General features: G+C 42.3%; 3 protein-coding genes and 1 long non-coding RNA gene across 6 annotated transcripts; 2 read left to right on the top strand and 2 right to left on the bottom strand.

Moving 5' to 3' along the window:
• The first annotated feature begins 4,628 nt into the window (after positions 1 to 4,628).
• LOC145342204 (uncharacterized) lies at positions 4,629 to 24,808 on the top strand. Of its 2 annotated transcripts, none has more exons than XR_013886520.1 (5): positions 4,629 to 4,736; positions 8,070 to 8,220; positions 12,869 to 12,956; positions 20,226 to 20,349; positions 22,659 to 24,808. It is a non-coding gene; the product is annotated as an uncharacterized LOC145342204 (long non-coding RNA). The 2 variants fall into 2 exon arrangements; XR_013886519.1 differs by having other exon boundaries at positions 12,854 to 12,956.
• Positions 24,809 to 26,475: 1,667 nt separating this feature from the next.
• On the bottom strand, positions 26,476 to 170,341 carry LOC145342203 (MORC family CW-type zinc finger protein 4-like). Its single transcript, XM_080187555.1, has 17 exons — positions 169,873 to 170,341; positions 169,697 to 169,769; positions 130,356 to 130,488; positions 126,014 to 126,231; positions 122,217 to 122,364; positions 121,520 to 121,676; positions 119,400 to 119,528; positions 111,147 to 111,266; positions 110,356 to 110,459; positions 75,216 to 75,323; positions 74,358 to 74,486; positions 73,271 to 73,348; positions 72,267 to 72,321; positions 58,378 to 58,562; positions 56,888 to 57,767; positions 50,372 to 50,655; positions 26,476 to 32,486 (listed from the first exon to the last, which is right to left on the bottom strand). Exons 1-17 carry the CDS (start codon positions 169,909 to 169,911, stop codon positions 32,339 to 32,341), a joined length of 2,988 nt encoding a protein of 995 aa, XP_080043681.1. The 5' UTR covers positions 169,912 to 170,341; the 3' UTR covers positions 26,476 to 32,338.
• Positions 170,342 to 173,778: 3,437 nt separating this feature from the next.
• Positions 173,779 to 192,877, bottom strand: rbm41 (RNA binding motif protein 41). The gene is made up of 7 exons (XM_080187554.1): positions 192,810 to 192,877; positions 187,738 to 187,857; positions 186,703 to 186,895; positions 182,854 to 183,058; positions 180,239 to 180,657; positions 176,938 to 177,085; positions 173,779 to 175,704 (listed from the first exon to the last, which is right to left on the bottom strand). The coding sequence occupies exons 1-7, from the start codon at positions 192,815 to 192,817 to the stop codon at positions 175,604 to 175,606; spliced, it is 1,194 nt and encodes a 397-aa protein (XP_080043680.1). The 5' UTR covers positions 192,818 to 192,877; the 3' UTR covers positions 173,779 to 175,603.
• Positions 192,878 to 192,975: 98 nt separating this feature from the next.
• Positions 192,976 to 212,187, top strand: cox11 (cytochrome c oxidase assembly homolog 11 (yeast)). 2 transcript variants are annotated; one of them, XM_080187551.1, is made up of 6 exons: positions 192,976 to 193,077; positions 194,487 to 194,557; positions 197,452 to 197,851; positions 201,229 to 201,384; positions 203,416 to 203,541; positions 205,270 to 212,187. In XM_080187551.1, the coding sequence occupies exons 3-6, from the start codon at positions 197,537 to 197,539 to the stop codon at positions 205,450 to 205,452; spliced, it is 780 nt and encodes a 259-aa protein (XP_080043677.1). In that variant the 5' UTR covers positions 192,976 to 193,077; positions 194,487 to 194,557; positions 197,452 to 197,536; the 3' UTR covers positions 205,453 to 212,187. The 2 variants fall into 2 exon arrangements, with proteins under 2 accessions (XP_080043677.1, XP_080043678.1); XM_080187552.1 differs by lacking the exon at positions 194,487 to 194,557.
• The last annotated feature ends 31,606 nt before the right edge of the window (positions 212,188 to 243,793 follow it).

Here is a 243,793-nt window from a genome sequence, read left to right as displayed (position 1 = left end):
ACTGAAGAAAAATTTATGTCAAGTCTCTTCTCAAAAAAGCAAAGCCCACATGCGACTGAATGTAAGAATAAATTCTAGTTGATAAATTCAGGTAAAACTTTGCTTCTTTAATCCTTAAAAAATGTAAAGACAGAAATTACTTCATGCTTTTGCTTTCATTTAAAAATGGCATCAGTTGACTTTTGAAGCCAACTGGTTATCTTCACCTGGCAGAAAAGGTCAAGGTTCATCAGTTTCCCCAATGAGACTAAGTTCAATCAATAACTAGAAGAGGAAGAGAGATAAATTGTCATTCTCCCTCCGTCACACCTTCCTCCCCCAAACATTCCAACATTTCTTCTTCTTGAATAAATCGAACTCTGAACGTAAATAAGCCTCTCTGAGTCAACAGATGACAAGAAATAGTAAAAGTAGGAGGAAAAGAGAGGACCTCTGGCCTCCTGGCATCCGCTGTTATAAAAGAATAAGAGAGAATGGATGGAGACTCAAATGTGAGTGACAGTAGAATAAATGGAAAGGGAAGATAAATGGATTGAGACGTTAGAAAAGAAAAGAAAAAAGATAGGAAGTAGGATTTTCTGTGTTGGATAAGGGAATCAATATTGGGAACCAAAAGGGGAAAGGAACTATTTGGAACAAGAGATTAGAATGAAGCACAAGTTATTGAGGGTATTTAGAGATTATAGACATTGAGATTTTAAAAGTCCTACAGTAAAAGTGAAGATAAGAGTTTTATAAATTTTCTTAAATAATTTAATTGGTATTCGAAATGTTGGTCAGTGGGGTTAATTGCTGCACTTGTAAGATGTGGGAGATCCGTATCACTTCCAATGTCTCGGCTGACTACATCTGCAGAAAGTGCGCCCAATTGCAGCTCCTTACAGACCGCATGGATAGTTTGGAGTACCAGTTGGATGCACTTAGGAGCAGGAAGGTGGTGGAAAACATCATAGGTAGAATCTTTAGTGACGTGGTCACACCCAAGGTGCAGCCAGATAGATGGGTGACCGCTAGCAGTGGCAGACAGTCAGTGCAGCAATCCCCTGTGGTTGTCCCCTCTCTAACAAGTATCTCATATTGGATACTGTTAGGGGAGATGCCTATCAGGGAGTAACAGCAGCTGCAGCCAGGGCATTGGCACCCACGGCTGGCTCTGTTGTTAAGCATGGAGGGACGAAGAGCACGAGAGCAATAGTTATAGGAAACTTTATAGTGATGGGTACTTCTGTGAACATTAAAGAAACTCCAGAATAGGATGTTGCTTCCCTGGTGTCAAGGCACAGGATGTCACTGAATGGGCAGAAAGCATTCTGAAGAGAGAGGGTGAACAGCCAGAGGTCGTGGAACATATTGGTATTAACAACATAGGCAGGAAGAGTGATGAGGTCCTATAGCAGCAGTTTAGGAAGTTAGGTAGAAAGTTGAAAGGCAGGACTTCCAGAGTTGTAATCTCAGGATTACTCTCTATTCCATGTGCCAGTGAGGCTAGGAATAGGAAGATAGTGCAGCTCAACACGTGGCTAAACAGTTGGTGTAGGAGGGAGGATTTCAGATATCTAGGCCATTGGGGTCTCTTCAGGGGTAGGTGGGACCTGCACAAGAAGGAAGGGTTGCATCTAAACTGGAAAGGTATGAATATTCTGGCTGAGAGGTTTGCTAGTGTCACACGGGAAGATTTAAACTAGTTTGGCAGGGTGGGAGAACCAAAGCAAAAGTGAATTAACCAAAGGGGAACCAGAGAATAGGGCCAATAAGACTCAGAGAAACAACAGGAAGGGTTGGGTTGCTAATCAAAGAGGGTCTGGTGGACTGAAGTGCATTTGTTTCAATGCGAGAAGTGTAACAGGTAAGACAGATGAACTTAGAGCTTGGATTAGTACTAGGAACTATGATGTTGTTGCTATTACAAAGACTTGGTTAAGGGAAGGACAGGACTGGCAGCTTAACATTCCAGGATATAGGTGTTTCAGGTGGGATAGAGGGGGATATAAAAGGGGTGGGGGAGTTTCATTACTGGTTAAGGAAAATCTCACAGCTGTACTGTGGGGGGCACCTCGGAGCTCTCATACAGCAAGGCAGTATGGGTAGAGCTCAGAAATAGGAAGGGTGCAGTCATAATGTTAGGGATTTACTATAGGCCGCCCAATAGCCAACAAGAGATAGAAGAACAGATATATAGGCAGATTTTGGCAAGGTGTAAAAGTAACGGGGTTGTTGTGGTGGGAGATTTTAACTTTCCCTACATTGACTGGGACTCACTTAGTGCTAGGGGCGTGGATGGGGCAGAATTTGTAAGGAGCATCCAGGAAGCCTTCTTGAAGCAGTATGTAGAGAGTCCAACTAGGAAGGGGCCACACTTGAACTGGTATTGGGAAATGAAACTGGCCAAGTGGTCGATGTTTTAGTGGGGGAGCAGCTCGAGAACAGTGATCACAATTCAGTAAGCTTTAAGGCACTGATGGATAAGGAAAAGTATAGTCCTCAAGTGAAGGTGCTAAACTGGGGGAAGGTTAATTACAACAATATTAGGCAGAAACTGAAGAATATAAATGGGGGGCAGATGTACAATGGCAAATCAGCATCTGGCATGTGGGAGGCTTTCAAGTGTAAGTTGGTAAGGATTCAAGACCGTCACATTCATGTAAGGATGAAGGATAAGTATGGCAAGTTCTGGGAATCTTGGATAACGAGAGATATTGTGAGCCTAGTCAGAGATAAAAAGGAAGCATTTGATAAGGTAGGAGGCTGGGAACATAAGAAGCAAGTGTGGAATACAAGAGAAGTAAAAAGAAACTTAAGCAAGGAGTAAGGAGGATGAAAAGGGGTCACGAAAAATCATTGCCCAGCAGGATTAAGGAAAATCCAAAGACTTTTTATGCATATATAAAGAGAAAGAGGGTAGCTAGGGAGAGAGTTGGCCCACTCAAGGATAGGGGAGGGAATCTATGCATGGAGCCAAAGGAATTGGGCAAGGCATTAAATGAGTACTTTGTATCACTATTCACCAAAGAAAAGGACTTGGTGAATAATAAGTCTGGGGAAGGCTATGTAGATAGTTTGAATCATGTTGAGGTCAAAAAGGAGGAGGTATTGGGGTTCTAGAGAAACCTTAAGGTGGACAAGTCCCTAGGGCCTGATGGGTTATACCCCAAAATACTGAGAGAGGCAAGGGAGGAAATTGCTGGGGCCTTGAAAGAAATCTTTGTATCCTCATTGGCTTCCAGGGAGATCCCAGAGGATTAGAGAATACCCAATAATCTTGTTCCTTTGTTTAAGGAGGGTAGCAAGATTAATCCAGTTAATTACAGGCTGGTGAGCCTTACGTCAGTGGTAGCGAAATTATTGGAGAGAATTCTTCAAGACAGGGTTTACTGCCACTTGGGAATAAACGGATGTATTAGTGAGAGACAACATGGTTTTGTGAAGGGGAGGTCATGCCTCACTAACTTGATTGAGTTTTTTGAGGAAGTGACAATGATGATTGATGAGGGTAGGGCAGTGGATGTTGTCTACATGGACTTCAGTAAGTCTTTGACAAGGTCCCTCATGGCAGATTGGTACAGAAGGTAAAGTTGCATGGGATCAGAGGTGAGCTGGCAAGTTGGATACAGAACTGGCTCAGCCAGAGAAGACAGAGGGTAGCAGTGGAAGGGTGTGTTTCTGAATGAAGGACTGTGACAAGTGGTGTTCCTTAGAGGTCAATGCCGGGGCTTTTGCTATTCGTAATATATAGAAATGAATTGGAAGAAAATGTAACTGGTTTGATTAGTAAGTTTGTAGATGACACAACGGTCGATGGATCTGTGAATAGCGATGAGGACCATCAGAGGATACAGCAGGATACAGATCAGTTGGAGTCATGGGGCAGAGAAATGGCAGACAGAGTTTAATCTGAACAAATGTGAGGTAATGCATTTTGGAAGGTCTAATAAAGATAGGAAATATACAGTAAATGGCAGAACTCTTAAGAGTATTGATAGGCAGAGGGATCTGGGTGTACAGGCACACAGGTCACTGAAAGCGGCAATGCAGGTGGAGAAGTAAGCCAAGAATACATACAGCATGCTTGCCTTCATTGGCTGGGGAACTGGCAAGTCATGTTGCAGCTTTATAGAACCTTAGTTAGGCCACACTTGGAATATAGTGTTCAATTCTAATCACCACACTACCAGAAGGATGTGGAAGCTTTAGAGAGGGTACAGAAAAGATTTACCAGGATGTTGCCTGGTATGGAAGGCATTGGCTATGAGGAGAAACTTGATTTGTTGTCACTGGAACGACAGAGGTTGAGGGGCAACCTGATAGAAATCTGTAAGATTATGAGAGGCATGGACAGAGTAGATAGTCAGAAGCTTTTTCCCAAGGTGGAAGAGTCAATTACTAGGGTGCACAGTTTAAGGTGCGAGGTGCAAGGTTTAGAGGAGATGTACGAGGCATGTTTTTTTACACAAAGGGTGGTGGGTGCCTGGAGCTCGCTGCTGGGGGAGGTGGTGGAAGCAGATATGATAATCAGTTTTAAGAGGTGTCTGGACAAATACATGAATAGGATGGGAATGGAGGGATATGGTCCCCAAAAGGGTAGGGGGTTTTAGTTCAGTGGGACAGCATGGTCGGTGCAGGCTTGAAGGGCCTGTTTCTGCGCTGTAATTTTCTTTGTTATTTGATCTACATTTTCAAAGTGAATTCACCATATCCATTCTGGGAGCAGGAACAGCTGAGCAGAAACAGACCTGGGGGTAAGCTGCACATTCAGAGTGGCGTTTGAAAAGGGAATCGAAGAGTGATATCACAGGAAAACTGTAAAATTTACTGGTTGTTAAAAAACTGCTGTTAGGGATTGTCTTTAAATAGCTCTAAGTTAAAAGAAGCAAATTATAAAAAATAAATTAGTAAATGTCATTGATTAAGGAGTTAGAATTCTGGTCACATTGTTCACCAAGCTGGGTCAGCCCAGATGCCACATTTTCTAACTGCTATTTCAGCAACTCAGAACATTTCCTTCTGAGCTGCTGTGTGATGGGAAAGTCTAACTACAGAGCCCTGCTCCAGCTAATTTTGATCTTGTGCCAGTCATGTGATACATTACTTCAGTAATTTTGCTGTATTACAGCAATGAACAGGCTATTGTGGTAGTAAACAAGAGAAATTGAATCCTGGATCCCAAACTACCTATGAGCAATTTCAAGAGTGGCTTATCAGCTTAAAATAAACTGGTTAATTCTTTTGTTAAAGTGAAAAAGGAATTCTGTAAGAACACATTGGACATTGTAAACCAACAAAGGTGGACAATATCAGAAGCTGGATGGAGAAAGAATTGGCAGCAGTGTCCAGGATTGCAGTGAACAGAGATGCCCACAGCTCCTTGTGAACGATGGCTAATTGTGGATGGATCAACATTAATATTACAAACTCATTCTCCCGTTAGCTACTGTAAAGTTATACAAGATAACAGCACCACTTAGTGTACAACATGCAACATTACAACAACTGCACAGAAGCTTGCTGACAGTGGCTGATTTTATGTGTATGTGTGTGTGCGCGTGTGTGTGTCTGATTGCGAGCTCAACAATAGGGTAACTCTTCATGATTGCATCCTGTTTCTCACTCTCTCAACTCAACCATAATGTTTTCCATTTTATACCGGTCAACGCATGACGTGTGAAATTAGACTATTTAATGAAACTTCTGCGTAAAATTTTATACAGAATTTACACCTGGTCAATGCAATGGTGAAGAACATAAGAACATAAGAAATAGGAGCAGGAGTAGGCCATCTAGCCCTTTGAGCCTGCCCTACCATTCAATAAGATCATGGCTGATTTGAAGTGGATCAGTTCCACTTTCCTGCTTTCTCCCCATAACCCTTAATTCCCCTGTCTATCAAAAACCTATCTACCCGTGACTTAAATATATTTAGCGAGGTAGCCTCCACCACTTCAACGGGCAGAGAATTCCAGAGATTCACCACCCTTTGAGTGAAGAAGTTCCTCCTCAACTCCAATCTAAACATCCCCCCCTTAACTTGAGGCTGTGCCCTCTAGTCCTGCTATCCTTTCTAAGCAGGAAGAATCTCTCTACTTCTACCCTATCCATCCCTTTCATTATCTTATACATCTCTATAAGATCCCCCCTCATCCTTCTAAACTCCAACGAGTACAGACCCAGTCTATTTAGTCTCTCTTCATAGTCTAACCCCCTCATCTCCGGTATCAGCCCAGTGAACCTCCTCTGCACTCCCTCCAAGGCCAATAAATCCTTGCGCAAGTGTGGCGACCAAAACTGCACACAGTACTCCAGCTGCGGCCTCACCAGTACCCTGTACAGTTGCAGCAAGACCTCCCTACTTTTATATTCTATCCCCCTTGCTATAAAGGCCGACATTCCATTTGCCTTCTTGATCACCTGCTGCACCTGCAGACTGGGTTTTTGCGACTCATGCACAAGGACCCCCAGGTCCCTCTGCACTGTAGCACGCTGCAGCTTTTCGCCCTTTAAATAGTAATCCCTCCTACTATTATTTCTGCTAAAGTGGATAACCTCACACTTGCTAACATTATACTCCATCTGCCAGGTCCTCGCCCACTCGCTCAGCCTATCCAGATCCCTCTGCAGACTTTCCACACCCTCCGTGCAGTTTGTTTTTCCACTCATCTTCGTGTCATCAGCAAATTTTGTCACCCTGCACACAGCCCCCTCCTCCAGCTCATCTATATAAATGGTAAATAGCTGAGGCCCCAGCACCGATCCCTGCGGCACTCCACTAGTCACCAACCGCCAACCAGAATAGCACCCATTGATACCAGTGGGTATCGATTGATAACCATTGATACCAATGGGTAATCAAGAGTGGGTGCTTCAGACAGCAACAGGTCCATTTTTACTCTGGGGTAGGTCTTGCCTTTTAATGACAATTCACAACATCATATAGCTTTGGAAAACCCAATTATATGGCTTTCATCAAATTTGATAAGGGTTTTGACATTTACGGAAATCATAGAAATCCTACAGCACAGAAAGAGGCCATTCAGCCCATCGAGTCTGCACCAACCACAATCTCACCCAGATCCTAACCCCATATATTTACCCACTAATTCCTCTAACCTATGCATCTCAGGACACTAAGGGGCAATTTAGTATGGCCAATCAACCTAGCCCGCACATTTTGGACTGTGGGAGGAAACCAGGGCACCCGGAGGAAACCCACGCAGACACGGGGAGAACGTGCAAACTCCACACAGACAGTGACCCAAGCCGGGAACCAAACCCAGGTCCCTGGAGCTGTGAGGCAGCAGTGCTAACCACTGCGGTACCGTGCCGCCCCCACCTTATGTCTCTTATAAAGAAGTATCCATTACACTGTTGGGTGCTTTCTGCCTTTCTTCCTCTTGTTTTTATGACTTTAAGAACCTAAGCTTACTGTACTGGATAATTCCCAGATCCCCAAGAGCTGAAGTTCCTCTCCCCACTGGTATTGAAGATCGCAAGTTTCCAGAATCCTTTTTGTGAATACTTTGGCAACATAGAATTGCAGAACGATAGAGATTGTGGAGCTCTTTGAACGAGTTATCCATTTTTGAAAACTCTTTCATGGGGTGTAAATCACCTGAAATACACAAATACTGAATGTAAGTGGCCTGTACAAAATTGAAGTTACAAACTGACACAGTCACCAGCTGATGGCATTAAATTCACATTTCCTGTGCTGGATATTTTAAACTTACTTCACACTCAGATACCCTTGACATTTCTCAATATCTGGTAAGTCAAAATACATTAGATTGGAGATTAACATAACCATGAACCATGCCAAAATAAGTCATATTTCACTGAATTTGTACAAAGAGCTTTTCCTCAGAGTTATCAATTATTTCCTTTCCTAGTGGCATGTTTGCTGATTGCTGGTATGCATAGTTTATTTTAGATATTATTTATACTGATACTTACACCAAACTGGTTTATTAATGCTATATATCAGATAGGTTACAGAGCAGGTATGTCTATCATGAGTATAAATTGTCCCACATTCTTTCCCAAGTGTTTAACACATGATTTCTGTTACCTCTGGTCAGTAAGGGGTATGCGAAGAGTCACATGAGTACAGTGGAGTGAGATGGAGACCACATGAGTAGTGAATTAGGTTCACAGGAGAAAGAGGTGTGATATACATGAGGATTATTCGAAGCTGGGAACAGGAACAGCTGAGTGAAAACAGACCCGAGGGTAAGCCACACATTCAGAGTGGCATTTGAAAAATAAATTGAAGAGTGATATCATCGTAAAACTAAAATTTACTGGTTGGTAAGAAACTGCTGTTAGCTACTGTCTTTAACTAGCTGTAACTTAAAAGAAGCAAATTATGTTGCATATTATTTTTAAAGAAGTAGCTACTTGGATTCAAGTAAGAAACATTAGAAGTAATGGGAAGTCAGGACTAGTAAACCAAAGTAAATTAAAATTAAAGAACACTAAAGTTAAGACAGAGCAGGGCAGCTCAGTCATGTGGAATGTGTGTCCTGCAATATGTGGGAAGCTGTGGATGCTCCTGCATGATCACATGTGGCAAATACTGTCACCAACTGCGGAAACTTAAGCTCTGGGTTTTGGAGTTTAAACAATGGCTGGAGTCTCTGTGACACAACTGCAAGGCAGAGGGCTATTTGGGCAGTATGTTCAGAGAGCTGACCAAACCGCAGGTGAGTCTGGAGGCAAAACGGGAATGGGTAGCCACGAGACAGTCCAAGCAAGAGGAACCAAGCAGGTAGTGTAGGAGTCTCCTGGGGTCATGCTTGCTAATTGGTTTTTTAATTTTGCATCCCAATGAGAGCATCAATTCCCCAAAAAAGTACAGTCACAGCCAAGTTTGTGTCACCATGAGCAGTTTGGTTGTACAGGAGTGAGGAGAGGAAGAGAACAAGCAATACATGATTTATTAGCTTCAGGAACAGATGTATGTTTCTGTGGCCATAAACATGACTCCAGGATGGTAGTGTGCCTCCCTGGGGTCAGGGCCAAGGATGTCTCTGGCCAGCTACAGGACAATGTTCTTGGGAGAGGTGAACAACTAGAGGTCATGGTCCACATTGGTACCAGTGACTTAGATAGGATGGGGATCAAACTTCATTACTTTCTCTCTTAGACCAGTTTGCCATTCTCTATTGTAATGCTATCTGTTTCTCCCACTATTTTGTGTATCTTAGTATCACCAAAAAATATTCTCTTGGTTCCCATACCCCTGCTAAGTTAATTTAAGATCCCCTTCCCCCACAGCACCAGTAAAATGCCCGCAAGGAATTCAGTCCCAGCTCTGTTCAACTGCAACTGATCCCACTTATACAGACACAATCTCCCCGAACCTAAAGCTCTCTCTTCTGCAACATCTTTCCAGCCACACATTCATCTGCCCTATCCTGCTATTTCTGTACTCACTTGCACGTGACACTGGGGACTCTATTTTACCATTTTGATTCCAAGTGCTGGGTAGACTTAAAACTGGGAGTGTTTCAGATCCGACTTGTAAACCTGTTCTCAGTTACCCACATTCGCCCTGTGCCTGCAAGAATAACAGCGATTCCGAATCACACAGCACAAGCCTGTGGATGGGGCTTCAAGTGCCCAAAACCCTGCAGCTCCAATCGGCACCTCCAAATGTGCATGTGCAGAAAAAAAAAGGATAGTCTACTGTTCCCCTATCACACCCTTCCCGGGTTGGATTATGCCTCCCACTGGCCCTCACAGACATTGCCCCACTTCCACAACATTTCTGACCCCCTTATCCACCTCCCCCCCCATCACCCAGACCAATTATGGCCCCCTCCATCCCTTCCCACTGATCTCAGGCAGAGTGGCAGCGGACCCCTCTTCCACACCACCCCCCCCACCCCACCCCCACTGATCTGGGGCAGAGAAATCCACTCTGCTCCCTCCACCCTATGATATCAGGCAGAGTGATCCCCTCTTCCCCCTCCACCTTGGATCCTCCTGCACAAGGCCCCCATCCATTCCAGACTCCGATGGCTGTGTGACATCTCTCGCTCTCTCCCCTGCCCCCAATAATTGAGGCACTGATCCATCCACCCCCCCATCACCACACTCAATGCTAACAAGGAAACTGTATGTAACTTGCTGGAATGTTCGGCCAAACTGCCTGCGGCTGATCTGCCCTAACAAGGGGCAGCTCCATTAAAAACTCAAGAATGGACAGGAAGGCATTCCTGCACAAAATGTGCACATGATCAGCCCCCTCCTCCCCCCCGATTTTCTGAGGGCAGCCTGGGGAGGCTGCTGGATGCAGCAGAGACACCCTCTTCCCCCCAGGGGGAGGCAGACCCAGAGGATCTGATGAAAATGCAGCCTGGGAGGAAGTCGCCACCTCAGCCAGTGCTGGGTCATTGCACTCCCCCCACTACTCCCAACCCCCTCCTCACCACCCCCCCAACCCCCCCCAAAACCAGGAAGCAGTGCCGGAAAAAGGTCAATGACCTCATCCGGGCAGTGAGGGTGAGTGCTGAGTCCCATCTTGCATCTTCCCCCAAATCTCCCCCAGATTCTCCCATCCCCAGCACCCTGCACGTTACCAGCCCCTGACCCCCAAGCACCTCCTTCCTATCCCCCTCAAGAGCCCCATTGCGTTTGCCCTCTAAGGGCCACCAGGAGTCACGCCATCATTCCTTTCAATGGCTCCTTCCGTCTCCACAGGAAAAGACTGACCATAACACCAGGGATGGGTCAAAAACAGGGGGTGGTGAGCCAGAGCTCCGGGTCCTCACTCACTTTGAGGAGGGAACACTGGAGTTCTCCAGGGAAGGGGAGATGTGGGCTGTCAGAGACAGCATGGTCGGGCTATAGTCAAGGAGTGAGCACTTGTCAATCCCCTACTCACTTTGAGGCAACTTCTCGGAGGCATGAGCTTTGGGTCCAAGGGGCAAGGTTTAAAGGAGATGTATGAGGCACTTTATTTGCACAGGCAGAACAGTGGGTGCCTGGAACTTGCTGCCAAGGGAGCTCACGGAGACAGATACAGTAGTGACCTTTAAGGGGCTTCTTTACATCTACATGAATGGGATGGGAATATAGGCACATTGTCCCCGGAATATGGTCACTACAGGCTAGGAGGGTCGAAGGGCCTGTTCCTGTGATGTAATTTTCTTTGTGCTTTGTTCAATGTTCAATGAAAAGATGTGAATGTGTGTTTGGCATCACAGATTCCTCTCCCTCCCTTGCACATAACCTTCTGTCCTGTGTTGCAGGGACAGAAGTGAACGCACTGGGACAATTTGGACTCTAGGCCCCGACTGCAGCTCCTACCCATCCTGTTCAAGACAGTTCAGACAAGTCCAGGAAGGATAGCCTGTAGTGACCATATTCCGGGGACAAAGTGCCTGTATTCCCATCCCATTCATGTAGATGTAAAGAAGCCCCTTAAAGGTCACTACTGTATCTGTCTCTGCGAGCTCCCTTGGCAGTGGGTTCCAGGCACCCAATATTCTGTCTGCGCAAATAAAGTGCCTTGTACATCTCCTTTAAACCAAACTCATGTCCCCGAGAAGGGACCTCAGAGGATGACACTGTTTTGGCATCAGCTTCCACCTCACAACTCACTATGCCAGATACTGACATGTCGTTGTGTCCAATTAGTGGTGAGGCTTCTGGATCACTCTCTGGTGAGCGTGACACATCCGCTGATATACACTGGGTGAAGAAGGGAACATCCGAGGCCTCTGGCATGTAGGGCCTACCGGAGACTAGGATTCAGCTGGCCCCAGGCTACATGCTGGGCCTCTGAGATCACTTCTCCCTCAGCTGCTGGAGATGCAGCAACAGAGCCAGGGAATGCAGGAGGGGCTGACGGTCACACTGGACCAACTGCAAGGCTGCTGGAGGAGTCCCAAAGCTTTCAGGCGGACCAGCTATTGCCTATCTTGCGTGTTCCCAGGCCAACACTGCAAGGATAGCATCTGCCGAAGAAAGCCTGGGGCAAGGGATCCTCACCATGAGTGGCAGGTTCCAAACAATGGCCAACTCACAGCGGGCCACCTCTGAGGAACTGAACAGCCTTCGCAAGATTCTGTGGCCTATGGCTGAGAGGCTTGAGAACATGCAAGAGACCCAGCGGGACAGCGCTGAAACACAGCAGGCTATGGCAGCAGCCCATGAGAATGTGGCCCTGTCACAGAGGGTCATGGCTGAAGGATTGCAGAGCGTGGCCCAGTTTCAGAGGGCACTTGTGGCCATTGATAGCTGACCCTCAATTCAGATGCATATTGCAGAGGGCTCAACCACCATGGGTAGATCGTAGGTGGTCCTCCAGGATTGGCAGAATGCTAGAGCTGCTGGAGCTCACTGCAGAAACACTACTGTGTCATGAAGTGACCCAGGGGCCCTCAGAAACCCCAAGGGAGGAGGAAGAGTTTGACCCTATGCCAGGCCTTCCAGCCAGAAGACTATGGCTGTGGCTACACCTTCTGATTTCCTCCTTGACACTGGGGCATTTCAAGGGCAGCGGAATGAAGACGGTGTCATGGAAACATCCCAGACACCTAGAAGCTGGCCAGGACCCTCAAAGTCCAGGGCCTCCAGAGGATACAAGTCACATGCAACGGGGTGAGGTAGGCAGCTGGCCCCCTCTACTTCCAATGTACATTCTGGGGAGTCTCTGAGACATAGTGATAGGCCACGCAAGTAGCACATTGTAGTTGTACTGAGATGGCATGTGTGAAGGGTTGCACTGGTTTGATGTTTAAGCACCTGAACATTTTCTGTTCACAAGTTTTTATGTTAGAACTTATTATTTAAATAGCTTTATTGCAATCGTTAAATCTTTTCTCATCACCCACCTGTAACTAATTTGTCTCAGATTTGTCTTGAATAGGAATCCTCTTCCATTGATAATCACCAGAGGAATGCTTCATGTTGATGTCAATTGGAGAGGCCCCTCAATGCTGTATCACCGAGAAAAGGTAACTATTGGTTCCCTAGCACCCACGAGCAATTCCCTTCTGTCCCCACCCCAGGGCCTGTTTGGGGTTTCAAATCCCTTATCCACTATACAGACATGGGCCTAGTTGTCAGCATGCATGCAGAGCACAGATAGGGGTCAGACTAGTTTGCACCAGGGCATCTTCATAATGATGCTTAGTGAGTCATCAGCACCCTCCTGTCTGTAAAAAACTCACTAACACGGAGTACCAAGGCCCACCACTCTGGTGTGAGAGTTTTGTAGGAGATAGAAGGACTTCGGGGTGGGGGGGATGGAACCCACAGACACAAACCCCTAGCCACTGAACCGCCTGGTGATCAGGGCCTGCCTAGCCACCGCCGCATACCTCATACGAGCTACCAGCCCTCCAGAGCCTGGGTGGTGTTCCTTGGCGTACTTCTCCTCTTTTTCTTCCTCCTCCTGCTGGTCAGCCTCCTCCAGTGACGCCCGGCTGGTCGGCTTCCACATCCTCCTCTCTGCAGAACCAGATTGTGCAAGACACAGCACACCATCACAATGCAGGAAAAGATCAGGGGGTTGATTTGTAGGGCCCTGTTGGAGTGGTCCAGGCACCGGAATCTCATTTTGAGGAACCCAATGCACCTCTCCACTATCATGCGGGTGGCTACATGGGCCTCATTATAGCAGGTCTCCGCCTCACACGCAGGTCTCTGCACAGGCGTCATCAGCCATGTCTGAAACAGGGAACCCATATCACCCATGAGCCATCCCCATAGCCTGGGCTCTTCCTCAAATGCGCCTGGGATGTCAGAGCTCCTGACAATGAAGCTGTCGTACACGCTGCCTGGGTGTATAATGCTCATATTATGGTCACGTACCAGTTGAACATTCAAGGAGTGGAACCCCCTTCTGTTGATGAATCTTCATGGATCCTGTGGCAGGGCCTTAAGGGCGATGTGTGTGCCGTCAATGGCCCCCTGGATATTAGGCTCCCCCGCAGTGTCTGTGAACCCTGCAGCCTGGGCTTCCTGATGGGCCTGGTCCAGGTTAAATTTGATGTACTGCCCAGCCCGGGCGTACAGGCCTTCTGGGACCTGCTTGCCACAGGTGTGCACAGGTGATTGGGAAATGCCCCAGACATCTCCGCTAGGAGTCTGGAAAGAGCCAGTCGCATAAAAGTTCAGAATGTATCCTACATCTGTTCAAATGACATTCGTGCGTGGAACAACCGGGGTCTCTGCTCCCTCCTTCTTCTGCACCCCCCTCTGGGTGAATGGCAGCCACCTCCTGCCATTAGACCAATAGAGGGGTGGTTGTCTCCCTCTACTCTTGCAAGTGGTAAGACCCGGGTCTCTTGTGCCTTCAATTCTTCCTCCTGCTCCTCCTCCTCCTCAGCTCCAGTAGCAACCAAAAGAACAGTAAGATCAATCGCAAAAGCTATCTTGTCAGTCTGAAGGGAGGGAGGGGTTGGAGATGGAGAGAAACACATGCAGAGGTTAAGGAATGCTGCTGGCCCCTAGCCCATCAACAGTCACTGTTCATACTGCACATTCCCTCAGCCACATGCTCCCCAGAATCACAAATCCTTGCAAAACTGAGAGGCTGTAGCAGTGTAATTTGCAAGGGTTTTGTGCACATCCTTCAGCTGGAAGAATGCGGAGTGCAACACTAGGACCCAGCTGCATCCACGAGCATCCTGAGGTCATATGCTGAGACCCAGGTTCATGCCGTAAATTGGACATCAGAGACCCTGCAGAGCAACAGCCCCTCCTTCCCTCCACACACTCGCAGAGGCCTCACCAGCTCGAGAAAAAAAATGGCTGCAAAGAAAGAACACCCGAAAGCATTAGAAAACCATCAGAAGCTATATACTTACCTCCTCACTAACCCTCACTGACGGAGTGCCCAAATCGGACTTTTATGGAGCATGTGTGCTTCGCACCGATTTCGGGTTGGTGAACGTGGTGATAAAGGGGGAAGGGCTGGTAAAGTTGGGCATGCAGCCCATTAAATAAATTGAAATGCATGTAAGTGCATCTAAATGGACGTCGCACCTGTTTTGGGTGCGGTCCCGATTGCATCCATTTTTGGGCTTTGGTAAAGGGGAACTGGCACAGACAAGGGCACAGATCACGCTACTCACTTCATGCCTGGCTTTACCATGTTTTTGCACCCAGATGCAATTGGATGGTAAAATCGGACCTTGGGAATCATCCTGAGATTACTATTTTTGAGTCTGATTCAGGGTTACTGTGCATGTGTTTGAATGCACAGAGTAAATAAGGTCAGTAAGTTACAAGCACAGATTGCATTGTGGAATTATGATGGTATGGTGGTAACCGAAACCTAGCTCAAGGAAGGGCAGGATCAGGCGTTAAATATTCCTGGATATAAGGTGTTCAGAAAAGATAGGCCAAGAAGATCAGGAAATGGGGTGGTGGTATTGGCCAATGAGAGCATTGCCAGAGAAAAACAATGTTCCAGTGGATTCAAGGACACAATTAAATTGACTAGAGCTAAGGAACAAAAAGGGTGCAATTGCATTGCTCAATGTCACCTTCAGATCACCAAATAGTGGGAAGGACGCACAGCAATAATTCTGAAAGGCAGTTGTAGAAAAGTATAAATATTATATAGTTACAAAGACCAATGTGCTGGATCCAAGTGCCATGTGCAAGATTCATTACTGCTGCTTCAGTGTTGCCAATGCCTACCAGGCTGTCTAAAGGGAGTTTCTTAAGGATTCTGTGCCAACAGGACTTTCATGACCCAAGTGAGAGAGGGTTTCTAGATGCCTTGTTAATAATAAAAACTGTAATATTGGACATCATCTCACATTTGTGCAGCAAATAATACAAGTGTTTGCATCTACATGAGGCAATTTTTTGGTGTTTCCACTATTTCAACTGAAATTTACCTTTTTATTTGAAATTAGATTGATTTTAGTTGCTTTGCTCCTGTAAAAGTTTTGGAAAGTGAGATATTGTCCTATGGTTTTCTTCCCACTGATGTCATAGCAATTCTTTTCTTTCAATAAGTTATCATTCTCTACGCAGATCTTACTATTGTGTAAATAGACTCTCACTGAGCTAATCCATTATTGAGTTTTGGAGCTCAGCCAAGTGTACATAATGAGGCCATCTGAAGAATGATTTGGCCAGCAGTTTTGGTTGATACAATTACAGATTTGAATGGTTATTTTTGATCATGAACATTTTAAAACTTGCAATTGTTATATATGTACATAGTGCATATTGGGTGAGTGGGCATGAATGTCATTCTGGCTTGAGGACAGGAAAGAAGTGTGGGACAATGGAAGGCATGGGCTGAATGGGTGGGCAGTGCACGGGTGAGATCTTCTAAACAAAACGACCAAAAGAATCCAGAGTATGGTTCATGACCCCTCAGGTGGGATAGGGATATAATGGTACAAGATGCATACCTACGATGGAATTGGCAAGTTTAAGATTGCAGGGTTTAGGCTCACTATCCATACTGGCCGGAATGTGTAGGGGAATTCCCGAATCTTCACTTTTTTCAGATTTGGATATGGATGTGATTGTGACCTGACCCATATGTCACCTTCTACCTCATGAGGTGAAAATGTTTTTATTTACTCCTTTAACTCCTTTCAAAATCTTAAACCCTCCACAAAATCACCTCTTAACCTTCAATGGAAAACAAACTCAATTCCTCATAGCCTAACTCTTGGAATCATACTAGTATTCTGATGAATCTGAGCTGTACTCTTCCCAAGGCCAAATTATCCATTCTAAGATACGCATAGTGGTTAGCACTGCTGCCTCACAGCACCAGGGACCGGGGTTCAAATCCCGGCTTGGGTCACTGTCTGTGTGGAGTTTGCATGTCTCCCCATATCTGCATGGGCTTCTTCCGGGTGCTCCAGTTTCCTCCCCCAGTCCGAAAGATGTGCACGCTAGGTGCAACAGCTATGCTGAATTCTCCCTCAGTGTACCTGTACAGGAATCGGAGTGTGGCGACTGGGGGATTTTCATAGTAACTTCATTGTAGTGTAAATGTAAGCCTACTTATGACACTAATAGAATAACAGAAAAACTACAGCACAAACAGGCCCTACGGCCTACAAGTTGGGCCGATCTTATCTCTACCTAAATAAACTTTTAAAAAACTTTAAACTTGAAAAGATACCAGACTCAAAATTGAGCTCAGTGCTCCGAATATGATCCAACCAGGAGCCACGCATAGCTTCAGTAAGAACTTCCTCTCCTTTATATTTGAACCCTTCTGCTGTAAAAGCTAACATTCCATGAGCCTTTCAGATTATGGAGGTGATTCTCCCAGTGGACATCAGCAGAGGCCATTTTGTGGGCTTCCTGCTTGGTATCACAGCCTTCACGCATCTGCCAGCCGAAGACTTCCAGTGATCAGCCCCATGCCAGGAGCTGGTTAGCGTATGGAAATATTCATTTCCATTTCATTAGTGAGTCTGGGACTGAAGTCCCTGGGCCTGCTAGCATCTCCTACCCATTCCCCCGCCACCCTGCCCAGGAATGGTTCACTCCAGTGGAGTTTACAATTGCTCCCCACTAACAGGGAGAAGGTGACTGACACCGCACACCGCCCCCACCCCACCGCTGCCCACTGCCCACTAGAGAGAACAGAGACCCCCACAGGAGGTAAGGGAGGCTGCTCATTTGGCAGTGTCATTATCATGAAAGAGATAGTGTTAGGCAAACTAATCGGGCTAAAAGTAGAAAAGTCTCCTGGCCCTGATGGAATGCATTCCAGGATACTAAAAGAGATGGCAGGGGAAATAGCAAATGCACTTGTGGTAATTTACCAAAATTCACTAGGCTCTGGGGTGGTTCCTGCAGATTGGAAAACAGCAAATGTGACACCACTGTTTAACAAAGTTAGTTTATAAAAGGTGGGTAACTATAGGCTGATTAGCTTAACTTCTGTAGTAGGGAAAATGCTTGAATCTTTAATCAAGGAAGAAATGGCGAAGCATCTGGATGTACATTGTCCCATTGGTAAGATGCAGCATGGGTTCATGAAGGGCAGTCAAGTTTGACTGATTTGGTGGAATTCTTTGAGAACATTACATGCGCAGTGGACAATGGGGAACGTGTGGATGTGATGATCTGGATTTTCAGAAGGCATTTGACAAGGTGCCGCACCAAAGACTGCTGCATAAGATAAAGGTGCATGGTGTTACGGGTAATATATTAGCATGGATAGAGGATTGGTTAACTAACAGAAAACAAAGAGTGGGGGGAAATGGTGTTTTTCTGATGGCGATCAGTGACTAGTGGTGTGCCTCACAGATCAGTGTTGGGACTGCAATTGTTTACGATTTACATAGATGATTTGGATTGAGAACCAATATAGTGTGTCAAAATTCGCAGATGGCACTAAGGTAAGTGGTAGAGCAAAGCGTGCACAGGACGCTGAAAGTCTGCAAAGGGATATAGATAGTCAAAGTGAGTGGGCAAGGGTCTGGTGGATGGAGTACAATGCTGGTAAATGTGAGGTTATCCATTTTGGTAGGAATAACAGCAAAATGGACTATTATTTAAATAATAAAAATATGCAGCATGCTGCTGTGCAGAGGGACCTAGGTGTCCTTGTGCAAGAATCGCAAGGAATTGATTTGTAGGCGCAGCAGGTAATTAAGGCGGCAAATGGAATTTTGTTCTTCATTGCTAGAGGGATGGAGTTTAAAAACAGTGAGGTTATGTTGTAGCTGTATACGGTGCTGATGATCACAGCAGGAGTACTGTGTACAGTTTTGGTCTCCTAACTTTGAGAAAGGTTATACTGGCACTCTAGGAAATGCAGAGGAGATTCACTAGGTTGATTCCAGAGTTGAGAGGGTTAGCTTATGAGAAGAGGCTGAGTAGACTGGGGCTATACTCATTGAAATTCAGAAGAATGAGGTGAGATCTTATAGAAACACATGAGATTATGAAGGGAATAGATAAGATAGAAGCAGGGAGGTTGTTTCCACTGGCAGGTAAAACTAGAACTAGGGGGCATAACCTCAAAACAAGGGGGACAGATTTAGGACTGAGTTGAGGAGGAACTTCTTCACACAAAGGATTGTGAATCTGTGTAATTCCCTGCACAGTGAAGCAGTTGAGGCTAACTCCTTGAATGTTTTTAAGGCAAGGATGGATACATTTTTGAACAGTAAAGGAATTAAGGGTTATGGTGAGTGGGCGGGTAAGTGGAGCTGAATCACGAAAAAATCAACTATAATCTTATTGAATGGTGGAGCAAGATCGAGAGGCCAGATGGCCTACTCCTGCTCCTAGCTCTTATGGCAGCCTACACCGCCCAAGGGGCAAACTGGCACTGCCCATTCAGTACTGGGCAATGCCAAGTGGGCAGAGCCAGAGGAAGTGGGGCCGACTGGGGAGGTAATCGATGAGGAGTCCTGCTGCCACTCTGCACTTGGATACCAGACAAAGGGAGAGAGCACGGTAATCAGGACTGGCCATCTGGGTGGGGGAGGTCAGGGAGATTGGGCCTGGCCGGGAGACTGGAAAAAGGGCTAGCCCAGGGAGGTCAACAATCAGGAGGGGTGGTGTTGGGGCGGGGTTGAAAGGCCAGCAGTATAGGGTTGTGGGGCTGGCCAGCGATCTGGAGGCAGGCAATGCGGGGCCAGTGCGCATGCACCAATCCCCACGCTGACAGATGGGCGTATGTGCAGTGGCCTGCTCAGCGCTATGCTGCCAGCCTCTCAGGCGGGTATAGGCCCTGCCCCGATTTCCAGAGTGACTCACACTAGGGTACTCTGTGATACACAGGGTCAGAAGTTTGCTCTGGAAATCACGCTGAGAAAGCCAGCGGGAGTTACTCCCATTTTCCCACAAACTGGGGGCTTAGAATTTTTTTGGGTGAATCTCCGTCTATATTTTTGGTGATTGTTGTATATGGGCACTTAAATCTTTTTGGGCCTTCACTGCTGAGCTTTTCACTATTTAAGTAATAGTCGGCCCTATTGTTACTAGTTCCAAAGTACAATGAACCTTGTGCTACATGGCACTGTACCAACTGGAATGCTTCAAAGCTGGAATTTCTGACAGCTTGATTTGAAAAAATTCCTCTCTGAAGGTCGGAAAGGAAGAGTCAACCAGCGGATATCTGAAACCCCAATGTCAAACTTCAAGTTCGATTGTGGTGGTGATCTGTTTGGCTCTGACTTTTTGCTGGAAATCCAAGGAACTGCTCAGTCAGAAGCAGCAGTTGCTGCTTGAAGCAACCGTCAGTGAAATTAACAGCTTGTTTCTTTTTTAAAAAGCTGGCCTGAAGGTTGTGGTGTTGGCTTCATCTACAATACTCGTGGTTTTGCTGTGATGCCCTGTAACAGTCCAGGTGCTTCCCCTCCTCTCTCAAAGACAGAGCAGCACATTGTCTTGTGTCAGGTACTTTTGATTAATATCACCCATTCTCAGAACATGCCAGTTAACAAAAGTTTGACTGTAGATTATCTCTCCACTACTCGTATTGAAATGTATGTCTTAGAATCCTACAGCACAGAAGGAGGCCCTTCAGCCCATCCAGTCTGCACCGACCACAATCCCACACCCAGGCCCTATCCCTATAACCCCACATATTTACCCTGTTAATCCCGAAACTAGGGTCAATTTAGCATGGCCAAATCAATCTAACCATCACAACTTTGGACTATAGGAGGAAACCGTCGCACCTGGAGGAAACCCAGAGTGATCCGAGGCCGGAATTGAACCGGGTTCCCAGACGCTGTGAGGCAGCAGTGCTAACCACTGTGTCACTGTGCTGCCCTGTCAGTTTCTTCCCTTCACATAATCATTAGCACAGATTTTCTGAATCTTGATTTAAGTAGGGACTTGAGGATTTTCTTTTAAAAGATACGCTATGATGAACAATGCAGAAAATTTGTTAATTAATAACTGAGTCAGAAGCATCATTTGACTCCCATAAGGTCTGAATCATAGCTTTAGAATTCTACTTTGAAGGTAACTACACAAAGTATTTCTCTCCAGCTCTATAACATTTAAACGCTGCCCTCCAACTCCATGCTTTTGACTTGCCAATTTTTATATACCCTCCTTTCATTGCCCTATCATTGCTAGCTGTGTCTTCAATCTTCTCAGCCACAGGCATTGGAATTCTTTTAATAATTCCATTTGTCCCTTTATCTGCCTCAGCTCTTACTATGCTTCTCAAGACCCATAACCTTGACCAAATCATTTTATCTTCCAGATATATAAAGTTATCCATAATTCTACCTGTGGTGTAATTAAAATTGGATACTGAGGCAGTGTGAAGGAAGCTCTTGAATTACACATTTCAAAATCAGAAAAAAAACTTATATAGGGACATTGCAGATTTGCACTGAAATTTCAAGCACTTTCCATTTCCAATGCTTCCAAATCATAAGAACATAAGAAATAGGAGCAGGAGTAGACCAACTAGCCCTTCGAGCCTGCCCCGCCATTCAATAAGATCATGGCTGATCTGTCGTGGCTCAGTTCCACAATCCCACCCTCTCCCCATAGCCCTTAATCCCCTCTCTTATCAAAAACCCCTCAACCCGCGTCTTAAAAATATTTAGCGAGGTAGCCTCCACCACGTCAACGGGCAGAGAATTCCAGAGATTCACCACCCTTTGAGTGAAGAAGTTCCTCCTCAACTCCATTCTAAACCGCCCCCCCTTTATCTTGAGGCTGTGCCCCCTAGTCCTACTATCCTTTCTGAGCGGGAAGAGTCTCTCCACCTCTATCCTATCCATCCCATTCATCATCTTATATGTCTCAATGAGATCTCCCCTCATTCTTCTAAACTCTAACGAGTACAAGCCTAATTTATTCAGCCTCTCCTCATAGATCAACCCCCTCAACTCCGGCATCAGCCTAGTAAACCTCCTCTGCACTCCCTCCAAGGCCAAAATATCCTTGTGTAAGTACGGCGCCCAAAACTGCACACAGTACTCCAGCTGCGGCCTCACCAATGCCCTATACAGCTGCAGCAAGACCTCCCTACTTTTATATTCAATCCCCCTCGCGATGAAGGCCAGCATCCCATTCGCCTTCCTGATCACCTGCTGCACCTGCAAGCTGGGTTTTTGCGACTCATGCACAAGGACCCCGAGGTCCCTCTGCACCGTCGCCTGCTGCAGTTTTTCTCCACGTAAGTAATAATCCTTCCTACCATTATTCCTACCAAAGTGGACCACCTCGCACTTGCCAACATTAAATTCCATTTGCCATTTCCTGGCCCATTCGCCCAGCCTATCTAGATCCTTCTGTAGACTCTCCCCACCCTCCGCGCAATTTGCCTTTCCACCAATTTTGATGTCATCAGCAAATTTCGACACCCTGCACTCGGTTCCCTCCTCCAGATCATCTATATAAATGGTAAATAGCTGAGGCCCCAGCACCGACCCCTGGGGCACTCCACTAGTCACCATCCGCCAATCTGAATAGCACCCATTGACCCCCACTCTCTGCCTCCTATTTGACATCACATTCATAGCACCAGGCTTGGTACCATGGTTCAATTTCCAAGCGGTTAGTAGTTGTCATTTCACCAAGGAGATAGAATTATCGTTATCTCCAAGAAGTGTGAAACATTAGCTGCTGCTGTCCATATAGAGCTAAGAAAATGACAAGAATATTCCTCACACCATATATTTTTCATTCCTCTTTATTTATATTACATCTTTAAACTAAAAAAGAGTTCTGTTTGACAGAATCATATCTGGACTACAAGTTGTATCTTTCAATCAAGTTGCTGTACAAGTGAACAACAAAAAAAGCAAACTTAAGTCACAGCAGTTTCTAGTGTTCCTGTTGAAGAGAATACATACAGTGTCGTAGGTTTTAAACATACAGGAGATCTGTGTGATCTAGCATAGGGGTCTTTGCCACGCATGAGAGTTTATGGACTATAATTTTTTAATGTTTTGATTCAGTATATGGCTTTGCCTATTTGCGAACAACAGGCTTCCCAAACAGGGTTTGGACAAATATAGTGCCCTTCAAAAAGTTGCTCCTTTAGCTCAGTGAGTAACAAACATGGATGTAAATCATTGATCAATTACACCATCAGTGCTCCCCAAATCCCTTAACAAAATTCTCAATACAAGATAATTCTGCAACTAACATGTTACATTGAAACAGGCTGCTTTCTAAACAATGCAGAACCTAATTAAACCGTCTGTAAATATCAAAGAATAAATATTAATTTAACAGTGACATAACATAAACATTTTATTTCATACTATTTTTGCATGTTTAAATACCTAACAGAAAACAACTGTGTAGAAATGGTATTTCCATTGCTGAGGAAGACTGATATGACCTAAACATTATTTGCTGTTATTTGCTTGAGCTAGGATAACATAGACCTGTACTGAGAAGTTGGAAATGTCTGAAATGTAAATCAAACTGAAAAATGCCAGTCTTCTTCTTAAACACAGAAGTGTAAGTTTCATTAATTTGTACATCAGAGGAAACACGCCATGATCTCATGCACTGCTTCAATTCCTGCCAGATTTTAGATTGAGGGAGATTAGGCACCTCTACATACATCTGGCTTGTTAGAATGCTGGGTGGCTGGGGAGTCTTCCTCACCTTTGGAGGGTAGCTAAGGTTGGTACAGTCTTTTCCCATTATGTTTTCCCTATACACTGTAATCCTACAATTCTATACTTCTGAATTTAAAAAATGACAATCTACAAGAAATCTCGTTCAGTAATTGGATCCTTTGCTGCCACATGATCACACCTTGTTTGCTCATTTAAATTGATTTGTGCATCTTATAAGAACTGGCACACTAGCAATGATTAGATGAACAAACAATTTTCACCCGAGTTTATAAAATGTAACGAAGTAACAACCGGTTCCTTTGTATTTTCCATTGCTCATTAACAATTTAGATATCAACATTTGTTAAAGATCATAAACCATTTGTTTGCAATACTTTTTCACTTGACTGTCTTCATATGGCTTAACGAACACTAATTGTAACAAAATATAAATGGTTAAAAATATATTGATATCTTACCTTTTGTTACTGAATATTCTCAACATATCTATAGAGAACTTTGAAAATAATGCAAATGGCCACTACAGTACTGATATTGTTGATATCCCATGCTTAAAACATATAATTATGTATGGAAGGAGATCATATACGCCTGACTGGACGTTGAAAGCAGGAAGGGATGCTATTACACAAACATGTCATAGAATGCATTAGATTACACTGCCTCAATAATTTTGATCTATTACTTTTTGCGATTCATTAGAAACATCTTGCTGTTGACTATTTGTTTTTGCTATTAGGCCCATTCTTTGTTGCTCTGAAGTACTGCCCTTGACTGGCTGCATTTGGTTGTAAACTGTCATATGGATTCCATAAGCTGTAGGTCCACAATATTAACTGGCCAGCCACTCTTAAATTTTACTCAACTATGTATTTATTGAAGTTTGCATCCTCAGGATGTAGTTAGCCAGGCATTTATTGCCTATTCCTAGTTGTCTGGCAAGAACATAATGGCTTTTCCCACTGAATTTCTGCAATTCTGGGGAATTAAAAGTCAATGATGTGGGGCAACAGTCACAAATGGGTAAGAATGGCAAGCTTCTTTCCCTAAAATGTTCTAATGAACCAGCTGATTTTTTTTTTACAACAGTTTGACAAATTCAGTAGTCTTTTTTTTAATGATTTAAAATGTTCAAAAGGTCATGGCGGCTTTTGAACATACATTCTCTTGATTATTAGATCTAGATCTCTAAATTACTAGTCCAGGAACATAACCAGCCTACCTACTCATTAATGTGAGCATTGTCAGCTCTTGGTTTTGCCATTAGGCTATACTGTCCAGTGTGAGGGGGGGGGGGAAAAAAAATCATACCATCCAATACCCCTCCATCCATTATCTATACAAGTCGATTTTTTTAATATCATCACTGGCATCAAGATCTATGAAACTTAGTGAGGTAGAGTTGGGAAAGAGCTTTGTCGCTAACTGGAAAACATATTTTAACCCTTTACAAAATTAGTGAATGCAGAAATATCCAAAAGAAATGTAATAGGTTCGGAAAAAGACATAACATTTAGAAGTGAAAATAAAGATCACTATAACAGAACATAAAGTTCCTTGTATAACCTTTATTTTATATCTGTTGAACATCTGGTCCCTGTTTCTACTGTACAATCTTTCATTTATATATGTTTTCTACTTAGATGAGGCTACTAAATAATGCTATAAAATCTTAGTGAACTAAATTCAGATGAAATCTCCACAGTTTCTATTGTTGCAATAATTATTTTCCTCCAAACACACCTATCTTTAATGCTGCTGTGAATTTATCTCAAAATTGGAACTCTGGACTTTAAAAAAAATAGAAAAAAAATTAAAATATTATCAAAACATTTGACACTAGTCTAATTTTTGATGAACATAGCTTCAAAATAATGTAAACAGAAATCATAAATTATTCAGTTAGGAAAAAAAACAACAGGTTGAAAAAACGGTTAATAAATATAAAACATTTGTAAATGTAATGCAAAAAACAGTATTTTTTGTATTACCATCAGCAGTATAATTAGCGCAAAACAAGTCAATATATTATCTTCCAATTCTAGCTTCTCTTAGTTTTGTCATTTTTTAAATGAAGTGTGTTAGTGCAGGGAAACAGTGCACTTCAGTTTCAAATGTCCATTGTTTTATTCAACACTGATGCTTACAGCACAGTTAACTGCACAGTGAAGCTCCCTCTACTCTCCAAAATCTCAAGAACTCATCCCCTACTAGGATTTATTTACCACAATAGCAATCCTGTTTTCCATGAACAAGTTCAAATTAACTTTCCTGTTTTAATTAACATGAAATGGAATCACTGAGTAAAGCTGTTAAAGACAAGATTTTGTTGGCAAAAATCAGGAATTTGCTGGTAACATGGATAATTATATTCCTGCTTCAAATATTAAACTTAGTTCCACAATTTGTCCTTTTCCTCATCTGCCACAATAAAGCTGGTTTGCAAGCTGAACAAGATCTTGTTGGTTTGGCAGATCTGCTTTCTTGGTCAGTAGTTATTGTCAACTGTTTTGCCACTTCCCAGAAGATTGCCTTTCAACAATGAACATGAGGAATTTGCAATCTGAACTCATTAATTGCTAGAGCCATTAATTGATTTATAAACCATTATGCAACTGGCCTTATTGAAGAACAGAATCCAGAAAGTAACAGAAGTGGAAAATTTAGCTAAGGAGAATATAGTACGTATTTTGTTCCTTTTTCCACCAGGGCCAGGATACTGGAGTTAAATCCAGACTATATCATCACAGTCTAAAAAGTTAGAATGCCTCTCTATTAACTTGATTGAGTTTAATTGTTTACCTGGAGCAATTTTTAGGTTTTCTGATTGAGATCTCCAACTACTCGTTGCCCATTTCATTTCTTGACAGAGTTTCTAAGGTATGACTGGGATTTTCAATAAGGAGGAGTAAAAACCTTCGGGCGGAGTCGGGCGGAGTTGGGCGGGGGGGCGGGGGGGCGGGTGGTGGTGGTCACAGGTGTCTTACGTGTGCTTTCCTTGGAAACATTTCTTTATGCCTCATCAGTTGGATAAATAGTTTCTTTCACCAGTTTCCAATTTTATTAGAAAGCAGACCAATTGTACCTCTCACTGCCCTTTGATGCTTCCGCATGTCCCGCATGCTGTAACTCCAGCTAATACTTTTGTTAAGATTTCCGAACATTGATTAATCCAGATGGTACCAATTTGACGAGATTTTGTTTTATGGATGCAAAATTAACGTGCAATGGTGTCAAGGTAACGGCTGATCCAAAACATTGAGGTCCCGAGGGAAAAGCTTGACACAACTTGTATTAAATATAAGTGCCTAAATACCAGTTACTTTCATTTCTTACTTTGCATAAAAGAAATAGGATGATTTTCCACAGGCAAAATTAAGCAAAATAGAAAACCTGTGTAATATTCCTCTTGTTGTTAAACAACAAATAGGAGTTAATTTAATTGGAAAAAAGTCGAAGAATAAATTATTTCAGGTTTAGTTTATACCACACTAGCAATAGTATATTAATTATCCTATAACTTATATCACCAACATTTTACTAGCTATTCTGTGGTCATAACTGGTATTGTTACACAAATCTCTTCACTCAACGTTCCAATATATTACAATGAAATAGCATTTCAAATCATTCTGACCAATAAAGCAAATATAAATAAAACAAAACAGAAGATCTGGGAAATATGTAAGGAATTATTCTTTAGCAATGTTGCATTAACTTTTCAGTGCAATATTGTATTTGCAAAAAATTACAATCCATGAAAACAGGATCAATCTGCACAGAATTTAGTTAGCTTGGAGTTTTAGTTGGTTTGATCATCCTCATATTAAAGTAAGGAATTTTAGAACAGGAAGCAGAATACTTTGTTTTGAGGAGCTACATTCCTGAATCACATACAGCATGACTAGGCCTAGCCAACAACGCCCATATCCCATGAATGAATCAAAAAATGCAAAGTAAATTTTCTTCTAATGTGTCTCCAAATGTACCTCAGACTCAACTTCATCTGTTCACCCAATATTAGCTTTTTAAAATTTGTTTGCAGGATGAGTATTAAGATGACACAATTGCTGCCTGAGAAAATGGTGGTAATCTTTTTCTTGAGACCGTTGTGATTACTTACAACTGAGAGTCTACCTAGTCCATTTCTAAAGGCATTACGAGTAAATTGTGTAGTGTAGGACTGGAGTTAAGGTATAACCAGAGCAGGTAGATTTGGTACATTCATGTTCTTGAAGGATATAAAAGTGAACCAATTGAGATTATAAGCTAAAACTAAGAACTTTTATGGTAATTTCTTCTATTGAAATTTATTTCACAACCTGATATGGTGCAATTCAAACTCATGACCTCTGGGTCGCTTGTGTAATACAGTAACACTACCAAACCCCTTCGGAGAACTTTTGTCCCAAGTTGAAAGGTGCACTCTAAATCTGGTGCAAAATTCAGATTGCTACTTTAAAACAGAACTGCATCACCATCTTCTCAAAAGCAATTATGGATGAGCAATAAATGCTGATCTAGCCAGGGATGCCCATATCTCAAGAGTGGAAAAAAAAGCTAAAGTAGTGCAGCCTTAAACATCCAAGAACACCATATAGTTGTTCAAAATTATATTGTAAAATATACCACAATATTATTCAGGAAAGAGTACTCAGTTTTGCCCGAATTCTGGAAAATATTTGCCCTCCAGTGAACACAATCAAACACAAGGAACAAAGATGAACTAGCCATTATCTAGTTGACTGTCTGCAGAACTTTATGGTACACATCAGTTACTCAATTTATCTACCTAATAACAGTAACTATGTAACAAAAATGATTGTAGTTGGAATGCATTTACAAATGTTTGAGAATTTGAACAATCACAAATTAGTTCCTTTTTCACTGTTTAAAACACCATTTTAGTGCAATTTTGTGCTTTAGGTTCAACTGAATTAGCACTTCTTAAAATAATTTCATGTAAAATTGAGGGTTTATATCTGCAATTGCCCAACTTCTGTTTATCAATTGGAATTATCAACCCAGATTATTTTCTCACTGTGTTGAAAACCCAGCAATGTCACAAATATTTGACTGGCTCCTATCACTTTCACCCCATCCCCACCCAGCACAGTCTAAAGAGAGAAGATTTAATAATAAAATACAGATTTTGCAGTGGGAGATGATACATTAATATTACCTTGAACAGTCTGTTTTCAAGTCTAGAATCGCCATCAACAATGCAAATGAAGATTAGTATGAGTACATGCAGATTAAAGCTCTCTTTGCACTTAGTGATCTAATTTAATGCAGAGTAATTTGGTCTTTACTACAAATCAACAAGATATCTATGATTAATAACCACTGCATCAATGAGAGATGCTATCCTTACTGCTTCAAGTATGATTGTCAATTGATGCCAAGCTGACAGCAGGTTTTCACAATGGGCCTGTACCCATGTGAGAAATGGGATGAAACTACCCAAACTCATTAATTTCGAACTTGCATTGTGGTCGGAGTGGAAACACTCATTCCAATTCATGTACAATATATTTAAAGTGCTGAAGATAGAAACGTGCAGTCAAAACTTTTCATCTTGTACTCATCAGTATAAACTCAAGAATGCCAAATTTTAAATGGGGTGATAATGATTCCTCATAAAAAAAAGGATGCTGCTTGATTGGTTGAGGTTTTGCCATGTTTAATGCACCAGGGAATTGTTGTCCCCCAAGCTGTTATTTCAAAAAAAGACAATCATCTTTGTAGCATGGTTCACTTACACTTGCTAGAAGTTACATAAATTCATGTGCAGGGACCTGTCCTCTGCAGAGAAAAGGAACACGTCCAGGTATCGTTCCTTTTTGAATTAAGTAAATGTGTGGGGGACAGTAGTTCCCTGGTGCATTCTCCACGATAAAGCCTCAACCAGAGACAACTTGCCAACTAATAAGTACCCTTTCTTCTTGCAATATAAATTGTCGCTCCCTTTGAAATTTTGTTTCTTGCATCTGTCCTGACAAGTCCAAGATGGAAAGCTTCAACAGCAGGTCTCTCTTTTCAACATTATTCCAGTTCTGTACTATAAATTATATATTGGAATGTAGATCTCAAAATGTTAAGGGACACCATATGATTTTCAAACCAGTGCTCCAACTAGCACAATTTAACAAAAAGCAACTGTTTGTGTGCTTTTTCTGAAAAATAATGCTAATTTGTGATTCATCTTTTGAGGAATAGTTCTCTTCAGAAGGTTTAAACTACTTCAAGTGCTAGGAAATAATCATAAATAAGTGATGAAGCTAGAGGTGCAACAGCAAAGGCAAAGTTACTTGCATATTAGAAAGCAAGTAAAGAGCAAAAGTAGACTTTGAAGAACTGATCAAAGGAGTCTAACTCTATCTTTCCAGGCCTTTGTTGGGTGGGTGTTGCTGATATGCCCTCCCATGAGTTAGCAGCTGATCCTGATAATATCGATGATCCAAGTCCCACAGTTTAGAAGAAGGTCTACTGTGGACAAAAGTTCACAGTGGGCCTGTAGCCACATCTTCATCAGTGCAAGAGACTTAGGGAATTTCAGGCCCAATGTTACACACAAATTCAAATTAAAAACAGAGTACTCCAGTATGTTCATTGAGTCTACATTCATGTTAATAGATTAACAATTAACTTCTTTTGTACCCTAACAAATATAAGCATGCTATGCTTGAACATCTACAGGACATGAAATCACCCGAGGAATCAGGCAGTGCTTGATTTTGGCATATGTGATGACATTATGGTGGTGAATGTCTTTCAGGGTTTACACTGTTCTTCTCTCACAACAGATATGGTGAAAACCTCCATGGAAATTCACCCATGAACTGTTGGCTCAAATCTGCGCTCAGTAATCTTATAGCAAGGGCACTATAACCTGTGAATCTGACTGATATTTGAAATCAAGTAACATCACAGGTCTATTTTCCGCACAATATAAGATAAATGTTTTTCACTTTCATGCCTTAAACACAACTAGATACTTCCAAGAAGCCAAAATCAAACTTTTCCTGGACTCAAGTTCAAGTCTTAGCCAGAGAAAGCATATTAACCCATTTATCACAAATATGATGCATTTCATCCATTATTACCTCTGCAAGAATGGAGAAATCCCAGCAGAAAGAAGGTAAAGTTTAGAGTGTTCAGTCTGAAGAATACGTTACATCTCTTATAATAACTCTTTGAAGGCTCAGGCATTTGTTCACATACATATGTCCGGCTATTGTAACTATTCTTTGTCACTCAAACTCAGCAGCAGAAATCTTTCAATTGATTTACTCATTTAACCAACTGGCTACTAAAGAATAAAAAAAAATGAATTTCATTGGTAATTTTCTAAAGTTACTATGGTAGAATAGAATAGCATGGTCAGAAAAGTACTCAAATTACAATTTCTTACTAATAGTTTCAGAAAAAAATTCAGGCTTGGGCCAATAAAAATCAAGTAACATTCAGTCCACACAAGTGCCGGGCAACGACTGTCTCCAACAAGAGAGAATCTAATCATCTCCCTTTGACATTCAATGGCCCTACCAATGCTGAAGACCCCATTATCAACATCCTAGGATAAGTTGGTACTCACCATTGCCCAGGAACTTGCCTGGAGCAGCCATTTAAATACTGTGGCTACAAGAGAAGTTCAGAAAGTGGGAATTCTATGGTGAGTCACTTACCTCTTATGTCCTGACTACTCAAAGCCTGTCCAGTACCTACATGACACAAATCAGGAGTGTGATGGGATATTCTCCATTGCCTGGATGAGTACACGTCCAACACACAAGAATCTTAATGCCACCTAGGACAAAGCAGCCCACTCGTTGACAACCCATCCACCATCTTAAACATTCACTTCCTCCATAAAGGTTTAACCTGCGGCCATGGGGCACTATCAAGTTGCAATGCAGCAACTTGCATAAATCTCTTAGGACTGACTGACCCATGTACAACTGATGTTCACATGGAACCCTTCTCTGCTTTGGCCTTCTAAGTTCTCATTTCTTCAACAGTTCCTCCCCATCCTGTGATCTCTGCTACCCAGAAAGAGAAACTAATAGGTGTATAAGAATACCACCATCTGCAAGTTCCTCTCAGTCACACTATCCTGACCTGGAAGTATATTGACTTTCCTTCATTGCTACTGGGTCAATATCCTGGAATTCCCTAAAGTGTTCTGGTGCACCTTCACACAGTAATTCAAGGTGACTCACCATCGCCTTCTTAAAAGGACAATTAGGGATGGGCAATAAATGCTGACTAAGCTAGTCACTTCCATGAATAAATTTAAAAAGCAGTCACTGTGACCATTGAATAAACATGTTCACTGCATGTTATTAGAACTAACGGCATATAATTCGAAAATGCACTGATTTGGAATTGCAAAAGTCGCAGGCATCAGACACTTGATTCTGCAAGTTCATTACATTTTCAGTCTCCTTTGTTTCACTTTTTCAATATCAACAGATTAAGTGTATGCATTCAGAAATATTTTCAAATATTACTGCCTGGGACACAACCTTTTGTGGAGTATTCACTAACAAAAAATGTGAAAAAAATAAACATGGAGCAGCACTTTCCATTACATGTGGACAGTTTTGATCATATGCATGGTTATCAGAACAATTCATTCTATACTTTCAGTAGTAGCCATTGTTGTGAATTTTGCAAATACTTCCTGTACATTACTGTCACTTGCATCTGCTTTTTTTCTGGGATATGCCCATTTCAAAATAACACACAAGTTGCTAAAATGCGTTCATCAGAGGTTGATGCTCTCTTTTTTTAGCAAGTTATAAAATGGAAACTGTGTCTCAGAGTTTATTTGCTTCAATGACCTTTTCTAGGATTTCATCGATTGTGTCTGTTTCATAACTGATGTCCTTTAAGTCCAAGTGTGGCAGAACAGAACCCAACAGGTGTCCAACCTTTATTCGCAATGACTTCAGCTTTGCCGGGATACTGTTGAAAGACAACATGGGTTACTTGGATCAAGCATCATATCAAATACTTTGTTTGCTTTGTCATAATCATCAAGGTGAGAGATGTTGCTATGAACGAAAACATTTTCCATTTTGGGCACCTGAAGTACTCTCAATTAAATGCCAAATAAATATGCATTGTGCCAACCTCAGAATATGAATACCTATGGCAAAATAGTGAGTTTTTTTCATTTCACCAACCAGAGCTAGTCCACCATGTTGGACAGAGTCCAACAAGAACAGGAATGAGATGGTGCAAACATATTCCGAGATCTTACAGACAGATTTCCATCCCGTCAACTTGGACTCAATTGATTAAAATCATATACAGGAGAGGAAAAGGCAACAGCTACACCACTATTCCCATATCAAATAAATCTTCAGATTGATTAAACATTGTTTATGAACATAAGAACATAAGAACGAGGAGCAGGAGTAGGCCATCTAGCCCTTCGAGCCTGCCCCGCCATTCAATAAGATCATGGCTGTCGTGTCTCAGTTCCACATTCCCGCCATCTCCCCATAACCCTTAATCCCCTTGCCTATCAAAAACCTATCAACCCACGTCTTAAATATATTTAGCGAGGCAGCCTCCACCACTTCAACGGGCAGAGAATTCCAGAGATTCACCACCCTTTGAGGGAAGAAGTTCCTCCTCAACTCCGTTCTAAACCACCCCCCCCTTTAACTTGAGGCTGTGCCCTCTAGTCCTACTGTCCTTTCTGAGCGGGAAGAGCCTCTCCACCTCTATCCTATCCATCCCATTCATCATCTTATATGTCTCAATGAGATCTCCCCTCATTCTTCTAAACTCTAATGAGTACAAGCCTAGTTTATTCAGCCTCTCCTCATAGCTCAACCCCCTCAACTCCGGTATCAGCCCAGTGAACCTCCTCTGCACTCCCTCCAAGGCCAAAATATCCTTGCGTAAGTGCGGCAACCAAAACTGCATACAGTACTCCAGCTGCGGCCTCACCAGTGCCCTGTACAGTTGCAGCAAGACCTCCCTACTTTTATATTCAATCCCCCTCGCTATGAAGGCCAGGATCCAATTAGCCTTCCTGACCACCTGCTGCACCTGTAGGCTGGGTTTTTGCGACTCATGCACAAGGACCCCGAGGTCCCTCTGCACCGTCGCCTGCTGCAGTTTTTCTCCACGTAAGTAATAATCCTTCCTACCATTATTCCTACCAAAGTGGACAACTTCACACTTGCCAACATTAAATTCCATTTGCCAGTTCCTGGCCCATTCGCCCAGCCTATCTAGATCCTTCTGTAGACTTTCCACACCCTCCACACAATTTGCCATTCCACCAATCTTGGTGTCATCAGCAAATTTCAAAACCATACACTCGGTTCCCTCCTCCAGATCATCTATATAAATGGTAAATAGCTGTGGCCCCAGCACCAACCCCTGGGGCACTCCACTAGTCACCAACCGCCAATCTGAATAGCACCCATTGACCCCCACTCTCTGCCTCCTATTTGACAGCCAATCCCCTATCCACGCTAACACCCTACCCCCAACTCCATGCCCCCTGACCTTCTGTAATAACCTCTTGTGCGGCACCTTATCAAATGCCTTCTGAAAATCAAGAAACACCACATCCACTGGCTCTCCTCTATCCGCCGCCCTAGACACATCCTCATAGGACTCCAATAAATTCGTCAAACACGACTTCCCCTTAACAAAACCGTGCTGCGTCTGCTCTATCAAACAATTCCCCTCAAGATGCCTCACTATTTTCTCCTTGATCATGGATTCTAACATTTTACCTACAACAGACATTAAACTAACCGGCCTATAATTCCCTGCCTTTTGCCTGGCACCCTTCTTAAACAACGGCGTAACATTAGCCATTTTCCAATCTTCCGGCACTTCCCCGGAATCCAGCGACGTTTGGAAAATAACCACCAAGGCATCCACTATCACCTCCGCCATTTCTTTCAGAACCCTTGGATGCATTCCATCCGGTCCTGGGGACTTGTCCACAATCAGTCCCTCCAGTCTTTCGAGCACTGCCTCTCTAGTAACAAAAATGTCGTTCAGGCCCTCCACTCCTACCATCTTTCCATCGCTAACACCCAGCAAATTATTCACGTCCTCCTCCGTGAAGACCGAAACAAAAGTTATTCAAGGCCTCAGCCATTTCCCCATCCCCTACCACTGAGTCCCCCCTCTCATCCTCTAAGGGTCCAACGTTCACCCTAGTCAGCCTCTTCCTTTTCAGATATTTATAAAAACTCTTAATATCCTTTTGGATATTAAGCGCTAGCCCAGCTTCATAGTTTATCCTACCCTTCTTTATCAACTTCTTTGTCATTCTTTGTTGATATTTAAACCTCTCCCAATCCTCTTCTCGCCCACTACTCTTAGCTACTCTAAATTCCTCCGCTTTTAATTTAACACTTTCCTTTACCTCCTTCGTTATCCACAGCTGATTATCTCTCCTCCTACGATCCTTTTTAACCATCGGAATAAATTTCTGCTGAGCACCGAGAAAGATCTCCTTAAAGATCCTCCACTGTTCCTCAGCAGACCTACCTTCCAATGCGCTCCCCCAATCAACATTCGCCAATTCTTCTCTCATCCTATCGTACTCCCCTCTGTTGAAACAAAGGACACATGTCCGGGAACCCACTTTCTCCTCCTCCATCTGCATCAAAAACTCCACCATACAATGATCACTCTTCCCAAGAGGATCCTTCACCACAAGGTCCCTAATTCTACCTGCCTTATTACATAACACCAGATCCAAGATAGCTCGCTCCCTCATTGGCTCCAACACACACTGTTCGAGGAAACTATCCCGGCAGCATTCCAAGAACTCTTCCTCAAGCCCACCACGTCCAACATGGGTCGACCAAATCAATATGTAGATTGAAATCCCCCATAATTATAAGAACATAAGAAATAGGAGCAGGAGTAGGCCAACTAGCCCTTCGAGCCTGCCCCGCCATTCAGTAAGATCATGGCTGATCTGTTGTGGCTCAGTTCCACATTCCTGCCCTCTCCCCATAACCCTTAATCCCCTCTCTCATCAAAAACCCATCAACCCGCGTCTTAAAAATATTTAGCGAGGCCGCCTCCACCACTTCAACGGGCAGAGAATTCCAGAGATTCACCACCCTTTGAGTGAAGAAGTTCCTCCTCAACTCTGTTCTAAACCGCCCCCCCCCCCCCCCCTTTATCTTGAGGCTATGCCCCCTAGTCCTACTATCCTTTCTGAGCGGGAACAGTCTCTCCACCTCTATCCTATCCATCCCATTCATCATCTTATACATCTCAATGAGATCTCCCCTCATTCTTCTAAACTCTAACGAGTACAAGCCTAATCTATTCAGCCTCTCCTCATAGCTCAACCCCCTCAACTCCGGCATCAGCCTAGTAAACCTCCTCTGCACTCCCTCCAAGGCTAAAATATCCTTGCGTAAGTACGGCGCCCAAAACTGCACACAGTACTCCAGCTGCGGCCTCGCCAATGCCCCATACAGCCGCAGCAAGACCTCCCTACTTTTATATTCAATCCCCCTCGCGATGAAGGCCAGCATCCCATTCGCCTTCCTGACCACCTGCTGCACCTGCAAGCTGGGTTTTTGCGACTCATGCACAAGGACCTCGAGGTCCCTCTGCACCATCGCCTGCTGCAGTTTTTCTCCACATAAGTAATAATCCTTCCTACCATTATTCCTACCAAAGTGGACCACCTCACACTTGCCAACATTAAATTCCATTTGCCAGTTCCTGGCCCATTCGCCCAGCCTATCTAGATCCTTCTGTAGACTCTCCCCACCCTCCGCACAATTTGCCTTTCCACCAATTTTGGTGTCATCAGCAAATTTCGACACCCTGCACTCAGTTCCCTCCTCCAGATCATCTATATAAATGGTAAATAGCTGAGGCCCCAGCACTGACCCCTGGGGCACTCCACTAGTCACCATCCGCCAATCCGAATAGCACCCATTGACCCCCACTCTCTGCCTCCTATTTGACAACCAGTCCTCTATCCACGCTAACACCCTACCCCCAACTCCATGCCCCCTGACCTTCTGCAATAACCTCTTGTGAGGTACCTTGTCAAACGCCTTCTGAAAATCAAGAAAGACCACATCCACCGGCTCTCCTCTATCCACCGCCCTAGACACATCCTCATAGAACTCCAGTAAATTTGTCAGACACGACTTCCCTTTAAGGAAACCGTGCTGCGTCTGCTCCATCAAGCAGTTTCCCTCAAGATGCCTCGCTATTTCCTCCTCGATGACGGATTCTAACATTTTACCTGCAACAGACGTTAAACTAACAGGCCTATAATTCCCCGCCTTTTGCCTAGCACCCTTCTTAAACAACGGCGTAACATTAGCCGTTTTCCAATCTTCCGGCACTTCCCCGGAATCCAGCGACGTCTGGAAAATAACCACCAAGGATTCCACTATCACCTCCGCCATTTCTTTCAGGACCCTCGGATGCATTCCATCCGGTCCGCCGTTCCATTCCTGCACGCCGCATTTATTTGCGCGTTAACAGCCCGCGCCACCTCCAGATCATTATTTGGGGGCCTATAGACGACACCCACCAGTGTCTTCCTCCCTTTGCTGTTCCTAATCTCCACCCACAACGATTCCACTTTCTGCTCTTTGGCTCCTATATCATCCCTTACTACCACCCTGATGCTATCCTTAATCAGCAGAGGTACACCCCCCCCCGCCCCTTTTTCCTCCCGCCTATCCTTCCTAAACACTTGATATCCCTGGACATTCAGCTCCCAGTCCCTGTGACCTTGCAGCCACGTCTCTGTAATGGCCACCAGATCATATCCATTTGTGCTGATCTGCGCCACCAGCTCATCCACTTTACTCCGAATGCTTCGTGCATTCAGATGAAGTACCTTCATCCCAGCCTTCACCCGGACCCTATTTGCTGGAACGCCACCAACCTTACTCACGCCCCCTACTCCCCTTATTATTGGGACATCCTCGGCCTCTTCCCTTACCTGTACCCTCTCCTTTACTTTAGACCCCGTAATTTCACCTACCCTCGCACCCTCCCCCCCCAATTAGTTTAAAGCCTACAGTCCTATCTACATGATTCGCTAGGACTCTGGTCCCAGCATGATTCAGACCAACCCCATCCCACCTGAACAGGTCCCACCTACCCCAATACTGGTGCCAATGCCCCATAAATTCAAACCCATTCCTCCCACACCAATCCCTGAGCCACCCATTCATTTCCTTAATTTTATCAACCCTACGCCCGTCTGTACTCGGTTCAGGCAGTAGTCCAGAGATAACCACCTTGTCGGTTCTACTTTTTAATTCCATTCCCAGCTTTTCATACTCCCTCCCCAGATCCTCAGTTCGCATTTTGCCTACGTCATTGGCACCCACATGTACCATAACGACTGGATTCTCACCCTCCCACTACAGGTTCCTCTGCAGCCCAGATGCGACATCCTGGACCCGAGCACCAGGCAGACAACCTTCTGTGCACTTTGTCATTGTGACAAAGGACAGTGTCAATACCCTTAACCACACTATCCCCAATTACTACTATGTTCCTTTTCACCTTCTCTTTGCCTATGTTTTGTGTCTGCATCACTGTACCGTGTGCAGTTTGCTCACCAACCTCACAACCCTCTTTCTTGTCCACAATGGAAGCAAGAACCTCAAACCTGTTATGCAGATTGAGTGGCTGAGGCATTCAGTCCCCACCCTCCTTCCTCTGGTTCCCACCCTCCTCCCTCCTCTCAGCAGCCCCCTCCTGTTCCTGACCCTTAGAGTTAGCCAGTCTAGGGGGGGTGGATGTCTCTTGCACCCCATTATCAATGGCACTCTCCCTCCCCCTGATGAGCCTCAGTGTCTGTAGCTCAGAGGCCAGCTCATCTACCTTGAGCTGGAGCTCCTCCAGCAACCTGCACTTACTGCAGACATGGTCACTGGGAAGGACGCTGTGGTCCACCAGCTCCCACATCATACAGAGACAGCACATCACATGCCCCTCCATTATTCCCTTTCGTACTACTGAACACCGTTTTCAATGCAAACTTACCTGGCCCTTTTCTCCCTAGCCCTTTGATCCTAAGCCCTAGTAGCTCACTCTGCTTCCCTCTCACTCCGCTGCCCGCTGTCTACACCAGGCCTCCTTTTAAACCTGGCACTGTTTCTTGAAAATGAATTCCAATGGCTTGTATTGCTTTCCTTCATTCTGTTCAATTCTCTCTCTGCTTATACATCAATGGCAGACAGAGGTCAATAGGAAGGTAAACAATTTTTCCAATGTGCAGTTTGTCTGTGACAACCAGGCCACATTGGAGTAGTGCTTTTTTAACTCAGAAAATAAAGGTTTTGGGTGTTTCTTGATGATAAAAAGTATCCTGAGACCTTGGCTGATGCCAGCAGTGCAACTAAGCAGCAATAACCATATTCCCTTCGTCCAACAGAATTATCACTGAGTATACCATGGACGCAATCTTACTGCCCATTCACTCCACACTTCCGCTGCAGCAAGGTTGGAGAATTTGACAGCTAGCCAAATCACCGTGTTCTGGGAAATCCTGCCAGCGTGAACAGTGGTGAGATTCTGGCCCATGAGTTCAAAAACAACTCATGTTTCAAAACAAGCCCATGGTATACTCAGTGATAATTCTGTTGGACAAACGGGAATGAAGTTAATGCTGCTTAGTTGCACTTTTCATCATCAAGAAACACCCAAAACCTTTGTTTTCTGAGTTAAAATAGCACTGTTCCAATGCGGCCTGGTTGTTACAGACAAATTGCACATTGGAAAAATTGTTCACCTTCCTATTGACCTATGTCTGCCATTGATGTATAAGCACAGAGAAAATGAACAGAATGAAGGAAAGCAATACAAGCCATTGGAATTCATTTTCTAATGCCGTATTATTTTGCATCAGCTTTACCAAAGTCACTCTGTTTCTTGACAGCATGTTCATAAACAATTACAATGTGATTAAACAGACTGATTAAAATCTGGAAGCATCCTGAAAAACTGGACACCATGAATAGCCATTTAGCTGTAGAAAAGCAGATCTAATGGTCCAGGAAGGCTGGTGAGTTTTAGTGATACTCAGTGGAAACTGGTCACAAAACTGTCCAAAGAGACAGTCTATTCTAACTGTGTACTCAAAACCTCCACAACAAAGGTCTAAGCATCAATGCAGGAAGCAAGGCTAGACTTTGCTGCAGAGGGTTCCTGGAGCTGCCACCATGTTAGGTCACAAGAATTGGAAATGATTCTCCAATAAGCTACAGCAGCAGCTGGTGAATTCCTTCATCCAAGCTGCAACACATGGCCTAAAAGGAGATCCACTGCCTGGACCAATATTAAATGCCATGCAAACATTATTTTTTAAAAATGTGTAAGTTGTAGTTCTTTGGTGACACCTCATAACTGTCCAAGCAAATTCTGTCCCCCATCCCCCCGACCTTCCTCCAATCACATTTGCTCTGTATGTGACAAGCAGTTAGTTCATTGCTCACTCCTCCAGTCTATTTTCCTCTTCTACACTATCTAATTTGCCCCAGTTGAATTAATCTGTGCTGCAGTTTGGGATTGAGGGATAGAACAAATAAGGGCGAATGTTGCAAAGGTTAAGTGTGAATAAATGCTGAGATACTTTTGTCTTCTTCATGTTGTGGCATATCAAAAGAGGGAAAAAGTGAAATGCACATTAATTTCCAAGAAGAGCTTGTCATTTTTAATTGAAGAAATAGTGAGTGTTGCATATGAAATGACAGTTAATGGAGGGGAATCAGCATGTCTTGACAAATCTTCAGCTGGTGCAGCTCCTCCTATTTCATCTCCAAAACCACCAACGGTATCACTCCCCTGGGTCTGCAAACTTTCTTCCTCTCAATAGGAAAGGAAATGTCATATGCGAGACTGGACCAACTGTTGTCAATCTCTCCCAGCTGTTGTGGGCTGTTTCTTCCCTTCGAAATGAATGCAAATACTGCAAAATACCAGTGGATAGCTTCAGATACAGTAAAACCCAGGTGTCTGTGGAGGGACGCTCAGATTATGTACCAAGCAATTAGATACTTGGACAGATTTTTAATATAAGGATGTAACTGAAGGAGCTTTCAACTACAGCAACAAAATTTTGTATCTATATGGTATCTTACAATATGGTGCTTAATAGGGATGATTGTTTTGGGCCACTGTTATGGACAATGCTCTGATTTTTTTCTCTTATTACTCATTCATAAACAGAAAGATGTATTTATTATGATTTCCCACTTTATAAGCAGTGGCCTATTTCCCAACCCCTCAAGTTTTGGTGTGATCCAATTTCTGTTAATAGTCCCACAGCAAACTCTAGATACGGTAAACTCAGTGTTAGTTTATTTGAACACATGCAAAATGTGGGAGGATGCATCGTAACATAGTTCCCTGTGTATTCATACAATAAACAAGGAATACAGAATGATCTACCAGACAACTACCACAAAGCAAAGAATTACTGTTTCATGCTCATCTAGAATTCCTTCACAGAGATTGGCAGGTTAAAAGTCGATGCTGAATAATTTACTTTTCCAGTAGAGATGCCTTCCACTACGAGACAGGCACACAGATATGAATTAGTCTTATAGGTGATGGTACAGAAGGTAAAAACAGCATGATGAGGGCCAGGTATTCAAACCCGGACAGACCCCCTGTTGTGTGCTGCTGTTTGGCAAATGACAAACTGATTTGCGGTACAGCAAGATAGTTTGTTTTCCCAGCTAGGAAAGTCATGTCACAAGAGTCCCACCTCTCCATTTTCAAAAGGAGATATTTTCCTTTACCTGGGTTTCTGAGATTTCTAATATTACAAACATTAAGAATTTGAAAGGAATGTTTCAGAGCTCTTTGCCGAAGCAGATTATAAAACTCCAGTTGGCCAGGCTGGGCATATGAAATGGAGATAGTCTTTGAATTTGGTCTCTGGAGTCCACAGGACCTCCACCAGGGTTTCTCTGGAGATAATGATGTGGAAATGGCTTCAATACTATCAGGTTGACTCCTATTGTTCAAAGTCTGGGAGGCAGGAATTTCATAGCAAAGGACCTGGGCAGATGAGGGCATGGTCACCAATGCTAGAACAAAGAAATCAGGAATGTGCAAGAGACATTATTTTGCAGGGTTTTAAGAATTTACATTAATAAGGAGAGATGAAGCCATGAGATGAGAATTATAAAATTGAGGTATTGCCAGACTGAGAGGCAATGAAGTTCAGCGAGATCAGCTTTGTTGGGCGAACAAGTGCATTATTAGGATGTGCAGCGGTGTTTTGGATGAGTTCAAGTTCACAGATGTTGCAAGGTTGGAAGCTGACCAAGCAAGCCTTTCAGGTCATAGCTGATAGTGGAAAGGTATCATGCTGCCTCCTTTGCCCTTACAGTAATGAATTGTAGTGGATGGAGGGCAAGTCATTGTAGATGACAGACATTTTTTTTTAAACAATGTATTCTTAGAAGAGTACATTATTTGAAAGGACTTTATTTTGATATGGAAGGGTTATTGCCTTTATTTCTGTTCTGGAATATAGTTTTGAGGTTCTGAAATTCACAATTTCAGTTCTGGTTACTTTCTTCCAGTACTGTAGACATGTCTTCACTTCAGCTTTCCATCTCTCCATTCCAAGTAGTCTCTCTTGAAGAATTATAATGGGAGTGGAGGTGGTCATTTGGCCTACAGGATCCAAGTTGGTTTTATATGAGCAATACTTGACGTTATGATTAGCATGACAGGACCATGCAGTTTCTATACCCTACTACTTCACAGGTCACACCTTAAATGTAAATGTTTAAATCTCTCACCAAAATGACCATTTATCTTCTCCACTGCTAAGCAAAAACAAAAAAGAGCCTTTAACCAGGCTTCTTTCAATAAACTCAGAATAATTGATTATGAAATGAAACTTCTCAAACAAGTTGCAAAATTGGTTAATGTTCAATTTGTAATTCAGAAGCACAGTGAGATCCAGAAATGCATGTACATACAAAACAAAGGACAAGGCAAATAAGATCCTGCAGAGGGTGGCTTAAGGGAACACTATGAAAAAGGATGAAGTTCAAAAAGGTTTTGACACTGTCAATTTGGTGTTCCTGCGTGTGAAAAACAGAGCACTGGTCACAGCAGTTGTCTGGAACACCTTTCCAAAGGATCTTAGGTGAACCACTACCTTTTTTAGCTCTCGCTTGTTGAAGCTTTACAGGCTTTTAAAATGTCGGTGAATTATTTTGAAATGAGGCGTTATTCTAAAATGACAGTTTTTTGGCTGAAAATGAACACTAAATCTGAACTGTAGACAGGGAGAGAGAAAGAGGAGTGACTTTCTTACACAGTTTGCTCCCAAGACACATACAGAGCTCTAAAAATGTATTCCCAGGTCAGATGTTTTTCAACCAATCAGCAGGAGCCTACAGCCTGACAACAACAGTTTTACTGATTTGAATCCAAGTATCTTGCTGGTGATGTAACTGAAGTCTTGTGATTTCTTAGAAAAAGAAGCTTGCTCTCAAATCAAAGTGAACTTATGGCCTTTAAAAATAGAGTCAGGAAAATGTTTTAAGAAGTACGCAGTTCTTGGAAATATGAATTTCAAACATCCCTCCATCCTTAAGAAATGAAACGCTATTTCCAAATGCGTTTCATTACTAAGTGTAGAGAAAAAACATATACATCATTTTTAAAATGTGTAGTCATTCTCATTTACTTGTTATACAGGATAGGTAGGAACAGCTGGTTTTAACTTGATTCATTAGTCTTTGGTGTTAGAGATGGAGAGGTGGTAGGACTGGAGGGTCTCAATGACATTATTGTTACTAGAGAGGCGGTGCTCGACAGACTGGAGGGACTGATTGTGGACAAGTCCCCAGGACCGGATGGAATGCATCCGAGGGTTCTGAAAGAAATGGCGGAGGTGATAGTGGATGCCTTGGTGGTTATTTTCCAAACGTCGCTGGATTCCGGAGAAGTGCCGGAAGATTGGAAAACGGCTAATGTTACGCCGTTGTTTAAGAAGGGTGCCAGGCAAAAGGCAGGGAATTATAGGCCGGTTAGTTTAACGTCTGTTGTAGGTAAAATGTTAGAATCCGTCATCAAGGAGGAAATAGCGAGGCATCTTGAGGGGAATTGCTTGATAGAGCAGACGCAGCACGGTTTCGTTAAGGGGAAGTCGTGTCTGACAAATTTACTGGAGTTCTATGAGGATGTCTGTAGAGCAGTGGATAGAGGAGAGCTGGTGGGTGTGGTCTTTCTTGATTTTTAGAAGGCGTTTGACAACGTACCTCACAAGGAGGTTATTGCAGAAGGTCAGGGGACATGGAGTTGGGGGTAGGGTGTTAGCGTAGATAGAGGATTGGTTGTCAAATAGGAGGCAGAGAGTGGGGGTCAATGGGTGCTATTCGGATTGGCGGTTGGTGACTAGTGGAGTGCCCCAGGGGTCGGTGCTGGGACCTCAGTTATTTACCATTTATATAGATGATCTGGAGGAGGGAACCGAGTGTATGGTGTCGAAATTTGCTGATGACACCAAGATTGGTGGAACGGCAAATTGTGCGGAGGGTGGGGAGAGTCTACAGAAGGATCTAGATAGGCTGGGCGAATGGGCCAGGAACTGGCAAATGGAATTTAATGTTGGCAAGTGTGAGGTGGTCCACTTTGGTAGGAATAATGGTAGGAAGGATTATTACTTACGTGGAGAAAAACTGCAGCAGGCGACGGTGCAGAGGGACCTTGGGGTCCTTGTGCATGAGTCGCAAAAACCCAGCCTGCAGGTGCAGCAGGTGGTCAGGAAGGCTAATGGGATGCTGGCCTTCATAGCGAGGGAACATAAGAACATAAGAAATAGGAGCAGGAGTAGGCCATCTAGCCCTTCGAGCCTGCCCCGCCATTCAATAAGATCATGGCTGATCTGAAGTGGATCAGTTCCACTTTCCCACCCTCTCCCCATAACCTTTAATCCCCTCGCTTATCAAAAACCCATCAACCCGCGTCTTAAATATATTTAGCGAGTTAGCATCCACCACATCAACGGGCAGAGAATTCCAGAGATTCACCACCCTTTGAGTGAAGAAGTTCCTCCTCAACTCCGTTCTAAACTACACCCCCCTTATCTTGAGGCTGTGCCCTCTAGTCCTGCTGTCCTTTCGAAGCGCGAAGAATCTCTCTACCTCTACCCTATCCAACCCTTTCATTATCTTGTACGTCTCTATAAGATCTCTCCTCATCCTTCTAAACTCCAACAAATACAGGCCCAGTCTATTTAGTCTCTCTTCATAGTCCAACCCCCTCATCTCCGGTATCAGCCTAGTGAACCTTCTCTGCACTCCCTCCAAGGGATTGAATATAAAAGTAGGGAAGTCTTGCTGCGGCTGTATAGGGCATTGGTGAGGCTGCAGCTGGAGTACTGTGTGCAGTTTTGGGCGCCATACTTACGCAAGGATATTTTGGCCTTGGAGGGAGTGCAGAGGAGGTTTACTAGGCTGATGCCGGAGTTGAAGGGGTTGAGCTATGAGGAGAGGCTGAATAAACTAGGCTTGTACTCGTTAGAGTTTAGAAGAATGAGGGGAGATCTCATTGAGACATATAAGATGATGAATGGGATGGATAGGATAGAGGTGGAGAGACTCTTCCAGCGCAGAAAGGACAGTAGGACTAGGGGGCACAGCCTCAAGATAAAGGGGGGGGGGGCGGTTTAGAACGGAGTTGAGGAGGAACTTCTTCACTCAAAGGGTGGTGAATCTCTGGAATTCTCTGCCCGTTGAAGTGGTGGAGGCTACCTCGCTAAATATTTTTAAGACACGGGTTGAGGGGTTTTTGATAAGTGGGGGGATTAAGGGTTATGGGGAGAGGGCGGGAATGTGGAACTGAGCCACGACAGATCAGCCATGATCTTATCGAATGGCGGGGCAGGCTCGAAGGGCTAGATGGCCTACTCCTGCTCCTATTTCTTATGTTCTTATGAAAGTGACTGAAGCAGTCTTTAGCCAGAATGACATTACTCAGCATTGGTATAGCCCATTTGGCATGACAAAAACCTACATCCCCTTCGCCTGTGACATTGAAGCTGCTTGCCAGCATCCTTTCAATAAGTCTATTTTAGTAAGGAATGTGTCACTGCCAACCTTGTCAAAACAATCTTCTAAATGAGAGTAACAGTCAGTTTTGGTTACTGCATTAACCTATGTAGATGCTGATTTACCATTAGGTTTAAGATCTAACAATCTTAACAGCTTTGGCTAGGTTCAATTAGGTGATTTTTCAACATTCCTGCTTTCACCCAAGCTTATCTTTCTGGGCTTAAATTGTCTTAAAGGAGAAGATTTCTCTACATCCATATGAGGTGCTGCTAAAGTTGTACACTGTTTTTCTCTGCAGATTCCTCTAAATTATGTAAGTAATCTCATTAGAAGATTAATATTTTTATCTTCTAATATTTTAGTGAACTAAGTCTCCTTCTGCCTCACTCTCACTGTCTCTTTCATCCTCCACTGTCTTTACAATTTGACACACCTGCTCCTTCCTATCATCCTCCACACGATACTACTGTTTGATATATTAATATGATACAGCCATTTTTTTTAACTGCAATCTGGGGTTTCTATCAAATAATTTACTTTACCAAGCCTCTCAATTATTTTGCATGAACCACTGAACCTGTGCTTTCAGAGATTCCTTCTGCAAAGGAAATAACACTTATACTTCACTCCCTGGCTAAAATGTTTGGCTCGCAGCTTGATTATCTGCCCATTGTTTGCTTGTGATATTCGAAGATTTTCTTGGGGCATTTTGCAGACTCCCATGAGCCTGGAACACTGACACATAATCTAACAGAGAGGACTTGTTGCTCTGTCCTAAATACTTTGATTCATTTCAGAGGACCTCTTACGTCATTTCCAAAAATTAATTCAAAAGGACTAAAACTGATAAGATTCATTTGATGAACCTTGGGTAGTAAGCAACTGTTGTCCCAGTCATGGGAATATTCCTGACATTATGCTTTAATCATTGTTTTGAGAGTTTGATGTTACCTCCCTAAAGCTTCCGGTGCATGTGGATAATAGACCAGAGATTGTAATTATTTAATAACCAAATTATTTATGTTTTGAAAAATTGGAGACATAAAATTAGAATATTGATCTGACTGGATCTCCATCAGAAATCCATACAGAGCATAAAATTGGGTTAACTTCCCTACCGTGACTTTAACTATAATTATTCTCAAAGGGCTGACTTCTGGAAATTGAGTTGTCATCTGCATTTCAGCATGGATATACGGGTGTCCCATTTTCATTTTTGGCAACGGTCCCACATAGTCTACTAACATCCTGCTAAATGGTTTCCAAAAATTGGTATGTGAATTAAAGGTGCTGGTTTGATTGTAGGTTGTAGTTTCCCCATGACATTTTTGACAAAACTGTAAAATGTCCTTGAGACAACCCGGCCAGTAAAATCTTTAGTTTACTCAAGCCTAAGTCCTGCTACAGGAATTTCGTGTGTTATCCATAAAAACTTTTACAATATTTGAGCGGTACCATGATGTAATGAACAACCGTCCACTCTTCATTTGCTGGCCTATGAGGAAGTCTCCACTTCCTCATTTGAATTCCCTTTTTACCGTAACATTCTGGAACGCCCTCAGCTTCAGTTTGGGATGATTGGAGTACGGGGGTAGCATAGTGGTTAGCACTGCTGCCTCTCAGAGCCAGGGGTCAGGCTTTGATTCCTGGCTTGGATCACTGTCTGTGTGGAGTTTGCACATTCTCCCCGTGTCAGTATGGGTTTCCTCTGGGTGCTCCGGTTTCCTCCCACAATCTGAAAGATGTACTGGTTAAGTGCATTGACCCGAACAGGTGCTGGAGTATGGCAACTAGGGGAATTTCATAGTAACTTCACTGCAGTGTTAGTGTATGCCCTAATTGTGACTAATAAATAAACTTACTTACTTAACCCTGGATTGGGACCACCCCCACATTCCCTCTTGGGTTTCTCCCTCTTTCTCTCTCTGCCCCTCCCAAACCCCTGTAACCCTCTTTCTCTCTTTGACCCTCCTCTTTCTCCTTGGTTCCACCCCCCTCTCTATCCCTCCCCGTCTCCCCTCTCTCTTCCCCCCTTTCCCCTCTCCCTTCCTCCCTCTCCCCTCTCTCCCTCCTTCCCAGTCCGCCTTGTTTCTCCCTCCCTCTCTGCTTGTCTTCCCTCCCTTGCTGTCCACTCTTGCTCGCTGTGCCCTCCCCCTCTCTCTCTCACTCTATCCCTCCCCGTCTCCTCTCTCTCTCTCTATATCCCTCCCCGGCCCCTCTCCCTCTCACTATCCCTCCCTGCTCCCCCCCACTCTCTCTCTATCCTTCCCTGTACCCCACCCCCTCCCCCCCCACCATCCCTCCTCGTTCCCCCCCTCCTCTCTCTCTCTCTCTCTATCCCTCCCGTCCCCTGTATCCCTCCCCGTTCTCCCCCCCGCCCCTCTCTCTCTCTATCCCTGCCCGTCCTCCCCCGCCTCTCTCTCTATCCCTCCCCGTCCCCTCTCTCTCTCTATCCCTCCCCGGCCCCCCTCCCTCTCTCTATCCCTCCCTGATCCCTCCCTCTCCCTCTCTGTATCCTTCCCTGTCTACCCCCCCTCTCTCTCTATCCCTCCTTGTTCCCACCCTCCTCTCTCTCTCTATCCCTCCCTGTCCCCTGTATCCCTCCCCGGCCCCTGTATCCCTCTCTATCTCTCCATCCCTCCCCATCCCCTGTATCCCTCTCTCTCTCCATGCCTCCCCATCCCCTGTATCCCCCTCTCTCTCCATGCCTCCCCATCCCCTGTATCCCCCTCTCTCTCCATCCCTCCCCATCCCCTGTATCCCTCTCTCTCTCCATGCCTCCCCATCCCCTGTATCCCCCTCTCTCTCCATGCCTCCCCATCCCCTGTATCCCCCTCTCTCTCCATCCCTCCCCATCCCCTCTCCCTCTCTCTATCCCTCCCCATCCCCTGTATCCCCCTCTCTCTCTCTCCATCCCTCCCCATCCTCTCTCTCCCTCCCTCCCCGTTCTCCCCCTGCCTCTCTCTCTCTCTCTCTCTATCCCTCCCCGTCCCCTGTACCCCTCCCCGTTCTCTCCCCCATCTCTCTCCCTCTCTCTATCCCTCCCCGTTCTCCCCGCCGCCTCCCTCTCTTTCTATCCCTCCCAGTTCTCCTCCCCCGCCTCTCTCTCTCTCTATCCTTCCCCGTCCCCTGTATCCCTCCCCGTTCTCCCCCCCGGCCTCTCTCTTTCTCTATCCCTCCCCGCCTCTCTCTCTCTCTATCCCTACCCGTCCCCTCTCCCTCTCCGCCCCCTCTCTCTCTCTCTCTCTCTCTATCCCTACCCGCCCCCTCTCCCTCTCCGCCCCCTCTCCCTCTCTCTCTCTCCATCCCTCCGCGTCCCCTCTCCCTCTCTCTCTCTCTCCATCCCTCCCCGTCCCCTCTCCCTCTCTCTCTCCATCCCTCCCCGTCCCCTCTCCCTCTCTCTCCATCCCTCCCCGTCCCCTCTCCCTCTCTCTCTCTCTCCATCCCTCCCCGTCCCCTCTCCCTCTCTCTCTCTCTCCATCCCTCCCCGTCCCCTCTCCCTCTCTCTCTCTCTCTCCATCCCTCCCCGTCCCCTCTCCCTCTCTCTCTCTCTCCATCCCTCCCCGTCCCCTCTCCCTCTCTCTCTCTCCATCCCTCCCCGTCCCCTCTCCCTCTCTCTCTCTCTCCATCCCTCCCCGTCCCCTCTCCCTCTCTCTCTCTCTCTCCATCCCTCCCCGTCCCCTCTCCCTCTCTCTCTCTCTCTCCATCCCTCCCCGTCCCCTCTCCCTCTCTCTCTCTCTCCATCCCTCCCCGTCCCCTCTCCCTCTCTCTCTCTCTCTCCATCCCTCCCCGTCCCCTCTCCCTCTCTCTCTCTCTCTCCATCCCTCCCCGTCCCCTCTCCCTCTCTCTCTCTCTCTCTCCATCCCTCCCCGTCCCCTCTCCCTCTCTCTCCATCCCTCCCCGTCCCCTCTCCCTCTCTCTCTCTCCATCCCTCCCCGTCCCCTCTCCCTCTCTCCATCCCTCCCCGTCCCCTCTCCCTCTCTCCATCCCTCCCCGTCCCCTCTCCCTCTCTCCATCCCTCCCCGTCCCCTCTCCCTCTCTCTCTCTCCATCCCTCCCCGTCCCCCCCTGTAGTCTCTCTCTCCATGCCTCCCCGTCGTCTCTCTCTCTCTCTCTATCCCTCCCTGTCCTCTCTCTCCCTCTATCCCTCCCTGTACCCTCTATCCCTCCCTGTACCCTCTCTCCACAGCTCCCTTATCCTTTTGAACCTGCTACTGTTTTCTGTGTACGCGCTTGCGCTCTCATTCCTTGGTCTGAGCTGTGCTTTCAGACCTCCCACTGCTCCTGCAGTTCCCTCATCTCTGGTTTCCCTGGAAGACTTCATTTGTATCAGCAAACCTGGGATTTCATGCAACAGATATTTCTTGTCACAGCAGAAAGGCTTTTAAGCTTCTGTGCTGAGAGCCTAATGAGCACTTTTTTTCTTCCCTGGCTGGAATGAATGAGTTCCGATTTAGAAATGTTTCCCAACTGCAGCTTGCCTGGATTAAGCAAATCATGTGATCCCACATTGCATATTCAATATTCAAATGACAAGTTGTTGGAAATCAACACTTCAAAAAGCTTCTTCACTGCAGTCGCACAAGATATACAGTCTTAGCACAAAAAAGTGGTGGTTCATCTACCCTTAGAAACAACTCAAAGAGCTTACGACAGCAGCTCCTAAAATAGTTACAAATAAAATCAACTTGGAGAGGCTAATCGGATTTGACAAAGGGTTCCTTTAGGTGAGAGTTACATTTCAAGATATTTTTGAACGCCATGTATGCGTTTTCATTACCTGTTGGCCTGTGCAACTTCTTGGCTGGTGGAAGGGTCCCATGCTTCTTTATATACTGCATTACACTTCAGAGCCTCTTCCAATTTTTCCTCCAGCTCCAGCTTTTGTCCCTTTAATTTTTCAACCTCTGTCCGCATTAGCTCCAGCTCAGAATACCTGTATGCAGCAGCTGATTTTTTGGTCCAATAAATATCTTCACCTTTGTTTGTGTTAGCTTTCAAATCTTGTTTCATTTTTTCATACTCCATTCTGAATTGGTCTCTTTCGTGCTCCATTTTTCCAAGCTGTAAAACAGGAGTAAATTTACTTCCTACACTTTCTCAAGTCAATTTACATTTACTATCCTTTCAATCATTCAAAAAGGCATATTCATTATGTTTGCAGACCCATTCTTCAAATGAAATATATTACTTTTAATTAAGGCAAGCAAACAGATGTTTTAATAAGGCCCTTTTAATATATTTTAGTAATTGTTCCATATGGCTTCTTCCCTTAGCATCATTCTAAATAGCTACAGATGAACTTCATAAAATTCAGGAGCAGAAGTAGGCCATTTGGCCCATCAGATCTACTCCATCATTCAATGGGATCATGACTGATCAGATATAATCCTCAACTCTATATTCCCACCTTGTCCCATAACCCTTGATGCCCTTACTGATCAAAATATATCTCAGCCTTGAACATATTTAATGATTTAGCCTCTACACTCTGCAGTAAAGAATTCCACAGATCCACTATCCTCTGAGAAGAAATTCCTCCTCATCTCTATAAGGGGCAAGCCCCTACTCTGACATTATGCCCTCTGATTCCAGGCTCTCCAATAAGAGGAAACAACCTCTCAGCATCTATTCTGTTAGGCCCCCTGAGAAACCCAAGTGTTTCAATAACTTGGCCTCTCAGTCTTCTAAACTCCAGTGCCGACTAAGTGGCTTAAGAAGTGAGTTTTTTTTCCAAGAGGCAACTTACACGACAGGAGCAAATCTTCAAAATGCCTTCATTTGTAGCAAGATTATAAACTCGTACTTTTTATGTGTTAATGATCTTGCAATAAACCACATGCATTGAGTATTATGCTTTGGTGTCCAATCTTCTGAGCAGTCATAGGTTCACCACTCCAATGTCTTGCTAAATCAAACCTAGTTAGATGTGAACATAGGTCTTGCACTTGAGGATGAAAAACCTAAACAGTCAACTCAAACCTTTTTCCAAATGTTTATGAGGATAACCAGCAACTCCAGCCAAACGCATATCTCAGATGTCCTTTGTATTCTTATAAGTGCATTGATTACAGCAAGGAAGTTGGATGTTGTAATTTGGCATGCAAATTACAAATGTAAATATCTGCAGTTATCCAAATTAAGACACAGTAGTATGTATGGATAGCTGCTGTATAAGGCCAGCATCTGCTGTAAGCACAACGGCTGTAAACTGGTTTTAGCAAGAATTTTCTAGCACAGCAAGATGATTATTAGGTATTGTGTGCTTTTAGAATATGCTACCAAGATAGGAAAACTAAGATAGTGTTGCTCACACCTTCATACATGGATAAAATCATAATTGGCCACCTTCCAGTTCATCTTGGCTGCTGAGATGTGAATTCTGAGACTGTGTCCTCATGAGATAGTTACCGAGGTGTACAGTCCTCAAATGTTAATAGCATCAACTAAAAAAAACTGGAGAATTAAGTTTGAAAAAAAAAGTCATTACCCTATGTTGTTAGAACATATCCACTAGTTAGAATAAAAACAGAAACTGTTAGAAAACTATGGAGACAGAAACAGAGTTAATTATATAGTTCAATGTAGCTCTTTGTCAAATCAACTTCACTAGTTGGAAATGTGTTAATTTTGGACAGCTGTTCTGGATACTTAAATGTAAGGATCTGTGTTTTAAACACGAGGTGGCTGGCCAGCTCACTGGATACGTTTCAGAACAAAACAGTAGCCGTTATTGCCCAGGTTAATTACTTTCTTTAGTTTTTTAGCATTATCTTTCGTTTTATGCAGGAGGCGCAGTAGTAGCACTGCTGCCTCACAGCGCCAGGGAACCAGGTTTGATTCCCAGCTTGGGTTAGTCTCTCTGCGGAGTCTGCATGCGTTTCCTCTGAGTACTCCGGTTTTCTCCATAGTCTAAAAGATGCGCTGGTTAGATGCAACGGCCATGCTAAAATTCTCCCTCTGTGTACCGGACAGGCATTGGAGTGTGGCAATTAGGGGATTTTCACAGTAACTTCACTGCAGTGTTAATGTAAGCCTGCTTGTGACACTAATAAATAAGCTTAAACTGTGTCTGCATGGGTTTCCTCCACAGTCTAAAGATGCGCAGGTGCCGATCTGAATTGTGCCTTAGCGTCAGGGGAATTAGTGGGGTTACGGGGATAGGGCCTGAGTGGGATTGTTGTCAGTTCAGGCTTGATGAGCCAAATGGTCTCCTTTCTGCACCACAGGGATTCTATGATTTAAAAGCTTCCAATAGATAACAAACAGTAACAAATCTGCCTAACCAGAAGATTCCTACTAAATACAAATTGAGCCCCACAGGACTGTGCATGTTGACATATGTCAACCTTCTGTATCCCTACTGTTACAAATTTATGAGTGGTATGGTGGCACAGTGGTCAGCACTACTACCTCATAGCTCCACGGACCTGGGTTCGATTCCCGGCTTGGATCACTGTCTCTGTGGAGTTTGCATGTTCTCCCCGTGCCTGTGTGGGTTTCCTTCGGGTGCTCCGGTTCCCTCCAACGTCCAAAGATGTGCAGGTTAGGTGCACTAGCCATGCTAAATTGCCCTTTCATGTCCCAGGATGCATAGGTAAGTGGGATAAATATTTGGGGTCATGGAGATAGGACCTGGGTGGATTGTTGTCTGTGCTGACTAAATGGGCCAAATGGCCTCCTTTTGTAGGGTTTCTATGATTCTTGCCTGACATTCAAACATATAAAGTGCCCTTGTAAGACGTACATTTTATTCGCTCTTGGTGGAATTATCTATTGCATGGATCTGTCCTGCACAGACTGCATGATGTGGAACAGTTAAACTACAATTATTGTGTCTGAATCTGATATCTTCTTTCTTTGTCATTGGATTCTCAGATCTATACAGGTACATGATTCTATAACATTGAGTTCAAGATGGCTGATAATTAGCCAATCATGAACCACCAATAAAGTGTGTCCATGTTTCCTAATGTTGAGTTTTAGGAATGAATTGCGTGACACATTTTTGATCCATCTGCTAAATATAGGGTGTTCAGATGTCCCACATTCTTACTGGAATTACTTTGGTTTTGAAGCAAATTCAGGCATGGTAAATGGAATATTTTGACCAAACTTCAAATATTTTTTCTTGATCATTGTTTTTCTGAATGAGAAAATAAAAGAGAAAGATTCTTGGGAGGACTTAATGTAATTTTCAGATTTATTTTTCTCAGCTACCTGAGTCTGATCAAACTTCTCAATCTTTGTCCTCTTAGAGCGAACTTGGAAAGCTTATTGAAAGCAAATTTGTGATTTGTCTTAAGGTAACATCATTAATAGAAATTATCACTGTAGAAAAGATCTTACTGGAATTAAAGAAAAATCATTCATTCAAAAAACAGAACTTTCATAATGTCATTCCTCTCTTTCACATGTAACTTATACAGGGTAAGAAGAAAATAACATAAACTAAGCTATCTGCAAGACAGAAAAGAGAAGCCATATGGTTCAATGATATGAACTGTTTAGAAACACAAACACTGTTAATAAAGCCTGATGAATTACAGAAAACTTTGCTATTTAACTTGTACAACATATTTACAACTTTGATTTGTGAAGGAAGAATATTTGATTATTAAAATTATATTCATAGTGTCTTTCACCAAAACCTAATTTCAGTAAGTAATTAGGAAAGCTAAAGGAATGCTATCATTTATTATGAAGGAAACTGAATATAAAAGTACTGAGGTTATGTTTCAGGACTTTGGTGAGACCACGTTCTGAATTCTAGTATTTATGTTCTTATTTAAAAGGATGTAAATGTGTTGGAATCAGTTCAGAAAAGATTTACTGAAGTAATACCCACGCTAAATAGGTTTTCTTATGTGCAAGGCTCAAATGTATTAGGCTTGTATCCGCTACAGTTTAGAAGAGCAACAGGTGACTTGATTGAAACATATAAGATCCTGAGAGTCCTTGACAGGGTCAATGTGAAAAAGATGTTTCCTCTTGTGGGAGAATCTAAGATGTTAAAAATAAGGCTTGTCCATTTAGGACAGAGATGAGGAAAATTTTTCTTATTCAGAGGGTTGAAAGTCTTTGGAATGCTCTTCCTCAAAAGGCAGTGGAACAGATTCTTTGAATAATTTTAAGGTAGGGGTAGACAGATTCTTGATAAGCAAGAGGTTGGAAAGTAATTGGAGATAGGTGGGAATGTGGAATTGAGATTAAAATTAGATCAGCCACAATCTTACTGAACAGTGCAGCAGGCTCAAAGGGTAGTGTGGCCTACTCTGGCTCCTAATTTGTACATTTGCAAAACCAAATTGACCAGTTGTAAAATTTGTTTTAAGAACAATGTTGTGTCAGTCGAACGCAATTCCAGACTTTGCAATTATTCAGCCTTTGTCCTATTGTTGGGCCTGTGGACAAATTTATTGGAGTTCTATGAGGATGTGTCTAGGGTGGTGGATAGAGGAGAGCCGGTGGGTGTGGTCTTTCTTGATTTTCAGAAGGTGTTTGACAAGGTACCTCAAGAGGTTATTACAGAAGGTCAGGGGGCATGGAGTTGGGGGTAGGGTGTTAGCGTGGATAGAGGATTGGCTGTCAAATAGGAGGCAGAGTGTGGGGGTCAACGGGTGCTATTCAGATTGGCGGTTGGTGACTAGTGGAGTGCCCCAGGGGTTGGTGCTGGGGCCTCAGCTATTTACCATTTATATAGATGATCTGGAGGAGGGAACCGAGTGTATGGTGTTGAAATTTGCTGATGACACCAAGATTGGTGGAACGGCAAATTGCGCGGAGGGTGTGGAGAGTCTGCAGAAGGATCTAGATAGGCTGGGTGAATGGGCCAGGAACTGGCAAATGGAATTTAATGTTGGCAAGTGCGAGGTGGTCCACTTTGGTAGGAAGAATGCTAGGAAGGACTATTACTTACGTGGCAAAAAACTGCAGCAGGCGACGGTGCAGAGGGACCTCGGGGTCCTTGTGCATGAGTCGCAAAAACCCAGCCTGCAGGTGCAGCAGGTGGTCAGGAAGGCTAATGGGATGCTGGCCTTCATAGCGAGAGGGATTGAATATAAAAGTAGGGAGGTCTTGCTGCAGCTGTATAGGGCATTGGTGAGGCCGCAGCTGGAGTACTGTGTGCAGTTTTGGCCGCCGCACTTACGCAAGGATATTTTGGCCTTGGAGGGAGTGCAAAGGAGGTTTACTAGGCTGATGCCGGAGTTGAGGGGGTTGAGCTATGAGGAGAGGCTGAATAAACTAGGCTTGTACTCGTTAGAGTTTAGAAGAATGAGGGGAGATCTCATTGAGACATAAGATGCTGAATGGGATGGATAGGATAGAGGTGGAGAGACTCTTCCTGCGCAGAAAGGACAGTAGGACTAGGGGGCACAGCCTCAAGATAAAGGGGGGGGCGGTTTAGAACGGAGTTGAGGAGGAACTTCTTCACTCAAAGGGTGGTGAATCTCTGGAATTCTCTGCCCGTTGAAGTGGTGGAGGCTGCCTCGCTAAATATTTTTAAGACGCGGGTTGATGGGTTTTTGATAAGCGAGGGGATTAAGGGTTATGGGGAGAGGGCGGGAATGTGGAACTGAGCCACGACAGATCAGCCATGATCTTATTGAATGGCAGGGCAGGCTCGAAGGGCTAGATGGCCTACTCCTGCTCCTATTTCTTATGTTATGTTCTTATGTTCTTTTCTATCAGTTTGCTGTACTAAGCATTTTAATGGTAAAAGTACCTAAATTCCTCCAGTTTCCAAACCATTAAAATATTTTTCTTTCATCTAACATCGGAAAGCATCAACAGCAGAAGAGATCACTGCTGGTAGTAACATCTAGAAGTGAATTCCATCTCAACACTATTCTGATTTTAACTGTGGCCTCACAACAGCAAAAATGAACAGCTGGTGGATGCACAAATCTGCCAAGCACTTGTTTTGCAACAAATGCTATGTTCTATCTTGATGTGTTTGAGCTTTGAAGTCTGATGCTATAATGTAGACAAAAAGGTTTGGCCCTGCAATTTCCAATACAATGAGATCCTGATTTAAACTGTGCATTCATTGGAAGCCATTGAAGGCCAGAAACTTCACTACAGCATGAGTGAGCACCACCTCCTGCATTTCCTTTGGGCTGTACCAACAGAAGAATCCTGGAAACAGGTTTCCAGCTAGTCCACTCGACTGGTGGTTCGCAGCATGGGGGAAGTGGGGGTTTCATAGCAGAAGGGGAAAAATAAAAACATAGTTCCTCATTTAGACATTTTCTTTCAGTTATTCTGCTTGTGAAGTGAGCAGGTATTTACTTACCTGTTCTTTCAGCTGATTCCTTTCTGATGAGCAGTTTTCAATTCTCTTTACTGCATCTTTTAACTGCTGGGCCAAGGCATCACGTTCTTGCATTATCTTCTTGGAATATGCCATAATTTCTTCAAGGCTCCAGCTTTCTGGCCCAACATCCTCCATATTTTTCAATATGTTTGATCTCTCTGTAGTTTTGTCTTGTTGCTGCCTTTCGATTTCTTGGTATTCTATCAGCTGTTTTTTTATTTGTTCTATTGTGATAGCCTGCTCCTCATTTTCTTTTTTAAAGCAATCTCTTTCTGTGGTTCTTTCTTCTAATAGATTCCTTGCATAGTCCAGTTGATTCTCCAGAAAGTGTACAGTGGCTGCAGTATACTTTTTTGTTGCATTCAGATCAATCTCGTGAACATTGTGTGATAAAACATCTTGAGATCCCATATTAGAATGGGAGTTTGTGAACTCATCTGTGTCACTGGAATGTATTTCAATTTTCTTTATAACAGTCTGTGTTCCTTCTGAAATAAGTACTTTTTCTGAAGAAACATGATTAACTGGCCCTACACCATTGGAATCATTCTCCTTAACCATGTTATTGTTACAAGTATCCTCAGTGAAGCAAGAGAACTCTATTGGTTCTGTTTTTTCTTGCTTGGTGCTCCGCTGAATAATACTGCCTTTGGATCCTTGCATAACTGCATCATCTATGATGATGAGGTCATCATCACTGCTGCTACTGCTGCTTTGTCTTTCTCTGGTAGAATTCACTGTTTCACATTCCAAAGATTGGTCTGCTTCTGGAGTACTTGGAATGGCTAAGCTTCCCGCTCTATCTTTGAAGCGTTTTTTATTCTGGTTCTTGCTTCTTGGACTCTGTTTTCGTTTGTTACTACGGGGAGGAAATTAATTACAAAAGTTATTTCACAACAGTTCATATACCAATCATTCTTCACTTAAAAATTAAGTTAGAATTTTTTGACAAAATTCTTTTATTCCTTCATGGAATGTGAACATCTTTGGAATTGCCAACATTTCTCGCCATCCCTGTTAGTTTTCATCAGAATTTGATACCAGCATGCCAATGATCAATTTTTGTTTTCTTTTAAAGCTGCTGATTTATGTCGGTGTACAGTTCCAAGTACGTGGGTGCACTCTGATACCTTGACGGAGCAGTCATTTGTTCATTGATGAACACTGACACAGAAGGGTGAATTTACATGGGAATTATCCTGCTTACTCGCTTTGGCAGAAGGATTGCTGGAATTCTGGAAAATGGTGCAACAATTGATTACACCATTTTTCTGAGGTTTCTATAACAGGAGGGAGTTCTTAAAGTTGCTTTCACCAACTGTGCCATAATGGGGCCAGATATTTTTCAAACAACTTGTGCAGTGTAATTAATTTCCTTTTTCTTTAAATTAAAGTTTTTGAATTGATTCCCGTACTATATACCAATAAATATAAAATGTTAAAAACAGACGTAACACTAAATCATCAACCTGCTCTGTCCTAGGGTAGATGATACAACACGTTCTTCGTTTACACTGTCTGAATATGCTATGCTGAGACGGGTGGAGCACGATCTTGTTCTGCAGCCCCCTTCTTCACCTTCCTCTCGCTCCTCCTCACTTTCTCCTGTTTCAAAGTGATCTTTTCTCTCCGTTGTAGATGCCAACTGGGATTGCTGCTATCAGGTAACCAAAGAGAAATACAGAAAGGAAACCAACATTTCAGAATCTGTGGAAAATAGACAATTTAACAACTGACCAAGTGCGCTTGGGCAGCTATACTAGCTTTAGATATTGTTTTCTCTCCCAGAGACCTGCAGCTAAATACTGGTCTTATAAATGCAGCCAAATCACTAGACTTAACCATATGGATGTTAAAGGATAAATAATTGATTACAATGTGTAGTGACATTAAAATGTACAGCACAGTACTTTTGCAATTTATCAACTCATTCAATAAAATACCTTTACAATTGTATAGAAATATGAACCAAAAGATATCTCCATTAACATATTTCTTCTGCATTAATACTTAAAAAATAGAGCAATTCTTCTCTGTGAATTACTTAAGAGATGTCAGTGAACTAAAACATATTCAACGGTCCAAAATGTGTTTTAATTTACTGGGATCTAATTGCCCACCAGCAAAACCTTCCTCAGAAGATTAGAGAAAACGTAATGTACCGCTTCAAAAACTAGCATTTGATTGTTCATCGTGAATAGTTCAACTGACATTCAAAACAAACACAGCACAGGCCTTGCCCAGTTTCTTTCTAACATCTAATTAAGACAGATCTGGGTTCCAAATCTTAAAAGAATAGAAATTTGTAGAATATTTACGATGTTGTGGTATAGTTTTCCACTGACTGTAATGAAATTGTCCTGGTGTTGACACAAAGGTACTAGGTTCGCTCTGGTACCTCATTCAAGTGGCTATTTTTCATGTGTAAGGAAGAATCAGATGATTTAATTGACCGCAGAGAGATTACAGTTCAGCTTACTTTTGTCCACATGTTCACTCATATACTGCCCAATAAAAGTGATCAGGAACAGATTGTAAGTTATTTTGTTTTTGGACCTTAGGATTACTGAGACCAAATATACCACTAAACTACTGCCCTAGGTGAAATAGCACAAAGAAGCAATTGAACCTGGGATCCTCCAGTTTTGTATGGGACACATGATGCCTTTACCCACTTAACCCATAAACAGCAGGAAAATCGACGAGAGGATCTAAGCACCTATAACTTTGAAAACTGAAAGAGTCATTTGAAGTCCAGAGCAGCAAGAGGATATAAGTTAAGTGAATTTTAGTTTTAAAATTAATTAAGCTGGAGCATAATACAAAAGGAGAGAAAATAACTACAAGTAAAAATTTAAACAAAGATACTGCTGAACATTAAGAAAGAAATCAAAAACATTCTAATCCATATTATTCTACTCAAAGTGCAGAAATCCTACTGGTTCTTAAGAATCATTAAAAATTGAGTTTAATTTCCTTTGGTAGGGCATTGCTTGATGGACTTGTAAAATCCTTTTGGATGTTACTTTAGCTTTTTTGTCAATCTGCAAACAAACAGGGTAATGACAGAGGTTAACAGAAACAATAAAATTGTCACGATTGTGCTAAGGAAATTAAACTCCTCAGTGTGGTTTTTAAATTCTGAAACTTGGTAGGTATTACCTGTACAAATTGTTGCAAATGTTAAACATTTTTTTAAAAATCACATTTCTCTCACTCTTGCACCAATGTAAGACTAAAAAGATGCTTAGTGTCTTTCAACTAACGATCTCACAATCTAAAATAGCAAGATATCTATTCCTTACTTTAGCCTGTCAATTTTCAGCACACTTGAAACAAAAATGGAAAGAATTACAGAATTCATGTTCACCTACCTGTGATGAACAATAGCCTTTAACTGAGGCACTGAGATGTTATTAGAGAAGAGAACAATCAATCACAGAATTTCCTTCAAATACTACACTACATTGGTTAACCAAAGGCAATGATTGTGAGATTCCAACTCAATGCTAAGTTCAGGGAGTAATGTGCCTCTACCTCACCTCAACCCAACTGTCATTTTACAGTACTAAAATTTCCCTAAGTTGGCTGTCAGAAACAAACATGTCAGCGATATACAAAAACTCCAGGAATTTCAACCTAATGATGACCTAATCAGTCCTGTGAAAAAATGATGGGATCAGATCAAATGCTAGTTTTGCCAGTGATACCCATATTCCGTGAAAGATTTAAAAAATAATAATTTTGTTCCCTGCCTGTTCATATGTGTTCGGACCGACGCAAGTTAGCAACTGACATCTTCACTGAACATACACGGTGGTGAAACGTGCAGCATTTACAGCTACACCCACTGACTCTGCTACAGTATGAAAGCCCTCCATTACCTCACCTGGTTATTCTTCATGTGTGCACCAACAGAGTATTAGTAACCTATTTAAGCATGGTCATCAGAGCCAAGCCCAATCCTGACTTCACTGAACAGCTACATATATAAATATATACACTTCGCTACATGCAATCACTGGGTAATAATGAGAAACAGCGATCACAGCTGATGATACTTGTCCCTAGGCCTACACACACACAGAGAATTTCTAGCAACTTAATTGCTGCCTTGGAGTGGATTAGTTAACATGAAAGGTGGGATATTCTGATCTGTGTGGATAAGTACTACACTGAGTAATGTCTTTAAGTCACTGGGGATGTTGCAGACTGCAATCATAACTTGATTTGTTTTTATAGTTCATTCTAACCACAGTATGTTTTAAAAAGAGTCACATAAGCTTGATATAGGAACTAAAGCAAAAATAAAACCAGAATCAAGTTGTAATCCACCTGAACATTGCCTCTGTTAATTCTTTTTGTAGTTCTATAGGCAAGCAGCAAACACCAGCAACCGCTCAGTGGTGGAATGAACATATTACATTTAATTATTTTCCTAATAGTTCATTCACATTTTAGCTACATGGGGAACCGTAAGTAAGCTTTTTCGGTAGAAAATGTGGTAACATTCTAAATGCAAAGACATCATTAGGCATGCCACAGTGATTAAGAATTTCCGACAGTGAGGGTGAGGTTCTCTCTAAACATGCAAGGAGCAGTAGCATAGCCGGGGGTTGTTAATGGTGTGAGCAAGTAAAGGAGACTTAACAGAGGAATGATAGAGCCATTCTGAAGAGATTAACGTCACCATTGTCCCCAGACAGTGATTCACAGTGTGGAGTGAGGACTTGAAGTTCAGAACTGAAAGCAGACCTTTTAAGTGGCAAAGCATCTTGAGCGAAAACTGGGCTGAAAATTCCAAACGGGAGGAAAGGGGCAGGACACCTCTCTAGCATTGCCTGTAAATTCAAAATGCTAGGATTTAACAAGTAAACAGAAGAAATCACAAAGAACTTAGAAAAACAATGACTAATGAGTGAGAGAAAAAAAACTTAATGTGAGAAAACAAGTAATTTTGAAAGGAAGGAATGCAGGGAGAAAGGCAGAAATATGAAAGGAGATGAATAAGTTAGAAGGATGAATGGAAAAAATTCAACAAAAGAGATGCCACTTAGCATTTGAAGACTTCCACAGCAATCATTCAAAACATAACCGTTTTTAAAAAAAATCTGCTGTCCTGTGGTTTTAGTTAGAAAATGTTCCTTTTGAAGTGTTTAGCAATAAAACACATTCAAAAGTTGCTGTCACACAGTCCTCAAAGGCTGAGCACAATTATTCCCAAAAATCACAAAACGAATACTTCTTAAAACACTAAAGATGTGGAGGAAGAAATAGGCAACATTATGCAGATTTTTTCATTCTTAGTAACAGCTGTGTGGCTTTTGTGAAATATGGAGCATAAAACTACTGAGAGCCAGACTAAGAAAGGTGAAAAAAAAGCTACTTGAAAACTCTAAAGAAGCCGTCCTTCACCATCAAATTCATCATTAAACGTACTTAAATTTGACATAATGTTGCTTTGGAATTTAACATTAACAGGAACAACTTGTATTCAAGGCATCCCAAAGCATTTCACAGATACATAATCAGGCAAAAAAAAGACACTGAATCAAAATAAAGTTAAAGTGTAATGGCAATTTATTTAAAGGACAAAATTCATAAATGCAGTGCAGACTGAAGCTACATGATAAAATTCTTTGTATTGTATCCAACAGTGTGTGAGTAACTCTGATATTCTTTCAGAAAGGACAGATGTGCACAGGATAAATATACAATAATGTAAAACTTTTGTAAAATCTACTGATATGGTGAAATAAAACTGTGACTAAATTGTGTGTCATTACTCCTTTCATTGCTTCTTTCAAGTGATGGTGTTCAACACAGAATAATACTGAAAGGTCCACTTGGGAGTAGGAATTGGGTGATCAGCAGAAGGTTCTTTGGTATTGTGCAACCTAAAACTGTGTTACTTTGTGTGGCTCCAAGTAATTTATAAGATACCCAGGACCTTTACCACCTCACACTGTTCTATGCCCACCTCTGGTGGGTTTTCCTTGAACTTGAATCAAGCTAAAACCAGTAGGAGTGATCCTGAGTCTCATGCAGTCAGCTTGTTCCTTGACTAGTCTATGGGGTATCTCTCTTAATTTGAGGAACAATTCCCAGATGTTGTAGAAGGAGCATTGTAGGACTGTGTCAGTTGTCCTGAAAGCATAGTGAATATTAACAAGAGTTTAATGCAATATTTTTAATATTTTACGTTCCATTGACTGTTTGCACAACAGTGACTTGCTGGACAAATAAAAGTCAACTTTGCAGTGTTTACTGGAAACACATACATGCCAGGTTGAGTAGGCTAACAAATCCCTTTCTCAAAAAGACATTAATCAATCAATTATGTTTTTAATGACAACTGAACAGTGTCACAAATATATATTGAATTCAATATTACAAGCAGCCACGATACATCTTAGAAGCTTATTTGATTTCATAATCACCACACTGTCATACACACAAAGAATGACCAAGTATTATCACCACTGACCAAGCTGGTCGAGTCCTGAAGAACTGCAAGACTGAGTCTCTGTCAGGTGGTGAAGCAACCAACAAGATGAAATATTGTCCTACCTAACATAGACATATCAGTCTGAGGTAACATGATAGCAAGATCTACACATCTGTAAATAAAGACACACTCCATCATATAGTGTTGAATTGTCCAAGAAGATCAAGGATAGAGATAGTGGCCAAAACCAGTTATCCACAAGGCACTGTGGGCCATCAGCAGTCAAAGAATTATATACCATCATAAGCATAATTTCACAGCACATTACTGATTACTTCATTACCAGCAAGCCAGATGATCTCTGATTCACTGGGGAATGCAGGAGAACTTGTCAGCAGCATCTTAAAATCTTAGAATGAAGTGACAGCCTAGTGAACATGTTAAACACCAAACGTAGCACATCATCAACAGAGCCAAGAAATCCAATAACAGGTGAAGAAATCAGCAGGAGGTGGTTCTATAAGCATCTTCATCCTTAACCATAGTGGAGCTAATCATCAGCATAAAAGAAAAAGTTGAAGTTTTACAAGTGTCTTCAGCCATGAGAGCTGAGTACAGGATCCTAATCAGCCTCTTTTAGAGGATCTCAGCATCAGAGATATTACTGTCCAGTTAATTTGGTTAATTCCATAAGACATCAAGTAGCTGCTGAGTTTGCTGAATACGGAGGATACAGTGAAAGCTCTGCATGAAGATAACATTCTAACAATAATACTTAGTGCCTGCTCATTAAAATTAGCTGTCATCTCAAATGGTTCCAATGCAGCTAAACACTGACATTTAATTCACATTGAAAATTACCAGGTTGCATCACATTCAAACCAGTTTCTTCCCAATCTTCAACAAATAAGGAAAGAGTCATTAATTGTGCCATTCACATATAGCTTGCTCACCAATGCTTAGCTTGTGTTCCGTCAGAATCAGCCAGCTTGAGCCAAACACAAAGGTAGGAATTGAATAGAAGATAGAAACATTTGCCCTTGCCATCCAAGTGGTAGTCAACCAAGTGTGAGGTTGTCCACTTTGGTGGGAATAATGGTAGGAAGGACTACTACTTACATGGCGAAAAGCTGCAGCATGCTATGGTGCAAAGGGACCTGGGGGTCCTTGTGCATGAGTCGCAAAAACCCAGCCAGCAGGTGGTCAGGAAGGCGAATGGGATGCTGGCCTTCATAGCAAGGGGGATTGAATATAAAAGTAGGGAGGTCTTGCTGCAACTGTACAGGGCACTGGTGAGGCTGCAGCTGGAGTACTGTGTGCAGTTTTGGTTGCCGCACTTGTGCAAGGATATTTTGGCCGTGGAGGGAGTGCCGAGGAGGTTCGCTAGGCTGATACCGGAGTTGAGGGGGTTGAGCTATGAGGAGAGGCTGAATAAACTAGGCTTGTACTCGTTAGAGTTTAGAAGGATGAGGGGAGATCTCATTGAGACGTACATTTTGATGGATGGGATGGATAGGATAGAGGTGGAGAGGCTCTTCCTGCTCAGAAAGGACAGTAGGACTAGAGGGCACAGCCTCAAGATAGGGGGGGGGGGACAGTTTAGAACGGAGTTGAGGAGGAACTTCTTCACTCAAAGGGTGGTGAATCTCGGGAATTCTCTGCCCGTTGAAGTGGTGGAGGCTGCCTCGCTAAATATATTTTAAGACGCGGGTAGATAGGTTTTTGATAGGCAAGGGGATTAAGGGTTATGAAGAGAAGGCGGGAAAGTGAAACTGAGCAACTTCAGATCAGCCATGATCTTATTGAATGGCGGGGCAGGCTCAAAGGGCTAGATGGCCTACTCCTATTTTTTATTTCTTAAGAAGCTGAAACTGTGGCCAAGTGTTCAAGAGGAAAACCCTCATATCTGACGTATATGATGATTGTCATGGCCAATAACTGTATTGCCAGGACATCATTGCAGGAGTTCCTCAGTAGTGTCTGGCCAAATTGTCTTCGTCTGGTTCACCAATGATTCTCCTTCATGAAGTCAGAGAGAGACCTCTTCACTGACAATTGTATAATATTCAGCTCCTTTCACAACTCGGATAACAAAGCAGCCCGTCAGTCTGTTCAACAACCAGGGCTGAGTTAACAAGTGACAAGCAAAATCTACATATTAGGTGCCAGATTATATCATTTGCAAAAAGAAAAAGCATAATCACCATTCCCTGGCCTACAAAAGTGCTATTATCACCAAGTACTCCAGCATCAATCTCAGAAATGAGACAGCAGGTAACTAGAGCAGCAGGGCAAAAGCTGGTCGTTTGTAACTTGTGGCTCGTAACTTGTGGCTCGTAACCTGATAACTCAAAGCTTCTGTATCATATACAAGTTTCAAGTCAGAAGTGCGATAGCACTTGCCTGAATGGGTATAATCACATCAATATTTGAAACCAACTCCTAAAGAGCAGTCAACCTGGTTGGCAACTCTGGCACACACTCCATATCTATCCAGTCTGCCATCAGCACACTATAGCTACTATATGCACTACCTGAAGAATGCATTGCAGTAATTCATCAAGGTTGCTCCAGTGATCTCTATCACCAAGGACAAACACAGATAAAAGTAACAGTGGGGCGATTTTGAACATACACACTGTCTGCAGGAAGGGTGGTGTGTGCTCAAAATCCAAAGAGCATGATTTGTGTTGGCAAGTTTCCATGTTCCGATCTTATCAGCTGCTTGCTGGTGAAGTTGTGTGAGCATGTTGTTGGACCACAAAAGGCTAATTTTCATACATTAGCAAGTCAGTAGCTAACTTCTGGCATTTCGCCCCCCTCCAATTATCAGCAGGTGCCTATGCGATGCCACGCTGCCACCATTTACAACAGCTCTGCATAAGCCAGCACTTAGTGCCCCCACCTCTGAAGAAAATTTTGGAGGTGGGCACAGACACAGCCAGCACCCTCCGTGGTGTGCATGCTCAGGGGGCACCAAAGAGGATTCAGAAAAACACAGGTAAGTTCAACTCAGGGCCAGGGTGGGGGTCCCAGACTCACCATTTTGGGCAGAGGTGTTGGGAATGGTCACTTGCAGGCCTTGCTTTCCTTTCACGTCAGTCACCCTTGCTTTAAAGGGTTTTTTGGAGGCTGGTATGCAGGCAGCGCTTCCAGTATCCTCTCTCCTGGATTCCTGTCCACATCGCAGCTGGGAGTGCCCTTCCTTAATGGGGGCTGGCAAAAGGATTGGAAGACATAGCACTACCATTCTCAAACTCACAGGGATGAGATACTGTGTGAGTGTGATGGTTCCCCCAAACTTGGTGGCATGAACAAATAGGGTGGATGGAGGCTCTGTCAGTTAATGAAGTGAAATTTTTTGCCAAACATTCAAAACAAAAAGGTTATTTATCTACACTAAGTACACTAGTGCCTATATCACCCATGCCTACTAAGAGCTGATGGTTTCTTAATCCTACTGATCCTTCCATTACATCGAGGTGTATTCTCAGGATCCACAACTGAGGTTAAGGTGGCCTGCTTACTTCTACCCCCCATACCCGAGATTACCTTGGTGGTTGTCCCATGGAGGTTGGTTCCTTGAGGGTCCAGGGCTGCTTTCAGGCAGCACAGATATTTGTCAGTTTCCCTTCTCAGTGTTAGGGGCTGAAGGCATGTCGCTCACAGAGAGGGGGTGTCAGAAGAACTAGAGATGTCCAGGGACCTCTGGCTGGAGGGCCCCATGCTGTAATAATGCTGATCCTCTTCCTTTCAGGTTGCTGGTGGCTCCTGTGCTCCCTCATGGGATGGACAAGCAGCTGGAGTGAGATCCAGAAGTCCCATTGTCCTCTCGTGCTGACATCTTAGCTTCCCACTGATGTCTACACCATGTACTCAAAGCCCTGCATCATGGTGCGGACATCTCCTGCCATGCAGTGCAAGTCCTGCAGCAAGGTCTCCACTGTAGATGCAAACCTCACAGTGTTGGCCTCGGCATGCTGTACTGAAAGCACCATCTCCTCAGACAGAAGGCAACAGGACTCCTCCAATTGGCACTGCACTCCGAGGAGAGCTGTTGTCATTTTTTTCCTGTTACTCACTGTGTTTGCAGCTCTAGCAGCTGTGGGACAACTGGACCCAGCAGCTCCTCATTAGCGAGGGGCTTAACAGAGTCCTGGGCTCTGGCATCCTCTGAGTGATGTGGAGATGCCGGCGTTAGACTGGGATAAACACAGTAAGACGTCTCACAACACCAAGTTAAAGTCCATCAAGTTTATCTGGTAGCACAAGCCACTAGCTTTTGGAGTGCTGCTCCTTCATCAGGTGAGTTGGAGTTCTGTTCACAAACAGGGCATATAAAGACACAAACTTAATTTACAAAATAATGGTTGGAATGCAAGTCTTTATAGGTAATCAAATCTTAAAAGGTACAGACAATGTGATTGGAGAGAGGGTTAAGCATAGGTTAAAGAGATGTGTATTGTCTCCAGCCAGGACAGTTAGTGAGATTTTACAAGCCCAAGCAAGTTGTGAGGGTTACAGATAGTGTGACTTGAACCCAAGATCCCGGTTGAGGCCGTCCTCATGTATGCGGAACTTGGCTAACCGTCTCTGCTCAGTGATTCTGTGTTGTCGTGAAGGCCGCCTTGGAAATACAGAAGGAAAGGATGTCCCAAGGCATGGTACACCATGGAGACCGTGCAGAAGCTACGACAATGCATGAATGAACACCACTCAACAATCACCAGGCAAGAGGGTGTTCTCTTCCTGTTGAGGAACACTTCAGTGGTCACAGGCATTCGGCCTCTAATCTTTGGGTAAGCATTCTCCAAGGCATAGACAGCATATTGGCTTAATACTTAATCTGAAGGAAAGTAGCTATCATAATGCAGTCTTTTAGACTGCAGAGAAGTATCAGATGGCAAACACAATGGGCACAATCTTACCAGCTGTTCATGGCACACTTGCTGCAGAACCAAATCTCTGTTCACTGCAGCAGGATGGGAAAATCCAACTGGCATGAATGACCGTAACATTCTGGCCAATATGTTGAAGTCCTGGAGTGTGCCTTGAAGCAACAGCTTTCTGAATCAGAGTTGAAAATAATACCAACTCAGCCAAGTTGTTCAACAAAGCTGAGCTATTAGTCTAAATCTCCTCAACAATGGATTGGTGTACAGGAAAAAGGTAGATTGCATTATTGATAATCCAGCATTATGATTGTAGTTGAAACATTGCTAAAATAACTGGAAATAATTGGTTTTTCTCAGAGGGCTTTGCAACTAAGTAACAGATTCAAAACCATGGAGGGAAAATAGGTCAGGATTTCTCTAGAAAAAAAGCAATAAAAATTAAGAACAACATTTTCTGAACTTAGTCACTGATGAAACAGGATGACCATTAGTTCAATGGGAACCTCTTGGCAGTTAGAGCAGAATCCAAGGCATCAGCTCAACATCTCAGGTTGCTCTGACCAATGATAAGAGGGTGAGTGGGATGCCAAAGGAAGGATTTTTGATCGAAGGGATTCCTACATGAGATAGAATGACTGAACAGAAAATGGATTTTTGTGGCTACAGCAGTCGTAAGAATGGAGAGGACATGTAGGAAAGTTGCCCCTCATATCCCTTTTACCCTTACCAAGAGGTCTTGCTGCAGGATCTGAGGGACTGCAATGAAGTGAGTATACCTTCCCAACCAAGTAGGGCCAATCATGCATAGAATTGACCAAGGAGTTCAATGACAGAAGTGTGGTTCTTCCAACTGGAAATGGTGTACCAAATGGATCCAGGACATCAGGAATTCAGTTAAGGTGAGTGGCATGACAATTTCAGGTATCATGCCACATACTCTGACTTTCCCAGCATTCTTCTGCATAAATCTCCTCTGAATAACATTCCTTGCAGCTCCACCCACTCTTCTTTCATGAGGCACTTCATGTGCCTTTCTAAGCAGTCATCACTCACCTTCATCTTTTATCCTCTCATACCCATGCTTCAAAGACATCCTCCACAAATGTTGCATTTCCCTGCAGTCCACACAAACGTCAACACTCATAACTCTTTGCTTTCCCTACTTCAGGGACAAGAGACCACACAAGGGCAGAGAGCAGGCAGAGGGCGCTCCAGTGACACAGTAACAGACACTGGCATGCACGTAAACCTCATCCACTGAGAAGGAGGTCTTGTTCCAAGAGATTGCAGATGTCAGCAATGACATGTCACAAAAACTTCTCACGAAGCCAATACATATTGAGAGAATAAATCTTTTGCCTGTAAACCCTGTATTGATGATTTTACCTCCTTGGAGATTAATCTTTGTGACTATGCTCTATAGAGTAGCATGTGGCTGAGGGGAAGACAGTGTTGCTAGTGTTGTTGTAGACATTGGTTCTCCTCCTGCTCTGTCAGAGATGCAAAGAAGAGCTGTATAAGCTGCCCCAAAGCCAGCAGCAGGGAGGTGCAGCTAAAGGTGAGTGAAAGTAACTTACAAGAAGTTGACAATTACTTGTCCAGCACAGAAAACTTTTTTGAGGCGTGATGTGGGCAGCAGCCTCTCACCTGGCTAGTGTTGAAACTCCTCAGTTTCACTGATCAAAAAATGCTGACAGCTTGTCAGTTTCACTGCAGTTGCACACCCGCTATAACACTCACTTCATTGACCATGGCGAATTCCGCACAACTCATGAAATCATCTGTTGCCTATTAAATCTAGAATCCTTGGTTGAAACAAATAATTGCTCACCAGAATATTTAAATCTCTTACAGAACATGGATGAACACCCCACTAAGTGCAAGATAATGTTGAGACCAAAATCCAAGGTCAACTTTAGGGGATTTACCTCCCTTCAGGCATCCTAAAGCCACCTACATGGGAAACTTCCCCATAGAATGTAGAACTCCAAATATTTTTGAAATATTTATCTTCTCCTTTTCACAACCTTGATTGAAAGGCGAACTACAAATTGTTTTGAAGTTTAGATTTTTATGCTTATCAAGGTCAATCACTTGGGGCAGCATGGTAGCATAGTGGTTAGCACTGCTGCCTCACGCCGCCAGGGCCCTGGCTTCAATTCCCAGTTTGGGCCACTGTCTGTGTGGAGTTTACACATTCTCCCTGTGTCCGTGCGGGTTTCCTCGGGGTATTCCGGTTCCCTCCCACAGTCAAAGATGCGCTGGTTAGGTGGATTTACCATGTTAAATTCTCCCTCAGTGGAGCCGAACAGGTGCCGGAGTGTTGCAACGAAGGGATTTTCACAGTAACTTCATTACAATGTGAATGTAAGCCTACTTGTGATACTAATAATAATAATTAATTGTGTCACATGAAATGCACAGCACTTAACTATGTGCCTGTCTTTTTGCTATGCATTTTCGAGAAAGTTGATGCACTACTGCAATATATGAAGCAACCAATCTAGACAAGCACAAGTTACATCTCCTTACTTGCTCAAGCTCACTGACCCAAGAGGTTGGAATTTTGGCAATAAACAAACGCAAGATGGTTAGATTAATGAATATTGCATGTTCTAATCTGAGCACATAGTGCAAGGTCTAAAGGATGAAGGCATTTTAAGACCATATAAGTGAGACGTTCATATGTCATATCGTTCTGTATCAAATGTACCTATATAACATACACCTCATCAAATGTATTATGTCTTTCGGTATGTCTCCTGCTATTCTGAACTGTAGCAATATTCAGGTGATCCTAATGTGGGTTAGCAAGAAAAATACATTTTCCTCCTGTTTAGTTATCGCCATTTAAATCTAGAGTGACAACCTATTCAATCATAGAGACATCACAGTCAAGAATACAAATACTTTTCAGGTGAGCCACTAAGCAGAAGCCAAGGCCAAATCTTATTCTGTTGACTAATATGGAGGTATTAAGACCTTAACTGTTGCTTGGGGTGAAATAGCTAATTTAGGAGATCGAAACAGTGTTAATTCTAAATAATAGGGTTCAATGTTTATAGGTGGGGAACACTCATTGGACTACTTAAGCACATTTGAGACTGATGGTGGGTTGTAGTGTTAGGATCTGTACAAAACCTAAAACAGCAAAATATGACCGCTGCTTGTCTCCTTCACCAACTGACTATCAGAAGCTAAACAACCAGGGCCCTTTCTAACCTGTTTACGTCACTTCAACACTCAGGAATGAATTTACTAATTGAGCTACTGGGAGTTGCAAAGTCTTTTATTGCAATATGTTACCCCTGCTGAAAGTTTTCATGTGATGATAATATGAGGTGATGAAAGAGAAAATTGAACAAACAGTAATTTCCAACTGGGTTAGAGTGTTATTTTCTATGATTTGCTTAAATTTCCCTTTACTTCGGCAAGGCCCGATCTCCTGCCTTATATTAGCTATGGTGAAGTGCGACAGAGGGATCAACTGTACATATAATAGATCTGATGCTGTATATCACCATGTAGAGATGCCGGCGTTCGACTGGGGTAAACACAGTAAGAAGTCTCACAACACTGGGTTAAAGTCCAACAGGTTTATTTGGTAGTAAACGCCACTAGCTTTCGGAATGCTGTTCCTTCGTCAGGTGAGTGCGGAGTTCGAAGGAACAGCATCCCGAAAGCTAGTGGCAGGTACTACCAAATAAACCTGTTGGACTTTAACCTGGTGCTGTGAGGCTGTATATCACCGCCAGAGGAGTCAACTATCTCTGAACATCCCACGTTAGATCATGTTTCTTTGTGATTTCTTACGTTAAGGGCTGCCTGCTGTATTAATTTGCAAATAGTCACACTTTCTCAGTCACAATGCTGAGTAAGGGCACAGCCTGCATGAGTTATTACTTATTTCTCTGGAGGAGAGTTCAATTTGGGGTACGACATATATACAAAAACAGCCTGAAGGTTTGTCTATAAGGGGTTAAATTAGAGGTTACTTTTTATCTAAATTCCTTACCAATAATCTCTCTTGTTCCAAAGACTTCCTGCTTTTTCTTTCCAGACTTTGATCACTAAGAAAAAATAATGAACATGAAGAGGAAAATCCTGTAAGCAACTAACTGAAATATCTATGAAGTGATTTAGTATTTGTAAAGCTGCAGTGGAGGTAATGATCAGGAATAAGATAAAAGTGTTGCAAAACTCATGTTATTTGATATCCTTTCCAAAATTTTCTTCTTCTGTCCTGAAACCATGCACCAGCCATTGGTTACGTGTGAGCTCAGACAATAAATTCCAGCAAGCAATCTAACTGTGGGGAACATCAAAGCCAATCCTGATGTCTCCTTAACAGATGCATAAACATATTCACAGTGGCACAGGGGTTAGCACTGCTACATCACAGTGCCAGGGACCCAGATTTGATTCCCAGCTTGGTTCACTATCTATGCAGAATCTGCACGTTCTCCCCATGTCTGTGTGGGTTTCCTCCAGATGCTCCGGTTTCCTCCCACAGTCCAAAGACCTGCACGTTAGGTGGATTGGCCATGCTAAATTCTCCCTCAGTACCCAACAGGCGCCGGGTGTGGCAACTGGGGGATTTTCACAGTAACTTCACTGTAGGGTTAACACACACCTACTTGTGACACTAACAAATAAACTTTAAATATCCTTTCCAACAAGTGTGAAAAATTGAGACCGTTTTCACTAGAACAAAGATTACAGTGTGCTTTATCAGGAATGTTTAAATTTATAAAGGGATGGGACAGAATAGAGCGAAACAAGCTATTTTCGGTGATTGAAGACACTAGATTGAAGGATTAAGCTGCATCTTTCTAAATGGTCATAAATCCTATCTCTCAGGACCCTTTCCATTAACCTACTAAAAGTTATTAGAATATGGTGGACAGATATGAACAGGACTAGCGTTCACATGAAGAATAATCAACATAGTAAAATTGGTCCAATCAAACAGCCTATTTCTGCTTTGCAAATGAAAGAGTGCCAGTAAAAACACTTAACTGTTTTTTAGATGTTTTTTCATAACTGGTTGTAATATCATCATCACTTTCCTCTGGCTCCTCAGGTATAGTGCAGTCCCTAAAGTTAAAAAAGTCCAAATGTTAGGATTTTGTGACCAAATTTAACACTTAACAGGACAGCTTTTAACTTTTGGACAGACAACGTTACCTCACATTCCAACAGTGAAGAAGCTGCTGTCATGTTGACATCAGGTGTCCTAATGCAGTTTGCCTTCTTCAGGTTGATGCAATATTGGGATCCAACTGGCAGTAAGTCTGACAGTTACTGTGGATGGGGGACAGGGTGTATGTAGGCAGTGGTCACAACCACAGGAGAGAAGATGACTGAGGTTATAACACTCTTGCTCCTTCTGGTACCACAAAAGTCATTAAAAATTCAAGTTTTTAACAACTTTTAGACTGTAATCGACAGTAACAAATTGATTAGATCTGTACTGAAATGTCACTTGGGACCCTGTGTAAGTCACAGAACATGATGGCACAGTGGTTAGCACTGGTTTCTGACAGAACCAGGGACCTGGGTTCAATTTAGGCCTTGGGTGACTGTCTGCGTGGAGTTTGCATCTTCTCCCTGTGTCTGCGTGGGTTTCCTCTGGATCTCTGGTTTCCTTCCATAGTCCAAAGATATGCAGGTTTGGTTGATTGACCTTGCTAAAAATGCCCCTTACTGTCAGGAATAAATATGTGGGATTGCAGTATAAGACGTGGGTGGGATTGTTATCTGTGCAGGCTTGATGGGCCAAAAGTCCTTCTTATGGACTCTAGGGATTCTATAACATCAATTTGCATATTAAACAGCACCTAGTGCCTGAACTAGGTAGGTGCATTGGGCACCTAACATCTGGACCTTGTACATTTCACCAGAGCATCGTCAGGATAACTGCCAATTAACAATGATTTCTGCAAGTTCCCTCTGACTTGAGTGAGAGCTGAAACATCATTGTAGTAATACATAATTTCCGTCCCCCCTCCTTCCTGTCCACCATGTACACATTACCACCATTCATTAAAGCAATCATTTTACTAGTTGGATGCAAGAGACTCATATCTGCTTGATTCCTTCTTACCTGAACCTGGGGTCAGGATTCATGTTACAGTACCAGTTTTCTGGTAGTGAGTCTGGGTCAACTTCTGCTGGCAACTTACGCCACTTCATGCATGTCTCACATTGCACCCAAGCTTGATCAGGGGCAGTCCTGAGTGGGAAAGCAACACAACAAAACTAGAACAAGTACTTTTTCAAACCATTCTTACATTAAACATAATTTTCAAACGCTGAATATAATTTGGATGAATAGTCACACTCTCAAACATTATAGAAGCAACTGAGAGGAGTTGAGGGAATCCATTGTAGAATCACTTATTCCTATAATATGCAAGGCAACAACTTCCCAATAATACATGAAAAGTGTAGTTAATATGCAATTATACATTCAGACTGAAAACATCTGCTCACAGATTTGGACACACTAATTTTTGACATTAGTCATTCAACATTTGTACCAATTAGCCCCCAATAAAATGTTGAACATTAGCGTGATCTGTTTTAGATAATTTCAATTAGGTTTCCCAGAGCTAAGGCAACATATTTTTGTGATGCATTTCATTGCCCAACAGTCTGTGAAAATCACTAAGCGTAGAAAATCTCTGAGGAAACAAATTTAAATTGGATTAAATTATATCCCCATAATCCATTATTTCAAAATCTGAGGAAAATGCAACATTATTTTGAATCTGCTAATTGAAACATATGATTGTTGAGATTGGTGACTACAAAATGTCTTCCAGAGATAGTGCTGCAATTTATAAGGGGTCCAAGTGGTGGGGATCATAAACAATTGGATGGCACACTACAAGGAGACATGAAAACTGAGATTTGAATCAAAGTAGGCTCCAAGGTGGAAGTATAATTAAAAATCTCTTACCGTGGCTCTTCTATCATCTCGGTACTATCTGCTTCTTCCTGGCTTTTCTTGGTTTTCTTTTCCTTCCAGTAATCATTCAGTTTCTGTCCCAGTGCCTGCATTGTCAATCTGAAAAACAATTATCTTAGACTTTTAGGTTATGCTACGAGTAAAATAAACATCATTTAGTACAATTGACCTGTGGTGCTTCACAATTCTTATTCCATGACAGGGAACTGCTACTCCAGTTGAATTTTCAAGTGATTAAACAAAGTTTTTGAGAAACCAGGTGAGGTCAGTCTCAACTGTAATCTTTTTTCATGTTAAAGTTGTCTGCAGGTGCTAAATGGGTGAAATTCTGTAAGGGTTTTCTGACATGTTCACTGTAATTTAGGCTCAAACCTCAAATTAACAGCTCAAACTGTAAATGTTTCTTCAGGATTTCCACAGCTATTCTGTGCAAGCTTTACAGACCAAGAGAACCTTCCTCCCAGAAATGTACCCCTGATCAATGCTTAAACTCAGGAAGAGCGGGCACTTAAGCAAAGCACAGGAAGTCTATTTGCTGCCTGAACAATCATGCTAAAATATTCTCTGGATAGTCAAGCAGAAAAAACGATTTGGTGAATAAATTTACAAACGGAAAGAAAAAAAATCAAAACAAACATCTATGTCCAACTACTATTGGATATTGTCATGATTCATTGATATAATGCTAAAATGTGCATTACAGACAATTAGTGCTTTTGATTTAGAAACACCTTAAAAATGTGTGCCACATTCAACATTTATTAACAATCCGTTTCTTTATATTGCAGAACTTTAGCAGGTTATCACTTCACCTCTTTGAAACCAGACACCTCTTTCAATTCTAACAGTAAAACTGTAATATCCAACAAAAATGCAATAGAAATATCACAAATGCTGGAAATCTGAAATAAAGACATAATGTATTGCAACACTCAGCAAGTCAGACAGAATCTCTTTTTGGAGAGGAAAGTAGTGTCAATGTTTCAGGCCAATGGTTTTGGTTGGACTGAATGCAAGCTTGAAGATCAGCACCTCATCTTTTTAACCAGGTACTTGACAAAACTATTGCCTTAGCACTATTTATTAAACCTCGGTTACATCTTACAACATGGATCTTACTACTTCTCCTCATTTCCCATTTAGAAAATAGTGACATGTAAACTGAAACTAATACATGAAACCACTGCTCCACTGATTCTTGTGCAGCAGGTTTGGTAAAGTGGGGTGGGTGTACCAACATTTTTGTGCACAGTAAGATATCTCAGAACACCAGATTAAAGTCCAACAGGTTTATTTGGTAGCACAAGCTTTCGGAGTGCTGCTCCTTCATCAGGTGAGTCCTGTTGCTTAGGGTGGAGATCCCCTACCAGTACATGACCAGAAGTGTAATTTGGACCCATGTCTTCCACCATACTTTTGTCCACTTGAACTTCTACTATTTTGCCAGATTTTCTCTGCTTGCTTCACATTTTGGTGTTCTGCCATATCTACTTGCACATCACCTTTGTCTCAGATACATCCTATATTTCTCTAATTTCTCTCCTTATTTCACCATTTTATCCCACCAGCAGGATTAAGGAAAATCCCAAGGCTTTTTATACATATATAAAGAGCAAGAGTGTAGCCAGGGAGAAGATTGGCCCATTCAAGGACAGGAGAAGGAATCTATGCGTGGAGCCAGAGAGAATGGGTGAGGTATTAAATGAGTACTATGTGTCAGTATTCACCAAAGGGAAGGACTTGGTGGATGATGAATCTGAGTAAGAATATCTAGATCATTTGGGTCATATTGAGATCAAAAAGGAGGAGTTGGTATTGGGGTTCTTAGGAAACATTAAGGCAGACAAATTCCCAGGGACAGATGGGATATACCCCAGAATACTGAGAGAGTCAAGGGAGGAAATTGCTGGGGCTTTGAGAAAAATCTTTGAATCCTCACTGGCTACAGGGAAGGTCCCACAACACCAGGTTGAAGTCCAACCACTTTATTTGATAGTAAACCCCCAAGCTTTCGGAAACGCTGTTCCTTCGTCAGGTGTGTGGAAAGTTCTGATCAGAGAAGGGCATATAAAGGCACACATAGTTTACAGAATACTGATTAGAATGCAAGTCTTTACAGCTAATCAAATCTTAAAGGTGCAAACAATGCGAGTGGAGATAGCATTAAGCAAAGGTTAAACAGATGCTTATTGTCTCCAGACAGGACAGTGAGATGTTGCAAGTTCAGGCAAGTCATGGGGGTTACAGACAGTGCAACATGAACCCAAGATCCCGGTTGAGGCCGTCCTCATGTGTGCGGAACTTGGCTATCAGTCTCTGCTCAGCGACTCTGCACTGTGTGTCATGAAGGCCGCCTTGGAGAACGCTTACCCGAAGATGAGAGGTTGAATGCCCATGACTGCTGAAGTGTTCACCAACAGAAAGGGGACAGTCTTGCCTGGTGATTGTCGAGCGATGTTCATTCATCCATTGTCGTGGCGTCTGCACAGTCTCCTCAATGTACCATGCTTCGGGACATCCTTTCCTGCAGCGTATTAGGTAGACAGCATTGGCCAAGTTGCAAGAGTATGTGCCGTGTACCTGATGGATGGTGTTCTCATGTGAGATGATGTCACCCATGTCGATGATCCGGCACGCCTTGCAGAGGTTGCTGTGGCAGGGTTGTGTGGTATTGTGGTCACTGTTCTCCTGAAGGCTGGGTAGTTTGCTGCAAACAATGGTCTGTTTGAGGTTGTGCGGTTGTTTGAAAGCAAGAAGTAGAGGTGTGGGGATGGCCCTAGCGAGAAGTTCGATGTTCGCCTTCATCAATGATATGCTGAAGACTCCGGAGAAGGTGTCGTAGCTTCTCCTCTCTGGGGAAGTACTGGATGATGAAGGGTACTCTGTCCACCGTGTCCCATGTTGTCTTCTGAGGAGGTTGGTGTGGTTTTTCGCTGTGGCGCATCGGAACTGTTGATGATGAGTCGAGCACCATATCCTGTTCTTATGAGGGCATCTTTCAGCATCTGGAGGTCTGTCGTGATCTTCCTCATCTGAGCAGATCAACCAGGATCTTGGGTTCATGTTGCACTATCTATCTGTAACCCCATGACTTGCCTGAACATGCAACATCTCACTTGCTGTCCTGTCTGGAGACAATACACATCTCTTTAACCTATGTTTAATGCTATTTCCACTCACGTTGTCTGCACCTTTAAGACTTGAATAGCAGGTTAGCTGTAAAGACTCGCATTCTAATCAGTATTCTGTAAACTATGTGTGCCTTTATATGCCCTTCTCTGATCAGAACTTTTCACACACCTGACGAAGGAACAGCGTTTCCGAAAGCTTGGGGGTTTACTATCAAATAAAGTGGTTGGACTTTAACCTGGTGTTGTGAGACTTCTTACTGTGTTTACCCTAGTCCAACGCCGGCATCTCCACATCATACAGGGAAGGTCCCAGAGGACTGGAGAATAGCCAATGTTATTCCTTTGTTTAAGAAGGGTAGCAAGGTAGTTGCAGGCCAGTGAACCTTACGTCACTGGTAGAGAAATTACTGGAGAGGATTCACTCCCACTTGGAAATAAGTGGGCATATTAGCGAGGGGCAACTTGGTTTTGTGAAGGGGAGGTCACGTTTCACTAACTTGATTAAGTTTTTTGAGGAAGTGACAAAGATAATGGCTGAGGGCAGTGGATGTTGTCTATATGGACTTCAGTAAGGCCTTTGACAAGGTCCTTCATGGCAAACTGGTCCAGAAAGTGAAGTCCATAGGATCAGAGGTGAGTGGCAAGATGGATACAGAATTGGCTCAGTCATAGAAGACAGAGGGTAGCAGTAGAAGGGTGTGGTTCTGAATGGAGGACTGTGAGAAGTGGAGTTCCTCAGGGATCAGTGCTGGGACCTTTGCTGTTTGTAATATTTATATATAAATGATTTGGAGGAAAATATAACTGGTTTGATTAGTAAGTTTGTGAATGACACAAAGGTTGGTGGAGTTGCAAATAGTGATGAAGACCATCAAAGAATACAGCTAGATAAAGATCAGTTGGAGACTTGTGTGGAGAGATGGCAGATGGAGTCTAATACAGACAAACGTGAGGTAATACATTTTGGAAAGTCTAAGAGTATTGTTAGGCAGAAGGATCTGGGTGTACAGGTACGCAGGTCACTGAAAGTGGCAATGCAGGTGGAGAAGGAATCAAGAAGCCATACAGCATGCTTGCCTTCATTGGCCAGGGCACTGAGTTTAAAAATTGGCAAGGCATGCTGCAGCTTTATAGAACCTTAGTTAGGCTGCTCTTGGAACATACGGCCTGATTTTACCATTTTCATTCGAAGTGCTGAACCTGGGCATAATGCACATCTGACTTAGAAATCTACTTTCAGGTACCCCCATACACACTCAGCCTGAAAAAGAAATTGCGGGTTCCGTTCACACTGCGGGCGGGGCTTAGCGTGTCCAAAATGATCGGAGCTCTGAACTGCGCGTGCGCAGTTACAAAAAATTTGAAAAGGCACTCCCGTGTCAGATCGCTCCCGGGCTGCAGAAAGTGGAGAAAAAGGCCCGGGAGCAATGGCCCCACAGACATCACTGTCCCCCTTATCCATCTCCCCCCTGTTACCCAGACCGATCACCACTCCGACCTCCCTCTGATCACCCACAGAGTGGCAGCGGGCTCCCCTGTCCCCCGCCCCACCTACTCCTCCCAACCAGAGATATATCTGATCCCCCCTCCTCCCCACCAGTAAGCAATCAGGCTCCCCCCCCCATCCCTTCCCCTCCCACCAGAAATACATCTTACCCACCTCCCCACCCCCCAGACAAACACACAACGATCTGGCCTCACTACCCCTCTACCCCCAGACAATGATCTGGCCTCACTCACCCCCACCACCCCCACTCCCAGACAGCAATCAATGCTCACTCATCTCCCCCCTCTCCAGAGAAGCATCTGATTCGCCCCCTCCTCCCCCTCACCAGAGATCTCTCTTCCTCCTCTCCCACCCCCAACCAGACAACAATCTGGCCTCTCTCCCTTCCCCAAGCCCTCCAAAACCAGAGAATGATCTGACCTGTCTCCCTCCTTCCCCCCCACCACTGATCTGAGTCAGAGAGCCACCGGAAGCTCTGAAAGTGCACTTCAGCAGTTGGAGCGCTTGATTCAGGCTTTTATTCAGCAGGTTCATTTTGGTGCAATTCCGAATGGGCGAACACAGTGGTAAAGGGGGAAATGCTGATAAAATTGGGCAGGGGGTTTAAATACATGCAAATCCATTAGATCGCTGTTGTGCCCATTTCGGGCGCGAATCGGATTGCTGCCATTCCCAGGTGGCAATCTGTGCAGACGGGGGTGCGGATCGCATTAATGGCCTTACATCCGACTTTATCATGTTTTCGTGCCACTAATGGTAAAATCAGGCCCATAATGTTCAATTCTGGTTGCTACAGTACCAGAAGGATGTGGAAACTTTGGAGAGGTTACAGAAAAGACTTGCCAGGATATTGCCTGGCATGGAGGGCATTAGCTATGAGGAGAGGTTGGAGAAACTTGGTTTGTTTTCACTGGAATGATGGAAGTTGAGAGGGCAGCCTGAAGAAGACCAGAAGATCATGAGGAGCATGGACAGAGTGGACAGTCAGAAGCTTTTTCCCAGGATAGAAATGTCAATTACGAGGGGGACAGGTTTAAAGTGCGAGCGGCAAAGTTTAAAGGAGATGTACGAGGAAAGTTTTTTTTAAACAAAAAGAGGATGGTGGGTGCCTGGAACTCATTGCTGGGGGAGGTAGTGGAAGCAGATACGATAGTGGCTTTTAAGGGGCGTCTGGACAAATACATGAATAGGATGGGAATAGAGGGATATGGTTCCCAGAAGGGTAGGGGGATTTAGGTCAGTGAGGCAGCATGGTTGGTGCAGGCTTGGAGGGCCTATTCTGCGCTGTAATTTTCTTTGTTCTTATTATCACTTTAGTCATTCCATTCTCCATAGATCCGGACTGACATGTGGAGTGTTTTCAGTTTTTATTCCGACAGAAATGCTGCCATTTTTCAGCACTTTAAACAATATGCATTAGCTATAGTTTGCATTTCATGATTTTGAGTGATAAAGAAGGGGAAATATTAAGATTCAAGCTGCAAGACACAACTAAGGTTTAAAAAAAAATCAGGTGAGCAAAGTTAAAATCAGACAATTGCAAATTAAATGACACATAACAATTAGTTTTAGTGTTAAATTCGTAAAATGCTAGCTGGGAATACACAAATCTTGCTATATCCTCAAAAGTCCTTTTTGCTAGTCTATGATTTAGTGTTAAAACTTTTCAGAATTGAGAAACCACAATGAAGGACAAGGCTCAGTGCAGGATATTGCAAAGTTGAAACTAGTAAAATGGAAGATTAAATCAGGAACTAGTGAGCAGGTCATATCAAGCTTGTATTTTAATGGCTTGCAAACTGAGGAAGGTAATGAATGCTGCAGCTTTAAAGAGCTAGGAGAGAATGATGCTAGTTTGATTGTCATTGATCAGCTGACAATTTATGTCCTGTCATGTAGTCCTGCACTACGTTTAGTGCATTGGGGACATATCCTTGCCCCTTTTCATTCCTGATCTAAGTAATAATCTTGATCAAATTATCTGCGGACACAAGGTCATGTGCAACACTATTTACCAACATCTGCCCCAATCTCACAACTGATTCTGTCAAACTGCAGCAATCTTGGATGAGCCATCACTTCCAGAAACTCAACATTCAAAAGATCAAAGCATCAACAGCAGGATCTATGACAGTTTGGTGCCTTACTGACGACACAAAGATGAGTGGAAAAGCAAATGGTGCGGAGGGTGTGGAAAGTCTGCAGAGGGATCTAGGTAGGCTGAGCGAGTGGGCGAGGACCTGGCAGATGGAGTACAATGTTAGCAAGTGTGAGGTTATCCACTTTGGCCGGAATAATAGTAGGAGGGATTACTACTTAAAGGGCGAAAAGCTGCAGCATGCTACGGTGCAGAGCGACCTGGGGGTCCTTGTGCATGAGTCACAAAAACCCAGTCTGCAGGTGCAGCAGGTGATCAGGAAGGTGAATGGGATGCTGGCCTTTATAGCGAGGGGGATAGAATATCAAAGCAGGGAGGTCTTGCTGCAACTGTACAGGGTACTGGTGAGGCCGCAGCTGGAGTACTGTGTGCAGTTTTGGTCGCCGCACTTGCGCAAGGATATTTTGGCTTTGGAAGGAGTGCAGAGGAGGTTCACTGGGCTGATACCGGAGATGAGGGGGTTGGACTATGAAGAGAGGCTGAATAGACTGGGTTTGTACTTGTTGGAGTTTAGAAGGATGAGGGGGGGGGATCTTATAGAGACGTATAAGATAATGAAGGGGATGGATAGAGTAGAGGTAGAGAGATTCTTCCCGCTCAGAAAGGACAGCAGGACTAGAGGGCACAGCCTCAAGATAAGGGCGGGGGGGGAGCAGTTTAGAACAGAGTTGAGGAGGAACTTCTTCACTCAAAGGGTGGTGAATCTCTGGAATTCTCTGCCCGTTGAAGTGGTGGAGGCTACCTCGCTAAATATACTTAAGACACGGGTAGATAGGTTTTTGGTAGGCAAGGGAATTAAGGGTTATGGGGAGAAAGCGGGAAAGTGGAACTGAGCCACTTCAGATCAGCCATGATCTTATTGAATGGCAGAGCAGGCTCGAAGGGCTAGATGGCCTACTCCTGCACCTACTTCTTATGTTCTTACGTACCACGTGCAGGACCCTGTGCAAATTGCCATAATGTTCAGATCTTGACTTCTAAAAGATTTCTGATCATCTTTCATTTAATTGAACTCAAATCTGTGGGCTGTCAGAGTAAACTTTGAAATTTATAAAACATTGACTGAAGAATAGAAAACAATATGTTGGAGTGGATGAAAGGCTGAATGGGGTACCCAAGGACCAGTATGGAGACCACTATTTGTAGCCTGCACAGATAACCTGCCTGGATTTAGAAACTTGATGTTAGGTTGCAACTTTTGCAGATGATGCTAAGCTTTTTAGTGAAATCAAAGGAAAAAGCTCAGGAATGACAAAACAAGATAGACAAAATACTTATACAATCAGAACAATGGCAGATGAAATTTAATACAGTAAATTGGAATGTGTAATACATATAGGATAAGTAGAGGATACATGTTGTTCATTAATAGTGTTCAAATAGCTAATGGTAAAGCTAAAAAGAAGCCAAGGAGCTTTAGCAGACTCAACACATGCAGAACAGTAAACAATTAAACTAAAGGAACATTGAATGCCAGAAGGATATGTCAGAGGATCAAATAACATTTTATAGTGCTCTGGTCAGTAAGCAAATTAAATATTCTTCCTAATTCTGTTCAACAGGCAGTGCAGAAAAGTGTCAAGAGTATGAATCATGTGCAAAAACTTCAAAAAATCTGCAGATGCAGAAATTCTGGCCAAGGGCTGAAAACAGGGAGGTGGTGAAGGGGTTGGCCCTGCTTTGATAGGCAGTAGGACTCAGGTGATATCCAATTCTGTGATTACCACTGGGGCTGCCATCTTTATTAAAAACCTCCAAAACCAGCCAGCACAATCAAAGGATCCTGATGGTGGCCATTGTAGGTCTGCATATGAAAAGTATGGTTATACCAATGACTGTGCACCCTCAGTGACAGGCAAAGTGGGGTTTGGGGAATCTGGGGCCAGGCCCTGGCAAGGGGTAGTTTTATTGAGCACAAGTAGTGATATTCTTTTAGGGCTGGACATTGCTGCTGGAAGGCATCCCGTGGGCCAAAGCGTGTGCCCAAAAAGGAGGCCCAACCACTCCCCAGAAAGGTCACCAGGGTTTAATCTGGCAGTCATCTCACACTGAACCAGGACCTCCTGCAACTGGGAAAATGCCATGTGGAAGCAACAGCAGCTGATAATTGTCCAATGATATATCTCAAATGCGCAGGTCATCTTTTGCACTGCTGGCAAAATGGCATGATGGTGGAGAGACCACGGGCATGCCATCTGACACTTTTACCACATCATTTTGCTACCCTTCACATCTTCCGTCCCAGCCCCAAAGGGCTAGGAAAATCCTGCCTTTTGACTTTTCAGTCCACAAGTAAAATGGTATTTGATTTAAGAGCTGATCTCAGAGATACAAGAGATTGTTACAGGTATGGTAAATACCAATCTGGAATATTACCTGAAAATAAAATGGCAGTATAGAACAACAGATTCACAAGATAATTTTAGTAAGTAGTCACACAACACCAGGTCAAAGTCCAACAGGTTTATTTGGTAATACAAGCTTTTGGAATGTTACTTTTTCTTCAGGTGAGTAGCCCACTCACCTGATGAAGCAGCAGTACTCCAAAAGCTCATACTACCAAACAAACCTGTTGGACTTTAACCTGGTGTCGTAAGACTACTTACTCTGCCTATCCCAGTCCAACATTGGCAACTCCACATCAAGACAACTTTAGAACAGATAGCAATAACAAGTATTAGAGGCTTTAAGCCTGTAATAATTTAAGAAACAAATAGATATTATACAGAGGCAGCATTAGAACTGTAGTTGACCATTTTGGTCAGACTGGTAGACGTTACTGGATTGTAATCAGGAGTTAAGTGCTTGTCTGTCTTCTCCCAACTTTCCCCACAGCCACTGAGTTTAATTGTAGTCAGCTCTAGCTGCTCCGGCTGAGGCCAACTGACTTCAAGCAGACCAAGAATAGAGGTCTGATCCTTCATGATCTGAATGGCTTATTTAGATAGTGAAGTCACTGGAATGGGCAACTGGATCCATAATTTGAAGATATCGATTCTCTGTAATTAACAATTCACTACTGTGACTTTTTTTAACCAGCTTTCTTTTTAAAACAAAACGTAATGAAAAGGTGTCAATGTTGTTGAGCAAGGTGTTTGTGACAAGCACATAAGCATTCTACACAATTCGTCGGACTGCAGGCAGTCTTGTATGTTCTCGTAAAGTTTATCTGCAGAAACAGCCCAACTACTTGCTAAAGGCTCATCTTTGACGTAATGCATGACTTGTTCTTATTTTGCCAGATAAGTTTGAACAGTGTCAGTAAATTTCTCTATCTTCACAAACTACACTTGTGAACAGGATATCCTTTGTTGCTAAAGTTCCTGTCCAACAACCACATGAACACCCGACAATGCTGTTTTTCAAGCTTAGAGTTAAAAATTTTTGAGCCACAACACTTGACACAAAATGACAGATCGAATGCAGCAAAGTATAATATCAAGACCAATCAGAAAATGTGAATTATTACTCATCCCCTCCCACTAATAACAAAAACACAATGAAATTATTGTGAAATACTAGAAACAAATGCAATAAAAGTGCACTTGTAAGTACAAGCAGAACTCCAGTATTCTTTATGCGAATTGTTTTATGCACTTAACTTCCCTGGATTTTTTTTCTGCAAACATTTGAATGCAAAGAAAAAATTGCTTCTTTCTCCCGAGCAATTTTTTGTTTTCTCCTCCTCCTCCAATTTTCTCCCTACCTATTCAGACTCTCACTTTACTTTTTACAGACTCTTATTTTGCTCATCCATCATACGCAAACCTGGATAATGAGTGGTGGCAGGCTATTTAACTGCTGGGTATAACAATCAAATTCAACGCTGGCTTCATTAGACATGTGCATCCTGATAGAAGCCACTGCAAATTCGTCATGAGCAGAAACCATTGTAAAGTTTGATCAGTTAGACTTCATTAGATTATGGACTGATGCCCCATTAATTCCTAGAAGATATGGGTATAAATTCTAGAATTCTGGTTAGGTGTGTTGACCCGAACAGGGGACCAGGGTGTGGTGACCAGGGGAATTTCACAGCAACTTTGGGGGCGATTCTCCTATCATAACCTGCAAATTTTTTGGTGGGTTCAGTCCGGAGAATCGCATGTCGGCCATTTCACGGGATTCATGCATGCGTTCCTGATGCATGTGCACCTCCCAGAGCCAGAGAACAGGCGCAGTTGGGACCGCGCTGGAAACGAGCAGGAAGAGAATTAAGTGATTTTAATCTGTTTTAAATATATTTTAAATATAGTTTATATGTCATTATCGGGCCTGGCATGGAACTTATTGGATCTGATAGCATCTCCCACTCTGCCAGGAGTACTTCACCCTGACAGGGTTTAGGGTAGCTCCCCGCTATTGGGGAACTAGTGGGAGACCCCACCAGAGAGAAGTGGGGGCAATCAGGGCCCCCCCCACAGTTGGGCAGCAGGGGTAGGGGGGTGGTGCTGCCTGGGCATGGGCACCCTGGCAGTGCCAGCCTGTGCCCTGGCATTGCCCAAGGGGCAAAGTGCCCATGCTGAGGGCACACCTTGGCATTGCCCATCAGGCAGTAACTCATCACTCACCTGATGAAAGGGCAACAGTCCAAAACTTCATGCTACCAAATAAACCTGTTGAACTTTAAGCTGGTGTTGTGAGACTTCTTACTGTAGTTTGGAATACTGTAAAGAGTAATTTTCTTACACAAGAGGACACAACATAGCAGGTTATATACAAGGCTATACTCAATTTAGAGAACACAAAGCTCCAGCAGATTCTCACTAGGCATTGCTTTTTCCTTCTAATTTCAGCTTGTGCACTCGGAGGTCAGCATATTACTCTGACATTAATATTGTCGAGAGTGAAATTCCTCTGACAAAGGGATCAATAACTTACTTGCAAGCAGTAATAATACATTGCCTGGTTACCTACAAAATCCTGAGGAACATATCCTCTGTCCTGTGAACCACTGGGCAGCATTTTCCTAGCTGCAGGGTGGTCAGTTCAAATTAAAAAATAACTCCACTAACAATTCTCTCAATTAATTGATAATTTCACAATCCCAACTCCACTAACAATTCTCTCAAATTGATAATTTCACAATCCCAATGCACAGAAACCCACAGAAAATTATTTACTTGATGGGAAATTTTCTAGCAGCAGGACTAGATATGAAGGGGCTCCTTGCCTCAGTTCAATGAGAAACTAATTTAAATACTTAGGGATTCTATTAGTGTCACTTTTTCAGGTTCACTACTGGCCAAGCAGCTATCCCCACCCACCCCACTGCACAGCAAGACAGTAAATTACATGGAGGCATCCTCCCTGAGACTGCCACTGGGGGTGTAGGCACATCCCAAGGGGCCTGTCTACTTGGTCTGATCATTTTATTTACCAATGCACCCTCTACATCCCCGAGCTACCTCAGCAATGTCCACCATTCCCTGTGTCAGCTGGCCAGGCTCTAGAGCTGTGAACCCTTTAATTGAGCAAGAAACAATTGAAGCCCACCCACTATCCTTAATTGATGGCAAGCCTAGTAGTAGCCAATCAGGAGCCATCTCCAGTAAAATTGCTTACTTCCTCCTACTTCAGGCATGTTTTCAGCAACTCCACTTCATCGTCGAGTTCCAAAGCCCTCAGTAAAGTCTTGCCCTATGTGTATAATTCAATACTCGGTTTATGCTGCTGGATTGGTTTTGAGAACAAGAGTAACCACAGAACCAATTCTGTAATATTGTTGTTTTGCGCAGTACAAGACTTGCATTGGTGTCATTGGATTCCTCAGATACAAGAGCCTAGCAATAATAGCATACTATAAAGGACAGTGTGACATTAGAAACTTTCCTCTGGTGAGCTGGTAACTGCAAAACTAAATGGCATTTGCCATCAAGTTGGGTTAAAGTGAAGATCTGGTTGGAAGCTCATCTTGGGATCAAGTGTAACGTCAAGATTATGAACAGTTAAGTTTGGTCTCAGACAGTGACCAGGGAAAGGGATGAATTTGATAGCTAAGGAATTGAATTTGAAATGACTGTGCAAGATACATGAATGGGCAATTGCTCAGAATTACCATAAGTCACTTATAAGTTTCTTTTAGCCATTTATCAATTGTGAGCATGACAGGCAAAGCCAAGATTAAGTTGCCTAGGCCCCAAATGCTACAACTCCCTCCTTACATCTCTCTGCTGTTCTACCTTGCTTTTTTCTTTTCAGATAGTGTTTAAAACCTACCTCTTCAACCAAGCTTTTGGTTATCTGACCTAATACCTCTGTGTAGTTCAATGCCATGTTTTATTTTATAATGTTCCTGTGAAGCGCCTTGGGAATTTTACTACATTAAAGGGAAACAAAGGGCCTAATGCATTACAGAACTACTTCACACATAAAAGCATCTTTTCATTATCCGGAGAATCCTGGACAACACTTCTCCCTTCATCTACTATGGTGAGAAAAAGAAACAAGTTGTTGATTATCCCTGTGGTGCTTACTGCATGAAAATTGGATGCCACATTTCCTACATTGCAAGTATCTCTATTTCAAAAAAGTACTTTATTGGCTGTAAAGTACTCTGGGATATTCTAAGATCATGACAGGTATCATGCAAATGTAAGTTAATTTCTTTCAGTTTCCTTGGTGATCTCTAAGTTACTTGTCTGAACCAATGCTTTGTTATCCACAAAGGTGTGAACAGACAAGAAACACTTCAGCCTTACTGGCCTAGCACAAAGGAAGATAATTTTAACTAGCATACTAGCTTTGGGAGTACCTTCATCACACAAACAGCAGCAGTTCAAGGTAGTGGTTCTCCACTGTCTTCTCAAGGACAATTGGGGATATAAATGAATCATGGTTTTGTCTGTCCTGTTCACAATCTATAAATGACTAAAAAAAACAAGTGACTTATGGTAATTCTGGGCAATTGCTCGTTCACATACCTTGTCAGTCATTTCAAATTCAGTTTCTTAGCTACCAAATTCATCCCTTTCCCTGATCACTGTCTTAGACCAAACCAGACTGTTCATAACCTTAATGTTACACTTGATCCCAAGATGAGCTTCCAACCACATCTTCATACCATCAGTAAGATTGATTATTTTCAACTTCATAACATCACCTGCTCAACTTATCTGCTGCTGAAATCCTCATTAATGCCATTGATAGCTCTAGACTTAACAATTTAAATGCAGTGGCTGGTCTCCCACATACCACCTTTTGTAAACTTGAAGTCATCCAAAACACTGCTGCCCATATCTTTACTTGCACCAAGTTTTGTTCAATTTTCACATCAACGCTCACTGACGTATATTTAATCTCAGTCTGCATCTTGATCTTAAAATTCTCATCCTTATTTTCAAATCCCAGGCATGATCTTGCCCCTTATGTCTGTAATGCCATCCAGTCCACAATTCTCCGAGGTATTTGCACTTCTCTTATTCTGGTCTATTGAGTATCTCTTAGTTTAATCACTCCACCATTACTGGTCATGCCTTAAGTTGCCTCGACCCCAAATTCTACGGCTGGAATTTCATGCTGGTGGGATTTTCACATCCTGCTGCAATGAATGGAAATTTGGCTCGCCGCCAAATTCTCCGACCTCACTGCAGCGCAAGCACGGTGTGAACATCAGGTAAGATCAAGCCCTACAACTCCCTCCCTATATCTCTCTGCTGTTCTAACTTGCTTGTTTCCTTTAAGGCAGTCTTTAAAATCTCTCACTTCAACCAAGCTTTTGGTCATCTGGGCTAATATCTCCTTGTGTAGCTCAATGTCATGTTTTATTTTATAATGTTCCTGTGAAGTGCTTTGGGACTTTTATTAAAGGACAACAAAGGGTCAAATGCATTACAGAATTAATTCAAACATAAAAACATCTTTTTAAAATGGGCCATTTAGGCACTAACTGAAGTTAAACCTAAACTGCTTTGCAAAAGAAACCCAAGAAATCCCTTCAAGCACCTCCAAGAAGTGGTAAATTTGGGATAAGGTTGGCAGGCTGTCAATGAAATCAATGTTCTCATCTCTCCAGCACCATTAAGATTATATTTGGCTGATTTAATATATTTTGGGATAAAATTCACCCTATATTCAACAGCAATGTTAGTTTCCATCTATGACACACTAAATACTCTGAGCGTTTGGTGGAATGCACCATACAAACATACAAAGTAGAAATAGGCCATTCGATGCCTCAAACCTGCTCCGCCATTCAATAAAATCATGACTGACCTGCGTGTTGAGTTCATGGAATCCATACAGTCCAGAAAGAGGCTCTTCGGCCCACTGAATATGTACCAACCACATCCCACCCAGGCCCTATTCCCGTAACCCCATAAATCCACCCTGCTAATCTTCCTGACATTAGGGTCAAATTAGCATGGCCAATCAACCTAATCTGCACACCTTTGGAGTGTGGGAGGAAACCAGAGCACCCAGAAGAAACTCCACACAGGCAGTGACCTGAGGCCAGAATTGAACCTGGGTCCCTGGCACTGTGAGGGAGCAGTGCTAACCACTGTGCCACCATGCCGTCCTAGTTCCATATTCCTCAGCTACCTCTGATAACCTTTGATTCCCTTGCCAAACAGGAGGCGATCAACCTCCATCTTAAAAATATTCAGTAATCCCATTTCTGTTGACTTCTGAGGTAGGGAGTTCCAAACTAGTACAACCTTCAGGGAAACAATTTCTTCTCATCTCTAATCAATCAAGGTGGCCCCTAGTTTTAAAACAGTGTCCCTTAGTTCTGGACTCACCCACCAGATTAAAAGAAAGATGATGCATTTTGAGAGAACTAACAATGCAAGGAAATACACAGTGACCTGTAGGACACTAGAAAGTACAGAGGACCAAGGGACCTTGGGGCGCATGTCTAAAGATCCCTAAGGACAGCAAGACAGGAAGAGAAGGTAGCTAAGAAGGTACATGTGATACCTGCCTTTATTAGCCAAGGCATAGAATATAAGAGCAAAGAAGTTATGATAGAGCTGTATAAAACACCCATTAGGCCACAGCTAGAGTACTGCACGTAGTTCTAGTCACCACACTATGGGAAGGGCATGATTGCACTAGAAAGTGTGCAAAGACTCACTAGGATGTTGCCTGAGCTGGTACATTTCAGCTATGAAGTGAAGCTGGTTAGACTGTGGTTGATTTCGTTAGAGCCGGGAAGATTCAGAGGTGTACAAAATTATGAGGGACACAGATAGGGTAGATAGGAAGAAACTTTTCGCCTTTGAAGAGGGTTCAATATTCAGGGGGCATAGATTTAAGGTAAGGGGTAAGAGATTTAGAGGTGATTTGAAGATTAACCTCCTTACCCAGAGGGTGGTAGAAATCTGGAACTCACTGCCTGAAAGGCTGGTAGAGGTGGGAACCCTAGCAACATTTAAGAAGCATTTGAAACACCATAAGGCTACAGACCAAATGCTGGAAAATGGTTTAGAATGTTTAGGTGCTTACTGCATGGTGCAGACACGATGGGCTGAAGGGTCTCTTTCTGTGCTGTAAAACTCTGTGACAAAAGAGAATATCCTTTTAATGCCCACCTTGTCAATAGCGCCCAGGATCTTATATACATTAATCAAGTCACACCCTCATTCTTCTGAACTCCTATGGAAAGAAGTCCAGTCTTCCAAGCCTATCCTCCCTCAGAAGACAACCCACTTATTTCAATCTAGTAAAGCTCCTCTGACTCACCTCCAACATAATTACATGTATAACTGAAGCAAAACATCCTTACTTTTACATTCAATTTCACTGTAATAAAATATAGCATCCCATTAGCCTTGATTACATGCTGTATCTGCATACTAACTTATTGTGATTCATGCTGAAGAACACCTAAAGCTCTCTGCACCTCAGCATTCTGCAGTCATTCTCATCTATTCTGTGGTGTTTACTCTCTGCGAATTTCTTAAGTGACATGCTGATACTATCTCTACTTAAATTGGAAGTTAATGAGGCCTAAACATGGGAATTTGCCATATTAAATTGCCCCTTTGTGTCAGGGGGACTAGCTAGGATAAATGCATGGGGTTATGGGAATAGGGGATTGTGGTTGGTGCAGACCTGATGGGCCGAATGGCTTCCTTCTGCACAGTAGGGATTCTGTGATAAAATGCTATGAATGATTTAAGGTAAAACTCAATTAAGCCTGTGTAAGACTTTTGGCTAGATGCAGCAATCAGTAACACAGTGCTTTTGTAAGCATTCTGATCTGAAGATCAAGATATTGCTGGTGTGATTTGAAGGTGTACAGATTTAGCTAGCTTCAGGCATTACTACTTGAGACCTACAGTTGGTCTCAGTGCACCTGGGCCTATGAAGGAACAGCACAATTTTAGGCACTATAGGGGGGATATTAGTTCAGAGACAGAAATGAGACAGTCAAGAAACCAACAAATACAAATTTCCAAAACGACCATGAATATTGTCCTGTCAGTTTTGCACTCACTGTCAGTTGGTAGGCTTAAGGAAACTCTCTTGTTCCTCCTGACCCAGAAAGGAGCTGCAATGAAAATCAATTGCCACATGTCATTGCTTTCAACAGCTGGGCTTCTTGAGATTAGGGAAACACGAGCTCCAGTGGTTAGCATTGATATCTTACAGAGCCAGAGGTTCAGGGACAATTCCTGGTTTGGGTCACTGAGCAGAGTTTGCACGTTCTTCCCATATCCGGTGTGTTTCTTCTGGGTGCTCTAGTTTCTTCCCACAGTCCAAAAGACGTGCTGGTTAGGTGCACTGGCCATGCTAAATTCTCCCTCCGTGTACCCGAACAGGCACCAGAGTGTGGCAACTAAGGGATTTTCACAGTAACTTCACTGCAGTGTAAATGTAAGCCTTCTTATGACACTAATAAATAAACTTCAAACTTTAAAAACTGAAGGCCTACAGCCTTATTAAAATACTTAAAGATAAACCTGCTGCCTGTAAAGAAGTTAATCACTACTTCTCAGCCTACCACTGTTAAAACTGGAAATGAGTGGTTTCAAGGTAGATTTGGTTCCGGTTTGACATTTCAACCTCTCTCCCAAACCAAACACAACTTTTTTTTAAGTGGGTGAGATGGGGGAGGAGCAGTGGAGAAGTTAAAATTCCCTCCCCCATTAGGCCACTGCCCTATGGAGCTTTCTCCATAAGCACATTGTAGCACCACTTTGTTTTCAACACCTATTTACTCCAGTCACTCTGTCCCAAATTATTTGGCATTCCTTCAATAAAGCATTCTAAGATGGTAATCAATTTGAGAAGCACTGTATAAATGCAAATGATTGTCACAGCCAAACTCAAACTTATTTTATTTTCAACTGCTGTTCCCCTCATTTCCTCCACTGAGTAGTGTTCTAGTTAGTGCCTTTGTTGAAAGTAACTACACAGCATAGACCTGGAACCAAACTTTGGACTTTCTAGTCTGTACAGCTTTGGATTATACCAGCAATACTGTGATCTGTTAGACCAATAACGTTGCTCCACATATTCTCTGGCTAACTCAAATATGTTTTAGAGCACCACCATATCAATAGGAGCATCTAACAGTGAGTAATGTGAAACCAGAAAAACAAATTCAAGGGAGGAGCCCAAATGTGAAGTCAAGCATACTGTGTGAAAAAGTAAGCTTCTACAAAATACAAAGATATATTACACTTAACAAACATAACATGATAAATTTAACAAGTACTGAAAATAAATTAATTCAAAGCAAATGCAGATAATTTTTTTGTATATGACCACTACAAAAGAACTTGCACAATTGCACATAACTTGGCCAATGACAATCAGGATTGAGTCTTTATGGTGGGTGATTTTATTTAAGTCACTCTGCAAAAACTTTGCAAATAACCCAAAGTGTAGATGTGTTGCCCGTTGCAATCGTGATCTCTGATCTGCAGTAAGTCAAAATTCCTGGGCAAAGAAAAACAAATTAGGCAGCGTTTCTACACGATTGGTATTCATTGAGTCTTGCCGATGTTTGCCATTAGCTTTTCTACCATGCTCTCTCTAACATTAAAATGTCCTTAAGACTCACCTATTTTCTGATCTTACTCCAATCAAACTGTCAACTACTCAACATCCCTTATTGGCCCATTCAGCTACCTCTGTCACTTTGCTTTCCTTCTCTAGCCCTTCTGGACAAACTTCCTCCAAAATTTCCCACTCTCTTCCTGAACTCACATCTTTCCTTATGTTCCACCCATCTTCTCCATGCTCTGTCTGACCTTATCTTGTCCAGATGACTTACCTCTTATTTTCCTAATCTTATTCCAATCAAATGGTCAACCAGTCAACATCCCTTACTGCTAATATTGCCAACATTTCCCATTCCACCCTCATCTGACCCTTCAAGTCTGCTGTCATTATCCCTCTCCTCAGAAAACCTATACTTGATCTCTCTGCACCGTCAAACTATCATCCAAAATCTATCCTTGCTTTCATCTCCAATATTTACTGAAACTTCTAAAAGCTGTGTTCATCTTTCCCATGGAATTCCAATAATACAGAAGGAGGCCATTTGGTTTAATTGAGCCTGCACTGACACTAATCCCACCCAGGCCCTATCCAAATTACCATACATATATACCCTGATAATCCCCCTGAATCAGCCTAACCCACACATCTTTGGACTGCGGGAGGAAAACAGATCACTCGAAGGAAACGCATGCAGACATGGGGAGAACATACAAACTTCACACAGACAGCGACCCAAGGCCGAAATTGAACCTGGATCCCTGGTACTGTAAGGCCTCAGTGCTAACCACTGTGTCACTGTGCTGCCTGTGATTCCCAGTTTGAATCCCTCGAATGAGGATTCCAGCCTGCCCACAGGACTGAAATAGTCCTTGTTAATGTCACTAATTATATTCTTTGGGCAGAATTTTATCAGTGGCATGTTATTCCTATCAGATGTGTGCCCCATTTCCATACTTTGCTTTCTGCCCCTCCATTCCCTGTTTCCCACACAATTACAGTATAAAGTGCCAAGCAGTGTGCACAGTAAATGTAAAGTTAAAGTTAGAGTCAGAAAGTTTATTTATTAGTCACAAGTAAGGCTTATGTTAACACTGCAAGTTACTGTGAAATTCCCCTGTAAAATGTACAATTCTGCGGCAGAGTTTTTTCTTCTGTGGCGAGACCGGCCAATCAGCTAACATTACTGCAGTTATGGTGGATAATGAAAGAACTTACTGATCAAACATGGAGACTCTGCACCACTAACACAACTCCCTGCCCACCTCCTTTACAATTAACAGATAGAGAGCTTAAAGGTGTTCTTCCAAATTTGAATTTCACTTGTAAATACTTCATACTACATTGCTTTCATTTTATTCATTTGTGCATCATCATGTTGAGATGAGGTTAGATAAGGTTCTAAATGGATTGACAGGCCTCAAGGTTGACATGCACTGATGATTACAGAGGATTTAAGAACTTTTTTTTAACCCAGCAGAAACAATACTGTGCTTTTTTTCATCACTCTTCAGCAAACATTCATACTAGGAACATAGGACCTGGAGCAGGAGAAGGCCCTTCAAGTATGCTCTGTTGGTCAATAAGATCATGGCTGATCTGATTGTCACCTCAACTTCACTTTATTGTCTGCCTCCAATTACCTATGACTTCCTTATCTAGGAAAAAAAAATCAAAGAAATTCAGCCTTGAATAAGTTTAATGACCCAGTCTCCACTGCTTTCTGGAGAAGAAAATTAGTGTCTAGCGTTGTATTTGCCATCTGTCAGGTATGGCTGAATGATGCAGGCTCAGCTGGCACTCCCTTCCATACATTGTAAAGGACATCATCCAAGATCACTCTCAACTGGAATAATTGAAATGCTGCAGGTGAACTCTGTTTTGTAAGGATTGTCTTATCACGTGTTAAGTGAAAGTTGGTCAGGCAGTTTTTGCCCTGAACGTCCTCCACGATCAATTTAAATTTGCGGAAGGTCACTTTATCGTTCTGCAAATCAGCAAGACTCACCTCAAATACACGGCTTTTCAAGCCTTCTGAGGCGACCTTAGTTCCTTGTGTCCTGGTAACCAAGGTTTTGTAAGTATTGTGCCAGCCAACACTGTACATCAGGAACTAATGTAGGTCAACAAGGATGACCGGTAGTTGGGACTTTCACAGAACTTACAGAACTCCTACAGTGCAGAAGAGGCCTTCAGCCCATCAAGTGTGTTTAGTCTGGCCAATCCACATAAGCTGCATATCTCTGGACTGCGGGACAAAAGCAAAGCAACCAGAGGAAACCCAAGCAGACATGGGAAGAATGCTCAATTTCCACAAAGACAATTACCTAAGGCTGGAATTGAATCCGGGTCCCTGGTGCTATGAGGCAGCATTGCTAACCACTGTGCTACCATGCTGTCCCACTTGCTGTGAATAAAATTTAGGCAGTAGAGTTTTGAATGACGTCAAGTTTATGTAGAAAGAATATGGCAGGCTGGCCATATATCTATTAGAACATTCAAGTCTACAGATAACAAATGCACAAATGAAGGTTCCTATAGCAGAATAGTAGTAGTGATGGAGCAGTGTGAAATTAGTGGCAAATTTGCATTGCTTGCCACTTACACCATCAGGGAACCTGCCACAGTGGTTCGGCAGGACCTGAAGATCGGCGGGAAGAGCTAGAAAGCCACAGTCATTGGCTTCAATCTTCCTAATATTAAATTGCAGCAAATTTCTGCTTATTCAGCACTACACTTCAGATAAGCAGTCCAATAAGTTAGCAACAATGCAGGAGTTGAGAGAGGTAGTGGTGGAGTAGATCTGGGTGTTTTCAGCATACATGTAAAATCTTAGTTATCTTCAGATGTCCCACTGAACATGGAGATGCAAAAATAGATTTTTGAGAGACACGTTGTGGAAATGAGACAAGAAGCCATTATAGGTGATAACAATCACCAGGGTAACTATCATCAGCTGAGGGTAACCTTACCTAGCTGGGCTAGTGTTTTGCACTTTAATTTAGTTCTGGGACCTGGCTAACAGAGCAATTGAACAGCTCTAGTTTATCTGAATAGTATTTGGAATTGAGATTTTATTTTCTACCCTTCCAAAATGGTTTTATAGAATCACAGAATACCTCCAATGCAGAAAGAGACCATTCGGCCAATCAAGTCTGCCCTGACTCTCCTATGGAGCATCGTACCTGGGACCTCTCCCCATAACCCCATACATATATAAAACTCACTGATCCCACTATCCTATAGGTACAAATTAGTTGAGAAAAAAACAGAACCTTTCTTCCTGTTAAATATTAACAGGGAGAAAAGAATTAAGTACCTTATTTATACAATGGTTGCAGTCCTTACAATAATCTCTTGTATGGAATTTGAAAATGCTGAAAATTGCATCTGTCAGCAAGTAGCAGCTTTTCCAACCTAGGGTGGTGTCAGAAATGTAATCTACTGAATTTACACTCTTTCAGCAACAGCAGGGATGAATTTTATCATTGCTTTTATAAGTTAGTTTTGAGATTCACCCATTCTAATCTGCTGATCCTCTCTTGGAAAACAGCATATTGTGAAAATGTCAGACGATTAAACTGACAGCATGTTGTCAGGTAGCTTTGCTCTTCCGAACTTTTGTTGTAATACATCTGTAATTCTTTTATCACAAATGTGTCACACCACTTTCAGGCACAGACATTATGTAAGAATATTGAAGAAAAAGGATTTAACAGTTCCACAGCAAAACATTCCAAAGGTATCACACAGATATGTAGGTACTGTGTGGATTAACGGCCAGTGTAAAAATTGTGTCTGCAAGGGGATCCCATGATCAGAATTCCTTTTTAAAATTACACTGATGCTAAAATACTTCTAATATTTAAAAACTTTAAAAGGATTTAAAAATTTAAAAGGATCTAACTGAACTTCAGTACTGAGGAAAAAGAAAAGAAAAAACAGGAGTTTTCCTGCCCTTTTTTCGGATGAGCTGAGTGAAATAAATCTCCGGGACTCTGTTTCACAGTCATATCTAGCCCAACCCCACCCCCATGTCCAGCCCGAGACCCTTCCCCATGTCCAACACAAACTCTCCCTCCCCATGGCTGGTCGCACCCTCCCTTCCTGATGCAGGATGTGTAGTGGGTCTTCCCCCAATCCCCTAGAAGGTACCTAAGTACCCTATAGGCAGTGCCAGGGTGCCAGATTGGCACTGCTCAAGGGACATCCACCTCTTGTCCCCAAACTCCTGGGGCAGGTGGCCTCAATGGCCTCTGTTTCCCCCTTCAGCCCATTTATGGGGACCATAGGTGATCTTGCTGGTGGGAACCTCTCCTGACAGGGTGGAAAACACTAGAAAGCCTGAACGATACCGTCCCAGGCTCGCTAATGATATGGAAATGTCAATTTCCATATTGCAATCAGCCTCGCACTAATTTCCGGCACAAGGCTGGTTATGCTTAAAAAAAAGGGACTGGGAGAGTCGCAATCGGCTGGACGAGCAGAGCAACAGGCCAGGACAATCATGGCCAAGAAGTCTGACTTACAGAATTTCATCTGATCTTTTAATATTTTAATTTTAAAAATTAGTTGAAGTGTTTGAGGTAACAGAAGAGCGTATTTTTAAACAAAAATCTCACAACCGTAACCACAGAATAGTTAAGTTTAAAGAATTAAAAATAGGTGGCAGAAAGTGTAGAAACAGTGAAAAAGACATGATGTATGATACCAGAATACATTAATATTGCTGAGCCAGATCAGCATTTTCAGAGATGCAAACAGTGTCAAATTTTTGAACTTTCTTCGGGAAGTACTCTGAACATTAAAATATAATCGGTAGTAAACATGTCAATTTGTATAGTGCAAATAAGAATAATGTATATAATTATTTTGAAACTGTACATTGTATTAATCACAGAAAAGGTTAGTGCCAGACATCAAGCTTTGGTACCTTAAATGATACATTGTGAAGTATTATCAAGTGCAGGATAGCACAGTTCCTTAAGCTATCCTTCAATTTTAACTATGAAGTTTTTTTGTCTAATGTTTTGTAAAGGAAGTGCACTTACAGCTTGAATTATAAAGCAGGTCTCCTAATATGCATTCAAGTGCCTGACATCTAACATTGATGTGGAGATGCCAGTGTTGGATTGGGGTAAACACAGTATGAAGTTTCACAACACTAAGTTAAAGTCCAAAGGTTTATTTGATAGCAAAAGTCACCAGCTTTCAGAGCGCTGCTCCTTTGACAGGTAAGTGGGAGTTCTGTTCACAAACAGGGGATATAAAGATACAAACTCAATTTACAAAATAATGGTTGAAATGTAAGTCTTTACAGGTAATCAAGTCTTAAAGGTACAGACAATGTGAGTGAAGAGAGGGTTAAGCACAGGTTAAAGAAAGAGATGTGTATTGTTTCCAGCTGGGACAATTAGTGAGATTTTGCAAGCCCAGGCAAGTCGTGAGCATTGTGAGGATTACAGACAGTGTGACATGAACTCAAGATCCTGGTTGAGGCCGTGCTCATACATGCGGAACTTGGCTATCAGTTTCTGCTCAGCAACTCTGCGTTGTCGTGTGTCATGAAGGCCACCTTGGAGAACGCTTACCCGAAGATTATAGGCCTAATGCCTGTGACCGCTAAAGTGTTCCCCAACAGGAAGAGAACACTCTTACCTGATGATTGTCGAGTGATGTTCATTCATCCATTGTCGTAATGCCTACATGGTCTCCCCAACGTACCATACCTCGGGACATCCTTTCTGCAGCATATCAGGTAGACAACATTGGCCGAGTTGCAAGAGTATGTACCGTGTACCTGGTGAATAGTGCTCTCACTTGAGATAATGGCATCCCTGTCGATGATGCGGCACATCTTGCAGAGGTTGCTATGGCAGGGTTGTGTGGTGTCGTGGTCACTGTTCTCCCAAAGGTTGGGTAGCCTGCTGCAGACAATGGTCTGTTTGAGGTTGTGCGGTTGTTTGAAGGCAAGAAGTGGGGGTGTGGGGATGGCCTTGGCGAGATGTTTGTCTTCATCAATAACATGTTGAAGGCTCTGGAGAAGATGTCATAGCTTCTGTGCTCCGGGAAAGTACTGGATGAGGGCACTCTGTCTGCTGTGTCCCGTGTTTATCTTCTGAGGAGATCGGTGCGGTCTTTCGCTGTGACGCATCGGAACTGTCGATCGATGAGTCGAGTGCCACATCCTGTTTTATGAGGGCATCTTTCAGCGTCTGAAGGTGTTGTTGCGATCATCCTAATCTGAGCAGATCCTGTGTATACGGAGGCCTTGTGCTAATGGGAATGGCTTTTTTAACGTTAAAGCAGCTTCAACGTTGAAGAAGCGGAGCTGCACAAATTATGTTGATGCTCAATATAATGGTGGCACAGTGGTTGGCACTGCTGCCTCACAGCACCAGAAACCCGGGTTTGATTCCCGGCTTGGGTCATCGTGCAAACTCCACACAGACATTCTCCCCATGACTGCATGGGTTTCCTCGGGAGTGCTCCGGAGTCTGAAGATGTGCAGGTTAGATGGATTGGCTGTGCTAAATTGCCCCTTAGTGTCAGGGAGACTAGCTAGGATAAATGCATGGGGTTATAAGGATAGGGCCTGGGTGAGAATGTGGTCTGTGCAGACTCAATGGGCTGAATGGCCACCTTCTGCACTGTAGGATTCTATGATTCTAATATAATTTACACTTAACTAGCCTCTCTCCCTCCCTGTCCGGGAGTGTTTCACTCCAGTTGGGTTTACAACAGCTCTCCACTAACAGGAAGCTGGCTGCCCAACCCTGCTGGAGTGAAGACGTACCATGGAGGCCCCCAGGAGGTCGGGGGGGGGGGGGGGTGGTGGTGGTGGTGGTGGTTGCACTGCCAGCGATGTGGGGTTGGCCAGCGATCATGAGGCCTGCAGTGCAGGGTTACTGCGCATGCGCCGATCTCCACGCTAACAGTTCAGCACATGTGCAATGGCCTACTCAACACTACGCTGCCAGCCTCTCCAGCAGGAATAGACCCTGCCCATAAATTGTTAACGAGATTCAAGCTAAGGCTCTCTCTGATGCACAGAGTGTAGGAGTTTCATTTTGAAAGTTCCACTAAAAAAAAGTGGGATTTACTCCAGTTTTTATGCCAATTCGGCACTTAATTTTTTGTGGGGAAACTTCCAAAGATTATTTCTTGCTATTATACTTATTCCCTCTCATACTAATAATACTAATATTATTCCACCACCCTTTCCTTCCTGTAATTACAAAAAGTCACATACCCCTGAATACTTACTTCTCAGCTTTGATCTCCTTGTAATAGTGTCTCTTATAAAAGCTAATCTCAATTTGTGCCATTAATTCATTTATTTTGTGCCTAATACCACATACATTTACATAAAGAGCCATTAATTTTGCCTGGATATCATTACCTAAATAACTGCCTTGATATGTTGCCAAATTCTTTCACTTTGTAAGTCTATGTATTCTTTTTCCAGTACTATGTCGGCACTATTTAGTTTAAAGTTCTCTCTACTTACCTAGCTATGCACTTTGTCAAAACATGGGTCCCAGCATGCTTCAAATGTAGACTGTCCCAAGAGTAGTTGTTGTTATCTCAGTTTTCCCCAGTACTGATACCAGTACCTCATGAACTGAAAGCCACTTCCCCCACAACAGTCTTTGAGCCACATATATATCTCTCTACTTTTACGTACCCTGTGCCAATTTGCATGTGGTTTAGGTAATAATGTAGAGATTCAAACCTTGGAAGTTCTATTGAGATTCAGAACTGAAGGAGCGCAGGCTTGTCAGAGGGTTGCTGGACTGGGGGAGGTCACACAGACAGGGAGAGCTAAAGCCACTGAAAGATTTGGAAACAAAAATGTGAAATTTAAATTTGAAGCAATACCAGAGTGAGCCAACCTTGGACAAGTGCGAAAGGTGCAGAAGTTTTGAAGGGTAAAATTATTTTACCAAAGAAAAGTACTTTGGATGCTAGAAATCTGAAATAGAAACAGAAAGTGCTTGAAATATTCATTAAGTCTGGCAAAATCTGTAGAGAGAGAGAAACAGAGCTGATGTTTTGGGATGAATGACGCTTCTTCAAAATGTTTCTTCAGTTCTGATGAAAAGTCATACTTAACTTGAAATGTTACTTGTTTCTCTCTGCACAAATGTTGTCAGATCTTTGAGTATTTTTAGGAATATGTTTTTATTTTAAATAATTATTTTTCTTTTCTTGAATGAGCATTTTCACAGGATGAAATTATGACCCTTTGTACTCTGAATATCGTTGGATAGAAACGCCACTTTGATTCTAAAACTATCATTTAGCATTAAGATCACTGCAATCAGACAAGCTAGGAAAGGAGCCATTGTTGAGTCAAGCCACCAATATTAGGAATGCATGTTGTTTTCACAAATACTTTTGATTACAGTCTGGTTTTCCTCATTTTAATTTTAAGTGACATATAACAGAAAGTAAAGATTTCCTAACGGTCTACAACAGTAAAAACAGGAAATCAGTCATTAAAGTATATACAAGATAATTTAAAATGATCAGCTATGAGCAAAATATCCGCTGGATCCTACCAATCAACCTTAAGAAGATTTGGATAAATTTCCCACGTGACTGGAAACCAGCCTTTTGCTTCACCATAATCTCCCCCATGCCCAATGTCTGGGTCAGATGAGTTGCACAACGTTGATACATCCTCTTTTGTTCAAATGGGAGACAGCTGAGTTCAATTGCAATGAGGAAGTTACACTTCATCCAGTTACTCTGTTTAAAAGCAAAAACATACCGAAACAGTTTCTTATACCACATGTAATGGTATTTTGGCGGCACAGTAGCACAGTGATTAGCACTGCTGCTTCACAGCTCAAGTCCTGGGTTCGATTCCCGGCTCGGGTCACTGTCTGTGTGGAGTTTGCACATTCTCCTCGTGTCTGCGTGGGTTTCCTCCCACAGTCCAAAGACGTGCGGGTTAGGTTGATTGGTTATGCTAAGACATTGCCCCTTAGTGTCTAGGGATACGCAGATTAGGGGGATTAGTGGGTATAATATGTAGGGATATGGGGGTAAGGCCTGGGTGGAATTGTGTTTGGTGCATACTGGATGGGCCGAAGGGCCTCTTTCTGCACTGTAGGATTCTATGATCTTCTTGCACAATGGTCAATTTTCCACATTGATGGGTAGGTGCCAGTGTTGTTGCTGTACTGAAACAGCTTGGTTCGGGCCATGGCAAGTTCTAGACCATGTTTTCAATATTATTGCCAGAATGTTGTCAGGGTCCATAGCCTTTGCAGTATCCAGTGCTGTCAGATGGGACTTGATGTCATTTGGAGTGAATTGAATTGGCTGAAAACTGACATCTGTGATGCTAGGGTCCTCCAGAGGAGGCTGAGACGAATCATCCACTTGACAGTTCTGGCTTGTAGCAAATATTTCAGCCTTATCTTTTGCACTAGTGTGCTGGGCTCCTCCATCATTGAGGCTGGATGTGGCGGGGCTTAGTTCTGTCTTTTATTTGCTGCTTATGCTGTTTATCATGCAAGTCGTCCTGTGTTGTACTTCACCAAGTTTGACACCTCATTTTCAGGTATGCTTCGTGCTGCTCCTGGCATGCCTCCCCCCGCAATCTTCATTGAACCCTGATTGATCCCCTGGCTTGGTGGTAATGGTAGAGTGGGGGATATGATGGGCTATGAGGTTACAGGTTTGTTGAGTACAATTCTGCTGCTGCTGATGGTCACAGAGCACCTCGTGGTTCTTGACTTGCTAGATATGTTCAAAGTCTATCCCATTTAGCATGGTGGTAGCGTCACACAACATGGGACTTTGTCTTCACATGGAGTTGTGCAGTGGTCCCTCCTACCAATATTGACATGGGCAGATGCATCTGTGACAAGCAGATTGGTGAGGAAGAGGTGAAGTATGTTTATTCCTCTTGTCTGCTCCCTCACCACCTGCCACAGACCCTGGCTAGCAGTCATATCCTTTTGGACTGAACCAACTTGGTCAGTATTGGTACTACCAAGCCACTTTGGGTGATGGACAACGAAACCCACCTAGAGTACAGTGTACTCTTGCCACCCTCATCGTGTTCAACATGGGGAATACTGATGCATCAGCTCGTGGTGGTTGTGGGGGGGCAGGGGGGGTTGGTAGTGAGTGATACATGGTAATCAGCAGCAGGCTTCCTTGTTTATGATTGACTTTTGAGTTTATGCTTCACAGTGTTTGGAGTCAATGCTGAGGACTCCTAGGGCAACTCCCTCCATACTGTATATCACTGTGTGGCCCGCCACCTTGACTGAGAGAGTATGGCTGTTGTTTGACTAGCCTGTGTGAAACAGCTCTGCAAATTTTGGCACAAGCTCCCCCATGTTAGTAATAGCTGAGTTTGGCAGAACTGTTTCGGGTGCCTAGGTCCATGTCAGATGGCCTGTTCAGTTTCATTCATTTGGGACTTTTTAGTGGTTTAACACAACAGAAGGGGCTTGCTAGACCATTTCAGAGAGCATTAAAAAGTCAACTACATTCTGTGGATCTGGAGTCCAGGTAAGGATATCTTTTCTGATGTGTCACAAACCACACTGATGTTATCTGCGAGGGTGTCTCAATTTGAAAACTGGTTCTTGGTGGTGTATAGTTTTGTGTTTGGAATGGTGCAAGGAGTCATGTGAAACCCCAGTGAGAAGAACCACTCCAGTTAGTGTGTAACAATTACTAGAGAGCAGTTATTAAATTAAAAAGACTACACACAATAAGACTATAATACTCAAAGGCAACTAAATATATGAATTACTAAACACACCCACACAGTTTTCAGAGAAATTTATCCCTTGGTCCAAGATACATCTATAAACCCTGAACTCCTTAAGATTTTCCCATTTCCAAACAACATTCAAATTAAATAAATCTACATGTCAAATCCAGTTTATAGTTACACAGTATAGAGTGGATGATCAAATTTGGGAAATGTCTTTGCTTGGTCCTGCGAAGATATTTAAACTGCTTTTATGAAGGTTTCTGCATGACCTTGGATCTTATGAAAACTATCTCTCACATACTGAGACGTTGCAATGCCTCTTGGTTCTAGGCTGTTAAACTGGCCTGCCTGCTTCTGCTAGCAATTACATCTGGTTCTACTTTGATTCTCCCTTCTGTGTACTTAGGTCATCTGCAGCTTTCACATTCCATGACTCTCAAAACTGGCATCTATATACAACTGATCTCTCAGTCATCTAGGTAAGCTGTTTCCTGACGATAAGGCTATTCACGTCTGATTCTGTCTGAATGCATGCTAATCCTATTGCCGGGAAAGGTCAACTCTCATTATCTCCTTTGAATGTTGGCTACTGCTATCGCTAGGCAAGTCTTTACCTGTTACTGGGCAGATCACATCCTATCATTATTGGTGTCATCCCTGGTCCTATCATGTTTCAGGAAACCAGCAGGTTCTTTGTACACTTGGCTTGGTTCCTGGTATACATGAATTATCTTCTCCTTATGGGTTGTAAATAACTCTGGTTCATGCTTTAAACTGATTTATTAACACTTCACATAAAGTACAGGTTATAAAGTAGCTATTTCTCTCCTGAGTACAGTGTGTTCCCTTCTCTCCTTTTTCCTTGTACTGAAATTCTTCTTCCTGTTGTTACTAGACAGATTGATGATAGGTGCCTATGATGTATTGGGTTAACTAAACGAGATATGCTGATGTGTGAGGCTGATGATAGTCCTCTCGTGACATTAGCAGTCGTGTAGTCATGTCCCAGACATGAAGGTGGGAGAGAGAGAGAGAGAGAAGAAAGAGGAAAAAGGAGAAAGAAGGGAACACATTGTACTCAGGAGACAAACAGCTACTTTGTAATGTGTCCTTTACATAAAGTGTTAATAATCAGTTTAAAGCATGTAGCAGAGTTATTTACAATCCATAAAGAGAAGATAAGTCATGCATACTAGCAGCCAGGAAACCAAGCCAAGTGTACAAAGAACCTGGTGGTTTCCCAAAACATGACAGGACCAGTGGTGACACCAATCCAGCTAGACTGATGCCATTGATGAACCACAGCAAGCCAGTGAAGAAAAACCTGGTAACACCACATACTTACAACCCCACCGAAGGAGGTAGCAAATTGAAGGTCATAATATCTGTAACCGGGGAGCAGTCACTGCCCCACCCCACCTATTTGAATGTCTCAAGGTCCTACAGAGAAGCCAAACATGGAAGCAATGGAGGAAGTACTTCCTCTGATATTGAGCAGCATCAGGCAAAAATTGGGCAATCGTGTTAAAGAGCAAAAGCATCAAGTCAGTTTGTTTCTTGATGCCACAGGTCCAGTCACAGACAACACTCTTCTGAGGCAAGACTTTGACACTGTTTTCAAAGTCTTTGACAAATATTTCAGCCCTAAGCACAATCCGATGATAGAGCATGCACGCTTGCACCCTTATTGAGGGGAGATGCTGTTGTACTACTAAGGATTCCAGGAAAATCAGATGATAACCAGCACTTGGAAAACTCAATCCCTTCATGGAATAAAATACAAAGTTTTATGTAGATTTTCAGCCCAAAACAGCTGAGGTGATTTATTTCAAAAGTGGTGATTTCCTTTCCATCACAAAGATACCATCCACTAGACCCTGGGTGGATACTGAGCTTAAGATGTCTCAGTTCTTTACAAACTAGACCAGAGTTGGCAGATACAGAAGATACTGCAACAGACAGTGGCTATTTGCATGAAGATGCTTTGGGTCCAAAGCACCCAAGTTAGCTTGTTCCTGAAGAAAGTAATGAGGAACAGACTGTTGAAGCACTGAGCGATCTGCAGGAGGATAAGTTCCTAGGTTGGTCTGCCAATTATCATGAAGGCCACATTATCTATTTAAAGGGTCAGCTATGTCTCACGAGGCTGAATAGCATTTAGATCTTTATTCCACTGAATCTACCAATGCAATACCTAGCCTATTGCTAGTTAACCATGAAGTCTTTTCCAGGAAGAATGACTTGCCTGATTCTAGACTTCAGTCCATGAAGTGTCATACCACCAAAGCATTGGTAGCACCTATTTGCAAGGTGAAAGTAAATTGATGTCTGTACTGCAGCCCTGAATGAGAGAGTCTTCGTTCCTTCTCTTCTAGTTTAACAGCATCCAAGGATGATGTCTTCTCTCTTGCATCAGTCTTCCAATGCAAAGAATCCATCATCCTTCTGCAATCCTGAAGTTGACACTTTGATTGCCAGTAATATTGCAAAGTTGCTGTCCCAGTTCATTCATGACAGTGCCCTCCAAAGAAAACAGAAATGTCTGTATGTCCAAAAAATGTCTTGTCAAAACTGTGGGAGACTGCATCCCTTTTAACAGTGACTTGGGGAGGGGGTAGAATTTGAATTGAGTAGAATTTTTGGGAGCAAAAAGGGAATTACAGAAATATGATGTAAATAGTTAAATCATGGTTACATATTAATGTTAAGAACCACATCAATAGTTGAGAGAGATAGCGTATTGGACAAATAAATCTGCTGGTCTGTGATGTGGATGATGATGTATTGGTGACATCACTAGTCATGTGCATGCTCTCTCTCTCTGAAGAAAGTGAGAGGGGAGGAAACACACTGTACTCAGGAGAGACATAGCTATTCTGTAACCTGTCCTCTTATGCAGTTTTAATAAGTCAGTTTAAAGCAAGTACCAAAATATGACAGCCTGTCTAGAAAAGAAAGCTGCTGGTACTTGTGACCTAAGAACATGCCAAGATACGTCGCATGTACCAGCAGCTAAGAACCATGCCAAGAAAACAAAATCGTGATGGTAATCCCAAACAGTGACCAGCATTGTACACAATGTCCTGAGGTCCGACAAGAGATTTGGAAGATTTTAGCATTATTTCCTTATTTTTGTATTCAAGGTCCAATTCTGCCCCATTATTAAATGTTTGATAAAGTTCTTAGCTGCACGTCATGCCACCTACAAACATCCAGGTCTTTCTGTTCTTGCACACAACACCTCCCTCACCACTGGAAATAGCGACTGCAAACACTGCACATGTGCAGTTATATTGTTTCTCTTTTTACACAGATCTGAATTCAAAGTTTCCAAACCTGCAGTGGGCAAAGGGCAGGGGAGTCAGGTGGTAATGGGCTTGGGCTGCTAGGATTCTACAGCATTTAATGCTGTATTGTTGATACATTTACTCAATTCACCATCATTCTCTACAGGTTGTTTGCAATTACACTAACTCGTCCCATGAAATTTACACTTTCTGCAATATAGTATTTGCATTTGTGTTAGATTCCTACTTTTCAAATTTCAGTTATATGAACCATGCCGTGGGCGGCACAGCGGTTAGCACTGCGGTTTCACAGCGCCAGGGACCAGGGTTCGATTCCCGACTTCAGTCATAGTCTCTGTGGAGTCTGCACTTTTTCCCCATGTCTGCATGGGTTCCCTCCAGGTGCCCTGGTTTTCTCCTACTGCCCAAATATGTGGGTGTTAGGTGGATTGGCCATGTTAAATTCTCCCTCAGTGTACCTGAAAAAAAGGCACCAGAGGGTGGTGACTAGGAGATTTTCACAGTGACTTCATTGCAGTGTTAATGTAAGCCTACTTGTGACCAAGAAATAAACTTTAACCAACTCTGTCCCAATTACTCAAAACTAAATGTATTATGGCCCACCATCTTACTTGCCTGGAACATATCGTAGCAGAATTATATCCTGTGTGTATTCAAGACATTGACAGCTATCAGACTGAGCAGAGCGACATCTGTGTGGGTCAGTGCAGATGGTCATTCTCATTCTTCTGTGTCGCAGAGACACAGTTGAAAATAATACCATTTAGATTATGTCGCCTCTCCATGTTGTTTCTCCCAAATGGATCACTTCACGCTTACCTACGTTAAATTACATCCATCAAGTGTCTGCACATTTCACCAGTCTATGTTCCTACTGAAATCTGTTATAATCCTAAGTATTTACCCTGCTAATCCCACTGACACTAAGAGTTAACTTAGCATGGTCAATCCACTTAACCTGCACATCTTTGGAGAATGGGAGGAAACCAGAGCAAGCAGACATGGGGAGAACGTGCAAACTCCACACAGTCACCCAAGGCCAGAATTGAATCTGGTTCCCTGTGAGGCAGCAGTGCTAATCACTGTGCTGTCCTAATCATCTTCAGTATTATCCCTATGAAAAAATACAGGTTATTTACATACAGCAAGCAATGACCCAATATGAACCGCTAAGGCAGCTTGTTGCACACTTCTCTTCAGTTAGCAAAACATCCATCCAATACTCTGGTCTCCTATCCCTTAAGCAACTTATGAGCTTACCACTGTCCCTTGACTAGTATTTAAAAAAAAAGACTATCAATAGGTAATTTATTAAATGCCTTTCAAAGCCAAGTATATCCTTCCTTCTTCTTCTTGCTTTGCAGAGGGACCATTCTCTGAGATACCTATTTTTCTATCACCAACTCCTTGTTGCCATTTCTGTTGCACCTATTCTTTATTACAATAATGACTTCCAGATCTCCAAATCCCCATTCAATGTTAAACATCAATTTACATGTAGAAGCTCCAATCTCGTGTACTGTATTTACTGCTTATTTTCTACATTGGACGGCCGATTTGCAAAACTCTTTCAAAAGTGAGATTTCCCTGTGGTTCATCACTTGCATTTCAACAATGCTCCAACTAAGCTCAATGTAAACATGGTGACACATTTTCTTATATGCTCTTTTGTCAAATCCTTTTATTAGCGTTTGTTTTCACATATACCTGAAAGCCAAGCCTTTTCATTGCCTGATTTAGCTATCTTCAAACATTTTTGTTTTTTTCACATCCTTTCACTGCTTGACATGATCTTTGTAGATTTATCAACCACTGATGTTTAATATTGCTGAAAAATTAGACATGTCAGTGCTTTTCATCTGACACGCAACAATTGTACTGCAGTATCCTGATAAGCGCAAGAAAAGACATCTCTTTTTTCAGCAATGCTCAAGTTCTGTACGACCAAACAACCATTTTTACTTCATCCTTGCTTTGCAACTGAAACATTTTCAAGCTTTTAAATTAATTAATTTCTGATCTCCAATGAGTCGGCACACATCACTCTTGGTTTTGCTGAGTTCTGTAAAAGTGTTAGTTTATTTTACAGTTTTTAATTCTAGATCTCATTTACACTTAGATTTTTAACTACTGACGAGGTTGCTGTCTATTTACAGTATTTCCATTTTGGTTTCAGATTTTAACTTGTTGTGTAGAAACAAACAGTCCAAGCAAGCGTTTGACTGCCAGACACTGTTTCTGTCCTCATTTCGGTTCATATTATTGTGGTGAAGGGCTTTTTCTCTTAAGTTTTGGACATTAATTTTTTTCATGTTTTGCTGGTCTTACCTGTATTCTTTAGTGTATTCAAAATCTTGTTTGTTATGCGCTGGTTTGAGAAAATTGCACTCAATAATTCCAATTACACCAACTCCACATCCTCTGCTGGTTGACTGGAGAAAAAAAATGCAAGTAAATGATTGGTTTATTGTTTTACACAGTTGATGTTTTTCAGGTGCATTGTCTCCAAAAAAGATCACTTTTAATTAATAGAGTTTTAATGGAATAGCAGTCTGCTGTTTTACAGAACTTGATACTTGAGAAACTAATTTGGAGTTGCCATTTACTAAGTTATAGGAACTTTGTTCTTTTCGTCTTCATTACATGCTTTTTTTCTGGAAACATGTAAGCTCATGTCAATTACACCGCAACTCTTTAGAGAAAGGGATATAAAGGAGTGTTGATGGTTCCCAAGGTTCAGGGTCAGGATTGACTGAAGCACCAAGCCAGGCTGGCCAAAAGGGTGCAAGTTTCATTCCTCACATTTGTAAGAGTTCCAGTGCATAACTGATCTCAATGCTTCAAGTATAAAAAAGAAGAAAACTCAAAGGTGTGGTATTGGTCAAGAACAAGATGGGGTCCCAGTGTTGACTGGTCCACTGACATTCACTGCATAGTCTCATATGTCATGAATTGGTATTGGCTAGTTACTGAAATATTAACAGTGCCATGGAAATGTACCACAGCAAAAATCAGCACCACTAAGAGATCAGATTGGTTAAAATAAAAACAATTTCAAGCAGACAAAAAATGTATATAGTTGATTTTAATACCAAAACATGGAAATATGAGATTCTTACCTTTATCTGGCATCCCACTTTCTCATAGGATTTGATAAGCCGGTTTTTGTTGTACATCATTATCCCATAGTGCTCTTTGTTTTTACAATTAAAACCAAAGGTTATTTTGACACGTTTATTCTAATCAAATCATTAAGGTAAAGGACATAAAAAGACATGGTATAAAACATGAGCTTTGAATATCTAAATAGAGTTGTCATATATCTCTGCATTTGCAAAGTAAATCATAAGAACATGAGAAGTAGGAGCAGGAGTAGGCCATCCAGCCCCTCGAGCCTGCCCTGCCATTCAATAAGATCATGGCTGATCTGAAGTGGATCAGTTCCACTTTCCCGCTTTCTCCCCATAACCCTTAATTCCCTTGCCTACCAAAAACCTATCTACCCGTGTCTTAAATACATTTAGCAAGGTAGCCTCCACCACTTCAATGGGCAGAGAATTACCCCCCTTTGAGTGAAGAAGTTCCTCCTCAACTCCGTTTTAAACGGCCCTCCCCTTATCTTGAGGCTGTGCCCTCTAGTCCTGTTGTCCTTTCTGAGCGGGAAGAATCTCTCTACCTCTACCCTATCCATCCCCTTCATTATCTTATACATCTCTATAAGATTCCCCCCTCATCCTTCTAAACTCCAACGAGTACAGACCCAGTCTATTTAGTCTCTCTTCATAATCCAACCCCCTCATCTCCGGTATCAACCTAGTGAAACTCCTCTGCACTCCCTCCAAGGCCAAAATATCCTTGCGCAAGTGTGGCGACCAAAACTGCACACAGTACTCCAGCTGCGGCCTCACCAGTGCCCTGTACCATTGCAGCAAGACCTCCCTGCTTTTATATTCTATCCCCCTCACTATAAAGGCCAGCATCCCATTTGCCTTCTTGATCACCTGCTGCACCTGCAGACTGGGTTTTTGTGCACAAGGACCCCCAGGTCCCTCTGCACCGTAGCATGCTGCAGCTTTTCCCCTTAAAATAGTAATCCCTCCTACTATTATTTCTGCCAAAGTGGATAACCTCACACTTGCTAACATTGTACTCCATCTGCCAGGTCCTCGCCCACTCGCTCAGCCTATCTAGATCCCTCTGCAGACTTTCCACACCCTCCACACAAATTTGCTTTTCCACTCATCTTTGTGTCATCAGCAAATTTCATCATCCTACACTCAGCCCCCTCCTTCAGATCATCTATATAAATGGTAAATAGCTGAGGCCATTGATCACATTGATGGTTTATTAATTTACAAGGTTTTATTGCAATAATGAATCAATTTTACAGCATGCATGAAATATTGCATTTTTCTCAAAATTAAAAAAAATACTTTTCTTCAAAAATATTTTCCACCCATTTTTGTTAATTGCAATGCTCTGTGCGTGAGGTGTGCAGGTATTGTCATTTCCAGTCAGCGTACTTCACTGAAACTGTATTGTCATTTGGATTTTTCCTTGGCTGAAATGAACAATTTTAATTACAGAGACTAGGATTGTCTTCTTATTTTATATAGCATCTTTAATGTAATAAAACACTTCAAGGCACTGCACTGAGGCATTATAAAACAAAGTATGACACCAAGCCACATATTAATGTCAGATAACCAAAACCTTGGTCTTAAATGAGGAAAGGGAGAGAGAGGTGGGGAGGGGGTGTCTGGATGATGTTTTGTAGCTTAGTGTCTTGGGTTAACTAAAGACAGTCATTAACGGTGAAGCAATTAAAAAAGTCAAGCCTGATTAAGAGACTAGAATTACATCAGTGTAGATATTTGGAAGGTGGTGGGCCTGAAAGAGAATACAGTGATAGGGAAAGGTGTTGCTACAGAGGAATTTGAAAACAAGGTTGAGAATTTTAAAATCAAGATGTTGTTTGACTGGGAGCCACTGTTCAGCAAGCACAGCGATGATAAAGCGAACAAGATTTTGGCCGAGTTCGGACATGGGCAGGGCTGTTTTGGATGACCTCAAGTTTACAGAATATGGAGAACCATCCAGGAGTTGGTTGGAATAGTCAAACCTTGATGTAACAACACCACAATTGAGAATTTTAGTAGTTGATGAGCTAAAACAGGGCAAAGTCGAGTGACTTTTACTACAGAAGTGAAAATAGGCAGTCTCAGAGAAGCCATGAATAAGAGAATGGAAGCTCATCTCGGGATCTGATGTGCTATCAGGGTTACGACCAGACTGGCTTATACCACTACCTGGGAAAATTATGGTATTGGTAGCTAGGTAACAGTGTTTAGAGTAAAGACTGAAAACAATGGCTTCAGCATTCCCAGTGTTAAAATTGGAGGACATTTCTGCTCACCTAATGCTGGATGCCGAATAAGCAATCTGTTAATTTAGCAAGAGTGGATGATCTAAGAGAAGTAGTTGTGCCGTGGTGCTGAGAGTAGTCAGTTGTGAACACTAATCCAGTACTTTTGAATAATGTAACTGATGGGCAGCATGTACATGAAAAATAGGAGGGAACATGATAAATAGGAGCAGGAGTAGGCCATCCAGCCCTTCGACCCTGCCTCGCCATTCAATAAGATCATGGCTGATCTGCCGTGGCTCAGTTCCACATTCACGCCCTCTCCCCATAACCCTTAATCCCCTCGTTTATCAAAAACCCATCAACCCGCGTCTTAAAAATATTTAGCGAGGCAGCCTCCACCACTTCAACGGGCAGAGAATTCCAGAGATTCACCACCCTTTGAGTGAAGAAGTTCCTCCTCAACTCCGTTCTAAACCGCGCCCCCCTTTATCTTGAGGCTGTGCCCCCTAGTCCTACTGTCCTTTCTGAGCAGGAAGAGTCTCTCCACCTCTATCCTATCCATCCCATTCATCATCTTATACGTCTCAATGAGATCTCCCCTCATTCTTCGAAACTCTAACGAGTACAAGCCTAGTTTATTCAGCCTCTCCTCATAGCTCAACCCCCTCAACTCCGGCATCAGCCTAGTGAACCTCCTCTGCACTCCCTCCAAGGCCAAAATATCTTTGCGCAGGTGCGGCGCCCAAAACTGCACACAGTACTCCAGCTGCAGCCTCACCAATGCCCTATACAGCTGCAGCAAGACCTCCCTACTTTTATATTCAATCCCCCTCGCTATGAAGGCCAGCATCCCATTCGCCTTCCTGACCACCTGCTGCACCTGCAAGCTGGGTTTTTGCGACTCATGCACAAGGACCTCGAGGTCCCTCTGCACCGTCGCCTGCTGCAGTTTTTCGCCCCGTAAGTAATAGTCCTTCCTACCGTTCTTCCTACCAAAGTGGACCACCTCACACTTGCCAACATTAAATTCCATTTGCCATTTCCTGGCCCATTCGCCCAGCCTATCTAGATCCTTCTGCAGACTCTCCACACCCTCCGCACAATTTGCCGTTCCCCCAATCTTGGTGTCATCAGCAAATTTCAACACCCTACACTCGGTTCCCTCCTCCAGATCATCTATATAAATGGTAAAAAGCTGAAGCCCCAGCACCGACCCCTGGGGCACTCCACTAGTCACCATCCGCCAATCCGAATAGCACCCATTGACCCCCACTCTCTGCCTTCTATTTGACAACCAATCCTCTATCCACGCTAACACCCTACCCCCAACTCCATGTCCCTCGACCTTCTGCAATAACCTCTTGTGAGGTACTTTGTCAAACGCCTTCTGAAAATCTAGAAAGACCACATCCACCGGCTCTCCTCTATCCACCGCCCTAGACACATCCTCATAGAACTCCAGTAAATTTGTCAGACACGACTTCCCTTTAATGAAACCGTGCTGCGTCTGCTCTATCAAGCAATTCCCTTCAAGATGCCTCGCAATTTCCCCCTTAATGACGGATTCTAACATTTTACCTACCACAGACGTTTAACTAACCGGCCTATAATTCCCCACCTTTTGCCTGGCACCCTTCTTAAACAACGGCGTAACATTAGCCGTTTTCCAATCATCCGGCACTTCCCCAGAATCCAGTGACGTCCGGAAAATAACCACCAAGGCATCCACTATCACCTCCGCCATTTCTTTCAGAACCCTCGGATGCATTCCATCCGGTCCTGGGGACTTGTCCACAATCAGCCCCTCCAGTCTGTCGAGCACCGCCTCTCTAGTAACAGTAATGTCATTAAGACCCTCCAGTCCTACCACCTTTCCATCGCTAACACCCGGCAAATTATTCACGTCCTCCTCCATGAAGACAGAAACAAAAAAGTTATTCAATACCTCCGCCATATCCTCATCCCCTACCACTAGGTCCCCTTTCTCATCCTCTAAAGGACCAACATTCATCCTAGCCAGCCTCTTCCTTTTTATATATTTATAAAAACTCTTGCTATCCTTTTTTATATTAAGCGCTAGCCCAGCTTCATAGTTTCTCCTACCCTTCTTTATCAACTTCTTTGTCAATCTTTGTTGACATTTAAACCTCTCCCAATCCTCTTCTCGCCCACTACTCTTAGCTACTCTAAATTCCTCCGCTTTTAATTTATCACTTTCCTTCACCTCCTTCGTTATCCACGGCTTATTACCTCTCTTCCTACTATCCTTTTTGACCATTGGAATAAATTTCCGCTGAGCACCAAGATAGATCTCCTTAAAGATCCTCCACTGCTCCTCAGCAGACCCTCCCTCCAACGCGCTCCCCCAGTCCACATTCGCCAATTCTTCTCTCATCCTACCGTACTCCCCTCTATTCAAACAGAGGACGCGTGTCCGGGAACCCACTTTCTCCTCCTCCATCTGCACCAGAAACTCCACCATACAATGATCACTCTCCCCAAGAGGATCCTTCACCACAAGGTCCCTAATTCTACCCGCCTCATTACATAGCACCAGATCCAAGATAGCTCGCTCCCTCGTCGGCTCCAACACACACTGTTCGAGGAAACTATCCCGGCAGCATTCCAAGAACTCTTCCTCGAGCCCCCCGCATCCAACATGGGTCGACCAATCAATATGCAGATTGAAATCCCCCATAACTACGGCCGTCCCATTCCTGCACGCCACACTTATTTGCGCGTTAACAGCCCGCCCCACCTCCAGATCATTATTCGGGGGCCTATAGACGACACCCACCAGTGTTTTCCTCCCTTTGCTGTTCCTAATCTCCACCCACAACGATTCCACCCTCTGCTCCTTGGCTCCAATATCATCCCTTGCTACCACCGTGATGCTATCCTTAATCAGCAGAGCTACGCCCCCCTCTTTTCCCTCCTGCCTATCCTTCCTAAACACTTGATAGCCCTGTACATTCAGCTCCCAGTCCCTGTCTCCCTGCAGCCACGTCTCTGTAATGGCCACCAGATCGTATCCATTTGTGTCGATCTGCGCCACCAGCTCATCCACTTTACTCCGAATGCTTCATGCATTCAGATAAAGCGCTTTCATCCCAGCCTTCACCTGGACCCTATTTGCCGTAACGCCACCAACCATACTCACGCCCCCTACTCCCGCTATTGTTGGGACATCCTCGGCCTCTTCCCTTACCTGTACCCTCTCCTTAACTTTAGACCTCGTAACATCACCTACCCTCGCACCCTCCCCCCCAATTAGTTTAAAGCCCTGTCTACAGTCCTCTTTACTCGATTCACCAGCACTCTGGTCCCAGCACGGTTCAGGCCAACCCCATCCCGCCCAAACAGGTCCCACCTACCCCAATACTGGTGCCAATGCCCCATAAATTCAAACCCATTCCTCCCACACCAATCCCTGAGCCACCCATTCGCTTCCTTAATCCTGTCAACCCTAAGCCCGTCTGCACTCGGTTCAGGCAGTAGCCCAGAGATAACCACCTTGTCGGTTCTACTTTTTAATTCCATTCCCAGCTTTTCATACTCCCTCCCCAGATCCTCAGTCCGCATTTTGCTTACGTCGCTGGCACCCACATGTACCATAACGACCGGATTCTCACCCTCCCACTCCAGGTTCCTCTGCAGCCCAGCTGCGACATCCCGTACCCGAGCACCAGGCAGACAACACACCCTTCTGTGCACTTTGTCATTGTGACAAAGGACAGTGTCAATACCCTTCACCCCACTATCCCCAATCACTACTATGTTCCTTTTCCCCCTCTCTTTGCCTATGTCCTGCTGCATCACTGTACCGTGTGCAGTTTGCTCACCAACCTCACCTGCCTCGTTCTCGTCCAGCCTGGAAGCAAGAACCTCAAACCTGTTATGCAGATTAAGAGGCTGAGGCCTCCGCTCCCCACCCTCCTTCCTCCGCTCCTCACCCCCCTTCCTCCTCCCAGCAGCCCCCTTTTGTCCCTGACCCTTAGAGTTAGCCAGTCTAGGGGGGGTGGATGTCACTTGCACCCCATTGACAATGGCACCCTCTCTCCCCCTGATGAGCCTCAGTGTCTGTAGCTCAGAGGCCAGCTCATTTACCCTGAGCTGGAGCTCCTCCAGCAACCTGCACTTACTACAGACATGGTCACTGGGATGGACCCTGGGGTCCACCAGTTCCCACATCATACAGAAACCACACATCACATGCCCCTCCATTATTCACTGTAGTAGTTTTGAAAAAAAATTTTTTTTTTTCGTCTTTTTTCCTTGTTTTTCAAACGAACTCACCTGGCCTTTTTTCTTCCAAGCCCTTTTTGATATTAAGCCTTAATAGCTCTCTCTGCTTCCCACTCACTCCGCTGCCCGCTCAGACGCTGCCCGCTGTCTACACCAGGCCTCCTTTTAAACCTGGCGCTGATTTAAAGCTGATGTCCCACAACTGCCTGCTAACCACTCCCTCAGAATTCTTAAAGCAGTAAATACAATAAGTAAATGCTTTAAACAGTTCTACAAAGAACAAAGTGCTTTAAACTTATTTTAAACAGGTTTTTAACAGGTAAAATCTTAGCTCTCTCTCTGCTCCTTCACTCGTCTGCTCCAGCAAACAATGGAAGGCTTCACCGTAGGTACATGCACAGTAATGTTAGGCAGGGGATTCCAGGATGTTGACCAGGTGACAGTAAAGAAATGGTGATATGGGGGTGAATTTTCCCGTTCCGTTTGCCACAGGTATTGGAGTGGATGAGAAGCGGACCATGGAAAGGACCATCGACCTCAGGATTTTTGGGGTGAGTGAGCCAGAAAATCCTGCCCATAGTTCCAAGTCAGGATGGTGTTTGGTTTGGAAGGGAACTTGCAGGTATTGTTGTTCCCAAGTATTCTGGGTGGTGGAAGTTGGGGGTTTGAAAGGTGCTGTGAAAGGAGGTGTGGTGATTTGCTGCAGTGTCTCTTGTACAAGATATACAAAGAAAATAAGAAGTTAGAGAATATGCTTTAAAGCAAGATGATGCCATGTAACATAATTCAAATACTGACAATGCAGGGAAGAAGAAAATACCATATTTGAACTTAGAAAAAACAGAAAGAGGTTAATTCAGAGGAACAATGAACGTATTAGTATTGATTAAATAGAAATAAGGAAGACAGTTGGAGAAGTTAAAAAGTTTATTAGTCACAAGTAGGCTTATATTCACAATGCAATGAAGTTAGTGTGAAAATCCTCTAGTCTCCACACTCCGGCACCTGTTCGGGTACACTGAGGGGGAATTTAGCATAGCCAATTCACCGAACCTGCACATCCTTGGATTGTGGGAGGAAACCAGAGCACCCGGAGGAAATCCACGCACGCACAGGGAGAACATGCAAATTCCACACAGACAGTGACCCATGTCAGAAATCGAACCGGAGTCCCTGGCACTGCGAGGCAGCAGTGCTAACCACTGTGCCACCGTGCTGCCCTAAAAACAAAGGCACTACTGAGATTATATTTGAATTAGCTCAATGCTTGTTCAAACATTAGGTTGATGATAATGCTGCATTATAAATGTACAACTGAGATCCAGCACAATGCTCAATAAAAAAGGTCTGGAATTTCCCAACAATCTTTGCTACGATAATATGCATTTCTGATAGACATCACTGCTCTCGTGCACAAGTCCAAGGAAGCTACGCTATAAGTGATTTATATCAGCTTGTATAGGGTCCCAATTTTTTGAGTTATTTATGCCACTTTTCTCAATCCATTCCTGAAAACCTAATAAATGGATTATACATGCTCTCCACAACCCACTCCTCCCATCCCGATTCCATCATCCATTTCAGCAGCATTCATAAATGATTGCAAAAGTTAGCTCTGGAGTCAGGGTGGAGTCAAATTGATTTGTCCCACAAACCTGAGAGAGTCTAGAAATTGAACAGCTTTTTAAAATAGCAACAGCATATTATAACCATTATGGCAAAACAAGAGCACTATCACTGCAAATTGAAAAAAGGATACATTAAAATTAGGTCTGTAAACATCATATTCGACATGAGCCAGACTCTTTGTGATAAGTTGTGCTTTGATTTTTTTCTTGCGCAGGATGATCTGCATGCGAGGCTTCAGGTACAAAATGCTACAATATGCCTAATGCAAGATAAAGAACATTAGTAGCTAGCTTACAATCTTGTAGTCCTCATCTTGGTTAATGATTCTCATGACTTCTTGAAAGAAACTGCTAGTTAATACAACACCTGTCTTAATAAATCAGAAAGCATCACTGAAAGAATAATTATTTGCCAAAGTGTAGACTCCAAAGATGGATTTCAGTACAGGTAAGTATTTACAGTGAAATCTCTATTATTTACCAGATAGAGAGGATTTGATCACTTCTTCCCCCCTCCCTGCACCAAAGCATTTTGGAGATTATCAGCTAATTTAGAATCCTCAAAATCTGTTCTTATTCAAACTTTAGGACAGCAATACACATTGCACAGAAATGTAAACAACCACACTAAAATAGCAAAAGGGATAACAGTAGATGGTGAATTGAAGAAATATATCATGAAAGAATTCATTTTGAAAATTCATGCAGGTAATCAGGATTGTGATATGAATGGTAGTATGGATAATGGATATCCCACTTTATGTTGAAACTTATGCTTTTGAGATGGCACTGTCGCCGTGTGTTCCATCCAGTAACAGAAACTAGTTAATCAGAGCAGTAGAGACTTTGAGGAATTCTGATAGAGGTATGTGAAATAATGAAAGGGTTGGATGATTATTTCAGTGTGATAGATTGGGGAGGACCAGGGCACATACTTTGCCCAAAGATTTTTGAGTCGAAGGAGTGAGTTGCCAACTTCTCACAATGTTGACTCATTGCATGCCTTCAATGGGGAATGGAACTTGCCCTTGACTGGGACAAAGGTATAAAAACCAATGGATTAACAGTGATCAAAAGTATGGTCACCGTCATCCCCAGGACAGGTTTTGGTCACCTGATAAGTTGAGAGAAAGTGTGCAGATTTTGTCCCCATTATTGTTCTAGGTTTTTTTTAATGTGGCTGTGCTGGGTAGACAATGTCCAGTCACAATCCTCAAACAATGCAAATGCATGGGGTGAGATTGATTGCCCATCTGGTCTTTTCTTGCCTGTCATTTTTGTGTGTTCATTTTACTAAAGAAGTCAGAACATGGATTAGATTTGGTTATTAATAAAAAGATTGCATTAAAAGGAACAAAGCTGCCATTTTCTTGCCATTACCAGCAGTAATTTTACTTCTCCCCACACTAGGCTGTAGCTGCCCAACCTTACACAAAGTAGCAAATGACTGGAATTCAGCAAAGGTGCACCATTGATAAGGGGTTGTTAGATGGGAAGTCACGTTTACAATCATCTCACTTTGCATAGGACTCCACCAGAATGGATAATTGGTCTCTTGAACATTGCTGCTGGTGACCAGGGAGAAATGCTCCTTCTTCGTACACTTGGTGCATGTAAAATATCCGGGCTGTGTTGCTTCGCAATTCAACCGTGTTGTCTAAGCACTAATTAGTCTTCCCAATATTTCAAAACTCAGCTTCACTGCCAGTTCAGATGACAATGGCATTAGGGCCAACAAAAATCACCTAAAAACTCCTATGTCTTAAGACAGCAACTGGGGGAGCATACAATCTGGAATGTTCCCTGTGATGAACCCAACTTGGTTGTATAATATGCTTTGTAACAAGAGTCAGGCTGTTTGGAGCTCACTCTGGGAACTGAATCTCATCTGGGTTTCCAAGGTGGACTGCGGCAGCTCCTGAATTGATTTAGGTTTGGCTTGTTTTGGTTTTGTTTATTTTTAGAACTTGATGCAGATTGTGAAAATTCTACCAATTTAGTTGAAATTTATTTATCTCAATGTTGTTTCAGTTGAAGCAATGGAATTTACTCGGTGTTCCTCATTGTGATTGACATTTTTGAAACATCATTGTTTTTGCTCATAGAACCACAGAATCCCTACAGTGCAGGAAGCTGTCAAGTCTGCATCAGCTCTCTGACAAAGTATCTTATGCATGCCCAATTCACTACTCAATTCAGTGTCTTTTCAAGCCTAGAAAACAAAAGCTTTCACACACAAATAGGTACTGACCCTTAATGAGTAGTCACTTTCAGGAATGTGCTGGTCCTGCCTCTCAGGCCGTCTATACGTTTTCTTCTTTCCCGCGCCATCCTCACAGTTGATATCTGGGATTCGGATATCAAACTGGTCTGTTTCAAAATCTAGTTCAGGCTTCCCATCCTTGTTCCTGAAAGATACAAAATCAACAAGAAAAAAAAGTTGGAACTCTTCCCACTGTACTGTGAAAATTCATCTATTAGAATTGTCTCGTCAGATCAACAGTAAAGCAATTCATCAATTGCAAGCTCTTTGAAATAACTTCGCAAAATTAGTTTGTTAAAAGTAGAGGATGGTTGCAGTCAGTTGGACCAAAACCCAAAGAGGGACCTATGGATATCTGATTAAAGATATGAATAAGAAGAATAAGAATGGTGACAAAAAAAATGTCCAGAACTTGAGTATCGGTGAGAAAAAAGATACGTTGTCGAACCTCCTCCAAAGCAAAGATACTAAACAAATTACACTGACAAATGACAGGGAGAGGAACGTTCGCGATATGAATGATCCACAAAAATGGGACGTGCATAAGAAACATATCCCTTGTCCCATAAACAAATCTAAGTAGGGAAAGGGAGCGTTGGGGAATTGGTTAAGTAGCAAAAACCCCTACAGCTCTGGAAATCTTCGGTAAAGAATTACCGTTTAGATTACTCCATTCTCTACCCACCTTCTAATGTTCCAAATAATAATCCGGGTTCCTTTTTTGCTGAGGATGGCATCAAATTCAGCCAGCAGTTCCTCCTGTGATTTGAAGATGGAATATTTCAAGATGGCCTCCAGACTTGGCACTGAATCTTCAGTAACTATGAGGTTCTGTGCTTCAGGGAGTTAAGTAGTATTCATAAGAACCTATTTGTATTGTCCACTTCAAATCACTTATCTCTGTAACTAATTTCACTATTTAATAATCCCTTTTGCAGAAGTTACCCATCTGATCTACCTTTTTCCATCTAAGAGTCCTCGTTATTTGAATCCTTCACCATTGTGAACACTTTGCCTGGAATCAACTTTTTCAACTAGATGAAAACATAATCTTTCTTCAAGTAAATAAACAAAATGGTAAAATACAGCCTTGGATTAAACGTACATCTCTAAACAAGATGACTGAATAGAATAGAAGCTGCACTTCATTATGGAACCACTCTCCAAATCAAGCAGGGATATAAGTTTCCACTTACCACTGGCAGTTTCAAACCTCAAATGAATTGAGTATGATCTCTCCAAGAACGATCTCAAAATTGCTGCATATGCTGTAAGCACTATGGCGGATTCGTTATTAAGTTTTAGACATGGAAAGTCATACAAAGCTATTCATTCATGTTCAATTTAATGCAGGTAATCTTAATGCCTAATTATTACATTCAGGTAAACTGAGCTTTAAATGAAATTTCATACCCAAGAATACACAACACAAATATACACCTGCTCAATACCCAAAAGGACTCACGGGACCGATGTGAATATCACACATGGAAATTCTAAGGTCCAAGTAAGTCACGTGTGGTTTCCCAATCTGCACAGCTCTATACTCTAGCAACAGACTTTTTTGGGCAATTCTCAGCTTGTGTTCACTATCTGAGAGAACGGCGCCACACGCAGAAAACACAGAGAGAATTGGGAAATGTGGATTTCCATGTTTTACTGTGTGTGTGGATGCCAAAAATCTGATTTCTCATCATAATAATGCCGAGCATCAACAGCTTCAGTTCTAGCTACCGCAAAGCCTGGGTCATTGACTTGGAAAAATGTAAACAATATCAATGTAAACTGTATTAAAGGAATCTTGATTTCCTTAAAAATACAGTTCACAATTAATTTATCAAGTTCATACATGATTTAATACTTTGAAACATCATCAACATGAATGTTGACTGTTTCTTTTCACAGAGGCTGCCTAATTATGAGTTTTTCCAGCTTATTTTTGTGTTACGTTTCCAGCATCTACAATATTTTACTCTTGCATTAACATTTTACCTCAGATAGAAAAATGAATTATGAGGGAAAAAATGTGGTAACATGCTTAAAAAAGAAAGAGGAAAAAGTTGAAGCGCACTGCAGAAGTCTCAGCACAATCCTGATCTCGTATCTAGAGATTAGCTGAACATAACTATAGATACAAGTTATTGGCATGGTTTCAAAATTGTCATTATTTTCAGAACAGCAAATGCCATTTTGTACCTTCTTCTCTCTCACTTGTCCAGGGTTTATGCGCTCTTTGATTTTCACTTTTTGTGCAGGAGCATAGGGCTTTTATCTTCAGCTCCAAGTCCATCAGTCATGTGCGTAGGCCAGACCAACATTAAAAATCTAAACCATGCATATGGGCTCTTTCCCTGCTGGTACATGCGTGGGGGTGGGGAGGCTGAGGTTCATAAGGTCTTGGAGATGCTGACGACAGAGCTAAAGATTAATTTAGTTAAATTAATTTTTAATCATTTTGAATCTTCTTTTGCTGCACACTAACTATTACTGATTGGAAACAAGTGATATAGAGTTCCAGAATAGTGTATTATATGGAAACCTCAGACACTATAGTGTAATCAATAACAGAGACAAAGGATCTTAATAGACAAAATAGAAGTTGATACAACAAAGCCACAAAGCTTACAATTTAAATCTTTATACTTCAGATTGGACATTCCAGACACCTGGATATGTTTTAAAATGAATACTGCTGTCTGAAAAACACTGCAGTTGGCTGCAGAATAAACTACTGCAACACAAATCGTGCTGCACTGACTAATGATAGTTCTGCAACATCTTTACACTATTGTTATCACTGATGTTGACCATCCTTTACTGTGTTCTGAGCAATGTGGTAAGCCATCATCAGTAAAAAGTTTAAAAAGATTTTTGTATGAATGCTGTTTCTTTGAGCACCAAGATACCTCTTTTCCTTACATTTTGCTAGACTGAATAACGTTTGGGAAACCAGAACCGGTACTGTTTGACATGTGTATCAAAGTTTCTTTTGCATGAAAATCATGACAGCTCTCTTGGTGAGTATGCTCTAAATGATAGATAATGAATGAACAGTCTGAGGTAGCAAGTTTGAAAATTAAAATGAACTCCATTTCCTTGCAATCCCTATCCACCCGTTTTTTTTAAAACATGCAAGTAGGTCCTAATCCAATCACTACATCATCACCCATTAGCCCCACTGCATCACCCATCTATTTGCCCGTTTCCTTTTTGGTGTTCTTCCCATGCACCTAGCTATTTTTGCCCTCTGGCCCTGCTTTAGTCCTCCAATTCTCAAAGATAATTGGAGATAAGCAATAATGTTGGTCTTGCCGGTAATACACCTCATAAATGAATTTTTAAAACATCATCCAACAGTAAAGGGTGGCTCATTCCATTATTCCCCCCCACACCCCCCCAATATAAAAAAAACATCCTTGTCCAATGCCATCCAACCCTGTCTCATTATTGGCATTCCTCCAGAGCCCATCGTCATCGATCTCTCCCCCTTTCACTGACCACCTGCCCTGCTTGAGGTCAGTCATCCTCTGAACCCAAACAACTGCAGTTGGGTCTCTGCTCTCTGGGATCAATTTTGAATATTCTCACCTGGGAGTACCAGGGCACCACCAGCCTCAGAATTGGGTCAGCAGCCAGCTTCATTCTAAAAGAGGCAGACCACCGGCTGCCCAAATGCCTATCTAGTTTAATCAATAAAAATGTAGAAGTAGCTGAACTTAATCAAGTCAGTGTGTTGATAAGAAGTTTGCATAGAATCCAAGAGAATATGACGGATTTGTTCTTGAAGTTCATATTCACCTTAGAATAACGCACAAGGCCGATGGCAGAACAGAAGAGTTTTTCTACTTCTTTGATGATATGTACTTCTTGCTATCATATTTATTTACTTCGTTGAGTTATTTAGAGTTTTCAGCCCTTCTCTTAATATTGATTTGGAAGTCAAACAACGCTATATATGCAGCGGATCCCATCCAACAAGGAAAATTGCTTTGGTAATTCCTACCATTTGAAGGAGGATTCACTATACATAAGGAGTCCATCCCTTCTGAAATCTAACATTAGTAATTTGATGGCTGGAAAAAAAATTATTGGGATATGGTCATACAGTGATGAAGTTACACTCTGTAATACTGACCATACAACTTGGTTTGCAAGAGCTAAGCATTACTTTTTTAAAATTGTGGCTTATGTTCACAGGAAACCATTTTTCTATATAATGCATAATATTGCAGGGTCAGTTCAATAAGCTAAAGACTGTACCACACAGGAGATACAGAGATACTAGAATATTTAGAATTAGTTGCCCATTCATTAAGAACGCATTTATGTTCAAGAAATTAAATAGTGCTGAACAGTGGGGAACATAACAAAATTTTACAATACATAAAAGACTGTGAAACAAAATAGTCCGATGTCGAGGAAATCCCAATGAACTAAAATAAAATGTACTAAATAGAAAATTTGATTACGTTAAAAGGATATTATTCTGTTGATTGAAAGGCACAATAGGGATGATGACAGCTTGTGCATTAATCTGTTCCAGGTAGGTCTGTGATAGGAGGCCCACACTTAAAGCCCCGCCATTCTTGGTAAAGACCAAAGCATCCTTTCCCAACCTCATGGAACCTGATTTAAATCCATTTCCATAGACTCCAATCGGCAAGTGGCTTTTACTCCCCGTTTTATTAGTGAAGCCAAAGCTGTGAATTAAGATTAAGGGTTGAAATGAGAAAAAATTTCAAAAAAGACTTGCAACAATGAGACAGTTTTTTTTACATATATAGTTCATTCTATTTCAATAACCAACTGTTGCAAAATTAACTTAGTTTCTTCCAATTCTACCAGATTAGACTAGACCATTTTGGTAAAGGAAGGAGAGGTGCCGAGAGCAGTCATGCTAGAAATTCTCAGTCCCGAGGGTTATTTGTAATTTAAATATAAGTGAAGTTCAGTCTATCTCCTCCAATTTCACATGCCACTTCTAAACTGTGCCATCAGTCAAGAAATCCACAATTCGGCATTTGAATAGATGCTCGTCCTCCTGCCTCCAAGTATGAAATGGAAAAGTAGGGAAAGGAGGAAATAATAAATCATTAAAAATATTTAAAGAAACAAAGTTTGCATCTGTGAAATTAAGCCAAGTTCACAAATCAACATTCTAACATGTTGTAAAACCTAGTAGATGTTTTTGTTTATTCATCCCCAAATTTCTTCCATCCCACTCATTTAATGCACTAATTTATAAATGAGTACAATTTCAGAGATGAGAGAAACCATTGCCTAATATCTTCCTGTTTAATTGTGTAGTCAGTGATGCTGACTGGAGGCCAAGAACCTCACCTGTTTGCACCTGACATCTGCCTGTACACTTTACAAGAAAGATCAAAGAATCATTATTGGAAACTGGTTGATTTTTTTTCTCTTTCCTATTCCCGGAGCAATGAGGTCACAGCACTGCTATTCCCTCCCGACTGAAACCAACTGATTCCACACAGGACTAGCGATCAAACGTCAGGAGCTCTTTTGACCCCTAACTTAACTCCTTTATCAGGATGTGCATTTCCCACAAAAATCATGACAGGTTTACAATAAGTTGCATTAAAATAATTGTTTTTAAAACTGCCTGCATTCCTCAAAAAATGAACCAACCACATGGAAATTACTAGGAATAGCAAGTCTCTCCACTTCTTCTTATTGTGTAACTGAAAGAAACAGTTCTCAGGCACAAACATCCTTTGCATCATGTAAATTAAATATTTCGCACTTTAACATTCCAAGATGGTGTATGTATCCATTAAGGGTGGTCACATGTCACCTCTTTAAAAAGTCAAATGAAAGAAATGATAGCTACATAGAAATTGCCTGTTCAGAGGATGGTTGTGTCTGTTTTTAAGTTTTAGGTTCCAGACCAAAGAATGGCATTCTTTTTTCCAATTTCTTTTCAAGATCATAGAAATACTACAGTACAGAAAGAGATCATTTGGCTCATCAAGTTTGCACCGACCACAATTCCACCCAGGCCCTACCCCCATATCCATACATATTTTACCCACTAATCCTCTAACCTGTGCATCTACGGTCAACTTAACATGGCCAATCAACATAACCCACACATCTTTGGACTGTGGGAGGAAACCGGTGCACCTGCAGGAAACCCACGCAGACCGGGGGTGGTGGTGGTGGTGGTGAGAACTTAGAAATAAAAAAAGGGTGATAACCTTGCTGAGGTTATACTACAAAGCTCCCAACAGTTACAGGGAGATAGAGGAGCAGATATGTAGGCAAATCAGAGATGTGAGGAATAGGGTTATAGTAATAGAGCATTTCAACTATGCCAATACTAACTGGAATTGCTTTAGTGTCAAAGGATTAGGCAGGGTGAAACTAGAGATAAATGGAACATCAATGATGTGCCCCGACGGTAAGATTAATATGTACATTGCTGTATACCAGTGCATCTGGTAAAGTGTATATCTTACTTTGCTATACTACATCCAATCTGGGACAGTTATATACTTGTTGCATTGTAAAATGAGGTTTATGCTGTCAGTTGTCTGACAATATGTATGGTCTACATTATATAATTGTGTTGTAAAATACTGATCTGTTGTGCAGTTTGTTGCATTTTGTTCTACAGTACCACAGAGATATCTTGTGGGACTATTTCTTGACAATTGCTATTTATGACATTTGTTAATGATGCAGAACAAGGCAAATACACCAGTGTAATTATTATTTGCTGATGACACAAAGCTATGTGATAATGAGTAAAAAGATGATTTTCAGATAGATTGGATTAATTAAATAGATGGGTTATATATAGAATAGATGAATTTCAATAGTGCTAAATGTAGAGTAGAGCATATACAAAGATGTACATGAAGCTCCATCCCATTGAGATACATCATCAGGAAGAGCAGGAATAACATTTCCAGGAAGCATTCAACCACGTAATTGTCAACAGCAAAGGTCAGAACAGTAACAGTGAGAAAAAACAAACAAACAGTAATCACACTGGCTACAGAAGACATTCCAGTGAGTTAGTAGTCACAGCACATTGACATTGAAGTACCCTTTCAATGCCAATGCCAACACAAGAAATCCTATTCCAAATTATACCATACATGAATTGTATGAATTGTCTAAAGCTGAATGTCATAAGGCTACATTGAGTATTTTCACATCAAGGAGAGATGGTTCATCCAAATTTATTTTTAAAACAAACAATAAATTTAGGGGAAACATAAAAAAGTATAATGTATTATGGATTGGTAAACAGATTTTAAATCTAAATAATTTTTAAATAAGAACATAAGAAATAGGAGCAGGAGTAGGCCAACTAGCCCTTCGAGCCTGCCCCGCCATTCAATAAGATCATGGCTGATCTGTCGTGGCTCAGTTCCACATTCCCGCCCTCTCCCCATAACCCTTAATCCCCTCTCTCATCAAAAACCCATCAACCCACGTCTTAAAAATATTTAGCGAGGCAGCCTCCACCACTTCAACGGGCAGAGAATTCCAGAGATTCACCACCCTTTGAGTGAAGAAGTTCCTCCTCAACTCTGTTCTAAACCGCCCCCCCTTTATCTTGAGGCTATGCCCCCTAGTCCTACTATCCTTTCTGAGCGGGAAGAGTCTCTCCACCTCTATCCTATCCATCCCATTCATCATCTTATACGTCTCAATGAGATCTCCCCTCATTCTTCTAAACTCTAACGAGTACAAGCCTAATCTATTCAGCCTCTCCTCATAGATCAACCCCCTCAACTCTGGCATCAGCCTAGTGAACCTCCTCTGCACTCCCTCCAAGGCCAAAATATCCTTGTGTAAGTACGGCGCCCAAAACTGCACACAGTACTCCAGCTGCGGCCTCACCAATGCCCTATACAGCCGCAGCAAGACCTCCCTACTTTTATATTCAATCCCCCTCACGATGAAGGCCAGCATCCCATTCGCCTTCCTTTTTAAGTAGCAACTTATTTCCTCAGTTTTGTTTTGCCTCTCCTGGTAGATTGCACGATCAACATCTTTTTAAAATGTTCATTCTAAGGTACGTAGACATTATTGATTATGCCTCGTTTCCATCAAGGTGACCTTCTTGAACCACATGGTAAAGATACTTTCATAACACCGTTAGGCAGGGAATTCTAGGAATTTGACCCAACGATGATGAAGAAATGTTAATATGTATGTCTGGATGGTGGGCAATTTGGAGGGGAAGCTGGAGGTGAGAGCATTCATGTGCACCTGCTGCCTTGTCCTTTGAGCTGGTGCAGGTTGTGGGTTTGGGAGGTACTGTCAAAGAAACTTTAGTGAATCACTGAAATGCATCTTATAAATGCACAATGTAGCATGGTGCAGTGGTGCTGGATGTTTGGAGAGCATTCCATCGCACTTCTGACTTGTGCCTTGAAGATCACGAAAAAGCTTTGGAAGCCAGGACACTTATGTGGGAATATAATGAAGATGTAATGGGCTGGATTGGCTCAGTGGTCTTTTCTCACCCTTTTTCTAGGTTTTGAGTTATTCTCACTGCTTGACATTTTTAGAAGCAAGCAAGCAAAAGGACTTGGTGATATTTGAATTAATAGATCAACAGATGTAAGAATGAAGTTCCTAATGGATTCAGAATTGTGCACCATCGGTTTTTAAACATGGTTCTTTTCTACACTACATTTTAGCTATTGACTACTTTGTTGTACTATTCTATACTGTATTTAGCTCACTAAATAAATTCTAAATTGCATTTTGTATGCTTCCTTATTTTCTTTGACAAGTATCTTAATAAAATGGAATTCACTTTGTTCATCCTTAAGCACCCTACCTCAACATTTTGTGTAGTTTAATTGGAGTCATTCCATTCCCATTATCAGTGAAGGTCAGGCACAGCTCATTTTTAATCTCAGTCTCGTCAATCCACATTTGTTTGGCACACACTCCTGGATCACATGCATTATCTGGAATAGAAAAGGGACCTATCATTAAAGCAGATACTTGTTTCTGGCAAACAAAGAAATTGAGCATCAAATTGAAACTATACACAAATTCTTGCATTTTTCAACTTCTCAAAAATGGGCATGAAACAGAAACCAACCCATACAGTATAATTAACTACACATCTTTACATTTATTTGAAGGGAATGCACTTATGCAAGTATCTATTATACATATTTATGTCTAAAGGAGATTGCTCATGATTCAATTATTAAGACTCCTTTGTATCCTAATTGAGCAGTTCTTCTGTCCAATATCCTGAAAATTTTCCAACCGACGCTGGATTCCGGGGAAGTGCCGGAAGATTGGAAAACGGCTAATGTTACGCCGTTGTTTAAGAAGGGTGCCAGGCAAAAGGCAGGGAATTATAGGCCGGTTAGTTTAACGTCTGTTGTAGGTAAAATGTTAGAATCCGTCATCAAGGAGGAAATAGCGAGGCATCTTGAGGGGAATTGCTTGATAGAGCAGACGCAACACGGTTTTGTTAAGGGGAAGTCGTGTCTGACAAATTTACTGGAGTTTTATGAGGATGTGTTTAGGGCGGTGGATAGAGGAGAGCCGGTGGATGTGGTCTTTCTTGATTTTCAGAAGGCGTTTAACAAGGTACCTCACAAGAGGTTATTGCAGAAGGTCAGGGGACATGGAGTTGGGGGTAGGGTGTTAGCGTGGATAGAGGATTGGTTGTCAAATAGGAGGCAGAGAGTGGGGGTCAATGGGTGCTATTCGGATTGGCGGTTGGTGACTAGTGGAGTGCCCCAGGGGTTGGTGCTGGGGCCTCAGCTATTTACCATTTATATAGATGATCTGGAGGAGGGAACCGAGTGTATGGTGTCGAAATTTGCTGATGACACCAAGATTGGTGGAACGGCAAATTGCGCGGAGGGTGTGGAGAGTCTACAGAAGGATCTAGATAGGCTGGGTGAATGGGCCAGGAACTGGCAAATGGAATTTAATGTTGGCAAGTGCGAGGTGGTCCACTTTGGTAGGAAGAATGGTAGGAAGGATTATTACTTACGTGGCGAAAAACTGCAGCAAGCGACGGTGCAGAGGGACCTCGGGGTCCTTGTGCATGAGTCGCAAAAATCCAGCTTGCAGGTGCAGCAGGTGGTCAGGAAAGCTAATGGGATGCTGGCCTTCATCGCGAGGGGGATTGAATATAAAAGTAGGGAGGTCTTGCTGCGGCTGTATAAGGCATTGGTGAGGCCGCAGCTGGAGTACTGTGTGCAGTTTTGGGCGCCGTACTTACGCAAGGATATTTTGGCCTTGGAGGGAGTGCAGAGGAGGTTTACTAGGCTGATACTGGAGTTGAGGGGGTTGAGCTATGAGGAGAGGCTGAATAAACTAGGCTTGTACTCGTTAGAGTTTAGAGGAATGAGGGGAGATCTCATTGAGACATATAAGATGATGAATGGGATGGATAGGATAGAGGTGGAGAGACTCTTCCCACTCAGAAAGGACAGTAGGACTAGGGGGCACAGCCTCAAGATAAAGGGGGGGGGGGTGGTTTAGAACGGAGTTGAGGAAGAACTTCTTCACTCAAAGGGTGGTGAATCTCTGGAATTCTCTGCCCGTTGAAGTGGTGGAGGCTACCTCGCTAAATATTTTTAAGACGCGGGTTGATGGGTTTTTGATAAGAGAGGGGATTAAGGGTTATGGGGAGGGGGCGGGAATGTGGAACTGAGCCACGACAGATCAGCCATGATCTTATTGAATGGTGGGGCAGGCTCGAAGGGCTAGATGGCCTACTCCTGCTCCTATTTCTTATGTTATGTTCTAAATTTTGCCCTCGCTCCGCTGAAGGCTCTGGTTTATATTAGATACAGTTTTACCGATATCTGTGATTCATATATGCCGTGTACAAGTAGCCTTTTCTCAGATGGCAAATGCCAGCAGGCAATTCAATAACAAAGGATTTCACAGGAGAGGTCAATCCCATTGTCACTGAATGACTGCACACTCTTCTGCAGATGTAAGACTCCAGGTTGATGTTTCAACTACCCATCATAGAAATACCAAGACCCAAAGTGATAATCCAGTTGATGACTGTCTGGTATGAGGAAGTTCAGCAAAGGTTTGAAGTATGTACATATCATCCTTATGTCCTCAAATAGGCTCAAATACCACAGCAGGTAGTTATTCCAGCAGTCCCATGGCAGGTGACACAATGGTAATGTGCTTCTGCCCATTTCCTGTCTTACTTCAAATGTATTTTCTTTCTAATAATGTCATAGCGGTAGCTATCTATATATTTGTGATGCTAAGGAAAACAAGAAAATTCCATTGGATTCTAGAGATGGAAAAGATGAGACAAATTTGGGTAAGTTGTTGAAACCACCCCAGCTCTTCTTTTCAGCTCACCTTGTGCAACAGCTTCATTCTTTTCTCCTCTTGCTTCTGCACCTTTAGTACTAGAGCCATTAAACCATCCTCCTGTTGGGTGAATTTTTGAGGAAATGTTTTCTGTGGGTTGATGGAGCTTTTGATCAACACTGCACTATTTCTTGTATCTCCATTCTCATTCTCTTGACATCCAATTACAAAACTGATCTGCCTCTTTATAGTTACATCTTTTATTTCATTATCTTTTCAATTTGCTCCAATCCCATCTGCCATTTTTGCTGGCTACAATCAATATGATAATGTTTCTACCCCCTTTCTGCTTTTGTTCTCAGAACTGTTGGTGTTGGGATATTCTCCTTCACTCCATCACTCTGACTTCTATTTACCTTCTCTACACAACAATAAACAGAGGTCATGTCTCATTTATGAAACATTTATTTTTTCCCATCCCATTGTCAAGGCCCCAAATACTCCATGAGAAGCATCAATTCCCATGCATTTCCTCCAATACTGCAAGGCATTTGCTGCTCATATATATATACTGCTGAGACAAAATGAAGTCTAGGCAACCAAACATCTGCCCATAAGCAAGTGTTGTCCTGAGCTATTTATAGCCTGCTCAATTCAATTCCTTTCCAATCATCATTTTGATGTTAATCTATGTTTTTCCACCCAAGTTGAATGCAAACTTTAGAAGCAGTTATGTTGTTAGTATTCTGTAGCTCCTGGTCAGAACACTCTTCAAAAAAAAATCATGTCTTAGCCATATCCCTCACTTTCTTTCCTTTTTCTTTCAATACTTTTAAACATTATTCTGCTTTCCTTGCCATGTCATTGCTTTAATTAGTTTTGTGCATTTGTGTTGTTTTAAAGTCTTTGAATGCTGTTCATAAGAACATAAGAAATAGGAGCAGGAGTAGGCCATCTAGCCCTTCGAGCCTGCCCCGCCATTCAATAAGATCATGGCTGATCTGTCGTGGCTCAGTTCCACATTCCCGCCCTCTCCCCATAACCCTTAATCCCCTTGCTTATCAAAAACCCATCAACCCGCGTCTTAAAAATATTTAGCGAGGCAGCCTCCACCACTTCAACGGGCAGAGAATTCCAGAGATTCACCACCCTTTGAGTGAAGAAGTTCTTCCTCAACTCCGTTCTAAACAGCCCCTCCTTTATCGCCCCCTAGTCCTACTGTCCTTTCTGAGCGGGAAGAGTCTCTCCACCTCTATCCTATCCATCCCATTCATCATCTTATACGTCTCAATGAGATCTCCCCTCATTCAGCATATCAGCTCTTTCCAACTTTTAAAATTCCATGTCTATGTTAATTTGAAACAAAGTAACCTTTCTGCCCAGTTTACCTCATTCCTCTAGAATATCAAATCTATTGCATCCTATCAATGCAGCAACTATCTGTCTCTTAAATGAGTTCCATGTCCTGGGCTTAAGCATTGCTCCCACCCCCTCCCACCATAAAAAATCTTTTTCAGCTATTCATCACCCTTTCTGTAAAAATATATTTCCAGGGCTAGGTCTTTCCTTATCTGGACATGTGTATTCTTATCCTGATGTCAGGAAGTGTTATTTTGGATTGATTCTCTCTACTCAAATAAGGGTCATATGTGTCCCCATTAAATTCCTTCAGACACTTATTAAAAACACACAGTAACAATACATGAGGAAAGGCAATTTGGCCCAGCTTGAGTCATCCATCCAAAATGTCATGTAGCCTATCTTAACGCTGCAACATATAATAATTTTTTTTTAAAGAATGCCAGGGTCTCCCAGCCACCATTCCATTTGAGTCCACTGTGTCAATGGCAAAGACACTTCCTGATACAATTTACTTCATACCTTTTACTATTTAGAACCTCTCACCGCATTGTTCAATTCTCAGTTAAATTCACCTCATTTACAAACTTTTTTTACATCTCAGAAACTTCTGATATTTGCTTTCAAAAGTGAAAATTCTCCACTCTTTCCTCATAATTTAGACCACAAAGAATGAGGATCAGCCTTATGACCCCTTGCACTATTTCCACCATTTGAATATCTCTTCTATCTCGGTGACTAGAAGTGGACACAATATTCAAGATGCACCAGAATATTGTTCAGTTTGATCACGACTGCCTCCAATTTACATTGAACTGCTTTGGCTGTCTAGTTCAACTTTCTACTGGCTTCATTGATTGCTAATCTAGACTGCTTGGACTGGAGGAAGAGAGACTACTCAGACGCTTTGTTTTCTTTCTATTTCACCTTTCATATTTGAACACCATCCACGGGATTACACATTTTGATCATTTTTACTTGCATGTAATACTCATCATTTGTCTGCATTAAATTTCATCTGCCATTATTATCCAGTACCTACTTGCATGTTTTGTCCACTTATTTGGTCATCTGAGGTAACTTTTCCATTTGCACTGCTCTTCCTTGTTTAGCATAGTTTGATTCAACTCATGTAAATTAGGAAAAATAATGAGCCCAAGACCAAACCCTGTAGCTCAATAGTGCTTTAAAAAAATTTAGGTATTGCAATCTTACCCCAAATGTAACACATCTAGAAAGCACCTATTGCTTTTTACCCATCAGTCAATTTCCTATTTATACTCAAGATATACCCTGAGGCGACACCACTGAGCTTTCCTTCTGGAAGTCAAGGTACAACATTTTTTAGGGTCTATCAAATTGCAGTAAGAATGTCAACTCCTCGAAGACAACACGATGAGTTAAGAAGGATGTCTCTTTTTTGGAATCCAATATGATTATCATATTTAACAATTGCAAGGAGTTAACAAATAAGGCAGATAAGTGAACATGAAGCTTATTTGGGAAAAACAACTATGTACGCAGGACAGCGATAGGAAAGCTTGCTAGCTACACGACTCCAACTATCGACTCCAGCTATCAAAGGGCACACCATCACATAAGATACATCTGTTACGATCCCAGTTGATGTTATAACTGGATAGGAAGAACCCATAATGGAACCTTTGATCACAGGATGTAACCTTTTTTTTTACAAAACGTGGAGAAACAAAGTCATGGGACCCCTTATTGTTTTAACAAGAAAAAACATTTATTAAACATGAAAAAAACTGGATAAAAATTGGAGGGGTGTGTGACTTCTTTTAGAGATCACACACCCCTTCCCTTTAGTTCCCAAATAAACACAGATTTTAAAATCAATATTGATTACAATGTACATCTCAAGTTAATGGTCTCATTAACAAAGTCCCTTTTAGATACATAAGATAAATGTGGTCAAATACACGCAATCTGCTCTGAACTCCAAGTTAGTATTCATGGTTTTCTCCTCAGAAACCTCTCAGATAATTGTCATTAGAGAAATTCCAAATTTTGCTTTCAAATCTTCTTTCACAATAATGCTTTCCCTTAGCAGTGAGCATTCCAAACTCCAATCCAAATTTTATAAATTATACTTTTAAACAAAGCTTCCCCTCAATTTTTCACATCAATCCCTTTGCGATTTCTTTGTCTTGACTGCTGTGCAAACTGTTTACACTTACTGCAAATCTCATTTCCCAGACTCTTATTAAAATGGCATTCAATATTTCACTTTTTTTCCAAGTCTGCTGTCCCATTTTAAGTACGAATACTTTATCTAGTCTTCCTTGAGTTTTTAAGATAAATACATTGGTCTCTGTTCTCTTAACTCCAGTCCTCTTAAAATTCTCTCTGTCCCAATTCCCTGTAACTTGCATCTGAAATTACATCTTTGGAACTTCCTTGTCCTGTCCACCTTCTCCGGGCAGAGTTGAGAGACGCTCACTCCCCAGTGTCCTACTGCCAACAAATTCAACTAAACAAAAACATACAAACTGCTCTAACCTAACAAGGTCCCAGTTACTAGGCAACCACTACTGGTTCATTTATTCTTCACACTCTAAACACAATCGAATTACAGCTGGAATTGAATCCAACCCCACATATACAAACACCTTTGTCTGGCACCTACATAACTATAGTTTTATCCTCACACACATTAAACACATGGAAAACTATACGTTACTTCTAATCTTTACCAACATAAATCCCTTAAAACTACTTTACACTCCCATATTGGATTCCACTATATTGTAGGCTTGTTCAATTTATCACACTACCGGAACACAGAGACCATTTTGGTCTATTTCCAAGCTACTGGTATCTCTTTAGTATCCACTTACAACACCTGCCAGCATCGCCCAAATCTCTCCTGAAATTTCCTTCAAGTGCAGATTAATCGTCTGTTCTTTCCACACAGCAGAAAATCAGCCTTTTTGCTCACCATCACATTATCTCTTAATGGTTTCCGTAAATCACAGTAATCAGATATGAATGCATAACACCAAACATGATTTAACCACAATTTGGTATGGTTTCAGTATGAACTTCCAGGTCACAGTTTCAATTGATTAGGCAGTATCACTGAGCAGCTTGTTTGTTTTTATTGCTACCTAACACCATGTATGGGGAGTTCACAAATCCAGTTAATGAAATCTGCTAATTTAGTTACTTTGCTTTAACTTTTCAATTTAAGGAATTTCATATATTCAGGGAACAAGATACTCAAGACACCCCAATCAGTACTGCTCCCCAAAACAATTTAATTGCTTTTATGACTACCCACTTCTTCCTGCCCTTTGACTTTTTATTGATTCACAATCAAGATAGCCACTGATTTTGGTCTGTAAAGTCTCCCATGCATTTGCATCAATAAAGTTATTTGAGCTTAAACATGTGGTTTCTTCCTCTATCAATTTGAAATATCAATTTAAAATGATCTCTGAAGGTAAAGAGACAAAATCTAACCATTCTAATGCTATGCTAGCTGCTACTTACTTATCATGTTAATTTCACATTCGTGTTTTGTTTCTGCTGATTGATGCTATTGTTTTCCTTTGATTTTTGAGAGTAGCCTATTGAGCCTTTAGGTCTTTTTGAAAACGTGAATTACACTCATTCATTTTCAATCTATGTAACCTCATGTCAAGTGCATCACAAAACTCCTTTCTGTCCTTTTCAGGCTTCCAGAGTATTGTTTAACTACCTAATTGACTTAGCATATGAAGCCTATCAAAGTCACAGCTTTATTAATTTCAAAGACCCAGTGCACAAATGTGTGAAAGGTACTGGATGTTTTGTTATTATTGAGGGTGGTAGCATTGAAAAGATTGATCTACATTGATTACAATGCCTTTCACAGCCTTAGCATGTCCCAAGTGTTTTATTTGTGGCCAGGTGTCCCTGGAAAGACAGCATGTGCCATCCGAGGTCACAGTTGATGCCTTCCGTGCCCGCTGGGCACTGCAGGGATTGGGATGTATTATTAACCCCTTTAATCACATTTTAATTTGATGTTTTAAGTTTCTTTTCTGATTTGTCTTTTGTTTTGGGTGGTAGTTGTCCCTAAGTTATTTTGATTTTGTTTATTTGGTTGAACACTAAAAGATGTCCCAAAGTGTTTTACAATTAAGTATTTCTTGAAGTGTAGCCACTGTTATAATGTAGAAAACATGACAGCCAATTTGCACACAGCAAATTCCAGAAAAGCAACATGATAATATTTTTTGTTATAGCCTCAATATCACCTTTATAGCTCAGTTTCAAATTTTGCTTTAAAAGCCCATTACGAAGTAATTTGGAATGTTTTACCATAGTGTTATGCAAACATAACAATGCTATTGATTCATAAATAAATATTGGTTAGAACTTCAAAGCCGGAATCCTAGTGCCCCATCTGCCATGGGAACTGAAATGGGCAAGGAGTAGAACATGGAAAGGTCTATTGGCCTTGGGCAGGGTTTTACAGTTTTGAGACAAGCAGAGCCATAAAACCCCACTGCCAAGAATATCTTCCCTGCTCTTCTGCAAAATGGGATATTTTATGTCCAAATGACAGGGCTGTTGGGGACCCAAGTTTAACATTTCATCCAAATGTAAACACCTCCAACAGTATAGCGCCACCTCAGTGCTACACTGGAGTGTCAGCCGAAAGCTGTGATCAAGTCTGGACATTGAGATTTGAGCTTTCTTGACTCAGAATCAAGAAAGCAAACAACCACACTACAGCTGTCGCTGCCGCAACGATGCTATACAAACAACCTAGAGGTTGCAAGTTCAAACCTCACTATAACAAATTAAGTTGAACTCAATAAACTTGAGAATTTCTGGCGTTACACAGCAACACTGTTCCAATGAAAACTGATAAGTTGTTTGACGAATCCAAGTGGTTCATTGTCAGCTCAACTCGAGCTGGATGTTGAACAAGCAATCTGACAATGAAGCAATGGAGGGAGTGAAAGAGATGGTAAACTGGTGAAGCTGGACATTGTCAATGTTGAATCTGACATTCTGTGGTAAGTTGATGTTGGTGAGGGATAGCATACAGATTGGAAATAGATGGAAGCCAAATAAATGGATATAGGAGACTCCAGAGATGGCAGAGGGGGTTGAAAAAGGAATCATAACAGGAGATTCACTTTGACCAATTCCGTCTGGGTAAAAGCAGTGCCACTGAGCTAGACATCAGGGGAGAAACAAGGAAGAGAATGGTGTGGTTAACCATCAAAAGTTGCGAACAGATCAAGAAGGCCAGAGCACTATAGTCAGTTACAGAGGATCTAAATTGTGACTTTGAATAGAGCCATTTCAGTGCTGTGGCAGGGGCAAAATTTAATGGGAGAGGGTAAAACATGGAGGTCCAGTAAAAATGGGAATGAATTTGAGAGACAATGGGATTTTCTGGCCGTGCTCGCCCTAAATTCGGAAAATCCTGCCCAAATCTTCAAAAGACTTTTGAATGGTCCATGCCCCACCTGCTACAGTTGTCGTGGCGGCTGGGATTAGAAAATTCTGCCCAACATATTAAAGAGCAAAGGAATGTTGGAGGGAGGCAATAAGCTTGCAAGGACAGAAGATCAAGAGTGGGGTTTCTTTGAGAAAGCGGACATAGAGGAAGATTTGAAAGGGAAAAGGATAGTACCTGAGCAGACAGAGCAATTTATAATACTTGTAAGCGTGATATCCATAGAGGAAATCTGGCTGGTCATCTCTTTAGTGGGAATGGAATCAAGACCCACAGGTGAGCCTCATGGCCAAAGTGATCTCAAAGAGGTCCTCTGACAACGCAAGTAGAAAATTACCAAAATATCCAATGGGCTATTTTCAAGGCTAGACTAAACTAGGCTGTAGGCTGACAATATGAATGTGCATTGGGTAAAAATAAATGCTGCTCCATTCCATGCTCAGTGCTTTTATATAGAGTGGAAGTGGAATACTACATAAGTGGGCGTCACCCAAAGTTGCAAGTAGCTATGTTGAAAATATCAATGGATATTGTTCATTACTTGGCTGATCCAGAACGTGGTGTAAATCTGACTTAATTTCAGTGGAGCATGCAGTATGTTGAATTGGCTTCCCCATTTTTCAGCTCTTGCGGGAATGATATGCTCTTAGATTATTCATCAGTATAGACCCATTTGATTATGCTATCTACATCTGTTCCAGGATCCAGGATATTGACATCTTCAAAACCACTCATGAATTGTATAGATAGTTTGAAGGCTAACCAGAAATTCTTGCTATTAAATGCCTTAAAACATCAAAGAAAGTGAATTTCTAGTTTGAAGCATTTTATTAATGTTGACAATTTTCAGTAATTTTCATTAGCGAAGTTTTCACCCCTAATTTGTCCTTTGTTTAGAACCTGTCCCAAGATGGGAATCAAAATTATCCATCATAATTTCACGATATCTGTAAGAGGCTGGCCAGTAAACTGCTTTAAATCACAGCAATTTACATAATCCCCATTAAAACTAAAATTCAAGAAGGCAATTTGGATTTGTTACATATGCAGAATGTATTTTTTTAAAATAATACTTAATTTGTAAACTGGAATGGTGATTTTCAAGATTTTAAGTTGAATATTCCTCAGATGTAAGGACATAAGAAATAGGAGCAGGAGTAGGCCATCCAGCCCTCTGAGCCCGCCCCGCCATTCAATAAGATCATGGCTGATCTGAAGTGGCTCAGTTCCACTTTCCCGCTTTCTCCCCATAACCCTTAATTCCCTTGTCTGTCAAAAACCTATCTACCCGTGATTTAAATATATTTAGCAAGGTAGCCTCCACCACTTTAACTGGCAGAGAATTCCAGAGATTCACCACCCTTGGAGTGAAGAAGTTCCTCCTCAACTCCGATCTAAACTACTCCCCCTTATCTTGAGGCTGTGCCCTCTAGTCCTGCTATCCTTTCTAAGTGGGAAGAATCTCTCTACCTCCACCCTATCCAACCCTTTCATTATCTTATACGTCTCTATAAGATCCCCCCTCATCCTTCTAAACTCCAACGAGTACAGACCCAGTCTATTTAGTCTCTCTTCATAGTCTAACCCCCTCATCTCCGGTATCAGCCTAGTGAAACTCCTCTGCACTCCCTCCAAGGCCAAAATATCCTTGCGCAAGTGTGGCGACCAAAACTGCACACAGTACTCCAGCTGCGGCCTCACCAGTGCCCTGTACAGTTGCAGCAAGACCTCCCTGCTTTTATATTCTATCCCCCTCGCTATAAAAGCCAGCATTCCATTCGCCTTCCTGACCACCTGCTGCACCTGCAGACTGGGTTTTTGCGACTCATGCACAAGGACCCCCAGGTCCCTCTGCACCGTAGCATGCTGCAACTTTTTGCCCTTTAAATAGTAATCCTTCCTACTATTATTTCTGCTAAAGTGGATAACCTCACACTTGCTAACATTATACTCCATCTGCCAGGTCCTCGCCCACTCGCTCAGCCTATGCAGATCCCTCTACAGACTTTCCACACCCTCCACACAATTTGCTTTACCACTCATCTTCGTGTCATCAGCAAATTTCGTCACCCTACACTCAGCCCCCTCCTCCAGATCATCTATATAAATGGTAAATAGCTGAGGCCCCAGCACCGATCCCTGCGGCACTCCACTAGTCACCAACCGCCAATCAGAATAGCACCCATTGATACCAACTCTCTGCTTCCTATTAGACAACCAATCCTCTATGCACGCTAACACCTTACCCCCAACTCCATGTGTTATCAATAATTGCACCACAATAATGTATTTCTCTCTACAGTTCAGCAGTTTTTCACTCAGGACTTAGTATTTTTAATAAAAACATTTTTTTTTAAAGTTAATAGTAATTGCACTCTTTTCTGATTCTAATCCTCATTGTGATGGTAACATCACATGATGTGACAGGAAAAAATGCAAGGCAAACTTGTATATTCAAAATTACACACAAAGTCAGATTACAGAACAGGAAGGAAAACTGCAACATGCTGATTTTACCAGCATAACTGCAACACACTTCTGGAATTGTACCTATTACAAAATAACTCTCTTTTACTCAGGCTCAACTCAGTTGCCCTGACTTGATGCTGTTTGGAGCTGGTCAAAACTGGTAACCTTCAGCCCATTCTTCTTTAACAAGTATGGTTATTAAAGTTTGCATTTGAGGCGGGATCTTAATCTATGCCTTGAAAGCTTAAAAAAACTTGGAAAATTGTTACTGAACTCGTTTAGCATTTGATACAAACAACTTTATTAGAAAATTTTAGACAATAGGCATAACATTACGCAATTTGTCTCATGTGTTATTTTTAACTGCTCACCTGACTACAATCATCAGTAATAGACCGGAAATTAATGCACGCTAGTAATATACAGCTCAAAATACCTTTTCCAAACACATCCCGCAAGTGGAAAGGAAATATCTATAATCTAACTGCATTTTTGGGTGTCAGTCGAGGTAACATCAGTTCAGTCGAGCCAACATCAGTTGAGGTGTATCATTCCCATCATGTTTCCCTCAAATCTTAAAACAAAACCTGCACTGCAGCTGCAAGAACATTTTTACATACATGCACAATTGTGATTTTATCACAATTGCTGAAAAGGTTATTTATATATATTCAGCTAGGCCTGGAGGTTAGTTGACACAAGGCAATGCAGCATGTATCTGTCTACTCTCAGAGGAGCACATGTAAAATATAGAAAATAACATGATCCCAGAAAACTGGCTAGCGTAAGGTGTGGAGACATGGTGTAGAGAAAAGGGGTGGTTTGCTGGCATTTTGCTGAAAGGGAGGTACCCAGCCTAAACCTGTCAGTATGCAGTAAACAGCAAGAGTTATTACAGAGACGTGGCTGCAAGGTGACAGGGACTGGGAGCTGAATGTCCAGGGATATCAAGTGTTTAGGAAGGATAGGCAGGAGGGAAAAGGGGGGGTGTAGCTCTGCTGATTAAGGATAGCATCAGGGTGGTAGCAAGGGATGATATTGGAGCCAAGGAGCAGAAAGCGGAATCGTTGTGGGTAGAGATTAGGAACAGCAAAGGGAGGAAGACGCTGGTGGGTGTCGTCTATAGACCCCCAAATAATGATCTGGAGGTGGGGCGGGCTGTTAACGCGCAAATAAGTGCGGCGTGCAGGAATGGGACGGCCGTAGTTATGGGGGATTTCAATCTACATATAGATTGGTCGACCCATGTTGGACACGGTGGGCTCGAGGAGGAGTTCTTGGAATGCTGCCGGGATAGTTTCCTCGAACAGTGTGTGTTGGAGCCGACGAGGGAGCGAGCTATCTTGGATCTGGTGCTATGTAATGAGGCGGGTAGAATTAGGGACCTTGCGGTGAAGAATCCTCTTGGGGAGAGTGATCATTGTATGGAGGAGTTTCTGGTGCAGATGGAGGAGGAGAAAGTGGGCTCCCGGACGCGCGTCCTTTGTTTGAACAGAGGGGAGTACGGTTGGATGAGAGAAGAATTGGCGAATGTGGACTGGGGGAGCGCGTTGGAAGGTAGGTCTGCTGAGGAGCAGTGGAGGATCCTTAAGGAGATCTTTCTTGGTGCTAAGCAGAAATTTATTCCGATGGTCAAAAAGGACAGTAGGAGGAGAGGTAATAAGCCGTGGATAACGAAGGAGGTGAAGGAAAGTGTTAAATTAAAAGAGGAGGCGTTTAGAGTAGCAAAGAGTAGTGGGCGAGAAGAGGATTGGGAGAGGTTTAAATGTCAACAAAGATTGACAAAGAAGATGATAAAGAAGGGTAGGAGAAACTATGAAGCTGGGCTTGGGCTTAATATAAAAAAGGATAGCAAGAGTTTTTATAAATATATAAAAAGGAAGAGGCTGGCTAGGGTGAACGTTGGTCCCTTAGAGGATGAGAAGGGGGACTTAGTGGTAGGGGATGGGGATATGGCTGAGGTCCTGAATAACTTTTTTGTTTCTGTCTTCACGGAGGAGGACGTGAATAATTTGCCGGGTGTTAGAGATGGAAAGGTGGTAGGACTGGAGGGTCTTAATGGCATTACTGTTACGAGAGGAGGTGCTCAACAGACTGGAGGGACTGATTGTGGACAAGTCGCCAGGACCGGATGGAATGCATCCGAGGGTCCTGAAAGAAATGGCGGAGGTGATAGTGGATGCCTTGGTGGTTATTTTCCAGACGTCGCTGGATTCCGGGGAAGTGCCGGAAGATTGGAAAACGGCTAATGTTACGCCGTTGTTTAAGAAGGGTGCCAGGCAAAAGGCGGGGAATTATAGGCCTGTTAGTTTAACGTCTGTTGCAGGTAAAATGTTAGAATCCGTCATCGAGGAGGAAATAGCGAGGCATCTTGAGGGGAACTGCTTGATAGAGCAGACGCAGCACGGTTTCCTTAAAGGGAAGTCGTGTCTGACAAATTTACTGGAGTTCTATGAGGATGTGTCTAGGGCGGTGGATAGAGGAGAGCCGGTGGATGTGGTCTTTCTGGATTTTCAGAAGGCGTTTGACAAGGTACCTCACAGGAGGTTATTGCAGAAGGTCAGGGGACAGGGAGTTGGGGGTCGGGTGTTAGCGTGGATAGAGGATTGGTTGTCAAATAGGAGGCAGAGAGTGGGGGTCAATGGGTGCTATTCGGATTGGCGGATGGTGACTAGTGGAGTGCCTCAGGGGTCGGTGCTGGGGCCTCAGCTATTTACCATTTATATAGATGATCTGGAGGAGGGAACCGAGTGTAGGGTGTCGAAATTTGCTGATGACACCAAGATTGGAGGAAAGGCAAATTGTGCAGAGGGTGTGGAGAGTCTACAGAAGGATCTAGATAGGCTGGGCGAATGGGCCAGGAACTGGCAAATGGAATTTAATGTTGGCAAGTGCGAGGTGGTCCACTTTGGTAGGAATAATGCTAGGAAGGATTATCACTTACGTGGTGAAAAACTGCAGCAGACGACGGTGCAGAGGGACCTCAGGGTCCTTGTGCATGAGTCGCAAAAACCCAGCTTGCAGGTGCAGCAGGTGATCAGGAAGGCGAATGGGATGCTGGCCTTCATAGTGAGGGGGATTGAATATAAAAGTAGGGAGGTCTTGCTGCAGCTGTATAGGGCATTGGTGAGGCCGCAGCTGGAGTACTGTGTGCAGTTTTGGGCGCCGTACTTACGCAAGGATATTTTGGCCTTGGAGGGAGTGCAGAGGAGGTTCACTAGGCTGATACCGGAGTTGAGGGGGTTGAGCTATGAGGAGAGGCTGAATAAACTAGGCTTGTACTCGTTAGAGTTTGGAAGAATGAGGGGAGATCTCATTGAGACGTATAAGATGATGAATGGGATGGATAGGATAGAGGTGGAGAGACTCTTCCCACTCAAAGGATAATAGGACCAGGGGACACAGCCTCAAGATAAAGGGGGGGCGGTTTAGAACGGAGTTGAGGAGGAACTTCTTCACTCAAAGGGTGGTGAATCTCTGGAATTCTCTGCCCATTGAAGTGGTGGAGGCTGCCTCGCTAAATATTTTTAAGACGCGGGTTGATGGGTTTTTGATAAGAGAGGGGATTAAGGGTTATGGGGAGAGGGCGTGAATGTGGAACCGAGCCACGACAGATCAGCCATGATCGTACTGAATGGCGGGGCAGGCTCGAAGGGCTAGATGGCCTACTCCTGCTCCTATTTCTTATGTTCTTATTTGTTAAAGAATTGCATGCTAGAGCTGATCACGTGATTTGATGATGTAATTAGGATGTATACAGAAGCTGTACTTTTACTTGCAGTTCATACTCTGTACATTGCAGAGAACATCTCTTTCAAAAACCTCCTTGTTGCTAGTTTGAGTCTATGGGGGAGATTCTCCCAAAAGTGCTGAAATGGTAGGAAAACGGGTCTAGATCATGACAGTTTTTTCAGTACAGCTTCACACTCAAATCTCCTCACTCTGGACAATGCAGAGGTCACAATCGTGAATATCATTAAAAAAGTGGGGTGGGCAGGGCCTATTCGCGCCAGAGATTGACAGCTTTGGAACTCTGCACACATGCAGTTGCCCCGATCTGTCAGACTCCCATTTGCCGGCCAGCCCAGGACCCCCCCCACCCCGCTATGCAGCCCCCCCACCCGACTGCGGTCCCCAGAATTTCCGGGCCAATCCGGAAACCCCCGCCCTGAAGTGCCCCGATGTCCAGCCCACACCCCCAGCAGTGGCGATTCCCCAACCCCCTTCATCCCAGTAAACCCTACCCTCTAGGGGCAGAATGTCCCCCTAGGAGGCAGGCACCCCCCCCCCACCTGCCTCAATCACTGGCCTCCCTCCAGCTCAAACCGATCCTTATGCAGAGCGGCAGCGCAACCCCTCCAATTGCCTTATGCCCCACCCACAACAGGTCCCACCTCCTCGGCACTGCCTGATAGGCCATGCCAAGTTGCCCCCAGGCTTGGGCACTTTGCCCCTAGGGCAGTGCCAGGGGCACAGGCTGGCATTACCATGGGCATCTTCCTGCCACCTGACCCCCTGGGGGGCCCCAATAGCCCGCCCTTCACTGCAGTGGGATCTCCTGCTAGTTCCTCAAACGTGAGGAGCTACTCCAAACCCTGCCGGACAAAGTACACCTGGTGGAGTGAGAGATGCTATTGTGCCCGGCAAATTCCATGCTGGGCCTGATTACTGCATTTAAAATACACGTAAAACACGTTCAAATGACTTACCTCACTTCCTATTGGATTTCTGCACGTTGCCGGCAGTGCCATTTTCCTCCATTTGGGAGGTGCACGCCTAAAAGTTCGTGAGGAGCCTGCAAAATGGCCGACACGCGCATTCCCCGACGCCACTCTCCCGAAAGGTTGTGGGTCGCAATGGGAGATTCGGGCCCTACACGTGCAAACCATGTCCTTTTCTTTTTGTTAAAGCCCACAACCCCTGACATAATTGGGGCATTATAGAAAGAAAATTGGCAACAAGGACAGGATGCTGTTTCATTAAGAACATCAAGATAAAGGTCCTACGTACAACCTAAAATATTGAGTCCTCACACTTGGACTATTAGAAGGTTGGAGAGAAGAAACAACAGAATTAGAGACTGAACTACTGAAAAACTCAAGAAAGGTTCCATATGGTTTTAAAAGGCATTTTTTTTTTTCAAATCAGAGAGATTCCAGCCAGTATCTGGCATTTTTGAAAAGTGTGGAGGCCATTTGAAAAAAAAATAGATATATCAAGTCAGTGGTCTCCAGATTGAAAAGAGCACGAGAAGACAGAGCAATCTTGAATCACTAGTACCTACAAGAGAAATAGTGTGTCAATTAGAATCCATGAAGCCTTTCAATGAAGAAAATGATTCATGAGGCCTGATTTTACCATTGCATTGCGCCTGTTTTTGGTGCGAAAAATTGGCAAAGTCAGGCATAAGGCGAGTAGCATGGTCTGCACCACCTAAGCACCAGTTCCCCCTTTACCAAGGCCCGAAATGGCCACAATCAGGACCACATCCAAATGCATGCATTTAAATTGACTTAATGAGCTGTATGCCCAATTTTATCAGCACTCCCCCCTTTATCACTAGAATCAACGCAAAACAAACATGCTCCACATAAGTCCGATGCGGGTGCTCCATCAGTGAGGGTTCGGTGTCGAGCATCTGACGGCTCTCTGCCCGAGTTCGGAGGGTGGGTCCACTGCTTGAGATTGGGGTGGAGGAAGGGTGGGTGGAAGACGGGGTGGGGGGGGGGGGGGGTGGTGAAAGGGGTCCGCTGCCATTCTGCCTGAGATCAGTGGGGTGAAGGGGGTCTGCTGCCACTATGCCTGAGATCAGTGGGGGTGTAAGGCAGTCAAGCGATGTTGTGGGCAGAGGATTTTTTTTGGGGGGCCACGGAGAGGCATTAGCCAGCCCAGGAGGAATTACATTACAAATTACATCCTACAAAAGTAATTTACACATGGACGAAAAAAATATGACTCTGAAAAATATATAATAAAGAGCTCCAACAGAACATCACATCCATACAGGGTAAATCACATAGATTCTGGGTGATTCTGAAGTTAAGCAGACAACATATTAGGATAGAATTGATACTGGTGTGGCTGAATCATTAATTCTTGACACCAAATACCAGCAAAAGCTGAAGCATTATCCTTTAAAACCAGCAGACGTTAACCTAAGGACATACATGGGGGAGACTGTGCCATTAAAAGGTTACATCATGGTCAACAGTGTTGAGAGGACAAGCATGTCTATGCCTTTCCATATGGTCCATGGTAATTTTCCAGCTCTACATGGGCGATCATGGTTGGAGACGTTAAAAGCTCATACTGTCAATAGATTGGTCACTTCCAAAAAAGATCTACAGCACAATCGGATTTTCAAAAAGACACTGGGCTCAATGAAGGAGTTCAAATTAAACTCAAGAAAAAGCCTGACGGCCAACCAAAAAGTCTCATAGCAAGAGTGGTGTCATATGTAATTCATCCCAAGTTTGAAGAAGGATTAGTACGACTTGTTAACACTGGTATGTTAGAGCTGGTTAGAATGAGTGACGGGGCTACTCCCATCATATCTCTTATGAAACCAGATGGTTCTGTCTGCGTTGGTGGCGATTTAAAACAGTGTTGTGCGCTGATCAATATCCACTTCTTTCAATTGAAGATTGTTTGCTGGGTTATCAGGTAGGCAGAAATTCAACAAGCATTTTTACAGATGAATGTAACTGCTGAATCACAGCTGTTGCTAACCATTATTAGTCATAAAGGTCTTTTTCATTATAAAAGATTATCTTTTGGAATAACATCCAATTACAGTTGCACAGTAACGTCATTGCAGTGTTAATATAAGCCTACTTGTGACACTGACAAATAAATTTCAACTTAACCTATCCGTACCAGTCCTATTCAAAAGATCAATGGATCAGATTTTAAATGGTGTCTTTGGTGTACAATGTTACCTTGATGATATTCTAATTACAAGGCCCAGTCAACAAGAGCACTTGAATAACTTAGAAGCAACTTTGGAAGATATTCACGTACATGGTCAGGGTATCAAGAAAGAAAAGTGTGACTTTTTTCCAGAGGTCACTCCAATTTTTGGGTCACATTATTGATACTAAAGGTCATGTGAAACACCTAAAAAAAAAGCTATTTTAAATACACCACATCCAATGAATGTGAAGGAATTGATTTTTTTCTGGGATTAGTAAATGATTATAGCAAATTTCTTTCTAACTTAGCTCTATTATTGAAGCCATTCCATAATTTACTGTGTGCGAAATAGACATGGGACTAGACAACAGAAAGCAAGAAAGCATATCAGCATGACAAAGACGCTATGCAGAAGTCTGACATATTGGTTAATTTTAACCTGAAGCTACCACTACTGCTTTCTTGCAATGCCTCACTTTATGGAATAGGGACAATGTCACATATTGTGCCTTTGTGCAAAGCAAAAGCTATTCTTCGTTCTTCCCCAATCTGATTAGTGCTGAAATCTAACTATGCTCAGCTAGAAAAAGAAGCATTGGGTATAATCTTTGGTGTAAGAAGGTTTCATCATTTTTTATATGGTTGTCATCTTATGTTATTGACTGATCATCAACCCTGAACTATTATTTTTGGGCAGTACAAAAATATACTATTGTTAGCAGCTAGCATATTGTAAAGATGATCAATGATCTTGTCTACACACTCTTATGATATAATGTGTCATCAATCAGAGTGCCATGCTAATGCATTATCATGCTTACCTTTACCTATTGAACAGGTACCACCAGCTAGTTTTGCTAATATTCTTTATTTTTCACTCATAGACCATTTGCTTGTGACAACATCTCATGTCCAGAAATGATCTCTTGATGGTGTATGTGATGAATATAGTATTGAAAGGAATGACATATGGAACGCATCCTGACCTAAAACCATTTGTGTCAAGAAAGCTTGAATGAACCTTCCAACGTGATGTTTATTGTGTGCTGTGAATACTACTCACAAAAGCTTAGTTGAATCTGATGATTGTGTCCTGCTACTATACGGAATGAGAATGATACAGAATTAGTTTGATGAGAAGAAGTGTCTACTGAAGTTCCAATCATCCCTCTTAGGTCAAAAACAGCCAAATTCCAGAACGTTATATAAACCAGAGAGGAACAGACATCCTCCTGATCAACTTTCTTACTGAGTATAATGACTGATAGAAGATTTGCATTTACTGAGCAATACCTTGGAAATTCTGGGTTTCGATCAAAGGCATGTCTTCCGTCACTACAACAGTTACCTAATCCATGTGCACATTCATGTGTAAACACAGTAGCTATTAGTAAACAAATTGCACTATAGGATCACCCTATCAAGCTTGATTCCATCCTCATTTTGAATTAATAAACAATGAGGAATGACATGATAGTATAGTTCCTGAATCAATCACGCACATGTATAAATGGATATTCAAAATGTCACACGCTGACGACTGTACTTCAGTCAACGTATCAAAACAACACCGTATATCACCAGGACATGGTAAAATCTGGAAAGAATATATTCAAAGTAAGCTCCAGGAAGTGTGTCTAAAAGTTGATTATTTCAAATTTTGAAATACCACATACCATGACAGTGTCATTTAAAACGTTAACAGAATTCAATATAGATTCAGACTGTTTCCTCTGGTGAGAGAATCAAAAAAGAAAAGATATAATTTTGGCAACTTGGGAGGGAAATCCTGAAGCATTTTCACACAAAGGGTAGTGGCGCTCTGGAATTTTTCTTGCAAAAGATTGGAGGCACTGCATCTATGGAAGTTAAAAAGTTCAGATTGAAGATTCATAGTTTGGAAGTTAAACTGTGCGGAAGTTAAAGTGTTCAAATTAAAAAATTCTTGCTTTCTCTGTACAGTAGTGGAAAATATTTATCAGCTTACTGACCTTCAAAAGGAGTCAGTCTCAGCTATTTCTTCACAGGCCCCCATAACATTTTCTTTTTTCGGCCTTCACCAGAGGGTGAACAAGACCAGGTTTTCTTCCATACAAATACCAAAGGCAAGATATGAGAATATGCTATACAAATGAAGGATTAGCAGAAGTCAATCTTTTAATTGAATGAGAAAGGGCAAAAGGCCAGGATTTAATTGGCAAATATGTATGCCAATGAAAGATGTGAAAAATCTCTTTTTGCTGATTTGCTGCAATTGACTTTAACTGCTGAGCTGTTTCTCTGTAACCTCAGAACTGCTCTGGTCATCCCGAGCTAGCTGTGAAGAGTTCTCCTTGTGTACAAGGAATTAAAGACCTTGCATTGGATGTATGGTGCCCAGCGCTGTTTGTGTAAGGAGTTGACAGAGTGCCTTTAGATTGCTGTTATCCAAGAGAACCCTGACACATCATTGTGAACTTTCATGACTGCAGTCAAATTCCTGGTCAGCTAAGGATAGCAAATCATATAGCTTTAAAGCAGATAGACAAGAATTGAGGCTCTGAAAAATCAAAACCCATTTGACTGGTGGAGCAGATTTGAGAAGTTCAACAGTCTGCTCCTAGTTCTACATTCACCTAAAGTTTGCAGGTAATCACTTTTGCATTGAATAACAATTAGGAGGGAAAATCCTGCTTCTCAGTTTCTCCCCAACTGCGGGTTCACAGCTAACTCAGAAATCAAACCTACAGCTATCAGGTCTGCACGAAGCAATCATCACTGGATAAAGTATTTGAATTGTCATTGATAAAGTAGAAAAGTTGCCATTTTTACCTTTATTATTAATAATCATACATCTGAGAATATCAAGGTGATTTAAAGTACAAGTTGAGAGATTCTCCTGTCCTATAAAGAAAACTGTACTATCAGTTCATTTCACATTCACAGGAATGTCAAATTTTGGTCAGAAAGGAGATTCTTGAGGGAGGAACAGGTCTCTGTTGTCACTGTATCATTCCAATGACACCAGTTTATGTCCTGGAATAGCTACTTTAAAAAGAGAGAGAGTTTACACTGGCTCCAGAACTGGCTGAGCCCAGAGATCCCTCCAGAATAGCTTAGATCAATCTGAAATTGAAGCCCTGTTTTTTTTTCCTCCTGAAAAGTGCATCATGAAGTGCCTAGCAAGTGGTTAACATTAAAAATGTGGTTAACCATCAACATTAAAGTTAAAAAATAAAATCAAGATTCTCTAAAGGCTAATTATTTTTAATAAAAAGGCTGTGACTTTTTTACTTTCCTTTCTCATTAAACGTTAATACTTCCTTGTAATAGTTCACAAATTAGATGACAGTCTAGATTTGCAATTGAATTTCAAGTCTTCTTAAACTGCAACCATGCAGTAAGTAATTGACTACATTCTCTAATCTGGTGACAAATCCCTTAACTGGCATATTTAGAAACACGTAGCATGATAAGGATCACAGTGAATTAATAAATTACAGCAAATATAGACCTGCTAAAACAGCAATATATATATAAAGAGTTGTAAGTTAAGAAAAAACCCAAAATTTGTTATGCATATAACTCCAATTATAAAAGGCCAAGTAAAGTGCATTACAAATTGAGGTTTTTAAAAATAATTGAGCATCATGTTTTGGTCTCAGCCAAAATAGAATCATGATTCCAGTAATAGAATGCCCGATACTTAAGTGCAACAAAGGCTCCGCGAGATATGCTGGATCTATAGACTTGAATTATTGAATAAAGATTTAATTAGAGAAAGTGGGTTAACAGTCAGTTTTCATAATATAATTGCTGCGTAGAGTCATTAGGTGAAGTCTGATGCGGCTATAAAAATTGTTCCATTCAGTATGCATTGAAATCTAGTCGAAGCACAACTCAATTAATTCCAAAGATTAAATGATCTCAAACTGCCTTGTAACTTGACTTACTTGGGTCATCACTTGACGCTTTTAGTTACTTTGTAATCCATTCAGTCTGCTGCCTTTGCAGCCTTAGATCTGCTACTATTTAGCAGATTAGTTCATCAGCTCCAAAGCCACCACATGAAAGAGCAGTCTTCTGTCTTTTTACTTTTCTAAAATAATTCTGTATGACCTCAAAAATACTGTTTATACTGTGCAAATTCATTCTAATAAAGTTGTCAAAGGAAGTATTGTACTCATTGATATGAAAAGTATCTCCAGTTTAGTATTAAATTACAATATTGTGATAAAATTCACTGTGGATCAACTGATATTCATTGGTAGGAAAATATAGTTGCGGCATGAAGAACGTCCCTTCATTTCAGCTCAGCACACATAAAAAGAGACTGCTTCAGTACTACAGTTCATGAACCACCCACACTACCCGCTCATAATTTAAGAACATTTACAAGAAAGCAATCTTATTATTTTCTTGTAACCTACCTGTTATTCCTCATGAAAAACTGGAAAACTCATAGACAAATAAGACTTACTTCCAAGAATAATAATCTTCGTAATACAGTTTGTTTGGTGGGGGGGTGGGGGGGGAAGCAGCAGTGGAGTGCATATTTCCTTCTGTTGGTGAACCTATAACTGGGCGGGGGGTGTCACTGTTTAAAAACAAAGGGTTGTTCACTTAAGACAGATGAGGAGAAATTTTCTTTCTCAGTCGTGCGTCATCTGGATCTCTCTCCCTCAAAAGGCAGAGGAAGCAGTCTTTAAATATTTTTAAGGCTGAGCTAGATAGATTCTTGATTAACAAAGTTATAGGGGGTGGGAGGGGGGCTAGATAGACAGGAATGTGGGATACAATCAATTCAGCCACGATCTTATTGATTTAATTTGATTTATTATTGTCACATATATTAGTATACAGTGAAAAGTATTGTTTCTTATACGTTATATAGATTAAGCATACTGTACGTAGGGAAGACAAGAAGAAAGTCCAGAACGTAGTGTTAGTCATAGCTAGAGTGTAGAAAAAAAAAATCAACTTAATGCAAGGTAGGTCTATTCAAAAGTCTGGTGGCAGCAGGGAAGAAGCTGTTCTCGAAATCGGTTGGCTATTATCCCCAGACTTCTGTTTGTTTTTCCTGATGGAAGAAGGCGAAGACAGTATGTCTGGGGTGTGTGGGGTCCTTGATTATGCCAGTTGCTTTGCCAGGACAGTGGGAAGTGTAGACAGTGTCAATGGGTGGGAGGCTGGATTAAGTGATAGACTGAACTTCGTTCATGACCCGTTGTAGTTTCTTGTGGTCATGGACAGAGCAAGAGCTATACCAGGCTGTGGTACAACCAGAAAGAATGCTTTCTACGGTGCATCTATAAAAGTTAGTGTAAGTTGTAGCAAACATGTCAAATTTCCTTAGTCTCCTGAGAAAGTAGAGGCAGAATGGAGTGACCACGACAGATTGTTGATGATCCGGGCATCTAAAAATTTGAAGGTCTCTACCATTTCTACTTTGTCCCCATTGATGTAAGCAGGGACATGTTCTCCTCTACGCTTCCTGATGTCAATGACTATCTCCTTCGTTTTGTTGACATTGAGGAAGAGATTATTGTTGTCGCACCAGTTCACCAGATTCTCTATCTCTTTCCTGCACTCCGTCTCTTCATTGTTTGAGATCCAATCACTACAGTGGGGTCATTAGCAAACTTGAAAATCGAATTGGAGGAGAATTTGGTCACACAGCCATAGCTGTATAAGGAGTACAGTAAGGGGCTGAGGACACAGCCTTGCGGGGCATCGGTGTTGAGAATGATCGTGAAGGAAGCGTTGCTGCTAATCCTTACTGATTGCGGTGTGTGGGTTAGGAAGTTCAGGAGCAGGTATTGAATGATGGAGCAGGCTTGAAGGGCCAAGTGGTCAACTCCTGTTCTGAATTTGTATGTTCCTATATATGTATGTATTCAAAGAAAAGGAAATAAGGAAATAATAGGATCTACATTGCAGCACTGTTTATGTTAAATTTCACTAATCTGTATGCTTCAAAACCTTACAACTTCAACCTGTTCACAAATATTAGTACAACACCTTGTTCCTCCATTGTGCCATATTATACTTAAGATTAGTAGTCAGTGAAGCGTTGCATGGTTTGTGGTCAACTTGCACTCAAGTGTTACAGGATGTAGGTCAGCGGATTCAGAGGTGCTCTTCCTATTTCCATTTTGAGATATTGAAGGGTTAGCTGTGTGCTCACAAATGTAAGAAATGTTGTCTATGCATGTTGGGAGTACTTCTCAAATAAATAACTATTCAAATGCTTTCTTGGCTTATCCCCAACCCCATATTAAACCTTCTCTAGACTTTCTCCCTGCTGCCATCAGACTTTTGAATGGAGTTACCTTATATTAAGTTAATCTTTCTCTGCACCCTAGCTATGACTGCAACACTATATTTTGCATGCTATCCTTTCCTTCTACGAATGTTATGTTTTTATCTATATAGCATGCAAGAAACGATACATGTCACTGTATCCCAATACACATGACAATAATAAATCAACTTCTTGCTGCCCAAATCTTAATTCACACTAAATTCAGATTACATCACCTTTGTGCTCACTGAACTATCCTGATGCTTGGAATGACAAACAATTCAACTTTAAAATTGTCATTTTGGTTTCAAAATCCTCCATGGCCTTGCCTCTCTTCACAAAGGAAGACAGAAATAATTAGGTGTGGCACTGTAGCAATGGTTAGCACTGCTGCCTCATAGCTCCAGGAACGCGGATTCAATTTCAGCCTTGGGTGACTGTCTGTGTGGAGTTTGCATGTTCTCCCTGTATGTTTCCTCTGGGTGTCCCAGTTCCCTCCCACAATCCAAAAATGTGCAGGTTAGCTGGATTGGCCATACTAAATTACTCTTTTGTATCCCAGGATGTGTCGGTTAGGGATGGATTAGCCATCGTAAACACGTGGGGTTATAGGGATAGAGTGGAGAAGAGGACTTGGGTGAGATACTCTGTCAGAGAGTTAGTGCAGACTCAATGGATTGAATGGCCTCTTCTGCACTGTAGGGATTCTAAGAAATAACACAGCAAAAATGTTGAGGAACACAAGTTTAGTGAGAGGGAGGAACTGAAGGAAATCAGTTAGTAAAGAAATGCAGTTGGGGAAGTTGATGGGGGTTGAAGGCCGATAAACCCCCAGGACCTGATCATCTACATCGCAGGTTACATAAGGAAGCGGCCCCAGAAATTGTGAATGCATAGGTGATCTTCCAAGATTCTTTAGACTCTGGAACAGTTCCTACAGATTGGATGGTAGCGAATGTAACCCCACTATTTAAAAAGATAGATAGAAATAAAACAGGGAATTATAGACCAGCCAGCCTAATGTCAGTAGTGGGGAAAATTCTGGAGCTCATTAGTAGCAGAGCACTTGATAAACAATGGTAGAATCATACAGAGTCAGCATGGATATGTGAAAGAGAACTCATGGTCAACAAATCTACTGGAATTCTTTGAGGATATAACTAGTAGATTTGATGAGGTGGAGCCAGTGAATGTGGTTTATTTGGACTTTCAGAAGACGTTCGACAAAGTCCCACACAAGAGACTAGTCTGTAAAATTAAAGCACATGGGATTGGGGGGGGGGGGGGGGGGGGGTAGGGTATTAAGATGGATAGAAAACTAGTTGGCAGACAGGGAACAGAGTGGGAATAAATAGGTCATTTTCCAATTGGCAGGCAGTGACTAGTGAGGTACCTCAGGGATCAGTGCTGGGATCCCAGATTTTCATAATATATACTAATGATTTAGATGAAGGAACTAAATGTAATATCTCCAGAATTGCAGATGACATAGATGGGTGGGAGGGTGAGCTGTGAGGAGGATTCAGAGATGCTTCAGTGTGATTTGGACAAGCTGACTGAATGGCCAAATGCATGACAGAGGCAGCATAATGTGGATAAATATGAGGTTATCCACCTTGGTAGCAAAAACAGATTATCTAAATGATTATAAATTAAGAGGGGGAAATGTGCAATAAGCCTGGATGTCCTCATACACCAGTCGCTAAAAGTAAACATGCAGGTGCAGCAGGCGGTAAAGGCAGAAAATGTTATGTTGGCCTTCATTACAAGAGGATTTGAGTATAGGATCAGGAATATCTTGATATAATAACATAGGCCTTTGGTGAACCATACCTGAAATACTGTACTCAGTTTTGGTTCCTTATCTAAGGAAGAATGTTCCTTATGTTATAGAGGGAGTGTGAAGTTTACCAGACTGACTCCTGGAATGGCAGGAAGAGAGATTTAATCAGTTAGGATTATATTCACTGGAGTTTAGATGAGCGAGTGTCATAGAAATCTATAAAATTCTGCCAAGACTAGACAGGGTAAACGCAGGATTTTCCTGATGGTGGGGTGCCCAGAATTAGGGGTCATAGACTAAGGATACCTTTTGGGACTAAGATGAGGAGAAATTTTCACCCAGAGGATGGTAAGTCTGTGGAATTTGCTACCACAGAAAGCAGTTGACTCCAAAACACTACGCTTTTAAAAAGGAGCCCCTGGGCAAAGGGGATCAAAGATTATGGAGGAGGAAAGGTAGGATCAGGCTACTGAGTTGGACGATCACCCATCATAATGAATGGTGGTGCAGCAGGCAGTTTTGAAGGGCCAAATGGCCTACTCCTGCTTTCCTACTTTCTATATTTCTATTTCTCTTCATCTCCAAAACCTCCTACAGCCCTGCAACTCTCACAGATCTCTAGGCCCTTCCAAAATTTGGTTCTCTTGTGCATCTGAATTTTCTCTGTTTCAGTATTGGTAATGATGCATTCAACTGTCTAGGCTTTAAATTCTGAAATTCATTCCCTAAACTGTACTACATTTTCTCCCCCTTTTAGATGTTCACTAAAGTCCATGAATTTTGGTTACTTATCCTCATATCTCCTTACGTGGTTTAATATCAAGTTCTACTTGATGACAATCCTGTGAAGTGTCTCAGGAAATTTTATTATATTAAAACGCTGTATAAATTAATGTTATTGTTGCTGTTAAAGTTTAATTGAACAGTTCCAGGATAATTGGGAGCAGTCAACAATTACAATCTAGATTTTTTGGGGCCTTTGACATTGTGTTGCAAGAGTGAGAAGAATGATGGGAACACATGGCAACCTACGGAAGAAGATTAGGAGAGACGACTTAAAATTTGGTGGAAAAGTTAAGTTTTGAGAAAGATTTTAAAAAGTTTTATGGAACATTTAATGCATAAAAATATTGCAAATCAGAATGAGCGCTGAACGAAAGAAAATGATTTTGGAATAGAACATAAGAACATAAGAAATAGGAGCAGGAGTAGGCCATCTAGCCCTTCGAGCCTGCCCCGCCATTCAATAAGATCATGGCTAATCTGTCGTGGCTCAGTTCCACATTGCCGCCCCCTCCCCATAACCCTTAATCCCCTCGCTTATCAAAAACCCATCAACCCGCATCTTAAAAATATTTAGCGAGGCAGCCTCCACCACTTCAATGGGCAGAGAATTCCAGAGATTCACCACCCTTTGAGTGAAGAAGTTCCTCCTCAACTCCGTTCTAAACCGCCCCCACTTTATCTTGAGGCTGTGCCCCCTAGTCCTACTGTCCTTTCTGAGCGGGAAGAGTCTCTCCACCTCTATCCATCCCATTCATCATCCTATATGTCTCAATGAGATCTCCCCTCATTCTTCTAAACTCTAACGAGTACAAGCCTAGTTTATTCAGCCTCTCCTCATAGCTCAACCCCCTCAACTCCGGCAACAGCCTAGTAAACCTCCTCTGCACTCCCTCCAAGGCCAAAATATCCTTGCATAAGTACGGCGCCCAAAACTGCACACACTACTCCAGCTGCGGCCTCACCAGTGCCCTATACAGCTGCAGCAAGACCTCCCTACTTTTATATTCAATCCCCCTCGCTATGAAGGCCAGCATCCCATTAGCCTTCCTGACCACCAGCTGCACCTGCAAGCTGGGTTTTCGCGACTCATGCACAAGGACCCCGAGGTCCCTTTGCACCGTCGCCTGCTGCAGTTTTTTGCCACGTAAGTAATAGTCCTTCCTACCATTATTAAAGAACAAAGAACAACCCAGCATGGGAAACAGGCCCATCGGCCCAACAAGCCCGCGCCACCGCATCACCCTACACCTATTCTACCCTGCGTGTCTACGAATAGAACCCCTGACTTAGCCAGATTCAGGGAGAATAGTGTCAATTTGGTAAAACCAATCAGCCTAAGAGCACATCTTTGGGGTGTGGGAGGAAACCCGGAGGAGGCATCCACAGGGAGAATGCACAAACTCCCACAGACACAGGCCCAAATCCATGTATCTGCACAGCTAGCAGTGCTAGTCACCGAGCTGTTGCGGCGCCCGTCTACCGGTCCAGGATCAAGCACACACACCGACACGAAGTACTAGGCCACTCCCGGAGCCTCCAAGAGTAGCCCACGCACGACCCACCGTGTGCATGCCCCTCGTTTGACAACGAGGTGGACCTCCACCTGCGGAATAAAAGACAAAAACGTTAATCGCAAGCCTGCCTTTCCAGTGTCTCCCAAGGTTCTAACCCTTATTTAATAACCCCTACCATAACCTTCCATCCTCGTTTCACTCATGTGCCTACCTAACTGAACCTTAAACGAGTCCAACGTTCCCGCCTCCACCACCCTACTCGGTAGCGCGTTCCATACCCCCACAACTCTCTGCGTAAAGAACCTTCCTCTCGTATCCAAATTATACCTCTCCCCCCTCACCCTTAAATCATGTCCTCTTGTATTTGTAACCAATCTAGGGAGCAGTCTCTCACTATTGACTCTGTCTATTCCCTTCAGTATCTTATATACCTCTATCATGTTCCCCCTCAATCTCCGTCTTTCCAAGGAGAACAGTCCCAGTTTCTCCAACCTTTCCTCGTAACCCAGCCCCTTCATGCCAGGCAACATCCTGGTAAACCTCCTCTGCACCCTTTCCAGAGCCTCCACGTCCTTCCGGTTGTAAGGTGACCAGAACTGGACGCAGTACTCCAAATACGGTCTAACCAACGTTCTATACAACTGAAGCATTAGACGGCAGCTTTTAAACTCTATACCCCTTCCTATAAAGGCTAGCATTCCATAAGCCTTCCTGACAACATTCTCCACTTGTGTCGCAGCCTTCATGGATTTGTGAACCTGCACTCCCAGGTCCCTCTGTGTTTCTATACTCCTAATTTGTCTACCTTTAATCACATAGCTCCTCTCTACATTATTCCTTCCAAAATGCATCACCTCGCATTTGTCAGGATTAAATTCCATCTGCCACCTATCTGCCCAATGCACCAACCTATCTATATCCTGTTGTATCACCTCACAATCCACTTCAGTACCCGCCAACCCTGCCATCTTGGTGTCATCAGCAAACTTGCTGATCACACCACCTACACTCTCTTCCAAGTCATTTATGTAGACTACAAAGAGGAGAGGTCCCAGTACTGAGCCCTGCGGCACACCACTGGTCACTGGCCTCCAGCCGGACAAAGTCCCCTCCACAACTACCCTCTGTCTCCTATTACCCAGCCAGTTCTCAATCCACCTAGCTACCTGACCTCGTATCCCATGCGCCTTAACCTTTTCTACCAGCCTACCATGAGGGACTTTGTCAAACGCCTTACTGAAATCCATATAGATGACATCAACGGCTCTCCCATCGTCAACCGTTTTTGTCACCTCCTCAAAGAATTCCACCAGATTCGTAAGGCAAGACTTCGCTCTAACAAAGCCATGTTGCGTATCCCCAGTCAGACCGCAACGCTCCAAATGCTCATACATCCTACCCCTAAGTACTTTTTCCATTAATTTCCCTACCACCGATGTCAAACTCACCGGCCTATAATTTCCAGGGTTATCCCTGCTACCTTTTTTGAACAGTGGTACCACATTTGCTACCCTCCAGTCTTCTGGGACCTCACCTGTGTCCAAAGAAGAGACAAAGATTTGCGCCAGAGGCCCAGCAATTTCATCTTTCACCTCCCTAAGCAGCCTGGGATAAATACCATCAGGCCCCGGAGCTTTATCCGTCCTTACGCTACCTTAAAGCCCTAGCACTTCCTCCCTCGTAATAGATATTTCCTGCAGCTGATCCTCAGCTCCCTCTAACAGACCGCACGATTCCGAACCCCTCTCCTTCGTGAATACCGACGCAAAGTATTCATTCAGGAGCTCCCCCATTCCCTCCGACTCAATACATATCTCCCCACTTTTGTCCCTTAGAGGACCAACTTTCCCTCTAACTACTCTCTTGCTCCTAATATAGGGATAAAATGCCTTCGGATTTTCCTTAATCCTACCAGCCAAAGCCATTTCATGCCCTCTCTTCGCCCTTCTAATTCCCCTTTTTAGCTCCCTCCTACTCTCTCTATATTCCTCCAGCGCACTCTCCGTACCCAGTCGTTTCGACCTAACATACGCCTCCCTCTTCTTCCTGACCAAGTCTTCAATACCCCCTGTAATCCACGGCTCTCTAATCCTACCTTTCCCATCCTTCCGCTTAACCGGAACATACCTCCCCTGCAACCATTTCATTTTGCCCTTAAAAGCCTCCCACTTGCCAACCGTGGACTTGCCAGCTAACAGTCCCTCCCAATCAGTGTCCTGCAGCTCCCTCCTAATCCTGCCATAGTTCGCCTTTCCCCAGTTCAGCACACTCCCATTCGGCTGGCACTCGTCCCTTTCCATTTTTATCCTAAAGTAGACGGACTTGTAGTCACTATTAGCCACATGTTCGCCTACCTCTACCTCTCCCACCTGCCCCGGCTCATTACCCAACACTAAATCCAGTATAGCCCCTCCCCTAGTCGGACTAGTTACATACTGCTCTAGAGACCCTTCCAAAACACATTTCACAAACTCCTCTCCCTCCGTACACCCAGCTCTAGGCACCTTCCAATTCACTCCAGGAAGATTAAAGTCACCCACTACAACCACCCTATTCTTCCTGCACCTATCCAAAATGCCCCTGCAAATGCCTTCCTCCACTGACCTCGGGCTGTTGGGTGGCCTATAATACACCCCTAGCAACGTAATCTCTCCCTTTTTATTCCTCAACTCCACCCACAGTGACTCAATCCCTATCTCTTCTATATTGTCCTCCCTCTGCACTACTGCGATGCTTTCCTTGACTAACAGTGCCACCCCTCCACCTCTCTTCAACCCTCCACTGTCACACCTAAAACACTTGTACCCAGGAACATTCAGCTGCCAGTCCTGCCCTTCCCTTAACCATGTCTCTGTTACAGCCACCACATCTAACTGCCTCACAAACATCAAGGCCCTAAGCTCATCCATTTTCCCTGCCACACTCCTAGCATTGAAACAGACACAGTTCAACCCACAAGTGTCCCTCGGAACCTCCTTCTCCCTGATACTTTTCCTTTCACCCGACTCTCTCCCAGCCACCTCCCCACCCCCCCTCCATATTAGTTTAAACCCTTCATAAACACCCCAGCTAACCTCCCCGCTAAGACATTAGTTCCCCTCCCGTTCAAATTCTCCCCACCCCTCCTGTACAATTGCCCTTCTCTCCTACCTTCTCTCCAAATTCCCTCTACCCTGTCCGTTACATCCTTGGTGTATTCCTACCAAAGTGGACCACCTCACACTTGCCAACATTAAATTCCATTTGCCAGTTCCTGGCCCATTCGCCCAGCCTATCTAGATCCTTCTGCAGACTCTCCACACCCTCCATGCAATTTGCCGTTCCACCAATCTTGGTGTCATCAGCAAATTTCGACAACATACACTCAGTTCCCTCCTCCAGATCATCTATATAAATGGTAAATAGCTGAGGCCCCAGCACCGACCCCTGGGGCACTCCACTAGTCACCAACCGCCAATCCGAATAGCACCCATTAACCCCCACTCTCTGCCTCCTATTTGACAACCAATCCTCTATCCACGCTAACACCCTACCCCCAACTCCATGCCCCTTACCTTCTGCAATAACCTCTTGTGAGGTACCTTGTCAAACGCCTTCTGAAAATCAAGAAAGACCACACCCACCGGCTCTCTTCTATCCACCGCCCTAGACACATCCTCATAGAACTCCAATAAATTTGTCAGACACGACTTCCCCTTAACGAAACCGTGCTGCGTCTGCTCTATCAAGCAATTCCCCTCAAGATGCCTCGCTATTTCCTCCTTGATGACGAATTCTAACAGCCAACAAATGTTCGATCAAAGAGGTGAATTTTAGAGAATATCTCAAAGGAAAGATTGGTGGTGAGACAGAGAGATTTAGGCAGGAAATTCCAGAGTCTGTGGCCTAGATGGATGATGGCAAGCTACCAGTAATAGGTGACATGAACAATCGACTGGAGTCCAAAGAACTAACAGATGATCTGGGAATGACTAGTTGTAGGTCTAAGTGAGGTTATTAAGAAAGGGAAAAGCTATGAAGGCAATTAAACACAATGATGAAAATATTACATTGTAGACAGTGGGATACTGGGAGTCAATTCAGAATTCTAAAAGTGTAATGGGGGAAACTTTGGCGCATTTAATGGACAAGCAATGTGGCAACACTCGGAGGTCGAACTGGGCATCATCAACATACATGTAGAAGCTAACCTGCATGTCCAATAGACAGCATGTGGCTAAATACAAGGCAAATGGTGAGAGGAGATGGGAGTGGAAAGATAAGTTATTACTGGAGATGTTACTATAATTGGATTGGTATGAATGGAACCAAATCACGGCTAACCCAACGAGCAGAACAAATGAAGGAAAATACTGGGGGAGGCTAAGGTGACTGACTATGCCAAAGGCTGAGATGAGATAGCATAAGCCACCCCAGTCAATGAGCATATTTTGTTTTACATTAATGAGAAACAATTCAATGCAGTAGCTGGGGTGAAACTTGATTAGAGATTCGAACATGAAAGTGACAAACAGTTGGCATAAATGTTTAAGAACCCATTAAGGTAAGGGTAATAGGGTGGTGGTCTGCAAAGAGAAGGGGACAAGAATGGGATTTTTGAAAAAGGATGATGCTAATCGTTTGAATGTTTAGGGGATCCAAGAAGTTGGAATCTTTCATAACATCAGCTTGTGTGAGAGCTAGGAAGAAAAGCTGGCTGTCAGAAATTTAGTAAGAATTACTAAGTTTACTAAGATTTAGTCAGAATGGGGTCAATGTAGCAGAGTATAAGTTCAGAAATAGCATGAAGGAAGATAGAAGAGAGAATGAGAGAATCCTTCCACACTGATGCTATAGTTAAGAAAGTCCACCAATGCCTCTACAATCTCAGGAAGCTAATGAAATTTGGCATATCTGCTACAATTCTCACCAACTTTTACAGATGCACCATAGTAAGCACTCTTTCGGTTACATCACAGCTTGGTATGCCTCCTGCTCTGTCCAAGACCACAAGACGCAGTTCACGCCTTCCATGGGGCTGGGGTGCATTACTGACCCTAATAATCACATTTTAATTTGATGTTTTCAAGTTTCCTTTGTACTTTGATTTTGTTCAGGCTATTCCCCTTTCTTTTGGGGAACTGCTCCTTTTACTTTGTCCTGATTTATGATTAGTGGATGAGGTGGAGGTGTTCTTGTGGGCTGCAAAAAGACATTGATAGGATGCAGAACTGGGCAGAAAAATGGCAGATGGAGTTTAACCCTGATATGTGCGAGGTGATTAATTTTGGTAAGACAAACTTGAATGCGGATTACAGGGTCAACGGGATGCTTCTGAGGAATATTGAGGAGCAGAGAGATCTTGGGGTTCATATCCACAGATCTCTGAAGGTTGCCACTCAAATGGACAGAGCCGTGAAGAAGGCTTATAGTGTGTTAGCGTTTATTAACAGGGGGTTTGCGTTTAAGAGCCGTGGTCTCTGGAAGGTAGTTGCAGTTAGGACTATTACAATTTGAAGGAATCATTCAGAGGAAAAGTTCCTGTTGAAATTGAACCCTGTGGCTCCTTTAACCTATTCACTATATTCTGAGAGAGTGACTGCTGTCAATGCTACTGCCATTAAAGATGGCCACCAAGATCCTTAGTATCAGGGGGAGTAGATAGGGTAAGTACATGGGGTTTTAGTGACAGGGACTGGGTGGTATTGTGGTCAGTGCAGGCTTGATGGGCCGAATGGCCTCCTTCTGCACTGTAGGATTCTATGTTTGCTTACACATGTTAAGTCATTAAAGAGGGGAGAACTAAGAACATAAGAAATAGGAGCAGGAGAAGGCCATCTAGCCCTTCGAGCCTGCTCCGCCATTCAATAAGATCATGGCTGATCTGAAGTGGATTAGTTCCACTTTCCCGCTTTCTCCCCATAACCCTTAATTCCCTTGTCTATCAAAAACCCATCAACCCGTGACTTAAATATATTTAGCGAGGTAGCCTCCGCCACTTCAACGGGCAGAGAATTCCAGAGATTCGCCACCTTTGAGTGAAGAATTTCCTCCTCAACTCTGTTCTAAACTGCCCCCCCCTTATCTTGAGGCTGTGCCCTCTAGTCCTGCTGTCCTTTCTGAGCAGGAAGAATCTCTCTACCTCTACCCTATCCATCCCTTTCATTATCTTATACATCTCTATAAGATCCCCCCTCAGCCTTCTAAACTCCAACGAGTACAGACCCAGTCTATTTAGTCTCTCTTCATAGTCTAACCCCCTCATCTCCGGAATCAGCCTAGTGAACCTCCTCTGCACTCCCTCCAAGGCCAAAATATCCTTGCGCAAGTGCGGCGACCAAAACTGCATACAGTACTCCAGCAGCGGCCTCACCAGTGCCCTGTACAGTTGCAGCAAGACCTCCCTGCTTTTATATTCTATCCCCCTCGCTATAAAGGCCAGCATTCCATTCGCCTTTTTGATCACCTGCTGCACCTGCAGGCTGGGTTTTTGCGACTCATGCACAAGGACCCCCAGGTCCCTCTGCGCCGTAGCATGCTGCAGCTTTTCGCCCTTTAAATAGTAATCCCTCCTACTATTATTCCAGCCAAAGTGGATAACGTCACACTTGCTAACATTGTACTCCATCTGCCAGGTCCTCACCCACTCGCTCAGCCTATCCAGATCCCTCTGCAGACTTTCCACACCCTCCGCACAATTTGCTTTTCCACTCATCTTTGTGTCATCAGCAAATTTCATCACCCTACACTCAGCCCCCTCCTCCAGATCATCTACATAAATGATAAATAGCTGAGGCCCCAGCACCGATCCCTGCGACAGTCCACTAGTCACCAACCGCCAGTCAAAATAGCACCCATTGATACCAACTCTCTGCCTCCTGTTAGACAACTAATCCTCTATCCACGCTAACACCTTACCCCCAACTCCATGTCCCCTAACCTTCTGAAGCAACCTTTTGTGTGGCACCTTATCAAATGCCTTTTGAAAAAAAATCGAGAAACACCACATCCACTGGTTCCCCTCTGTTTACTGCACTAGTCACATCCTCATAGAAATCCAATAAATTCGTCAAACAGGACTTCTCCTTCACGAATCCGTGCTATTTGGAGAAAATATTCCACTGGCTGGAGGGTTAATAACCTTAAATCAAGTTCTCTGCTAATGAGCAAAAGCAGCATGGTTTGTTTTTAAAAAAAGTCACATTGAGTTGTTGATCTGGAAAGCACCGTCGGTAAGGGTGGTGGAAACAGATTCAGTAGTAGCTTTCAAAAGGGAATTGAATACATGAAAGAAAAGTTCTGCATCTCATTGATGAGAAAGTAGGAAAGTGGGACTAATAGGTTGGCAATTTCAAAGAGCTGGCACAGAGGAATTAGGCCAAATGGTCTCATTCTAAACTGTAATACACTATGCAAATAGAGGTAATGATATTTGGTTGTCTTGCAGAGTCAACAGGGACGATGTTATCTGAGGTAAGCAAGTCAGGAAATAGATTGGTGAGGTTAACCTCAAACAGGCACTGGTGGGAAAGTTGATGAGAGAGGTGGACAATTGAGGTTGCTTGTAGGGAGGCAAAAGTGAAAGAATGTCATAAAAAGTACAGAGGTAGCTCTGGATTACCCAAGGCAGATTCAAGCTTGGGACAGTGGTAGGATAACAGGAACATAAGAAATAAGAACAAAAACTCAAAAATAAAAAATTAGGAAAAGAGTGATGGGTTTGTGAGAGATTTGGGGTTCAAACTGCCCAAGAGGAAAATGAATGCTGGCATGACTGGGTGACAGAAAGGGAGAAGACGTATAGAAAAGTCAGGCATCTAAAGAGATAACAAGATAGACAGAATACATTGAGACTCAACGTGGCAGCCAAAACATACTCGAATGAGCACAGTGAATTAGCAAAATTTGGGTATGACCAAGGTTAGAAGAGGCATAATGTGATAGTGAACAGAAATTCAGATCCAAATTATACCAAATCTTCAAAAAATTGTTACACTTTGTATTCAAGGTACATTATTTTATTTTTTTAAACTCGTTCATGGAAATATCAGCATCAGTTAAGGCCAACATTTATTGCCCATCCCTAATCATCCTTGCTAGACCGCTTCAGAAGAGAGTCAAGCGAGGTAGGGATGGCAGATTTCCTTCCGAAAAGAACCAGATTTTTTTTAGCTGCCATGGTGCGATTTGAACCTGCAGCATTAGCCCAGGCATCTGGATTGTCAGTCCAATGACATTACCACAATGCCATCATCTCCCTGTTATTACAATTGATCAAATTAATATGTTGCCCCACATAAAAACTAAGCACACTACAAAGCAAAATTGATTACTTCACCAAAAAAAAATCCCCCCCACCATTGACCTCTCTTCCAAGTTCAAAGGGCAGGCAGTTTTTAACACAGTCATTTTCTAAGCAATTTCCTGTTCAGTATACAGCTCTCCCTAGATAGTGAAGCAAAGGTTGTTTAGAAAAATACAGGTTGCTCAAGAACAGAGTTGAAACTGTTGCAAGCACTGTCAGCAGAAACAATGGGTAAAGAGAGGGGGTGACACATAACAAATGAGAGTCTAGTCTAAATGGTATGGGAGAGAACACAAGGCAGGACAATCTTGCAGAGATTTTCTGGGATAAAACATTTAAGACCATTTTAAAAATGGTAGTCTGAAGCACAGACAGTAATGATGGGCCTATAAGATCAAAATCTTTTTTATAGGTTGAACGAAGGCCAAAGATTAGAAAACTGAAAGTCCATAATAGAATTAGAGGAAAATGAGTGGGAGGAGGCCTGTGTGAATCATAAGCCTGAATCTGTTAGCCTGTTCCAAGTTCAGTCATTCTGCTAGCAATAAAGGGATGGTGTAAGCAAAATGTTTTGACCTTATTGCTGTTTAGACTTATCAAAAACTAGAGGTTAAAAGTTTATTAGTGTCAGAAGTGTGCTTAATTAACATTACAATGAAGTTACTATGAAAATCGTCTTGTCGCCACACTCTGGTGCCTGTTCAGGTACACCAAGAGAGAATTTAGCGTGGCCAACGTGCCTAACCAGCACATCTTTCGAACTGTGGCTGGAAACTGGAGCACCCTGAGGAAACACATGCTGACATGGGGGAACATGCAGATTCCACAGTGACCCAGGCTGGAAATTCAATCCAAGTGCCTGGTGCTGTGAGGCAGCAGTGTCACCTACATAAATAAATTAGTGAGATTAAGCTGGTGAGAAAGTTGATGAGGCAAGGTGTGCAATTGAGGTTGCTTGTAGGGTGCCAGAAGTGAAAAAATGCCATAAAAAGTACAGACATGTTACTCCATGGGTGCCACAGTGGCTCGCATTGCTGCCTCAGCACCACGGACAGCCAGCTACGAGATTTTCACAGTAACTTCATTGTAGTGCTAATGTAACCTTAATTGTGACACCAGTAAATAAGCTTAATTAGGAAGAAAACTATTGCGCAACTGGAGTATACTTTTGCAATGCAATTACCCCCTCACTTCACTTTGGACACTGACCCCCATTCGAATACTGCCGGTAATACCCCAGAACCGGCCAATCCCAGCGAGCCGCGGATCGCGGGCCGGCCAATCCCAGCCAGCTGTGGGCCGGCCAATCCCAACTAGCGAGCGGCCGACCGGCCAATCGCAGCGGCCCGCGTGCTCCTGAGGCAGCAGCAACAACCCGGAAGTGTGGGGCTTTCCTTTCGCTGTCACGCGGTGTTTGTTGTGATTCCGTTGCGCTGTGTGATTGACTGAAGCTTTGGGGGCGGGGCTGCGGCCTCCAGAGATGTCAGCTGACAGCACGCGACACCGGCCACTAACGACCATCCCGTCCCCCACTTACCACATCACAAGCGAACTTGACCCCGCTCACCTTTACCAGCCTCAGCTATCGCCGCCTGCTGCATCTACCTCGCACGCGTCACCCTTGCGGGCGTTAAGGACGGTTCAAACTCAACTGGCTCGCGCTCATGCCAATCAAAATTCAGCCAATAACATCCTGGCGGCTTTTCCCTTAGCCCCCTGATTGGCCGAATCACACAACAGTGAGAGCTGGATGGCCCGCCCACTGATGGCGACGCCATCGCCCCATTGGCCCAGTCAGCCGTCACTCAGACAGGCCGCCGCCCCCTCCCCCGCCAGTTTGGTAGTTTTTGCAGCCCAGACTTTGGACATAATTAAATAATTAAATGTACAACTCAGTGCGGCCGAGCTCGCGTTGCGGTTACTAAGAGAAGCAGAGTATCGGGGACACGATGTGATAAAACTAGACTGACAAGATTAGACTAGACTTACCTATGAGCTCGGCGATTGCGCTGAAAGGCCAGGTGTGACTGGTCGAGTTCGTGTGTAAGTAGGTGGGGCTCATCTGAAGAGCAAAAATAAAACATCGTCATGCGTTACTCGGCAGACGTGCAACTCTGCTCCGCCGGATTGCGGGTTCGGTTGTTTCGGGTATCTTTCCAGCTTACCGCACTGAGGCGAATCCCATGCTCGCTCAGCCTCGCCATGTTTGCTCAAGAGTTCCCCGTTTCCCAGGTGAGGGCGCAACGTTGTCAACGGCGGTGGAATGCCGTACAACATGGCACCTTCCATCAACGGGTTATGTGCGAGATGGCCAAATACTTCCTGAGGGGCGGGGGCGTAAAATGGGGCGTCTCCCATCAATGGGGGAACTGCTGTACAACGTAAAGTGGGGAGCAAGGATGCCGTACAACGTGGCGCCTCCCTTTCGATGGCGGAACTGCCGTACAACGTAATGCGTGCGAGAGCGGGGATGCCGTACAATGTGGAATCTCCCCATAAACTTCCGTACAGCGCATTGCTTCCTGACAGGACGCCGTACAACCTTTGCACAGTGTATTTTCATCAACTAACTTAAAATCATTATCTAAAATTCAATTCTGCGTTTTACTTTGAAATTTAGGATATGTTTTGGAAATAGCAGTTTTTGTTATTCTTCCCTCAGGGAAGGGAGCGGGATATTTTGGGAAGAGAGTGGTGAGCAGCGGATGCGCCGCAGTGACAGTAGAAGAAAGAATTGCGAGCTCACCTTCCTGTTGGGCGGCAGTTAAAAGTATCATTGTTAACATCTCAGCCATGACTTCAAGGCAATCCCTGAAATCGTTCATGCAGATGTCCTCCATTTAGTCATTCACAATATTGCCCAGATCAGTTAGACATCACGGCACTTAGCAGTAGTTTGACAAATATCCATTGAGGATCTGCCTCCGGGCACAGAACTCCATTAGATTTATGCATTTTTAAACATCGGAACTCCATAAGGAAACCTGTCTATTGCATTTAAACATGTTGGTGAGGCTGTGTTTACAATACTGTGTGATTAAAGCAAAGGCTTCGTCAATACTTGGTGTTTGGTTGAAGGGGCTATAGGAACCAAACAACCAACCAAATAATAGGATTACTGCTCGCATCGAGAATAAACATCGATATGGCGTTGATGGACTGAAAACTATTTGGCCTGTCATTTGTGTATAATTAAACACAAATTGGGATGAGGTATGATATGACCAATTTCCAGATGAGGTCCATAATTTGCCTTCAGTTCCATCACTTCAACTTTACATAACTGTCTCTAATGAGGGACTTTATCTAATGTGTATCAAATAACATGTATCGATAATCCTCAGTCCACTATTTTAGCAAACGCTTCTCAAAACCTCGAGGTTAGTCAGTTAGAACCTAACGAGCTTATCTTTGGGAATACTGTTTTCAAATTCCTGCTGGCTTTCTGATCAGACGAAAGGGTTTTCAGTCACTCCTCTTGTTAATTATACTCTAGTAATTTCCTGACGACAGTAAAGATAACTGACCTGTAACTCCTTGAGTTTCCCCCTCTGCATTCTTAAATAATACAATAAGTTTAATTTTCCTATCTACAGAAATGGTTCCCAATTCAGAAGAACTTTGGAAAAATCGTAGGGGACCTTCAAACTTTTAAGAACATAAGAAATAGGAGGAGTAGTAGGCCAACTAGCCCTTCGAGCCTGCCCCGCCATTCAATAAGATCATGGCTGATCTGTCGTGGCTCAATTCCACATTCCCGCCCTCTCCCCATAACCCTTAATCCCCTCTCTCATCAAAAACCCATCAACCCACGTCTTAAAAATATTTAGCGAGGCAGCCTCCACCACTTCAACGGGCAGAGAATTCCAGAGATTCACCACCCTTTGAGTGAAGAAGTTCCTCCTCAACTCTGTTCTAAACCGCCCCCCCTTTATCTTGAGGCTATGCCCCCTAGTCCTACTATCCTTTCTGAGCGGGAAGAGTCTCTCCACCTCTATCCTATCCATCCCATTCATCATCTTATACGTCTCAATGAGATCTCCCCTCATTCTTCTAAACTCTAACGAGTACAAGCCTAGTTTATTCAGTCTCTCCTCATAGCTCAACCCCCTCAACTCCGGCATCAGCCTAGTAAACCTCCTCTGCACTCCCTCCAAGGCCAAAATATCCTTGCGTAAGTACAGCGCCCAAAACTGCACACAGTACTCCAGCTGCGGCCTCACCAATGCCCTATACAGCCGCAGCAAGACCTCCCTACTTTTATATTCAATCCCCCTCGGTCACTTTCCTCTTAAAATCCTGGAATGGGAAATATCTTCTCCTGGGCATTTAACACTCTAGTGCAATTAGGTTCTTCAATGTTATTTTGCTTGTTATTTTTGATGTTTATGTCTAATTCAATTCTAGTTTTATGATGTCTCAATTACCTTCTTCCTATGCTGTAAATACTGAGAAATTATTCAACTTCTCCATTTCCAATATCACTTATTAGTTTGAGGCTCACATTTCTCCTGGTCACCCTATTATCTTCAAAGTATTGATTTTTATACCCTAGCAAGTTTCTTTTAGTAGCTTCTTTTATAGTCCTGTTTTGTCACTTTTCATGTTTTTTTTCTCTGTTGCAAGGATGTGTTTTTGGTTTTATATTGTCCCTTAACTGTTTTTCTTTTCAAAATAAAACTCTTGAGGAAATTAATAAGATCAATTTATACACTTAAGTAGCAAATCATCTACGTTGTACACAACTTTAAAATTCTTGCATTATGTCTCAAAGGAATGTAATTCATTTTTAATTATTCCACTTTGGCAGTTTGAGGGTGGAATGAATTCAGGTACTTCTATACTGAACAATCATGGTTTGTAAGATTAGTGTTAGGGACTGCAATATTCTCCAGTTTTGAATTCACATCAACGTAAAGACTTCTAATTTGGGTGCATAAAATATTTTGCTCGTCTTAACCCAAACATCAAAAACCTACTGTTCTCTATTAGTATAAATTTTCCCACGACTGTCTCTCAGGAAACAGTTATTAAAGCAATACATCTAACTGCTGCCTCAGGTTCAATTCCAGCATCACATGACTCTGTAGAGTTTGAACATTCTCTCCATGTCTGCATGGGTTTCCTCCCACACTCAAGATGTGCAGGTTTGGTTGATTGGCTATGCTTAATTGCACCTTGTCAGGGAGATGGACAGGATAAGTATTTGGGGTTACAGGGATAGGGCCTGGATGGGACTTTTGTCAGTGCAGGCTTGATTGGATGAATGGCTTCCTTCACTACTGTAGAGGTTCTATGACCTGGTGTTATGTCCCTTGCCAAACTCCTTGTGTGACGTTTGTATTCACATTTTGTTTAGGAAAGATTGGTTAGGCCAGCACTTATTACCCATGATTCCCATTTCTTATGAACAAATAAAAGCATTGCTCAATTTATGGCAAAAAACTAAAATTGAGGTGAAATTAATTCTAAATTTGCTCTCTAATTGGATATGCAAATATTGTATTTTTATTTATAACCTGGTAATACTTTGTAATCTTTTGATCAGTTGTAGGATGTGCTTTTGAGTCATCTGCCACTAACAAAAAAACTTATTTAACAATTTCAAAATACAAAAATATCACCTATAAAAGTGAACTTTATGCTGGAAACGGAAATGTCACTTCCCTGTCATGAGCTCTGGATTTGAATTTATGGTTCACATCAACCTATCACTAGCTTCCAACCATTAAGCCACAAGCCCAACCCACCCTTAACTTGTCATTTCCTAACACCAATGCCCTTCCCTCAATTCAAGGCTATCAGATCAGTATCTGGGTATATCAGAAGCATTCAGACAACTCACCAGTCTGTCCTCCAATACTAGTAAACTGCACATAATCCTGACCTTCCATACCCCAAAGGAAATTTTCTACAGACTGTGTACAAAGCAAAATACTCTAATTTCAGTAAATTCAAAACGCCAGAAAATATTTTGACTTGTAAATAGATAGTTGCGCACAATTAACAACAAGCGCAGTGTGGATAAAGAAAATCAAACTATCAAAATTAAAAATAAAACAAACTCAAAATTGGTGTTCATCATTGTTTTATTTGTCCAAATAAAATAACTAACAGGTGACAATGAAAAGACAATTTTCCTGGAAACTGTCATGGGATGAAATTTGACAATATCCAAACACTCAATATATATGCTCTATCCATATATTTTATCTATTTTCTTTGAACAATTACATAACTCTTTAATCATGACAGATAGGTAACACCAGTTCAAATAGCTACAGCAAAATTTAAACTTGGAAAAAAAATTTAATCCCAAGTAACATAATGACATGAATACTTTCATCTACAACAGCTACTTAGTTTTAAAGATGACGACCAGTTAATTTGGTCCAGTTAATTTATGAGCTACAACTTGCAGGAATGAAGGAATTAAAAACTTCTTGAAAAACATTTTATTTTCACATTCCTTAGTTACTTGCAACCAAAGCACACTCGCTAGCTGAATGTATAGGAAATCAGTTCATCTCTTGTCAGTCTAGGCAGTGATCCAAAGTGAGCAGGTATTAAAAAAGCATAAAAATCCATCCTGTTAGCTGAGTTTTGATCTCAGGGCAGAACACTATGCTGCTCCTTCAAACAACTGTTTCAATGCTTGACAACTTCAACCACAGCAAATTCAAATCACCATAATGGGTCAGAATTATGTTCACAAGTATGATAATTTCTAGATTGTAATTCATCAAGAAAGCTTATTTCATCTGGCTGTGAATTCTATTTTCTAAATCTTAATAATAAACACAAATATCCACAAAATATGCCCAAATTTACACTTTTAATGCGGCAAGGATGTGTTTTTCTACATTTTATGTCCATTGCAGAGTAAATTCCTTGGCACAATTGGGATAAAATAAGAGATGAAGTTAAATTTGCTGGATAATTTCACACCACAATGAGTTTGAGTTGAACACTTTCCAGGTTTGGCAAGACTGAAAAGCAGCAAAAAGCACTGCTGTTTCTTCACACTGGATCTGCTCTTCTTTAAACTTTTACGTTTAATTAGTCACTCCTCCTTGTGTGTCCAAACCTCACGTTAAATGAACTTCATTGGAAGAAATACATTCTAATGAGGACTTTTTTTGTCTTAAGTTAATTTGGAAGTTTAAAAAAAGACATTTCTTGGTGCTAGTTACTTGTGTGTGAATGATTATGAAGCAGTATGGGCATAAATAAAATGTCTGTTGTTTAATTATGAGCTAAATTTTGTTAGAAATGATATAATCCTTCTTTCAAAAAGAATGCCCCAGTTTTCTTCCGTCTGAAATGAAGCAGTGACTGTTACCAGAGTTCTGTTATGCCAAACACCCACTGGCACCTTGCATCAAAGCCATTCATCCTTTGAGCCTAGAGTATCAATATTGTCAAATCTTCCTGTATGGGGTGCCTTTACTGAAGGGACTTCATTGCAAAGAGGCATCATGTAGTGGATCAAGAGCCTGAAACTCAAGGTAATCCTTTTCACATCCCAAGCAAAGGAATGGTATAATCAGCTGCAGCTCTCGAGATGCAACCTTCACTGGGAAAGACTGAGCACTACGGATTAAACTGGGAATTTTCCTCATTCTATACGTAGTTCAGTACCACATCACGTGGTGTATTTACCATTGGGAAACTCAAAGGTGATTTTTACCAAAAGAAACATAAACGAGTGAAGGTATGGGTTATGTACAGATGAGGGTCATTTCCATAAAGTAATTAATCTTGGTTCAGTGTTGAAAATCTATCCACTGCAGATAGCTGAACACTTTCCAATACTCCATTGTGCCTGTGGTCCCAGTGACTAGCAATCTCATTGTGCTGAAACTCTTTTCATTGGCCACATTCTGCAAACACAAGTCAGTGGTCCAATCGATTCTGTCCATACTCTATGATTATTGGCTTGCCCATCAAATTGTAGCCATTCACCATGTTCAGTGCTTCCATGGCCATCTCCACACCTAAAAAGAATGTCATATCTAAAAGTTAAACTGAAATAACTTGCTCAGGATGTTTGGGCATTGTAGGTTCCACACCCAGCAGAAATAAAAATTACACTATATTTAAGTTTAATCCTGCTATTCCGTGAATGCAAAATATTGGAACAACAGAAATATATTCATGTATAAAGACTGCAATATTATTGGTTTGTTTAGAATTCAAGATCCTGTGCCTAAAACAATATTGCATAAACAAATACCGCACATTAGCGTGTACAATACTTATGGCTAAGGGAAACTAATACTCGGGAGCAGGTGTTCACGTTGTTCGCGCAGGGTGCAAGACATTCTCATCGCTAATTTTGGTTTACCAACCTCTCTGCTGTCTGCAATTTTTGCTCTTCCTTTCTTGAAGAAACTGACTCAAGTCAGAAAATATTAGTTAAGATAGCAGCTGGGGCTCTTTAACTATCAGTGCCTATGGAGTAGAACGTGCCTTCATTACCCCAAGTTCCACAAGTATAAACGTGAATGAACTGAGACAGTTGGCAGGCTACTCGACCGTGAAAACAATCAGAACCAAGCCTCATCTAGGTCTCCATGTCAACATGTACATAATTTCTGGCAAGACTCATTGGGTTACAGCTGCAAGAATCCTATCTTAATTTCTCACTCTCAGCACAGGTAAAATCCAGGTATTGGTCTCGGCACAAGCTAGAAATAGAGTCTGTATGGCTTAACACCAGGGCAGTGCCTCTATATATTTGACCATGGGGGAAATTTACACAAAGTCTGTTGATATGCGTATAAGCAATTTTAGAAAGTATACTGGCATCCTCTTGCGTTTGGAACTCAATACCAAAAGCTACCTAAACGATCGATGGCACGTCAAAAATTACTATTATTAATGCAGTTTTTCATCAAAAACAACTGACAACAATCACACACAGTTCTGCTGTTAGCTGTACTTATAAATATAAACGAGCTGGTCTTCATTCAAACAATTGAGGAAAATTGAGTTGGATTTATAAATAGGCTGTCAATCCAATATCACCTCTGACTAAGAATTAAAGTTTCATCCAACCTACATTCATCTAGAGATAATGCTGACTGAAACTGGTTTTCTAAAACATATTTGGACTATTACAGTCAAATAAAAGACGTAATAAATACACTTTGCAGTTTGAAGTTTAATAAGCAAAGCACCATTGTAATAAACTCTGAGAAACTACCTAATCGTGCAGTAATGCATACTTGGAAAGGTGATGAATGCTTGTCCTTTCATTCGGCCCGTCAATAACCGGAAAAGGAGCTGAGGGCTGTCTTTTTGTTGGAAAGAAACAAATAAGGAAAATAAATCCTCCAGCGTGGCTTTTGGATTCAGGTTTTTCAAGTACAGCACCTGAGACAAGATGGGAAAAGGGAAAAAATAAAGCACTGTGAAGTAAATGTGCAACTGGAAATTTGAATCACACCATACAGTATCCTGTCACTTTACTGTTACATTTACATGATCAGACTAAATTTTGTTACAATCCCCACAATCGAGCTACAAAATACAATTCAACTTTCCCACTAAAAATAGTTTTCTCCATCTAAATGGAGATTAATCCCTGGCAGATACCAAGTCAGAAAATATTAGCTAAGATAGCGGCTGGGGCTCTTTAATCGACAGTGCCTATGGAATATGTAGACAACAACATAAAGATTCACATTTCTGAAAGATATTGAATGGTCTTATCTGAGTTACATCTGTGGACCTTCACTGAGTTCAGAATGAAGCTTAGATGCAAGAATATGCCTTCATTACTCCAAGCTCTTTTCTGGCCCCAAAGTACTATTTCCACATCACATGCCAATCAGCCTTCTGGCTTGGCTGATATTAGACACTTGTACTGTCTTCCAAATTTCTAGTGTATGATTCTGAGGCTAAGATACTAAAACTGTACAACGTTCTGGCCTGGATGCATCTTGAATGGTGTTTTCAGTCCCTGTGGTACAAGAGACACAGGTAAGCAATGGAAATGGTACAAAGGCGGCCCCAGGGCTTATTCCAAGAATCACAAGACTATGGCATGAGAAAGATCAGAAAACTTGGATCCTTCAGCTTTGAATGGGAACAATTAGGAGGAATTCATTATATCCATATATAAGATACTGAGTGCAACAGAAAAGATTAATCCTTAGGAATACGGAATCATTCAAGAGACAGTTTGATGTCTTGTTACAGGTATATATGAAAGGTAAAGCCTAAGATGGTCTTTCCTCTTTGGAATTTGTCATCTCAATCCAGGCTGGGCTTATTGATGAACTGAAACAGAATACATGGCTGATTATGTGTTAGGGAAAGGAAAAAAAATTCTAGTAGATTAGAGAGAATTTTAAACCATTAGATATTTAAGATGCTGACAGAACTACCAGCATTGAGCTAAATGATTCTAAATCAGACTTGTAAGCTAACAAGGGAATAGTTTACACACGTGAATGCAGTAAGAGATTTAAACACATTTTGATATTTTAAATGTATTAACTGTATTTTTATAGAATGATTGGACACTTTAGCCAAGAGCAAGTTGCTGCAAGGCCTGACGGTATGGGGATTTTCAGAAAGAACCACATTCTTAGGAAATCATGAAAACTCAACATGCAAGTTCTTATCAATGAGAACCGCTAGCGGTAAGTTTCTCAGGGTTGCTTATGAATAGAGTTATTCACTATCCAGACAAGACTATGCCTTCTCAGACATGAGAAATGTCTGATTTGGCTGGTGACATGGAGGAAAATAGTGGAAAAAATAACTTTGACCTCAGCATCTGGGATTGCCAAGCAATAAATGAAGTTTAGTCAGCAATAGGGGGAGGAGGCATCTGGATTCCACAGATCAATGAAATCCCATCATGTCAGATGGTAAAATGCAATTGCTAAAGTATGCAACAGGTGTTAAGGATTTGTGTATTGAAGATGATTGATTCAAAGCTAATAAAAGAGGAGAATTTGATAAGAAAAATGTATAACTAATCTTTCCTAAACCAAATGTCAGAGTTTATTAGAGATTTCAGGCTGCTCTACATCGGGAGGGGCCTAGGACTCTTCAGTAAGCTCCTCCTGTGACTCGCTGGTCAAATAAAAGATACGTCTTTAAACTGGAACACTCGCTTTGGAGTCTTTGTATTAGGTGAAGTTTCAGCGATACCCAGCCACCTTGCAAACCCCGCTAACATTATGTAGTTCAGCTACATATTAATCTGCAAGTCTGATCTTATCTGGAGCATTGTGTAAACCGTTTATACAAGATGAAAATATTTGTTTTTAAAAATGCTTTTATTGCTACCTACAACTTTAAAAGGTCTTCTGCTACTTCAAAAAGTACTTTACTGTAGTAGGTTTTTCAAATGTGTTGGGAATGACTCACCTAACAGTTGTTTTTAAACTTCTTTCCCAACCCATGGCATCCTTGAAAATATGTAATCAGAAGCAAAGTCCATAATATGACTGATGAAGCATTTTGAACACAAAGGATCAGAATCACTGCACAGTAGAAAGTGGGTCTCAAAGGCTTGCATTTTAGATTGTGTATGTTGGTAAACAGCCAATCAGACAATAACATTAATGTAAGCCTACTTGACTAATAAATAAACTTAAAAAAATTGTAGCATAAAAGACAGGAAAAACTTTAGAGAGTGGGCGATCTAGGCTTGGATTTTCAAAACCTATTTTGTAAGAAGGGGAAAATTGAGAACATGATAAATGAGTCCCAACCCAATTTCTGGTCAGTTCAAACCCACAGCATAACACTAACTGTAATTTAGTATACTGGTCATTCAGCTAAGAAAAGTGGTTGATAGCCAAAGTGAAAAATATCACAATCATGTAATAGGAATGTTCAGGGTGAAAAGACTTTGTTAATTGAAGATCTGAGGAACATTTATTCTGTATCTACCCATGCCACATTTGACACAGGAAAGCCATCTTATACTTGTTCCCTAAAAAAGAATCATTGCTGAGCAACATTATTTATCTTGATGGCAATTATTTTAAAAAGAATAAATATTGCTGCCTATTATTTCAGTTTCTTTGTCACTGAACAGTGAAGTTTGTTTATTTTATTAAAGTTTATTTATTAGTCACAAGTAGGCTTACATTAACACTGCAATGAAGTTACTGTAAAAATCCTCTAGTCGCCAAACTCTGGGTAAAGTCTGAGGGAGAATTTGGCATGGTCCATCCACCTACTGTGTCCATCTTTGGACAGCAGGAGGAAACTGAAGCATCCAGAGGAAACCCATGCAGACATGGGGAGAACATGCAGACTCCACACAGTGACGCAAGCCAGGAATTGAACCTGGGTCCCTGGCGCTGTGAGGTAGCAGTGCTAACCACTATGCAACCATGCTGTAGGTCTTGACCAATACTACAGAACTTCAATACAACCTACTTAAGGTTTCAACCTCATCATGAATGTTAAATTACTGAAAATGAAAATGTTTTAATTCCTCACAGAACTTATGTTGATTAATAATATTTTTTCCAGCTAATGAATAATATTTAATCATACCCTGCTTGGTTGTCCAGGTTTATAGTTTGAAAACCTGGGAATCATTCGAATTTCCTCCTCAGAAAGCTTGTTCTTCCAGATCTCTTCTTTGGGAACAGCTTCCACTTGCTGGGTAATTTTCTGAGGGCCACGAGTGTCAGTGCTGGATAAAGTTCGGATAGGAACGTTTATGGAAAGCCCTTTGGTGCTCTGATTTTCATACAGATTTGCAGAACAGAGCTGACTTTGTGGTTGAATAAATAGGCCAGTCATTTCCTTAAAAGTACCTCCTTCACTTGTTACTGTGGCAGGTATTTCCATAGAAGGCTCTGTTATGGCTTTTGGAGTGTCTCCCATTCCAACCGAATCATTTTTGAATTTTAGTAACATCATTTCTAATTGATTGATAGGATCATTCTGGTCTTTTACGGACTTTTCATCTGAAGTGGAAAAAAAAGTTACATTTACCCATGCCAAATCCAGAGAAAAGCAGAACTAAGTTATGTCAAAGAAGACACTTGGATCAGGCATTTCACCATTCCATCTGCCACATTCCCCCTCCCCATTCCCTTGGGCCAAATCTGTCCTGTGGCTGAGATGATCTAATCTGATCTGTTACCAACCACCCCAATATCCAAGAACTCTACTAGGGAATATAAACACATGACAGTAAGCCAAGGATGACTCTCCCACCCCTCAGTGGCAACTGAAACCCAAAGGAAACCTGAGATTCCAACTACTGTGGTGCCACATTTGGCATGGCTTTCATCGAAAATAGAATTCAATAAAACACCAGTAAAAGTGAATAGTTTTCAATTCTTTGTACCACAGCTTATCTAGTATAAGGGTTGAGTGACTAAATAACTTCTAATTACTTTGTGCATTCAAGAAACTGAGAGTAGCAAAGAACCATGTTTATAAAGACAAAAAGTATATTTAATTTCTACATGTATGTTAACATATTGAGGTTAATAAAAATACCTTATAATGCATTGGCAAACATGCATAATTCATAAATATTTTTCCACTTTGGAAAATATGAACTGAGCCAAAATTATAACAATTGGATAAATCTAAAATAATAAAATTCAAAACATAAAAAACAGATGCTCCAAAGGGTGACAAATGTTACAAACACAAAGTTTGCATTGTCAAAAACACTAGGGGAGTTCAATATCTAGTTGAACGCTAGGTAAAGTCAAGTCAGACCATAAAAAGATGGTCGAAGCTCCCATAACATTGTCTCATGTGGTTGAGACAGGACCATACCACCAAGTCAACAAAGTTTTCACTTTAATATCAATTGCACACAATCGGGCAGGGAATCCATAGGGAGTAGTGTTCAGTAAGAGAGCAAATCAATAATGAGCTAGAAGATAATGGTGAGGAGTGAAATGCTTGAAGGTAAGGACATCATCAGAAGTTAACAGTATCTGGTCTATTTAGAAGCAGCCAACTAGGTAGTTCCTCCGATACCATTATGCAAGCTATTTTGGCCATTTGTTTCAGTCCTTTATGTCCTATATGTCCTATTTCATTCCCTAATCAGGAGTTTGGCCAGTCAACCTGTTCCAAGGTTTCCACCCAAGCCATTCTAAAACCAGTGACTCAGTGTTGCAACTGTGACTGACACTCCAATTTGCTTTTCCTTTTGCTGGAGTCACACCTTGCCTCTGTTCACATCCTAACTGAGATAGAAGCATGTCATGAGGACAAGCAACTGAATGTTTTTGAATCACGGGATGCTGTCTATAAGATGTGGAACACAGGTTTATGCCTTCAATTCCCAAGATGATGGTTTCAAATCTCAATGCTGCTGTCGTGAATGTAGAAACCAGGGAAGGAAAAAAAAAGCAGAAGTCAGTCCTAACACATCCAGTTATGGAGTAACTTTGGCAGAGCATTTGGATCAGGTCTTCAGGCCATGGTTGTAGCTGGGGCAGGGGCATGACTTTGCAGAAATTTCAGGGAACAAAATTGGGAGAAAACAAGAAAACTTACAAACAAAAAATACAATTAACCAACAGCATTCAGACGATGACTGGCACAAAGTCATACAGTACCATGTTCTGTGTCCACTACTCTGGAATTTGCCAGTTATTTGTCACAAATATTCTGCAAGGGTACAGAACAATAATATTATAAAGCAGAATCACAGAAACATACAAATTCATAGAACAGGTCTTTGTTAGTTTTTTTTTAAATAAAGCATGGACAAGAAATCATTCATTTGACCACAAAATTGGCTAGAGTCAAAGAACAACATTGAACGACACAGTTTTCTGACTTCCAAACTGAAGGGTTTCAAGTTCTCTGTGTAACTAAAAGTGATAATGTTGAGTCTTTAAATCGCTACTGCTCCAAATCCCTGCTCCAGTGTATTAAGACACAAGTTAGCACATAAGATCTTCCACATGGCAAATTCCACATCTCATCCATATCATTAACAAGTCAACCATTTCCTTCACTTCAAGGAAAAAAAAACAAGGAAGTTATGCTAGACTACTCTTACTTATCTCCCTGAGCAGAAGCTTGGGAACAGGCTGCTTCCTTTCTTTTGTGTCTAGGAAATGATTTACTGAAAACAAAAAAAAGAGGGAGAAAAACTAAACATATTTAATAACAAGTATCTATACCTTGGTAATATAGAGCTTTCAAAAAGGTGTAACGGTCAGTTCCCTGGAACATAGCATTTTCAATCTCCATCTCCCTCCTGTTCAGTTGTTTACTTCCTGCGAATCTCTGTGGCAGTGATAGGAGTCGCTGCCGCTCCTCAATTTTCTCTTCAATAGCATGGAGTCTTTGTTGCACTGCTGCTGGATCTGCTCCAAGCCCTGAGAACTTTAAACACAAATTGATTTGGCTTTCAAAATGTGGGGTCTGTCTCCAATCCTCTAGTGCCACATGCCAGATTTCAACTTTTACACAACAGGGAGGCATGAAAAAGAAGACAGGCCATTAGGTTAGAATTAAAAAAAAAGTTTTATTTATGAAATTTCAACTGATCAGTTTGATAACAGCTTGACTATTGCATACACTCTTATTCAAGAACTGTACACAAAAAAAATTCAGAAATAAGAATGGAAGAATAATTAAATATTTAAAAGTTGAGTGATTACAACATACCAGTGTTAATACCTGCAATTGGCTGTGATGCTAATAATACATTACTGCAACAGTATCTATACCACCATGATCACCTACAACTCCTCCCCCGACTCCTAAATTCAACCCAAAAGCAATTTGAAGTCTTCTCTATCAAAAAATACTTCATACTGATAATCACTGTTGTTCCTTTACCTTTTTAGAACATAGAGAACATTACAGCGCAGAACAGGCCCTTCGGCCCACGATGTTGCGCTGACCAGTTTTTTTTAAAAAAAACACTGACCCACTAATCTAAACCAATCCCTTTTCGTCCATAAACCTATCCATAGATCTCTTAAACGCCCCCAAACTAGGCGCATTTACAACCGCAGCAGGCAGGGCATTCCAATCCCTCACCACCCTCTGGGTAAAGAACCTACCCCTGACATCCGTCCTATAACTACCACCCCTTAATTTAAAGCCATGCCCCCTCGTGCTAGCATTCTCCATCCGAGGAAAAAGGCTATCACTATCCACCCTATCTAAACCTCTAATCATCTTATATGTTTCAATAAGATCCCCTCTTAGCCTCCTTCTTTCCAGCGAAAACAACCCCAAATCCCTCAGTCTCTCCTCATATGACCTCCCCTCCATACCAGGCAACATCCTGGTAAACCTCCTCTGCACCCTCTCCAAAGCCTCAACGTCCTTCCTGTAATGTGGGGACCAGAACTGCACACAGTACTCCAAGTGCGGCCGCACCAGAGTTGTGTACAGTTGCAACATGACGCTGCGACTCCTAAATTCAATCCCCCTAAGTTTTTGGGATGTTGTAAATTTTGAATTTACAACATCCCAAAAACTTATTACCTTTCATAACCCACTCTTCAATTTACTGTGAAGATGTTTGTCATACCAATTGTGCCTCAATATTACTAGCACAAATTGTTAAAGATCCACAGCCCAGGAGTGACCCATACTTCAAAGTCCAAAATCACATTAATGTGAATATCTTATAGTACTGAAATGCGGCTGTGCAGATAGTTTGTTCTTAATAGTTTGTCAATGATTCACATTTGGGTATAATTCTCAGTGTGAACATTCCTTTTTAGATTGACATCATAAATTGTACTCTGAAATGTTCATGATGTATAGTTATCTTCTACAAGTTTCCAATGACCATGGCTAGGTATCAAAGCACTTTGAATTGCTAAAAATGCTTGGAGAAAACAAAGGTCACACCATCATCTTCATTAGCTGCATTTCACATTCCAACTTCCACTCCCGTCCACAAATAAACCTGCAAACTGCAGTTTACAATTTACAGATTTAAACTGAAGTAATATTGAACCAAATCATAAATTTGACCATGGCTTCAGAGATACATTCATCTGATCTACATAATTTAAAGGATAAATCTCTACTCTGCAACATTAAAAGTACATATATAAGAACATAAGAAATAGAAGCAGGAGTAGGCCATCTAGCCCTTCGAGCCTGCCCCACCATTCAATAAGATTATGGCTGATCCGTCGTGGCTCAGTTCCACATTCCCGCCCTCTCCCCATAACCCTTAATCCCCTCGCTTATCAAAAACCTATCAACCCGCATCTTAAAAATATTTAGCGAGGCAGCCTCCACCACTTCAACGGGCAGAGAATTCCAGAGATTCACCACCCTTTGAGTGAAGAAGTTCCTCCTCAACTCCGTTCTAAACTGCGCCCCCTTTATCTTGAGGCTGTGCCCCCTAGTCCTACTGTCCTTTCTGAGTGGGAAGAGTCTCTCCACCTCTATCCTATCCATCCCATTCATCATCTTATACGTCTCAATGAGATCTCCCCTCATTCTTCTAAACACTAACGAGTACAAGCCTAGTTTATTCAGCCTCTCCTCATAGCTCAACCCCCTCAACTCCAGCATCAGCCTAGTAAACCTCCTCTGCACTCCCTCCAAGGCCAAAATATCCTTGCATAAGTGCGGCAACCAAAACTGCACACAGTACTCCAGCTGCGGCCTCACCAATGCCCTATACAGCTGCAGCAAGACCTCCCTACTTTTATATTCAATCCCCCTCGCTATGAAGGCCAGCATCCCATTAGCCTTCCTGACCACCTGCTGCACCTGCAGGCTGGGTTTTTGCGACTCATGCACAAGGACCCCGAGGTCCCTCTGCACCGTCGCCTGCTGCAGTTTTTTGCCACGTAAGTAATAATCCTTCCTACCATTATTCCTACCAAAGTGGACCACCTCGCACTTGCCAACATTAAATTCCATTTGCCAATTCCTGGCCCATTCGCCCAGCCTATCTAGATCCTTCTGCAGACTCTCCACACCCTCCACGCAATTTGCCGTTCCACCAATCTTGGTGTCATCAGCAAATTTTGACACCATACACTCGGTTCCCTCCTCCAGATCATCTATATAAATGGTAAATAGCTGAGGCCCCAGCACCGACCCTGGGGCACTCCACTAGTCACCAACCGCCAATCCGAATAGCACCCATTAACCCCCACTCTCTGCCTATTTGACAACCAATCCTCTATCCACGCTAACACCCTACCCCCAACTCCATGCCCCCTGACCTTCTGCAATAACCTCCTGTGAGGTACCTTGTCAAACGCCTTCTGAAAAATCAAGAAAGACCACACCCACCAGCTCTCCTCTATCCACCGCCCTAGGCACATCCTCATAGAACTCCAATAAATGTGTCAGACACGACTTCCCCTTAACGAAACCGTGCTGCGTCTGCTCTATCAAGCAATTCCCCTCAAGATGCCTCGCTATTTCCTCCTTGATGACAGATTCTAACATTTTACCTACAACAGACGTTAAACTAACCGGCCTATAATTCCCTGCCTTTTGCCTGCCACCCTTCTCAAACAACAGCGTAACATTAGCTGTTTTCCAATCTTCCGGCACTTCCCCGGAATCCAGCGACGTTTGGAAAATAACCACCAAGGCATCCACTATCACCTCCGCCATTTCTTTCAGAACCCTCGGATGCATTCCATCCGGTCCTGGGGACTTGTCCACAATCAGTCCCTCCAGTCTGCCGAGCACCGCCTCTCTAGTAACAATAATGTCATTGAGACCCTCCAGTCCTACCACCTTTCCATCGCTAACACCCGGCAAATTATTCACGTCCTCCTCCGTGAAGACCGAAACAAAAAAGTTATTCAAGACCTCAGCCATTTCCCCATCCCCTACCACTAAGTCCCCCCCTCTCATCCTCTAAGGGTCCAACGTTCACCCATAGTGATGTAAAATTCTTGAAACTGCTATAAACAACATAGAATTAACTCTTTTAAATAGGCTAATACCATATAGGACTTGAATGCCAATCTTGCATGCTGATACTTCCAATATGAGTTTGCAAAAATCCTCCAATCTTACTTTACCTTAACCAGAGACTCTCTGTCTCGCCAGAGTTGTATTTCCCTGTCAGTAAGTCCAAGTTCTCTCAAGGCAGCAATCTCCCCTTCTCCATCCTGCAGAGTTTGAAACTGTGACAAGCTCAGGACTCCTGCTGCCTGTTCCCCAAATGGTTTGTATAAAGCACTCGGGGCAAAGCATTTCTTCTTAGCTATGCATCTGGCAAAAAAAAGAGAAACTTCAGTTAAGGAAAAACAGCAATAAATCAATACATTGTAGGTTAAATAAGAACTAATTAGTGACTAAGGAACTTTAATAATAGGACCACAGCCTCCATCAGGGGTCTGCAGCATCACAGATGCCTGTCTTCGGGCAATTCGATTCACTCCACGTGATGTCAAGAAACAACCTAAGGTACTGAATATTGCAAAAGCCATGGGCTCTGACAATATTCCAGCAATGACTGAAAACTTGTGCTCCAGATCTTGCCATGCCCCTAGACAGAGGTATAACACTGGCATCTGCCTAGCAATGTGGAAAATTGCCCAAGTACGTCCCATATATATAAAAAAAGGACAAATTCAAAATCAGCCAATTCCCATCCCATCATTTGCTTAGCAATAACCTACTCACTGACGCTCTGTTTGGGTTCCACAGAATCCCTCAAGTGCAGAAGGAGGCCATTCAGTCCATCGAGTCTGCAACGACTTTCCAAAGAGCACCATTACCCTATGGGGAGTCCAGAACTAGGGGTCATGGTTTGAGGACAAGGACTTTTTAGGACTAAGGTGAGGAGAAATTTGGTGAATTTGTAGAATTTACTACCACAAAGTGCTTGAGGCCAAAACATGGTGATTTCAAGAACAAATTAGATATAGCTGTTGGGGTTAAAGGTAGCAAAGAATATGGGGTGGGGTGGGATCAGGACAATGAATTTGATGATCAGCCATGATAATAATGAACGGTGGAGCAGACTCAAAAGGCCAAATGGCCTACCCCTGCTTCTAATTTCTATGTATGTTTCTATGTAGGTTATTCTGCTAAAACTTGAGCATACTCACTCTTCAAGTGTTACTGTTGTGTCTAACTGGTGCTTCAAGAGGTTTTGCAACTGCCTCTCTCCTTCCGTTTCCAGCTCCTCTGGCTCAACATCCTCATCACCACAAATACGACTGTTAACCCTAAATGGTGATAAATAACGAGAGCTACTGCTCACATTACACCATACTAAAACAAAAGGACACAGCTGAAATTCTGTAATTGGACACATGTTCATAGTCACGACAGCCAAAACAGCAAATGCCTCATTTCTGCTCTGTCATTAGGAGGGTAAAATTAAAAACCACATACAAATTTATAAAAATTAATAAAAGGTTTAATGAATTTCTTTAATTTATGACTCAATATTTTCTGTTTAAAGAAATGTACTTTTATCTCATCAACCACCGAGAAAGTCCAAATATACTCCCACTTCAGTGCAGAAGGAGCCTATTTGGCCCACTGATTTTGCACCCACTCTCTGGCATACCAAGCCAGGCCAACTCCACCCTCCACCCCAAACTCTACTGTAACTTCATTCATTTCCCTCACTATCTACACATTTTTTGGACATTATGTGGCAGTTTAGCTTGGCCAATCCATCTAACCTGCGCATCTTTGGAGTGTGGGAGGAAACAGGAGGACCTGGAGGAAAGCCACGCAGACGTAGGGGGAACGTGCAAACTCCACACAGACAGTAACCCAAGGCTTGATTTGTGTCACCATGCCACCCCTTGTAAGGTCGACATTAATTGATGTGATTTTTCTGCTCAACATTGTCAACAGGGATATTCTCATCATGTGGCTAAGATACATCTTTTGGATTTTGAGTTTAGGCTCAAATATTAAGTTCTTCGAGAGTTAAAACTGCCACAACATAAGCATCTTGTCACAATTTGCTTCTGGGAGGAGTACATAAAAAACATTACTGAAAAGAAAAACATTATCTAAAAAGAAAAGCATTTTAGGCAAAGTAGTTTAATAGGTGCTCAGATGAGGAGGATCGCAACAGACACCTCCAGACGCTGAAAGATACCCTCATAAAAACAGGATATGGCACTCATCGATCCACAGTTCCGACGCACCACAGCGAAAAAGCGCACCAACCTCCTCACAAGACAAACACGGGACACAGGGGACAGAGTACCCTTTGTCGTCCAGTACTTCCCCAGAGCGGAGAAGCTACGACATCTTCTCTGGAGTCTTCAACACATCATTAATGAAGACAAGCGTCTTGCCAGGGCCATCCCCACACCCCCACTTCTTGCCTTCAAACAACCATACAGCCTCAAACAGACTGTTGTTCGCAGCAAACTACCCAGCCTTCAGAAGAAGTGACCACAACACCACACAACCTTGTCACAGCAATCTCTGCAAGACATGCCGGATCATCGACATGGATGACATCATCTCATGCGAGAACACCATCCACCAGGTACACGGTAAATACTCTTGCAACTCGGCCAACGTTGTCTACCTAATACGCTGCAGGAAAGGATGTCCTGAAGCATGGTACATTGGTGAGACCATGTAGACGCTACGACAACGGATGAATGAACATCGCTCGACAATCACCAGGCAAGACTGTTCCCTTCCTGTTCACCAACACTTCAGCAGTCACGGGCATTCGGTCTCTGATCTCCGGGTAAGCGTTCCCCAAGGTGGCCTTCATGACACACGACAGCGCAGAGTTGCTGAGCAGAGACCGATAGCCAAGTTCCGCACACGAGCACAGCCTCAACCGGGATCTTGGATTCATGTCACACTATCGGTAACCTCCATGACTTGCCTGGGCTTGTAATATCTCACAAACTGTCCTGTCTGGAGACGATACACTCTCTTTAACGTATGCTAATGCTATCTCCACTCACATTGTCTGCACCTTGAATAGCAGGTTAGCTGTAAAGATTTACATTCTAATCAGTATTCTGTAAACTGTGTGTGACTTTATAAGCCCTCTCTGATCAGAACCTTCCACACACCTGAGGAAGGAACACCATTTCTGAAAGCTTGTAAGATTACAATCAAATAAACTGATTGGTCTAACCTGGTGTTATGAGACTTCTTACTGTGTTTACCCCAGTTCAATGCTGACATCTCTACTTCATTTCTTCCATTGAGCCAGTGTCTAATCCAGTTTACTATATGTATACCTAGCAACTGAACCTTCCTAACTAACCTCCCATGAGGGACCTTATCAAAGGCCTTGCTGAAATCCAGGTAAACAACATCCACCACTTTCCCTTCATCAACTTTCCTGGTGACCTCCTCAAAAAACTAATAGATTGGTCAAACATGACCTACCACGCACAAGGCCATATTGACTCTCCCTGTAAGGTAAGCTCTCTCTCCAGTCTGGAGACAGATCAAACGACAAGACTGGACAGAACATGGATGGACTCCTCCATCCAGTCCGTTAACAGCCTCTGACAACCTTGCTGTCTTTGCAACTCCAGCATTTCGCTCAGGGTCAATTGCAGACACTCATCATCTGACTTTGTCTCTGCAGAGCCCTGGCCTCCAGTAGTCCTCTTAATCTCAGAGTTTAGCTACAACTGCCTGTGTGCTGTATACCTGAAGTTATCATCAGATTAAGTGGAAATTAGTTCCCAGAGGAACGTGTATCTGCATTTGTGAAGGGTGCAATTAAATGCAGAAATGGTCCTTTATCAAATGGGAAGTCTGCTTTCTCATCTGGAATGGCCAGGGAACTGGGCTGAATTTTTGAAGGTCATCCATTGCCTTTTCTTGCAAGTGCCTGAAATAGAAAGAAAAATTAAGCAGTGATTGAAGATGCAGACTTCCACACTATAAGTCACGTACAGTCACTGTCTGCATGTGACCAAAGTATACTGGATGCCCTCTCATTGGTTTGCTGGGGAAAGCCAACCTTGCCTTCCATGCAGCAATGATCTCAATCCTCTCCAGCCAGCTCTGCCACCTGCTCCTCGTGCAAGGAGAATGTCCTCAACTCTGGGGTCCACCCTCCATTCTCAGCTCTTTTGCTTTAGGTGGAGAAAATCTTGGCTTGTCGAAAGGTAGATGGATTGATTGTGAGCACTTCAGAAGAAAGAACGATTCAGAAGCATAGATGCTATGTGTGTAGAAACCATCCCAATAAATGAAGACACCATTTATGCAGGATCTAATACGAGAGTGATTTTAAACTAGCTGGCAGACGAGTGTTGATCTCCCATCTGCTGGTACTGCGACAGCCCTGTGGACTATATCCCTTAGATTGCCTGATGCCCTTATGAGTGGAAGGGTTTGGCGTGAGGAGGAGATTTACTTACCCTGGCTGAGCGGATAAGGTGTTTTGTCCTTTTCTTGCATCGCAGAGTGATCCTTTTTTTGTTGCCCATAGGCACTGACCTCCTCAGAAATCTCATTCAAGGTCAGCGTGGTCAGGTTTGTGGGTTTCCCATACTAAGAAAAGAGGATCTCTGTCTTATCTGGACAGCCTGAAGAAGATTCTCCAGGGAGGCCTCACTGAACCATGGAGTAGACAACTTTGTTTTTTTGGGTGCCATGCTCAGATAAACATTCAACCCACTCCTGGCCTGCAATAAACGTACTGACAGGTTTAAATATGGCACCAAGACCTTCAGAGTCATGAGGTAACAGCATGTTGGGTGAATCACCCCTACTCCACCATGCGTTTTGATGAGACTCTCACTAATGCATAATTAAAGAGCTGAAAATTGGAAAATCTGTCACAAAAATCCATCTACCACCCAGTGAGAATCACGCCAAGTTTCCAACCTAATGCCACACTTGATCTGCAGAATGGGAAATTCCATCCAATATATAATGAGCTTACCTGTTAAACAAACACAGGTCTGTATCAATGACATTTCATCTTCGCTTTTAAAAGACAATAATAACTTTCTTTACTCACTCGGCAGACAGCACAGTAGCAAGCACTGCTGCTTCACAGCTTCAGGGACCTGGTTCGATTCCCAGCTTGGGTCACTGTTTGTTTGGAGTTTGCACATTCTCCTCATGTCTGCATGGGTTTCCTCCCACAGTCCAAAGATGTACAGGTTAGGTTGATTGGCCATACTAAAATTGCCCCTTAGTGTCCTGAAATGCATAGGTTAGAGGGATTAACAGGTGGATATGGGGGTAGGGCCTGGGTGGGATTGTGGTCGGTGCAGACTTGATGGGCCCAATGTCCTCTTTTGTATTGTAAGGATTCTATGAGGTGTGCTTTGTCCAAAGTAGGCCGCTGATTCTATCAGCTGATGCTTCATCCTGAACAGTTTGCCGTTGCCTACCACTTTGAGAAAGCAGGCTCCAAGTCCACCTCAGTTAGAACAGGTATCAAACTCACCCTGTTGGCATTCTGAACCACACATCAGCCAACTATCCACCTTATTTGCAATATGCCAGGTCCAAAATATTGGAATTGCATCCAGGTGGCACAAAACAGCATGCTGCACACCTAACATACATGAACACAATTGATTCCCAATTATATTACTCAATTTTCATTTCTAAATTGCAGAAAACTGACAGGAACAACTATTTTAGGATACCTAAACTGAAAAAGGATTTTATCCTTTTCAGCAGAATAGCCACAGTCAACAGGCGATAACAAAAAGTGTTTTGATGAGAAAACTGTAACACTATCAATTTATCACTAATTCTGACTGAGAATAGGTGAGACTCAGCAGTTTAATCTATTATACATATAGGTTGACTACATATAGAGATATATATTTTTATATACACACATATATATATATATATATCAGTCGAAAGAATGCCGAGGGGCAGGATTTTTTTTGTATTCCATAGGTTCAAATTAAGAGGGTTTCTTATGATGGGCAGGGATGTGATTGTGAGTAAAGAAAGCTGCAGCAGAGATTTGTTGTATTACTGCTCCTTGGCTACGCACAAGCCTCTCTACAGACAGCCACAGCTCCCTCCGCAGCCTCTGCTCTGGGATAGCCTCCAGCCATTACAAATCTTCCCCAAGCCGGAGCGGGAGGAACAGTCAACCTGCTTTGATCCGGAGGGAGATCCTGCCCCGTTACCGATCCGTTTTCGTGACGGGTGAAATTCACATCTACCCTCCACCTCTGAGACCTACCTGCGCATCTCTCACCCCCTTACTCTTTTTCAGCCACACAATAGCAACCGACTCCACGCATGCGCTGGATGACGGCTGGGGGCTCATGGGAACGGGAGTTGTCGGCGGCCCATTGGCGTCACGTGACCGCGCGCCTGATGTGCGCGTGCGCCTGTGCCGATTGGCCTTGTGGGTAATGTAGTGCGGCGCGGCTCCAGAATCCGGTGCGGTTATAAATATTAGCGTGTAGCCGGTCCTCACCCGCCAGAGCAGGCGGCTTGTCTTTTAGGTATGTATTTCCCCACATAATTGAAACGGATTAACCTGTTTAATCCGGAGAGTTTGGGTTCGGCAGGTTGAGATGGCTGGGGTGCCTGGGCCTTGTTTGCAGTGCCCCCCCCCCCCCCCCCCCAAATCACTGAATAAAAAGGACATGGCAGCCGGCCCTCCGTGGCCCACTGTTACTGGGACCGGGGTCTGAAATGTTCAAAACGTGGCCAGCGGAGTTATATTAACCTGGGGCTTTTTTATTCCCAGCGCGTTCAGAACACGTCTGGAGTTTCAAGTGGACAGCTCACCTCCACCTTCTGTAAAGATTAGTCACACGTAAACTTATATTAACACTGTAATGAAGTTACTGTGAAAATCCCTTCGTTGCCATACCCCAGCGCTTGTTTAAGTACACTGAGGGAGAAGTTAGTGTGACCAGTGCACCTAACCAGCACGTCTTTGGACTGTGGGAGGAAACTGGAGTGCCCGGAGAGAACGTGCAAATTCCAGACAGTAACCCAAACTGGAAATCAAACCCAAGTTCTAGCTGCTGTGGGGTGGCAGTGCTATTCACTGTGCTGTCCCAAAAATTAGGGATGGACAATAAATGCTGGCCTAGCCAGCAATGCCCCCACATTCCCCAAAATTGGAAATTAAGTCTTGAACTTTGGAAGTGGTGAAGAAGTCTCTTTTTCATCCCAATATGGGGTTAGGTAGCCCCCCCCCCCCCAGATTGGGCACCTGACTATAGCATCCTAATTAGTATTTTGGATGAAACATTAAATAGAGGTGTCCTCTGCCCTTTCAGGTGGATGTAATAATCCCAGGGCACTATTTCGAAGAATGGTAAGAGTGTTCAACTGCTGGTCTAGTCGATATTTATTGCACAATCAACACAAAAAGAGATTCTCAAGTCATTATATCACATTGCTACATGTAAATTGGTTGCAGGGTTTCCTACATTACAGCAGTGACTAAACTTAAAATGCACTTAATTTGATTGAAAAGTACCCAACCAGTTACCACCCCATTAGTCTAGTCTTGGTCATCGGTAAAGTAATGAAAGGGATCACCAACAGTGCAATGAAGCAGTGCCTGATTTGCAATCAAGGGGCAATATGGTGGCACAGCAGTTAGCACTACTGCATCACAGTGCCAGGGACCCAAGTTTGATTTCTGGCTTGGGTCTGTGTGAATTCCGTGTCTGCATGGGTTTGCTCCGGTTTCCTCTGCAGTCCGAAAGATGTGCTGGTTAGGTGCATTGGCCATGCTAAATTCTCCTTCCGTGTACCTGAACAGGCGTTGAGTGTGGTGAACTAGGGGATTTTCACAGTAACTTCATTGCACTGTTAATGTAAGACTACTTGTGACAATAATAAATAAACTTTAAACAAACTGCTGACTGATGCTCAATTTGGATTCTTTTAGGGCCACTTAGCTCCTGACCTCATTACAATCTTGGTTCAGACATGGACATGAGCCGAACTCCAGAGGTAGAGGTGAGAGTGACTGCCCTTGGTATTAAAGAACCCTGGCAAAACTGGAGTCAATGGAAATCTGAGGGAAAATTCTCCATTGGTTGGAAACATACCTGGCATGAAGGAAGATGATTGTGGTTGCTGGAGGCCAACCATATTAGTACCAGTACATCATTGCAGGAGTTCCTCAGTGTAGTGTCCTAGGCCCAAACATCTTCAACTGTTTCATTAATGATCTTCCCTCCATCATAAAGCCAGAAGTGAGAATGTTCACTGATGACTGCACAATTTTCACCACCATTTGTGATTCCTCTTGAGGCAGTCCATGTGGTTAGCACTACTGCCTCACAGTGTCAGGGAAAAGGGTTCTTGACTGTGGAGCTCACACATTCTCTCTGGGCAGAATTTTCCATCTCACCCGCCACGGGAATTATACTGGGTGGAATAGAAAATTCAGTGGACCATGCAAAGGTCTGTTGACCTGCAGGAATTTCCAGTCTTGGGGCGAGCGTGGCCAGAAAATCATGCCCCCATGTTTGCATGGATTTCTCCCCACAATCCAAAGATTAGGTTAGGTGATTGGCTAAATTGCCTGAGTGTCTCAAGATGTGTATGTTATGGGGTTACAGGGATTGGACTGGGCTGAATAACTGCCTTCTGCACATAGGGATTCTACGTCCAAATGCAGCAAGACTTGGACAACATTCAGGCTGAGCTGAGAAATGGTAAATAACATTGCACCACACAAGTGCCAAGCAATCTTCAAGTAGACGTGTGACTAATTGGAAATCCAGTTGTGGCAAATTAGGTTTTTAAAACAACAAAAAAAGACACTTGCTGGGCATGTGATAAGTCAAGTTTCCACTTGTTTCTGCATTCTGCAGGACTGGCAGAACCAAGGCAAAATGTTGAGAAATGTTAAACTTAAAAACCATTAAAATAAAAGCAAAATACTGTAGGTGCTGGAAATGTGAAATAGAAACAGAAAATGATGGGAAAAAAGCATCCATGGGAAGAGAAACCATTAATGTTTTGAGTCCATATGACTACTTCAGAGCTGAAAAGGGGAAAATGTGGTGGATTATATGGTTGGGAGAGGAGAAGGTGGAGCATAATAGAAGGTCAAGGGTAGATGGGAGCTCAGGACAGATTGATAAAATGTCATAGACACAAGACAAAGGGAGTGTTAATGGTAATGTTAAAGACTACAGAAGGTGCAATAGTGATATAAAGGGATGGTAGTAGAATATGTTAAGAGCAGAACAAGGGTCATCACTCTGCAAATGCAAAACAAGTTATAAATGACCCTATGGCAAAGAAAATTGGGAAAAAATATCAAAACAGATGAGACAGTTCATGGTCTGAAGTTGCTGAACTCAATGTTAAGTCTAAAAGGCTGTGAAGCGCCTAATTGATAAATGAGCTGCTATTCCCTCAGTTTGCCTTAGGCTTCACTGGAACATTGCAGCAGGCCAAGATCAGAAATAAGGGCATGAAAGCAAGATGGTAAGTTAAAATAGCAATCAACAGGAATATCGGGGTCATGGTTGCGGACTGAGTGAAGGTGTTCCACAAAGCATGCCTTCACTCGTTACCTTTTGAGCCTTGATCATGTATGCTTTTGTACTTAGAAGTTTCAGTGCATTTGTTGGTAAAATGAAATGCTGATTGTTTGCTTTCTATTGTGTGTGCTTTACTTCATTGGTTACTGCTATTGACTATCTGAAAAAATGTAACATGGGTAAAAACTCTAGACTTCAGTACGATGAAGATGGCAGACATGTTTATTTAGAAGGGAGAAGAATGGCTGGAATTCTAAACAATAAAGTTCCAGTTCCAGCACGCCACATCATGGCAAACAGCATTGAACCACATTCAGGATGGCGAGCAGGAGTAAATTTCATGACACACATCAACGTTCTTGTCAGCATTAGCAGTCACTCTGATGTGGTCAATATAGCACCTGCAACTGCTGGTCAAAAACCTAAAAGCTGCAGTAAGATATGCGGTGCCTTGATAAATTCACGTCATTTTCAACTTTGTAAGCAAAAGACTGCAAAATTTCACTTACTGATGATCAATGTTTGTTAAACCTGAAGTACACATTATTTGGTTTAATTTATTTATTTACTAGTCACAAATAAGACTTACATTAACACTGCAATATTGTGTGCAAGGTCATTCTGTTAAAATAGTGTCACTTAAGCCATGCCAGTAGCTAGCCAACGTTGGGAATAGGAGTAGGCTGATTAAATCATGGAGCCTGTTTCACCATTCAATGAGATCATGGCTGGTTTGTGCCCTAATTTCATCTCTATGCCTTTGCCGCTGATCCCATGATACCTTTGGTAGCAAAAATCATCAACTTCAGTTTTAAAATTAGGAATTGATCATGCATCAGTTATTTGTGGAAGGAGTTCCAAACTTCCACCATTCTTTCCTTGTTGTAATGCTCCCTAATTTCATTTAGGAAGACCTCGCCCTAATTTTTTGATTATGCCCCCCAATCCTTGACTCCCCAACTCTCAGAAATAGAGTACATGGAGTGAAATGATCAGTTTCACTTGATACCTTGAAAGCTTTGATCGCATTGCCCCTTAACCTACAAATTTCCAGGAGTATTTTAACTCTTGTCATTCTGTTTTATCTATACTGCATTCCCTCCTTGGCCACTATATCCTTCCTAAGGTGTAGTGTCAAGAATTGCTCATTGTACTCCAAGTGCAGTCTAACCAGGAAAGTAAGGCTAAAGGGGACCATTATTTAACTTAAAAATAATCTTAGGACTTCCTAGTTAATACTGGATTGCATCTACTGTTGCAAACACTGTAGTATTACTATAGGTTATGATTGATTTGTATCATGCACCCACCAGAATGGAGAAAAAAGAATAACATTTTGGCATTGATTTCCAGATGTTACACGAAGACTACTGTTTGTTATTCACACCGGACGAAGAAGACATTATGTATTAACACCGCGGACTGGCTAACAATCAGCATGCATTGGTCCTGTTGGGCAAGCATTTCAAAACTGTACATGGTGTCTTCCTGTAATGCCTGCGCACGGAGGCTACAACAGTTTAGTTCACCAAGACTGTATTCAGCATTTAATCGGTTTACTCCTCAGAAACTGAGTGATCTGACTTCTCAGCAGCCACTGCGGGGCATGAAGGGCCATAATCCCTTCACACGGAACCAGGAGGAAGCATGGAGAAAGAAGAATAAAACTGTGCTTACGTATATAGCCGCAACGGCAATTGGTATGATTGGCATGTCATACGCTGCTGTACCTCTGTACAGACTCTATTGCCAGGTTAGTCAATGTTGTGTTTGTGTTTGATTACTGAGTTGACAGATAAGGCAACATTAACACATGTGAAAAGAAATCTGCTTAAGTAAGCCAAAATAACTATATGCAAATCACTGGGGTTCCGACATTGGAAAATCAGTACTATTTTAAAATTAACATGTTTCCAATAATAAGTTTTTGATGATGCAAGTGTCATCACCAGTGCAACGCCCAGGCCAAACCCAGTATGTATAATTGAGTAGTTATATATTCCAGGTCTGAAGTCTGAGATGCTTGAGAACCAGCAGAAACTATTCCACAATTGTACAAATTGCCAGTTGCAGAATTGGGATGGGGAGGATGTAGCTACATGCACATTTTTTTTCAATTACGTAGAAGCCAGGTTGCATACACCTTCATTTATAAACAGAAAAAATAAAAGCGAAGTGGTGAAATATTCCTGGGAAAATCAGTATATTCTTACAAACTGCGATTGACAAAAAAAAAATCAAGATCATCTCTACCTAATCAGATTCTAAGGCAGCAATTTGTCTGGAAACCTGGCGAGCATTCTTCTCGCAGCCACTACCAATTGGCATCTCATTACTAATGAGATACAATGCTTGTCTCCAGACATGACATTCTATTCCAGAGGTAATTTATCGTCTGAAGCACTTTCAGATGTGGTGATGCAGGATATTGCATAGGTGCAGGTCTTTAGTTATAACAAAAAAAAACCTTCTTTGGAATTCTGTATCAGAGCCAGTGAAAGTTAAGTAGAGCAAACTATTTAATACTTTGATCATAGTTAATTAGAATCTATAATGTGATTTAAGCAAGCTTCTTGTAGCAACCACAATTTGAGCAAATAATTCAGAATCACAGTGGCCCTGATTTTCCAATGTCCGGATCATCAGAGAACAGATGTAACCGCCAAGATGCACTTCGGAACCCTGCAGAAGTCCTGACGCAATAATTCCATGGGAATTGCCCAGGAAGTCTGAACTTTGAATGGGCAATTCCCCTACTCCATGGGATCCAATAAAAAAGTCTCAGACTTTGTACAATTCCAATTTACTTACTGGATAGTTATCCAGCAAAGTTAGACAGAAACATCCAAGTCCAGTTCCTGGCTAATTATACAACTGACATCCACAACTACCCAATTAAATTCATGGGTCTTTCGGGCCAACTCTCTCTGACCCAACTTGGCTAGTCCCCACCACCTGACTCTCCCCTTGATCCACCCAACTCCCTGCTTGACCGCCTGATTGTCCCCGACCAGATCTGAATAACCCTCACCACACCCTCATCCCCGAGCCAACCAGTCCCTACCACATGCATGAGCCCCCCCAACTTCCTCCCGATCCAACTGCCCACTAAACCACTCCCCACTCAGCCATACTACCACTTCACCCAGCTTCCACCCTGCCTCAGCCATACACTCAGACTGAAAAGCCTGGGACTTTTAAACACCTACCAGAATACAGCAGCTAATGTCCTGAGAGGAGCTTGGCATCTTGTGCTGATCCTCTTGCTGCTGTCTGCAAGGATTGCTGTGCTGAGGACATTCCATTGGAAGTTTGAGCTTTTCATTTTCTACAGGTCAGTGGGTAGTTTTCTGTCTGCTCAGAGTCAGACACAGGTTCTGACTCTTTTCAGAAGGTTTGGGCCAACGTTGGAAAACAGTGCTTTGTATTTTTGGTCTTAAATTAGCCTCACAAATACAATACAATATAAAGGTAAAAAAGCTGATGGAAGCTGTGAATATTAATACAATGTTATTCCTTTGCTGTCAGCTGCTGGATTCTGAAACTGATACATTATTAATCAAAGATATTAAGGGATATTGGGTACAGTTGGGTATCTGAAGTTACGTCACATTTTGATCATGATCTAATTAAATGGTTGAAGGTGCTCATGAGGTTAATTGCCCTGCTTTTGTTTCTGTACATTAATGCTGCTTTTCTCTTGCAGAGTTTGGCTTAACTACACTAATTGATTCCTCCAGTATGGCATTTGTGTTTGCTGTTGAAATTACAATATTAAAAGCGATTATATTTGAAATTTGAAATATTGTTTTTGAAGTTGATTTTTACAAAGAAATAATTATGGCAATGACCACTGTGAGCTAATACTGTTACACTGTTGCAGTACATAGATGGTACTGTGGTTAGGATTGCTGCCTCACAGCACCAGGGACCTGGGTTCGATTCCCAGCTTGAGTCACTGTGCGGAGCCTGCATGTTCTCCCCGTGTCTGTGTGGGTTTCCTCTGGGTGCTCCCGTTTTCTCCAACAGTTCGAAAGACATGCTGGTTAAGTGTATTGGCCATGCTAAATTCTCCCTCGATGTACCCAAACTGACATAGGAGTGTGCCAACTAGGGGATTTTCACTTCATTGCAATGTTAATGTAAACCTACTTGTGACACTAATAAATAATAAATAAACTTTAAAGTTTAAAAGAGCAGGAGTTGGCCATCTGGCCCCTTTAGCCAGTTACGCTATTCAATAAGATCATGGCTGATCTTTTCATGGATTCAGTTCCAATTACCTGCTTGCTTACCATAACCCTTGATTACTGTTCAAAAATCTTATCTATTTTTGCCTTAAAAACATTCAACGAGGTAGCCTCAATTGCTTCACTAGGCAGGGAATTCCACAGATTCACAACCCTTTGCGTGAAGTAGTTCTTCCTCAACTCAATCCCAAATCTGCTCCTTCTTATTGTGAAACCATACCCTCTAGTTCTAGTTTCACCTGCCAGTGGAAACAACATCCCTGCTTCTATCTTATCTATTCCCTTCATAATTTTATATGTTTCTATAAAACCCCTCTCATTCATCTAAATTCCAGTGAGTATAGTCCCAGTCTACTCAGTCTCTCTTCATCAAGCAACCCCGTTGACTCTGGAATCAACCTAATGAATTTCCTCTGCACTCCTCCAGTGCCAGTATACCCTTTCTCAATCACTCAGCACTTTGTTCCAGTAATGTGAGCAAAACAAATTAATTGGCTAACTTGTTGTTAAGTGAATTCATCTATGTTTCTCAGATAACAAAGATTAGCATGGAATTGGCTTGGCACCTGGAAGAAAATAACAGTTATTTAATTTTATTTTGTTATACACAATTTTTGGGAATCTGGTGTAGTAAAGATTAGATGGAGTAAGAACATAAATGTAACATAGTTGCAATGGATAGTCATGTATACATTAGCATGCATGTTCATTTTGGGTGCCAGTACAGAAGAAGTTTGCCTTCTAGTTTTAGAAACTATCAAAGAAGTTCGCCTATGAGTATTCAATCAGCCACGTGGCATAAAATATTAAGTGTCATGTTTTCCTAACTTTATCAAGTACATGTCTCATCTTACATTCAGTATTGATTGTCTGCTTTCAGGCGACAGGACTAGGAGGGACTGCAGTAGCTGGTCATAACGTGGATCAAGTAGAGACCATGGAGCCTGTGAAGGATCGAGTCATTAAAGTAACTTTCAATGCTGACGTTCATGCTAGTCTGCAGTGGAACTTCAGACCTCAGCAAACTGAAATCTATGTAAGTGAAAGCAGGCAATATACACACATGGTAACTATAAGCAGCACTGCAGAATACGTTGAATCATAAACCACTTAAACATAGCACTTGAGGCATAATTTTAATCAGAGGATTATTCTTCCTGTGCAGTGAGTGTGCTATTAAATAATTTGTATTGAGCCAGCATGGAAGCCTCTGCATTTGGAGATTAGTTAATTGCCCCTTCACATGTTAGGGCATAGTTATTCAATGTTAGAACTCAAATCAGGCATTTTTTCTGCAGTAAGTAAAATATTGCAGATGATAGAATCTGAAACAAGAATACAAGATGCTGAGAAAACTCAGCAGGTCTGCCAGCATCTAACAGGAGAGAAACAGTTTAAATCTTAAAATTTGCCCCTCACCAATTTTAAGTGAAATTCCTCACAAAATCACATGGTAAGCACCATGGTGGTGGAAGCTTGGTGTAACAGGATATCACACTTATTTTCCCTTCATTAAACCTGATGAATGCCTATTTTCTAAGGTGAAGTGAAGAGGAAAATCCTCCTTTCCCAGTGCGTAGGCCTGAATTTTTTGAAGGATAGCCTTTCCCTTCCTGCTATCCGAAGAGTCAGCGTGGAACACATCCCCACTGATTCTGAGTGCCCTGCAGCCACTTCACACTCAAATGAGCATCAGTTGTCTGTAGGCGGCACATATACACCTCACCCGAGAGAAAGTCCACCTGAGCTGCCAGGTAGCGGCACTCCAGTCCCCGCAGTGACAAGAGATGCAGCAGACAGAAAAGAAACTCTAGGAAGGTACCGAGGCTAATTCCTGAAGTCCCAGGTATTGGAATTTGGAAGACCTGGGAGTGGGGGAAGCTGGTGATTGGATAGTAGAGCTGGGGGTGGTAAGGGAGATCTTAAAGTAGGGAAGTGGCCTGGATATTAAAGAAGGGAAGGGAGAATGGGCAGCGAAAGTTAGAAGAAGACTTCATCAGAAGCCTTCTTCTAACTTTCGAGGTTGAATAGAGGACTGCAGTGCTGAATGTGGATTATAAGTCATGAAGTATGCAAGGGAGTACATTGAAAGGACACTTCCATAAATAAGGGAATGATGTGTTACCTGAAAGTATGGCTGAAATTTTCTGGTCCCACCCACGGCGGAAATCATTGCTAGTAGGGTGGAAAATTTAACAGATCAGCCAGAGATCTGTTGACTTTGGGTGGGAATTTCCTGTCATGTTGCAGGCGGTGTCTCTAATGCTTTAAAAATAAGTTTATCTAACTACTAGCATGGGCAGAGATACTGAGCTAACTAAACCAATCCTATAGTGATGGGATGATTGAAAGAGATTGGGAACAACAGGTATATGTTAGCTCTTTGTTTAACCACAATTTATTAGTTGTACAATATATGTTAGTTTCAATTATCTTGGTTTTACTAAAGCTCGTTGTTGACACTATCTCTAAGTTTTACTAGGCATTTGTTTAAATTCTTTGCATCTTTGTTTCACTTAACTTCAGTACAATTAATTGATTACGCTGTCACTTACATGCATCTTGGCTTCATCATGATTTATTGATGAAATGTAATGATCAAAGAGAAAAATGATACTTATGTGTGGACAAGTCACCATTCATGGACAGTCATATTGGAATTGTGAAATTATTGTATGGAACATTCAGTGGTGTTTAATGTAACAAGCCAAATTAGATCAAGGAAGCAGTCCGATACTGCACTCTTACATGACCAGCCCACTAAACCAAATATTACTAAACTGATAAATCCATTAAAGGATCTTGGCACACTATGGGAACTTGTGCAAATGTTTTGCCTCTGCCATTAATACTATATGTAGAATACAAAAAATAAATATGGTTTGAATTCTGATTATTATATTGAAGTAACACGGCCATATAATATGGATCAATAGTTTCAGTTAGTGCTTGATAGGTTTCTTCCATTTAGTGTCTCCTTACAATTAATTATGGTACATTAACCAAGGTCAGTGGTACCAATGAGTAAGAAAGTAAACTTGTCATCTTTGTTTTAATTTCATTCCAGGTTGTTCCTGGAGAAACGGCTTTGGCATTCTATAAAGCAAAAAATCCGACTGACAAACCAGTCATTGGAATTTCCACTTACAATGTAGTACCATTCGACGCAGGGCAGTACTTCAATAAAATACAGGTATGGGTAAATAATCATTAGAAGGAAAATATTTTTTATGGACTTTTATTTAGGCTCCTGATTTAGTCTGATGTGGTTCCGTGGTTTCATTTTCTCATGCGGTGCTTTTTAAGCCTTTCTGTGGGTGGAATTTCCACACACTTAGGACCCTTTGCAAATACTAACACGCTTCCCGGGATATTCTTTTTGTATTGAAACATTTCAATATTAAAGGTACTATAGAAATGTAAGTCGTTCTCATGATATGTGGGTTTTGTGAAAGCCGATGCCTTATGTATCTTGTATTCTCCACTCCAGAATTACAGTTCAGTCTTTTAGTTTCAACAGATGTTGCATTTGAAAGGAAAGAGAAAATCTGCAGGAGCGCTTTTTATTCAAAGTTTACACTGTTAGATAGGTATCCTTGCCTCCACTAATTTCAATCGTAGCTACAGCTATGTTTTGGCCTGGAAATATTCTGTAGCTGTCTGGCCCTTTATGTTATACAACTGGCCGTCCATTTTGCAAATCCACCTGATGGGATGTTTTCTCCAGTGTTAAATCATTCTGGACTAGTTCCCAAATCAGCTACATATATTATATCCATTGCAATCAATTGTGCCCTAGGCACAAGGACTCTTAGTCAATGACATCACAGGAACAAACAAAATGTGAGGACATCAATATGGTAAATGCTCATTTTTTTCAGTAGTTTTTTTCAACAAGAGCTCCTCCTTAAATCACTGTTTAACTAAATGCTTTGCTGTCATGCATTAAATGAAATGCTCCACGTAATGTCTCCAGCACGAAATCAGCCGTTAGTATACATTAGGAAGAGCAAGGGTCCCAACACTGACCCCTAGGAAACTCCACTTCAAACCTTGCTCCAATCTGAAAAACAAATATTTATCACTACTCTTGATTTCCTGTCACTAAGCCAATTTTTTTCCTAAGTGCCTACTTTCCCTTTTATTTCATGAACTAGAATTTTGCTCAGTGTGGCACTGTATCAAATGCTTTTGAAAGTCCATATACACCACATCACCATTATTTCCCTTATCAACCTTCTCTGTCACTACCTCAAAAAATGTTATGAACCTACTTTTTATCACATTGAGGTTTCTGCTCAGTTATTTCCTATTAAGGCTAAAAAAGCCTAAACTTCTTTTGTCTGTGGTTATAATTCAGTCCTTTGGCACAATGAATCAAGATTGCATCTCTTCTCTGCATGTCCTCTGAAGCTTGAAGATCTTTCTGTTTACATGATTCCAAACTGATCAAGTTTTGGTTTGATCACAGTACACAGAGAAACAGTTGCTAACATTCAGATGATTGAATCCAAAGATGTATGGATTAGCTTGATTGGCCATGCTAAATTGCCCCTTAGTGTTAGAGGGATTAGTAGGGTAAATATGTGGGGTTACGGGGATAGGGCCCGGATGAGATTTTGGTCATTGCAGGCTTGATGGGCCGAATGACTTCTTTCTGCACAGCAGGGATTCTATGATTCATCAAGCAGCATTCATTATGACAATTTAATGCGCTATTTTGCAATACATGAAGTTTTTAGTTCCCAGTTTCAGGATCTGACCAAAGCAGGAATTAGACTTGATTCAGGATGAAGATGTGAACATAGGTGGTGGAGCAAACTGAGGGAGAAAATTTGTTACTTCTGTGTGCTTTTGGTTTAATACATGTGAGAAGTAGGTATAACATAAACTCTCATTCCGCTCTGCCTTTGTCTTTCAGTGTTTCTGTTTTGAAGAGCAACGACTAAATCCCCATGAGGAAGTGGACATGCCAGTGTTTTTTTATATCGACCCTGAGTTTGCAGAAGATCCAGGAATGGCCCGAGTAGACACAATCACTCTCTCCTACACATTCTTTGAGGCAAAGGATGGTCAAAAGCTACCTTTACCAGGATATAATTAATGTACAATTACTGTGATGTCAAATTTCTTCAGAATGTTAGATTGATTGACAGTATATCTGACAGTTGCCATGATAATAATGTTGTGACTCCCAAAAAGAGATTATCAGCTAAATCTTGTAACAAGTCATTTCATAGGCATGCAGGACACAATGGATGTAAATTAAAATTAAGTGTCAGATAAATAAATAGTTTGAAAAGTCCTCAGCCAGGCTTGATACTCAATGGAATTTCGTACTGTTTTTTAAGATAGCAACAGCCCATTATGCGACTAACATGGTATAGAGTTTTCTGATCTAGCTTTGCAGTCATGCATTAGTAGTTGCCATTTCAAATTAGAAAATAATGAAAATTGCTGCTGTTTATAATTTATTAAGTATAATGTCAAGGGAGGGTTCTGCCACTTTATATCATTAGTGTGTTTGATAAATCTACTTTCCAACAAAAAAATTTCCAATCAGAAAGAAATAAAATGGATTTGACGTAACAGCCATTACTGGGATGTACTTATAAAGCGATGAAGGTTGGGAGCTAAACCATCCAGGATAGAAGACTTCTGAAAGAGTTCAGCAAAATAGAAAAGATAGCAGATTAGCCCTAAATATTAAGAAGAGACTAAATGCAGTAGAGAGAAAGGATCTCAACTCAGAAAATGAAGATTTAGAATCAGTTTATGTGGAGCCAAGGAACAACAAGGGGCAAAAAAAAGTGTAGGAGTGGCTTATAAACCCCTTAACAGTATTGTACTGTCTGGCAGATTATAAATCAGGGTGCAGCTGACAGGATCAAGTGTAACATGTCCAGGTTTGCTGATTATCCATAGTTAGGAGGATACATAAGGTATAGGAGGACACAAAGAGTCTGCAAAGGGATATAGATAGGTTACATGAGTGGGCAAAATCATGACAAACAAAAAATAATAGAAGCGAAAATTTCATTTTGGTAGGAAATACAAAACTGATACATTTTTAAAATGTTGGTAATCAGATAGCCCTGGATGCCCTTACATATGAACCCCAGAAAGTTAACATGTAGGGACAGAAAGAATAGAACAATATATATCATGTTAGCTTTTATTACAAAGTGAAGTAAAAGAGTGAAGTATTCTTACAGTAGTTACATAAGTGAGACCATGTACTTGCTCAGAGTTATTTATTTTTGGGATTCTCTATCCCAAAGCTGCAAATGCTCAGCTGCTAAGTACATTCAAGGCAGAGAACAATAGATTTTTGGGTACTAAGGTACATGGAGGACATGGGAATATTGTAGTACAAAAAGATTGAGTTGAGGTAGAAGATCAGCCATGACCTAAGTGAATGGTACAACAGGCTCAAAAAGCTGAATGAATAACTCCTGCTTCAAATCTTGTTTCATTTTCAAAACTCAACATACTAACACCATTATTATATACTGCATAAATTGGTGCTTGAACCTGTGACTCCTTGCCCTAATTGAGATTTAATTTTGAATATTATTCAGGATTTGCCTTTTCCTAACTAGCCTAAGGACCTTTTCAAAACTGATAGGGCAGTGAGAGAAGTATTATTTCTGCTGGTCCAAAGATCATAGAATCCCTACAGTGCATAAAGAGCCATTCTGCTCATCGAGTCTACACTGACCACAATCCCACCCAGGCTCTATCCCCGTAACCCCACATATTTACCCTCCTAGTCCCCCTGACACTAGGGTGAATTTAACATGATCAATCCGCCTAACCCACACATATTTGGACTGTGGGAGGAAACTGGAGCACCCGGAGGAAACCCACGCAGACAAGAGGAGAATGTGCAAACTCCACACAGTGACCCGAGGCTGGAATTGAAATTGAGTCCCTGGCGCTCTGAGGCAACAGTGCTAACCACTGTGCCAATATGCCACCCCACAAATGTGTGAGTTCGTTGGTTGGCTGTGGTAAATTGCTCTTAGTTGAGTTAGGGGGATTAGTAGAGTAAATGTGTAGGGTTACAGGGATGAGACCTGGGTTGGGTGCTGTTTTGGAGAGTCAGTGCTGACTTAGTGGACTGAATGGCCTCCTGCACTGTAGGGATTCTATGATTCAGGAGTCTAGAACAAAGGGGCACTTAGAAAATTATTCTAGCCTTTCCGGAATTAAAATACACTTTCACACCAAGGGTGATAGAAGTTCAGAACTCTCTTCCACTAACAGCAATTTGTGCTAGATTAGTTGTTAAATTTAAATTAGAAATTGATTGTTTTTTTTCATTGGTGGGATATGGGCGAGCAGCATTTATTGCCCATCCTTAGTTGCCCTTGAGCTGATGGTCGTGAGCTGACTTCTTGAATCACTGCAATCCACATCCTGCGAGTTGACCCACAATGTCATTAGGAAGGGAACTCCAGGATTTTGACCCAGTGACTGCGAAGGAATGGCGATATATTTCCAGGTTAGCCTGGTGAGTGGCTTGGAGGGGAACTTGCAGATGGTGGTGTTCCCATGTATCTACTGTCCTTGACCTTCTAGATGGAAGTGGTCGTGGATTTGGAAAGATCTAAAGATCTTTGGTGAATTGCTTGAATTGCGGCAGTGCATCTTGTAGGTGGTACATTCTGCTGCTACTGAGCGTCGGTGGAGGGAATGGATGCTTGTTGATGTGGTGTCAATCAAACGGGCTGCTTTGTCCTGGATGGTGTCAAGCTTCTTGAGTGTTATTGGAGCTGCCCCCATCCAGGCAAGTGGGGAGTATACCACTATTCTGCTGACTTGTACCTTGTAGGTGGTGAATAGGCTTTGGGGAGTCAGGAAGTGAGTTTCTTGCCACAATATTCCTAGCTTTCAATCTATACTTGTAGCCACTGTGTTTATGTGGTGAGTCCAGCTGAGTTTCTGGTCAATGTTAACTAACAGGTCACAAATCAACCAGGAACCTAATTTCTCTACATTGCTTCTATAACTTGAATGTCAGCCTTGCGTCTCAGCAATCAGAGCTGGACATGGTGCCAAAGATCTCTTGACAGCAATGTACAGTTTGATTAATAACTCCTTCTGCCTTATATGCTACTGTTTTATCCAGATAGTTCAACTTCCCTATCACATTATTGATTGCTATTCTGCATTTGTTGGACATATTGACAAATTGTGCATTTATTGGCCCTATTATGAGATTCCTTGGTTTCTTTGTTTATCTATTTCAACAGCATTCACAGATTTATTGTCTCACCCACTTTGCTCTTTGTATAAAGGGTAGTGCTGGATTGCTTTAAATTAGTCTGTTATTGCTCTGCCCCCACACATTCTTTACCTCAAGTTTTTTTTGTTCATGGAATGTGGGCACCACTGCGTGGGCTAGCATTTATTGCCCATCCTGAGTCTTTACTCAGAGGGTAGTAAGGGCATGGAATGCCCTGCCTGCAACTGTAGTGGACTCGCCAACATTAAGGGCATTTAAATGGCCATTGGATAAACATATGGATGATATGGAATAGTGTCGGTTAGATGGGCTGTAGATTGGTTTCACAGGTCGGCACAACATTGAGGGCTGAAGGGCCTGTAGTGTGCTGTAATGTTCTGTGCTTATCCCTGAGGGCACTCAAGAGTCAACCACATTGCTGTGGATCTGGCGCCACATGTAAGCCTGATCAAAGAAGGACAGCAGATTTCCTTCTGTAAAGGATGTTAGTGAACCAGGTGGTTTTTCATGATAATTGACTGTGGATTCTTTTAATTCCAGATTTTTATTGAATTCAGATTTCACCATCTGCCATGGTGGGGTTCGAACCCAGTTTCCCAGCGCCATAACCTGGATTTCTAGATTAATAGTCTAGTGGCAATACCACAACACCACTGCCTCCCCTATTCTGCAGTTTCTAAGCCAGTGCTTCAGAAACATTTTCCCGGTATGACGCCATTTTAAAGCCTCAGACTTTGTGTGGCCCCAGAGTGGAAATCTGGAGGGGGCTTATGAGAATAGTTGAGCAGAGAAGATTTGGGCAGGCAGAGGCTTCAGTTTATTGAGCAGTGGTTGAAGGTGTAATTCTTGAGCGGGGATGGGGGAGGTTTCAATTAGTTAATAGTGTGGAGAAGCCTTACTAGTTGAGGAAAGAGAAGCTTCAGTGGTTGAGTGGGAGAGAAAAACGGTTTTAAGCATAGGGGAGTGCAGTTAGACAGAAGAGTTTCTCGGGGGGAAAGAAACAAACACCAATCTTTTCACAGATTTTGTTTGCACCAGCAATCGGGTCTTGGAGACCATTATGCCACATCCACGTACAGATAAAATGCAAGGATTTAAAAGGGCCTCACAGCTAACAGAAATCACCTTGAGCTCCACAACTTTTATTGCTGCCTTGGAGCTCGCAATCCTACATTTCATCTCTTGACCCACAGTTTGGGGAAACCATATACCAAGTTATCTCCTCCAAATCCACAACCCTTTCTATGTTGTAATAATCTGTAAATCTGACCACTTTGCATTGAATGTTTGAGTCCAATAGTGATTCCAATGCTGAGTCACATTCACTAGCCCTTCCAATCCTATCCTGACAAGCATAGCATCACCCAAGATAAAAGACCTGTAAAGATAAAATATTTCTGGGAATATTCAGGTAATGCATCCTTTCAAATCTTCCGTCATCCCTCCTCTTTCATCTGCCCTTGCAAACTACTACCTCCATCACTAACCTCTCCTTCTCGTAGATCCTTGAATATGTTGTCACCCCCAATATCCATGACTGTCACCCCATGTTTAAATCCACCCAATTAAGCTACACCCTAGCCACAACATTGAAATTACTAACCAAAGTCATAAATGACCCCTGTCTGTGTACTCTGTTTTCATCCTTTTTAATCTTTCTGCAGCTTTTATCACAATGGATTATACCATCCTCCTTCAATGTCTCTCTTGTCCAGCTGAAAGGTACCTTTCTTCCCTTGTTCCACTTCTACCTATCCAGACAGAGCCAAATAATTTCATGCAATAAGTTTCTCTTTCTACCCCCACATTGGGCTGGATTTAATGCTTGTGACGGTGGGTCCATTCACCTGCTGGAGAGCAAGTGATAATATCACCTCAACTGTTCCTGGTCACTTGGCAGGTGGATACCTATCGAGTTGGCGTTGGAATTCCCAAATCCTGCACAGCAGAGATCTCACCTCCAAGAATTCCAATCAGAGACCAGCAGCTCCACTGTTCCAGGTGTAAAGTTAGTTTAAAGGGCCAGAAGGCAATCTTCCAATGGGGGAGAGGGCCTTGCCACAGGTGGTCCCATGGTTGGGCACAAAGTGTCTGAGCAGGAGGGCATTCCCCACCTTGGGCCTCTGGCAAGCTTACCAGGCTGTACCTGGTAGCTTCCCCATTTGGTGCACACCTTGGCCTCTTGAGTTTTTACCAGTGGTGATGGGTATGGCCCTTAGTTGACTCCCAAAGGGTATCGATTCACCAACAGGCAAACCTTTCCTGCCACAGACTGAATTAGCTGTCAGGAAGATTATAGACTCTCCATCCTTTATGCTCCTTTTTAAAACAGCCTCTTAGCCTATACCTGAGATGCAGTAAACATTCAATTCTGCCCACTATTAGCTCTGAAGGATCCCAACGTTCTTGTCTCTTCTGTTTCCTCACTTTCTCTGCTTTTTTCTCAAGAGTGGCAATATCATTTCAAGTCAGGTTTCAAATGTATGGTGATTACAGCACCACCAACTTTCCTTCACAACCACATTTCCCAGGTCATCATCTTTCTCTATGCTGTCGTACTACTTGCCCAACGCGCAGCTCTGGATGAGCTGTAAGTTTCTCCAATTTAACACTGGGAAGAAAGAAAAAGCATGCGTTTATATAGCACCTTTCACAACCCCAGGACATCACTTTACATCCAATGAAACCTTTGAAATTAGTGCAATGTAGGAAGACTGTTTGCACACAGCTTTTGTATGTTTTATGTGTAAATAAATCTTGGCAAGCAACTTTAGCCAGCGTACTGATCTGAGGTTACAGGAAAACATGGTAAAAATCCCACATTATCTCCACTGAAGAGTTTATTATCATTATTAGACCTGAGCTGTGTCAACCCAGAAATGAAAGAATAAAAAATGTACTTTTCAATCCACAAATTGTGCATTTAGCTTTTTTGTTATCTTGTTATTTGTGCAAGTAAAATTTTTGAAAGAAGACAGAAAAGTATTAAGCTCATCTCGCAACATCCAGCACAAAGTTAAAATAATTATAGTTTGTGTTGTTAAAACCTGAAGTGTCATTTGGAGAAAATTCAGTAGAAATATGTTTTATGCAATTTTTGAAATGTGCAGGAAAAATGTATTTCTATTTTTCTTATATAACATATGAAGTCTTATATATATATGTATATAATACAGTACATATATATATTTTCCTACTTTATATTTGATCCACAAAGTAGAGTGAAAGCAACCAAAAGACTTAATGGAATTTACATTCACTGTATAGAAGACTTTAAAATGCTTTGGAGCACCCTAATGTGAAAGGCGATATACGAATGTAACTATTTTCTCTAAATAAGAGAACATGATTTTTGTGCTATTGAGATTCTTTAAGTTCTGTTGGATAAGATGCAAAACAGTTTATTTAAAAGTTATCTTTAATTCGTGTTCTGTGGCCACTGTAGCTGGCACCCTTATTTAATAGAAAATAATATGCACCTGTTAATTAAGCCACAATAAAACACATTTTTGAATGGTATTTGCGATTCAAAATGTTTTACATTTTCCTGAGTGTTTAATTTATAAAATTTAAAGAACTAGACAAGGATTTCAACATGACTGCAGCTATGGGTAGCTATGATTCAGAATAAAAGAGCTTCAATTCAGGGAAACTGGCTCCTTGTTATATTTGAAGAAATGTTAATGACCTGATAAGCCACAGAATACCAACTTCCAAGAAAATTATATGAAGGCCATTTTAAATCTTCAGGCAGGCCTGGACATTGGAGATTATGGGCTGGATTCTCTAGCTATCTACCCTGGGGTCAGAAAATTGTGGGGGATAGGTGGGGATGCACATTTAGCACTGGCGAGAATCCTCTGAGATCTTCACCCAAATTGAATCTGGTTCCTACCCAGAATAGAGATTAGCATATTTAAACCTCCATTTAAATATGTTTAGTCAGTTTCAGCTGGATTCTCCCTGTTCCTGAGAGACTCCAAATCTTGGGGGGCAAAGGAAACATGGTATGAATCAATACTAATCACAAATGGAGACCACACATGATGGCTTGTTGGGGGTCCTCTTGCACTGAAGGCCAACTAAACATTTGCCTTCCTAATTGCTTGCTGTACCTGCCTTAACTTTCATTGCCTGGTGTACAAAGATACCTGGATCCCTTTGTACATCTACATTTTCCAACATATACACATTTAGGTAAGTAACTTTTTCCCAACAGAAGGTGGAAGAAAGAATGTCCAGGGCGCGCGGGGTCCTTAATTACGCTGGTTGCTTTGCCAAGGCAGCAGGAAGTATAGACAGAGTCAATGGATGGGAGGCTGGTTTGCATGATCGGTTGGGCCACATTCATGACCTTTTGTAATTCCCTCATCCAAGTCATTTGTACATGTTATGAACAGTTAAGACACAAGCAGTAATCCCTGTGGTAGCTCACCAGCCACTGCCACTCAGAAGAAGACCTATTTATTTCCACTCTCTGTTTCCTGCTTGTCAACCAATTCTCGATCCATGCAAATACATTTCTCCCTGTTCCATTTTCTTTAATTTTGCCCACTAACATGACAGACCTTATCAAAAGCTAAAGTTTTTATTTATTAGTCACAAGTAGGCTTACATTCACACTGCAATGAAGGTACTGTGACAATTCCCTAGGCACCACACTCCAGCATCTTTTTGGGTACGTTAAAGGAGAATATAGCATAGCCAATTTACCTAACCTGCACATCTTTGGCCTAGTGTTGGAAACCAGAGGAAACCCATACAGACACAGGGAGAATGTGCAAACTCCACACAGACAGTGACCCAAGCTGGAAATCGAACCTAGGACCCTGACACTGTGAGGCAGCAGTGCTGAGCACTGTGCCACCATGCCACCTTCTGAAAATCAAAAGACACTATATCTACTTGTTCTCTCATCTTTTCTATTAGTTAAAAAAAAATTATACCCTCAAAAAACACTGCGGTAGATTTGTGAAGCATGATTTGTCTTTCCTAAACCCATGCTGACTTTGTTTAATCCCATTAAGACTTTCCAAATTTTATTTATCATGCCCTTTTTAATATACTCTATCATCTTCCTCCACGCAGATGTCAAGGTAACTGATCTTTAATTCTGCCTTTTTACTCTCGCTCCCTTTTTAAATGATAAGTTTACATTTTCCACACTCCAATTTGTAGGATCTATTCCAGAGTCTAGAATTTTGGAAGATGTCCACCAATGCATCCAATATTTCCAGGACCATTCCCCTTAATATTCTGGGATGTAGATTATCAGATCCGATAATAAGTCAACCTTTAATCCCATTAATCCCAGCATCCTTATTCGTACTAATATTGATTTCCTTTAATTCTGCCCTTTCACCAGACTCCTTGTTCTCTAACGTTTCTGGGAGATTATTTGTGCCCTATTTTGTGAAGACAGAACCGAAGTACGTATTCAATTCTTCTGCCATTACTTTGTTTTTCATTTTAATTTTCCTGGCTTCTGGCAGTACATTTATCTTTACTAATCTTTTTCTCGTCACATCTTTATATAAGCTTTGATGGTCAGTTTCTATGTTCCCTGCGATTTTACTCTCATACCCTACTTTTCCCCCTTTAGATCTATTGTTTTGTCCTCATTTGTTGGATTTTAAAGTGTGTACAGTCCTCAGGATTTGCTGCTTTTTCTGGCAATTTTTTGCCTCCTTTTTGAATTTAATATTACCTCTAATTAATTTTGTATGCAATTATTGAGGCACCTTTGCTCTTTCATTTTCATGCCAAGCAGGAATGAATAACTGCTGTAATTCATGCATACATTCTTTAAATATGAACCATTGTCTCTCCACCATCAACCCCTTTACAAGGTCATATCCTTGCCAATTCATACCTCGTACATTCATAGACCCCTTTATTTAGATTCAGGACCCTAGTGTTGGATTTGACTACTTCACTCTCCACCCTAATGAGGAACTCTGGTTGCTCATATTATGGTCACTCTTCCCCAAGGGACCCTGCCCTTGTTTTCTGCCTTTCACTTTTGCTTCTTGCATTTCTGTCTTTTGTTTCTATCCTTCCTCTTTATCCCTCCTCTGCCTTCCTTCTCAGGATTCTATCCCCTCCCTCACATCCCTACAAACAATATTCCCCACCCCACCCAAAACCCACCCCAGCTAAAGACAGTGGTCCCAGCCTGCCCAAATGCAACCTGTTCTGCTTGTACCAGTCGCACCTTCCCCAAATCCAGTCCTAATGTCCCAGGAATCAGAATTGCTCCCTCCTACACCACTTCTCTAACCTCATATTCAGCTTGTATATACTGTTATTTTTACTCTTCAAAGCATGTGACACCGGTAGTAATCCTAAATTTCTATCTTTGAAGCCTTGTTTTTTATTTTATGTCCTAACACCCTAAATCCTGTTTTTGGGACCTCATCCCTTTTTTCCCCTCTGTCACTGGCACCGATAAGTATCATGACCATTGGCTGTTCACTCTTCCCCTTCAGATTGCACTCAACTCCTCTGAGACATTCTTTATCCCACTTTCATCGTATGAATACAAAAAAGGATGGGGGTGAAGAGTGCAAAAACTTTTCCTGCAGTTAGTGTATGTGTAAAATAAAGTAAACCTCTAAATTTAACCTATCTTGAGTTTGCTTTCAAGTTTATTCCTAATTGGGTCACGCCAAAAATGAGGTCGTTTGGGGAAAATGTCATAGCTTATTAAGTAGGAAATCAAAAATTAAATTTCCTTTCTCATTACAAACAACTTAATATCCTCCTTAACTTCTTTGCTTATCCATAGTAGGTTCTTATTCCCTTTGGAACCTTTCTTTCTCGTTGGGGTGCATTTTTGCTGGGAGTCGTGAATTATCTCCTCTATGTCTGCCACTGTTCACCTTACCTATGACCAGTCCACTTTGATCAATTCCATCCTCATACCTTCAAAATTCTTCTTCTTTAAGTTTAGCACTGATGTTTCGGTTCCAATTTTCTCACACTCAGTCTGAATCGATCATACTGTGATCACTACTTCCCAAGGGATCCTTAACCTTGAGATCATTTATTAAGCCAATCTCATTACACATTACCAGATCAAAAAAGCCTGACTGCTAGTTTGTTCAAGAAACCATCCTGAATGCACTCTTTGAATTCATTCTCTTTTGATCAGTGCAACCTATGTGAAAATTAAAGTTGTCCACGATTAATGCAGTGCTCTTTTACATGTTATTTCTTGATTTAAACTCTTTCCCACAGTGTGGTTACTTTCTGGGGCCTTATATATTACTCCTACACTCACTTCCTTCCTTTGGTATTTGTCACTTCCACTCAAATCGACTCCACACTCTCTGAGCCTCCCTCAGAACTGTACTTACTTCCTCTCCTTTTAGCAGTGCTGCCCCACCATAATTTTCTTGCAGCCTGTACTTCATAAAAGTCAAATAACCCTGAATATTGATTTTCTAACTTTGATATCCTTGCAACCGTGTCTTAGTAATGGCTATCAGATCATATCCATTTAACTCTATTTGTGCTGTCAGTTCATTTACCTTATTTTTTATGCTATGCGTATTCAGGTACAGGATTCTTAATTTTGTTTATCTAACACAGTTTCTTACACTAAGCCCATCTCTAGGGACAACAGTGCCACTTTTTTTATGCCTTTTATTCTAATGTCTTCCTCACTTTTTCTGCCTTTTATTTCTAACCCAGTTTCTATCTCTAACACCTCCTCAGGTACTCAGATACCCATCCCCCGCCATACTAATTTAAAGCTTCTCCAACAGCATAAGCAACACCCCGCAAGGATATTGGTCCTAGTCCTTTTGAGGGTATAAACCATCTGGTTTGTACAGGTCCCACATTCCCCAGGACCTATGACAATGATTCAGGTATCTGAAATCCATCCTCCTACATTACCCCTCTAACCACCATTCACCCTACCTATTCTCCTACTTTCACTTTTGTTAGCAGCATAGTGGCACAGTGGTTAGCACTGCTACCTGACAGCGCCAGGGACTGGGTTTGATTCCTGTTTTAGGTCACTGTCTGTGTGTATTTTGCATGTTCTCACCATGTCTGTATTGGTTTCCTCCCACAGTCTGAAAGACGTGCTGGTTAGGTGCATTGCCCCATACAGGTGCTGAAGTGTGGCGACTAGGGGAATTTCACAGTAACTTCATTGCAGAGGTAATGTAAGCCTTACTTGTGACTAATAAATAAACTTTACTTCTGACAGTTGGAGTAATCCTGAGACTACTACCTTAGTTGTCCCACTTCTTCATTTATGACGTAATTGTCTGTTTTCAGCTTTCAGCTTCTCATCCCCTTTTTGACCAATGTCATTGATACCAATGTGTATCTTGATATCTGGCTCTTTGCCCTCTCCCTCCAAGATATTCTGCAGCCACTCTGTGATAACCTGGGCCCTAGCATCAAGAAGGTAACATACCATCCTGGAATCAGTTTTGTTGCCACAGAAATGCCTATCTGTTCATCTTATAATTTAATCCACTATCAGTCTAGCCCTACCCCTCTTTACCCTCTTGTCAAGTAATTAGTTTTCCCTGTATTCCCCTGAGAAGTCATCATGTTTTGAGAACTTATTACCCTCACCAATATGCAAAGCAGCATATCTGATTTAGAGTAGTATGGCCTCAGGGTACTGCTGCACTATGTGCCTACCTCTACTATGCCTGGCAGTTACCCATTCCCTTTATGCCCATGCAGACTTTGCCTGTCCACCTCTCTAAATGTGCCATCCATGAAAATTTGAGCCTCACTGATGCTTCAGGGTGACTCCAGCTCCAATACATGGATTTCCCAGTAGCTGCAGCTGGAGACACTTCCTGCGCACACGTTCATCCTGGACCATGGAAATGTCATTGGTTTCCCACATAACGCAGGGGGAACATTCCATGTGGCCAAGCTATCCTGCCATGACTTGCCCTTAGATCACTCCCTTTACTACTTCCAAGTCCGAAAATATTAATAATGCTGAGGATCCTCTTCTACTCCAGATGCTCACTCTGTAGTAATGATGCTTATACTGTCAAACAGTAGAATAGATTCTCAACAGTTCCTACTTACCAATCAGTATGTTCCCAGCCTGCTTTGCTCTGATGCTGACTGTAGGACTCCCTTCCCAGACTGCTTTACTGTGTAGCTAAGCGCAGGACACTATTGCACAGTAGTTTCCAGAAATGGCAACATGGTAATTATTAGATAATCTGCTCTGGTGATGTTATTTGAGGGATAAAAATTGGTTGGAAACAAGGACTCATTCCCCTGTTTCTTTTCTTTAAAAAAGCACCATTGGATTTTTTACATTCACCTAAGAGAGCCGACAGGTTCTCAGTTTAATATGTTTTGAGATAGATTGAGATAACCCTCGAATCATGTTATATTCTGTTGCACTGTGAATGTCAGCCTAAATTTCAGAATTCAAGGCCAGAATTCTCCCATCCCACCCACCACTGGAGTTGTAAGGGGTGTGTGTGTGCGCGCGCGTGGGGGGGGGCGGGGGGAGGAGCGGCTAGGTCAAGGGGCAGCCAGAGATTCCCACCCCAAGTCTCTGGAATGGATTTAACTCCACAACCTTCTACCTTAGAGGTGAGAATTCTACCAACTGAGCTACACCTAACTAACCAACTTACATGCACTACATCCTATGTAGGATTATTAGTGATTATTTTCCAAACCTCGCTGGATTCCGGGGAAGTGCCGGAAGATTGGAAAACAGCTAATGTTACGCCGCTGTTTAAAAAGGGTAGCAGGCAAAAGGCAGGGAATTATAGGCCGGTTAGTTTAACGTCTGTTGTAGGAAAAATGCTTGAATCCGTCATCAAAGAGGAAATAGCGAGGCATCTTGAGAAGAATTGTTTGGTAGAGCAGACGCAGCACGGATTCGTTAAGGGGAAGTCGTGTCTGACGAATTTATTGGAATTCTATGAGGATGTGTCTAGTGCGGTGGATAGAGGGGAACCGGTGGATGTAGTGTTTCTCGATTTTCAGAAGGCGTTTGATAAGGTGCCGCACAAAAGGTTGTTACAGAAGGTTAGGGGGCATGGAGTTGGGGGTAAGGTGTTAGCGTGGATAGGGATTGGCTGTCAAATTGGAGGCAGAGAGTGGGTGTCAATGGGTGCTATTCGGATTGGTGGTTGGTGACTAGTGGAGTGCTCCAGGGATCGATGCTGGGGCCTCAGCTATTTACCATTTATATAGATGATCTGGAGGAGGGAGCTGAGTGTAAGGTGTTGAAATTTGCTGATGACACAAAGATAAGTGGAGCAGCAAATTGTGCGGAGGGTGTAGAAAGTCTGCAGAGGGATCTAGATAGGCTGAGTGAGTGGGCGAGGACCTGGCAGATGGAATACAATGTTGGCAAGTGTGAGGTTATCCACTTTGGTAGGAATAATAGTAGGAAGGACTACTACTTACAGGGTGAAAAGCTGCAGCATGCTACGGTGCAGAGGGACCTGGGGGTCCTTGTGCATGAGTCGCAAAAACCCAGCCTACAGGCGCAGCAGGTGGTCAGGAAGGCAAATGGGATGCTGGCCTTCATAGCGAGGGGGATTGAATATAAAAGTAGGGAGGTCTTGCTGCAACTGTACAGGGCACTGGTGAGGCCGCAGCTGGAGTACTGTGTGCAGTTTTGGTCGCCGCACTTGCACAAGGATATTTTGGCCTTGGAGGGAGTGCAGAGGAGGTTCACTAGGCTGATACCGGAGTTGAGGGGGTTGAGCTATGAAGAGACTGGGCTTGTACTCGTTGGAGTTTAGAAGGATGAGGGGGGATCTTATTGAGACGTATAAGATGATGAAAGGGATGGATAGGGTAGAGGTGGAGAGGTTCTTCCCGCTCAGAAAGGACAGCAGGACTAGAGGGCACAGCCTCAAGATAAGTGGGGGGGGGGGGCAGTTTAGAACAGAGTTGAGGAGGAACTTCTTCATTCAGAAAGTGGTAAATCTCTGGAATTCTCTGCCCGTTGAAGTGGTGGAGGCTGCCTCGCTAAATATATTTAAGACGCGGATAGATAGGTTTTTGGTAGGCAAGGGGATTAAGGGTTATGGGGAGAAAGCGGGAAAGTGGAACTGAGCCACTTCAGATCAGCCATGATCTTATTGAATGGTGGGGCAGGCTCGAAGGGCTAGATGGCCTACTTCTGCTCCTATTTCTTATGTTCTTATGTTCTATCATATTACCTGAAATCTTTTTTGGAATGCAATGAATTGACATTCTTGCTTCGCCTCTCTCTGCTGTTTCATTTTGAATTTATCCCCCTTTAAACATAGGTTACGTTCCCTGGTTTCATTGTTCTGGAAGAGAAGAAACATCTCGTTATGGTCTATGTGAATTATATTATTGTATTCAAGAAAATTTGCATCATATTGCTAATACGAACAAACAAGATTGGTTTTTCGTAGATTCAAACTGAATCCTATGTTCACTTATCATGACTTTACCCTATTCAGACTATCCATCCATCTGAAGGCACATCATATTGTATCTTTCATTTCCTGTGACAGTGTAAGTCCACTCTGGCTGCGTAAGCATTATGGTCTGATATTCATACATCTTAAAACTCCATAGTATGTATCTTAGCAGTTTCATAAACTGATGATCAATATTATTTTGCCATGTGCATCTTTTACTGGTGTCTCAGCACTTTACTGAAATCCTACCCAAAGAAACACGCAACTTCACTAAATTCAAAGTATTTAGGGGCTTCTACTCACATTAGTATGAATCTACATGTGAAACATTATATTTTTGTAATTCTGCAATCATTCAAGTGTAGAGTAGGTTCCAGTGAACAAGTTGGAGCATATGTTCATTCTGAAGGCAAATCATTTACAGTTTGCATGAAAAGACCATAGCGTAATGGAACATAGTCTTGTAAATAACGCTACAAGCGCTGGGAAATTCTATAATGCCGTGTAAAAAAAATCAAATTCCATTTATTCTGTAACCAGTGGGATATAATTTTGCTAGATTTTAGATTGTCATTGTTCTTTACATATATTTATTTATTTTTATCAGCTTCCTAACATACACCCACACCATCACTAAGATTGTCTATTTCCATTGAAGTAACATTGTGAAATATTGCCTTTCCTTCAGTTTATAAGCTGATTTAACCCTGATCAATGCCTTTGTCATCCTTAGCCTTGACTATTCCAATGCGCTCCAGGCTGGATTCTCATATTCCACTCTCCACAAAATTGAGATCATTCAAAACTTTACTGACATGTTCTAATCCACCAAGTTCCATTGGGCCACCACCTGTCCCCACTGATCTGCTCAGTTCCTGCTCCAACAATGCCTCAATTTTAAAGTTTATATCTTTGTTTCCAAATTCTTCTGTGGTCTCAGCTCTTACTATCCCTATGATCTCCTCCAGCCTGACAGCCCCTGAGTTTTGTGCATTCTGCTAATACAGATCTCTCAAACATACCTGACTTTAAGGGCTCTGGCAGGGCTTACCGCATCCAAAATGCTGCAGCTCTGAGCGGCACCTCCAAATGTGCATGCGCAGAAAAAAATGATAGAATGCTGGTCCCTTGCGACATCCCTCCTGGGCCAGATAATGCCTCTCCTGGCCCCCACGGACATTACTGATTGCCTTATCCCCCATCCCCTGCCGCCCAGGCCTATCACCAGCCCCTCCTTCCCTTCATCTCCGCCGCCCCCCCATTGATTTGAGGCAGAGTGGCAGTGGATTCCCCTTCTCCCTACCAATCTCCAGCAGAGTGGCAGCAGACCCACTCCCCCCCACCCCACCGATTTGAAGCAGAGACCCATCGTACCCACCTCCCCCCTCCCCCACCAATCTCAAGCAGAGAGTTGTCGGACACTCGGCACTTACCTCCTCACTAACCCTCACTAATGGAACGCCCAAATCGGATTTTTGTGGAGCATTCTGTTTCGTGCCGATTCCAGATGGGCGAATGCAGTGGTAAAGGGAAAAATGCCGGTAAGGTTGGACGTGCAGCCCATTAGGTCAATTTAACTGCATGCAAATACATCCAAATGGCCATCGTGCCCATTTCGGGTGCAGTCCCAGTCATTGCCATTTTCGGGCCTTGGTAAAGGGGAAACTGGCATTGGGGAGGGCACGGATTGCGCTACTAGCCTCATGCCTGACTTTACTAATGCCCAAAAACGGGTGCAATGCGGTGGTAAAATCAGACCCTAATTGTTCTATCACTGGTGGCCATCTCGTCAGTTGCCCGAGCCCTATATTCTGGAATTCCCTTCTTAATTCTCTCTGTCTCCTTTTAGATGGTCCAAAGAACCTGGCACTGTGGCTAAGTTTGTATCTGGCTAACATCCCCATATGTGACTTGGTGTCAAATTTTGATAGTGGTTGTACTGCACCTTTTACTACATTAAAATGCTATCTCAATGCAGGTTGTTGTTACCTTGAGTTTTTTTGTTTTGATTGCTTTGGACAGTTTTTGTTACTGTTGTAGTTTCTTATTTTCTCTTTAATTCCTTGCTTTCTTCATCAACCCAATTTCCTGGCTGCTGTGCTGGTTCAGGGAGTGACACTCTATCAACCTGCTCTGTTGAATCTTCTGAACAGGTCACAAGGCCTGTAATGAAATGAGGTCAGTCGCTGGTGGAGCACAGGAAATTGGCTGTTTATATTTTCAAGAATCATTGATAGCAATATATAGTTCTGTCTCTATCAGTTTGCGCAACGCTAAAATAAAAGGACCTTGATTGCGAATGTTCTCCTGCTGTCATGAATAGGATATTGTACGTAACCCATTTTCAGTCATTTTAAAAACGCAAAGAATAGCTTTATTATTAAACCGTACAGCTCAGTAGAATTTTCAATTTTCTGGCCATACTAATACAAGAATCATGTTTAATGTGAAAAATGGGCATTCTGATGTGGCAGTGTTGGACCAAACCACGCGCATTTACTTCCATTGTCCAATTCTAATTAGCAATAGCGTTGTTCAATTATGCTGCTAACAATTTTAAGGGACTGACCTTTTTCCATTTACTCACATTGTATAGAGTTCAAGCTACATCCCTCTGGGCAGTATTTCAATTGCAAGTGTAACATTTAAATCCTGAGCTAAAATATGAAATATTCTTCAATTATTTGTGGTTCATCCTATCAAGTAAAATCGAATATGCTTTAGAAATAATTTATTGGATCTAAAATGTTTTAGATTTTAGAATGTGGTGTATAATCAACAGGTTTTTTTGTTACTTAACTTATTCAACCAGCGCTATTTGGCATTTTTTTATCCTGCTTGCATTTTCTTGATGCCCTTCACAGAGCAGGATATCCCAGGGTTCTTTAAAAATGAAAGAATGTTGTGTATAGATAGGGTGGATTCTCGGAGGCTATTTCCCAGGGCTGAAATGAACAAAGAACAAAGAACAACACAGCACGGGAAACAGGCCCTTCGGCCCAACGAGCCTGCGCCGCCATCTTAACAATGTGTTTTTCCTCCTCCACCCTTGACCCATGTTTATGCTTATGGTACCCCCATTGGAAACTAGATTAAGGGGAGAATAATTTAGGGACAATTTGTTACACCAATCAGCCTAACAGCACATCTTTGGGGTGTGGGAGGAAACAGGAGCACCCGGAGGAAACCCACGCAACCACAGGGAGAATGCACAAACTCCCACAGGCACTGGCCCAAATCCATGTATCTGCACAGAATGGTCGCTCTGAGAGGACCCAGGTTTAAGGTGCTGGGGAGCAGGTACAGAGGAGATCTCAGGGGTAAGTTTTTCACTCAGAGGGTGGTGAGTGAGTGGAATCGGCTGCCGTCGGTGGTGGTAGAGGGGAACTCGTTGGGGTCTTTTAAGAGACTTCTGGATGAGTACGTGGGATTTAATGGGATTGAGAGTTATAGATAGGCCTGGTAGGTATGGATATGATCGGTGCAACTTGTGGGCCGAAGGGCCTGTTTGTGCTGTAGTGATCTATGTTCTATGTCCTATGTTAAAAGATTAAAGTGGAAACAAATTTAACTTTGTAATGGCTTGTTGGAGAAAAGGAGAGAAGCGAAATGGCTTAGACAAAGTGAAAAAGCAGAGCACACAGCGAACAGCCAGATTGGGATATAAGGCTACAAAAGATTTGTCATAAGATGTTTATGCATGACCATGGAGCAATTCAAAAATTAAGACATAGAAGTTAATACTGTTAATACCGCATTAAGGAACCAGTAGCATGTAACTAGGAGCATTTATTAAACTTGTAAGATTGTGAAAGAGGATTTAGGTAATGGACTTTTGGATTAGGAATTGGAAATTTTATATTATAAAGGAAACCATAAAGAGCTTAAGAATATATATATTGCTCATGAAAATTAAGAGCTTGTGAAGTTTAATGGTCTTGCATGGCACATGGGTCATAAAGTACATAGAGTCACTATTCAAACTTTGCAGCTTGATTTATTTCAGAAATAAAGTAAATGCCACAGAAATTATTTCAAATCAATATTTACAAGTGTAGTTTTCTAGCTACAGTGATTTCAGGGAAGGTATCACAGAATCTTTAGCCAGAGATATGCACATTTACAATGTCCCTGAACATTACATGAGTTTTTGTGGTTCAGTGCAACAACAAGTCAAAGTTTTCAACCTTGTTTTCAAAATCCTCTGTGGCCTCAGCCCCCTCAACCTCTGTGATCTCCTCAAGACTAACAGCCCTAAGTTCTGAGAAAACCATTTTTATGCCGGGGTGGGAGGAGGTGGTTAGCTTCAAGTGGAGTGCCTGAAGATTGTGTTTGTTTCAACTGTGCCTTTCAAAAAGAAATTAGCTCATCTTAAGAATTAAAATTTACAAGGCTACAGGAGGGGGGGAGGGGGGTGCTGTGGGTGAATAGCAAGAGGTGATTTGCTCTTGCAGAGAACCAGACATGATGGACAAAATTTACCTGCTTGTGTGCTGTAACTATTCCATGTTTCTATTTTGTTTTCAAGGTAAGGAAACAAACTGTAGAATTAAATGGTGATAAAGCACTTAATCAAGAACTGGTCTTGATTAGGAGTCTAATGATGAAAATGTTTTGGAAAGGAGGTCCAGAGGATAAAAGTTCTGAACGAAATGAAGGTCATAAGGAAAGGAGATTCATGGAAGGCCAGAGTCAATGGAAGTTCCTAATATCTGTTGTGCTACCACTTACGGACAATACATTGGTTGATGTATTTCTGTCACTAACAATTTATTTGAACAGATTCACTCAAATGTGGACAGGGGTGTTTAGTGTCCACAATATATTCGGTTGTGAAGGCCAGGGGATAGGTATTGGGGTCATCAGATCTCCTACTTTAACATGAATGAGAATAAACTTGAACAAAAATGTGCCAAGTTTAAAAGAAAATCAATACATAAAAATATGTAAGAGTATTAATTGCAGTGATAAATGTTTGCCACCTAAAGACAGATTCCTACTGTTGGGAGCTATCCATTCCCAATATAAACAATTTTCCCTGTATTCACCCTGAACATCAAAGGTTAAGTTTGCCTAATTTAAGGCATGCTAGTCTGGAGGTGGAATTATTGGTTAAACCTTTAAACATCAAATGGTCAGAAACTTATGGCAGAACATTGCACGTAATGGGGAAATGTAAACTAGAAAGGAATGATACCAAACTTGGATTTCAATAGCCTGTAAAATTTTAGAGAAAAGGAAATCTGATTATTTGAAAGCTTATATTGAGGTATGTTTAAAATTGTGGCAATAGTTGCTGTTGACCTGAAATCCATTGTCATGTTTGTGATCTAAAAAAAACATTCATTTGGACAGATTGAAGAAGTGCACATGTGAAAGACATTGGTATCCAGTTCTGACCACAAGGGGATGCTATTGCTGCATCTTTATGCAGGAAGGTATGGAACTGTGTGTGTGTGTGTGAGTCAATTCCTATCAAAATAAGATGTTCAGGCTGTTTAATGGAGGAACATGTATACATGTATGCATGCATATATATATATGACACCCTGAAATAAAGTAGCACCACCTTCCTCTTTCTGGAGTGCAACATTTGCTGCACTGGTGTTCTCTGAACTCACCACTTCTATTTTTTTCCCTCACATCTGCCCAATTACTGTCTGAAGCCCGAATTGCTTCAAACTCTTTTGCAAAATTATCATGAGGGATATTTTGATCAACTTGTTCTGGCAGTATTGCAGACATCAATGTATTTCCTCCATTGGTATAATTTTGTTTGCTTTGCTTCTTTCAACCTTCCATGCTCTTTATTCTCCTCAAGATCATGGTAGCAAAAGGGATGCTGGCTACTTTATTTCAAAAAAGCAGTCAGGACTTTTGCCTAATTAGCCAATTAATTCGGTTCGTGTGGAAAGAAGAACTGTATCAAAACACTTGATCCTGAAATTATTATTCACAATGCTTTTTGATCAATGCCTTTTGCCTGCTATTTCAAAGAGATAATGGTCAGGGGTTTACCGCCTCACTCGGGTGAGACTGGAAATTCCTGCTCAAGATTAACGGAGATTTCTGTGGTCAGTCCCTCGTCTGTGCCAATTCCAAGGCAGGCAAGGTGTTAGAGATCCGGCCAATGGCTCTGATTTTGTGGTGAGCAGTGAAGTTCTCAGTGAGGGTGCAATTGCACATGTGAGGATCTCAGGCACCTTCTACTGAATATCACGCCACCCCTCCCACCCCTTCTCCACCAACCCCCCCCCCCCACCCCCGCTTCCCCAGCTTGTGAACGCTGGTCTCCACACTCAATTGCACCCCTATCCCCCAGCCCAGTCCAGTCAATCCCCCTCCTGCCCCGCCCAACCTGGCCCGGGGTTGCCACCTGAACCTCCCACCTCCAGTGCAGCCGATCACTGCCTAAATTGCCCCTCCCCAACCCCAGCCCTGCTGAATGCCATTTCTTCCCCCCACCACCATTGACCCCGTTGCGGAGTGCACTGCCTCCCACTACCTGCCTTTAGGCTCTGCCTCCATCATGGCCCATCCTCTCCCCTTCAGGCCCACCTCCACAGGCCCCACTTCCTTGGCACTGCCCAGTGCCCACTGGGCACTGCACAAGGGACACTGTCGCTCCCTCAGCCCTGACCTCCCAGTGGACCTTAACTGCCTCTGGTCCTATCGGCGAGGCTATCATGTCAAGTGCCCTATATTGGGGACCATACGAGATCCTCACCAGTGAGAACATTCACCAGTGCAGTTGCTAAGATGAGTGAGTCTGTATGATAGTGTCTCTGGCTCACTAATGATATTTAAATTTGCCCGGTAAGATTGTGAGAGGCAGGAAATTGAGCAGGAATGCAATTTTCTGCCTCTTGCACAACCTTACTGGCTCGTTCCACCCATAGACCGGTGGGACGAGAAGGTAAGATCGCACATCCAACCCTCCCCACCCCACCCACAACATTTGTTAAATTACTTTTTCAGTGCGAGAGAGGATGTTCAGTTGAAATTATCATTCATTACAGTGTTATAAATTCACTGCCTTCTGAATGGATTAACCCTAACTTTTTCATTTACATTTAGTGCAGAGATAATGAATGACTAAGTGATAGAATGGTGAGAAAACATGAGCAATCTGCACTGCCATCTCCTCACACTTAGTCATTTTTGGGAGAATGGTAAGATGCGTGCTCGTTCTGGGAGAGACAGGGCAAAACACGCCAGTGAGCCCAGATGCAAAGTAATCAGGTGCTGTTTTGAAAGGGTGCCCTGATCCTACAATGCGCTGGAAAACACCAACAATTGGACCCCCTCATCGGCAGCATGTTTCCCTACCCCCTCCCTGACACGGATCGCCGGCATCAGGGCATTGCTTCATGACCTCAACTTGACCCCGACATGGCCCCACCATGGCTCCTGACATGCCCCCACTTCATTTGCCACCCCTTCATGCCCCACACCTACACAAAGTCCCCTTCACGACATCCCGCCTGTCATAACACCGCCCCCCCCATCATAGCCTTTGCTCAGAATCCACCCTCATTCAAGCCCCACCACCTTGACAGTGACCTGGCACACTGCCAGCGGACACTGCCGGATGGGCATTGCCCAGTCATGTCCCCAGAGGTTTCAATGGCCTCCGACCTCCCTGATATTTCCATTACACCTGGTCTCTGCTAGTGGAGACCAAGAGTGATTCTTGCCAGACCGACACCATGCCAGAGGTTGGAAGATCCCAGAAGTTGGGTGAATCCAGCGTTGAATGGGCTAAGCATATTTAAATGCTACTTTAAATTGGCACTATCCGGTTTGCACCAGTAGAAAGGGACAGGGATGATTGCAAACCATTCAACACCAGATATGAAACCTGTTTTTAGGCCCACATGCTTCCCTTCAGGATTGGCGCAGTCAGCGCCAGATGTGGTGAGGCCAGAAAATCACCCCAGATGGTTAATACCCTAAATTCACAACATTACAATGATTTTAATATTGATTCTGCCAGCAAGGACTACAACAGTGCGCCGCGTGGAGGACCAGTGTACCTCACACAGTAGTATAATGGTTAGCACTGTTGCCTCACAGCGCCAGGGACCCGGGTTCGATTCCCAGCTTGGATCACTCTCTGTGTGGAGTTTGCACTTTCTCCCCATATCTGCGTAGGTTTCCTCCGGATGCTCCAGTTTCCTTCCACAGTCTGAAAAATGTGCTGGTTAGGTGAATTGACCCAACAAGTTCCGGAATGTGGCGACTTGGGGAATTTCACAGTAACTTCATTGTAGCATTAATGTGAGCCTTACTTGTGACCAGTAGATAAATAAACATTAGTGCCCTCAATCCCAGACATGTTTAGTGGTGGGAGCTATGTGAGACAGCATATGATGGTGCCACTTTCCTGTCTCCCAATTGCCCAGAGGCTATTTGAGGTCCTTAAATTGCCATTTAAGGACCTCATTTCACTGCTGTTGGTATTCAACCAGAGGCCATGGGGAGACTCACAATCCACAGAGAACACTCAGCAAGTTAACTTTGTCAGCTGCCTACCAAGATTGTGGTCCTCATTCCTGGGTTCACTGTGTCAGATTAATCCACTGCAGGTTAAGGTTGTCATTAAAAAAAACCAAACAGGAATGTCATAAAAATATATCAAATTAATATTCACATATGTAAATTCAGGGCCTGGATGAATTTAAATTGCAATCATGTTTTAGGCATAGATACATATTGTATTAGAAATGTTATTCTTACATCTTTATCAGCATACTGTATTATCTAATCTATATTAATAATTCAGTAATACACAATCCCTAACCCTCTCTAATGACAGCTGTCCTACAGTGTTCAAAGGAATAATTGAATAGGCATGAAAAATTCCTCCACTTTTAAAATCTGTTTGAAATATTTGCAGTGTGCAAAGAGAGGTGAGTGCCTGGTGATGCCAGGAGATGATGCCAGTATGGTGAGGTAGTAAAAATGATGCATCTGCATATCCTTAGGGAGAATCTACACTCTCTTCCTGACATCTTCCCAGCTGGTGCAAATTACCAAAACATACCAATCAGTTAAACCATCTTTAGAGATATCTGAGAGAGGAATGTTCCAATACTCCTGAAAAACACAAAGCTTTCCTTCCCATAGTGGTCTGGGATTGTCATTTTTCTTCACATCACATTTGTTTCTTTGGCAAATCATTTTGGATCTGTGATCCCTCATTTCTGACCCTTTTATGGGGGGGAATAGTTTCTCCCGATTTACTCTTAGCATTCTCCTCTTCAAAGAGAGCAGTCCCCTTGTCATTCAATAGCTTGACCATTACTGAGTCCCCAACTAATTAACATCCTGGGGATTGTTATTGACTTGCAACTGAACTGGTCTAGCCTAAATCCATGACCACTTCCATCTAGCAGGACAAAAGCGGCAAATATTTAGGAACACTACCACCTGGAAGTTCCACTTCAAGTCACTCACTATCCTGACATGGAAATATATCACTGTTTCTTTACCGTCACAACTCAGCAGTTCAAGAAGGCAGCTCACCACCAGCTTCTCAAGGGCAACTGAATGTTGGTGCAGCGCCCCCCCCCCCCACCCCACCCCGCACCCCCACAGGAGGCAGACTCACTCCCTCCTCCCCCCAGTAAGCTGATCCCATCCACGCCAGGAGGCAAATCCACCCTCCAGCCCACCCTGATTGCTGGCCTCCCTCCAGCCCCAACAAATCCCAATGCAGAGTGGCCAGACCCCGGAGCCTGTTCGGGTCAATTCACCTAACCATCATGTCGTTCAGACTGTTGGAGGAAACCGGTTTCATGGGGAGAATGTGCAAACTCCACACCGACCCCCCATCTCCACCAATCGCACCCCTTGGCCTGCCTAAAATGGCCTCACCCCTTGTCCCATCCCCTTGGCCCCACCCCTTTGCCCCTAGATACTGCCCCCTTGATCTGCCCTCTGCCCCCTAGACACCACCCTACCCATAGGCCCCGCTCCCTTGGCATTGCCTGATCATGTTGGGCAATGCCAAGGTGTCCCCTGGGCATGGGCACTTTGCCCCTTTGGTAGTGCCAGGGGCACAGGCTGGCACTACCAGCGTGCTCATTCCCAGAGGGTGCCACCCGCTCCACCATCCGACTCCTTGGGGGGGCTCTGATTGCTTTCCCCCTTCACTCTGGTGGGGTCTCCTGCTAGTTCCCCATAAGTGAGGGAGAGCTACCCTAAACTCTGCCAGAATGAAATACTCCTGGCGGGGTGGGAGACGGTATCCGGCTCGGCAAATTCCATGCCAGGCCTGATAATCTTATTTAAAATATGTGAAAAACAAATTTAAATGATTTACCTGTCTTCTTGCCCGTTTCCAGCGCAGTCTCAACTGTTCTCTAGTTGTGGGAGACGCACATGTGTTAATCCTGCGAAATGGCCACCATGTGATTCTCCCATCCCAATGCGCCAAAAAATGTTCATGTCAGGATGAGAAAATTGGGTTTATTGTTTCTAGAATCTTCCTCACTCTCAAGTCAAACTGACTGGTTTGTAATTGCAGGGCTTATCCTTACAGCCCTTTTTGAACAAGGGCGTAACATTTTCAATTCTCCAGCCCTGTGGAAGTTCCACTGAGTTGAGGGAAGACTAGATGAATATGGCTAAGGACCCTGCAATTTCAATTCTCACCTCCTTCAATAACCCTTGGATGAATCTCACCTGGTTCCAATTCCTTGTCAACTTTAAGTACCAACACTTCCTCCTTAACAATTTTGAACCTTTCTAATGACTAAGTTTCCTCTTCTGTCACCAAAGTAGAATAAAAAAGCTGAACTTACCTTTTAAAGTAGGTGGCAGTCAGGATCAGTCCATCCAGTGACCCAGCGACCAAACTAGGTGAAGCATCATAAAACAAAGAGATTAAGCTGAGTGGAAGAAGAGGTATAATAAAACATACAGGGTTCAGAAATTACCTTTTAGCACTTTTTTGAATTTAAAAACCAAACAGAAGGGCTGAAAGTGATATTTTAAAGATTTCCTTTGGAGTTTATAAATTTGAACCAGCAAAGAAAACAGCCTGTGATCAAAGCAGGAGCCCACCCCACCCTATGAGGCATGGGAAGATCAGAGAGGGAAATGAACTGAAAAATAAAGAATTACTTCATCCATAAATACACCAAACATGTGTAAATATGTATTAATTTGTACCTGTTCTGATTGTTTATTTAATCCTGATGTACTCTGATAATTCAAAACAAAATTACTTGCATTTATATAAAGCCTTTCACAATGACTGGACATTCCAAAGCATTTTACAACTAGCAAAGTACATTGTTGAAGTATAGTTTTGTTAGTATTTATTATCATTCACAGCAAGCTCTCACAAATAGCATTGTGATAATGTTCAAATAACCTGTTTTTGTGATGTCCACAGGCAAATACTTGTGTTGGAGCTGAGTTGAAGGAGCACAACTGAAGTAAAGCCAAACAGCAGGCACAACAGACACTCAAAGATGATGGTCCCCTGAGAGACTCCTTGAAGAATCAATAGATAGCCATGGATGAACATGAAGGGCTAAAAAGATGTTGAATACATCAGAAAAAGCAGCAGTGGAGACATACTGGCTGGAACTTTCCACCTCCTAGCAACAGGTTTCTCGGCAGTGAGAGATGGCGCGCCGTTCATTAGCACTGGGACCTTCTGGTCTCACTGCTGTCAATGGGATTTCCCATTGTAGCCACCACATACTGCTGAGAAACTTGTGGTGAAGGTGCTTTGCTGACAGGGCCAGAGAATCCATCACTAACAAACAGCCGGAGAATTCTGGCCATTGAAAAGAGAAAAAAAAATGGTTCCTACACAGACATTCTTTAAAGGGCAATGACATTTAATGCAGTAACTACCGAACACATATATAAAATGGCCAAGGATAAAAAAAAAACCCACCAGGCCCATTTTGGTATGAATGGGTAAACTAGACCCAAAATTGACAATCTCGGAGAATTTTTTTTTGAATTTTCAGAGTACATCAGCATTAAATAAACAATTGAAACAGGCATAAGTTAATACATGTTTACACATGTTTGGTGTATTTGTGGATGAAGTAACCTGAAACAAATGTATGGATGAATCCTTCACCACGTTTGGTGAGATATTAAAAGCCGTTGGCAAATGTTTTAAACTCCAATTTTTGGAGAACACTGACCTCAAAAGAACATCTAGAGCACCCCCAATAACGTATCAAAGGAGACAAAAGACCCCAGAGCCAAACAGGACAATGCTCCAGCAAATCACACGATAGTCACAGACGATGTCATCACCATGAAATACACAAGCTGAAGAGTTTCATGTAGAAGAAAGAAGAAGCTGAGAAGCAGCTCAAAGGTATACAAATGGAGCTTTTTAAAAATGCTGACACATTACTCAAATTGTAACAATAGGTGGCAGGGCAGACTGAGCAGCTGGTTGTGAATGAAGGAAAACTTTCTGAGATAGCCCAAAAGAAATCTGCAAAACCTGCAAAATGAAAATAATGAAAATACTTGTGTTGGAGCTCAATTGAAGGAGCTCAACCAGAAGTATAGCCAAGCATGATGGCAGATGTCACTGTCCTGACAGACCCCTTGAACAGTCATTGCATAGCCATGGATAAACATGAGACGTTTTTGCAAAGAAGAGGAAACCGAATAAAAGATCTTCACGTGTTACAAGAATCCCTCCAGTCAAAGCTTGTTCCTCTGGAAAATTACAACAAAATGAATTTAAAATCACTCTAAACGAACCAAGGGATCAGTTGGCACAGAAGACTCAGCAATGTACAATATTCCAAGAAGAAGCCAAGAGGTACAAGAAGAGCTGAAGAACCAGCTGAGTAGAAAAGAGGGAGTGTTGGAAAGAAAAGTTATAGAACTTCACATGCCGTGAGCAGATAATGAAGCTATGAATACCATAATGATAGAACTGAAATAAGTTAAGACTTCACTAGAGACAGACCTGGCCAACTGTGAAACCAAAATAAAGAATAAGGTCAAAGCGCTGCTACAGACAGAGAAAGAGAGGAGATAAAATTGGAAAATGTAAATCTGATGCTGAAGTTCAACATATTAAGAACCATTCGCTGGATTCTACCACCTCGCTTGCCACAGAATCAGGGTGGGTGAGGGGTGGACAATAAAAATGTTCATTGACCTCGGGCGGGAATTTCCAGCCTCACTCAAACAAGGATGTCTAAAATTGTGAAACAAGTGAAAATGAAGGTTCAATTTTTGAAACATTTATTTCCAGGAAGAACCCAAGGGAAAAAGAAAATTTGGGTGCATTCTCTGAATAAACAGAGTGAACATTTATTTTGGAAGGAACAGGACAAACACAGGATGGAATTTTCTCATCCTACTTGCCGTGGGAATTGTAGTGGGTGGGACATGTCTGCGCAAATGTCTGTTGACCTCAGTCTTGTTCTGGCCTTGGGGCCAGCATGACCAGAAAATCCTGCCCACAGTGTCCAGGCAAAGCAGGCAAGTTGTTTATAAAGAGAAACACAACTCCAAGAAGCACAAACACCAATTAAGTGGAGACAATCAAGAACTGGAAACATTAAGTACAATTTCAATGCCAAATTGACAAGTTCAAACCAAAGCAACTGAAGCTTTCTTTTCTCTTAATGTGACAGAACGAGACCTGGGGCAGCATGGTGGCACTGCTGCCTCACAGGGTTCAATTCTGGCCTTGGGTCACTGTCTGTGTGGAGTTTGCACATTCTCCCCATGATTGCATGGGTTTCCTACAGGTGCTCCAGTTTCTTCCCATGGTCCAAATATGTGCAGGTTTGTGGATTAGCCATGCTAAATTACCTCATAGTGTCAGGAGCATTAGCAGGGTAAATACATGGGGTTATGAGCATTGGGCCTGGGTGAAATTGTGGTCAGTGCAGACTTGATGAGCCAATTGGCCTCCTTCTGCACTGTAGGGATTCTATGATTCCATGAAATGCCAAGCCTCCTGACCATCTGAGTTTATAAAGTCAGAGACTTGAGGGGTGGGAGGTGAAGGACCGGCAAGTAAAGGTTGAATTGTAAATATATTTGAATAACGACTTGGGGATAGGTGTAAGGTAAGGGTGTTTGACAGAGTAAGGGTTAATTTGGGACTGGAAAACAGTACCACCCACAGTATGATGTACAGAGTCACATGTTAGTAATCTGTCTGCGGGGTAGAGTCTAGAAGGAGCCAGCGTGGAGACAGCACCTATGCATTGCAGTATCTCAGATATGTATATAGTTATTGATTATTAATAAACAGTTTGCGTTTAAGAAAACAAGACTCCAGACCTCTTACTGAGACACCAAAAAAAGGGTACAACACACACCACCTTTAAACAAACGTGAATCATGTGTCGCAAGATTCTGATGCACCACGGACTTAACCTTAAAGGAAGTACTTTATTTTCAAATGTTTTATGTCAATGAGTATACATGGCATGCAAATGTATTACAGGTACAGATCCACCTGAGGATAATATGTATCATGACCTGCTGCAAACACACCACTGACTTTATCTCTGTATCTCAATCCACCATTGAGAAATTGAAATTTTGCATCTCGCCTAATTAAGTCACTGCAGATGATATGTTTCTTGACCATGTGAGCGCCATAAAATCCCCCATAATGTTCCAGGCATGTGAACACTAAAAATTCTTGATGTTTCCCTCTGTAGTCCACTCTCTCCTGTAACAGGATAGAAAGCAAAATTGGCTGCTAGCCAGTGTCACATTTCTGGATACTCTTAGACTAGATTTAGCCTGTGAAGATTTTACTTTTGCAAAATTTACAATACCTTTAAAAGTGCAATGTTTTTAGTGGGACATTTGTTCCATATTTCTGAATTTACTCTGAAAATCTTTTTCTTTGGCAGCCATCTCTATTAATTCCTTCACGTAGTTGGTAAAACAGAGCGAGACAAAAACAAGTATAACAAAAAGAGCAACAGTCAGAGGGCTATACTGCAGCCCTTGGCACACCTCCTTGCCAATTCAGACACTTGGTTTAGCATGTTCCAGGCCAGTAGGAGAGCTGTTTGCCATCTGTAGCATGGATAACAAAAACAAGCAACAATGGTTAACAAATGCCACATTTTGCTCTCGTGTGCAACTGTTTACCTTTAACGGGACATATGTGATTGCTTTTAAAGCATAGCTTTTTGTTCCTGATTCACTGAGTTTTCCTAAAGTTTTCAGTGCAAGACTCATCCTGGATGTATGAAAGACACTTGCCTGCTCTTACTGTATTGTGTTTCAGCTGTCTGCATTAGTTGATGATAAAGTTGAGTGCCTGGGAGTGAGGAGATGGTATGAAGTTGTGCTGGACTGTGCCCGGTGATAAGCCCATGTGACCTGGTTGCCATGGGGATAGGAGCCTAGGTTAAAAATTATTCAAAGATAAGTGCGAGCTTTAAACCCTGGGGCAGGGGTTTTCACATGTGGTTTCCCACCCTGCTGTCCTAGCAATCAACTGACAACACATTCCTGTCAATATGGAATAGCCCGCAGCCATTTAATCTTCAGTAGAGCATTAATTGGTTCAGAATGAGACTTCTGCCCAGACTCCCACCTCAGAGAACTGCTGGGCAGTCAGGTGGGTAGAATAGTGGTGGGAGAATGATAAGGCACTTAAGTGGGCATCAATTGGCAACTTAAAAGTATCTATATGCCCAGGCAGGCTGTCTGACACCTCCACCATAGTACCCTCCCCCATGTAAAATAGGAGACAGATCAGGGATAAGCAGTTAGGCAGGCTGCATATGCATTTTATAACCTCCACTCAGCCTCAAACCCGCTAGCAAGGAACAGCCCAGGATACAAAGGTAGCTGGTCATATTACGGCCAGCTTTACAGGTTTTATAGATCCTGGAGGGAGAAAGAAAGACCCTGCTATGTGTGCAAGGCTAGGAAAGCTACATTGGTGAGGCAGGATGTTTGTGGGAGAAGGGAAATGGCGGGAACTGAAACTAGCAGGTTACTTTTCTTCCAAGAACATGGTGTAATGTATAAATGCAGCATGGAGGTTTTAGACATGTTAAGAAGTTAATAAGGAATACCATTTCTGTAACTTGGTGTATTAGTTGCATACTAATTAATGTTTAGTTGACTTTGATTTTCATACGTTTGTTGCATTAAGTCTAAAAAGTGTGAAATCTTATCATGTGATCCTTTATGTAGATCACTGGGAAATTCATATCACTTTTCAACTCCCTCTACAGGGATTGTAACAAATTGGGGACACAGGTCTAATTGCCCTGGAGTAGGCCTGCTCCTTATGCTGTTACATGGCCACATGTAAAGTGCTGTCACAATGCTGTTGTGTAGAGATTTTGACTCAGTGGCTACGACAGTATGGCAATGTGCTGAAAAGGATCCACTCAGCGCTTGCGGCTGAAGATGATTGCAAAAGTAGAAGTCACTGCTAATTCTGCAGAGACTGATAATTTGGAAGCACAGGACATCAGCACACTATACCCACATTTGTAGCAAAGCTTAAAATTTACATTGAATGAAAGACACAGGGCTGACGTTTTCCAAACCTGAGAAGAGAACTTAGGAGTGGGACCAGGTGAAAAAGTGTAAAGGCATCATCAGGTCAGCTACCCGATATATCCCGCCTCCGAGCAACCTTGTCAGCGCTAGTTTGGGCATGGTGATAGTCAATTAGAGTCGTTATTGGGCTAAGTCAGGAAGTGTTGTTGTGTGTACTGGAATTTTTCCAACTGTGAATGCCTCCCCCTACCCCCTTCTGCTTGGCCCCATTGAGAACAGAGTCCATTGTTTAACTGTAGGTGACCTCCCAGAGCAAACTGTTGGGGCTATCAACGTCTCCTCTCCAGCGCCCCACTAAGATAAGATGGCTGCATCTGTGGTTGCATGTGATGGTCTGACACTGTGGGACTTTTAACTTTTTACAATTTTGCAGAGAATTTCTCCATCTTGAGGCACCCTCAAGGTCTCCTGCCTGTCTCAGCAGCACCTATCATTCATGCCAAGTGCTTCGATTGGATGGCGCTTGAGAAGGCCACTTATGAAATGGCCTCTCTGGGAGATTGCAAATGATGCCCCACCTCAAACAGTTCCATGTTTCCAAGCCAGAACTGCATCAGTGTAGAGTACTAAAACAAGGAAGTTATGGTGAACCTTTATTAAACACTGGTTTAGTCTCAGCTGGAGTGCTGTATCCAATTCTGGGCATCACACTTAGAAAGGTTGTGAAAGCGTAGGAGAGAATGCAGAATATACTTATGAGAATAGTTCTGAGAGAGACTTCAATTACATGGAGAAGCTGGTGAAGTTGTGGCTATTCTTCTTGAATAGGATAAGGTTGAGAGGAGGTTCGATAGATGTTCAAATTCATGAGGGGCCTGGATGTATTGGTAGACATTGAGAGATGAGTTGCAAATGCAAGGACTCCAATCTAAGTTGACCGGCAGAAGAAGCAGAGGTAACATGAGGTAAACCTTTTTTGTGCAGCAAGTGGTTAGGATCTGAAATGCACTAGCTGAGAGTCTGGTGGAAGCAGATGCATCGTGGTTTCCAAAGAGGAATTAGATAATTATCTAAAGACAAACATTTGTACAGCTGCAAAGCTGAGTTACTCTTGGAGGGAGATAGCATGGTCACAATTGGCCAAATGGCTGACATATGTGCTATGACCATTCTATGATCAAGCAAGGTCTGACTGAGCTTATCTGATCCAACCAAATCTGATGATGAATGTCTGAACGAATTGTCTGTCCTAAACGGTTGTGTGGTTGTCTCCACGCAGACTTAAATACAAAAATGGAAAAGGGGAGCTGCCTCTTATCTGGTTGGAGATTTTCCACACGGGACTTTTAACAATGAAGATCGAAGGGTGCAGTTGTACTTCATAATTAGAGCATCCATCTTTAAAACATCCTCTTCCTTTAAAGAGAGAAATTAAATGATTGGAGGAGATGGACAGATGGAAAATTAACTGTGCATGTTGACCCGATGCTCCCTGTGATGATGAAGTCTGTTCCATGCCTTCACCATGCCTCATTAACATAACCATCACAGATCACCCCAGCCAGCTGCTGCAGGGTGGAACCTGTTCCACCAGGACTGAAACACATTGAATGACTGAATATATTGCACTGAACTTTGACATTTAAAAATATGAATTCAGTCAAGATAAAACAAATAAATATTTAATTTCTTTACAAACATATATTTGCTTCATTTAAAATGTACTTAATCCCCACCCCTCCTCCCCACCCCCATTGTAGCTGCTTTTCAGCATTCCATATAGAATAGGGCGAACAGGCAAGCTGATGAGACTTTTTGCCACATGCAAAATCTCCATTTGTTTGCATTTTGCTAGCTACATGAAGATACAAGTGTAGGAACTAGTATAACTTGTCATCTGATTCTCCAATCCTGTGAAGAAGTTCACTTCCGCACAGCAACTGATCTTCCAACTAAGGACAGAATTGCAAAAGAGAATGGATCCGTTTTTAACACGTGGATTGTAGATGTGATCAACTCAAGCTTTTCACCTCAGGTAACCTTTACATGGATCATTTTAAACTGACACCCATATTAAGCAGCCTGTTCAAGGTCCTCAGTCACATAAGACAGCTGGGGGAATTTATGATGAGGGTTGGGTTTGACGTGTAGATTCTGTTCTGAAGCATGCTTAAAACCAATGCCTTTGAAGCCTTCACGCTCCAATGAATATTTTCATAAACTTCTGTGAGAAACAGACTGAATTTTTCACTTGTCAGTAATGATAGTTCAGAATATGGAGCAAGCTGCAAGATCATTTAGTATTTAGACAGTATATCAATGGGATGGAAAGGAAGAACTCTTTCTATTTGATAGAGTGAAGCATTTCACATTTGTTGTGATTCCCATTGTTGGGGAGCTTGGCAAAAGAAGAGAGAAAGGTACTAGGAAATAGACAAAAAACAAAGGAAAGGAGAAATAGAGAAGGAAAGAGAAAGAAATAAAGAACGAGAAGGAGGAAAGATTGAAAGACAGCACAAGAGAGTGAAATAAAATTGAATGGGAGAAAGCAAGGGAAAGACAAAGGAAAAGAAAAAGAAGGAGAAATAATAAGAGAAAGGAACTTTTGATTGTAAAGTAGCTTGCATGGTTTTCCCAAAACATTTCTGTTTTTATTGCTCATTATGCTAGTTTATGTACATTCCTTTTGGTTTTGTTTCAGACCTGTTATCGGACAACAAATTTTATGACATTGGGCACACAATATAGAAGCAGGCTAAAATTACACTCAGAGCCTCTCCACTAAAAATCACAAAGTAACAGACACAGATTAGCAGGCAAGAGCATGCTTTTAGAATGCAAGTGAGGGCTAGCACACAAGGGAAGCTGGACAGGATGGCACCTACAGGAGCTAAATTAAAAAACGCATCCCCACCCCACCAAATCAGCACTTCTAAACCAGTCAAACAACCTATAGAGACACCTAAAAATTAGCATAGCTAAGGAAACATCCCTGGCCCCTCAAACTCTTTGAGATCAATCACACACCCATTGTTCAAACCCCAGAGATTCTAGACCATTAATAACCAATCAGACAAAAACGATTAACACACACATAAAACAATTGTTCTAACACTTGAAAACATCGAGACAGGATGGCTAAAGTCGAATACTGTAAATAAAGTATTAGCATTTGAATCGCATACTACGCTGAAGTTCACTATAACTATAGCCCGTTGCGGTGGACCTTTAGAGTGCTTTCGGGACAGGCCGATTGTATGTCCTGACTGCACCTCCATCAACGTAAAAGAAAATGAAGTTGTGCCGTTATTGAACTACACCCTGGGTCCATAGTGGTCGTTTCACCCACTCGCGCTAACATTGGCCCAAGTATTACACTGCACCTGTAACTCCATCTGAACTTTCATCAAAACATCTAATTTTGGCAACACAGAACCTTGCTATGTGTACCTGACTTCAGCATCACGGGTGATGGCCATAAGATCCAAGGTAGCAGCACAGCTGCTGCAATGCTACAAGATATCACACAAGCTGAAGATGGACTCTTCTATCCTTCATCTTGTATTTATTTCAGGGTGAAATAGGATTCCAAGATTATGAGTGGTCTGATTTAGCTTCAGGTGTTTATTAGGTAGGACAAAATTTCTTCTCATCCAGTATTGGATGTTCGACAAGTAGTGTGGCACCTTAGAACTAGAGGAGGGTTTGGGAATGAAATGTGGCAATGAGATAGAGCTGGATGTCATTAAAGTACATTTGGAAACCAAAGCTGTATAATCAAATAATCGGCCCTGACTTCTGAACTCCAGGGCAGTGCAACTATGGTGTACCCCAAAGATGGATTGGGGAAGGCCCTCTGCCCCAACTCACATTCCCCACCCCCCCCACTCCCAAGCCCAACCTCTCTTTCAGAAAATGAGCAAGGGATGGATGGGCTGAATGGTCTATTCTTACATATTAAAATTCTAGGAAGTAAAATAACTGGTATATTTGTAAAGCAACATGTAGGATAAAAATATTAGAAGGTAAGAAGATTAATTTAACTACAGATAATTTTCTCATCCAATTACTTAGGTTGAGCAATCTATAATATTTGTGGACATTATTACAGGATTTATGAGGAATTTCAAGGAATTAACTTACACAGAGACTCAACCATATGACAGTCATCCAAAATTCCTGAAGGAAGTAAGAGGAAATCTGCAAAAAGGGTTCCTATGTTATGTGGAATGGAGGACATAAAATAGAACCTTCTTACAAAATTTAGAATAAAATAAATTTTCTCCATAGAATTATGGGTATGTGCAACAGACTGCCAAATGATGCAAATATTAATTGCTCAAAAGGAGCTGCATGGGTGGTTAGTTCAGAACAACATAAGATTATAAGGCTAAATTGATGCAGAAATAATATATTGTGTGGTACAGGATGGCTCATCAACTGCAGCACTGAAAATATTTGGTAAGGAATGCAAATAACCTGAGAAAATAATTTATTATGCAAAGTTAGATGGGTATTTTGCCAAGATTGAATTAATGTGAAACCTTTACAGCCAGCAGCAAAGGAACTTTCATCTCATCAATCTGGGTTAAAATCAAACCACAGTTAGAGAAAGAAATGCAAGGACATTATACTAATCCACTGCTCCATTCAACTTTGGGAGAGTAATTTAAAAAATATATTAGAAATACAAATAGTTAATTTAACAAATAGAAGTTGATGTTTGAGTAATTTCACTGATTTGTTCCCAATTATCCTTGTATGCCAGTTTACACTTCAAATATATCAGGCACTGTAAGTAAATACTAAGATAATTTATGGTTCCTGCTTTGTTTAAACTGGAATTCAATATCTTAAGCATCAATCTATCCTGAGTTCTTAAAGGTAGCATTTCATAAGCTATTTTCATGAGTGGCTGGGTCTCATTCAAGATTATTTTGAGAGCTATTTGGTTTGAAGTGGTCTCGATTGTAAATGTGGTTTGAAGTGGTCTTGACCGTAAATGTCAAAAGTATGTTGAACGGGGAAGATATTTACTGATGAATAGGAAACATCACACCTGAATGCTTCCCAGTTGGCTTGACCTGGTAATTGGATTGATATGATTACATAAAGAAATACAAATCCAACAATTCCTTCCATTCAGAAGTAAGAGTTATACAATCATAGAATCTACAATGCAGAAGAAGGCCATTTGGCCCACCCAGCCTGCACCGACAGCAATCCCACCCAAGTCCTGTCCCTGTAACCCTATATATTTACCCTCTTAATCTCCTGGACACTAAGGGGCAATTTAGCATGGTCAATCAACCTAACCCACAAATTTTTGGACTGTGAGAGGAAACTGGAGCGCACAGAGGAAACCCACATTTTTTCAATTACTTCAACTACACAATTCCTGTTGAATGTTTTTACATTTTGTGTGATTTTGAATCAGATTTTGCGCAAATCTAAATTATTTTTAATGGAGTGAAACATGTACTGGAGACAGAAAAATAAAGTTGAAAATATCAAAGTAATACTTGGATCTAATCAGTGACAAAAGCTGTATGACCTTGTAAAATGTCGAAGTCTGAGTTGCTCTGAGCCCGACAATGCTTGGTCTAATTTATATAAAAAAATAAATAGATGACATATATCTAAGATAAAGTATTGATTAAAAAAAGATTGATGGAGCCATTTCAAAATGGAGCTTGTGAACGATGTCATTTGGGTATTAAAGATTGTTGTGCTGGGCTGCCACAGAAGGGAGTATGATTGGAAAAAAACCTAATTAAGAATCCAATGAAAAAAATCAATGATCCTGGAAATTTAAGAAATAATATTCGATTAATTGTGTTGCTAAAGGATCTGGAACAAAATTAATTCAAGGAATTTATTTTTAATATGCCCTAAGAACTGACTTGAACTGCTGAGTTTAATCTTTCAGGCACTGCAGGTGAGTTTCTAATCTGGACATTGTCAGACTACAAGAGGTTTTGACAAAATGGTTTGGTGTATCAGCAGTTCTGGGTTTGGGTGTGATTGACAAAGGGTGACCAGGTTTGTGATGCAGCCAGATCAATCTTTGGAATTTTTGTCACTAATCCAGATTTAAAGCTGCTTTCAGCTGATAAAAACCCAGCTCATGTTTCAGACTCCACAATGGTTGAAATGGAGAAAGGAGGATAAAGCTAAGTTAAGTGTGTTAAATTTAAAAGCAAAACAGGCTTAGAGAAACAGTTTAATTTAAAAAAATGTTTAAAAATAAGACAAAGATTGGGAAGAAAAAATTGACAAGAGTCGAAATGACGAGGAAGATACAATGTTTTATTTTTTTAACTGTGTTTCAGCTGTGTACTGTACAGTAAGGTTAAGATTCCAGTAATCTGTATTTTCATTGAAATATTTCTTGACTCCTGGAAGACGAGGAATAATAGATTTTAAATCCATCTCCCGATTGCACTGTGGGAACCAAATTTAAATATCCTAATTTTGTGTCTTGCCTCTCTGTGGTGAGATTTTTAACTCATGTTTTTTAGTATTATGTTACCTAATTTAGCCAACTGAAGATTTAAAGCTAATTTTATTACAGTTTTAACTCTGTGGATAATTTTTAATCTTCGGATTCTGGACATTCTGACCTTGGGGGTGGAGTATTAGCTAGTTATGGGATATGATCCTAGTGTTGAGAATGCAGTCTTTGTTTTGTGTGGAAATTAGGGTGTTCAAGTGTTTCAATGTGGAGAGATGGGTCACTTCTGGTCCCACGTTGCAAGGCAGGTGAGAGCTTTTGGTTCTTTCAGCATGTTTATGGACTAGGAAGATGGGGAGTGACTTCAAAGATTCACATGGAGTTCTTGGCTGCCCTCCAGCCCAATTAGTCACCCCTTAGACCTCCCATTCACTGAGAACTGTCCCAAAGGCTCTGTGCTCATGTTCACTTGCTGATTAGGGTGCCACGTGGGGAATGGAACTAAAAATGTTTGTGAGGTTCTGCGTTTGAGATCAGCAGGACCTTTCTGACCTCAACTTTGCTCGGCTCTTCAGCCCTCGCCACACTCATCCTGCATCCCTGTCAATGTCAGGGTCATTGTCATGTGCAGACACCATCCTGGCAAAAGCAGGACACTCTGGTCATACTGCAGACCCTTGCCGCTTAACAAATTACAACTGCTCTCTAGTTGAAGCATTTTCTGTTTCAATCACCACACAATGTGATGAATTTTCACACTGGATTTCTTGCTATTTCTGTAGAAATGTGGAACTAAAATGCATTAATTTAATGTATATTTATT

Source organism: Carcharhinus amblyrhynchos, chromosome 4 (genome assembly GCF_965287045.1).
Source record: "Carcharhinus amblyrhynchos chromosome 4, sCarAmb.v2.hapA, whole genome shotgun sequence".
Lineage (NCBI taxonomy): Eukaryota > Metazoa > Chordata > Chondrichthyes > Carcharhiniformes > Carcharhinidae > Carcharhinus > Carcharhinus amblyrhynchos.
The sequence above is the reverse complement of the archived record's forward strand: the minus strand, read 5'-3'. Positions and strand labels throughout refer to the sequence as shown.

Bases quoted from the DNA above. Each gene is read 5' to 3' on its own strand.
- LOC145342203 (XM_080187555.1), bottom strand. From the start codon at position 169,911: ATGGCGAGGCTGAGCGAGCATGGGATTCGCCTCAGTGCG. The intron at 121,677-122,216 runs GTGGGTAGAGAA...TGTATCTTTCAG, and splicing joins ATTATTTGGAACATTAGAAG to GAACAAGGATGGGAAGCCTG. The intron at 32,487-50,371 runs GTAATGAAAACG...GTCTTTCAACAG, and splicing joins GAAGTTGCACAGGCCAACAG to TATCCCGGCAAAGCTGAAGT.
- rbm41 (XM_080187554.1), bottom strand. The intron at 180,658-182,853 runs GTATAGATACTT...TTTCCACTTCAG, and splicing joins GAAAGCTCTATATTACCAAG to ATGAAAAGTCCGTAAAAGAC. The intron at 177,086-180,238 runs GTATGATTAAAT...ATCTTGTCTCAG, and splicing joins AACCTGGACAACCAAGCAGG to GTGCTGTACTTGAAAAACCT.
- cox11 (XM_080187552.1), top strand. From the start codon at position 197,537: ATGCATTGGTCCTGTTGGGCAAGCATTTCAAAACTGTACATGGTGTCT. The intron at 197,852-201,228 runs GTTAGTCAATGT...GTCTGCTTTCAG, and splicing joins TGTACAGACTCTATTGCCAG to GCGACAGGACTAGGAGGGAC. The intron at 203,542-205,269 runs GTATGGGTAAAT...TTTGTCTTTCAG, and splicing joins AGTACTTCAATAAAATACAG to TGTTTCTGTTTTGAAGAGCA.